The 202,229-nt window shown below is 44.7% G+C and overlaps 9 protein-coding genes and 1 pseudogene across 16 annotated transcripts; 8 read left to right on the forward strand and 2 right to left on the reverse strand.

Annotated features, from left to right (window-relative positions):
* Positions 1–693: 693 nt before the first annotated feature.
* Positions 694–9,942, reverse strand: LOC131186820 (V-set and immunoglobulin domain-containing protein 8-like). Its single transcript, XM_058160745.1, has 7 exons — positions 9,878–9,942; positions 8,799–8,974; positions 7,477–7,822; positions 6,322–6,486; positions 4,442–4,558; positions 3,543–3,681; positions 694–1,138 (listed from the first exon to the last, which is right to left on the reverse strand). Exons 1-7 carry the CDS (start codon positions 9,927–9,929, stop codon positions 694–696), a joined length of 1,440 nt encoding a protein of 479 aa, XP_058016728.1. The 5' UTR covers positions 9,930–9,942.
* Positions 9,943–15,478: 5,536 nt separating this feature from the next.
* SLAMF8 (SLAM family member 8) lies at positions 15,479–23,551 on the forward strand. 2 transcript variants are annotated; one of them, XM_058159859.1, is made up of 5 exons: positions 15,479–15,648; positions 17,525–17,854; positions 19,418–19,726; positions 21,497–21,613; positions 22,174–23,551. In XM_058159859.1, exons 1-5 carry the CDS (start codon positions 15,609–15,611, stop codon positions 22,221–22,223), a joined length of 846 nt encoding a protein of 281 aa, XP_058015842.1. In that variant the 5' UTR covers positions 15,479–15,608; the 3' UTR covers positions 22,224–23,551. The 2 variants fall into 2 exon arrangements, with proteins under 2 accessions (XP_058015842.1, XP_058015843.1); XM_058159860.1 differs by lacking the exon at positions 21,497–21,613.
* Positions 23,552–28,297: 4,746 nt separating this feature from the next.
* On the reverse strand, positions 28,298–51,886 carry SYVN1 (synoviolin 1). Its single transcript, XM_058160678.1, has 16 exons — positions 51,792–51,886; positions 44,626–44,776; positions 43,745–43,837; positions 41,228–41,380; positions 40,179–40,227; positions 38,021–38,124; positions 36,910–37,036; positions 35,853–35,952; positions 35,644–35,709; positions 34,472–34,588; positions 33,346–33,509; positions 32,012–32,164; positions 31,807–31,926; positions 31,424–31,610; positions 31,074–31,213; positions 28,298–29,529 (listed from the first exon to the last, which is right to left on the reverse strand). Exons 2-16 carry the CDS (start codon positions 44,755–44,757, stop codon positions 29,387–29,389), a joined length of 1,848 nt encoding a protein of 615 aa, XP_058016661.1. The 5' UTR covers positions 44,758–44,776; positions 51,792–51,886; the 3' UTR covers positions 28,298–29,386.
* Positions 51,887–55,822: 3,936 nt separating this feature from the next.
* Positions 55,823–64,791, forward strand: SPDYC (speedy/RINGO cell cycle regulator family member C). Its single transcript, XM_058160746.1, has 6 exons — positions 55,823–56,036; positions 56,899–56,957; positions 58,468–58,553; positions 59,315–59,486; positions 60,489–60,774; positions 63,609–64,791. The coding sequence occupies exons 1-6, from the start codon at positions 55,823–55,825 to the stop codon at positions 63,668–63,670; spliced, it is 879 nt and encodes a 292-aa protein (XP_058016729.1). The 3' UTR covers positions 63,671–64,791.
* A 1,200-nt stretch (positions 64,792–65,991) lies between these two features.
* On the forward strand, positions 65,992–109,309 carry CAPN1 (calpain 1). Of its 7 annotated transcripts, XM_058160156.1 has the most exons (23): positions 66,001–66,136; positions 74,435–74,513; positions 78,936–79,232; positions 80,949–81,018; positions 84,052–84,170; positions 85,098–85,231; positions 86,792–86,960; positions 87,784–87,867; positions 89,002–89,087; positions 89,780–89,854; positions 91,745–91,905; positions 93,580–93,755; positions 94,292–94,303; positions 95,246–95,457; positions 97,196–97,235; positions 97,494–97,559; positions 99,938–99,995; positions 101,344–101,408; positions 102,313–102,381; positions 104,169–104,247; positions 105,187–105,303; positions 105,897–105,955; positions 107,279–109,309. In XM_058160156.1, the coding sequence occupies exons 3-23, from the start codon at positions 78,966–78,968 to the stop codon at positions 107,303–107,305; spliced, it is 2,145 nt and encodes a 714-aa protein (XP_058016139.1). In that variant the 5' UTR covers positions 66,001–66,136; positions 74,435–74,513; positions 78,936–78,965; the 3' UTR covers positions 107,306–109,309. The 7 variants fall into 7 exon arrangements, with proteins under 7 accessions (XP_058016137.1, XP_058016136.1, XP_058016139.1 ...); XM_058160154.1 differs by lacking the exons at positions 97,494–97,559; positions 107,279–109,309 and adding an exon at positions 98,835–98,900 and having other exon boundaries at positions 65,992–66,136; positions 74,440–74,513; positions 105,897–106,004; XM_058160150.1 differs by lacking the exon at positions 107,279–109,309 and having other exon boundaries at positions 105,897–106,004.
* A 2,515-nt stretch (positions 109,310–111,824) lies between these two features.
* LOC131186490 (mucosal pentraxin-like) lies at positions 111,825–115,218 on the forward strand. The gene is made up of 2 exons (XM_058160127.1): positions 111,825–112,054; positions 112,228–115,218. The coding sequence occupies exons 1-2, from the start codon at positions 111,979–111,981 to the stop codon at positions 112,830–112,832; spliced, it is 681 nt and encodes a 226-aa protein (XP_058016110.1). The 5' UTR covers positions 111,825–111,978; the 3' UTR covers positions 112,833–115,218.
* An 11,859-nt stretch (positions 115,219–127,077) lies between these two features.
* LOC131186822 (mucosal pentraxin-like) lies at positions 127,078–128,829 on the forward strand (annotated as a pseudogene).
* A 2,217-nt stretch (positions 128,830–131,046) lies between these two features.
* LOC131186528 (mucosal pentraxin-like) lies at positions 131,047–132,964 on the forward strand. Its single transcript, XM_058160207.1, has 2 exons — positions 131,047–131,268; positions 131,396–132,964. Exons 1-2 carry the CDS (start codon positions 131,178–131,180, stop codon positions 131,998–132,000), a joined length of 696 nt encoding a protein of 231 aa, XP_058016190.1. The 5' UTR covers positions 131,047–131,177; the 3' UTR covers positions 132,001–132,964.
* Positions 132,965–136,382: 3,418 nt separating this feature from the next.
* On the forward strand, positions 136,383–166,090 carry POLA2 (DNA polymerase alpha 2, accessory subunit). The gene is made up of 18 exons (XM_058160679.1): positions 136,383–136,523; positions 139,072–139,196; positions 141,443–141,528; positions 142,955–143,012; positions 143,997–144,103; positions 144,810–144,991; positions 145,924–146,012; positions 146,178–146,333; positions 147,313–147,375; positions 147,693–147,735; positions 150,368–150,492; positions 151,877–151,915; positions 152,882–152,955; positions 154,285–154,390; positions 158,291–158,397; positions 162,406–162,465; positions 164,058–164,184; positions 165,623–166,090. The coding sequence occupies exons 1-18, from the start codon at positions 136,421–136,423 to the stop codon at positions 165,767–165,769; spliced, it is 1,797 nt and encodes a 598-aa protein (XP_058016662.1). The 5' UTR covers positions 136,383–136,420; the 3' UTR covers positions 165,770–166,090.
* An 11,966-nt stretch (positions 166,091–178,056) lies between these two features.
* On the forward strand, positions 178,057–197,841 carry CDC42EP2 (CDC42 effector protein 2). The gene is made up of 3 exons (XM_058160410.1): positions 178,057–178,136; positions 191,709–191,958; positions 192,830–197,841. The coding sequence occupies exon 3, from the start codon at positions 192,841–192,843 to the stop codon at positions 193,540–193,542; it is 702 nt and encodes a 233-aa protein (XP_058016393.1). The 5' UTR covers positions 178,057–178,136; positions 191,709–191,958; positions 192,830–192,840; the 3' UTR covers positions 193,543–197,841.
* Positions 197,842–202,229: the final 4,388 nt, after the last annotated feature.

Consider the following 202,229-nt stretch of genomic DNA (forward strand, 5'->3'; position numbering starts at 1 on the left):
GATTCGGTTTGCATCAGGGGTGAAATCTACTTACTTTCCGGTTCGGAAGTGCAAACCCTTGTACTCATGCACAAAGGGTAAAAAAATGCTCCCGGTTCAGACCGGTTCGGCTGAGCCGGTAGCGGTGACGGTCGGTGGTTCGGAGAACCGGTAGCGATGGCGGCTCGAGGCTCCGCCCACCCGGTTGTTGATACTTGGGAAGTATCAACAACCGGGCGGGTGGGCGGAGCCTCGAGCCGCCATTGCTACCGGTTCTCCGAACCACCGACCGTCACCGCTACCGGCTCAGCCGAACCGGTCCTAACCGGGAGCATTTGACTCCTGCTTTGCATTCTCCTTTAAAAAGTGGCAGGGCCCGTTCAAATAAAAGAGAATAAAAGGGGAGAATAAAAACCAAAAGCATAACAAAAATAAAAATAAAACATATAATAAATTACAAGAATGGCGTCCCATCTTTTGAAAATTTGATGTTTGGATACGGCTCCATTCAGCTCCTGCTGATATATAGCACCATGTCTGTGTGGAATTGTAGACTCCAAGCAGTTGGTTGGAAAACAGAATTATTGCATTTTTCAATAATAATAATAATAATAATAGGCTGCAAGATTAGATCCTATTCCCTGGCATTTTGGAACTGTGACCCCACCGTTTGCAAAGGTTCGGGGCGGGGGGCGGAAATCAAGAGCAGGGGGCTTAGATGACGAGTCCTTCGCGGGTTTTCGCCTGCATCATTACGGGAACGCCCCCAAATTGTCCCGGGTGGCTCCGTTTTCCGTGAGTTGCGTCCCGGTCGCAAATGGGAGAATCTGAATTCGGACTCTCGTGGCACGATGGAAGGTTAGAAGACGCCGAGGCGGCAGATTTCCCGTGGCTGTAGGAAGGTCCGCTGAGGTCGTAGTGAACGCGGGCCTTGGTGGTGACCACGGAAGGATGGCCGCAGGATGGGGGCGAGGTGCAGGAATTCGAACTCGGCTCTGGGTCTTGATTCGCAGAGACCATCTCGACCCCTTCTTGTTCCCGGGGGGACTCGTATTTCCGACGTTGCATGAAGCTGATATTTTGAGGGATGTAGCCCAAGACGGATCGTAAGCTGCTGTTACGGCTCTCCCGTCTGGGCCTGGGGGCAGCGGTGTCTACTCTGGGAGAGGAAGCGAAAATTTTACTTTCTGTAAGATGGTGTGTAGGGTTTCCTGCCTAAGCAGGGGGTTGGACTAGAAGACCTCCAAGGTCCCTTCCAACTCTGTTATTCTATTCTATTGTCTGTGCAATTTTAGGATCTGTTTCCAAGGAAGCCCAGCCGAGAGAGCGAGAGAAGTGGTGCAAAGGGTAGCCTTAAAAGACATTTTTGGGCACTCTTAGAACCCTGGAGTTGGAAGCCATCAGGAACCCTTGAGGCCATCCAGTCTGACCTCTGCTCAGTGCAAGGATTTAAATTGACGCCTCCTGCAGATATGGCTGCCTAGGTTCTGTTGGTATTCCACATTTGACAAAGGAATGGAAGAAATGTTAGAGTAAAAAAGGAAGGAAGGGAGGGAGGGAGGGAGGGAGGAAATTTGTTTGTGAAAGAAAACAGAAGGGAGGCCTGAAGGAAGGAAGAGGAAAATTTCTGCATGAAAGAAGAAGGGAAAGAAGGAAAGGAGAAGAAAAGAAGGAAAAAGGAATTTTGTGAAGGGAAAGGAGAGGAGGGGAGAGGCACGAAGGAAGAGGAAAATTTCTGTGCGAAAGAGAAGAAGGGAAAGAAGAAGAAAAGAAGGAAAGAAGAAAGGAATTTTGTGAAGGAAGGAAGGAGGGAGAGGAAGCGAAAATTTTACTTTCTGTAAGATGGTGTGTAGGGTTTCCTGCCTAAGCAGGGGGTTGGACTAGAAGACCTCCAAGGTCCCTTCCAACTCTGTTATTCTATTCTATTGTCTGTGCAATTTTAGGATCTGTTTCCAAGGAAGCCCAGCCGAGAGAGCGAGAGAAGTGGTGCAAAGGGTAGCCTTAAAAGACATTTTTGGGCACTCTTAGAACCCTGGAGTTGGAAGCCATCAGGAACCCTTGAGGCCATCCAGTCTGACCTCTGCTCAGTGCAAGGATTTAAATTGACGCCTCCTGCAGATATGGCTGCCTAGGTTCTGTTGGTATTCCACATTTGACAAAGGAATGGAAGAAATGTTAGAGTAAAAAAGGAAGGAAGGAGGGAGGAGGAGGAGGAGGAAATTTGTTTGTGAAAGAAAACAGAAAGGAGGCATGAAGGGAGGAAGAGGAAAATTTCTGCATGAAAGAAGAAGGGAAAGAAGGAAAGGAGAAGAAAAGAAGGAAAAAGGAATTTTGTGAAGGGAAAGGAGAGGAGGGGAGAGGCACGAAGGAAGAGGAAAATTTCTGTGCGAAAGAGAAGAAGGGAAAGAAGAAGAAAAGAAGGAAAGAAGAAAGGAATTTTGTGACGGGAAAGGAAGGAGGGGAGAGGGAAGAAGGAAGGAAGGAAATTTGTATGTGAAAGAAAAGAGAGAAGGAAGGCAGGAAGGAAGGAGGGAAAGAAGGAAAAGAGAAGAAGAAGAGAAGGAAGGAATTTTGTGAAGGGAAGGGAAAGGACAGGAGAAAGGAAGGAAGGAAGGAAGGAAGGAAGGAAGGAAGGAAGGAAGGAAGGAAGGAAGGAAGGAAGGAAGGAAGGAAGGAAGAAAAGTTAGTTCTGAACCCTTGGAAGAAGTTGCAACCCAGCAGAGACCAGAATTTCGAGACCAAAGCAGCATTCATTCATTTTAGAAAATAAATCAAAGATTCTCAAGAGGAGATGCTACAAGTCACTCCAAAGTTCTGGATGGACTAATACAGGGGTCTGCAAACTTGGCTCTTTTAAGACTTCTGGACTTCCAAGTCCCAGCAAAGCTGGCTAAGGAACTCTGGGAGTTGAAGTCCACAAGTCTTAAAAGAGCCAAGTTTGCAGACCCCTGGACTAATGGCACCATGATGGCCGCCTCATTCATTTAGTCTCCCAGGGCTCTGAGAATAGAATAGAATAGAATAGAATTTTTTATTGGCCAAGTGTGATTGGACACACAAGGAATTTGTCTTTGGTGCATAGGCTCTCAGTGTACATAAAAGAAATGATACGTTCATTTACAGCACAAATGATGGTCAATATATCAATATAAATCATAAGGATTGCCAGCAACAAAGTTACAGTCATACAGTCATAAGTGGGAGGAGATGGGTGATCGGAACGATGAGAAGATTAATAGTGCAGATTTAGTAAATAGTTTGACAGTGTTGAGGGAATTATTTGTTTAGCAAAGTGATGGCATTTGGAAAAAAAACTGTTCTTGTGTCTAGTTGTTCTGGTGTGCAGTGCTCTATAGCGTCGTTTTGAGGGTAGGAGTTGAAACAGTTTAGGTCCTGGATGTGAGGGATCTGTAAATATTTTCAGATCCCTCAATGTTCAGGAACATTGAGATGCTCAAAACTGGTCCCAGGACAAATGGCCGGGATGAACTCTGTACCTGTATCTCCCGTCCCCAAACCCCTCCCTCCCTCCCTCCCTCCCTGGCCTCCCCCCCCCACCTCACCTGATCTGGTTGGATTCCTTCTGGCTGCCCTTCTTCTTCTTGCAACAGCGGACAAGACAGACGATGAGACAGATGAGGAGCACCAGGAAAAGCAGGGAGCCCAAGACGGCTCCCACGATGATGGTCAGAAGGGGAGAATCTGGAGGAGGAGGAGAAGGAGGAGGAGGAGGAAGAGAGAGGATGCTGAGGATACTGAAGGGAGATGCCATTTGGCTGGAAGGGCCTGGATCTTGTGCCAAGGATCTTCTTCTTCTTTTTTTTATTGAAAAAGTTTTACAACAACAATTAAATTTTTCCCCTCCCCCCTCCCCCACCTTCCCCCCTCCCTCCAAAACCCCCCTCCCCCCCCCCCGACTTCCCGGAGCAAACACAAGGTATAGTTCAATAAACAAACAGTCATACATTAAATTTTTAAAATCTAACACAGTTATAATCCTTCTCTCTCACATAACCTGACTTCTTCCATTAAAATCAAAAGGATCAAGGATCTTCTTGATCACAGACCCTTTTGAAAGATGGCTGGCTACATTTCCTGGTTTAGCTGTGATCGGGATGTCTTTCTAGAGAATGTGATCTGGTTTTCCTCCTGCCTGAAGACTTCCACTCCTTCCTGCCTTCCTTTCTTCCTCCCCTCTCTCCCTCTCTCACGTCTCTCCTTCCTTCCTTCTTTCCTTCCTTTTCTCTTTTCCTTCTCTTTTTCTTTCCTTCCTTCCATTTCACTTTTCCTTGCCTCTCTTTTCTTTTCTTCTTCCTTCCTCCCTCCCTCCCCTCCCTCCTCCCTCCACCTCTCTCCTTCCTTTCCTCCTTTTCTCTTTTCCTTCTTTTTTTTTCCTTCCTTCCTTCCGTCCTCCCTCAAGCCTGGGGCTTGAGAAATAGATAGCAAATGGCTTTTCACTTACCATGAGAGACCTCCAACGTGCACCGAGCTGACCCAACTCTGTTGGAGACGATGCACTGGTAAACTCCAAGGTGGTTAGGTGATACTTGGTGAATGACTAAATCCCCAGGACTGGAACCTTCGGAGGAGAGAAAGGCCAAGAAAGGTGTAAGAGTATGTTTGTCTGTCTGTCTGTCTATCTGTCCCCGTCTATTCCTCTACCCATCTATCCTTCCATCTATGAAAGGAGGGGATATCTGTTTCTTTGTTTTATCTCTCTATCCATCCGTTCATCCACCCATCCATATCCATCCATCTATCTATCTATCTATCTATCTATCTATCTATCTATCTATCTATCTATCTATTTATTTTATTTGTCACAACAATATATGTAGGTATCATACAAAAAGATTATATAGTAAATAAACACATATATGAGTAAATATAAGGAGGTATAGGCATATATATAGGAAGAAGAAAAGAAAAACAATAGGACAGGAACGGTAGGCACGTTTGTGCGCTTATGCACGCCCTGTATGGTCCTCTTAGGAATGGGGTGAGGTCAATAGTAGAAAGTTTTTGGATAAAACTTTTAGGATTATGGGAAGAGACCACAGAGTCAGGTAAAGTATTCCAAGCACTGATGATTCTGTTACAGAAGTCGTATTTTCGGCAATCTAGATTAAAGTGGTTGACATTAAGTTTAAATCTATTAGTTGCTCTAGTATTATTGCAATTAAAGCTGAAGTAGTCTTTAACAGGAAGGACATTACAATAGATGATTCTGTGAGTTAAGCTTAGGTCTTGTCGAAGACGACGGAGTTCCAAGTTTTCTAAGCCTAGGATTTCAAGTCTGGTGGGATAGGGTATTTTATTGTTTTCAGAGGAATGGAGAACTCTTCTTGTAAAATATTTCTGGACACGTTCAATTGTATTGATGACAGAGATGTGGTGACGGTTCCAAACTGGTGAGCTGTATTCTAGAATTGGTCTAGCAAATGTTTTATATGCTCTGGTTAGTAGTGTGGTGTTTTTGGAAAAGAAAACTTTATCTATTTATCTATCTATCTATTTATTTATCTATCTATCTATCTTTCTATCACCTATCTAACATGTCTATCTATCGTCTATCATTATCTATCTATCAATCATCTGTTTATGTACCTCACCCCATTCCTAAGAGGTCTGTAAAGGGGCGTGCATAAGCGCACTTGCGTGCCTACCGTCCCTGTCCTAATGTTCCCTTTAATTGTATTCACTTTATGTATTCATAAATTCGTGCTTATATATATTATCTAATACAGCGGTTCTCAACCTGTGGGTCGCGACCCTGTTGGGGGTCGAATGACGATTTGCCAGGGGTCGCCTAAGACCATCGGAAATATGGGAAGTATACTTGCGAGTCGGAGAATTGCACTCCAATGGTTGACTCCACAAACCAGCTGCAGGCTCTTCAAATCACTAGCCGAATTCGGCTTCAGGCGCGATGAATTAAAAAAGAGAGAAATCTTTGCTCTGATGTCTCCCTCTCAAGCCAGCTGCAATCACTCCCAATCGCTAGCCTAATCTGGCTTCAGGCGCCATAAACTTAATAGGGGAGGAGTCTCCGCTTTAATGCCTCCGTCCTCAAGGCAATCGCAAGCAGTTCAGATCGCTAGCCAATACGGCTTCAGGCGCGATAAATTCAAAAAAACAGTTTGTCGCTTTTTCGCCCCTTCTGCGGCTGCTGAGGGGCGCTGAGATCGGTTGGGGTCGCCACATCGTGGGGAATTGTATTAAAGGGGTCGCAGCACTATAAAGGTTGAGAACCACTGATCTAATATGTACTTGACAAAATAAAATAAATAAAATAAATAAATAAATAAAACTTTTGGGACACTCCCGCGCGGTTTTTCTTACCTGCCATGGTATTCGGGGGCAGCCCACTCTCGATGGGGTAATCTGCCATTTTGGTCCAGCGGTACATGAGGAGAGGGCTACCGGTTTGGGAGCCACAGCGGAGGGTGATTTCGTTGCCGAGGAAAACCTTGCCTGAGATGGAGCAATGTGGCATCGAGGGTTTCTCTGGAAGAAGGACGAAAACGGGGCGTCACTTAGCCAAAAGTATTGTCAGCTTCACCGGATAAACCAGGCAGGAATCACAACTGGACTTGAGCTAATTCTAGTTTGTGGCGAAGCTACAAGTCTGAAAGTACAATTCTTCTGCCGTCTCCTTTAACAGCCTGAGAAACTAGGGAGGGTCCCTTCTGAGCCTCCTTTTATATGCGTTACAGGTAGTTCTCAACCTACAACAGTTCGTTTAGTGACCATTCAAAGTCACAACAGCACTGGAAATAGGTTCACGTAACAACCGTGTTAACTAATTTAACCAGCGCAGTGATTCACTTAACGACTGCGGCAAGAAAAGTTGCAGAACGGGGCAAAACTCACTGAACAAATTTCTCGCTTAATAACAGAAATGTTGGGGCTCCATTGTGGTTGTACGTCGAGGATGACCTGTAATCGTATGAGCCACGGTGGCGCAGTGGTTAGAGTGCAGTATTGCAGGCTACTTCTGCTGACTGCCGGCTGCCTGTAATTTGGCAGATCGAATCTCACCAGGCTCCAGGTTGACTCAGCCTTCCGTCCTTCCGAGGTGGGTAAATTGAGGACCCAGATTGTTGGGGGCAAGAGGCTGACTCTATAAACCACTTAGAGAGGGCTGGAAAGCGGTATATAAGTCTAAGTGCTATTGCTAGTCATTCCTCCTTCCTTCCTTCCTTCCTTCCTTCCTTCCTTCCTTCCTTCCTTCCCCTCCCAGTGGATACAATGCAGTATTGCAGACTAACTCTGCCCACTGCCAGCAATTCGATCCTGACCAGCTTAAGGTTGACTCAGCCTTCCGTCCTTCCAGGTGGGTAAAACGAGGACCCAGATTCTTGGGGGGGGCCAAGAGGCCGACTCTGTAAACCGCTTACAGAGATCTATAAAGCACTGTAAAGCGGTATATAAGTGCTGTTGCTATTGTGTAAAGGGCCTGAGCTCTGCTCCTCTCCAGTGTTCACACTGACTCACCGAGCACCATGACGGTCACTTTACGACTGGCCACCGAAGTCTTCTTCACTTTGCACTCGTAGGTGGCTGAGTCGGAAATCTGAACATTTTGGAGATTGATGGACGCGTCGTACTTGCTTGGATCCGGGACCGCGAAGTTGACCCGCTGTTGTAAGCCGTTGCAGCAATCGTTGACCGACCCAAACCGCTGACCGCCTTCGCTTTGCTGAAATCCCGGGTTGCTGAAACGGCCGGCATCTTGGTTTCCTGACCCTCCCCTGGGGTGCAAATATGGGTATCCAGGGTGGATCACTTGTTGGCCTTGATAGCTCAAGATCTGATGGGCAGGAAGCAGAGAACAACACTGCTGAATCAAAAAGAGAGAGAGAGGTTTCTGATTGGCTTAAGGAGAAAATGGGATCTGTCGGCTGTGTTTTTTTGCAGGCCGACCGAATTCAGTCTCTCCATTTTGATCTGGAAATCGGACCGCCTGTCATATATCCTCTCACTTTTGCAAGTCTACAAATATCGTGCTAACATTCTCCGATCCCCAAAACTGCAGAAATAAAGAATTATCGTGGCACTCCGGTCCTACATTCCAAAATTGCAGAGATCAAGTTTGCTTATTTTAGTTATTCCTGCTCAACGGCCACGCTCTGACCCGCATTTATGACCATTTGCAACATCCTGCAGTCATCAATTAAATACAATTTCATTGTATTTAAATTTAAATTTTAGGCCATATATTGAATTAGTTTTTTACACTGTTTTTAATCTGTGTTATATGTATTTCATATTTTATTGGCTGTGAACCGCCCTGAGTCCTTCGGGAGAAGGGCGGTATACAAATTTAATAAATAATAATAATAATAATAATAATCTGATTGAGATTTTGGATGGGTTTTCGTGTGCGTGTGCATGTGTCTGTGTTTTCAGCATTTACGTCTTGTTTCCAGCCAAAAAAACAACAACACCCATTAAAAAAACGAGCTTGACAACTTCAAGATGGGTGGGGGATTCTGGGAGTTGAAGTCCACCCATCTTAAAGCATGCTGGCTGGGGGATTCTGGGAGTTGAAGTCCACCCATCTTAAAGCATGCTGGCTGGGGGATTCTGGGAGTTGAAGTCCACCCGTCTTAAAGCATGCTGGCTGGGGGATTCTGGGAGTTGAAGTCCACCCGTCTTAAAGCATGCTGGCTGGGGGATTCTGGGAGTTGAAGTCCACCCGTCTTAAAGCATGCTGGCTGGGGGATTCTGGGAGTTGAAGTCCACCCACGTTAAAGTTGTTAAAGTTAAGAAACATTGGAATAAATGTTGAATCTGGATAACCTCAACAAACTCACCACATTGTCCAAATTGGTGGGATCAGCATTCATCTGTGTCCACTCAATGTCCAAGTCATTGGGGCCATCATCTTGGGGTTCCAGCTCAAACGGACACCCCAACTTCACCGACTCCCCCTTGGCCAGATAGATGATCTCTCGGCCTTTGGCGTTGATCTTCACGGCAGGGGAAAGAGCTGGTTGTCAAAACAAAGAGAGATGTATCTTAACTTGCTTGTACAGCACCGGAGAGCGACTTACTGCACAAAATAATTTAGAGGATTTTCCCAAAAATATTCCAGCAGAAAGTTGAATGCTTACACCCAGAAAGCTCCTTTCCTTTCCTTTCCTTTCTTTTCCATCGTTCTTTTGCTTTTCTCTTTCTTTTTCTTTCTGTCTTTCTTTTTCTTTCTTTCTTTCTTTCTTTCTTTCTTTTTTCCTTCCATCCTTCTTTCCTTCCTTCTTTTTGCCTCTTTCTTTCTTGTCTTTCTTTCTTCCTTCCTTTTCTTTTTTACTTTGATTTTTCTTTGCCTTCCTTCTTTCTTCTGTCTGTCTGTCTGTCTTTCTTTTTCTTTCTCATTTCTTTCTTTCTTTCTTCTTTCTTTTTTTCCTTCCAACCTTCTTTCATTCCTTCTTTCTGCCTCTTTCTGCCTTTCTTTCTTTCTTTCATTTTTCTTTCTGTCTTCCGTCTTTCTTTCTTACTTTTTCTCCTCACTTTTATCTTTGCTTTCCCTTTTTTCTTCTTTCTTTTTCTTTCTCATTTTTCTTTCTTTCTTTCTTTCTGTCTTTCTTTCTTTCTTTCTTTCTTTCTTTCTTCCCTTTCCTCTCTTTCCTACCTTAGTAATTAGTTTTGCTTCAAATTTCTCTCTCTCGCCTTTACAAAATTTCATCTCAAAAAAAAACAAGCACAAAGAGAACTAGAAACTTGACTGCCTGCTGCTTTCCAAAGTGTGCTCCGGTTCAGAAGCAAACCCCCCGCCACCCCCACCCCCCCGTTTCCCAACCGCCGGCTTCTCCAAACTTCTCCCCAGCCAGGGAAAAGCCATCTGGGATGGGGATGCCTTTCGCAGTTTGCCAAGAACCGATGATGCCAGCCTTACCCGGTGCCAGGCAGAGAAGGAAGAAGATCCTCAGGGCTTGAATTCCAGTCATGCTCCACACTGGACTTGGCAGACTTGAGAGAGACAGAGAGCACGTCTTTGTCGCAGACTGGGGAGAAGCTGGGGCAGCCGAGCTTTTCATGCCGCGGGCCTGGCCTCTCCCTGCCCCTTTGGATGCCTTTGGGGTGAATTGAGGAGCTGCCACGCCACTCCTCCAGGGTGAATTGGCACAGCCGCCGCCCCGCTCGCCCTTCCACTCACGTTCTTACTCAGCCGGGGCTGAGGAGAGGGGACCCGTGACTGACGCCTGTTCTTCATTTCAGCTTTGCTTTTGATCCCAAAGAAGAGAAGGGAAACCTCAGAGGTCATCCAGCCCATCCCCAGTCAACAGACACGAGGATGAAACCTCTGGAAGGAGAAGGCTCCTTCCCCGCTTCCTGGACTTCACAGATAATAGATGAACAGAGTTGGAAGGGACATCGTAGGTCATCGAGTCCAACCCCCCACCATTCCTGACAGAGGGCAGTCCAGTCTCTTCTTGAAGGGATGAAACTTCCACAATTTCTGAATAACAGAATAATAAGAATTAAAACAGAGTTGGAAGGGACCTTGTAGGTCATCTAGTCCAACCCCCCATCTAAGCAGGTGACCCTACACCATTTCTGACAGAAATGCAGTCCAGTCTCTTCTTGAAAGCCTCCAGTGATGAAATAACAGAATCGAAGAGTTGGAAGGGACCTTGTAGGGTCATCTAGTCCAACCCCCTGCCCAAGCAGGAAACCCTATACCATTTCTGACCCGTGGCAGTCCAGTCTCTTCTTGAAAGCTTGAAAGCTTCCAGGGATGAAGCTCCCACAACTTTCGAAGGCAACTTCTGTTCCATCAGTTGATTGTTCTCGCTGTCAGAAAATTTCTCCTCATTTCTAGGTTGAATCTGTCCTTGATCAGTTTCCATCCATTATTCCTTGTCTGGCCTTCGGGGGCTTTGGAAAATAGCTTGACCCCCTTCCTCCTCTCTGTGGCAGCCCCTCAAATATCGGAAGGCTGCTATCCTGTCTCCCCTGCTCCTTCTCTCCACTTAACCCAACTTAGAGGACTACAGTCCCCCTCATGCCCAGCCAACCTCGTTCCTTCTAGGTCCCCCAAGCAAAACTACTTCTAGGCAACCCCTTTGTGGGGGGGGGGGAAGTGGGGGGGGGGAAGTGGGGGGGGGTAGCTGGGCACTTGCAGTGAGAGGCATTACCTGCAAATAGAGGCAGGGGGAGCAGTGAGTATGTGGGGTGCTGGCCAAGAGGGCAGCCATAGGCCAGGGAGATTGTAGTCTCCCCTCAGTTATGAAAGCTCAGCGGTCAGGCCTGTTTCCCTCTCTCTGCCTAGCCTACCTCGCTGGGATGATGTGTATAGATAAAAGGAAGACCCCAGCTAAGATGACGTGAACTTGAGGAGGAGGAAGACGAGGAAGGGAGGGGGAAGGGAGAAGAGGAGGAAGGAAAAGGAGGATGGAGACGAAGAGGGAGGAGGAGAGGAGAAGGGTGAGTGAGAAGGGGAAGAGGAAGGAAGGAATGAAAGAAAGGGAAGGAAAGGAAAGAGGGAAGGGAGGAATGAGACAAAGAGAAGGAAGGAAGGAAGGAAGGAAGGAAGGAAGGAAGGAAGGAAGGAAGGAGAGAAATGGAAAGAAGGAGGGAAGGAAGGAGGGAAGGAAGAAGGGAGGGAGGGAAAGGAAAGGAAAGGAAGGAGAGAAAGAGAAGGAAGGAATGAAAGAAAGGGAAGGAAGGAAGGAAGGAGAGAAAGGGAAGGAAGAAGAAAGAGAAGGAACGAAGGAAGGAAGGAGAGAAATGGAAGGAAGGAGGGAAGGAAGGCAGGCAGTAAAGGAAGGAAGGAAGGAAGGAAGGGGTGGACTGAGGGAGGGAGGGAGGAAAAGAAAAAAGGGAAGAGAGAGATGACGAATGACAAAAAGAAAGTCAAGAGGTCAAGAGAAAGAGAAGAAAGGAAGGAAAAGAGGAAGAAGAAAAGGTTGGATGGAAGGAAGGAAGAAAGACAAGAAGGAGGAAAAGAGAGGGAAAAACAAAGTCAAGAGAAAGGGAGGGAAGGAAGGAGAAGAAGAAAGGGAAGAGAGAGCTGAAGAACGACAAAAAGAGAACTAAAAAGGGAAAACAGAAGCAGACGAAGAGGAGAATGTGGGAAAGGGGGATGGGGAAGGAGAAGAGGAAGCAGAAAAGGAAAGAGGTGAGCTGGCACCTACTGACAGCTGGCTGTGTGACCTTCCAGCCTTTCCAGAGTCTCATTCCGGCCTCGCCAGGGAGAGGCGATGAGTGTCGTGGTGTCTGCAGCGGGCAGGATATGATCCCTGCCATTGGTCCTAAAACCCGCAATTAATTCCCGGCTTGTAACAACCCGGCTTGGGTGCTGCCCGAGGAGATGGCTGTGCGGGAGGGGCGGGGATGGGTGAGGAATCCGTAGAAAAGGAAACTGTTTTTCCCCCGGCGAACCATTTGCTTCCTCCTCAAATTTTGGCATCTCTTGGCAAAAAAATGGGCAGCAAAATAATAACAATAATAACAACAAAAATGCAAAGATGTCGGTCGCTGCCTTTTCCCAAATGACTTTCACGACAGCCCCGCGGAAAATCCTGCTCAACGGCCACGCTCTGACCCGCGTTTATGACCGTTTGCAACATCCTGCAGTCACCCGATTGAGATTTTGGATGGGTTTGTGTGTGTGTTTTCCGCATTTACGTCTTGTTTCCAGCAAAAAAACCCAAAAAAACGCCGGTTAAAGAAAACAAGGGGTTTCCAGAATGGGGGGATTCATTTAATGACCGCTGCAGGAAAAGGTTGTAAGCTCGGGGGCAGTGACGTGCTGACCCGCTTAACAACGGCCACGTCTTAACGACTGCAATTTCGGCTTCCGATACGGCCGTAAGTCGATGACTACCTGTATATAAACAGGATGCGAATGAAATGCACTACTCAGAAATCAACACAACGGCCCTTTCAATTTGGGTTAGTTGTTATATTCACTTTGGTGTTGGTTCTGGCTCACCCTGACCTGTTATTATCTTCGTTTGATTATTTTTGTTAAAATAAACAGCCTAAATGTTCGTGCTGTTTAACTGGCTGCAGCGGAATGGCTGTATTCTTTATTCCTCAAGATCAGGGAATGATGGTCTGTTGATTTAGCATAGTTGCTTCAAGACGGGTGGACTTCAACTCCCAGAATTCCCCAGCCAGCCTACTTTAAGACGGGTGGACTTCAATTCCCAGAATGCCCCAGCCAGCCTACTTTAAGACGGGTGGACTTCAACTCCCAGAATTCCCCAGCCAGCCTGCTTTAAGATGGGTGGACTTCAACTCCCAGAATGCCCCAGCCAGCCTACTTTAAGATGGGTGGACTTCAACTCCCAGAATCCCCCAGCCAGCCTGCTTTAAGACGGGTGGACTTCAACTCCCAGAATCCCCCAGCCAGCCTGCTTTAAGACGGGTGGACTTCAACTCCCAGAATCCCCCAGCCAGCCTGCTTTAAGATAGGTGGACTTCAACTCCCAGAATCCCCCAGCCAGCCTGCTTTAAGATAGGTGGACTTCAACTCCCAGAATCCCCCATCCAGCCTACTTTAAGATAGGTGGACTTCAACTCCCAGAATTCCCCATCCAGCCTGCTCTAAGATGGGTGGACTTCAACTCCCAGAATTCCCCAGCCAGCATACTTTAAGAGGAGTGGGCTTCAACTCCCCCAGCTAGCATGTTTATTTTATTCAATGCCTGCCTGTTTTTCAGATGTGTGAACGTGTGTACAGTACACTTGAGTGAAAGAGATGGATGAAGAGAAGCTTCTTACTATATGAAAGAAGCAGGTGATGTTTTGAAAGGGAGGTTAATCCCTCCTTCCCCCTCTTCCAAGATCCAGCGTTCCTTTCCTCATACGTGCCCTTTTTTTTTTTTTTTTGCAGCTAAGGTAGACTGCACCAGGCCATGGGAGTTCCACAAACCATTTTCTCCGAGTGCAAACCGTTTTTACTGGATCCTGTTTCTTGCATTCGTTGATTTTTCTCCTTCCTGGCTGGCCGTATGCAACGGAGTCACATGCGACGAAAGTATATTACACAGCGATGCGTCCTGCCAGAAGGAAGTGATTTGGCAGATGTTGACGAAAAGTTGGTGGCGCTGCCAGATTTTCCTGTCCCAACTTGATCTCGCTTCTAGCCCGGCTGAGGACTCAAATTCGGCTTCGAGTTCGCCGCTAAGAGTTGCCAACACCTGCCGCGAAAGAAGCTTTGCATAAAATCATCCGACAATCAGACCTAAACAAGGTTCTGAGTCCCATTAAAATTCCAAACTGGGGTGGAGGGGTGGGATCCAGGTACTCCGATAACCATCGCTCTGAACCTATCCAGGCAGACCTGAACAGATTTAGGGACTGTCCCTCAGTCAAAACTGCATGCACAGGTGGTCCTCGACTTAGAACCACAGTTGAGCCACAAAGTTCTGTGGCTGAGCGAGACTTAACAACTGCAGTGCTTCACTTAGAACTAAGGAGAAATTTCCTGACAGTGAGAACAATTAACCAGTGGAACAACTTGCCACCAGAAGTTGTGGATGCTCCACACTGGAAGTTTTTAAGAGGAGGTTGGATACCATTTGTCTGAAGTGGTGGAGAGTTTCCTGCCTAAGCAGAGGGTTGGGCTAGAAGACCTCCTAGGTCCCTTCCAACTCTGTTATTCTAGTCTAGTCTAGTCTAGTCTAGTCTAGTCTAGTCTAGTCTAGTCTAGTTCAATCCATTCCATTCCATTCCATATTTTCTATTCTATTCTATTCTATTCTATTCTATTCTATTCTATTCTATTCTATTCTATTCTATTCCATTCCATTCCATTCCATTCCATTCCATATTTTCTATTCTATTCTATTCTATTTTATTCTATTCTATTCCATTCCATTCTATTCCATTCCATTCCATTCCATATTTTCTATTCTATTCTATTCTATTCTATTCTATTCTATTCTATTCTATTCTATTCCATTCCATTCCATTCCATTCCATTCCATATTTTCTATTCTATTCTATTCTATTCTATTCTATTCTATTCTATTCTACTTAACAACTGTAGCGAGGAAGGTCGTAAAAGGGAGCAAAATTCACTTAACAACTGTCTCACTTAGCAACAGAAAGTCTGGCTCAATTGCGGTCATAAATCAAGGGCTGTCTGTATTTATTTTTTAAACCAGATTTTAATAACATTGTTCCTTCTTTGTTTACTGTTATTTGGACCGATTTTCTTCGTTTCTCTTTTTTTTTTTCCTCCTTTTTTTCCTGGGGCTTTATTTCTGTTAGATTTCACTCTCCTACCAGGCAGAAAAATCTTTCCCATCACAAAGCTAAATCTTTTTCAGGGCAGAAAAAAGGGTGTGATTTCTTGAACTCGCTCGATTCCCTTTTCCCGAGAATTACCAGGCCAGGGGGGGGAAAAAAGGAAAAAAAAAACGATTATCAGAATTTGCAAAGTTTTCTTGAAAGTTCAGCCTCCTCCAGGTTTTTGGGACTTTTTGGTTTTTTTCAGTTCTGCTTTTTGCAAGCGGAGGGACGGCAAACATATCATGGGAGTCCCTAATTCTTCCTTAAGTGATTAAAAAGGGGATTTCCTGTGGAAAAAAACAGGCTTTCCATCATGTGAAGTTTACTTTCTCTTTGCCGAGGTCTTTTCTCTCCCTGCTGCCTTGCAGGACGGAGCGAAGATGGGTTGGGTCCTCCTCCTTGAATGGATGATCGCTTCAGGTAAGAGGAATCTCTTAAATCAGAGGTCTTCAAACTTGGCCGCTTTAAGACTTGTGGATTTCAGCATAGCTGGCTGGAGAATTCTGGGAGTTGAAGTCCACAAGTCTTAAAGCGGCCAAGTTTGAAGACCTCTGCCTTAAATTCACGCAAAAAACCCCCCAGAGGCAAGTAGAAGGGCCGCCCCATGGAATTGTGGGTAGGATTTAGGAAGATGGGAAGCGACTCCAGTGAACTGAGGCTTGGTTGAAGATCCAGTCGTGGCCAAAATTGTGGGAACCTTTTGGGAAAAGTGTATTTTTGAGGTTCAATGGCTAATAACACCACTTTTTTGGAGGGGGGAAGTTTCAAAAGATAATCCTATTCCACTGCTGGAATGGCCTGGTATTGAATAGCCCAGTCCTTCACCCAACTGAAAAATCTATGGAGCCGACTCAAGAAACTGGTTAGTCAGAAGCGACCCAGCAATCAAACCCCAGTTAATAGAAGCCATCATTCAATCTGGGTTTCACATGATAACAGCTGCAGAACTAAAAGACTCGGTTCACTCCATGGGAAGACGATGTAAGGTTGTCATTCATGCTAAAGGTTACTCAACTGAGCATTAACTGACGTGGTGATCAATTTTGTATATCTCGTTTTTTCTATAGTGATCGATTTTGTAAACTCGTTTTTTCTATGGTGATAATTTTTGTCTATCTCGTTTTTTCTATGTGTTTCCCTTTTCTTCTTTATACTGTAACTGCTATGCCAACAGCAAATCCTTCATAAAAGTTACTGCATTACATTCTCGATTTAATTATCTTTCCATCGATATATAATTTTATGGTACTACTGCCTCCCAAAAAGTGGTATTATTAGCTAGTTTTAGAAAATACACTTTTCCCAAAAGATTCCCACAATTTTGGCCCACGACTGTAGAATATAGAATAAGGAGGCCGCTGGGATGACGATCAATAGGAGCGTTCTGAAACTGTGTATGGTCTTCTCACCTTCTGGAGAACATAGTTTAACTGAGCTGGAAGGGACCTTGGAGGTCTTCTAGTCCAACCCCCTGCTTGAGCAGGAGACCCTATGTCACCCCAGTCAAATGGTTGTCCAGCCTCTTCTTGAAAACCTCCAGTAATGGAGCATCCGCAATTTCTGGTGGCAAGCTGTTCCACTGATGAATTGTCCTCACTGTCCAGAAATTTCTCCTTAGTTCTAGGTTGCTTCTCTCTTTCATGATCCTCCACCTATTATATTTCTTGCCCTGACCTCAGGTGCTTGGTCTAAGGTCTCCTGCCTTGAGCAGGGGGTTAACAGCTTTCCCCAAAACGCTAACAGATTAACAGAGTTGGAAGGGACCTTGAAGGTCATCTAGTCCAACCCCCCACCCAAGCAGGAGACCCTACGCTGTTTCTGACAGATGGCAGTCCAGTCTCTCCTTGAAAACCTCCAGGGATGAAGCTCCCACAATGTCCAAAGGCAACTTCTGTTCCACGGGTTGATTGTTTTCGCTGTCAGAAAATGTCTCCTTATTTCCAGGTTGAATCTCTCCTTGTTCAGTTTCCATCCATTATTCCTTGTCTGGCCTTTGGGTGCTTTGACCCCCCCCTCTTCTCTGTGGCAGCCCCTCAAATATTGGAAGACTGCTGTCATGTCTCCCTTAGTCCTTCTCTTCACTAGACTAGCCATGCCCGGTTCCTGCAACCATTATCATATGTTTTGTTTGGATTGGACTGGAAGACCTCTGAAGTCCCTTTTAGACCTATAATTCCAACTTACTTCACTGGACATATTTGAGCTGGGGTTGGAGATTTGACTCAAGATGAGGTCTTTGCAATGTAGAATAGCATTATAAATACCTTGACATGTCCATATTTTTTTTTTCTTGTAGCTCTATGCATGTCAAGGGCCTACACACCAACGCAGGTGTTAGGAGTAGCAGGGAATTCGGTGTTATTCAAAGCAGCCCCCCCACCCAATTTTCACATCCGGGAGTTCATCTGGCGTTCCTTGACGCCTTCCGAAGAGTTGGTGGCCACCTCGTTCAAGGGAAGCCCAGAGATCCAGTACCGGTCCCGTTTCTACGGAAGGACTGGACTCCGCGACAACTTCACCTTAGAGATCGATCCAGTGGATTTAGAAGATGGTGGGATCTTCTCCGTTCTGCTGGTGGACACCACAGGACAGATGAAACAACAAGCTTTTGAGCTGAAAGTTTACGGTACGTTGCGCTATCACCAAAAACAGTGGGGGGGGGGAATGTCAGAACCCCTGTTTATTAATTTGTTTTTATTTCTGCGGCTGAAATAAAGACCTGTTTTGTTTGGGTTTTTCTCATTCCCTTCCCATATAGAACGGAGGTAATTTTATTTTATTTGCATTTATATCCCGCCCTTCTCCGAAGACTCAGGGCGGCTTACAGTATGTCAAGCAATAGTCTTCATCTATTTGTATATTATATACAAAGTCAACTTTATTGCCCCCCCAACAATCTGGGTCCTCATTTTACCTACCTTATAAAGGATGGAAGGCTGAGTCAACTTTGGGCCTGGTGGGACTTGAACCTGCAGTAATTGCAAGCAGCTGCTGTTAATAACAGACTGCATTAGCCTGTTGAGCCACCAGAGGCCCCTACCAATTTTACCACTGGTTCGCCATGCGCTGGAAATGTGTGCGCACCAGAGGTGGTGTTCAGCCACAGTGTTACATTGCTTTAAAATTGATTTAAAATTGTCTATTTTAGAGTTTACTTTAGTCTAGTTCAGTCTAGTTTAGCCGGTTTGCACCGGTTCGCACGAACCGTTGTCGGAAATTTGCCCAAGGTTGCCGAACCGGTAGCGATGGCCGGCTGGCCACGCCTCCGAACCGGTCCCCTGGTCACTGCTCACTCGCCCCACCCGCCATGTTCCTCGCTGCCATGTTCTTCACACGCGCGCATCGCATTGCCTTGCAAGTCCAATAGGATGTGCATGCGCAAAGAACATGGTGGCGACAGGTACTTTTCAGTAGCCTGTGGCTGGGGGCCACTGAAAACTCCGGTCATTTTGCTTTTCGGACTCTGGACCAGCCGCCGCAGAAGGTAAGCAGCCTGAACAAAGAGGCGGTGGTGGGAGGAAGCGTGGCTGGGGCCGGGGCCGCTAAAGGAGGGGAAACTGAGGCAACTGGTGAAGGAAGGGTGGGGGTAGATAGGTGGAAATTCAAAAAATGTTCCTACCTTTTCCTGTGGGCGTGGCTAGGTGGGGGGGTCATGTCCAATCACTGACTCTAAAAAGATCCAGGGACAAGTCCTAGCAATCCATTGATTGTTAAACTATCCTTCCCAGAATTTCTTACCACTAGCCATGCTGGCTGGAAGCTAAACCACGATCTGCATTATCTTTCCCCCTCCTCCCGCATTTTTTTCTTTCTTTTGTCTATTTTTCTAACTTTTTTTTTCTCTACATACTTACCTCAAATGGGGAGAAAGGAAGGGAGGGAGGGAGGGAGGGAGGGAAAGGTCTAGAAAAACTAGGAAGAAAGAAAGAGAGAAAAAGAGAGAGAGACAAAGAAAAAAAACAACTTTTCTTCTAATTGGATGCTGTTTTGACTCGGTGCTGGCCCCAGAGCCCGCCTCAAGTTGCGATGAGTTCCACCTTCCCCGATCAGCACAATGCTGCTAGTGACGTCAGGACCCTCATTAGTAGGGATATTAAATTGGGACGCTGGACGGAAACCTTCGCTGCTTTGGATCCCTACCCCACGTTGCCCCCTCCCCTGATTTCTTTTGGCCTCTCTCTTCTTCCAGACACGATTTCGACCCCAGTCATCCGGCTGTTCACCGAAGAAAAGGCTGGAAATGGCTCCTCCAAATCTTGTCTACTTTTTTTGAGTTGCCACGCAGCCAGCAGGACTAACGTCACTTACGAGTGGGCAGGGCTGGGGGTGAAGAGCGGCCCAAAGCCGGAATACTGGCTCATGGAGGAGGGCCAGGTGCTACGGATCCAACTAGATCCCAAGGAAGCTTTCCAGGTGAGCTACACCTGTACGGCCTCTAACGCCGTCGTCCACAAATCAGCTGTCGTCGAGCTCCGCGACTCCTGCCAACGACCTTCAGGTAGGCAGCCAATTTTGGGGTTAACCCGAAATCCCCTTCGTTTGCGAGATCTTGCGGGCTGTGTTGTTTTTGTTTTTGTTTTAAATTTACATTTATATCCCGCCCTTCTCTGAAGACTCAGGGCGGCTTACAGTGTGTAAGGCAATAGTCTCATTCTATTTGTATATTTACAAAGTCAACTTATTGCCCCCCCCCAACAATCTGGGTCCTCATTTTACCTACCTTATAAAGGATGGAAGGCTGAGTCAACCTTGGGCTGGGCTTGAACCTGCAGTAATTGCAGGCTGCTGTGTTTTTTTTTTTTTTTTTTTTTTATAAAAAAGTTTTATTTTTACAATCATATCAAATAATTCATCCAATGTACAGTTATATACAATTAGTCGGGCTTGCCCAGTCACCACCCCCCTTTTTAACACTCTTCCCTCTTCTACCTTCTTTTACTTTCCAAACCTTCCTCTCCTTCTCTTATCTACATCCTCTCCTCCCTCCACCCTACACGTTCCTTCTCCCTCTTCTACCCCTCTTCCTTCCTCTTCTACCCCTCTTCCTTCCTCTTCTACCCCTCTTCCTTCCTCTTCTCCTTTTTCCTACCTCCTACTCTCTCCTCTTTTCTCCCTCCCCACCGTTCTAAAATGGTAACTGGGCAGACCCGACCCTACATTAATTATATTTATACATCTTCAATAATCCCTGTACATTAACCATCACTCCATCTCTACCCCTCCCCCTTACCCCCCACCCCCCACCCCGACTTCCCAGAACAAAATGCAGGGTATCAAAACTAACAATCATAATCTAAAATAATTCCTAAATTATAACCTCTAGTCACTCCACACTTAATCACACTGCTGTGTTTTAATAACAGGCTTCTTACAGCCTGAGCTACCACGGCCCCTCGACTTGTAGTCCTCGACTTACGACCGCAAACTTTCTTTGGCTAAGGGAGATCGTGCAGTGAGTTTTGCCCTCTTTTACGACCTTTCTTGCCCCGGTTGCTAAGCGGGTCGGCGCAGCCGTCCTCTTCGTGACGCCGTCGTTCAGTGAATCTGGTCGCAAAAGGGGGATCGCATGAGCCCACCCACCCCCTTCCCCGGGACACTGCAACCGTCGTAAACGCGGGTCCGTTGCCAAGCGTCCGGATTTTGATCACGTGACCACGGGGATGTGGCAACCGTCGTAAGTGTGAAAAATGGTCAAAAGTCATTTTTTTCAGTGCCGTCGTAACTTCGAACGGTCGCTAAATGAACTGTTGTAAGTTGAGGACTACCTCTATCTCTCAGTGCCTAAGATGATCTACAGTAGGGGTCTCCAACCTTGGTCCCTTTAAGACTTATGGACTTCAACTCCCAGAGTCCCTCAGCCAGCAAAGCTGGCTGAGGAACTCTGGGAGTTGAAGTCCACAAGTCTTAAAGGGACCAAGATTGGAGACCCCTGATCTACAGGGACACCCAAACTGTTCCTGGAATCTCTGGGATTTTCCCCCCACCTACTTTTTCATTTGATTATTTTCCAAACAAGACAAGAAGCAATGGATGGAAATTAATCAAGGAAAGAAGCAACCTAGAACTAAGGAGAAGTTTCCTAACGGTGGGGACAATTAACCAATGGAACGACTTGCCACCAGAAGTTGTGGGTGCTCCATCACTGGAGCGTTTTAAGAAGAGACTGGAGATCCATTTGTTTGGAACAGTATAGACTAGACTAAGTCTCCTGCTCGAGCAAGGGGCTGAACTAGAAGACCTTCCAACTCTGTTCTTCTATGTTCTCCAGAAGGTGAGAAGACAACTGCATACAGTCTCAGGGAGCTTCTCTTGATCGTTGTCCCAGTGGTCTCCTTCTTCTTCTTGCTGGCAGTCCTTTTGTGCGTGTGCTACAAACAGCATTCCGGTAAGTAGCCGTTCCATTGATTAATTGTTCTCACCGTCAGGAAATTTCTCCTTAATTCTAGATTGCATCTCTTTTTGATAACTTCCCACGAACCAACGAACACTCTTATTACACAGGCTCTTAAAGGGATAACAGGCAAAGACCCTGCTGACTCATACCCTTGGTTGCATCAGCTGGTCAGCTTTTAAAATTATCACCTTGACATACTTCTTGTCCTGCCCTCAGGTGTTTTGGAGAATAGGTTGATACCTTCTTCTCTGTGACAGCCCCACAAATATTAGACTGCTAATATCACCCCTCATATCACCCCAATCCTTCTCTTTATTAGACATATCCAGTTCCCACAACCGTTCATTGTATGTTTTATCCTCCAGACCCCCTAATCATCTTTGTTGCTCTTCTCTGCATCCTTTCTAGAGTCTCAACATCTATTTTTTTTTATTACGGTGACCCAAACTGGACACAGTATTCCACATGTGGCCTCAGTAATGCCGTATAAAGGGGTATAAACATCTCATGTATAAACATCTTGTTCACCAAATATTAATATCTCTTTATAGGGAAGAAAATGTTCTACACAGTTCCCGGAAACGAGTCGATCCAGCTTTAGCAGACGGGAAACGCAGATCTTCCTTGGGTTGCTCCGACTCAGAAGGTGGAAGGTGTTTTGTGGGGGGGGGGGAAATGAGAAGTGGGAAGAAATTGTGTTTGGCGGAAAGAGACTTCCCTTCCACCCCCTAGAGAACTGAAGATTGTCTTCTGGGTCTCGATACTACAACTCCCAGAGTTCCCCAGGCAGCACATCAACCACTGAGAATTCTGGGAACTGAAGAGTAGTCTCTGGGTCTGGATACTATAACTCCCAGAGATCCCCAGGCAGCACAGCAACCCCACTGAGAATTCTGGGAGCTGAAGATTGTCCTCTGGGTCTTGATACTACAACTCCCAGAGATCCCCAGGCAGCACAGCAACCACTGAGAATTCTGGGAGCTGAAGATTGTCCTCTGGGTCTGGATACTACAACTCCCAGAGATCCCCAGGCAGCACAGCAACCACTGAGAATTCTGAAGATTGTCCTCTGAATACTACAGATACTGTATACTAATACTGTAATCCTCTGAGTACTACAACTCCCAGAGTTCCCCAGGAAGCACATCAACCGCTAAGAATACTGGGAACTGAAGAGTAGCCTCTGGGTCTGGATACTACAACTCTCAGAGATCCCCAGGCAGCACAGCAATCACTGAGAATTCTGGGAGCTGAAGATTTTCATCTAGGTCTCGATACTACAACTCCCAGAGATCTCCAGACAGCACAGCAACCACTGAGAATTCTGGCACCTGAAGATTGTCCTCTGGGTCTCGATACTACAACTCCCAGAGTTCCCCAGGCAGCACAGCAACCCCACTGAGAATTCTGGGAACTGAAGATTGTCCTCTGGGTTTGGATACTGCAACTCCCACAGTTCCTCAACTGTTGAGAACTCTGAGGAACCAAAGATTGCCCTTCAGGTCTGTGAAAGGCAATCAGTCAAACCTTGATTACAGTCATTGACCAGCATATTGTGAACTACAACTCCCAGCTTTTCCCCAACCAGCCCAGCCACTGCTGAGAATTTTGGGAGCCGGAGACTGCTCTTCAAATCTGTCAACAGGCTACGCGATCTTTTAATTTCTGAGCCAAAACTCTAGCACTCCCTTGTTTTGTTTTAATCAGCAGTAAGGCAGATAAAATGCCTATTTTGAAAAGGAATAAATATGGATATAAGCTGGCTGGGGAAATTCCTTTAAGATCCCCCAACCTTGAGGTTTCCTACAAAAGGAAATAAGAGAATTGTCCTGTCATGCGCTCCAGTTTCACTTTTGAGTTCTGCAATATTCACGTTTATTTCCAAAGGTCAGATAAACCCAGAGTTGTTGTTATTTCTTTTTTTTCTTTTTTTTAAAAAGCTTCATTTTCTTGTTGCAAACAGCACCATCTACTGACTTTAAATAAGGAATTTGCAAGTTTTTGTTTTTTTTTAAAGAGAGTACCCTTTAATTTAGGAACTCCTAATTATTGGACCCCCAAGTTAGTTCTCCATTTACAACCAGAACTGGGACCGGAATTTTTGTTGCTAAGCAAAGCAGCTGCTAAGCAAGCCGTGCCCACTTCTACCTCTTTTCTTGCCATGGCTGTTAAGGGAATCTCAGTTGTTAAGCGAACAACTTCCCCGGGGGAGTTTGCTTGTCAGAAAGCAGCTGAGAAGATCGCAAAGGATGATCACACGAGCGTGGGACATGCAACCGTCACAAATACAGTAGTGGCCAAAATCTGCCATGGTTTCCTTGGAGGTCGGTAACTCTTCTTTGGAGAATAAAATATAAAGGGGATGAAAACGGCACAAGCTGTTTTTGCAAAGTTGTTTCTAGATCCAGGTGTAGTAGGTAGCAATAACGATTGAGGCAAATCTTACCTCAATGGGTTTGTCAAAAGCTTGGCTCGTTGGTTTCTCACCAAGAAAGAACCAGGAGTGATTTGTAGCGCCAGAAAACCCCCACACACACTACAGTTGGGAAGGAATCCGCAGGAACGAAGTTTTTTAAAACTTTCGCTTTCATTTGTTCTAAGGATAGGTGTGCTATTTTGTAGCCCAATACTGCCCTCTGCTGGCAATGGAAAGACAGGTCATTTCTTCAATCTCCTTCCAATGAACGTGTTGCATTGCACGTTTCTGTCAATTTAGAATAACAAAGTTGGAAGGGACCTTGGAGGTCTTCTAGTCCAACCCCCTTAGGGGTTAGGCAGGAAACCCTACATCACTTCAGACAAAGGTCTCTCTCTGACCAAGTTAGTAGACGGGGCTTAACTGTCCAATTTCCATCATGGAAGCTTATGGCACCCAAACTCACGAGGGCAGGGGGAATAGAAGAAGAAATGCAACTAAAAATTATTTCTCCATGTATAACATGGGAGTTGAAACGATGCTGAAGGAATACCAGAGGCATTCTCTTCTTTAAATAATTGCATTTCCTTCTTGTGGGAAAATAAAACATTTTTTTGAAGATTAAAAAAAAAAAGCCAGCTTTAGTTTGCAATTAAAAAGGACTTCCTCATTGGGGAAAACTTGTGGGTAGTTGTTGTTTTTCTCCCCCAACACTTTTTTTTCCAGACAAACGAGGAGATTTGAGTTTGTCTAAAACAGGTGGCCCTTGCTTTCCAAGAAATACAGCCCAGGGAAGGGTTGACTTGGTGTAGAATAGATGAAGGGTATTCCACATGGGCAACTTTTAAGATGTGTGGACTTCCACTCCTAGAATTCCCCAGCCAATGTGCTTTGAGATGGATGGCCTTCAATCCCAGAATTCCCCATCCAGCATGCTTTAAGATGGGTGGACTTTCACTCCCAGAATTCCCCATCCAGCATGCTTTAAGATGGGTGGACTTCAACTCCCAGAATCCCTCAACCAGCATGCTTTAAAATGGGTGAACTTCAACTCCCAGAATCCCCCAGTTGGATGTTTTAAGATGGGTGGACTTCAACTCCCAGAATCCCCCAACCAGCATGCTTTAAAATGGGTGAACTTCAACTCCCAGAATCCCCCAGTTGGATGTTTTAAGATGGGTGGACTTCAACTCCCAGAATCCCCCAACCAGCATGCTTTAAGATGGATGGCTTTTAACTCCCAGAATTCCCCAGCCATCATGTTTTAAGATGGCTTTAAACTCCCAGAATTCCCCAGCCATCATGCTTTAAGACAGGTGGCTTTAACTCCTAGAATTCCCCAGCCAATGTGCTTTGAGATGGATGGCCTTCAATCCCAGAATTCCCCATCCAGCATGCTTTAAGATGGGTGGACTTTCACTCCCAGAATTCCCCATCCAGCATGCTTTAAGATGGGTGAACTTCAACTCCCAGAATCCCCCAGTTGGATGTTTTAAGATGGGTGGACTTCCATTCCCAGAATTCCCCAGCCAGCGTGCTTTAAGACGGATGGCTTTTAACTCCCAGAATTCCCCAGCCACCATGCAATTCTCAAATATTGACTCAGCCACAGCTGAAATGAGTTGGTGGTGTGCCTAGTTTTTTGTTCAGTTATAGGTTTGTAAGAAACGATGGCATCCATTTTACCCCAAAGGATTTAAGCCTGCCGGCTTTGTAGTTAACAGTCAAAACGCAGAACGGGTTTTATGGAGTTGCTGGTTAAATAGGGGCCTGTGGTGGCTCAGCAGACTAAGTCTGTCTGTTATTAACACAGCTGCTTGCAACTACTGCAAGTTCAAGTCCCACCAGGCCCAAGGTCGACTCAGCCTTCCATCCTTTATAAGGTAGGTAAAATGAGGACCCAGATTGTTGGGGGCAATAAAAGTTGACTTTGTATATAATATACAAATGGATGAAGACTATTGCTTAACACAGTGTAAGCCACCATGAGTCTTCGGAGAAGGGCGAGATATAAATTCAAATTTTTTAAAAAATACACTTAAGATTTAGGGCGATGCTTTCCGGGTCAGGCTCTTCTGAAGCCTGAAATAAAAGCTATAAACCCAGCCAACCCTGAATTTTCTTGCATTTCTTACCACTATCGGTCTCTGCTGTTCACTTTCCCAGGTTGCCCCGAGACGAATCCAATTCACCCCACGCTGCTAACGGTATGATGGACTCTGTCTCGGTTTACGACGGATACAGAACGGGGCTCCCATCCTCGGACAGATGAACAGTGGTTTTTCAGCATAGCCTTTTTATTGATATCGACGTTTCTCTCCCCCTGCTGTCCTGACTCCAGATCTAACCCCAAAGGGGTTCACTTAACGCAACTTAAAAGCTACTTAGCCCAGAGGTCTTCAAACTTGGCCGCTTGAAGACCTCTGCTGGTTAGCCCTTCAGAAAAGAAAGTGGGGAAAAACAAATATATAGCCAAATAACAAATAATTGACTCATTTTGCTTCCTGGAGGGAGGTCTTTTTTTTTTTTTAAGAAAAAAAAAAGACAGCTATCTCAGAAGTGATGCAGAAGAAAAAGCAGCAGGCTTTTAAAAAAATAAATAAATAGGGGGAAATACTAAAAGTTACTGAAGGTGCTTCTGATGAAAAAAAACCACCTCTCATTCAGAAGTTGTTTCCCTGTGTGTGTTGGGGGGGGGGGTTTGGCAGAGACAGGTACAAACAGCAGCAAACATCTGGAAGAATATCCCAAGCCAGGGGATCCCTCAACATGAGCTCAAAGTTTTGTCTAGAATTCCTACAGATTTCAAAGCAAAATAATAATAATGAGGCCCTGGGAGGTTATCCTGACTCTCCTCCTCCTCCTATCTTATCTGATCCTCCTTTTCCTGGCCTGTCCTATCCCACTCTCTTCTCGTCTCCAGTCTATTCCATTCTAATCCCACTCCCTTCTCTATTATTGCATCCTTTCCTTTCCCTCTGCCCTCCCTCCTTCCCAATCTCTTTCCTTTCCCTTCCCTTCATCCTTCCTCCCATTCTTTCCCTTCCCTTCATCCTTCCTCCCACTCTTTCCTTTCCCTTCCCTTCATTACTCCTTCTTTCCTTCCCTTCATCCTTCCTCCCATTCTTTCCTTTCCTTCCATCCTTCCTCCCACTTTCCTTTCCCTTCCCTTCATTACTCCTTCTTTCCTTTCCCTTCATCCTTCCTCCCATTCTTTCCTTTCCCTTCCCTTCATTCTTCCTCCCATTCTTTCCCTTTCCTCTTTGTACTTCCTTCTTCCAATTCTTTCCTTTCCCTTCATCCTTCCTCCCATTCTTTCCTTCCCTTTGTCCTTCCTTCCTCCCACTTTCCTTTCCTTTCTCCTCCCATTCTTTCCTTTCCTTTCATCCTTCCATTCTTTCCTTTGTTTCCTTCATCCTTCCTCCCATTCTTTCCTTTCCTCCCTTTTTCCTTCCTCCCTCCCATTCTTTCCTTTCCGTTCCCTCTTAGTCCTTCCTTCCTTCCTCCCTTCCCATCCCATCCTGTTCTTCCAAGCCCTTTAAAATCCAAAGGGCAGCATCTTATCAGAATAGGGGATGGATTTCTCCACACCTCCCCCCCACCCCGCCTTGTTCTCAAAGATGTTTCCTTCCATCACCTCATTGGAAAATGCTTCCCTCCCCCCTCATCCACCTCTGTTCCCCCCCCCCCCAAAAGCCAACCCTGGGAAAGGCCTCTTTCTTGTCCAGAAATCAAAACTCAAAACGGGCATAAGACCCAAATCACATCATCTCAGCAATATCTAGGCAGAACAGCAGAAGCCAGGAAAGCTTAGCAAAAAAAAATATTAATAAATAAGAGACAGCAGCAAAACCAGAAATAGTAAGTTGCACCCATTCAGTCAAAAATAAAATAAAATAAAATAAAATAAAAATTGGGGTGGAAACCTGCCGGGGAAAATGCTCTCGAATCTCTCCAGGATTTGTGGGCCGTTTCCCTACCCTCCCCAAAACCCCCAACTTCTCTCCTTGCTTGGCCAGGTATCACAATTCAGGGGGGCAAAACCCCACACGGCTGCCGTCAGAAAACCGGTGAAAATCGAATTCCCAGGATCCATTAATGCGGGGGGACAGCGGTTTTCCTGTACGAGGTGAAGCCCAGAGCTCACTGCAACAGGCCAGGTTCTTCCACTGCTTCTATTTCCTTCAGAAATGTTCCTTTTTTAAAACATTTTTTTTTGAGAGCGAGCGAGGCAAAGAACGAGGCACGGGGGAAAAAAAGAAGATTCAAGTCACAGGTTTACTGTGGTGCAAAACTGCTCAGCTTGAGAAAGAGAGAAAGAGAGAGAGAGAGAGAAGCAGCCGCTTCCATTTTTACCAGGGTCATTCGTTCATTAGCTGTTCATTAGCTGTGCAACGACCCACCCCGTTCTCCCTCAGACACCCCCTCCCCATCCCCAGGCTGGCTGCACTGGTGATGGGGGGGGCGAGTGGGAAAGAGAGAGAACAGGACTAAAACTCTTCCAAGGCAAAAGATGATCCAGAGATATCAGGCTGGGCTATATCCCCACCCACCCACCCACCTTACAAAAATAGAAAATTCCCCGTTTCCGCTTGTTCCGCACCTTGCAAAAGGACCGTTTCTTGCTTTTCCTGCGGAAGGGCCAAGCTAAAAACATTACAGGTGTGCAACGCACTCGAGTGCGCACAAAAACACACACTCTCATGTCCAGGCTAGGGGAAGAAAAGGGGGGTGGGAATATATCGAAGGACAAAAACGGTATGCGGGAAAAAAACCCTCGACCCTCGTCAAACGAAAAGAGAAATTCTCAAAGCTCAAAGAAGCGCCTCGGTTTTTTTAAACACCGCCTCTCTCTCTTTCTTTCTCACACTCTCTCCTTCCCCCCCCCCCAAGTGAGATAAGAGACCCTCGGTCTCCAACCCTGGTTTTTCGCCAGGCTGGCGCTCCGTCCGGGTCGACGCAAAGAGATTTGAAACCGCGGGCTAGGCTGGTGCAAAGGGCCAAATCCGCGTGGTCTCTTGTTACGACAGAAGAGGCGGCTAATCATTCCTCCGAAAAGGTGTTCTAGCCAAGGTTAAAACATGGGTTGTTGTCCCCTGCCACGGCAAGTCCTGTAGAAACTGGTCGCTCTCAGCGTCTGGCGGCCCGAGTTAAGACATTCGGGTTTTCTTCTTTGGGCCCCCCGCTGATTTCTGTTGCCACAATGAGGAGGAGGAGGAGGAGGGGAGGGGAGCCTGGGTCTTCTTAAATCCAGTTTTTTTTTCCATTTTATTTGGGGTGTGGGAAAGAGAAGGAGGGGGGGAGAGAAAAAAAAAGTCCATCGGGTCAGGCAAGGGAGCACGGCTCGCTCAATGAGAGGCAGAAGAAGGCAGTTCTAGTTTTTGAAGTCGGCGTCTGCGCAGCTCGGCTGCGTTAGGCTCTTCCGGGGAGGAAAGGTCCCCGTCGTGGGTGGAGGGCTGCGTGGACCCCTCGGCTTTGTCTGGAGACGTATCTGGAAGCACCGAAGAAAGTAAAGAGTAATTCAGCAGGGTTTTTTGGTTTTTTTTTGGCTCTAAGGGGTTTAAAAAAGCGCCTGGTTTTTGCCCTTTTTTTTTTTTTTTTTAGCTGGGTTGCATTTCTTCAAATGACTTTTGAACACCGCAGGAAGTCCTTGGCTTACGACCACAATGGGACTGGAGTTACGGTCCCTACAGTCGTGGTCAACATTGTGGAAAACCTTTTGGGAAAAGTGTATTTTTGAGATTTGAGGGCTAATAACACCACTTTTTTTGGGGGGGGGGGGGGAGTTTCAAGATAATTATATTCCACTGCTGGAATGGCCTGGTATTGAATAGCCCAGACCTTCACCCAATTGAAAAATCTATGGAGCCGACTCAAGAAACATGGTTAGTCAGAAGCGACCCAGCAATAAAAACCCAGTTAATAGAAGCCATCATTCAATCTTGATTTCACATTAGAACAGCTGCAGAACTAAAAGACTCAGTTCACTCCATGGGAAGACGCTGTAAGGCTGTAATTCATGCTAAAGGTTTCCCAACGAAGTATTAACTGACATGGTGATCATTTTTGTCTATCTCGTTTTTTCTATGTGTTTCCCTTTTCTTCTTTATACTGTAACTGTTATGCCAACAGCAAATCCTTCATAAAAGTTACTGCATTACATTCTCGATTTAATTATCTTTCCATCGAGATATAATTTTATGGTACTACAGGTACTCCAAAAAAAAAAAAGTGGTGTTATTAGCTAGTTTGAGAAAATACACTTTTCCCAAAACTTTGGGAAATTTTGGCCCACTACTGTAAATGATGGGGCTGCTGAGCGAGTCATCATGGCACCAGATCTGATTTTACAGCCATTTATACTGTGGTCGTTAAGTGAATCCGGCTCCCCCCACCCCCATTGACACTGGTTGTTGGAAGCCGAATTGGTAGGTCACAAATGGCGATCATGTGACCCCAGGGTGCTTCCACTGTCCTGCAAATGCACGCTGGAATTCTAGGAGTTGAAGTCCACACACTTTAAAAGGCTGCCAAAGGTTGGGAAATGCCGGTCTAGAGGCAGTCCTCGACTTACAACCGTTTTGTTTAGTGACCGTTCGAAGTGACAACGACCGTTCTTCACACTTACGACCGTTGTGGCATCCCCATGGGTCACGTGATCAGTATCAGGACGTCTGGCGACTGGCTCATATTTACAACGGTCGAAGTGTCCCGGTGTGTGTGGGTGTGGGTGTGACGTAATCCCCTTTTGCGACCTTCTGACCAGCAAAGTCAAGGGGGAAACCAGATTCATTTAACGACCGTGTAACTAACTTATCAACTTGCAGTGATTCGCTTGACAGCTGTGGCAAGAAAGGTCATAAAACCCACTTAACAACCGTCTTGCTTAGCAATGGAAATTGGGGGCTCAATGCTGGTCGCAAGTCAAGGACTCCCAGTACTGGGAGCAACGCCGGGGCCTCGAGTCCAGACCCCTCCCTCTTCAAGCCATCCCTCTTCTCACCCACCGCCTGCATGAGGCTCAGGTGAGGTTACCTGGTGAAGAGGTGCTGTCGGCTGGCTGGGAGGTTGAGGTGGTGGCTTCACTGGAATTGGATTCAGGGCTAGTCGGGGTCTCGGGAGGAGCCATCGAAGGGGCCGAAGCACTGGGGGGCGTTGGGGCCGCTCGAGGCATCCTGGACAAAAGAGACAGCAACCCAGTGGGGAGAGGATTTGTAACTATCCAGAATCGCACAAGTGTGATGAGGCAGAATAGGGGTTTAAGGAGGGAGGGAAGGAAGGAAGAAGAAAAGAAAAGAAGCAAGGGAGGGAAGGGAGGGAGGGAGAGAGAGAGAGAGAGAGAGAGAGAAGAAGAGGGAGGGCAGAGGGAGAGGAGGGAAACTCACCCGATCGTTGCCAGCACAGTGAGATACTGGTTGATCTGGAGCATGGCCGCATCCAGGAGGGTGTGGATGTTCTGCAGGCACTGCAGCCGGGCTTCCAAGTGTTGCCGCTCGTGGCCTTCCATGGCCCGCAGCTCCTCCTCCGTCAGCCCTGCAAATCCCGAGGGGGGAACCGGCATCGGAGGGAAGCCTAAAGCAAGGACAGGAGGGGGACACATGGGAGAGGAGGACTCACCCGCCACCCCATCCCCCCAAAAAAAGAACCAGCCCCTCAAGTCCCCAGAGGGCAGCGAAACCGGACGATCGGAAGCCACCAAAGTCATAACCCGTCAACGGAAAACAATCTCCGATCTCTCTCCGCCCACGATCCCACCCCCGGAACGTACCAAAGAGAGGGGGGAACGGCATCCCCATCCAAGGAGGAGGAAAGGGGAAACCCGGCACGGCCCCGGCGGAGGTTGCGGCGTCCGACGTGGCGGCCGAATCCCCAGTAGGCCTGGCGGTGCCTGTTGAGGAAACGCAGCCCTGTTAAAAAGACCTCCCGCTTTGGGTGGCTTCACCAGCGGAAGAGCCGGCTGCGGGGTGTCTCACCTGCCCCTTGGGATCCGGGTGGGGAGGACGCGGACGCGGAGGCACCGTCGGTATTGTTGGGGGGCTGCACGCCCGGCACTGGAGGGAAAGGAGCCATGGGTGGCCACAGAGGGAACATCCCGGGAGGAAACGGCGGTAGGAGGCCTTGAGGGACTGGAGGAAGAGAAGAAGGGCATCAGCGCTGCTTCTAAGACACGGTTGGAGAACAATGGCCCGTTTGTGACTTGTGGACTGCAACTCCCAGAATTCCTGAGCCAGCCACGCTGGCTCAGGAATTCTGGGAGTTGAAGTCCACAAGTCCTTAAAGGGGCCATCGTTCTCCACACCTAAGAGAAGCGGAGTTATCCCAGCCAGCCAAGAATTTCAATCTGGCCATTGTTTAAAATCATCTGATCTGAATCAGGTAATTTTATTATCTTTATTATAGCTTTAGGATTATCTTTGTTATAATAGGAGCCCGATCCCAAGCGTACCTGCGAGATAGTAAAAAGCACAATGTAGGAGAAAAGATGAAGAAGCAGGCTACGGGAGGTGAGTTCTAGTCTCGCGCTAGGCATGAAAGGCACCTGGCTGACTGGGGGCCAATCGCCAGGAGACGGTGAGTTCTAGGTCCACACTAGGCATGGAAGGCGGCTAGGTGACGTTGGGCCAATCGTTAGGGGACAGAGAGTTCTAGTCCCGCCTTAGGCAGGAAAGCCAGCTAGGGGACTTTGGGCCAATCACCAGGAGACAGTGAGTTCTAGTCCCGCCTTAGGCTGGAAAGCCAGCCAGCTAGGGGTCTTTCGGCCAATCACCAGGAGACGGTGAGTTCTAGTTCCACACTAGGCACGGAAGGCGGCTAGGTGATGTTGGGCCAACTGTTAGGGGACAGAGAGTTCTAGTCCCGCCTTAGGCAGGAAAGCCAGCTAGGGGACTTTGGGCCAATCACCAGGAGACGGTGAGTTCTAGTCCCGCCTTAGGCTGGAAAGCCAGCTAGGGGTCTTTGGGCCAATCACCAGGAGACGGTGAGTTCTAGTCCCGCCTTAGGCTGGAAAGCCTGCTAGGTAACTTTGGGCCAATCACCAGGAGACACAGAGTTCTAGTCCCGCCTTAGGCATGAAAGCCAGCTAGGGGTCTTTGGGCCAATCACCAGGAGACACAGAGTTCTAGTCCCGCCTTAGGCTGGGTGACTATAGGCCAATCCCTCTCTCGCACCCCAGCCTACCTCACAGAGTTGTTGGAGGGGACTAACTGGGAAAGGTCGAGAGTTGAAGTCTGTCCTCCCCCCCACCTCTTAAAAGAGGTTAAAGGCGAGAAAGGTTAATTAGCGTAGCAGCTCCCAAAGTGGGACTCACAGTTGGGGGGCTGAGGCATCAAGGGGGCCTGATGGGGGGGCGGATGCTGCCCTCCTTCCGGCTGCTCGGGGGGTGGCTGCGACTGGGTGGGCAGGGAGGCGCGCAGGACGTCCATCCGGCAGGTGGGGCAGGTCTGCTGGCGCTGAAACCAGGATCGGAGGCAGCTGAAGAAGATGAGAAGCCCTTGCAGCTCTAATGGGTGGATTCAAGGCTGCCTTCCAGGTCATTTTCTCTCTCTCTCTCTCTCTCTTCCTCTTTCTATACTTCTGTCTTTCTCTTTTTCTCTCTCTCTCGTTCTATTTCCTTTTCTTTCTCCTTTTCTCTCTCCTCTCTTTCTCCCCCTGCCTATCTCTCCTTTTCTCTCCTCTCATTCTACTTTTCTCACTCGTTCATTTCCTTTTCTTTCTCCTTTTCTCCCTCCTCTCCTTCTCTCTCCCTCCTCCTCCCTATCTCTCCTTTTCTCTTTCCTTCTTTTTCTCTCCTTTTCTCTCCTCTCCTTCTTTCTCTTTTTCTCTCTCTCGTTCTACATCCTTTTTCTCTCCTCTCCTTCTCTCCTCCTCCCCCTCTCTCTCATTTTCTCTCTCCTTCTCTTTTCTCTCCTTTCCTCTAATTCTTCCTCCTTTTCTCGCTCCTCTCCTTCTCTCCCTCCCTCCTCCTCCCTATCTCTCCTTTTCTCTCTCCTTCTCTTTTTCTCTCCTTTTCTCTCCTCACAATCTCTTTCTCACCTTTCCTCTCATTCTTTCTCCTTTTCTCTCTCGTTCTATTTCCTTTTTTCTCTTTTTTCTCTCCTCTCCTTCTGTCCCTCCCTCCCCCTATCTCTCATTTTCTCTCTCCTCCGTCCACCTCTTCGCTCTCTCCTTCTCTCTTTTTCTCTCTTCTCCTTCTTTCTCCTTTTCTCTCTCTCGTTCCATTTCCTTTTTTCTCTCCTTTTCTCTCTCCTCTCCTTCTCTCCCTCCCTATCTCTCATTTTCTCTCTGTCTCCCCTCACTCTCCTCTCTCTCTCTCTCACACACACACACTCCTGCAGACAAATCAAGCTTTCAAGTGCACCCAGATTCACTCGGGGTTTTCTATTAAAAAAACCACACACACACAACTTACCGCCCCCCCCACCACACACACACACCTGGTATGGAATATGTGATTGCATGGCAGACGTTTTGCACCCATCACCATCTCCTCCCGGCAGATGATGCAAACATTGTCCATGGCTTGCAGCTCTTCTGGCGTGGCATCGGGGTACCTGAGGAGAATAAGGCCAGGCACCTAAGTTCCTTCCCTTCTTCCAAGGACAGCCCAAAGCTGACACTGGGAACTCAGCAGCTGTGGTAATCAATCAATCAATCAATCAAGATTTGTTCTTAAGATGGATGGATGGATGGACGGACAGACAGATGACACAGAGAGAGAGAGAGAGAGAGAGAGAGAGAGAGAGAGAGAGAGAGAGATGGATAGATGTATTTGTGTGTGGGGTTCAACTAGGAAGCAAATTAATATTAATTAATGCAAATCTTGCTGCCTGTAGGTCCCAGTGGCGCTTTTTTCAAAAGGTAACTGGACTTCCTTTGTTTTTCCTTGAAGATGTTTCGCTTCTCGTCCAAGAAGCTTCTTCCGTTCTGACTGACCGGTGGAAGACGGAAGGATTTACTGTATTTTTTGGAGTATAAGACAGGAGCCTGTTCCTAATGCACGCATGAGAAGAGCTGCCAGAAGGCAAGAGCAGCTCAAGCAAAAAGGACAATTCAGGAGTAAGGCCGAGAGATGATTGGCCCCTCCCATAAGGCTTAAAACAGACCAGCAAGGGTGTTTGGGCTTTGCCGGAAAACAACATTGGTAGCTTCGTCTTCTGCTTCGTCTACGTCTTTATTTTTGTGACTTCTGAACGTTTGCCAAGAAAGGCCTTTGGCAGTTTGCCTAATTGGACCAAGGTTTGCGATAAGACTGAGGAATTTGTGTTGGGAGGAATTTGTTTTGAGTTGAACAACGCTGGAAATGAAGTAATTCCCAGCTGTTCAAATAAAGTTTTTTTTTTTTCACGGACTGAGTTTCCTACTACCTACTTGGGCCTGGGTCACAACAGTGCTATTGCTATATTCCTTGAACTTCGGACAACCGTGACCTCGATGACCGAGAATCTCCATAAACATTTGCTGCCTATATAGTTAGGCCCTGGGGCTGTTAATGTATACGTAAGGATCTTCCGCTAGGAAACAGATTAAACTCAGTGTAAAAATCTTGCTGCCTGCATAAGGGGACCTTCAACTAGGAAACAGATCAGCCGTTCCTGAAAATACTCACAGCGTGTTCATGTTGCGGATCGCCCGACGAGACATGATCGCATCCGTGACTGCCTTTTTGAACTGCCTAGGATGGAGATAGCAAGAGTTAGTCCTCGGGATGAACAGGCAGGCAAGGCAATCTCGGGGGGAAGTTGGCTTCCCCTTCACCTGCAGAGAGGTGCAGAACTGCAGGTATGCATCCTCCCAATTTTCCTGCACTGGACTCACCTCATTGCCAGGTACATAGGCCGGATGGCGAACAGAGGGAAGGTGTGTACTTTGATCATGATAGTCATAAAGGCCATGTAGAGAAGGACCTTGATGAAACCTGGGGAGGAAAGGATAATAATTCAATCTTTTTTACTTCCAATCTTTTTTACTTTTTTACCCTTTGTCAACGTTCCGACTGACGAACCCAACCAAAGCAAGCACGGTCGAGGCGATCTGACCTCTGAATGCAAAACTTTATTGAGTACCTCATTTCGGCACTGAGGAGGGCGAAACCAGAGCTAGCTAATTCCCACGCAAACCCACATAATTAAAGTGTAGGATTCTCCCTCCCCCTATTAGTGCAGGTCGCGTGGTCCAATTGAGTCTCATTGTATTGTTATGGGAAAAAGTCTTTGGTTTTGGCAAACGCCTGCTGAAGCGTCCTTGGCTCTCATGGTTCCTCTTCTTGATGTCTACATTTCCATCTCACCCTTCCTTCCTCCTGGCTTTGTTGGCAAGCTGAGAAACAATCATGGTTGCAACAGCAAAAGTGCGCTTTGAACTTGTCATCCTTACAATCAAGGTAGAATACAGGTAGCCCTCAACTTACGACCACAATTGAGCTCAACGTTTCTACTGCTTAGCGAGGCACCTGTTAAAGTAAGCTGGGCCTCATTCCGCAACCTTTTCGCCACCGTTATGCACTTATTAAGTGAATCACGTAGTCATTAGACGAATCTGGCTTCCCCTCTTGACTTTGCTTGTTGGAAGCCGGCTAAGCAAGGTAACAAATGGTGATCACATGACCCCGGGACTGTGCAACTGCCGTAAGTACATGCCAGTTGCCAAAGCCCCCGAATTTTGTTCACGTGACCACGGGGACACTGCAAAGATCATTAAGTGTGAAAAATGGTCCTAAGTCACTTTTTAAACTTTGAAACGGTCCTTGAAGGAACGGCTGTACGCCAAGGACAACCTGTAATGCCTCAGGTGCTACTTTCTTGGGATAGATGGGTTGGGTTTGGGGAGGAGGTGGGGGGAGGGGTCTTTGTACTTCATCCCCGGATCTATTTACCCGTGAAGAGTTCGGTATAGAGCATGAAGACGGCCTTGTTGTCCCAGGGGTTATCACTCTGGAGGTCGATGGAGTGCAGCAGGTATTTGATGAAGACGGTCAGCACCATCGTCATGAGAATGGCGTACTGTGAAGAGCCAAGAGGAAAAGGATTACAAACCGGAACTTAGTAGAACAAGACGCGTACAGGCTTGGCTTCCTTCTAACACTGGAATTAAGATCGTAAACCCAATCCAGTTTCACTTAGTGACAGCGTCCCTTAATGACCAAGTTGCCAGGCCCAATTCTGGTCTCTAAATGAGAACATGAGGATCATACTGTTATGACCCAGGCCCAAGTAGGTATTATTAGACGCAATCGATTCAAAAACACATTATTAGAAGAGCTGAGAATTAAACTCATTCTCAGCGTCGTCCAAACTCATTCAAAACAAATTCTTCATAACACAATTCTTCAGTCTTATCACCAACCTTGGTCTAATTAGTGTCAGGCCTGGAAACCATACTAGACTTTAGGGTTCCAGACGCTGCCACATTTTTCCCCTGAGGGGAAGAAGGGGGGCTGAGGGGTATGTTAACATTCTTCAAGCGGTCAAGGTCGGATGGTGTTCACATCTGCAGGAAGAGTGGCAAGAAGATATTCGAATGAACTGGGAGAACGTGGGATCATGTGACCATCAAAGGGGCCGGGGGGTGGGACTCTTGGGGTTTGTATAACTGGGAAAAGAATCCGGAAATTCAGTTTTGGAATTTCACTCATCGTGTGCCAGTTTCCTCATGCTAGTAAAGAACTCTGAAAAAACAATGGCTTCTGAGTTTTTTTATTGCAGAAGAGGTTTTTCTGGAACCCTGACAATTAGGCAAACTGCCAAAGGCTTTTCTGGGCAAAAGTTCAGAAACAGAAGACGCCGACAAGAAATAAATGCAGCAAGACAAGAAACAAGTCTATCAATGTTGTTTTCCGACTGTCAGCCTCAGGCAGAGGCAGATTTTTTTTCTTTTCTTATTTTCCTCCCCAAAAACTAAGGTGGGTCTTATACTCCGGAGCATCTTATACTTTGAAAAATATGGCATACATCCAACTATATTAATTATTACAGGTTTTTACTCACCTCAAAGCCAAAGACCAGCTGGACAGAAGCCCCCCGGGTCAGGATGCTGTGGTATGCGTGGCTGACAAACAGGAAATCTAGGATGGCCAGAAGCACCATGAGAGCTAGGGAAGAAAAGAGGCCATTTTGTCACTGGAAAAGCAGAAAGGAGTGGAGAAAACACACAACACACCAGAGATTCACAACTTCCTAAGGCAGGGGTCTGCAAACTTGGCTCTTTTAAGACTTGTGGACTTCAACTCCCAGCTTTGCTGGCTGAGGAATTCTGGGAGTTGAAGTTCACAAGTCTAAAAAGTTTGCAGACCCCTGTACTAGGGGGCTGCTGCAAATTTGTCTGATTTATTCATGTATTAGATTTATATCACACCTTTCCTTCGGGAGCTCCAGGCAGCGTCCACTGTGTTTTTCTCCTGTCCCTAAAACTACAGGTGGTCCCCGACTTACAACTGGTCACCAAGCAACCATTTGAAGTTACGACGGATGTTGCAAAAGCTACTTACAACCTGGATTCAAAGTTACGACGGCCACATCCCCCCCCTCCTCCATGGTCGCTTTTGGTCGCATTTTCGGCGTTCGGCAACCAGCTCACCTTTGTGGCCGTTTGCAGCATCCCGTGATCGCAACGACCACAATTTTTACAATTCGTTTTGCTGGTTTCCGGTGTTTACTTCCAGTTTCTGGCAAAAAGCGCCCGTACAGTAAAATTGATTCGCTTAATAATTGCAGGGTTTATTGTATAACACCCCTCGCCAAAAAAAAAAAAGTCATAAAATCAGGACCCATCAAGTAAGCGACCTGCTTAAAGGATGATAATTCTGGGCTCAATTATGGTCGTAGGTCAAGGATTCCCTGTTACAGCTAAACTGCCAGAAGGCAAAATGAGGCACAGAAGATCCCTAACAATTTTGAAAATAATAATAATAATGATTAAAAACTGCCAAGAACATCTTACGGCCTTTTGTATGCAAATAACCAAGACAGCTAATTTTGACATGCAAATTACCACCCACAATTAGCCTTCTGGAACTATCTGCCATATTTACAGTCACAGTTCAAACGGGGTTGGCGTCTCTGTTTATTGTCACTTGACCTCATCTGACCTTGGGGGGGAAAAACCCAGCAGAGAAGAACGGCTCCGTCACTCGGCCAGCTACAAGTATTTTTAACAAGGAAGCTGGCCCAGCAGCGACTCGGCTTAGAAAGACATCAAAGGGCCGTTTAGATCCAACCTTTACTCAAATAATAAGAGTTCGAGGGACCTTGGAGATCTTCTAGTCCAACCCCCCTGCTTAGCAGAAAACCCTATACCCATTTCAGGCAAATGGTTGTCCAATCTCTCCTTAAAAGCCCCCAGTATTGGAGCACCCACAACTTCTGGTGGCAAGCTGTTCCACTGGTTAATTGCTCTCACTGTCAGGAAAGTTCTCCTTAGTTCTAGCTTGCTTCTCTCCTTGATGAGTTTCCATCCGTTGCTTCTTGTCCTGCCCTCAGGTGCTTTGGAGAATAGGTCGGCTCTATCTCAACAGTTAACAGAGTTGGAAGGGACCTTGGAGGTCATCTAGTCCAACCCCCTTGCTCACGCAGGAGACCTATACTAGGGATTCGAACCGCCGAACTGCCGACCTTTCTGATCGACAAGCTCAGTGTTTTAGCCACTGAGTCACCTAGACTTCTCTGTGGCAGCCCCTTTGTGGCAACCCTATTGCTAATTTAACGACTGCAGCGATTCACTCAACAAACTGTGCTAAGAAAGGTCACAAAGTGGGTCAAAACTGACTTAACAACCTGCTTAGCAACAGAAATGTTGGGCTCAATTGCGGTCGTAAGTCGAGGACTATCTGTGCAGACTCTGAACAGCTGGCCGTAACTAGATATATAAACGATGAAGCTGTTATGGAACAAACTTCGTGCATAAAAGAAAAGATAAATAAAACCGGAGGAGGGGGAAAAAATAACCCTAAGAGAAACAGAATCACTCTATTCTGGGAAATTATTTTCAGGTAGATTTTATGGCTCGATTCTCAAGAAGCCAAAGTGGGATCCAGTCTCAAGCCACAACCAATCAACTGGAGCGAACGAAAACAAGGCCAAAGGGATCACGGGAGAGTAAAAACAAATGCGATAGAAATTGAATAGAATAAATATAAAAGTTACTTACAGACAATGCGGAAATGGAACAGCCAAGATATGTTGGGACTTCTCTCCATCTAGAACAAACAAACATCAAGTTTAAGGGGCTGGGAAATTCTGGGAGTTGAAGTCCAGGCCTCTGCAACCCAACAAGACAGACACAGACTTTAGAGGATCATTAGAACTGCATTGAGGACCTATATACTGCACGAGTCAAAAAATGGGCTGTGAAAATATTTACGGACCCCTCACATCCTGGACATAAACAGTTTCAACTCCCTATCCTCAAAACAACGCTACAGAGCACTGCACGCCAGAACAACTAGACACAAGGACAGTTTTTTCCCGAACGCCATCACTCTGCTAAACAAATTATTCCCTCAACACTGTCAAACTATTTACTAAACCTGCACTGCTATTAATTTTCTCATCGTTCCCATCACCAATCTCCTTCCACTTATGACTATGACTGTAACTTTGTTGTTTGTATCGATTTATACTGATATTGTTTCTTGATTATTTGTGCCCTATAATTATCACTAAGGGTTATACCTTAAGATTCTTTCTTTTATGTACTCCGAGAGCGTAGGCACCAAGACAAATTCCTTGTATGTCCAGTAACACTTGGCCAATAAACTATTCTATTCTATTCTATTCTATTCTATTCTATTCTATTCTATTCTATTCTATTCTATTCCTATTCTATTCAAGTGGCCAAGGTTGAGAAACAGGCTTTGTTATAGAAATGGCTAGTTTCTATTATTATGAAAAAGTAAAAAATTGAGGGTAGCTCTTAATGCCTTATTTTTACTGCACCAAAGGTGTCGGAAGTCAATGCCTTTGTTTTTTCCCCTTGCTTTCCCTCCACAATCTACTTCCCTTTTTCCTTTCCTAATTTCCCCAATATTTGCTTTTGTGTTTTCTTTGCGTGTCACATTATAAATTAAGAAAAAAAACCTACATGAATAGAGAAACAGGGCTTTAAGACTTTCAGCAGAAGAAAAACCAGTTTTCCCTTGATCCGGTTTAGTGTCTCAATGTTTAGCATCCACAAACATGAATAAAGATCGTACTTACAAAGTCCACCCGGTCTTCAGCCAGCCAATGGAAGCACTTGAGGAAGAGGAGGAGGGTGAAGAGTGCTACAAAACGAGGACTGAAGTCATCCCTGAAGACAGTAAAGGCCAGGCAGGTCTCGGTCACGGCGTACCACGAGCGCTCGAGCAGATGCTGGGTGCAAAAGATGGGATATAAGACGCAGCTAAACCCAAACTGAGGGACGTGGTGGCGCGGTGGCTAATAGGCTGAGCTTGTCAATTGAAAGGTCAGCAGTTCAGCAGTTCGAATCCCTAGTGCTGTGTAACGGGAATGAGCTCCCGTGACTTGTCCCAGCTTCTGCCAACCTAGCAGTTCGAAAGCAGGTAAAAAATGCAAGTAGAAAAAATAGGGACCACCTTTGGTGGGAAGGGAAGAGCGTTCCGTGCGTCTTTGGCATTGAGTCATGCCGGCCACATGACCACGGAGTCGTCTTCGGACAGCGCTGGCTCTTCGGCTTTGAAACTGAGATGACACCGCTCCCTAGAGTCAGGAATGACTGGCACATATGTGCAAGGGGACCATTTACCTTTACCTTAAACCCAAACTGATATCCCCCTGCTTAATACCATTTCTCCAAATTTATATGCCAGGTGGTGCCCTGGAATTTGGAAATCTGTGTGGCTCAGAATGCTGGACTCTTACTGGCCAGCAGCTGGATCATCCAGGATTCTTCTTGTATCCCTAAATACCTACTACAATCTCCTCTCTTCCCCCACCTTTTTCTTACAAGGTTTGTGTATGAATCTGGTTTTTTAAAAAAAAAATAATTGCAGTAAATATAAATGTGAAACACTTTTAATGGCTGTGCTTTTTTTTTTTTTGGTCTTTCTTTCCTTCCAGGTGTCTGTTGAGAAGGGAAGTGAAACCTAAACTGGTTAACAGCTAAATAAATGGTTTTGACAAAGGAAATCCAGCCAAGTGAGAACCCATATGCTGAAGCAGTCACCCCCGCCCCTAGTTTTCTACGATTAAAAGTAGACTATTTGTCATTCTGGCTCCAAAGTGAACAAATGAACTTAAAAACTGGACACCAAGAGATCCTGAATACAGAGAGTCTTCGACTTATGACCAGAGGTGGGTTTCAGCAGGTTCTGATCAGTTCTGGAGAACCGGTAGTGGAAATTTTGAGTAGTAAAAATTCTGACTGGCCCCGCCTCCATCTATTCTTTGCCTCCCGAGTCCCACCTGATCGGGAGGAAATGGGGATTTTGCAGTAACCTCCCCCTGGATTGGAGAGGGAATGGCTATTTTACATTATCCTTCCCCTGCCACGCCCACCAAGCCACGCCCACCAAACCATGCCACTCCCACCAAGCCACACCCACAGAACTAGTAGTAAAAAATTTGAAACCCACCGCTGCTTACGACCACAACTGAGCCCAAACTGTTGCTAAGCGAGACAATTGTGAAGTGAATTTGGCCCAGTTTTATGACTTTTCTTGCCACGGTTCTTAAGTGAATAACTTAAGCTAGTTAAGTGAATCTGGCTTCCCTCTTAGCTTTGCTTGTCAGGGGGGGTCACAAAAGGGGATCCCGTGACCTCCCCCCAAGGACACTGCAACTGTCATGAATATGAGTCAGTTGCCCATGTCTGAAATTTTAATCCCGGGATCATGCAATGGTCGTTAAGTGTGAAAACTGATCTTGTTGCTTTTTTCAGTGTCGTAACTCTGAACGGTCACTAAATGAACTGTTTGAAGTCAAGGACAACCTGCATTCCATCATTCTGCAACTGGATATTTTTCTTTTCTGTTTGACGCCTTCACCACATTTCCAGAGTCAAAATAGTTCCGATCCAAATTAGCTCCAAATTATTGGTGTGTGTTTGCGTTCATTACACCATGCAGAAATTTAGCCGAAGAGAATAAATACTTACCGTATTTTTTGAAGTATAAGACGCATCTTTTTCCCCAAAAAAAAGAGGGTGAGAATCTGGGTGCGTCTTATACTCCGAATGCAGCCCTGCCCAGCTTCTCAAACTGAGATTTCAGAGGCTGAAAAAAGCACCAGAAATGAAGCTTCAGAAAAGAAGCCCCCAAACAGAGCTTCAGAGGCTTTTTTTCTAAAGCTGTTTTGGAGGCTTTCAGAGGCAGAAAAAAGTTTTTTCTGATACAGTTTCAGAGGCAGGAAAAAAAGCAAAAAAAAAGCAAGGCACAGAGCTCACAACCAAGGAACCTGTTGCTAAAATTAATCTCTGGGAACAGTTGATTGGGGGTATTCCAGAGGCCAATCCACCTGCCAATCAGCTGTTTTCTTATTTTCCTCCCCAAAAACTAAGGTGCGTCTTATACTCCGAAAAATACAGTAAATTTGTACAATCTTTTTGAAGTTCATAAGCAAAAATTCATGATTTGGGGGGAACAGAGAGAGCGATGTCTCAATAACTGGGGGCGCCGAGCTTCAAATAGATGCTTCTTTGCAAAGTTTGCTAAAGGCCATTTATGCGTGTCCTCCTCTCACCGAAACTAACGCTTCCATGCCCGGACAAAAACTCACCTCCATTTCTGCCGCTCGGAGTTGTCCGAAAAACACTTTGCCCATGAATTTGCCTAGCAGGAACACCAAGACAAAAGCCTGAATGTACAGGACCTGGCATCACAAAAGGGGGGGGAAAAAACACACACACAAAAATCCTGTGGTTTAGATAACCATCTGTAAAGAGTAATAAAATTTGCAAAGGATTCTGTATGGTTTAACCCTTCTCTTCTTTCTGGTCACAGAAAAAGTTCCTTTCTCTAGTTAGTGAGATGAAATTTCTTAACAGGATACAATTTTATTGGTACCCTGCTTTTATTATTTTCCCAAATAACTCAAGGCGACGCACATATCCCACATACTTTCTTCCTCCTATTATACCCACAAAAACCAGCCTCCTTCTGAAGTGGGTAAAATGAGGACCCAGATTGTTGGGGGCAAGAGGCTGACTCTGTAAACCACTTAGAGAGGCTGTGAAGCACTGTGAAGCGGGATATAAGTCTAAGTGCTATTACTATCCTTCCTTCCTTCCCTCCGTCCTTCTTTCCTCCCGCCCTCCCTTGTGGTTAGAATGCAGCATTGCAGGGTAACTCAACTGCCAGGAGTTCGATCCTGACCAGCTCAAGGTTGACTCAGCCTTCTGTCCTTCCGAGGTGGGTAAAATGAGGACCCAGATTGTTGGGGGCAAGAGGCTGACTCTGTAAAGCACTTAGAGAGGGCCACAGCTCGTGAGAATTTTCCTCCCTTTTTTCGAGACCTCTCCACTGCTCACTTCCCCATCTCCCAAATACCAGCAAATCCTCCCCCCGCCCGTTACAACGGCAGCCGAAAGCAAGCAAGCATCATAGAGGCTGACAGTGCTATTGCTACCCCCAGGATCAGCTGGGAAGGGGCAGACTCACCGCCATGCTGGGACTCGACTTGGTAAGGTACACCACAGTGGGGTAGAACTGGTGCTTCAGGTAGTAGGCGTGAGCTATCACCGCGGAGGTTAAGGCCAGGCTGGCAGCCATCATGATGGCGGTCCGGAACATCGCCCCAACGTCCGGCACACTGCAAGGAAGAGACAGGAGGTAAATGACGGACACGCCTGAATTGGCACTCGCTGCGGCGAGTGAAAAATAAAAACAGAGCCGGCTGCTGGATTTGCATGGCCACGTCTCAGTGCACACGGGCTGCTATTCTCAACCTCTGATGGACGGCGCCGTTATTGTACAAGCATGTCTTCCTGGGACATTTATGTGCTCCAGTGTTCCTCGCCTATGGAAAACGAGGGTCTGTCGTGGCAACCTGCCCCAAACCTGTTTCTCCTCGTATCCTATCAACTGCAGAGGTGGCTGTCAGAACATTTTTTTTCCTGGGTTAACCACTTCTGTGGCTATTATTGCAAGTGCTGGAATTTACTAAAACTGCAGCTATAACAAAAGCCAAACTCTGAGAAACAAGCAGGGTTTAAATTAAATTAAAGCAGACTCTTTCTTTAACTGACAAGACTGATTTTACTACCAACAGCTATGGGGAGGGGGGGAAATGCTCCTGTTCAAATCCCTGAATCTTAAACCTTGCTCATAAAATTCAGTAAAATACGACCTACATGTTCCTGAAGTTTATCTTAAAAATTATAGAAACAGCCATGGGAAAAAACGCTACCGGTTAAAAACCCTGAAGCCTGAATCTTGCTCATAACAATAAGTATTACCTACATATTTCAACATTTATCTTAAAAGCTACAGAAACTTAAGTCAAACAGGGATACTAAATATGACTAGCAGTGCTGAAATCTGAACCGGTTTACTACTGGTTTGATGGTTGCGCATGTGCGCCAAACACGCACACATGCGCAGCATGCACAAAATGCAAGGTGCGCGCACATAGTGCACGCCAAAAGGAGGCATGGGGTAAGTAGAACAGCACGCGGGGGGGGAATCAGCTGTGGCGCACGATCTTCAGAGCCTTTTTTTCTACCATTTAAAAGCATTTTTTACAACCTATTCGGCTGAATAGGTTGTAAAAAAAATGCTTTTAAAAGGTTAAAAAGAGTCTCCGACGATCACAGCTGTGGTGCACGATCCTCAGAGCCTTTTTTTACTTTTAAAAGCATCTATCTATCTATCTATCTATCTATCTATCTATCTATCTATCTATCTATCATCTATCTACCTATCATCCATCATCTATCTATCTATCTATCTATCTATCTATCTATCTATCTATCTATCTATCTATCTATCTATCTATCTATCTATCTATCATCTACCTATCATCTATCTACCTATCATCCATCCATCTACCTACCTACCTACCTATCATATAACTATCTATCATCTATCTATCTATCTATCAGGTTTGTGCGTCTCATCTGGTCTATCTAACCAATTTTGTTATATACATGATGTACAATGACAATAAAGGCTATACTACTATATCTCAAAGAGCTTACAAGAAACTCAGCAGCTAAAAGACAGAACCTGTGGTATTCTACTTCCCGAAGGAGTGACAAGGTGTATCTAGAGAGGTTGGTTGCTTAGACAGAACTTCTACAGCAACCTTGAGTTTCCGCCAAAAACCCAACCAGATAAAGCCCTGCTGAGAAACGTTCACAGCAAACATGCGAGAGAGATTATGTGTCTTAACACAAGTTAGCCAAGCTGTACGTGGCAATTAAAAGCTTACAGATGAAGCAACCTATTCCAAATCCAAGAGTTGACATTCCAGGGATGAGGTGAGGCACACACCTGTTAAGAAGTTTCTTTGAAAGAAAATTCATATGATTGGAGATTCAGCAAGTCGTCCCCGCCTCCCACCACATCAGCTTCCCAAAATTCACCATCAAATATAGGCAAAAATTATCTTTGGTTAAAACTCTGGATTTGTTTTATAAACCCACCAGACAATTGCGGGCTCGCGATTCACAGCTGTGGGATTTTGGGGAACTGGAAGTCCATGCCTCTTAAAGCTGCTGAGAAACGCTACACTAGACTGAGACGTGGGATATCCTGGTTTCCTACTTTCCAACGGGTCGTAAAAAAGATACGGTGGATTCGCAGGTCTCTGCACAAGCTTTGTGACTTGTGTCGACCCGGGAACAAGAAGAAAAAGATAAAATACAAGCGTCAAACCAGCAGAGAATAATGAGCTGTAACGTGAAACTCCAAAATATATATATATATCTCAAGAGTTCACACTGGGAACTGCAGGAAGAAGCAATGAAGCATCTATGTGTGTTATTCTTGAAATAGCTACGCTTAATGCTGGGGAATGTGCTTGAGCTACACATACACACACACACAGGGCCCCTATAAATAAGCGTAACCAGTTTCATTCGGGGAGAAGTATACTGTCTATTTTTAAGAGAGGCACGGTTATCGTCCCTTCAACGTGCAGCACGCAAAAGAGCACCCCGACTTACAACCTTTCGTTTAGGGACTGTTCAAAGATACAACGGCACTGACAAAGGGGACTTAAGGACCGTTTTTCACACTCATGACCGTTGTAGCATCCCTGTGGACACCCACATACAGATGTTTGGCAGTGTCCCCTTTTTGCGACCTTCTGACAAACAACGTCAATAGGGGAAGCCAAACACACTTAGCAACCATGTTACTAATTTAACAACCGCAGGGATTCGCTTATTGACGGCGGCAAGAAAGGTCGTAAAATGGGTCAAAACTCACTTAACAGCTGTCTCGCTTAGCAGCAGAAATGTTGGGTTCCTATGTGGTCCTAACTCGAGGACTACCTGTAACTAGCACAACTTGTGACCTTTGAATAAAAGAAGAAAGCACAGAAAAATGCTTTTAAAAGGTTAAAAAGAGTCTCCGACGATCACAGCTGTGGTGCACAATCCTCAGAGCCTTTTTTTACTTTTAAAAGCATCTATCTATCTAGCTATCATCTATCTATCTATCATCCATCCATTTATCTATCATCTATCTACCTATCATCCATCCATCCATCCATCCATCCATCCATCCATCCATCCATCTATCTATCTATCATCTACCTATCATCTATCTACCTATCATCCATCCATCTACCTACCTACCTACCTATCATATAACTATCTATCATCTATCTATCTATCTATCAGGTTTGTGCGTCTCATCTGGTCTATCTAACCAATTTTGTTATATACATGATGTACAATGACAATAAAGGCTATACTACTATATCTCAAAGAGCTTACAAGAAACTCAGCAGCTAAAAGACAGAACCTGTGGTATTCTACTTCCCGAAGGAGTGACAAGGTGTATCTAGAGAGGTTGGTTGCTTAGACAGAACTTCTACAGCAACCTTGAGTTTCCCCCAAAAACCCAACCAGATAAAGCCCTGCCCAGAAACGTTCACAGCAAACATGTGAGAGAGATTATGTGTCTTAACACAAGTTAGCCAAGCTGTACGTGGCAATTAAAAGCTTACAGATGAAGCAACCTATTCCAAATCCAAGAGTTGACATTCCAGGGATGAGGTGAGGCACACACCTGTTAAGAAGTTTCTTTGCACAAGAGCTCAGAAAATTCATATGATTGGAGATTCAGCAAGTCGTCCCCGTCTCCCACATCAGCCTCCCAAAATTTGCCATCAAACACAGGCAAAAATATCTTTGGTTAAAACTCTGGATTTGTTTTATAAACCCACCAGACAATTGCGGGCTCGCGATTCACAGCTGTGGGATTTTGGGGAACTGGAAGTCCATGCCTCTTAAAGCTGCTGAGAAACGCTACACTAGACTGAGACGTGGGACATCCTGGTTTCCTACTTTCCAACGGGTCGTAAAAAAGATACGGTGGATTCGCAGGTCTCTGCACAAGCTTTGTGACTTGTGTCGACCCAGGAACAAGAAGAAAAAGATAAAATACAAGCGTCAAACCAGCAGAGAATAATGAGCTGTAACGTGAAACTCCACAATATATATATATATATCTCAAGAGTTCACACTGGGAACTGCAGGAAGAAGCAATGAGAGCATCTATGTGTGTTATTCTTGAAATAGCTACGCTTAATGCTGGGGAATGTGCTTGAGCTACACATACACACACACACACAGGGCCCCTATAAATAAGCGTAACCAGTTTCATTCGGGGAGAAGTATACTGTCTATTTTTAAGAGAGGCACGGTTATCGTCCCTTCAACGTGCAGCACCGCAAAAGAGCACCCCGACTTACAACCTTTCGTTTAGGGACTGTTCAAAGATACAACGGCACTGACAAAGGGGACTTAAGGACCGTTTTTCACACTCACGACCGTTGTAGCATCCCTGTGGACACCCACATACAGATGTTTGGCAGTGTCCCCTTTTTGCGACCTTCTGACAAACAACGTCAATAGGGGAAGCCAAACACACTTAGCAACCATGTTACTAATTTAACAACCGCAGGGATTCGCTTATTGACGGCGGCAAGAAAGGTCGTAAAATGGGGCAAAACTCACTTAACAGCTGTCTCGCTTAGCAGCAGAAATGTTGGGTTCCTATGTGGTCCTAACTCGAGGACTACCTGTAACTAGCACAACTCGTGACCTTTGAATAAAAGAAGAAAGCACAGAAAAATGCCTGGAGGTGTTTTTTTCCTATAGGAAAAATAAACCCTCCAAACTTTCTTATCAACCCAAAATGCAGGATAGGATTCTGGATCACGCCCACAATTCTCATCCTTATTTTTAGGATGCCTTTTACATCCTGAGCCAACTTTCAGGTATTTATTTATTTTCCCACTTTTATTATTTTTAAAAATAAATCAAGATGACGCACATGTCTAATACTCCTCCTTTTTACCACCACAACAACCCTGTGAGGTGGCTTGGGCTGAAGATTGTGTGACTGGTCCAAAGTCACCCAGGGTGGCTTTCATGGCTAAGATGGAACTAGAACTCCCCGTCTCCTGGTGACTGGCCCAAAGTCACCCGAGCCAGTTCTCGTGTTTAAGGCGGGACTAGAACTCCCCGTCTCCCGGTGATTGGACAAAGCCACTCAGCCAGCTTCCATGCCTATTATAACTATAAATATTTACATTTATCAAAGATCTTACAAACCTGGCTATGTAATCTGTAGCGACTGGTACCTTAGCATGTTTATGTTTATTTAAAATTGTTCGATAGCATATTATAAGAGACATTGAATGCTTAGAAAGGTAGACAGGCTAAAGTTAAGTTCAATAAATCTTAATTTCCGGGCCAAAAAACAAGCTTCTATGTATCAAGGAAGCAGACTACGGCAATTTTAAACTCCTGTTAACTGTTTTTATTTGTTCTTGATATATTTGATGTATAAGATAGATCTATGTTATGTTCTATTAGTAACATATGGCAATCTTGAGTCGCTTCATTACTATGTTTTTTAAAAAGGGATCAATATTAATCACTGTCAGATTGGAACTAGGAGCTGAGAGATCTACCTGCTTTCACGCCCACCAATAACAACACTGATTTATTTAACCCACTCTGGACATACGATTTACAGAATCACATGACATATGGGAATGATGAACGTGGTTTACAGACAATGTCAGAATCTGTACAGGGGCTTTTGAACACAGAAGGAAGAAAAATATGTTGCAACAGTATTAAACTGTCGCTCTAATTTCTTTGGGGTGCTTAGTGTTAACGTATTTCTAGTCAGTTTTTCCAGTTAAAAAAAATAGGTACGGTCAAAAGCAAGGATAAAGCCATGCACCAACCCAACACCATTCAGAAAGGATCAACGTATTACAAGTAGTCCTCGACTTACAACAGTTCATTTAGTGACCGTTCGAAGTTACAGCCGCTCTGAAAAAAAGTGACTTATGACTGTTTTTCACTTTTATGACCACTGCAGCATCCCTAAGGTCATGTGATCAAAATTCAGATGCTTGGCAACTGGTTATATATTTATGACAGTTTCAGTATCCTAGGGTTATGTGACACACACATCCCCCCCCAGTGTAACTGATTGGCTGGCATTTATTTCCTACCTAGAAATAGTACCTAGGAATGGGGGCTTATCTGGATGGATGGCACTTCTTAGCTATAGAAATGGCTGGCTGGCACTTCCTTAGCTGCAGAAATGGTCCCTAGGAATGAGGACATATGTGACTGGCTGGCACTTCCTAGCTAGAAATGGTACCTAAGAATGGGGGCGTACCTGTCTGGCTGGCACTTCCTAGCTGCAGAAATGGTACCTAGGAATGGGGGCTTATCTCGCTGGTTGCCAATTCCTAGCTATAGAAGTGGTATCTAGGGATGGGGGCTTATCTCACTGGTTGGCACTTCCTAGCTATAGAAATGGCTGGCTGGCACTTCCTTAGCTGCAGAAATGGTCCCTAGGAATGAGGACATATGTGACTGGCTGGCACTTCCTAGCTGCAGAAATGGTACCTAGGAATGGGGGCGTACCTGTCTGGCTGGCACTTCCTAGCTGCAGAAATGGTACCTAGGAATGGGGGCATACCTGGCTGGCTGGCACTTCCTAGCTGCAGAAATGATACCTAGGAATGGGGGCGTACCTGACTGGCTGGCCCTTCCTAGCTGCAGAAATGGTACCTAGGAATGGGGGCTTATCTCGCTGGTTGCCAATTCCTAGCTATAGAAGTGGTATCTAGGGATGGGGGCTTATCTCACTGGTTGGCACTTCCTAGCTATAGAAATGACTGGCTGGCACTTCCTTAGCTGCAGAAACGGTCCCTAGGAATGAGGACATATGTGACTGGCTGGCACTTTCTAGCTGCAGAAATGGTATCTAGGAATGGGGGCGTACCTGACTGGCTGGCACTTCCTAGCTATAGAAATGGCTGGCTGGCACTTCCTTAGCTGCAGAAATGGTCCCTAGGAATGAGGACATATGTGACTGGCTGGCACTTCCTAGCTCCAGATTAAAAAGGCTGCTCATAAGAGGCAGTGTGAAGATTATTACCCACCCATTATTACCTGTCTCAATTACTACCTACTCATAGGTTGGGAGGGGGTTCATAAGAGGGGAAGACAGCTGAAACCTCGCCCCCCACAGCCATGACAGTCGCCTCGGAGGGTCCTCAGTGGCGGCCAGAGCCAGGCCCGCCTCCCCTTCCCCGCTGACAAACCCGGCCCCCGACTCACCCAGCCTCGGAAGACTCAGCGCCCCCTCAGCCTGAACCACCAACTCTTCTCCTCTGCCCAACCGGAAGTCCCGACGCTCAGAAGACACCTCACTTCCGCCCGGGACGTACCAAGTGTATGGGTCGACCCCTTTAAAAAAAAATTTGTTCTCTTTCTCTCCCGCTTCTTTTCTTTCTTCTTTGGATTGTCCTGGAAGCGTCTCGGAAGGATGGTTTCTAACAAAATCCTTTTGAACTCCTTCCAGGTCCTTGGCTTTCTCTTCGGCTTTTCCACCCCTCTCTAGAGCTTGCTAATGGTACGGCCCATACTGTGTTGTCCTCCCGAACTGGACCAGAGGGAAGAAGAAAAAAAAGAGGGTCCCGTGGCTCCCGCTGATTGGCCTAAAGTCTGGCCTCTCCTCCAATGGGAAAATGGTTGGCGAGTTAGGGCGATCGGGACGGAATAACTGTTGCTAGGCGAAGAAAGACGGGCTGGGAAGATAGCAAGGGAAGGCTTGGGGGTTCTGGGTTCGAATTCGATCGTCTGCTGGGGCAGAGACGTTACTATGGAGGGAAGCGAGCCCAGTTACAAAAAAATAATAATGCAACTTTCTGCACTGATTTCCATCTTCATCGCTGTGTTTATATCCATTATAGAACACAGAAGCATCAAGGCTGGAAGGGACCTCAGAGATCTTCTAGTCCAACCCCAAATGCTCAAGGCAGGAGGAGACCTTATCCAATCCCTCAGTCAAATAGTTGTCCTGTTTCTGAAAACCTCCAGCGATGGGAGCATCCACAACGACACAGCAACATTTACTGAAATAAATAAATGCGATGCATTTAATAAATAAAACCATGGAATGCTTGATGCTGTTTGGGTTATCGTCGGGAAAGAGAACCTTACTAATACCATCACTGGCTGAAATGGATGAGCAAAGAGACAGTCATGCTGAAGGATTACTTGCAATCTAAATTACTTGCAATCTGAAAAAAAACCATGCCAAGTTCCATCTGGCGGGGGATAATGGGGCTTGCAGTTTTAATGGCCAGGCTGGTCCACTTTGATAGCTTTTGCAATTTAAAATCCATTGCTAGCCAAGGGTTGCAATCGAACGGGTACACTGTTTAAAAACAACAACCAAAGACAAATTCCTTGTGTGTCCAATCACACTTGGCCAATAAAAAATTTCTATTCTATTCTATTCTAAATGATAGCTTTGCCATCTGACATTGGTTGCATGATGGTAGCCCAAAATAAGCACCACATTATTAATGAGGCGGTATATAAAAAAAAATTGCAACCTATGACCATCATTTGTGTTGTAAATGTTGTACCTTTGATGTATTTTTTTCTTTTCTTTTTTCTTTTTCTTTTATGTACATTGAGAGCTTATGCACCAAAACAAATTCCTTGTGTGTCCAATCACACTTGGCCAATAAATTCTATTCTATTCTATTCTATTCTATTCTATTCTATTCTATTCTATAAGTTTTAAGTCGTGTTATTGCTATTAAGAAAAAAAAATTACAAGCTCTCCCGGCTTTGGCAAGCAAACCCTCTCTTAAAACAAAGCACAATTTGGCATTAAGAAAAAAAAAACTTTAAAAAAAAAATCCCAGAAAAAGCAGTAGCTACGTCAGCAACATTTGATTGACAGCACGGGGAGGGAGGGGGGGACGAATTGTAAGAAGGGACGGCTTATCCCAATTCTCCCCGCCTCCTCTTAGCGGGGATTGGTGCAGCCGGAACGGCAGTCGAGCCTATAAACGGGAGCGGCTGAGGAAAAGTGGGCGAGGCTAGCGGTGCTGTTGGAGCCGCCCCCTTTTGCTTCTCTGTTCTTTGGGTGGTTGTTGCTGTGCTCAGGTGGGGGGGGGGGGAGAAAAAGGGCGGGAAAATTTTGGCGGGAAACGTCTGAGTGGGGAATGGTGGCAGAAGAAGAAGCGTGGCCATTTTCTCCCCCCCCATCTCTTCTATTGGTGTCTTTCACGGCTCTCCACAGAGACTGCACTTAATCATTGCTCTTTTTTTGCATGAAAAAAACCCCTGGTTGAATACGCCCACTCCCGTTTGAGGGTGTGTTTTTTGCGCAATTGAAGCTCCATTTAGCCCAGAAAATGGAGAAAAATAAGGCATCTTTGAGGGGGGGGGGTGTTTTTCCCCTTCCCCTAAACTCTGCAGTCCTGTCAGGATGGCAAAACAAAAGCAGCCCCCCCCCAAAGGAAATGTACCTGATGTGGTTTTATTCAAAAGGGGGAGAAATGTTTGGGTTTTTTTTTATAATTAGGAGGAATGCAAGTGTTGCAAAACTGTGTTTTTTGCATTTGTGGATTTTCTTTTAAAAAAAAAGAGGCTAGCCCATAAAAAAAAATATGGAAGAGGAGAAAAAATGGCAGGGATGCAGTTTGGGGCAGGTTTGAAGATTAGGAGATGGGTAGAATAATCCCAAATCCTGACAGGTTTAGTGTTTGGAAATAGTATGAAAATGTATCTTTAAAATTGACTTATCTCCATGCAATACTTAATTCGTCTCTGCTGGTGGTAGAAATGACAACGTGTTAAGTAAAATGTAAAACTTAATTGGGAATAATTTCAGATGAGTCCTGCTTGGGCCCATTTAACTCCAAGCCCCAATACCACTTCTGTGGTATTTTATTTTTTATTTTTGGTAGTAAACTATTTGCTCTGTGTTTTATGGGATCCCTTCCATAATAGATCCTTCTTGTATTATAATTTGCATGATAAAAAATGTCATTGAGCTTCAGATGAAGTTTTGAATCTGTTTCCACCGAACAGCATGTTAAGGGCTACAATCAGATGGGATTTTAAAGCTTATAATTCAAATTCAAAAAAACTGTTTTTGAATACTGTATTATCCACATGCATAGAGTTATGAAATAGGAATAATGCTCCTCTTTCCTAGATAATCTAGAACATAATTAGATTAGCCCATAAATGTAACCATTGTGGTTTAAATTGTGGTTTGTAACCTAGAGTGTTTGGTAAAGCCAAACTGAATAATTTATACCACAATTGGGGCAAATAGTTGCTTAGTGCAGTGCGTGTCTTATTTATTTATTTAAATTTCTATACTGTCCGTTTTACTGAAGTGTTCTTGTATAGGTACACAACATACAAGATTTGCCTTGTCTACTTTTGTGCGAAAGTGGGTAGTAGGGCAGTTAATTCAGCACTAATATTAAGGTGTGGTTGTACAAATTCAGAATAGCTGCAACATTGCTTTTTGAGTCTTGAAATCTCCTTAAATAAGCTATCTTTTAAAATGAAGTGCTGCTTTTATTGCAGACAAAACTTCAGCCATTGATCAGTAAAGATCCAATCAATGAAATGAGCAATTAAAAACTATCCCCTAATAGCAAGAACCATTAGCGATCATTTGTAGGCAAACGTACACATAATGTAGCAAAATTTTGCTACTTTTAGAGAAATAAATTTATCTTGTTTATTAAACAATGCAGATAAAAGCTATTGAGGTGCCCCAGAAATTGAAATAAAATAGGCAATCAACCGGTGACAAATGTCCCTATAGAGCTGGCAATAGGGAAGAATACGGGCTGTAGTTGCTAATAGTTTTTGTTGTTAGAGGACAGTTTTGTATTGCTTGTTTTATTCATTGCATTTTTATTGGTTAAAGACCAAAATATAACTTTGACATTTTTTGTGTTTCAGTATACTCTGTTTTGACCCACCCAATGCTTGGTGTATAGTATATATGGAATAATTGTGTCTTTTCAGCAATATATGCATCTTGTGTTAAGCAAATAGTTACCAACATGTAGGTGGCTATTTTGAGACTTTCCCATTTCTCCTGCTAGGGGCATGGAGAAACAAAATAGGTAAATCTGATGTTAGAAATTGGAGTGTAATTTAGCTATAGTGCTAGTTGAGTCTTGAAGGAGTTTAATGTGTTGGGAAGAAAAGTTTCTAAAAACTAATATTCAATGTGGCTGCTTTAAATTTGATGCGTGAATGTGTTTCTCCTCCCAGGAAGGCCATTTTGGGGTCTCTACTATCAACCACCTCAAAGAAAAATGCGAGACAGTCATAGTACTTGTATTCCTCCTACAATCACTGCTGTAGTGAAGCCAGGGAGCGCACGGCAACGCAGCACGCAGGGTGCTTTGGTTACTGGTGGTTCTACACAGGGGCTTGAGAGGGAACTTTCCACGACAACCTTGAAAATTTCACAGCAGCCATTTTTCCTGCTACGCAGAGAAGAACAAGAAGCATTCTTCAACCTCCTAGGTCTAGTAATTGTATCTACTTGTGCTAGGACTCAGCCCTCCTTGGAATAGAGAGGGACAGCATTCAAAGCACAGCTACCCTGCAAAATGACTTAATTGATAAACAAAGTTTAACCCATTGTGTCATTTGCCCAATTTTCTGTATGGCAGCACAGAATGTAAACCTTGCCTTCAAATCTCTCTCCCCCCCCCCAATTAAAAAAGAAATGCAATCGCACACTCTCACTTAAATGTGATGGGATTTAATGGAAGGACAGTTGGATCTTTAATTAAAATCACATAATGATATCTAGGATCCAAAATGATTGCTGTCCAACCTCTATTTTATGGCCTTGTGTGATGTGTTTTTTCAGTAAATCATGGATTAGCTGATTTAAGATATCTTCTGCACTTCAGAATGGCAAAACGTTTGATTTTAAGTCGATCAGGGAAAGGCAAAAGATTTTTAGAATAGGTAGCTTTGGGCTACGTCTGGGAATGTATATGTGAAATTAACAAAAATTAAGGTTAATGACATTTAAAAATACATCCAGGAAAATGTTGGATCTCTTCTTTCCCACTCAAACATGGGGTGATGTGTTTTTTTGGGGTGTGGGAGGACTAATATATTGAATTTCCTTTAATGATTTCACCAGTTTTTCCCGTTTTTCTGATTCTAAATGTGTAAACATGGCAAATTCTATAGTAACAGGATGTCATGCTCTTATTGTGCATTATGATCAAGAGTTGGTTTTATTTAATAATGTTTTTCAGATGCTATAAAATAGCATAAAATACTATAAGTTGCTTTGTTATTACCTGAATTTAAACTTTGTAATAATGAATCATGTAGCTTAAATCGGATTCCTCTTATTTCTCATCAGAGGATGGCTTGGTACAAGACTTCCTGTCCACGGACCCATGTTACAGAATCTCAGATAAGGTATGTTTCCTGCTATGTTCATGCATCAACACTTCCAATATTAGATAAATACTGTTTTCATAGTTTTACAGCTCAATTTTAATTGACAATATTGGAAGCTTACTTTTCACACAAATAGACAGGATGTTTCAGAATAGGCTTCTGTTTATTTGTTTTCATAAGAGACTTAACAGCTGTTGTTAAAAAAACAAAACAATTTTTAGCAGGCAGTGGATAAAATGACCTTTGCCTCCATTTTCCAGAGTATATTATTACAGTTTCCAGAAAAATAGGTTATACTGGTTATCTCTTTTCTTTATACATCCTGTTCCCCCAAACACCTCCTCAGATAAACAAATGCAGGTAGACCTCAACTTACAACCATTGATTTAGTAACCGAAGGTACAGTGGCACTGAAAAAGTTACTTATGACTATATATCATATTCAGGTCTGTGGCATGGTGTGGCAGCATCCCCATCATCGCATGATCAAAATTCAGACACTTTGCAACTGACTCATATTTATGACTGTTGCAGTGTCCCGGGATCATGTGATCACCTCTTGGCAATCTTCAGGAAGCCAGATCCACTTAAGTCTGTTACTAACATAACAGCTGCAATGATTCACTTAACTACTGTGGAAAGAAAGGTCGTAAAATGGGGCAAAACTCATTTAGCTATCTTGTTCATCAACAGAAATGTTGGGCGCAATTGTAAGTTGAGGGCTAGCTATATAACAAGGAAGGGTTATTACATTCTATTTTCTTTTTTAATGCAGAAGCTCCTTGTTTATACTATGTAAGGAGTAATTGTAATATAGTGTGTCAATTGTTTTATAGCTGTACTGATCATAGTTAGAAGCCTATCAGAAATAAAACCTGTTCTTAAATTGGACACTGGTAACCCAAAACTAGAGCTACTTGGTAAAGGCATCCGGCTAAAATTCAAAAGACCACAAGTTCTAGTCCTGCTGTAGGAATGAAACCAGCTAACAATAATGATATTAGTTTGGACAATGACAGTTCTTCCATGTTTTGCATTGGCACCAGGAGGCAGCATGGCAACAGCATGTTTAATTGTTCACATAACATCTGTGCTAAGATACAGTGATAATGTTAATTAGCAACCCAAACTCAACCATTCAAGATAAGGTAAAGTGTTTCCCAATGCAGAGCTCCTGATGCTATAACTGAAAATGTGTTGTTGGGTTTTTCTGTGAGTTTTGTTTGCTTAGTGGATTTCTTTAGTAAAGGAAATTTTTAAAAACAGCCTACTAGGAAGGGCTTAGCTGGCAAGCCGCCACTTAGTTTTCCCTTTCAATAACCTTCTGTGATATCAGGGTAATTTGACTATTAAAGCCTCATCTCAAAGTCCACAGAGCAATAATGGCTTTCCTAATAAAAAGCAAGTACCGGTGTTTTGGCTCTTCAGTTCTGTTTCTATGCATGTACTTAGGATGATTTTTTTCTTCCCTGTCCCCAATATTACAATTCCAGTATTTAAAAATATTAAAACTCACTTTTTCATTCAGTATCTTATAGCCATGACTATGATGTACTTTAAACGAGCTGGCCTACATACAAAAGAATATACACGGATCAATCTCTTCATAGCTCTGTAAGTGCCACAGTTGTTATCTTTTGAGCTTCATGGTTGTCCTATAGCTATTCGTTTGTTTTGCTTTAAAGACTGCCGAGATTTTTGGCTCAAGCCATTTAAAGATATTAACGTATCTGGGCAGAATTTAGGGCTGGAGATGGCTAGAAAAAGATCCCCTAAATTCAGAATTGACTTCCCATTCTTATTCAGAAATAATCCATAAGCAATCTTTAAATGATGTAGAGCAAAGGACGTAATGTAGAAGCGGAAAACATTTGTCTGCATTATATTGACATGAGCCATTTGGTACTCTAATAGAAGAGGGTATCTGTAGCTTAAGAGTTGAATTGTAGAATCCTTGGTGCTGTCTGAGCTTGGTTGTTTATTCTTAGATGTTTCGTTACCAACTAGATAACATCTTCATTGCTAAAAGGAAATGGGGCTTGTTTTCTGTTTATGTACAATACTTACCCTCAGTGTGGGGAGGGATTCTCCTTGGTACTTCCTTATTTAAGCTGTTATTTGGAATTATTCCTTGCTTTCCACTACAAGTGAAAGATATAGTTGTTCCACTACCTTATTCCCATGCTCCAAGCTGTCCTTGAATGTGGACAACATCTGACTTTGTATTCTATTATAGCACTATACAGTTGTAAAAAGTGATGAATTTCAAACTGAGAAAATGACTCAGCTTTTCTTGAGAAATTATGCAGTATTATGTCACCGAAGGAATCCCGGCGGCTTTCCCTGCTTCCAACATCTCTTTCTCCTAATTATAGGTACTTAGCCAATGACATGGAAGAAGACACGGAAGACTATAAATATGAAATCTTCCCCTGGGCACTTGGCGACAACTGGAGGAAACTATTTCCACAATTCTTAAAAATGAGAGATGACTTTTGGGCTAAAATGAAGTACAGAGCGTTTGTTAGCCAGCGATGTTGTGATGAGGTCAGCTGCAGTTTAATCTGATTAAAACCGGTGGCTTGATGGAGAATTATTTCCCCATACTGCAAAGGAAACTCTACAGTAGATACTGGCAGGGGTGGGGGAGTGATGGAGAGTAACTGAGGGAAAGCAACGAATAATGGAATGAAATGTAATGTTACGCATAGTATGCATTTGGTGTGTCCAAAGTCATTCTCCTTGGGTTAGAAAAAAGACACTTCCCTGATGTCCTGCAAAAACAATGGCCCAATATTCTCATTAGGTGTAAGGCAGCTTCCTTATCTCTACAAGCTCTATACTAGCTATTATCAGGTGTTTTTTGTAGTAGCCTAACAAAAATATTTTTTTTCACAAGTATGTGTTTTAGTAGAGCGAGTTTGATATAATAGTTAAGACATCAGGTTAGGAAGTGGGAGACCAAGAGTTCTAGTCCTGCCTTAGGTACAAAGGCAGATGGGTGACCTTGGGCCAGTCATCCACTCTCAACCCTAGAAAGAAAGAAGCAAGGGTAAAACACTTAAGACAAATCTTGCCAAGAAAACCTCAGGGGCATGTCCACATAGATGGCATACAAATAGATTTATGAGTGAATTGGACCTGTAATTGGACCCACGCTTGTAAGATTAAAAGTAACATCCATGTTAAACACTACAAGATTCAAATGTTCATTTTAATACATACTGTCTAGTGATACTTCATACTTTTCATGACATTTTTACATGTTGATAAATAAATTGAAGATGCCGGGCACAAAAAAATCCCCGCACCAAATTTAGAAAGATTTATTGAGAAAAAGATCGGGTTTATTCCTGCAGAAAAATTCCTGCATATGAACCAGTAAATTCCAGTGTACGTTAAACCCAATTTTTTTTTCTTTCTAGCTGCATGTACCTCAGCAAAGCATCAGGTCTCTTCCCCTGAAAAGGGAGGCGTTTGTTCCAATATTGACATAACGGTCTCCTGAAACCAACTCTTATAATAACTATCAGCTTCCTTTTTATCTAGATAATGCTGAGAGAACCCTCTCACTGGGCCTGGTCCCGTGAACGAGCATCTTACCACAGCGGGGCGTTGAGGAGTTACCTGAAGAATGAAAATGACTTCTTCCCCAGAGGGCCAGGTGTTACGCCCCCAGAGTGCCTTCTCTGCGTTTTGGATATGGAAGAAAATGTGGCTCAGTTCACTACTCCCCCTGCCAGTGATCATCTACCCTCAGAGGTGTTGAAAGGAGATTTGGAAAGCTGCCCTTTTCTAATGTTGGATTCAGAGACTAACTACACCGTGATGCAAAGTAAGTACTAACCATGTTCAATTCATCTTTAGGAGCATTTTGAATTAAACGCTCTTACTATTAATGCAGTCTTTTGAAATCTACATTTAAAAAATAATGAAAAATAGGTTCTTTTGAAATCTGTATTTCAAAAGGAATGAAATATACAGCTTGTCCTCGATTTACGACCTCAGTTGAGCCTAAAATTTTTATTGCTAAGTGAGACATTTGTTAAGTGAATGTTGCTCCAGTTTAGGACTTTTCTTGCCACTGTTGTTAAGTGAGTTACTCCAGTTAAGTTAGCAACACGGTTAAGTGAATTTGGTTTTCCCATTGACTTTGCTTGTTGGAAGATCGCAAAAGGGGATCACACAATCCCAGGACAGTCTGTCATAAAAATATGAGTCAGTTGGCAAGCATCTGAATTTTGATCACATGACCATGGGGATGCTGCAACGGTCGTAAGGGTGAAAAACGATCACAAGTCATTTTTTTCCAGTGCTATTTTAACTTTGGTCACTAAACAAACTGTGGTAAGTCAAGGACCACCTGTATATTATTTTGAAATCAATCTTACACATTCCCCATTTGCTTTAGGGTTAAAAGTTAGAAATAAACCTGATGCCGAATAAGCATGTTTTTTGGCTGAATTCCAGTGACGGAAATATCTGTTTAGCTTTGTGGATCTGATAACTGTTCTACCCACAAGTTTATTCATTTCACAGTTATCTTCATTGTTTGTTCATCCACCCAAGAACAAATTGAACTTATCCTTTTATCGCTGTGTTGAATAAGTTAACATTTAGGGTTGGCGCATTCACAGAGCGATAAACCAGTGCCAGTGTCTTGATAAAACTTCAGAGTGGTGAAATGAAGCTTACCATTTCTCCAATTCAAATCCAGGGTCCTTGTTGGAAGCGTCGCAGGAGTTTCTTCCGGCTCGTAAATAATTTGGCTTTTATCTTTCTGTTCAGATTAAGACAAAATTACAGGTGGCCCTTGATTTATGGCCGCAACTGGAACCAGAATTTCCATTGCTAAGCAAAGCACCTGATTTTATGAACTTTTTTGTTTGTTTGTTTAGTGAATCACTGTAATTGCTAAGTGGAACATGCAGTTGTTAAGTGAATCTGATTTACCCCCATTGACTTTGCTTTCTGGAAGCCAGCTGGGAAAGTCACAAATAGGAATCACATGACCCTGAGACGCTTCAACAGTTAAAAATACACATCGGTTGCCAAGCATCTAAATTTTTATCGTATGCAGGATCTGATCTGGGAGGTTTTGTCTTCCGAGCTTTCAGACTCACACTGGAAGTCCATCCTCAGGGACTTTTCTCTCTAGCCATTTGATCATATGATTGTGCGGATGCCGCAACTGTCAAATATGTGAGGAGTCGTCATAAGTTGCTTCTTTCAGTGCCATTGTAACTTCAAATGGTCATTAAATGAATGATTGTAAGTCAAGGATCACCTGTAGATCAGGCAGATACTGCCAGGAATTGAATTAGGTGTCCTTTGGGGAGCCCTTCCAATTTATCTATTCATTTAGCGTATGGCATAGCATACATGGACTAGCAATTTATATTAATATATTATTTGAACTTTGGTTCAAATACCAATGCCTAGGCCATCTAACGATTGAAGTGCAGCATCGTTTAGAGCCCTTCCAATGTTAAGATTTTATAGGAGTAAATGCTAAATGAATGTTTTAAGACAAGAACTACCTGTACAGCGGAGAAAAAAATCTACAGTTGGACAATTTCTTTACTAACACCAACTAAAATGGCATCAAAGATTCAAACCTTTGAATCCTCCAGAATTTTCCATCATGTTTAAGAAATGCAGCATTCTGTCGCCCACCCAATACAAGAATTTCACCATTCATCCTCTGATTACTTTTCAAACCAAATATATATAGCTGCCCACTGCTCCCCCCCCTCCCCAGTATAATTTTGACTATTGTGTGGTATTTTGAAAGTGCTGGAATGGCATACAAGTTTGAATGAGGACTTATCTCAATTTCATTAAAGCATAGCCACTTTTGGGATCTGATCAGTGGTGAAATTCAATTTTTTTTACTACTGGTTCTGTGGGCGTGGCTTGGTGAGCATGGCTTGGTCAGCGTGGCAGGAGAAGGATACTGCAAAATCTCCATTCCCACCTCCTCCTTCCAGGGGAAGAAGACTGCAAAATCTCCATTCCCTCCCCACTCCTGGGGGAAGGATATTGCAAAATCTCCATTCCCACCCCATTCTGGGGCCAGACAGAGGTGGTATTTGCTGGTTCTCTGAACTACTCAAAATTTCCGTTACCGGTTCTCCAAAACCTGTCAGAACCTGCTGGATTTCACCCCTGGATCTGATGGTTAGGATTATATGGGATTCTAAAAGTTATTTATTTATATCCCATTTTTATTGTTTTTACAAATAACTCAAGGTGGCAAATATATTTAACATACCTTTCTTCTCCTTTTGTTAATTTTAGAGCAAGTGTTGAATGTGCTTTTTAAAATCTATACTGAAGCAAGCCAACAGCCATTCTTTTTGTTTATTTCTTTCAGTATTGCACTTTGATCTTGCTTTTCATCTGACTTTCTTTTTAACTTTCACTTTGCTTCCTTTCAAGTCATCTTTTTGAAATTTAGCAAAATATTTTTTTTAAATTTCATTAAAACATCAACAAAAGAATTGTGCAGCTGTAGCAGGGGCAATCTCTTCCAAGTTGGAAAAGAATGCGGCTATTTTAATGAACCCCAGATGGCTGTTACGGTCATCCTTTTCGGTTTTCAAGTACAACCTCCCCATGCAGTCTGAAGCATTGCGTAAACCGAATCTCAACATCAATCTTTGGTAGTCTTACAGGGACCCACCATGGAGACAGATGGAAGAGAGAAAGATTGGCAGTTTTTGGCTTAATGTCTGATGGCTGAAGACCCCCTCTGCATACCAGATTTCCCCCACCGGAATAGTAGAATTCATGGATGTCCTTTCATCTACTTCTGCGGCATTCTATTTATAAGCACTTTATATTCCTGTTTGTAAAGAGGACACTCAGTAATACTTATATATTTGTATATATTTAAAAAAAAAAAGCTTATGAATTGTGACTTGTACAATGCCAAAATGTGCCAGTTGGAATGACTCTTTAATAAAGACGTCTAGAAGAACAGGCTGCAGGGATATATTTTCAAACCTTTTATGACATTTTACTCTGGTTCATTCGTAGCACGTTTTATTTGTATAATTGCAAGGTTTTTAAATGGCTGTTTTAGCCCAAAGGAATCTGGAATGATTTGCAGGCCAATTAAAAAGTGGCATTCCGTGTGCTTAGCTATTCAAACACAATAAAAAAAACTTTTTTAAAAAAAAAAAGACACAAGGGCAAACACAGGAAGAAAAAACTTGGACAATTTTTAGTTTGCTACTGGTGCAGTCCTTGCAGTTGACATATAGTGGAAATTTTGGGGCAGCCCACAGGAATGGAAAGGGAGAAGAGGGGTGGGTTTTAAAGCCATTTCTCTCCTCAGCCATATCTTAATGCAACGGCTATTTATTACATTTCTGACTCACCTTTGTACCTTGTCGGCCCTTTAGCCAGCTGACAAAATATTAGAAAACTAGAATCAAATAAATGGAAAGCCATGGATAAAAATGGTAATCAACACCTTCCATTAACTATATTAATATAATAACTTCAGGTGGGCCTGAATGAGAATACGTTTACTTGCTGGAAGTTTTTGAAACTGATAGCTGGCAAGGATGTCCGATTTTTATTTATTTATCAAATTCAAAAACCATCCATCCCCATCATCTTTCTTCTTCCCAGTAAAAATATGCTTTGGTTCGGAGCAAAATTGAAAGGCAAAAAAAACCCTGAACATTTTGGGGGGAAAGTTAACCTCTCTCTCTCTCTCTCTCTTTTTTAAAAGAATATGGTTTTCTGTCATCTAGGCCCTAGCAACAATTTTAAATTGGGTAGAGAATGAATTGGAGCTGGCATAATAGGGCAGATTTCTTAACCTTGGCAAACAACAGGTTGCTTTTGCACTGGATTACCCCCCACTTTTGTCTTTTAGCTAGCCTGTGTACAAAACCTGTAAATTAAACCATGGTTTGCTGTGGGCAAACATACTGCAGACAGTCAGGTTATAATAGAGGAAACCTACCCATGATCTAAACTGGGAAAGGGGTCTCAGCTTTGTCCCAGCCTCAACCACTTAAAAAGTATCATTTATCTCCCTCCCCCAACACATACAAAGGAGAAACCATCATCAAGACAGTGGCTCGGACAAGTGGTTGTCTGAATCCAAACAACTGCATATAGTGTCACAGACCGATTTAGTCTAGTAATGAAACCAGGAGCCTAGAAACGGGAAGACTGAATTACAGTCCCATTTTAGTCATGCAAGGCAGCTGGGTGGCTGTGGGCCGATCACCAGGGGATTGTGAGTTCTAGTCCCACCTTAGCCTTGAAAGCTGGGTGACTTTGGGCCCATCCCTCCCTCTCTCAGCCCATCCCACCTCACAGGGTTGGTGTGGGCAGAAAACAGGCAGAGGAAGCAGCATGAAGTACGTTCGCCACCTTGAGCTGATTATTTAAAAGTGGGTAAAAATAATGAGAGGGACTTATACACTAATCGAGAGTGATGGGCGCTGTAGTCGGACGCCGCTGGCGTGCGCCCCGTTGGGGACGGGCAGCTAGCCCCGGCTGGGTTTCCTAATCGCAAGTCAGGCTGTAATGCAACCGGTCCAGTTTCGCTCCTCTTATTCGCGCTTAAGTTGGGAAAGCCGGCGTTTTGGCATAGAGGGCTGCGCCGCTCCCGCAAAACCGGCCGCTTTGGGGATCGCGGGTTAGCAGATCCGCATCCCGTGCGCTCCCCCCCCCCTTTGCGCTCAAACCGACTTTGCGCTTCGGGGCGCTGCCAAGCTCTCTCTGTCGGGCGCGGCTGCTGCTCCCCCGGGTGTTGCAATGCAGGCAGAATGCGGACGCGGAGGAGAGGAAGCAGGCTTCGGCTGCTTCCAACCGCGGAAGCGGAGATCGGCCTCCCCGCTTCTTGCCCCTTCCGTCTCCCCAAAAAACCGGGGATCGGCGCGAGAGAGACCCTCCCGGGCCGCCCCTCTTCCGTCTCCAACTCGCCTCCCCGGCCCCGTGCGTTTTTGCGCAAGGCTTTCCCCGCCGCGCCCTGCTCCGGCTGCTTCCCTTTGGCTAACGCCCAGCGAGGGAGGAGTTGCTCTGCCACGAACGGGCGGAGTGGAGGGGGGGTGCCCGAGCGACGTTCCTGCGCCGAAAAAAAACCCCTTTCCTTACCCTCCTCCGGTGTAAAGATCGGGGCCTTTTTAACTCCGTCCTAGGCCGAGGAGACGCTCCGAATCCGGGCGCAGGTAAAGATTTCGAGGCTTTGCTTCGGGGGGGGGGGGGCGGTGAGATTGGAAGAGGGAAAAGTGTTGGGAGTTTGCGATCCGGTTTGGATCGGCCTTTTAGCAGAAAATATATATAATATATTCTTAGTAGCTGCCTATTACGCAACCCGTTCTTCCTGCAGAGGTTCCACTTGGCCTTGTTATTTCTTGAAATAAAAAGTAGTATTACAGATGTTATTTGGAGAAAAGCAAGCGCGCCGGTTTAAGGAGGAGCAGCGAAAGCGGCTAAGTTTGCTTTCTGTATTCTTTCTCTCTCTCTTTCTCCCCTGCTGGCCCTCCGTGGCTTTAATGCAGAAGAAAGGGTACTTCTGAGCATGGGCAGAGAAGCTAGGGGTTCTCCCCGAGAGGATTTGCCCCTCTCCAACTGGGTGAAAGCGGCCGGAGCAGCCTGGTTATTTGCTCTGCAGAAAAGTAAGGGTTCTGCCAAGTGTTTGTGAGATCCCCCCCCTCCCCTCTGTTTGGCCTACATCTGGATTACAATCCCCTCTCAACCTCTTGCCTGGATGGGTGTTGTGGTCCGTGCATTTGAGGGCATTTTCTGGGCTCTTTTCCCACAGCTTTGTGTCCGATTTTTTGTGGCTGAATTGTAAAAAAATAAATAAATACATATCTAACAATTGTACGGGGCCTGCATAGGTTTATAAAGGCAAAGAAAAAGGAATATAAATACCTTCGGACTGAGTCACCATGCTGGGCATCCGCACCAGGTTTTTATAGACATGACTTTCAAAATTTTATCAGCAAGTTTCTAAACTGTTTGGAAAGTTCTGGGATTCAACTTTAGGCCTTCTGGAGGCAAACCTGGATCTGTATGATAGATAGTCCTGTCTTGTAGAAAGGATGATCCAGTGAAGATTCTAGTCCTTATGGGGCTGATGGTTTAAATCCAAAGGTAGTTCTGCATTCTGCTGTGGTTGAGTGTGGTTGTAGAAATTGGTTACCTGTTCCCCAAACTTCGAAGTGGGGAATTTTTACAGCTGTTCCTGGAAACGCAGTGATAGAATCCTGGTTCTCCGCCTTTACTTGCCACTTAACTGGGTTGCACTGATGTATTATAGAATAGAAATAGAAATAAATAGAAATAGAAATTGAATTGAATTCTTTATTGGCCAAGTGTGATTGGCCACACAAGGAATTTGTCTTTGGTGCACATGCTCTTAGTGTACATAAAAGAAAAGATACATTTGTCAAGAATCATAAGGTACAACGCTGAATGATAGTCATAGGGTACAAATAAGCAATCAGGAAACAATATTGATATAAATTGTAAGGATACAAGCAACAAAGTTACAGTCATACAGTCATAAGTGGGAGGATAGGAACAATAAGAAGATTAATAGCAATAGTAATGCAGTCTTAGTAACTAGTTTGACAGTGTTGAGGGAATTATTTGTTTAGCAGAGTGATGGCGTTCGAGGAAAAACTGTTCTTGTGTCTATTTGTTCTGATATGCAGTGCTCTATAGTGTCGTTTTGAGGGTAGGAGTTGAAACAGTTTATGTCCCGGATGCGAGAGGTCTGTAGATATTTTCCCAGCCCTCTTTTTGACTCCTGCAGTATACAGGTCCTCCAAGGCAAGTTGGTAGCCATTGTTTTTTTCTGCAGTTCTAATGATCCTCTGAAGTCTGTGTCTGTCTTGTTGGTTTTATTAGTTTCTCAACAGGAGGTTTCAATGCCACAGATCTAGAAAACCGGCAGGATGTTTAAACAGGGAATAATTTGTTGCTCCAGCCTGGATCTTCCAGGTAGGGAAATCAACCTGGGTGTTTTAGCCTCCAGCCCTTGCTCAGAGTAGACAAACTTTCCAGGAAGTTGAAAAGCCTTCCCTGCATTTCAAAACTCAGAGTAAGGCGTCATGAAATATGGCCAGGAGGTAGGGAACTTGAGGGAAGGCTGGCATGGCGTGTGGGGCCTTTGTGGAAAAGACAAACTTCCTGCCAGGCCTTAGGAGGAAATACAATACAAGGGATTCTCAAACTTACGACCCCAATTGGGACTGAATCTCTGTCGCTAAGTGAGGCAGTCACTGAATCGCCTGCTATTTTAACTGGCTTTTCTGCCGTGATCGTTATGTGAACCGCTGCGGTCGTTAAGTGGATTGCTGCGGTCGTTAAGTGAATCACATGGTCGTTAAGCAAATCCGGCTTTCCCCCATTGACTTGACTTGTCGGGAAGCCGGCTGGTAAAAGTCACCGATGGTGATGACAGGATCCTGGGAACACGTCGGTTGTCAAGCGCCCCAAATTTTGATGGGTGTGTGGCTGGGAGGATGCTGCGCCCGTCGTAAGTGCGAGGACAGATGTGAGTCGCATTTTTCAGCACCAGTGTAATTTCGAACAGCCACCGAATGAGTGGTTGTAATTCGAGGAGTACCTCCAAAACGGGAGCTGAATACAGGTTCCGGAACTTAGGAGCAGAATAGGGACCAGAAAATGTCTTTGTTAAGTGGTACAGTCATTAAGCGAGACCAGGGCTTGTGGGAAAGTCACAAATGGGGATTGTGGGATGCTGAAAGCACCATAAACACAGTTGCGAAGTGTGCATTTGGTTGTAAATGCGACCATTGGCTTAGGGCCCGGGTACTTACGGGACCGCCTGCTGTTACCTTATGCCTCCCACCGACCCGTACGCTCACACAGAGAGGGCCTTCTCAGGGTGCCGTCCGCCAAACAGTGTCGGCTGGCGGCCCCCAGGGGAAGGGCCTTCTCTGTTGGAGCACCTACCCTCTGGAACGACCTTCCCCCCGGTTTGCGCCAAATATCTGACCTTCGGACCTTTCGTCGGGAATTAAAAACTCATTTATTCATTCAAGCGGGACTGGACTGATTTTTTAGATTTTTTAAATTTCTAAATTTTAAATTTTAAATTTTTAAATCTTCTGTAATTTTATATGGGGTATTTTAGGTTGGTCAATTTGACGGTTTTAATTCGGCCACTATTGAATAGGTATTTTAAATTGATTTTTAACTTTGTATACTTATTGCTTTTTATCTTGGCTGTACACCGCCCTGAGTCCTTCGGGAGAAGGGCGGTATAAAAGTTTAATTAATAAATAAATAAAATAAATAAATTTGTACCATTCCCATGGTCACGTGATCAAAATTCAGCTGCTTGGCAGTTGGCTCATATTTACGACGGTTGCAGACGATCCCAAGGGGGTCATGTGACCTGCTTTTGTGACCTTCTGACAGGCAAAGTCAATGGGGATGCCAGACCTAACGACCGTTTGGCTAACTTGACTGCCGCGATTCACTTAACGATGATGGCAAGGAAGGTCGCAAAATGAGGCAAAATTCACTTAACGAATGTTTCACTTAGCAAGATAAATTTTGGGCTCAGTTGCGGTCATAACTCAAGGACTACCTGTATGTCGGTCACCTCCTGAAGAACAGTTGTTGCAGATCAAGATGGTTTTCGACTTGCTTTTTTTTTTTTTTTTACGTGCTTTTGAACTGCTAGGTTGGCAGAAGCTGGGACAAGTCACAGGAGCTCATCCCCGTTACCCAGCGGCGCTAGGGATTCGAACCGCCGAACTGCCGACCTTTCGAATGACAAGCTCGGCGTCTTAGCCGCTGAGCCACCGCGTCCCCTATGGCTTTATAGTTGCAGCCAAACTTTCTCAAACCGTGTGTTTTGCAACAACAAGACAAGTTTTGTAAATACGGCGAGATCTGGCTAGGTCAAAATATTGAGTCGGTGTTTGAAATGTGGTTTGTTTGTTTTTCCCTTCCTTTTTTGCCCTGATACCTACCTTGGGTCATTGTGAAGTGTGGATTTGTTTCTCGGGTCTTTCATTCGCACCTTCTCCTGATACCGTCTGAGCAAGTCTCAACTTATTCCTACGATGGGCGGGTCTGCCAAAGGTTTTCTGAAGCCGTGAATCATCTCTTAAAGGATTTGTTCAAATGTCTTCCAGTAATAACAGTAGCACCGTCGGAAGGGACCTTTGGAGGTCATCTAGTCCAACCCCCTGCTCACGCAGGAGACCCTCTACCAGGGATTCGAACCGCTGACCTTTCTGATCGACAAGCTCAGTGTCCTAGCCACTGAGCCACCTAGTCACCTTAATAGGATCACCGTTACAGCTAGTCCTTGACTTACGTTGGCAGAAATATCCTTCTGGATTCAGTTCCAAGTGGGGGCTGGGAGGGAAAGACACTGGATTCATGGAAGTTGCTTGGAAAGATGGTTTTCAGTGGTGGACAGGATCACATGCCTTGAAGATTTGGGGTATACCTTCTCTGGGCTTTTGAATTTGAGCTTGTCTTCTGATTGGTTGTCAGACTCCCATGGGGCCATGCAGGGGTAACTTTGTAGGTTGTCTGTGTCCCAGGCTTGGTTGAGCCTTGTTGGGTGATGATGTAATGAAGGGGCTTTGGGCCAGGGGTCACTAACCTTTCAGATCTCAGGGACCAACTATATTCATAATTTTAAATTTTGCAGACCACTAGTATGATCTGCCTAATGATCATATGCCTGGGTGGGCATGGCTAGGTGGTTATGTGATTGGGTGGACGTGGTCAACTCGATGTCACGTTGAGAGGCGCACCTCGCCGACCTCTACTTGCCCCTCCCCTCCCAGCCCCTCCTCGCCTGCCCACCCACCCACCCGAGCTCCTCAGGGCCCCACAGGAAGCAGTTGCTGGAGCTAAGCAGCTGCCACAAGAGTTGGCAAAACAGCTCAGTTCTAATTGGATTTGACCGAGAAGGAGGCTCAGCAGAAGCACCTCACTGAGGACTACGAGCATAGGCTTTCCAAGCAGAGAGAAGATCTGCGGAAGTGCAAGGCCAAGTACTGGCACCTGGAGGCTCAGCGGGCTGAGATGGTCAGCCAGTTCCAGGCCATGATGCAGTCCTACTAGAACCAGGCCCTCCGGCTGTTCGCCACCAGCGGCACTTCCCTCCAGCCTTCACCCAAAGCCCCACACCAGGAGGCTGAAGCAGACCCCGAGTCGGAATATCTCATCCCCCCACACACAAAAAGACCCCGAAGGAGGAGACTGACTGCAGCAACACAACCATTCATTGCACATATCCGTCCCAGGAGCCGTAGTTTGAGGACCCCTGATTTAGTGCAATATAAAAAATGCAAACCATGTTTCTGCGGACCACCAAAATTTTCTCACGGACCACCAGTGGTCCACGGACCACCGGTTGGTGACTGCTGCTTTCGGCAATTCCTACTATGGCTCTGCCTGAAGGAAGTAGATCTATGTTATGTAGAATAGATTGGCCAGGGCCTTAAAAGTCCCATTGACAAAGGCTGGCGGGATGGAGGGGGCTGAGTTTCTGCCTCCCATTTAGGGGAAATATTCTGCCCTTTTTAAATATTTCCTAAAATACCTCATTTTCCTAGGAGAGAGGTGGGTGCGAACTTCCTACAATCGCAACCATTCAATTAGCGGCTGTTCAAAGTTATAACAGCGTGGAAAAAAGTGACTTATTATATAACCTGTCCTCCCCTTTCTGAGTATCCCGGCATTCTCACAATCACTTGATCAAAATTTCGGAGTCTTTTATTTATGAAGGTTGCAGTATCCCTGGGTGAGTCCCATTTCTTCCCTTCCCAGCCAGCTTCCGACAACAGAAGTCGATGGGGGAAGTTGGGTTCGGTTAACAACCATGTGTCTCACTTAACAGCTGTGGTGATTTGCTTAACAACGTGTCAAAAATGGCTGTCCAGTAGGGTGCAGCTTAGAATAGAATAGAATAGAATAGAATAGAATAGAATAGAATAGAATAGAATAGAATAGAATAGAATTTTTTTATTGGCCAAGTGTGATTGGACACACAAGGAATTTGTCTTGGTGCATATGCTCTCAGTGTACATAAAAGACAAGATACCTTCATCAAGGTACAACACAACACTTAATGATAGTCATAGGGTACAAATTTAAAACTTAATGATACAACACTTAATGATAGTTATACGGTACAAATAAGCCATCAGGAAACAATCACTATCAATATAGATCGTAAGGATACAAGCAACAAAGTTACAGTCATACAGTCATAAGTGGAATTACTTAACAACCACATCGCTTAGTTCCGATCCTAATGGCAATGCTATCTCGGGGACTACCTGTAACCCCATCTTTAGCCTATTTGTTCACTTTACATCTGGGTTTTGCTCTTTTTTTTTAAAAAAGAAATCTCTAGCAACCTACAGGACGAGTAAGTTTAAAACTTTAAAAGAGCACACTTTAGAATACTGCATCCATATTATAAAATCCACCATGTTATAAAAAAGATGTTGAGACTCTAGAAAGAGTGCGGAGAAGAGCAACCAAGATGATGAGGGGACTGGAGGTTAAAACATATGAAGAACGGTTGCAGGAACTGGGTATGTCTAGTTTAATGAAAAGAAGGGCTGGGGTGACAGGATAGCAGCCTTCCAGCATTTGAGGGGCTGCCCCAAAGAAGAGGGAGTCAAGCTATTCTCCAAAGCACCTGAAGGCAGGACAAGAAGCAACGGGTGGAAACTAATCAAGGAGAGAAGCAATCTGGAATTAAGGAGAAACTTCCTAACCATGAGAACAATTAACTAGTGGAACTGGTTCAAGAAGAAATTGGACAATCATTTGTTCGAAATAACATAGGATTTTCTGCTTGAGCAAGGGGTTGGACTAGAAGACCTCCAAAGTCCCTTCCAACTCTGTTATTCTATAAAATACCACTATGCTGAGCTACAAGAAGCATAATTTCTTCAAGATTCCAAGGTTTGATTTTAAAATAAAATAAAATTCCTTGCTACGTATTTTTTCCCCTCTCTCTCTCACACACACACATGTTAAAATTGACCACTGCAATTTTTACATTTGCCCAGGGTTATTCTGGGAAGCGGCCAAAATAGCAAGCAGATCATTAACTTCTCCTTAGCTGGAGGAAATGCAAAATAGAACACACCTTTATGCCCACCTGGCATTTTACTTTTTATGAATTCTGCACACCGGATGAATGCTGGTCCAAGGCATTTCCCTAGATGCAGTAAAGTGGAATAAATAACGTTTCATTGGCTTGAGGTTTTCATGTTTGCTTCTTTCCTTTTATGTAGGGGTAAGCAAGGATGGGACGCGGTGACTCAGTGGCTAAGACGCTGAGCTTGTCGATCGAAAGGTCGGCAGTTCAGCGGTTCGAATCCCTAGTGCTGCGTCACGGGGTGAGGTCCCATGACTTGTCCCAGCTTCTGCCAACCTAGCAGTTCGAAAGCAGGTAAAAAAAATGCAAGTAGAAAAATAGGGACCACTTTTGGTGGGAAGGGAACAGCGTTTTCTGTGCGCCTTTGGCGTTGAGTCACGCCGGCCACATGACCACGGAGACGTCTTCGGACAGTGCTGGCTCTTCAGCTTTGAAACGGAGATGAGCACCGCCCCCTAGAGTCGGGAACGACTAGCACATACATGCCAGGGGAACCTTTACCTTTAAGCAAGGGTATTCGTGATTGTCCCACAGGTTTTTTTTCCAAGAGGCTACTGGACTTTCTGATTTTCTTTGGAGACGTTTCGCTTCTCATCCAAGAAGCTGCTTCTTCTTCCTCAGAGTTGAGGTTTGGGACAGCCATGACCTGGATGACTGAGAATCCCCACAGACAAGGATCATGATGATAGGCAGGAGAAATACTGAAAATACTGAAGTGGGTGGAGGGTGAGATTTATTGATTATTTATTGCCAGGGTCAAAAGTAAAACCTACCTACTTGAACGGATTCCTAATTACAGGGAGTCCTCGACTTCTGACCGCAAGTGGGACTAGAATTTCCGTTGCTAAGCAAGGTGGAGTTTTGGACTGAGTCGCACCTGATTTTATGAACTTTTTCGCCACCGTTGTTAAGCAAAACGCTGCGGCTGTTAAGTGAATCAAGGGGTTGTTAGGGCGCTTTGCAGAGCGAAAGGGGCAGAATATAAATTTAATCGATCAATACCAGCCGGTTGCCAACTGTAACAGTTGTAAGTGTGAGGATTGGTTGTAAGTTACTTTTTTTCCCCCGTGGTAACTTCGAACGGTCGCTAGGGAAGTGGTTCTAAGTCAAGGACTGCCTTACTTAGAGACACATCGCTGTAATTCTCTTGACAGTTTGCATTTGAGCCTGATTAGGTGGCTCAGTGGCTAAGACGCTGAGTTTGTCGATCAAAAAGGTTGGAAGTTCGGCGGTTTGAATCCCTAGTTCAGGTCTCCTGCGTGAACAGGGGGGGTTGGACTAGATGACCTCCACGGTCCCTTCCAACTCTGTTACTGTTAACTGTTTCTTCTGGTCTTCCTAGCTCAGCCTGGAGCCCTAGAATTTCCTGGTGGTGTCTCATCCAAGCCTTAGCCAACCCAACCTGCCTTCATTTAACTCAGGTAAGGTCAGCGCTAACCGAGTTCAACCAATTGCTTTTTTCGCACCCACTTCAACGCATAGACACCACCTTAAAATAGATGGGAAGGTACTCAACTGCTCCTTGGAGGTATAGGGCCAAAATGGGATGGACCAGTTTTGGAGACACTGTCTGAAAGCCACTCCAGGCGATTTGGCGAATTTTTCGCCTTTTGAAAGGTGGCAATGTTATTTCGAACTTTTGAATCTTAAATTAATTTTGATTTTAATGTTAATTTTATCCTTTGTTGTATATATATATATATATATATCCTTATGATTTACATTGATATATTGATCATCAATTGTGTTGTAAATGTTGTACCTTGATGAACGTATCTTTTCTTTTATGTACACTGAGACCATATGCACCAAGACAAATTCCTTGTGTGTCCAATCACACTTGGCCAATAAAAATTCTATTCTATTCTATTCTATATATTGATTACATTGTACGCAGAGCGCCCAGAACTCCTCTCTAAGGGAGATGGGCAGATTAAAAAAAAGAGAGGGAGGGAGGGAGCGCAGAAGGAAGGAAGGAAAGAAAGGAGGGTGAAGGGAGGGAGGAAGAAAGGAAGAAGGGAGAAAAGAAAGGAAGGACAGAAGGAAGGAAAGAAGGGAAGATGAAAAGGAGGGAGGGAGCACAAAAGGAAGGAAAGAAAGAAAGAGGGCGGAGGGAGGGAGGGAGGAAGAAAGGAAGGAGGGAGCGCAGAAGGAAGGAAAGAAAGAAAGAGGGTGGAGGGAGGGAGGGAGGAAGAAAGGAAGGAGGGAGAAAAGGAAGGAAGGAAAGAAGGGAGGATGAAAAGGACGGAGGGAGCGCAGAAGGAAGGAAGGGAGGAGGATGAAAGGAGGGAGGGAGGAGGAAAGGAAGGAAGGAAAAAAGGGAGAATGAAAGAAGGAGGGAGGGAGGGCTGAAGGAAGGAAAGGAAGGAGGAGAGGAAGGCAGGGAGGGAGGAAGGAAAGGGGATGAAAGAAGGAAGGAGGGAGGATGAAAGGAAGGAAGGAAAGAGGGAGAGAGGGCAGAAGGAAGGAAGAAAGTTTGCTTATCTTTGTCAGTCTTCCACACTGCTTCATCAACCATCAGCCTCTCACCCCTTAGGGCAATTGTTAAACGACTCACCTAATTTCATGACTTTTTTGGCTATGGTGGTTAAGCCCATCCCCGCGGTTGTTAAACAAATCCAGCTTCCTTCTTTGGCTTCCCTTGTCGGAAGCCGGCTGGGAAGGTCGCCAATGACAACCCCGTGGCCCCTGGGATGTGGTCTCAATTGCACGGTCGCTAAACTGAACGGTCGTAAGCCCGAGAACCCGCAAAACAATCTTCCCTTACTCTTCCTAAACCTCTGGGGCGGTGATCTTGGATCCCAGCTTCTGAGACAGATGAAGAGCTGGCAGGAAAAAGGATCGGCCCCCTTGGCTTTCGTTCAACAGGGATAGCCATGCAGGCAGGAATTCAGAGAGAGAGAGAGAGTGTCCCTTTTGGGCTTCTGACGCTTGGAAACTGGAATGCCAAGAATACAACAGGTGGCATTTAATGGGTATTGGGAGAAACCGGTGCCAGTGAGTGCCATGCTTGGTTGAAAAGACTGCTAGATCTGGACCGAACCCGGTCTGTTTCCAAAAAAACAAAGATCTCAGCCTATGGAACCAACTTTCGACTTTTTTTTTTCTTTTCTTTTTTGCCGTGATTTCAAAGCCCCGATTTCTCTCTTCAGATTTTCTCCAAAGCCTTGCCCCCTGCTTTGCAATCATGAGGGCCAGAAACTTGGAAGGAAGGAAGGAAATTCATTTCTTTGCCCGCCACGGCAAGATTTGGTTATTCTCGTTTTGTTTTTTAATTTTTTTTATTGTTTTAATGTGATACACAATCTGACAAACACGCAACATATAAATATTTCCTATTTCTAAACGGCGTTTCTTAGTGGTCTTCTTTCGCTTTTATACCTTTTTTTTTTTAATTTGCATTTATATCCCGCCCTTCTCCGAAGACTCAGGGCGGCTTACACTATGTTAGCAATAGTCTTCATCCTATTTGTATATTTATATACAAAGTCAGCTTATTGCCCCCCCAACAATCTGGGTCCTCATTTTACCTACCTTATAAAGGATGGAAGGCTGAGTCAACCTTGGGCCTGGTGGGACTAGAACCTGCAGGAATTGCAAGCAGCTGTGTTAATAACAGACTGTCTTAGCAGTCTGAGCCACCAGAGACCCCTTTCCTCCCCTAATCACATTTGTTAGTTTATTTTCTTTCTTATCCCCTTTTCTTTATTTACATTAAATTATCTAATACTAATAGCTTTACTTTTCTAGATTCTTATATATTCATTATTTACATATTATACATGTCTAATACATTCTGTACCTTCTAATTTCTCCCCTTTATTTTTTTCCCTTTAAGCTTGTTTTTTTTTTTTAAATCCTTCGTTCCTGTAACATCTGCCTGTTTTCTTCATGTAGGGAAGGAGAAAGGAGGGAGGGGGACTCTTTGGAATGACCTAAATTCAACAATTGAAATTCCTTAGGGACTCCGACTTGCGCGAGGTTATCTTGCTGAATTGCAAGCTTTCCTAGGGAAGTTCCAGGATTTTGAAGGACATTCCTTATATAAAACAGATGTTCTCGTCAGCAAACACGTAGACATGTTTAATACAGCAGCAGCGGTCACCATGCCAACTCCTTAATTTAATAATTTGATCTTCACGCTGGCAGGCTTTCATTCTGTGGCTGGTTTATAAAGCCATTTTCGTGCAGGCCTGCTTTATAAACCATGGTTTGTGGCTGAGCCAAGTCATTGGCCATAATAGGGCCGTAATAGGGCTGTAATAGTTCAAGCTGTTAGAAGCCTGTTATTAGAACACAGCAGCCTGCAATTACTGCAGGTTCAAGCCCGGCCCGAGGTTGACTCAGCCTTCCATCCTTTATAAGGTAGGTAAAATGAGGACCCAGATTGTTGGGGGGGCAATAAGTTGACTTTGTAAAATATACAAATAGAATGAGACTATTGCCTTATACACTGTAAGCCGCCCTGAGTCTTCGGAGAAGGGCGGGATATAAATGTAAATTAAAAAAAAATAATAATAAATAAATTGTGGCTTATTTAACAAGAGCAGGCTGAGGTTCCACAATGGGGTATAGATGCATCACGTCATAGCTTGCTTGAACTCTAAACCGCTCGGCTGGCTCGAAAATTAAGTCATAAATCACGTTAATGCTTTACAATGCTACAAAGTTCACTTAACAACTGTATGCTCACTTAACAACCATGGGTTTTGCATAACAACCCACGGTAAAAATAGCCGTGAAACCAGCTCTAATCGCAGGATGACTTTTATCTCCAGCCCAACTTCAATCATGGTTGCTAACCGCATAACTTAGCGACCGAAATTCTGAGCCCAATTGTGGCCGTAAGTCAAGGACCGTCCATATTGCTTTCTTTTCACTTCTGATCTGAGGTCGTAATAAATTCTGTCATTTTTTTGTGTGTGTGCATATTTTGTGTGCATATTTTATTAGACCTGCGACCTAATAAAGCTCCTTGTCTTTATTTTGGATATTCTGTGCGGTTAACGCTTTCGATTTCTTTCCAGTAACCATGAGGACTAGAGGCTTGAACATAATAGATACCAACTATGATGTTGTTTTCCTACCAACTAGAATGTGTAACAGTAACAGAGTTGGAAGGGGCCCTTGGAGGTCATCTAGTCCAACCCCCTGCTCACGCAACAGACCTGTACTAGGGATTCGAACCGCCAAACTGCCGACCTTTCTGATCGACAAGCTTAGCCACTGGGCCACCTATTTTTATTTTATTTTATTTATTTATTTTGTCACAACAGTATATATAAGCATAAGCATGAAAGTAACTATATAATATATAAGCATATATATAAGCATAAGTATGTAATAACTATATAAATTGGATATAATGAAAGGAAACAATAGGACAGGAATGGTAGGCACGCTTGTGCTCTTATGCACGCCCGTTACAGACCTCTTAGGAATGGGGTGAGGTCAATAGTGGACAGTTTTTGGTTAAAGCTTTGGGGATTTTGGGAAGAGACCACAGAGTCAGGTAGTGTGTTCCAAGTATTTACAACTCTGTTACTGAAGTTATATTTCTGCAATCAAGATTGGAGCGGTTCACATTAAGCTTAAATCTATTGTGTGCTTGTGTATTATTGCGATTGAAGCTGAAGTAGTCTTCAACAGGAAGGACATTGTAATAGATGGTTCTATGAGTTAAACTCAGGTCATGTCGAAGGCGGTGGAGTTCTAAGTTTTCTAAACCCAGGATTTCAAGTCTGGTGGCATAAGGTATTTTGTTGTATTCAGAGGAGTGGAGAACTCTTTTTGTAAAAAAACAACAACCAACCAGGCTGTATCTCCTCTCTTGCCTCTTTCAGGGAATTTGATTACTTGGATAATCCACCAAGATGTCGGAAGAGGTCATAGTCCCAATTTATTGTACCGGAGTCTCGGCTCAAGTCCAGAAGCAACGGGCCAAAGAGCTGGGTTTGGGGAAACATGAGAACGCAGTCAAGCACTTGGGTCAGGATTTCGAGAGGCTTCACAGCGAATGCCTGCAGAACGGGAGCCTCTTCCGGGACGAAACCTTCCCTGCCACGGCCTCTTCGCTGGGGTTCAAGGAACTGGGGCCGAATTCTTCGAAGACCTACGGAGTCAAGTGGAAACGCCCAACGGTGAGTCTTGAATTTTTAAGGAGGCAGAACCCTTCTTGGACCGGGATTCCCTATGCACAGTCACTCACGCCCTCGTCACTTCCTGCCTGGATTACTGCAACGCTCTCTACATGGAGCTCCCCTTGAAGAGTACCCGGAGGCTTCAACTGGTCCAGAATGCAGCCGCGTGGGTGATTGAGGGAGCGGCTTGAAGCTCCCATATAACACCTATCCTGCGCAGGCTGCACTGGCTTCCGGTTGCCTTCCGGGTGCAATTCAAGGTGTTGGTTATCACCTTTAAAGTGCTCCATGGCTTAGGACCGGGTTACTTACGGGACCGCCTGCTGCTACCGGTGGCCTCCCATCGACCAGTGCGCTCCCACAGAGAGGGTCTCCTCAGGGTGCCGTCGGCCAGACAATGTTGACTGGCGACTCCCAGGGGGAGGGCCTTCTCTGCAGGGGCTCCAACCCTCTGGAACGAGCTACCCTCAGGGATACGCCAACTCCCTGGCCTCCGGGCCTTCCGGCGTGAGTTGAAGACTCTTTTATTTCATCGTGCAGGACTGGCCTAATAGTTTTTTAATGGGTTTTTTTTAATAGTTTTTAGAATTTTCAGCCTATTTAAATTAATCTTTTAAATTTGTTTTTAATTTTTATATTTGTTGTTCTTAGTTGGCTGTAAACCACCCTGAGTCCTTCGGGAGAAGGGCGGTATAGAAATTGAAATAATAATATAAAATAAATAAAATAAAATTCATCTTTTTAAAAGAACTTTTTTTGTTTCTCTGGAGGGGTCCTGGGCTTCAAAAATTTTAGCAAGGGGTTCTCTGCCCAGTTGCTGGGTGGGCGTGGCCATGGTGGGCGTGGCCTAGTCGGCCTCCTGCACCATGGGGTGGGGGGGCGTTTTGCCCTCCAAACTTTCAGTAGGCACATTTTTCGCCCTCCCCGAGCCTCCGCGCACGCCCTGCACTTACCTGCATCCAAAACGGGCCGCGTGGGGACTCCTGGGAGGGGTGGGGTGGGATCGGGTGGGCAGGGCCAGCCAGGAGTGGGATTTGGGGGTTCTCTGAACTGCACCGAATCTTAACTAGAGGTTCTCCCGAACCCCCTGCGAACTTCAAGCAGCCCACCTCTGGTCCTGGGTGGTCTCTAGGTCGCGAATGACGATCGCACGACCGCAATGTCCATAAATCTGAGCCGGTTGCCAAGCATTTAGATTGTGAACCATGGGGCCACGGGGGGTTGGGGTGGGGTGGGGGTCCGACAGTCGTAACTTTAAAGTCGCTTTTTCCAAAGCCGCGGTAAATTTCAAACCGTCATTATATGATTATAAGTCAGAGGCTATCTGTTGTTTGAAAAGTGACTAGGCGGGTTCAGGCGCGATCTAGTCCAGGGGTCTCCAACCTTGGTCCCTTTAAGACTTGTGGACTTCAACTCCCAGAGTCCCTCAGCCAGCAAAGCTGGCTGAGGAACTCTGGGAGTTGAAGTCCACAAGTCTTAAAGGGACCAACGTTGGAGACCCCTGATCTAGCCTACCTGAAAGCTATGAATACGGATGGCCTGTGGATTAATTCTTGGATCAGAGACAGGAGGTGGTCAATGCCCACTTCAGGGGAGGGCTTGGGGGTTCCCTGAGGACATCCAGCTGATCCCTTTCGGGCTCAAATGGTACCAGATGTAGCCAGTGTTCTCAAGTTAGTCTGCCATTTAACAGCTTTGTCTCTTTGAACCTTTCAGGAAATGTGCCGAAACCCACTTTTCATTATAGATGGCGCCACACGGACCGATGTCTGTCAAGGAGCTCTGGGTGAGTGGCGAGACCTGCAGCCACATGGGTTTCCACATCCCTGGGCCCTTTGCTGTCTTTTCCCCCCAATCAGACGGGAGTTGAAAAGCTTAAGGAAAGTAACCTAGAACTAAGGAGGGATTTCCTGACGGTGAGAACAATTAACCAGTGGAACGGCTTGCCAGCAGAAGCGGTGGGTGCTCCATCCCTGGAGGCTTTTAAAAAGAGATTGGACAACCATTTGTCAGGAATAGAATTGGAATTGGAATTGGAATTGGAATTGGAATTGGAATTGGAATTGGAATTGGAATTGGAATGGAATGGAATACAGTAGAATACAATAGAATAAGAGAAAATATGGAATGGAATGGAATAGAATAGAATAGAATAGAATAGAATAAGAGAAAATATGGAATGGAATAGAATGGAATGGAATGGAATGGAATGGAATAGAATAGAATAGAATAGAATAGAATAGAATAGAATAGAATAGAGAAAATATGGAATAGAATAGAATAGAATAGAATAGAATAGAATAGAATAGAATAGAATAGAATAGAATAGAATAGAATAGAATAGAATAGAGGAATGGAATGGAATGGAATTAGAATATAATAGAATAACAGAGTTGGAAGGGACCTTGGAGGTCTTCTAGTCCAACCCCCTGCCCAGGCAGGAAACCCTACACCACTTCAGACAAATGGTTGTCCAACCTCTTCTTAAAAACTTCCAGTGTTGGAGCATTCACAACTTCTGGAGGCAAATTGTTCCACTGATTAATTGTTCTAACTGTCAGGAAATTTCTCCTTAGTTCTAGGTTGCTTCTCTCCTTGATTAGTTTCCACCCATTGCTTCTTGTTCTGCCCTCAGGTGCTTTGGAAAATAGTTTGACTCCCTCTTCTTTGTGGCAACCCCTGAGATATTGGAAGACTGCTATCATGTCTCCCCTAGTCCTTCTTTTCATTAAACTAGACATACCGAATTCCTGCATCCGTTCTTCATATGTTTTAGCCTCCATCTTTGTTGCTCTTCTCTGCACTCTTTCTAGAGTCTCAACATCCTTTTTACATCGTGGCGACTAAAACTGAATGCAATATTCCAAGTGTGGCCTTAGCAAGGCATTATAAAGTGGTATTAACACTTCACGTGAACTTTCCACCCATTGCTTCTTGTTCTACCCTCAGGTGCTTTGGAGAATAGCTTGGACTCCCTCTTCTTTGTGGCAACCCGAGATATTGGAATACTGCTATCATGTCTCCCTTAGTCCTTCTTTTCATTAAACCAGGCATACCCAGAATGATGTAGGGTCTCCTGCTTGAGCAGGAGGTTGGACTAGAAGACCTCCATGGTCCCTTTAGTATAACACTTCAGACAAAACAGCTGCCCAGTTTCTTCTTGAAAACTTCCACTGTTGGAGCACCCTCAACTTCTGGAGGCCCTGTCGCGAAATTCCTTCTTAGTGCCCGGTTGGATTTACTTTGGAACAGCTTCCACCCATTGCTTCTGGCCTCAGCAGCAGTTATAGGAGTTTTTTTTTTGCCCACCGGTTGCTTCCACACCCTTTTTTGCCACTCCACCCTGGGGCAACAAGCTGTTGTGTCTCGTCCGATCTCACCACCACAGCCGGGGTCTGCTTATCTGCTTCCGAACGCTGAAGAATGTCCTAGCATGCCTCCCGGCCCCAGCCCTGGCTCCATGCCTAGGCAGGCTGAGGAGGGGGCATCTCCCAGCCCCAGCCCTGGCTCCATGCCCAGACAGGCCGAGGAGGAAGAAGTGCCTCCAGCCCCCAGCTCTGGCTCCATGCCCAGGCAAACGGAGCAACTAGACCCCTCCCCCTCCCCCACAGCATGTGAGCCTGAGGGAGGTCAATTACCAACAGCTGCCGACTGGAGTGACCCTCGCTTCAGAAGACTTGATAGACGGAGGCAACAGAAGGAAGGAAGGGGCAGGCCTGGATAAGTGCTGAGTCATGGAGCCACACCCCATGGCCTATATAAAGGACCTGCTTTCTGGCAGTCTCTGAGTCAGGCAAAGTCTAAACCTATCTTGCTGAAGTCACTTTCTGGTCTCCTGCCTGCCCTGAGGACTTTGCTAGGACTTTGGCAGAGCTGCAGAGGCACACCTGATTTGGATTTCCCTGACCCGGCCGTCAGCGGAGGAGTGGGACACGACACAAGCCAACTTTGGGGCTAAGCAACAGGTTGCAGCTTGTGATAATTCCAGACACGGTTGGCAGTTCCGCCGCCCCTCTATAGTCCTCCCGACCGATTGCGGACCCAGAAAAATGCTTTTAAAAGTAAAAAAAAAAAAAAAGCCTCTGATGATCAGGCAGCTCAGCTGGGATCATCAGAGCCTTTTTTTTTAACCTTTTAAAAGCATTTTTTTTACAACCTATTTGGCAGAAGAGGTGGTTAAAAAAATGCTTTTCAAAATAAAAAATAAAAGGCTCTGACGGTCGCGCGGCTCAGCTGGGCATGGGCGGGGGGGGCAGGGATTTTTGCTACCAGTTCACGGAACCACCCGCCACCATCGCTACCGGATCACCCGATCCGGTCTGAACCGGGTGTCAAGGTTCCAGAAATACCTCTTCTGCGTAAAAGAAACTCGGAGGTATTTCTTTTCCAGAGTTCTTTACTAGCATAAGGAGACTGTCACACGATGAGTGCAATTCCAAAACTGAAGTTACGGATTCTTTTCCCAGTTATACAAACCCCAAGAGTCCCACCCCCCTGACCCCTTTGATGGTCACATGGTCCCACGTTCTTCCAGTTCATTCGAATATCTTCTTGCCACTCTTCCTGCAGATGTGAACACCATCCGACCTTGACCGCTTGAAGAATGTTACCATACCCCTCAACCCCCCTTCTCCCCTCAGGGGGAAAAAATGTGGCAGCGTCTGGAACGCTGGAAGTCTAATATGGTTTCCAGGCCTGACACCGGGATCATTTCACCCTGCTCTGCTCCCATCCCTGTTATTCTATGTTCTAATTTTTATTGACCTCTTCTGGATAGCCGGCTGAATTTTCTGGTATCGCTCTCTCTCTCTCTCTCTAGGAGACTGTTGGCTGTTAGCTGCCATTGCGTCACTCACACTGAACGACCCCCTTCTCCATCGCGTGGTCCCCCACGGACAAAGCTTTCAGAACGGGTATGCTGGTATCTTCCACTTCCAGGTAAATACCTCTCACCGATCCTTTGTTCCAGGTCCCACGGATTTGTTTCCTCTTTTCTTTTTGAAATTTTGAAATTGCTTATTTGTAGCCTATGACTATCATTAAGTGTTGTAAGTGTTATACCTTGATGAAGGTCTCTTTTCTTTTACGTACTCCGAGAGCATCTGCACCAAGATAAATTCCTTGTGTGTCCAATCACACTTGGCCAATAAAAATTCCATTCTATTCTATTCTTGAAATACAAGCAGGGTGTACTACCCCTGCGAGGTAGTCCAGAGAAGAATTACAACCAGGAGTTCCATAGCTCTATATTCATCATAACGTTCCCTTGAGTCTTGCGAGTCTGATGGTGCATTTCCCCATTGCCCTTAAAGTGAGAAAAACTACAGTTAGTCCTTAACTTACAACCATTCACTTAGTGGCCGTTCAAAAGCTACGACGGCGCTGAAAAAATGTGACTTAGGACCGTATTTGACAGCTATGAACTTTGCAGCGTCCTCATGGTCACGGGATCGAAATCCAGACGCTTGGCAACCGTCTCATAGTTATGACGGTTGCTGTGTCCCAAGATCACGCGATCCCCTTTTGCGATCTGCTGAAAAGCCAAATCAAGGCGGGAGCCGAATTCACTTAACAACCGCGTTACTAACTTAACCACTGCAGTGATTCGCTTAACCACGGTGGCAAGAAAGTTCGTAAAACGGGGCAGAATTTATTTAACAACAGAAAATTTGGGTTTGGTTGTGGTTGTAGATCGAGGACTACCCTTATTGACTGAAGGCGCTTTTAAAAAAGGCCGAGATTGTTGGTTTAGCACAGTTGCACGATTGTGGACTCTTATCGCAAGTTTCTTTAATAGAGCAGCCATTGAGTATGGCTGACCATAAATTTTGGATTCTTGACTTCTTTTTGTCTTCTGAAAAACAGATCTGGCAGTTTGGGGAATGGATAGACGTGGTGGTGGACGATTTGCTCCCGACAAAAGACGGCAAGCTGGTATTCGTTCATTCTGCCGAAGGGAACGAGTTCTGGAGCGCCCTGCTCGAAAAAGCTTATGCCAAGTATGTATCGTTTTATTTTTGATACACACACACACACACCATATTTTTCGGAGTATAAGACGCACCTTAGTTGTGGGGGATGTTTCCTTGGTTGTGAGCTCTGTGCCTTGCTTTTTTTAATTTTTTTTTCTGCCTCTGAAACTCTGTTTCAGAAAAAAACTTTTTTATACCTCTGAAAGCCTCCGAAACAGAACTTCAGAAAAAAAGCCTCTGAAGCTCTGTTTGGGAGCTTTTTTTCTAAGCTCTGTTTGGGGCTTTTTTTCTAAGCTCCATTTGGGGCTGTTTTTTCTGAAGCTCTGTTTGTGGGCTTCATTTCTGAAGCTCTGTTTAGGGGCTTTTTTTCTGAAGCTCTGTTTGGGGGCTTTTTTTTCTGAAGCTCCGTTTCTGATGCTTTTTTCAGCCTCTGAAACCTCCCTTTGAGAAGCTGGGCGGGGCTACATTCGGAGTATAAGACTCACCCAGATTTTCAGCCTCTGTTTTGGGGAGGGAAAAGATGCATCTTATACTCCGAAAAATATGGCATATATATTGAGAGGAAAGTGTTTCAGAGTCGATCTTAGCAGGTCAGAAGATTTGGCATTCTTGCCCCCGCTCCCCCCACCTGCCAAGAATTGGCTTCTGGAGAAGAGACTCAGTGTCCCCGTCTGAGAAATGGGCAGAGAAACAGTCTGTGCCGGATGGTCTGTAATTCAGATAACACTATGCTACCTCTCTCCCTAGAGGTTATTTTGTTTAGATTTTCATATGGCACCAACAGGAATCATGTAGTGATATACAACACTAATAAAACAGGGGTCCCCAACCCCAAGTCTGTAGACCGGTACTGGTCTGCGGCCCATTGGGAACTGGTCAGCACAAGTGATGGGTGTGGGAAACTCCATTTGCTCGAGCAGCGTGAAAGCATCCGTTCTCCTCCCACTGCTGCCACTGCTGCCAATCCACAGAGCCAGCAATGTCGGGGATTGCGGTAATAAAACACATTATCATCATCATCATCATCATCTCCTTTTAACGACCCCATAATCCCTTCCTGGGAGGAGTCTGGGCAACTGAATGGAGCTGAGTGTTTACTGGCCGGATGCCCTTCCTGTTGCCAGTGCGGAGTTTTGTTCAGCAGATATACATTCTCATTGTGCCCAGAGAGAGAGAAATATCTGCCTCTACCTAGGATCGAACTGACAGCCTCCTGATTGTGAAGCCAGAGCCCCACCTCTAGGCCAACACACCACTCTAATAAAACATACTATACTATACATATAATCCAGCGGTGGGTTTCTATCGGTTCACCCTGGTTCGGGCAAACCCCTAGCGGCAGCAAGGTGGGTGGAGTTTGAGGATTTTACAGGACTGGATGTTATCACGGACACTCTGTGTGCACACACCACAGTCACAGTTCCCAACCGGTAGCGAAGATAAGTGAAACCCACCCCTGATAACAATCATAAATATAAGTCTAAGTACAGCATCAGCGAGCAAAAGTATTAAATTAAGGTAAAGCCATGATAAAATCATCATAGAGTTGCAATAGGATAGAATGCTATAACACGGATATTTCTCTAGGTTGAATGGCTGCTATGAGGCCTTATCTGGAGGAAGCACCTCTGAAGGGTTTGAGGACTTCACAGGCGGGGTGACCGAGTGGTATGATCTCCGGAAGCCTCCCAGTGATCTCTTTCAGATCATTTTGAAAGCCCTGGAGAGAGGATCCCTTATGGGATGCTCCATTGACGTGAGTATATCGGGGATCTCGTCTTGCCTTCGCTTCTGGGCATCCCAGCAAAAGGGGCGCATGTGGGTGGACTCCATAAGTCATTGGACATTTGGCAAGCTTTATTACTATTTACTATTAAGGTAAGACAAGATTATGGTAAAATGAGATGAGATGAGATAGAAGAAGATAAGACAATAAGATAACATAAGCTAAAATAATATAAACTAAGCTAACAGAATATAACAAAAGATAATATAATATAACGATAAGATAGATGATAGAATAAGATAAGACAATAAGATGAGATAAGATAATGATGATAAAAATAACAAAATAAGACTTTTATTGTCATTTTTTTCTGTGAATACACTGGCCCAGATTAAAAAATGAAATTCTGATGCCCGCTCTCATTATTTTATTATTTATTCCTGAATTTTTATGCAAGTTGATTCTGGGCGGCTTATAAGTTATAAAACAAGTAAATATATTTAAAACATTGACACATCAAATTTACACAGATTAAAATATGAAAGACTGTACTAAAACCAGAGCTAAGAAATGGACTTCTATAGCGAGTCCTTGAGTTACCACCGTAACTATGACCATCTCAGTCGTAATTCGTGACAGTCTTAAATCAGGTCATCCACCCAATCAACTTGATGTTACAACCAGTCATTAAGCAAATGCCGTGAAATCTGTCATAACTTCAGACGGTCACTAAGTGACCGGTTGTAGGTTGAGGACTGCGTGTAGCTCCATTCCACTTCTTTGAGGGCATTCAAAATTTGTAATGTAGGTTTTTCCTCTTCTAATCCTTTTTTCTTCCCTCTTTGAATTCCAGATCACGAGTGCATTTGACATGGAAGCGGTCACTTTCAAGAAGCTGGTGAAGGGCCATGCTTACTCGGTCACCGGAGGTGAGCAGGTGAGAACCGTTGAGCCGGCACAAAAACCGAACTAGAAAGCGAAGAATAATGTCAAGCGCCAGGGAAATCAGGAGATCCAGACCGTTCAAATGGATATAAAGTTTTATCGTAAGCTTAAGTTCTCTATGAGAACCTGAACTACTAACAGCCAAGGGAAATTAGAGGGAGATAAGGAATTCATGGTGGACTGGACTTAGATCTCTTGTGGGCGCAAAGGGTTCATGACCGATGACCAGTTTGACCCTTCCTTCGGGCTCAGCTTGGCCATCTCCTACAGAAGTATAATATCACATGCCATGTACATATAGTCCTTGACTTACAACCTTCATTTAACAGCCATTTGAAGTTACAACAGCCCTGAAAACAACGTGACTTAGAGCTGGTTCTCACACTTACGACCGTTGCAGCATCCCCATGGTCCCACGCTCAAAATTCGGGCGCTTGGAAACTGTAAAATGTATTTTACAACAGTTGCCGCATCCCAGGGTCATTTCTCAGCCAGCTTTCGACAAGCAAAGTTAATAAGGGAAGCCAGATTCAGTGAACAACCGTGCGATTCACTTAACAACTGCAATGATTTGCTTAACGACCGTAGCAACAAAAAAAAAGTTGTAAAATCAGACACAACTCACTTAACAGCCTCCTTGCTTAGTGATCCCAATTGAGGTTGTAAGTTGAGAATTACCTGTAACACGATTTTCTCAGATATCATGTTGAATTTATCCTTTGGCCCCAGTCTGTTTTCAGATTTGCCCTCAGCAATAGCACTTATATACCGCTTCACGGTGCTTTGCAGCCCTCTCTAAGCGGTTTACAAAGTCAGCATATTTGCCCCCAACAATCTGGGTCCTCATTTTACCGACCTCGGAAGGATGGAAGGCTGAGTCAATCTTGAGCCTGGTGAGATTTGAACTGCCAAATTGCAGTCAGCTGGCAGTCAGCAGAAATAGCCTGCAGTACCGCACTCTATCCACTGCGCCACCACGGCTCATAGACGTCAATTTGCTCATTTCTGATTTCCAGTTACCACGCTGTCTAAGACTCAGATTGGCCATGGTTTAATGATATAAAACCACCGTGAAGTCAGCTTCATGGGAACTCAGTGACTCATGACAATCTCTGCCTTCCGATAGATCAACTTCCGAGGACAGCGCGTCAGCCTGATCCGGATACGAAACCCATGGGGAGAGGTAGAATGGACAGGAGCATGGAGCGACAGGTAAAATGGCCGTCCTGGAGTGGGTGAACTACAACTCCCAGCATCCTTCGTCATGAGGTGGCCTTGCCTGGTTTAGAGAGAACCGAAGAGCATCAGAATGAATGAAGCAGAATTATCCATGTTTCATTCGCTTCCATAAAAGTTCCCCAGTCTTAAAATAGAACGATAAATCAATGTTTCTCCACCTTGACGGCTTTAAGATGCGTGGACTGGGGAACTCTGGGAGTTGAAGTCCATGCATCTTAAAGCCACCACGGTGGAGAAACATTAGAATAGACCAATTCAGAGCTTATCAGTCAAATGTTTTTCTGTGGCCTCCCTGCCTGTTCTCAAAACAGCTCTCAGCATCATAGTTAATGGCCATTTTAATAAGCTAGAATTCGAACCCAGCTCTCTCTAGTCTGGACAGACTTACCATTTAATTCTTACCGATGAACAATTTAAAAAAAAAAACAAAAAAACCAGGCCCTATGAAATTCAGACTCAAGGGCTTGTTTCTGGTTTCCTTGTTTGTTTACTGTAATTTAAATTTTACAAACTTTTGCCAGTTTCTTTTCCTGGATGGATGGATACACACCCTGAATTCTTGCCAGCCTCTTTAACAAAAACCCTCAGCCTGCCTAAAATCTGTTTTGTTTCCTGGTGAATTTAAGGAGTGTTTTTCACAATCTTTTTATTATTTTTTTTAACAGTTCTGGAGAGTGGAATGCGGTGGAGCCGGCTGTGGGGCAGCAGCTGAGAGTGAAAATGGAGGATGGGGAGTTTTGGTACGTCTGGTTTTTATCTGGGTTTAAGCAAAGGTTTTACGGTATTTTTCGGACCATAAGACGCACTCCCCCCCCCCACCTCAAAAGAAATGTTGGTGCATTTTATACAACGAATACAGCTATTTTTGGCCCCCTGAAACCTCACCCTCCTTGTCCCATTTTTGCGAAAAATTGGCCCTTTTTCGCAAAAACAGGGTGCGCAGAGGGTTTGGGAGGCCTACAGAGTGCTCCTGGGGGCCGGGGAGGGCAAAAAAAAATTTTTTTTTCCTTACTTACGTCTTCAAAATCTTGGTGCATTTTATACACCGAAAAAATACGGTATTGAAATTTAAAAACTAATGGGGAAGATTAGTTTTTAATTTTGTATCTACTATTAATATTAATACTATAATATTATTTTAATATTTATGATTTTTATTATAAGCTGCCTGGAGTCGCTCTGCAGATTGTGATGGGGGATATGGAAGGAAGGGAAGGGTGGATGGATGGATGGATGGATGGATGGATGGATGGATGGATGGATGGATGGATGGATAGAGGCAGGTGATAGATAGAAAGATAGATAGATAGATAGATAAGATAGATAGATAGATAGATAGATAGATAGATAGATAGATAGATAGATAGATAGATAGATAGATAGATAGATAGATAGATAGATAGATAGATAGATAGGCAGATAGGCAGATAGGCAGACAGACAGACAGACAGACAGATAGACAGATGATAGGCAGGTAGGTAGGTATAGATAGATAGATAGATAGATAGATAGATAGATAGATAGATAGATAGATAGATAGATAGATAGACAGACAGACAGACAGACAGATAGATGATAGGTAGGTAGGTAGGTAGGTAGGTAGATAGATAGATAGATAGATAGATAGATAGATAGATAGATAGATAGATAGATAGATAGATAGACGGATAGACAGATACTGTGTTTCCCTGAAAATAAGACCCTGTCTTATGTTTTTTTGAACCCTGAAATAAGTGCTTGGCCTTATAGCCATGCGCTTAAAAGCCCGACAGGGCTTATTATCAGGTGATGTTTTATTTTGGGGGAAACAGGGTAGACAGATAGATAGACAGACAGCCAGACAGATGATAGATAGATACCTTGTTTTCCCGAAAATAAGACCTCCCCTGATAATAAGCCCAAATCGGGCTTTTGTGTGCATGTATTAAAATAAGCCCCCCCCCCCGAAAATACTTAAACGCAGAACTGGAAATCTAAGCTGGTAAAACAGCAAGAGGAGTCCCATCTTGCTCCACGCGCCCCAAAATAATAAGACTTCCCCGAAAATAAGGCCCAGCGCTTATTTCAGGGTCCAAAAAAATATAAGACAGGGTCTTATTTTTGGGGAAACATGGTAGGTAAGCAGATAGGAAGATAGATAGATGGATGGATGGATGGATGGATGGATGGATGGATGGATGGATGGATGGATGGATGGATAGATAGATAGATAGATAGATAGATAGATAGATAGATAGATAGATAGACAGACAGACAGACAGACAGACAGACAGACAGACAGACAGACAGACAGACAGACAGACAGACAAGATGGACGGACAGATATAGACAGATACATGTGCGAGAGAGAAAAAACACTTTGTTTTCAATGAGATGGATCAATGATACTGGGGTTGAGATACCTGGCCTTGGATGGTGGGCAAGAAAGTTCTTTTTTCTAAAAAAATAATAATAAAATGCATGAATCATTTAGAAAAAAAATCTCTATTGTGGGGGAGGGGCTCTATTTTTCTACTATCGGGACGTTCCCAAGTTCTGCCTCTCCCCGACAAAGATCTGAAGTCTGCGGGTTCTGCTCTCCTATTGTAACTTTGCATGCTTCAAAACCCAATTCCGGAATTTGCTTGCAGGATGTCCTTCCAAGATTTCCTCCGGGAGTTTTCCCGCCTCGAGATCTGCAACCTCACCCCTGATGCCCTGAAGGCTCGCAAATTCCGAAAGTGGAACACCACGCTGTACGATGGCACCTGGCGACGAGGGAGCACAGCTGGGGGCTGTAGGAATTACCCAGGTAATCTCCCGTGGTAGAGGATGTAATTCTGTCAGCCCAACCCACCTCACAGCAGGGGTGAAATGCTACCGGTTCACACCGGTTCGGGAGAACCGGTAGTCATAAAAGCTACTGGTTCGTCAGAACTGGTATTTCCGACGATCAGCTGTAACCATGCGATTTATCTTTGCTAGAAAGCAGGAAATACTGCTTTCTAGCGAATCTAAATTGCGTGACACAACTGTTTCACCCCCTACTAACCTTGTTAAGCCTCCTTTTCCCGGGCGAAGTGTGCGTTTGGTCCGCACTGTGGATGCGCGTGTGCAGCGTGCTTTTGCAGCATGCACGGGCAGTGAACCGGTGGCAATCCATAGAGGATTTCACCACTGCCTCACCACTGGTTGTTATTGTGGGCAAAAGAGGAGGAGGAGGAGGAAGGAGTATTAGATATATTCGCCCCTTTGAGTTGCTTATAAATCAATAAAAACAGGATAAAAAAAATCCAATAAAAGAATTGGAGGGGATCTTGGAGGTCTTCTAGTCCAACCCCTTGCTCAAGCTATAATAATATATTTTAAAAATCCTGGAAGAACAACCCACATCTCTTTGCAGTCCTATAGTCATCATGAAACGCAGGGCAAATTATTAAGGGCGCTATGGACGTGTGGGGTGTGAAGCTGTTGGGGTCACATTCCTGTTTGCATTAGCAGAGAATCCTCCAGTTACGTCCATTCGTTCAACAACTCTTCCGAGGGATGGCAGTGCTGGGGAAAAAAATGGGCTTATGACCAGGGCTCAAAGTTGTGTTCATTGCAGCATCCCTGTGATCAGGTGATCCAAGATTTGGGTCCTTAGCGACTGGTTAAAGCATGTGGCCTTTCCTGCTGGCTTCCCACAAGCAACGTCAATGGGGAAGCTGGCAGGAAGTCACAAGATGCTCCTGTCAGTTGCTCCCTCTCTTAACCGGGTTTTGTTCCCAGGAACTCTTGGACCGCAGGGTGAATGTGGGCCGCTTGCACTAGGCCGTAGCACCCAACTGCTCACCTACACACCCTTGAGGTGGAGCACCCACCCCACACTTGACTGCACACTGTAGCACTAACTTCCCGCCAACTAAGGAAAGCTTTCTGTGATCGGGACTTGCGATTTCCTGCCAACTTCCCCAATGACTTCACTTTTTACCTTCTGGTTTAGGCATTTTAATAAAAAAAAAAAATTATACGGGTGGTCCTCAGCTTATGACCAGTTGCTTAGCGACCAAAGTTAAAACCGAAAGCTACTCATGCCCCGGTTCCAAAGTTGTGACAGCCAGCCCCTCCCCTTGCAGTCATATCGCCACATGTGCTGAGGACCACATGACCTCAGCAACCAGACCGCATTTACAATCGTTTGCAGCATCCTGTAGTCACGTGATCATGATTTATGAGGTTTTTGCTGGAAACCAGTCTTTGTTGACCTGCTTTACGACCTCTATAACAGGACTGTAATGCATTATGGTTGTAAATCAAGGACTGCTGTCCCGTTTTACGACCATTACAGCAGGACCGTAACTTCCAGGGTGCAGTATGGTCATAAATCGAGGACTACCTGAATACAAGATATGTTAAAGGCCCCCGGCTCATGCCTGACTGTGCCAATCTTTCGCGCTGGCCTTCTTCCATCTTTTTTCTTCCTCTGTTCCCTCTCTTCCTGCAGCCACGTTCTGGATTAACCCGCAGTTTAAAATCCGCCTGAACGAGATCGATCACGATGACGAAGACGGGCGGAGAGAACCCGGCTGCAGCTTCCTTTTGGCCCTGATGCAGAAACACCGTCGCAAAGAGAGGCGGCTCGGGAAGGACATGGAGACCATCGGTTTTGCCGTCTACGAGGTAGAGACCCCAAAGGGGTTCGCCCGGGGGTGGGCTTCAAAAATTTTAGCAAGGGTTTTTTTGCCCAGTTGCTGGGTGGGCGTGGCCATGGCGGGCGTGCCCTAGTCAGACTCCTATACTATGGCGGGGCAGGGGGGCGTTTTTGCCCTCCCTGGGCTCCAGAGGCTTTTCTTCAGCCCCCAGGAGGGGGAAAACGGCCTCGCCAGGCTCTGGAGTTCTTCCTGAACTTCCGGTAGGCCCATTTTTCGTCCTCCCCGAGTCTCCGCGCGGGCCCTCCATTTACCTGCATCCAAAACGGGCCACGTGGGGACTCCTGAGGGGAGAGGGGCAGGGTGGGCGGGGCCAGCCAGGAGTGGGATTTGGGGGTTCTCCAAACTGCACAGAATCTTAGCTAGAGCTTCTCCCGAACCCCCTGCGAACCCTCAGCAGCCCCACCCCTGGGCTCTCCCCACCTCCCTCCCCTGATGTCCCTCTGAACTGGGATGATTCCTCTTTGGAAACACAATGATTTTTTTTCCTTTTTCTGTTTTTCCCAGGTGCCTCCGGAGGTATGTTTGCAAAGAGCAGCCTGTTATGGTCATGGGTTCAAGTCTCAGGTCCCAATGGCAGTAAAGTTTTTCCAGGATTGCAGGCCAATAACTTTTTCCCCCCCAGCTTGGAGACGCCAAGGAATAAAACTGGGATTCTAAGATTCTAGACCTCTTTGCTTCAAATAAAGAGCAATCGCTGAGTTAAATCTAGTTTTTGCTCAATGGGGTATAGGCAGACTCCTGCCCTTCCAATATAGGTAGTCCTCGACTTACAACCGTTCGTTTAGTGAACGTTCAAAGTTACAACAGCACTGAAGAAAGTGACTTGTGGTTTTTCGCACTCATGACCGTTGCAGCAACTCTGTGACCACGTGATCAAAGTTCGGATGCTTGGCAACTGGTTCATATTTATGACGGGTTGCAGTGTCCCTGGCCGGGGTGGGGTGGGGGCCATGTCATCATCTTTTGCGACCTTCTGACAAGCAAAGTGAACGGGGAAGCCCGATTCATTTTACAACTGTGTTGCTAACTTCACAGTTGTAGGGATTCACTTAACAGCTGTGGCAATAAAGGTTGTAAAATGGGGCAAAACTCACCTAACAACTGCCTTACTTAGCAATGGGAATTTTGGGGCTCAATTGTGGCCGTTAAGTCGAGGACTATCTGTAATTTTGGGCTGTGGTCCATGGCTTCAAAAAAAAAAAAAGAAAAAGAAAAAAAAAGAACTAAGATGCTAGTCCTCATGGTTTGAAATAGAAACCAGGTTTAGGGATGTCCAAACCGCTCTGTCTCATTCGGCTCAGTTGCCCTACTCATTATTGACGGATCTCCAGCTTTTGCAGGCAAGTCTTGGCTTCCGGATTCCTTTTGATCCCACTGGGGATCTCAGTGGGAGGAAATCTCTGGCAAAATGGATTTTTTTTTTTTTTCATCTCAATTCCTTTTTTTTTTTCTTGGCAGTGCAAGGGGCAGCCGTCCGTCCATCTGAAGCGGGATTTCTTCCTCGCTAACTCTTCCCGGGCCAGGTCGGAGCAGTTCATCAACCTGCGGGAAGTCAGCACTCGTTTTAGGCTTCCCCCGGGTGAATATATCGTGGTCCCTTCGACTTTTGAGCCCAACAAGGAAGGAGACTTTGTACTTCGTGTGTTCTCAGAGAACAAAGCTGGGACAGTGTAAGTCATCCCGGCTTTTTTTAAAGATGATTAGGGGACTGGAGGCGAAAACATATGAAGAACGGTTGCAGGAATTAGATATGTCTAGTTTAATTAAATGAAGGCCTTGTGGGTGGGGGGGGGTATGATAGCAAGGTTCCAATATCTCAGGGGTTGCTACAAAGAAGAGGGAGTCGAACTATTCGCCAGAGGACCTGAGGGTAGAACAAAAAGCAATGGGTGGAAACTCATCAAGGAGAGAAGCAACCTAGAATTAAGGAGAAATTTCCTGACAGTTAGAACAATTAATCAGTGGAACAACTTATTTATTATTTATTTATTTATTCATATTTATATACCGCCCAATCTCCCTAAGGACTCAGGGCGGTTCACAGGCAAAATAAAAATACATATAGGATACAAAATAAAACATCAGATTAAAAAACTTATTCAACATAGCCCAATAGTTAAAAATAACAATATACACAATAAAACCCAGTTAAAACCCATATAAATTTAAAACCTAGTCCAGTCCTGCGCAGATGAATAAATATGTTTTAAGCTCGCGGCGGAAGGTTCGGAGGTCCGGAAGTTGACGAAGTCCTGGGGGGAGTTCGTTCCAGAGGGTGGGTGCCCCCACAGAGAAGGCCCTTCCCCTGGGTGTCGCCAGACGGCACTGTCTGGCTGACGGCACCCTGAGGAGTCCCTCTCTGTGAGAGCGCACGGGTCGGTGAGAGGTATTCGGTAGCAGCAGGCGGTCCCGTAGGTAGCCCGGCCCTATGCCATGTTACCAGAAGTTGTGAATGCTCCAACACTGGAAGTTTTTAAGAAAATGTTGGATAACCATTTGTCTATTATGGTGTAGGGTTTCCTGCCTAAGCAGGGGGTTGGGCTAGAAGACCTCCAAGGTCCCTTCCAACTCTGTTACTCTATTATATTCTAATTCCATTCCTCTATTCTATTCTATTCTATTCCATTCCATTCCATTCCATTCCATATTTTCTTTATTCTATTCTATTCCATTCCATTCCATTCCATATTTTCTTTATTCTATTCTATTCTATTCCATTCCGTTCCATATTTTCTCTATTCTATTCTATTCTATACTATTCTATTCTATTCCATTCCATTCCATTCCATTCCATTCCATCCCATATTTTCTCTATTCTATTCTACTCTATTCTATTCCATTCCATTCCATATTTTCTCTATTCTATTCTACTCTATTCTATTCCATTCCATTCCATTCTATTCTATTCCATTCCATATTTTCTTTATTCTGTTCTGTTCTCCTTTCCCAGGGCTTTTTATAACAAACTGTAGTTGGTTGAAATCATGCTTGCTTGGACAAACCCTAATATGAGTCAAACCTAAGCAAATTTACAGCTATCCTGCAGTCACCAGATCACGATTTTAGAAATTTTTTTTTTTTGCTGGAAACCCAGCTTCTGTTTTGGTTTTTCTGCAAAAAAAAAAAAATGCCCAAGGCAGACAATTCGTTACGGTGATGTTCGCCTTACAACAATGGCATTCACTTAATGACCGCTGCCCCCCCCCAAAAAATGGTCCTAAAATCAGACCAGTCTCGTGATGAGCTGCTTAATGACCAATGGCGTGGTTTATGTGACCATAATTCCAGGCTCAATTATGATCGTAAAATGAGGATTACCTGTATTTTAGGCTATGTTTTTCGAGGAGGTTATTTCTAAGTGTCATTTTGTTCTTTTGTTTATAAAAATTTATTTCCATCCTTCTGCAGGGAGATGGATGATCAGATCCAAGCCAACCTTCCTGATGAGGTAGAAACTCCCGGTGACAATTTTTTCTCTGTATTTGAGGGAATTCAGGACCAGGAAATAAATTTCCCTTCTCCATTGAAAGGCAAAATCCACGTCTTCCTTCATAGGGGAGACATATTTTCAAAACGATCCACTTGAGAGATAAGATGGAGGGTTTTCAATCCGGTTTCTGCCACTGATTTTGTTCGTCGGAAGCCGGCTGGAAAATTCCAGTCCTCGTTTTCTGACGCCCGTCTCTTTTCCCCCCCGTTTCTCTAGAAAATACTTTCAGAAAGTGAGATCGATGAAGGCTTTAAACAGCTGTTTAAGCAGCTGGCAGGAGCGGTAAGTACGTGAAGATTAAAAAAAAAAAAGCACAAATTTTAAAAAAATTCCCTGTTTCCCCGAAAATAAGACTTTCCCAGATAATAAGCCCAATCGGGCTTTTGAGCACATGCGCTAAAATAAGCCCTCCCTGAAAATAATTAAACACATGTGCAACCGGTCTCCACCATTTCCCCTGGTTAGGGTTAGGGAGAGAGAGCTGGAAACTAGGTAAGACGGCAAGAGGAACCCTGTCTTGCACCATGTGCCCCAAAATAATAAGATCTCCCCTGAAAATAAGGCCAAGGGCTTATTTCGGGGTTCAGAAAAATATAAGACAGGGTCTTATTTTCAGGGAAACATGGTACGAATTAAAGAATTAAAACTAAAAATTGAGCTGGCAGTAAGATCATTTTGCTCTGTTTGAATTTGCTTAGTGTTTAATTGTCTAGTTAAAGCGAGAGAGATTCTAATTATCATCTTAATCCCATAATCCCTTGCGGGGGTGGAGTCTGGGCCACTGAATGGAGCTAGCAGAGCGTTTTACTGGCCAGATGCCCTTCCTATTGCCAGTGCGGAGTTTTATTCAGCAGATAATATTCTCATCGTGCCCAGAGAGAGAAATATCTGCCTCTACCTAGGATCAAACTCACAGCCTCCTGATTTTTTTTTGCTGGAAACCCAGCTTCTGTTTTGGTTTTTCTGCAAAAAAAAAAAATGCCCAAGGCAGACAATTCGTTACGGTGATGTTCGCCTTACAACAATGGCATTCACTTAATGACTGCTGCCCCCCCCCAAAAAATGGTCCTAAAATCAGACCAGTCTCGTGATGAGCTGCTTAATGACCAATGGCGTGGTTTATGTGACCATAATTCCAGGCTCAATTATGATCGTAAAATGAGGATTACCTGTATTTTAGGCTATGTTTTTCGAGGAGGTTATTTCTAAGTGTCATTTTGTTCTTTTGTTTATAAAAATTTATTTCCATCCTTCTGCAGGGAGATGGATGATCAGATCCAAGCCAACCTTCCTGATGAGGTAGAAACTCCCGGTGACAATTTTTTCTCTGTATTTGAGGGAATTCAGGACCAGGAAATAAATTTCCCTTCTCCATTGAAAGGCGAAATCCATGTCTTCCTTCATAGGGGAGACATATTTTCAAAACGATCCACTTGAGAGATAAGATGGAGGGTTTTCAATCCGGTTTCTGCCACTGATTTTGTTCGTCGGAAGCTGGCTGGAAAATTCCAGTCCTCGTTTTCTGACGCCCGTCTCTTTTCCCCCCCGTTTCTCTAGAAAATACTTTCGGAAAGTGAGATTGACGAAGGCTTTAAACAGCTGTTTAAGCAGCTGGCAGGGGCGGTAAGTACGTGAAGATTAAAAAAAAAAAAGCACAAATTCTAAAAAAATACCCTGTTTCCCCGAAAATAAGACCTTCCCAAATAATAAGCCCAGTCGGGCTTTTGAGCACATGCTCCCTCCCTGAAAATATTTAAGCACATGCGCAGCCGGTCCCCACCATTTCCCCTGGTTAGGGTTGGGAGAGAGAGCTGGAAATTAGGTAAGACGGCAAGAGGAGCCCATCTTGCACCATGCGCCCCAAAATAATAAGATCTCCCCTGAAAATAAGGCCAAGGGCTTATTTCGGGGTTCAGAAAAATATAAGACAGGGTCTTATTTTCAGGGAAACATGGTACGAATTAAAGAATTAAAACTAAAAATTGAGCTGGCAGTAAGATCATTTTGCTCTGTTTGAATTTGCTTAGTGTTTAATTGTCTAGTTAAAGCGAGAGAGATTCTAATTATCATCTTAATCCCATAATCCCTTGCGGGGGTGGAGTCTGGGCCACTGAATGGAGCTAGCAGAGCGTTTTACTGGCCAGATGCCCTTCCTATTGCCAGTGCGGAGTTTTATTCAGCAGATAATATTCTCATCGTGCCCAGAGAGAGAAATATCTGCCTCTACCTAGGATCAAACTCACAGCCTCCTGATTTTTTTTTTGATTTTTTTTTTTTGCATTTATATCCTGCCCTTCTCCAAAGACTCAGGGCGGCTTACACTATGTTAGCAATAGTTTTCATCCTATTTGTATATTTATATATACATTTGTATATATATTTGTATGTATTTATATACAAAGTCAACTTATTGCCCCCAACAATCTGGGTCCTCATTTTACCTACCTTATAAAGGATGGAAGGCTGAGTCAACCTTGGGCCTGGTGGGACTAGAACCTGCAGTAATTGCAGGCAGCTGTGTTAATAACAGACTGTCTTACCAGGCCCTTTTTTTTGTGAGGCGAGAGCTCCACCTGCAGGCCTGTTCAGATACAGGCTTTAAAAGCCTCTTTTTCCAACATCACACGTGATAATTTAATCTAATTTCCTTTACCTTCTAGGATATGGAGATCAGCCCACGAGAACTGCAAACTATCCTCAATAGGATCATTGGAAAACGTAAGTGCCAAGATAGCATTTTTCCTCTCTATGGCTATTCTTTTTTTTTAATAAAACAGCGCAGTAATAAAAAAGAAAAATAATCTGTTTTGCTGCAAATCCTGGAAGTTGGGCGAGTGGCGAAGGCTGCTCTCGGCCCAACCCACCTCACAGGGTTGTTGTGGGTAAAATAGGTGGCGGGAGTATTGGGTTGACCTATATAACAGGTAGTCCTCGACTTAACGACCACAATAGAGTTGCTGAGCGAGGCATTTGTTCAGTGAATTCCCTCCCCGTTTTGCCACCTTTCCTGCCACCGTTGTTAAGTGAATCACTGCAGTTGTTAACTTAGTGACACGGTTGTTAAGTGGATCCGGCTTCCCCCGTTGACTTTGCTTGTCAAAAGGTCGTAAAAGGGGGATCATGTGACCCCACCGAGACACTGCAAGCGTCGTAAATATGAGTCAATTGCCAAGTGGACTTTGATGAAGATATCTTTTCTTTTAGAATAGAATAGAATAGAATAGAATAGAATAGAATAGAATAGAATAGAATAGAATAGAATAGAATAGAATAGAATTTTATTGGCCAAGTGTGATTGGACACACAAGGAATTTGTCTTGGTGCATATGCTCTCAGTGTACATAAAAGAAAAGATACCTTCATCAAGGTACAACATTTACAACACAAATGATGGTCAGTATATCAATATAAATCATAAGGATTGCCAGCAACAAGTTACAGTCATACAGTCACAAGTGGAAAGAGATTGGTGATGGGAACTATGAAACGATTAATAGTAGTGCAGATTCAGTAAATAGTTTGACAGTGTTGATGGAATTATTTGTTTAGCAGAGTGATGGCCTTCGGGAAAAAACTGTTCTTGTGTCTAGTTGTTCTGGTGTGCAGTGCTCTATAGCGTCGTTTTGAGGGTAGGAGTTGAAACAGTTTATGTCCAGGATGCGAGGGTTCTGTAAATATTTTCACGGCCCTCTTCTTGATTCATGCAGTATACAGGTCCTCAATGGAAGGCAGGTTGGTATCAATTATTTTTTCTGCAGTTCTAATTATCCTCTGAAGTCTGTACACTGAGAGCATATGCACCAAGACAAATCCCTTGTGTGTCCAATCACACTTGGCCAATAAAAAATTCTATTCTATTCTATTCCATTTTGATCCTGTGACCATTGGGAGGCTGCAGTGGTCAATAAGTCTGTAAAATGATCATAATTTGCCTTTTTTCAGAGCCGTTGTAACTTTGAGCTGTCACTAAGCGAACTGTTGTAAGTCGAGGACTACCTCTACGTATATAAAAAGAGGAAGGATAAAATCATCACCTTTTCTTTTTTACTTTGTTGTAAAATTGTAGATAAAGACCTGCGCACGAAAGGATTCAGCTTGGAATCCTGCCGAAGTATGGTGAACCTGATGGATGTATCCTGTTTTGCACAGCCTTTTATCATTTTTGCAGAGTTGCAGGATTACAGAATAACAGACTTAGAAGGGACCTTGGAGGTCATCTAGTCGGGGGGGGGGCTTCAAAAATTTTAGCAAGGGGTTCTCTGCCCAGTTGCTGGGTGGGCGGGGCCAAGATGGGCGGGGCCTAGTCAGCCTCCTTCACCATGGCGGGAGGGGATGGGGGGGCGTTTTTGCCCTCCCTGGGCTCTGGAGGTTTTCCTCGAGCGAGAAAGGGCGAAAACAGCCTCCCCAGGTTCTGGAGGCTGGAAACGGGCCCAGAGGCCTTGCTGAACTTCCAGTAAGCCTGGTTTCCGCCCTCCCCAAGCCTCCGTGCGCGCCCTGCACTTAACCTGCATCCAAAACAGGCTGCGTGGGAACACAAAGGAGGGATGGGCGGTGCCAGCCAGGAGTCGGATTTGAGGGGTTCTCCAAACTGCACAGAATCTTAGCTAGAGGTTCTCCCGAACCCCCAGCAGCCCAGATACTATATCAGTGTTTTGGCGAACCTTTTCAGCACCGAGTGCCAAAACAGGAGTGTGCGCTTGCCAGAAACTGGAAGACTAGGTCGGTGCGCATGTGCGAGCTGGAAACCGGAAGATCATCTTCCCATCTGGCCGGCGCACCGGAACCCGGAAGAGCAGAAGGCGATGGCTCTGCGTGCCAATTCCGGCACACGTGCCATAGGTTCGTCATCACAGGCCTGTACCATTTCAGACAAACAGACTTCTTGCTGTGACAGGGACAGATGCTAATTTGATTCAGTTCGATGATCTACAAAGAGTTTTGTTTTTTTCTCCCTGTGGTTTTGTAAGTGAATGGTTGGGAAGGGAGAGGTGAATTTTCTCGAGTGTGTTTCCTTAACAGCCCCTCCCTCTATCAGAAAGACGGGAATGGAAAACTCGGCTTGGTGGAATTTAACGTCCTTTGGACTAAGATTAAAAACTATCTGGTAAGTTTCCATCCGCTCAGCTGGTTTAAAAGCGCAAACAAGGGACATCTTAGCCACGTTTGCGAAGCCATGTTTGCGTTTCTAAATAGACTCCTAAAATAACATCCTTCTCAAGGTGTTACGACTTTTTCAGCGAAACGTTTATTATATTCAGCCTGTTTTTGTTTAGTGGGTTTGTTGTTGTTGTTGTTGTTTTCTTACCTCCTAAACGATGGACATCGTTCACGTGTAACCCCTAAGCCATCATTCGTGGGCTCTCCTGGTTGATTCAAAACGAAGTGGCCTTGCAGCCTATGCAGCTGCTCACATAGATGAGCAAAACAAAAGTATATTTGGATGCCTTGAATTGTGGATCCTTGTTGGTTGCTTCCAAACAAGCCGGAATTTCCTCTTGGCTGTTGGAATCTGGCTAGTTTGCAAGCCGCAGATCAAGATCTGAAAGATGGACATCATGCAAAATGGGTCATTTCTCTTGGACGCTTACGGTTTGCCTGCTGTCGGGTCAGGCTCTTAGGACCACAGTGTAGCCCCAGATTTATGTTACTAAGCAAGACAGTTGTGAAGTGAGTTTCGCCCCACTTTATGGCCTTTCTTGACACAGTTGCTATGTGAATTGCTGCAGCTGCTACGTGAGTAACACGGTTGCTCCGTGAATCTGGCTTCCCCATTGACTTCGCTTGCCAGTTATATGTACATGCCAGTTGCCAAGCCCATTTTCATCGGAGGGATACTGCAGTGGTCGCAAGGGTGAAAAAACAGTCAGAGCTCACTTTTTTTAGTGCTCTTGTCACTTCGAACGGCCACTAAGCGTCTGGTTGTAAGTCGGGAACCACTGTGTTTTCCCCTAAGAAAGACTGATGTTCACAACATGGGATATGTAGTTCCCAAGTCAGATGGAGCTGTTATGTAAATATGGAGTAGGTATAGCAGAATAACAGAGTTGGAAGGGACCTTGGAGGTCTTCTAGTCCAACCCCCTGCTTGTTGTGGCGTAGGCTCACTTAGGCATAAAAGACACACTTAGTCTTAAAACAACCCTATTTTATTATAACAGCTGGGAATTACTTCATTCCCAGCTTAGTCCAAATTAATTCCAAAACAAAGTCGTTCAGAAAAAGTCCTTCGGCCTTATCACAAACCTTTGTCTTCTTTGGCACCCTGCCAAAGACTTTTCTTGGCAAAGCCTCACAAAGTTCAGAAACAAGAGAAGCCGACTAGAAACCAATGTAGCAATGTTGCTTTCCTACAAAGAGCCCAAGAGCCTTTGCTGCTCTTTTAAGCCTTCTGGGAGGGGCCAATCATCTTCTGGCCTTACTCCTGAGTTGTCCTTTTTGCTTCAGCTGCTCTTGCCTTGTGGCAGCTCTTCGCATGCGTGCACTAGGAACAGGCTCCTCCTGTTCCTCTGCCTCTCTGCTGTCTGCCTCTGGAGGCTCTGGAGTCCGTGCGTCGCTCCCAGATGGCCCTGGCCCCATTTCTGCCTCCGACGCAGAGCCTTCCCCAGACTCCAGGACTGGCTCCACAGGCTGCTGGCAGAGCACAACACTGCTGAGGCAGGAAACCCTATAAAGTTTCAGGCATGTTGACTTGGAAGGCAGGGAAAAAGAGAGCCAGGATTGGAGCTCCAAGAAGCTAAGCAGCTGGTATAGATTTGGGGTTTGATTTTCATAGGTAGATTTTCTGTATATGTTTGCTTTATTTATTTTTCTCTGTAATAAGCTCCTTTATTGCTGTTGAATTTCTGGAGAATCCCCTTCCCTCTCATTTGTCTTCCCTTTAAAAACTTTTCAGGCAGTCTTCCGGAAGTTTGATTTGGACAAGTCGGGAAGCATGAGTTCCTATGAAATGCGAATGGCTCTGGAATCTGCAGGTGACATGCCCGGTTTCTTGGACCGTTTGGCTTTCTTTCCATTTCCTCGGCTGCCTGTGCAGCAGGCTAGTCCTCAAGGAGGGCTTTAAAAAAAAAACCCAGTAATAATTAAAGCCCTGCCAGGTTTTCAATTGGAGGACAAGGATTAATTAAATTTAGTCTAATTCAATCCATTGCATTTAAATCCTACCTTTTCTGTGAGAGCTCTAGGTAACTCCACAGGTGTGACTATTACTATTACACCTGTGGTGCTGGTTGTGTAAGGAATGTCTGTTTGGCCCCACATCACCCAATCAAATGGGGAACTTGAATTGGGTGTCCTGCTATTAATTCTGTGTCTTCACTCTGCGATTCTCAACTTCAGCAACTTTAAGGTGGGTGGACTACAACTCCCAGAATCCCCCAGCCAACATGCTTTAAACTGGGTGGATTTCATCTCCCAGAATCCCCCAGCCAGCATGCTTTACGATGGGTGGACTTCAACTCCCAGAATCCCCCAGCCAGCATGCTTTACGATGGGTGGACTTCAACTCCCAGAATTCCTCAGCCAACGTTCTTTAAGATAGGTGAATTCCCAGAATTCCTTAAGTAGCATGCTTTAAGGTGGATGGCCTTCAACTCCCAGAATCCCCCAGCCAGCATGCTTTAAGATGGGTGGACTTCAACTCCCAGAATTCCTCAGCCAACGTTCTTTAAGATAGGTGTATTCCCAGAATTCCTTAAGAATGCTTGGAAGTAAAAGTGGACGCCAGCAGTAAAAGTTGCTGAGGTTGTGAAAATGCTGCCTGAACTGCTATTTCCTGATTGGAAACACACACACACACACATCTTGGCACTCTGTACCTGTGTTAATTTTAGTCTTCTTTTTCTCCTTTAGTTCCCATTTAGCCTTCCCCTAAGTGGGAAATTGACAGTCTCTCTTTCTTTGCCTCCCGGCAGGCTTCAAACTGAACAAGCGACTCTACGAGTTGATCATCACTCGCTACGCGGAGCCCGACCTGGCCCTAGATTTCGACAACTTTGTCTGCTGCTTGGTGCGGCTGGAAACCATGTTCCGTAAGTTCTTCCCCTTCCCTGGTGTTTGGGGAGGGAGGGAGGGGCATGGCTGAATTATCAGATGATCCCAAATTAAGCCAGTTTATTGAACAGGGAGTCCTCGGTTTTACGACCACAAGCAAACCCAACATTTCTGTTGCTAAGTGAGACATTTGTTAAGGGAGTTGCGCCCCATTTTGCGACCCCAATTTGCGACCGTTCTTGCCACGCTCCTAAGTGGATCACTGCGGTCGTTAAGTGAATCGTCGGAAGGTTTGCCAAAGGGGTTCACAGGACACTGCAAACGTCATAAATGTGAGTCAGTGGCCAAGTATCTGAATGTGACCATGGGGATGCTGCAATGGTCGTAAGTGTGAAAAACAATCATAAGTCACTTCTTTCAATGCCGTTGTAACTTTCAACGGCGACTTAAATGAACCGTTTATAAGTCGAGGATTACTTGTATTCTCAGCGGCCTCCAGGTTTCCTGTTATTTTTCTGTTCTGTTAATTACAGGGGTTGGACTAGAAGACCTCCAAGACCCCTTCTACGATGCTGTCTTCTAATCTAGTGATTTATGAATGTATCGATCCTTACCTCTCTTTCCTTTCCAGGATTTTTCCAAGCCCTGGACACGGACAAAGATGGGATTGTCACATTCGACTTGATTAAGGTAACCATATCGGGGTATCCAGGAGGGCTGGATTACAGTTTCTAACCCTGCTGGCTGGGGAATTCTGGGAATTGAAGTCCACTTATCTTAAATCAGGCTGGCTGGGGAATTCTGGGAATTGAAGTCCACTTATCTTAAATCAGGCTGGCTGGGGAATTCTGGGAGTTGAAATCCATTTATCTTAAAGCAGGCTGTCTAGGAAACACTCATAGAAGCAAATAACTTTATTGAGTGCACTGAGAATAGATTTGGCAGTGGGGTGTGCAAATTCACGCTTGGAGGGCCCTTGCAAAGTTGGAGCAAATTTGTATTCCAGGCACACTTCCCTCTTCTTTGTCCCTTTATCCTTTGTTTTCCTCTTCCCTCCCCAGCCCTTTTCCTCTTGTGCTGTGTCTTTCCTCTTCTAATCCCAAAGGCTTGGATATTTGTAACCTCTCTGATGAGCCTTTTTATTTATTTTATTTTTATTTATTTGTTTGTTTTGTCAAGCATATATAACATTACAGATAAAGTATAATCATGACTGTGAATACATGAGATGGTTACGAATAAAAGGGGGCATTAGGACAGGGATGGTAGGCACACAGGTGTGCTTATGCACACCCCTTACTCTTAGGAATGGGGTGAGGTCAACAGTAGACAGTCTAAGGTTAAAATTTGGGGGGTTTTGGGATGAAACCACAGAGTCAGGTAGTACATTCCCGGCGCTGACCACTCTGTTGCTGAAGTCGTATTTTCTGCAATCAAGTTTGGAGTGGTTTACCTTGAGTTTGTATCAATTGTGTGCTCGTGTATTGTTGTGATTGAAGCTGAAGTAGTCATTGACAGGAGGTTGTAGCAGATAATTTTATGTACTACGCTTAAGTCAGACCGAAGGCGGTGTAGTTCTAGGTTGTCCAAGCCCAAAATTTCAAACCTGGTGGCATAAGGTATTCTGTTACGAACAGAGGAGTGGAGGACTCTTCCCGTGAAATATCTCTGGACTCTCTCAGTTGTATTAATGTCCGATATGCAGTGCGGGTTCCAGACAGACGAGTTGTATTCAAGAATTGGTCTGGCAAAAGTTTTGTATGCTCTAGTTAGCAGTACAATATTACCAGAGAAGAAGCTACGCAAGATTAGGTTAACAACTCTTAGTGCCTTTTTGGCAATGTTGTTACAGTGGGCTCTGGCACTTAGATCATTAGAGATGAGTTTTGGGCCAAACTGTAAAACCCAGAATGCTCTCAAAGACTGGTTTTTTTTGTAATGGAGGAACTGTTTTTTCTGCTCGTGGCATTTTGAGGGGGAAAAAAAAATTCTCTTGTGTTTTTTTTCCCACAGTGGATACAACTGACCATGTTTGCCTGAAAAAGATACGGATCACATCCCGTGCAATTCTTTGGACTTTTTCTTCTCGCTGGACATTTTATTTTGAAAGTGGAGGAGAACCTTACCTGCAAGTGCCTTGCGTTAACGCTTTTTGCGGCTTCTGTTCCAAGTAGAGGAAACAAACATACACACAAACATACACACTTCCAACTTTGCCGTTGTTTCATTTCTGATATGGGCTCCTACCAAGTTCTAGGGAACCTGAATGCAAATTCGTTTCAAACTTCTGTTTTGAAGAACCCGTGTTGTGAGGCTGCTCAGGAATCGCGCTACGGCTCTGCGAAAGCCACAAAATGGCCTTGCCACACAACTGAACTGGAGTTTCTAGCAGCATTCCCCAGGTTAACAAGATTTTTGGGGTTACTGATGGATGACCCCAGCCTTGGCAAAATATAAATACAGGTAGTCCTCAACTTAACAACAGTTCGTTTAGTGACCTTTCAAAGTTATAGGCACTGAAAAAAGAAGATTTATGATTTTTCACACTCATGACTGTTGCAGAATTACAGGTCATGTGATTTACATTCGGATGCTTGACAACTGACTCACATTTGTGGCAGTCGCAGTGTCTCTTGGGGGGTCCTGTGATCCGCTTTTGCGTCCTTCTGACAAGCCAAGTCAATGGGGAAGCCGGATTCATTTAACAACCGTGCTACTGATTTAACAACGGCAGTGGTTCACTTCTCAAATGTGGCAAGAAGGGTCGTAAAATGGGGCAAAACTAACTTAACGAATGTCTCACTTACCAACCATAAATTGGGGGGGGTCTATTGAGGTTGTAAGTCGAGGACTACCTGTACCTGGAAAACTGACCCTTTTTCGGGAACTGCAAAGTTATAGGCAAAAATATATATTTAATCTTGCTGATGGCGAATCAAGCATTTATAGTTGAGCGCTTCAATCTGTGACTCCTTTTCATTTTTTAAAATACTTCCTCAACTTGCAACTGTTCATTTAGTGACCATTCAAAGTTACAACAGCACTGAAAAAAAAGACTTACCACTAGTCCTCGCACTTACAACCATTCTCATGGTCATGTGATCAAAAGTCAGGCACTTGGCTGTATATATGATGGTGGCAGCATCTGGAGGCCAAATGATCGCCATTTTGCGACCGTCCCAGCTGGCTTCCGACAAGCCAAGTCAACAGGGGAAGCTGGATTCATTTAACAACTGCCTGATTCACTTAACAACTGAAGGGGTTCTCTTAACAGCGCTGGAAAAGAAGGTTGTAAAATTGGGCGCGGCTCGCTTAACAACCCCCCCCCAGTTTAGCAATGGGAACTCTACTCCCAATTATGGTCGTAAGCCAAGGACTATCTGTATTTACGGCTAAGAGAATGGCATGATTACTGTGACCGACGAAATGACCTACTTTGCATTATGTCCATCCTTCAAATTTATCTTACAGGCCACCCCTTCTGTTTGCAAGGGGTGTTAAAACCAGGAATTATCTCCATTCTTTGTCCCCTATGGAGCAAGCATATGTTTTGCATGTGTGTGTTTATATATAAATACACACACACACACACACACACACACACACACATATATATATATATGTAATTTCCCGGAAGCTTCTGGAAGCATTTCAGGGCCTAATCAACCTCCCTTCCAGGCCTTTGCGGGAAGATTTGCCTTCCTGCCAAGGTGTGTTTGGGAAACCTAGTGCCTAAAGACTTCAGCTGTTACACACTCCTTGCCTGTCTAATGCGCTTGCTGCCAAATATTTTTTTAATGAGAGTTTGCGTTGTAGCCCCCTATCCGGGGTTGTTAGTGGTACCCCATTATCGGAGAACCTCGAAAGCCTCAGGAATCACTTCTTGGACACGGTCCCTTGTTCAGGATTTGGTTTTTAACTTCTCTTAAAAAGTTCTCTGGTGCCACCATTTATGTTCTTATGTGTGTTTTTGTATGGTAGAGATGGATTTTACTTCCATGCCAAAATAAAAGAAACTGTGGTAATGCTTAACACACCACTACATCTGCTTCATCTACTTGTGATTATTGCTGTGTTGTTGTTAGCTGCAAAGTCGTGTCCGAACCATCGTGACCCCATGAGCAGCGTTCCTGTTGGAACTACCATCCTCTACCATCTGCAGTGATTTTGGAGCCCAGGAAAATAAAATCTGTCACTACCTCCATTTCTTCCCCATCGATTTGCCAGGAATTGAAGAGGGCCGGATGTAATGATCTTAGTTTTCTTAATGTTGAGTTTCAAGCCAACTTTTGCACTCTCCTTCTTCACCCGCATCAAGAGGTTCTTTAGTTCCTCTTCGCTTCCTGTCATTAGATTATTGCTGTATTTTCCACCAAGAACTGGGCGGGCAGAGGCGTAATCTCAGAATGTAGATGTAGAAATTGGATTGGGATTGAAAGTTTTGCAGTCTCAGGGTAGGATTTGAGTTTATGTCATTGGGAATCTTTAAACTGGCAGTTCTGATACCTGTTTTTATTTTTATTTCTTTAAGTGGAAAGTTTATATCTCTTCGATTTATTGCATTGAATTGCATTTTCTTGGATAGGGCCCGGTATTCAAGTCTGCTCAGATCAGTAGTGAGTTCCATTTACCTTCACTACCGGTTTGGAACTGTGAGCGTGCGGTGCTTTTCCGCATGCGCAGAACCTTCTGCGCATGCACAGAGCATCCGTGATGAAGTCTGGGCAGGTGGGCGGAGCTTCCCACAGCTGCCACAATCGGTTTTCCCGAACTGGGGCAAACCAGTAGAAACCCACCACTGGTCCAGATCCTGCTTGCCATTGACTTTTCCCATTAGTCTTTTTTTTTAATTTCTGTTTTTTGTGGAAATCTCAACATTTTCACTGAAGTTCCTTTTCCCTGCCGCTCCACCTGTCTTAAAAAGAGTTTTTTTTTGGAGACGTGTTGAGTAGAAGGGAGATTTGCACCCACTGTTTCCCAGGGTGGCTGCAAACTTGCTTACTTTAAATCTTGTCATTAGTGTTGCCTTCACTGTGGGAGTCCTATTCCCCTCTATAATTTCCTTTTAATTAGTGGTTTCTATTCCAATCAGACTCAGAGTCACTCCGGGAAACGTTTTTCCCACGGTTGCCCAATACCTTCTCCTTATTTCATTCCCCACAGTGGGAAAACAGCAGGATCTGAACACAAATCTTAGCCAAAAATAGGGCAGTTTTGGATGCAATTCTCCAAGATGGCAAAAAAAATAAAAATAAAAAATAAAATCCGAAGTTAAGGCCAAACATTGGGGTCAGCCACTGCCCTTTTTAAATCCTAGCTGATTTTTTTTTTAAATTACCTATTGCTTTTCTTTCCTGCAATTTTATTTTTATTAATTTGAGCTGCAAAGGTCACTCTGGGTGGTTCATGATGGCAAGTGTAGAATGTGGATAGAAGCAGAAATTTCATTCTGAGATGGATGAATGAAGGAGAGGCAGTTTGGTGTAGCGGTTAAGGCATTGGGCTAGAAAGCGGGAGTTGTTGTTATTTGCGAAGTCGTGTCCGACCCATCGTGACCACATGGACCACGTTCCTCCTGGCCTTCCTGTCCTCTACCATCCCCCGGAGTCCATTTAAGCTCCCACCGACTGCTTCAGTGACTCCATCCAGCCACCTCGTTCTCTGCCGTCCCCTTCTTCTTTTGCCCTCCATCGTCCCCAGCATTCGGCTCTTCTCCAGGGAGTCCTTCCTTCTCATTAGGTGGCCAAAGGATTTGAGTTTCCTCCTCAGGATCTGGCCTTCTAGAGAGCAGCCAGGGTTGATCTCCTCTAGGACTGACCGGTTGGATGGCCTTGCAGTCCAAGGGACTCACAGGAGTCTTCTCCAGCACCAGAGTTCAAAGGCCTCCATTCTTTGGCACAACTATGGTACAACTTTCACAGCCATCCATTGCAACTGGGAAAACCAGAGCCTTGACTATACACGCTTTTATTGGCAGGGTGATGTCTCTGCTTTTTAGTACGCTGTCTAGATTTGCCAGGGCTTTCCTCCCCAGGAGCAAGCGTCTTTTAATTTCTTTAAAAGAAAGCGGGAGTCCATCAGTTCAAATCCCATCTTAGCCATGTAGGTCAGCTGAGTGACTTTGGGCCAATCACCAGGAGACTGTGAGTTCTAGTCCTGCTTTAGGCATGAAAGTCAGCTGGTTGACTTTGGGCCAGTCCCTTTCTCTCAACCCAACCCACCTCAGAAGGTTGTTGTTATGGGGAAAATAAGTGGAGAAAGATGTGCTGGATATGTTTGCCACCTTGAACTATTTGTAAAAACAATAAATATGGGATACAAATAAATAAATAAAATGTATTGGGTGGGGATTGTTGGAGAGGGAAGGTTTTTATACCAGGTCACCGCAGATTTTGCTGCCTCGTTGTAAGGCTGCGAAGTTGTCTATGCCAAAAAACAACAACACAGCGGCTGTGGCATTATCTCACACTGTAGGCTGTGTATCTCACAGCTGCTTCTCCATCTGTCTTCTCCTGTGGCACTTCCTTGCCATTTTTGGAAGTATTTTGGAGGGTGTTTCATGGACTCTGTTCAAAAGCAGGAGGATCCTTCTACCACCGTTGAGAATGTCTCTCTAACTCAACCAAGGCAGCCAAGCTCGAGACCGACAAGATCTCTCTAGTGGATCTCCAAGCAGCAGACTTCAGGAACGGGTGGCTACGTTGGGTGACATCATGGAGAAGAAGTCCCTGTGGCTTTGTACAATCCTTCTCGTGACCTTCTGCATCTCTGGGATCTTGACTGAGAAGAGTAAGCTAAGGGTGAAAAGTGGGGGGTCCCTTGGGAAACTTTCATTCCATGGTAGGACCTTCACCTGCCATGAATCCACTTTGAATCCACCATGGATTCATGCAAGGTGTGTTTGAATAGCTCCATGGGCAGGAAGTCCACCCTTTGATGGTCTTCTCTTCTTCTTTCTTTAGTTTTGGAAGGAAAGGCCTTCGTGTTCCCTAAGTCTTCTACCGACTCCTACGTTCTCCTGAAGCCCGACTTACAAAAAGGGCTGCGACACTTCACCCTCTCCCTCGAATTTTTCACTGATTTGACCCGCAGCTATGTCCTCTTCTCGGCTGCTTCCCAGGACCACGACAACGAGATCCTCCTGATGCGACACCCTGAAGAATACCACATATGCGTGGGAGGGGAGTGTGCCGTCTTCACAATGCCCAGACTCGCAGCCCGGTCTACCTTCCATTGGGAATCGATTTGTACGACTTGGGATTCAGCTACTGGGATAGTTCAGCTTTGGTTGGATGGGCAGCGCTTGCCAAGGAAAGGGGCAGCCAAGGGTTACGAGGTCAAGACGGATCTGGTGGTAATGCTGGGGCAGGAACAAGATTCCTACGGGGGCAACTTTGATTCGAATCAGTGCTTTGTGGGAGAAATCGCAGACGTCTACCTCTGGGACAACGTCCTGCCTGCTGAACAGATACGCAACATGCAAAAACATACCACGCCGGCCCCTTTAGTGGCCTGGACCTCGCTGAAGTTTGAAATCCAAGGCTACGTGTTGACGGAGCCTTTGTGAAGCCTTCAGTCCAAGAGAAGAAGGATGAACCTTCTTGAGAAGTTCTCACTTGCAGGCCTGATCTCAGCATTCCTCAACCTTGGCCACTTGGAGATGTTTGGACTTCAACCCCCTGAATCCCCTCTGAGCATGATTGGCTGGAGAATTCTGGGAATTGAAGTCCACACATCGTCAGGTGCCTACGGTTGAGAAACCTTGCTTAACCAACCAAGCAGCTTTGCAAGCTCCAAAGTAGCCCCACTTGATTCTAGCCCCCTGCTTGCCCCACAGGGTGTGTGATTGGCCATAGCAATAAACAATAGCACTTAGACTTATATACCGCTTCATAGTGCTTTGTACAGCCCTCTCTAAGCCGTTTACAGAGTCAGCCTATTGCCCCGAACAATCTGGGTCCTCATTTTACCCACCTCGGAAGGATGGAAGGCTGAGTCAACCTTGAGCCGGTCAGGATCGAACCCCTGGCTATGGGCAGAGTTAGCCTGCAATACTGCATTTTAACCACTGTGCAGGCAGGGAAGGAAGGAAGGAAGGAAGGAAGGAAGGAAGGAAGGAAGGAAGGAAGGAAGGAAGGAAATAGCACTAGAGTTATATACTGCTTCATAGTGCTTTTACAGTCCCTCTCTAAGCGGTTTACTGAGTCAGCCTATTGCCTTAAGAATCTGGGTCCTCATTTTACCAACCTCGGAAGGATGGAAGGCTGAGTCAATCTTGAGCCGGTGAGATTTGAACTGCCAAACTGCAGCTAGCAGTCAGCTGAAGTAGCCTGCAGTGCTGCATCTAACCACTGTGCCACCTCGGCTCTTAGCTCGCTTTCTTGCCCAGTGCTATTTTTTAATTTGGATTTTAAAAATCAACCCATCTGCCTCCCGCTGGGGGGTCTCTAGAAGCCTTTCAGGGAGTCCAAGTCAAACAAATACCTAAACATTTCTCGTTTCGTTTCTAATATGGCAAATATCAATAGCCCACACCAAGGAAGCCTCGCATGGCTCCTCAGCCATGATTAAGAGCTTAAAGGGGTCTCGAGACCAAAAAAATGGAGGTTTTTAATTTTAAAGAAATTTTAAGCATCAACATGGTAAGGAATAAATAAAACCCGCTTCAAGTATGTTAGCAAGGAAAAGGGATTGCAATTTTGAATGATTTCTTTGCAAAGATGCATTACTTGTTCAGCTTTTTCTAATGAAAAAGATTAAACCACAAAATTAGAATACAATTAGAATACAATTAGAATAGAATTAGTAGGAATAGAAATAGAAATAGAAATAGAATAGAATAGAATAGAATAGAATAGAATAGAATAGAATAGAATAGAATAGAATAGAATATTCTTCATTAGCCAAGCATGACTGGACACAAAAGGAATTTGTCTCTGGTTCATAAGCTCTCATTGTACATACAAACAACAAAATAATATCATAAGATATATATTTCTTTCCCTGCAATGCAGTAATGTCAGCATTATTAGGAAATTATGATTCAATCCTCTTGAGGGAGCTTTCAATTTTTTTATCCTTAGCTGGAATTACAGGTAGTCCTCCACTTACAACGGCTCATTTAGTGACCATTCAAAGTGACAACAGCGCTGAAAAAAGCGACATGACCATTTTTTTACAGTAACGACCGTTGCACCCATGATCAAAATCCAGATGCTTGACCACTGGCTCGCATTTATGACGGTTGCAGTGTCACGTGATCAGTTTTTGTGACCTTCTGACAAGCAAATTCAATGGGGGAAGCCAGATTCACTTAACAACCGTGTTACTAATTTAACAACTGCAGTGACTCACTTAACAAATGCGGCAAGAAAAGTCGTAAAATCAGACGAAAGGCACTTACCAAATGTCTCACTTAACAACAGAAAATTTGGGCTCAATTGCGGTCGTAAGTTGAGGACTACCTGTACAAAACTTGGTGCATTTTACTAAGCTTGGGTGTGTGTGATCAGTTTTCTGTTACAATATGAGAATCTATTTTTTTAACAGAGTTCTCTAATCCTTGTGACTCTTCGCACTTCAATACACAGGAAACATTTTGAATTGTGTGTGTGTGTGTGTGTGTGTGCACATGCGTGTGTGTGCGCTACAGATTATCCAGAAGTAAAAAGAGAGAGTTTACTATTTCTGTTAATTTCTCTTTTAACGTTTGTTTTTCTAATGCTATGCTAAATGAATCGGTCTTGGTTCTTTCTGTCCACTGAGAAATTCTGTAAGAAAAAAATTATATCTATTATACCTTTGGTGTTGGTTGGCTGGGCATTCAGACATATTTTATGCAACCCCTCGTTACTGAACGAAAGCAATAAAGAAACAAACCGACGACCACACCAGAAAAGGCGCAATCTGTCCTATGAGATCTTCTGAAATAAACCTTGGCAGTGGTGTGTTTATGGTTTTGCTTGTTGCGTTATTATTTGGCTTGCATCGATGTCAATTTTGAAAATAATATGTTGTTAGAAATAATCTCTTGATGCCATGAAATGGGCCACTGGAGGAGGAAAGAGATTAGCGGGTAGCATTTCAAAGCGCGTTATAATCTTCCCGCTGCTATACAGCTAGTCCTCAATTTATAACAGTTCATTTAGTGACCGTTCAAAGTTACAACGGCATTGAAGAAAATGATTTATGAACTTTTGACCATTGCAGCATCCCCATGGTCACATGATCAAAATTCAGACGCTGTGCCAACTGTTTCGTATTTATGACGGTTGCAGTGTCACGTAATCGCCGTTTGACCTTTTGACAAGCAAAGTCAATGGGGAAGCCAGATTCACTTAACTGTATGTCTAACTTAACAACTGCAGTGATTCTCTTAACAAATATGGCAAGAAAAATCATATAATGGGTCAAAACTCACTTAACAACACTTTGGGCTCAAAATTGTGGTCACATGCCGAGGACTACCTGCAATTCTCTCTCCAGTATACTTTCATTTTTGTCAATTTTGTTGCTGATATTTTGCCTGAGATTAAAAAGCAGCCAGTTTTATCAATTAATAACTGGGTTTGCCCAACGCAAGGAATCAGTCACTTCTCTGGGTGCTTGCAAAAATAAGCCATATCGATAATTGTCATTCAAGGACAGACAATCTGGCTAGTTCCATAAACCAAATTTAAACCATGAATAAGCCAACACAGCCAAGACAACCATCTATTATTTTGCACTTTTGGACTTGAAAAGGTTTAACTAGGGGTGGGATGGGGAGGAAAGCGTTCCTGTAATAGAGCAAAGGAAGAAACAGTTTCAAATTTGGATAGATTTCTTTCATTTTCAGGAGGCTAAGACATCATGTATCAAAAATTCCTCCATTTGTAACATTTAAGCAGAATTCTTAGAAAGCAAAGCAAACTAATCCTGGATATTTTTTTTTTCCTTAAAAGAAACTGGGAAAAAGTAACAAATCCAATATTTGCACAAGAAAATTAAAAACAAGTGCTGCTTGGTAAGATTGTATCGTGGTGGGAAAGTTGCAAGCAAACACAAAAACAGAGAAAAAAGGACCTGAATTTTAGGTGGTTGATGATGAAGAGAGCTAAGCCCCATCATCCCCCACCTGCAAAGCTGGCTGATGGGATCTGAAGTCCAAAGCATTTCCTATAGTGTGTGTGTGTGTGTAAAAATCATAATTTCATTTTTTTATATATTAAATTTTCATATTTTCTTTAAACAATAAGTATTTTGAGGGAGGCACCCTGCTGCAAGAAGGGATGATCCCTATCCATACTCCCACCCTGGAAGTGGCTGATGGGACTTGTAATCCAAGCATCCCCAGTGCAGATAGCCCACAATTGAGCCTAAAAGTTATGTTGCTAAGTGAAACATTTTTGCCCCGTTTTATGACCTTTTTGCCACAGTTGTTCAGTGAATCACTGCAGTTGTTAAGTAAGTAACACGGCTGTTAAGTGAATCCGGCTTCCCCGTTGACTTTGCTTGTCAGAAGGTCGCAAAAAGGGATCTTACGATCCCAAGACGCTGCAACCGTCATGAATATGAGTCAGCGGTCAAGCGTTGGAATCTTGATCACGTAACCATGGGGAATGCTGTAATGGTCATAAGTAGGAAAAATCATAAGTCGCTTTTTTCAATGCCATTGCAGCTTTGCACGGTCACTAAATGAACTGTTGTAAGTCGGGGACTGCCTGTATAAACCCAAGACTCCCTCTGATCTCTCAGTCCTCTACAAAAATAATAGCGATAATTTAAAAACTGGAACTTTGCAGTGGGGTGGGAAGGTAGCCTCTTACCAAAGAAAAGCTAAAGTTAACTCAGCCTCTCAAGCAAAAGGGGCAATTGCTGGCTGGCAGGTGAATGGGATTTGTAGTCCAAAGGGTTCCCAGAAGGAATGAAACCTAGAGAAGCCATTACACCATGAATACTAGGTATTCAAAATGGACAGTGATTTATATGTGTGTGTGTATGTGTGTGTGTGTGTGTAGCATGTGTAAATGTGTTGTGTATGCATGTGTGTGTGACATAATATATAGAGTTATATATGTGTGTGTGTGTGTGTGTAGCATGTGTAAATATGTTGTGTATATGTGTGTGTATATGTGTTGTGACACACATATACATATATAGATTTAGATAAATAGAATAGAGAAGAGTAGATAGATAGATTAGATAGATAGAATAGAGTAGATAGATTAGATAGATAGATAGATAGATAGATAGATAGATAGATAGATAGAATACAGTAGGATAGATAGATAGATAGATAGATAGATAGATAGATAGATAGATAGATAGATAGATAGATAGATAGATAGATAGATAGATAGATAGATAGTAGATTGATGATTCTGATGAGATGATAGCTAAATAGATGATAGTTTAGACACAGACAGATAGATAGAATAGAGAAGAGTAGATAGATAGAATAGATAAAAGAATAGATAGATAGATAGATAGATAGATAGATAGATAGATAGATAGATAGATAGATAGATAGATAGATAGATTCTTTTGACAGCAGGCAAAAGAATTTCATTTTTAATGTGGGCCAGGTGTGCCCACCATATGAAACTGACAATAAAGGTGATCTTATCTATCTCATCTTATTTGAGACACTCTGACACACACACGTGCCCAGTCCACGTGCCTGCTTCCAATCGCCCTCAACCTGTGAGTCCGCCGCGGCACACACCTGTCCGTGTTGAGCCACGTGCCTTTCCCGCCAAGCGCTCTGGGAACCGCCTCCCGCGCTCACCTCGGCTGCGATTGGCTGCTTCGGAAACCCGCCCCCCTCGGATTGGCTGAGCGGCCTCTATTTCTACCCCTACCCCACGCCCCACGGGGTGGAGACACTTTGAAAAGTCGGAGGGCTTCTTGAGCTGAGGCAAAAGCGCGAGCGCGTTGCAGGAGCCGCACGTGCTGCCTTCGCCGCCTTCTCCTCGTCTCTTTTTCTCGCTCGAAAGAGACGATACTGCGGGCCGTGGGAGGAAAGCAAACAAATCTCTCCCTACGGCGCCTCCGCAGCCGAAGTCTTCGCAGATTAGACCGTAATGTGGCCTCTTGCACGCTGAGGTAAATCCTAGCTTTGAGGCTCTTGGATGTTGTGGGGTGCTGAGGGGAGCGAATGAATAGCGTATTTTCAGGGAGTAAGGACGGCGTCTGAGATAATTTTAGTCTATTCTCAGGGAGTAAGAACGGCGTCTGAGGTAATTTTAGTCTATTCTCAGGGAGTAAGGACGGTGTCTGAGGTAATTTTAGTCTATTCTCGGAGTAAGGATGGCACCTGAGGTAATTTTAGTCTATTCTCAGGGAGTAAGGATGGCACCTGAGGTAATTTTAGTCTATTCTCAGGGAGTAAGGATGGTATCTGAGGTAATTTTAGTCTATTCTCAGGGAGTAAGGATGGCACCTGAGGTAATTCTAACAAGGGTGCATATTTCCTCAGGAGTAAAACCCCAGTGGTGGCTGAGGTAATATCTCAAGGGGGTCTTTCTTAAAGGACTCCCAATGCCACAGCTCACATATAGTGAGTTACTTCAATCCCACAAAGTGGTTTCCCTCAGGGAAATGAGGCAAATTTCTGGGTCCTGGATAATTTTAACCAAGGTTCAAGTTTTTAGGAGTAAAATATGGGTGGAATCTGAGATAATCTCAGCTGTGTCCTATTCAAAGGACCAAACCACCACAGATGAGTAAGAGTTCGAAGTACCCTTAAAAGGGAAAAAAAAAAAGCTCAGGCAATTTTTGCCAGTGCAGTTAAAAGGGCTAAACTACCACAGGTGAATAAGTGTTAAAATTAGCTTAAAGGCAAAATTGCTTCAGTCCCTGCAGCTGACCTTACTTTCTTGAATAAAGTTCAACTCTTGGGACCTGAGGAAAGAAATTTTAGCACAGGTTAAAATTCATAAAAGAAAACATGTAGAGGACTAGCTGCTCAAGTAATTAAAGGTGTAAAAGTGAACCTGAAAGTACTTCAGGCCCAGGAGTTTTCTGCTTTCTTGAAATAAAGTCAAATCTTGAGGCCTGAGGTAATTTTTAGCCAAAGCTTAAGTTCTTAAGAGTAAAATAACTGGTGGAACCTGAAGTAATTTAGCCATGTCCTTTTAAAAGGACCAAACTACCACAGATGAGCCAGAATTAAAAACAGCTTTAAAGGTAAAAATGACCTTAGAGCTGACCTTGCTTTCAGGAATAAAGTGAGTTTTTGGGACCTGTGGTAATTTAAGTCAGGTTCTTAAATTCCTTGGCCAAATAAGGTATGCATAAACATGTGGAGGACTAGCTACTTCAAGTAAAGGCAAAAGTTTAACTAAAATTAGTTCAGGTCCAGGAGTTGACCTTGTTCTTAGAAATAGTCAGTTCTAGCCAAGGCTCAAGTCCTTAAAACATGTAGAGGACTAGCTACTTTAAGGAACTAATGGCAAAAGTTACCTAAAATTGCCTCAGGTCTAGGAACTTACCTGACTTCCTTGCAGGAAGATAAACTCTCAGGGCCTAAGGCAATTTTAAGGATGCCTTCCTGTTCCTGGAGAGTAAGAGAAACTCCTGGAGCTGGAGGTCATATCTTTGGGAACAGTAAAAACCTGTGGTCTGAGGTATTCTCAAGGGCACAACATTCCAAATTCAGTATATCTTGCCTTCTTTCACTCGTAGGCTAAAGAACATAAAAGCGCCTTTCTAAAATTGATGAATTGATTTTCTAGTCTCTGAACATCAGGTGGTCATTTGGTGAGGCTGATTTTTTTTATTATTATTATTTCAAAGGCCCTCTACATGAAGGGAATTGCAACAGGCAAGCAGTCGAAGACATCAAAGGTAAGTCAGTTTTATTAACTTTCCAGTGCTGTATTTAACCAAGAAGCCTGACAGGTACTATTTATTACTGCAAAAACTTTTGAGGCTTGCTAAAGCTTACCCTAAGGCATGCTTTAGCAAAGTTTTTTTTTGGGGGGGGGAATACAAAGTAACGATGGTTAAAAAATATCTAAAACATATAAACAATTTCTGATGTGAGATCATTTTAGCCATTGGCTATGGTAGAACCAGAAAGGTCCCCACAAGCATTCCCCATATCAACACAGCGTGGAGATGGGGTTGATGGCCCCTACTTGATGAGGTTGTTCAGTCCCTGAGCTTCTACTCTCTCAGGCTTGAATGAGCGTGGTACTCGGCCGCTGCCAATCTCATTCAGCTGGAGACTCACACTGGACAGCTTCTCTGGGGTTCCACCGGGTGACCTTTTCAGTCCCTAAGTGAGCAGTGAGGACGAATCACCCTGGAGGAGTCAAAAGCGCTTGGCGCCTCCAGTCCATGAGGACCCCCTCATTACTCCGACTGGAAGGGAATCCTTTCCTTTCGGTTCACTTCCCTCCCACCTTCTCTTTCTTAGAAAGAATGCTAGTACCAGTCAGACTTCTTAAAACTGAAAGTGGTGTATGAACTTTAATATGACGATGTATACAAATGAGATGATTTGTGGTTTATGGTTGAAATGAAAGGTCCTTGGTGTTCTCTGAGCTTGGAAGTTTTTTTTTTGGGGGAATACAAAGTAACGATGGTTAAAAAATATCCAAAACATAAACAATTTCTGATGTGAGATCATTTTAGCCATTGGCTGTGGTAGAACCAGAAAGGTCCCCACAAGCATTCCCCATATCAACACAGCGTGGAGATGGGGTTAATGGCCCCTACTTGATGAGGTTGTTCAGTCCCTGAGCTTCTACTCTCTCAGGCTTGTGAATGAGCGTGGTACTCGGCCGCTGCCAATCTCATTCAGCTGGAGACTCACACTGGACAGCTTCTCTGGGGTTCCACCGGGTGACCTTTTCAGTCCCTAAGTGAGCAGTGAGGACGAATCACCCTGGAGGAGTCAAAAGCGCTTGGCGCCTCCAGTCCATGAGGACCCCCTCATTACTCCGACTGGAAGGGAATCCTTTCCTTTCGGTTCACTTCCCTCCCACCTTCTCTTTCTTAGAAAGAATGCTAGTACCAGTCAGACTTCTTAAAACTGAAAGTGATGTATGAACTTTAATATGACGATGTATACAAATGAGATGATTTGTGGTTTATGGTTGAAATGAAAGGTCCTTGGTGTTCTCTGAGCTTGGAAGTTGTTTTTTTTTTTGCAAGATGTTTCATTACTAGGGAATATTGGTATTGGGAGATGGTGGGGTTTCTTCTTGTGTTCTAGTGGTTGCAGTTTCAGTGTTGTTGAAAATGGTCTTGGAGATTCTTTGGTTGGACTATTGTTGATTCAGATATTGTTTACTCTTTGATTCTTGGTCTGATGTTAAACTTGGGGTTGATCTATGCACATATAGGTGTTGATTGCTGGTGAGGAGGTGTTTTCGTCCTTTTGATTCCTTTTGAGCTTGTTGATTGTCACTTGTGCACAGATACATTGTTTGTCTATGTTTCTACTGATGGTCAATTTGTCAGCGTGCCCGTCATAGCGTTGTTCCACTTGGCTTAATATACAATGGTCAGTTTCCCAGTTATGGTTGAATGTCTTAACAGGTTGGGAAACCAAAGAGTTTTCCCATTGTAGTTTGATTCATAGTTGGTGCTATGATTGATAATAGTTTTTATACTTTTCTCAACAGGTTAATTTTAGCATTGCCAATGGTTCTTAGAACCAGACTTAGAAAGCCCCAATAGCCCATTTTAATGCTAGGTGTGGCTGTTGATGAAGAATAGATTTTATAGTTTCCTTGCCTGGCTTAATTTGGCCATGGCGATGGTTCTTAGAACCAGACTTAGAAATCCTCAATGGCCCGTTTTAATGCTAGGTGTGGCTGTTGATGGAGAATAGATTTTATAGTTTCCTTGCCTGGCGTAATTTGGCCATGGCGATGGTTCTTAGAACCAGACTTAGAAATCCTCAATGGCCCGTTTTAATGCTAGGTGTGGCTGTTGATGGAGAATAGATTTTATAGTTTCCTTGCCTGGCGTAATTTGGCCATGGCGACGGTTCTTAGAACCAGACTTAGAAATCCTCAATGGCCCTGTTTAATGCTAGGTGTGGCTGTTGATGGAGAATAGATTTTATAGTTTCCTTGCCTGGCGTAATTTGGCCATGGCGACGGTTCTTAGAACCAGACTTAGAAATCCTCAATGGCCCGTTTTAATGCTAGGTGTGGCTGTTGATGGAGAATAGATTTTATAGCTTCCTTACCTGGCGTAATTTGGCCATGGCGACGGTTCTTAGAACCAGACTTAGAAATCCTCAATGGCCCGTTTTAATGCTAGGTGTGGCTGTTGATGGAGAATAGATTTTATAGCTTCCTTACCTGGCGTAATTTTGCCATGGCGACGGTTCTTAGAACCAGACTTAGAAATCCTCAATGGCCCGTTTTAATACGAGGTGTGGCTGTTGATGGAGAATAGATTTTATAGTTTCCTTGCCTGGCGTAATTTGGCCATGGCGACGGTTCTTAGAACCAGACTTAGAAATCCTCAATGGCCCGTTTTAATGCTAGGTGTGGCTGTTGATGGAGAATAGATTTTATAGCTTCCTTACCTGGCGTAATTTGGCCATGGCGATGGTTCTTAGAACCAGACTTAGAAATCCTCAATGGCCCGTTTTAATGCGAGGTGTGGCTGTTGATGGAGAATAGATTTTATAGTTTCCTTGCCTGGCGTAATTTGGCCATGGCGACGGTTCTTAGAACCAGACTTAGAAATCCTCAATGGCCCGTTTTAATGCGAGGTGTGGCTGTTGATGGAGAATAGATTTTATAGTTTCCTTGCCTGGCGTAATTTGGCCATGGCGACGGTTCTTAGAACCAGACTTAGAAATCCTCAATGGCCCGTTTTAATGCTAGGTGTGGCTGTTGATGGAGAATAGATTTTATAGTTTCCTTGCCTGGCGTAATTTGGCCATGGCGACGGTTCTTAGAACCAGACTTAGAAATCCTCAATGGCCCGTTTTAATGCTAGGTGTGGCTGTTGATGGAGAATAGATTTTATAGTTTCCTTGCCTGGCGTAATTTGGCCATGGCGATGGTTCTTAGAACCAGACTTAGAAACCTCAATGGCCCGTTTTAATGCTAGGTGTGGCTGTTGATGGAGAATAGATTTTATAGTTTTGCCTCGCGTAATTTGGCCATGGCGATGGTCCTTAGAACCAGATTTAGAAATCCTCAATGGCCCTGTTTAATGCTAGGTGTGGCTGTTGATGGAGAATAGATTTTATAGTTTCCTTGCCTGGCGTAATTTGGCCATGGCGATGGTTCTTAGAACCAGACTTAGAAATCCTCAATGGCCCGTTTTAATGCTAGGTGTGGCTGTTGATGGAGAATAGATTTTATAGTTTCCTTGCCTGGCATAATTTGGCCATGGCGACGGTTCTTAGAACCAGACTTAGAAATCCTCAATGGCCCGTTTTAATGCTAGGTGTGGCTGTTGATGGAGAATAGATTTTATAGTTTCCTTGCCTGGCGTAATTTGGCCATGGCGACGGTTCTTAGAACCAGACTTAGAAATCCTCAATGGCCCTGTTTAATGCTAGGTGTGGCTGTTGATGGAGAATAGATTTTATAGTTTCCTTGCCTGGCGTAATTTGGCCATGGCGATGGTTCTTAGAACCAGACTTAGAAATCCTCAATGGCCCGTTTTAATGCTAGGTGTGGCTGTTGATGGAGAATAGATTTTATAGTTTCCTTGCCTGGCGTAATTTGGCCATGGCGATGGTTCTTAGAACCAGATTTAGAAATCCTCAATGGCCCTGTTTAATGCTAGGTGTGGCTGTTGATGGAGAATAGATTTTATAGTTTCCTTGCCTGGCGTAATTTGGCCATGGCGATGGTTCTTAGAACCAGACTTAGAAATCCTCAATGGCCCGTTTTAATGCTAGGTGTGGCTGTTGATGGAGAATAGATTTTATAGTTTCCTTGCCTGGCGTAATTTGGCCATGGCGATGGTTCTTAGAACCAGACTTAGAAATCCTCAATGGCCCGTTTTAATGCTAGGTGTGGCTGTTGATGGAGAATAGATTTTATAGTTTCCTTGCCTGGCATAATTTGGCCATGGCGACGGTTCTTAGAACCAGACTTAGAAATCCTCAATGGCCCGTTTTAATGCGAGGTGTGGCTGTTGATGGAGAATAGATTTTATAGTTTCCTTGCCTGGCGTAATTTGGCCATGGCGACGGTTCTTAGAACCAGACTTAGAAATCCTCAATGGCCCGTTTTAATGCTAGGTGTGGCTGTTGATGGAGAATAGATTTTATAGTTTCCTTGCCTGGCGTAATTTGGCCATGGCGATGGTTCTTAGAACCAGAACGAAAGTCTCAATGGCCTTGTTTAATGCTACGTGTGGCTGTTGATGGAGAATAGATTTTATAGATTCCCTGCCTGGCGTAATTTGGCCATGGCGACGGTTCTTAGAACCAGAACAAAAACCTCAAGACCTCTCAAGGAAAATTGATTGTGGTTACATTTTTGTGCCCAAGATATCGTGAGCTATCCTGGACATTCTTTCTCCCCTAGCCCTGTGCCAGCACTTGCCCCCTCGCCACTGGTCAGCTATCCTTCTCCCCTGCTACGTGAGCATGTCCGATTCACTCAAGGAAACTCAGTCCTGGCCAATTGGTAGAGCAGGACAATTAAATGTCAGTCAATCCCTGTTCCGAGGGATTGGCCTCTGCCTTTTCTGTGGACGGCAGTGGCCTCGGGCACCAGAGAGGCGGGAGTCAGAGCGATGGGACCTGGAAAGCCCCACTGGTGCCGTTCTGCCACCATGCATCTGCCATTCCTGCTCTGTTCTTTGCATTTAGCCCTGAACTCCCCTTCCCATGATGCAGGCCACCTTGCCCCCCCCTCAAGGTCTCCTGCGCTGGGTTGGAGATGTTTCGGGGCTCATGCAAAGTGCAGGGCAGTGAAGGGAGAAGTGTGGTGCCGGACCCGCCCCCGTGGACCCTTTCCAGACCCCAACACTCTGTCCCCTGCCTCTCCGGCACCCGAGGCCTCTACCATCCATTGAGAAGGCAGAGACCCATTCCTTGGCACGGGTATTGGCTGGCATTTTCTTTTCCTGCACTGCAGATTGGCCATTATTATGTCTCCCTGGGTAAATCGTCTGTGATCATGTGGCTGGGGTGGGAGGGGGGGAGGACGGTGGAGCCCAGTGCCCAGGGATGGACTGCTGGCAAAAAGGGGCCCGCTGAGAATGAATGCCCAAGCTAGGTCGGATGTGATGGGGGGCTTGGGTGCGAAAATCTTGCTGTAATCAATTTTCCCATCCCAGCCTATGGAGAGGAGTTGGTCAAATCCTTGGTGATGTGTGCATCAGATGCCAAATTCTGTATAAGAGCCTTCATAGGCAGGGTGGATTCCCTTCTCTTACAGGTCTTCTTCAATTTGCAACTGTTTACTTAGCAACCATTGTTATTTACAACACCCCTTGTGAAAAGCCACTTACAATTCAATTTCGCAGTTACACGACAGTGTGCCCACACAGACTCATGCTTGTCACATGACTGCATTTTGGGCACTTGGCAGCCAGCTCATCTTTACAGACGTCTGCAATGTCCTACAGTCACATGACTGCAATGTTTGATGGGTTTTTTTGCCCATTTCTGGCATATATTTCCCCTTCTGGCATAAAAACCATCACTGGGTAAAATGGATTTGCTTAACAGCCACAGCATTTGCTTACCTCTGGCTCAATTATAGTCATAAGTCAAGAACTACATGTAATTGTTGTTTGAAATTTAGAGGTCAGCCAATTTTAAACAGTTGTAGCCAGCTTACACTTTAAAAAGAAAATGTTTTAACAAAAATTGTCAAAAAAACAACCCGCAAATCATACACAAATCACCTGTAAAAGGGAAAACCGAGGGGCTCCTCAGCTACACGACCCCAAAGTTTGTGTACGAAAGCTATCTCTCACGCACATCACACTATAAAAAAACCAGCTGTAAGTCAGCCCTGCAAAGTAGACCAGAGAGGAAACAAAACCCAAGGTAAGCTATAGTAGTTCTACTTTATTGTGAAGTTTGTGTAGCTATTGTAACAGTACAATCCTTATTTAATGACTTTCTCATTTAGTGACCATTCAAAGTTCTGACAGTGGTAAAAAAAAATACCTTTGCCACCAATCTTCGCACTGAGAACCTTCTCAGGCCTCTAATGCAAAGAAAACTCTTAAGATCATAAGCACAGTCTCAGTTTCCTTAGTGAACACTTTGCTTAACAAATTGGCAGGCTGAATTGTGGCCAGCCTTCATATAGCATTGCCTCGAAATGCCAATGGGTGGCATGTAAAATTAATAAAGGAAAATAGCAAGCAGGCATTTTCACCATAGTTACAAAGAGAAGTATAATGAAATTTTAGATTTATATTAAGGTTAATGAAATTGGGTTTTCTTTGAATTTTGGAGAAAACCTGGCTGAAAACCTGAATCTGCCATGACATTATCTCATGGGCCAGACCATAATATCTAACAGCCAGTTCTCCATCTGTCTCCCTTCTTTAATGCTTCTCTGGTATCTTTGCAAACAGACCCTGGAAGGGTGTTTTGAGGACTCTGTTCAAAAGCAGGAGGAACCTTCTACACCGTTGAGAACATCTCTCTTAACTCAAGACGGCCAAGCTTGGAGAAAGGACCTCTCTGGTGGACCTCCAAGCAGCTGACTTCAGAAACTGGTGGCTATGCTGGGTGACATCGTGGAGAAGGACCGGCTGTTGCTTTGTACAGTCCTTGTGATCTTCAGTGTTCCAGGGATCTGGACCAACACAGGCAAGTCTTCATTCCATGGTAGAACTTTCACCTTCCATGAATCCACCTTGAATCAACCATGGATTTATGCAAGTTGTGCTTGAATAGCTCTGTGAGCAGGAAACCCACCCTTTGATGGTTTTCTCTCTCCTTTCTTTCTTCCTCAGGTTTGGATGGAAAGGCTTTCGTGTTCCCCAAGCTTTCTGCTGACTCCTACGTTCTCCTGAAGCCCAGGCTAGATCAAGACTTGTGACAGCTGACCCTTTGTTTCCGCTTCTTCACCGACTTGACCCACGGCTTCTCCCTCTTCTCGGCGGCTTCCTGATACCACGACGACGAGATCCTTCTCTTTCGAAACCCCCATGGTTTTGAAGTATATGTGGGTGGTGAGTGCGCCATTTTCACGATGCCCAACCCCTCAGATCTACCATCCATTGGGTATCTGTTTGCACCACTTGGGATTCAGCTACTGGGATAGTCCAGCTTTGGTTAGACGGGCAACGCTTGCCAAGGAAAGGGGCAGCCAGGGGCTATGCGGTCAAGACGGATCTGATGGTGATGCTGGGTCAGGAGCAGGATTCCTACAGGGCCTGCTTTGACGTGAAGCAGTCCTTTGTGGGAGAAATAGCTGAAGTCTATCTCTGGGACAAAGTCTTGACTGCCAAAGAATTAAACAAGACCCAATGGCCCATGGCCTCAAATCCCTTGCTGGACTGGACCTTGCTGAAGTTTGAAATCCAAGGTGACATTCTGACGGAGCCCCTGTGAAGCCCTTCAGTCCAAAGAGGAAGGACAATAGCAGTTTCAACAGTATACCTAATAGCAAAACACTGGCCAGGCAAAAGGGATTGTTTGTAGATTTCAAGTACTTCTTTCAAAAATGCATGCTTGTTATTTTTTCCTACTGAAAATAGATTAATCTTTTTCACTAGTATTATGCAAAAAACGTACCTTGTTATATTCCCACCCCCATCTTTTAGTTTCATTGCTGTAAGAAAAAATAAAGGTTACCATTATGAGGAAATTTTGATGAAATACTCTTGTCTGTAAAAATATGTATGCATCTTACTTCTACCGTACCATAAAAATGCGTGCCATCCCAATTGTAAATCCTATCCTTCCAAAGTTGTTAATCTTATGTTTCTTAATACAATCCATTCTCTCATCCAAGTCAATGCTGCTGCTTGATAATTCCCAATTTGGCAGTCCAAATCCTCCACGTCGTCTCACATCCTGCAACATTTGAGGATATTTCAAATTTGAATTTTTAATCCTTATCTTGAATTAGGAAGGTTGGTGCATTTTGTTTGAGCTTCGCCACGTGCGGTTCCTATAGGGCCAATTTTTTATTTCAATATATAAGAATCTTTTTTCCATAGAGATCACTAATCCTTGTGACTTTTCATGCTTCAATTCGTAGGAAACCTTCTGAATTGTGTCCGTGTGTGTGTGTGTGTGTGTGTGTGTGTGTGTGTGTGTGTGTAAAATCCTGCCTATTTTGATCGGTAATATTGTAATCTGAGGTGAAGGGACAAGTAATTTAGTATTTCTTGTAAAAAGAGAGATTTTCTGTCCTTTTTCAATTTCTGTTTTTTTTTCCCTAAGGCTAATGCCAAGTGGATAAGTCTCGTTTTTTTCCTGTCCACTGAGAAATTCTGTAAGAAATAAATTATATACCTCTGGTGTCGTGTGAATGATCACTCAGCCGTGTTTTATGTAACTCCTGGTCTTCTGAACTTATATAAACAAATAAAAAACTCAGAACAACCTCACTGGAAAATTTACTTGTGTCATAAAAGATATTCTACAATAAAACCTGCTGTGTTTATGATTTCCTTGGTTGTGTTTTCATTTTGTTTCCACTAGGTGGGTATTTCAAAAAATATTTTTATTAGAACTGTTCTCATGATGACCCAAAAATGGGCCATGACTGGAATCTACATGTTTGTTCAGTATTTGGCATCACAAAGCATTTCATCACTTCCCATTGATAGGAAAGATGGATTCCCTTCTCACACTCATTAAATTTAGAGGTCAACTGACTCCAAACGGTTCCACGCAACTTACACTTTAAAAAGTATTTAAAGTGTGAAAAAAGTAAGGTTCTACATTTAGGCAAAAAAACCCAAAATGCACAGGTACTGTATATGTGGTACTTTGCTCAATAGTAATAACTGTGAGAGGGATCTTGGGAGTCATAGTGGACAACCATTTAGATATGAGCCAGCCGTGTGCAGCAGCTGCCAAAAAAGCCAACACAGTTCTGGGCTGCATAAACAGAGAGATAGAATCAAGATCACGTGAAGTGTTAATACCACTTTATAAGGCCTTGGTAAGGCCACACTTGGAATATTGCATTCAGTTTTGTGGCCATGATATAAAAAAGATGTTGAGACTCTAGAAAGAGTGCAGAGAAGAGCAATAAAGATAATGAGGGGACTGGAGGCTAAAACATGAACAGTTGCAGGAACTGGGGATGTCTATTTAATGAAAAGAAGGACTAGGGGAGACATGATAGCAGTAATCCAATATCTTGGGGGCTGCCTGAAAGAAGAGGAAGTCAAACTATTCTCCAAAGCACCTGAGGGTAGAACAAGAAGCAATGGGTGGAAACTAATCAAGGAGAGAAGCAACTTAAAACTAAGGAGAAATTTCCTGACAGAACAATTAATCAGTGGAACAACTTGCCTCCAGAAGTTGTGAATGCTCCAACACTGGAAGTTTTTAAGAAAATGTTGGATAACCATTTGTCTGAAGTGGTGTAGGGTTTCCTGCCTGGCAGGGGGTTGGACTAGACTCCAAGGTCCCTTCCAACTCTGTTGTTGTTGTTATTATTATATAAAAACCCTACAAAACACACACATCACTTGAAAAAGGAAATCCAAGGAGCTCAACAATCTGGCCACCCATGTGAGTAAGAAAGTTCCCTCCCATTCAGAATAACAGTTGGAAGGGACCTTGGAGGTCTTCTAGTCCAACCCCCTGCTCAAGAGGGAAAACCCTACACCATTTCAGGCAAATAACTGTCCAGTCTCCTCTTGAAAACCTCCAGTGATGGAGCACCCACAACTTCTAGTGGCAAGCTGTTCCATAGATTAATTTTTCTCACAGTTGGCACATTTCTCCTTAGTTCTAGGTTGCGTCTCTCCTTGATTAGTTTCCACCTGTTGCTTCTTGTCCTGCCCTCAGGTGCTTTGGAGAATAGCTTGACTCTCTCTTCTTTGGGGCAACCCCTGAGATATTGGAAGACTCTCATCTCACACCTAGTCCTCTGTTTAATTAAACTAGACATACCCAATTCTTGCAACCAACCAGCCTATAAAACAGCCAGCTGTGTGTCAGCCCTGCAAGGTAGACCGCAGAGGAAACAACAAGATGAACTATAGTAATTTGATTTTATTGTGAAGCTACATTAACAGAATTTTGCAAGGCTGCAGGTACATCCCCTGTGTTGTCTTTACACCCCAAGAAACTAGGGGGGTTTCTTCTGAGACTTTTCCTCTCCCCCCCCCCATTTCTGCTGTGGGGCTTAGTGGAAAAGTGTTAAATACAATCCTCATTTCACAACTGCCTTGTTTAACGACCATTTACATGCCATCCATCCTCCCATTGACAACTCTGTCAGTCTGTAACTCAAGGCTGAAGTCAGATCATAAGCACAGTCGCAGTTTCCCTTAGTGGCCAGCCCCAATTGTGGTCGCTAAGTGAAGGCACCCAATAATATATAGAGTTACCTCGAATGGTGAGGTGGTGACATGTAAATTGAACGAATAAATAAAATATCACCGCAGTGATAAAACAAAAATGCGATAATTTAAAGTGGGTGCATTTGGGTTTTCTTTGAATTTTGGAGAAGAAACCTGCCAGGTGGTTCATTTTGAGGCTGGCTGCAAACATGCATCTACACAAATCTGAATCTGCCAGGACATTATCTCGTCTGCCAGACCATAATATCTAACAGCCAGTTCTCCATCTGTCTCCCTTCTTTGGTGCTTCTCTGGTATCTTTGCAAACAGACCCTGGAAGGGTGTTTTGAGGACTGTTCAAAAGCAGGAGGAACCTTCTACACTGTTGAGAACATCTCTCTTAACTCAAGACAGCCAAGCTTGGAGAAAGGACCTCTCTGGTGGACCTCCAAGCAGCTGACTTCAGAAACTGGTAGCTAAGTTGGGTGACATCATGGAGAAGGACCGGCTGTTGCTTTGTACAGTCCTTGTGATCTTCAGTATTCCAGGGATCTGGACCAACACAGACGAGGCTTCATTCCATGGTAGAACCTTCACTTTCCATGAACCCACCTTGAATCAACCATGGATTGCATGCAAGGTGTGTTTGAATAGCTCCGTGGGCAGGAAGTCCACCTTTTGATGGTCTTCTCTCTCTTCTTTCTTCCTCAGATTTGGAAGGAAAAGCCTTTGTCTTCCCCAAGCCTTCTGCTGACTCCTACGTTCTCCTGAAGCCCAAGCTAGATCAAAACTTGCGACAGCTGACCCTTTGTCTCCGCTTCTTCACCGACTTGACCCGCGGCTTCTCCCTCTTCTCGGCTGCTTCCCGAGACCACGACAATGAGATCCTCCTCTTCCGAAACCCCCATGATTTTGAAATGTGGGTGGGTGGTGAGTACGTCTCTTTCTCACTTTCCCCACTTCTGGAAATATTTCACCTCCGCTCGGAATTGGTTTGTACCACTTGGGATTCGGCTACTGGGATAATCCAGTTGTGGCTGGATGGGCAGCGCTTGCCGAGGAGAGGGGCAATGAAGGGCTACGAGGTCAAGACAGATCTGGTGGTGATGCTGGGTCAGGACCAGGATTCCTACGGGGGCAAACTAGATGTGAAGCAGTCCTTCGTGGGAGAAATAAGTGAGGTCTATCTCTGGGATAAAGTCCTGCCTGCGGAAGAGTTAACCGACTTCCAGACACCTATAACCCCAAACCCCAAGGTGAACTGGACCTTGCTGAAGTTTGAGATCAGAGGCTACGTTCAGACGGAGCTCCTGTGAAGCCTTCAGTCCAAAAGGAGAAGGAGGAACCTTCTTGAGACGTTCTCACTGCAAGCCTGATCTTAGTGTTCCTCAACCTTGGCCACTTGAAGATGTGTGGACTTCAAGCCCCAGAATTCCCACAAGCTTTGGTTGGCTGGGGGATTCTGGGAATTGAAGTCCACACATTTTCAAGTAGCTGAGAAAGCCTGCTTTGAACCTTCTAACGAAACCAAGCAACTTTTCAAGGAGTCGTCCTAAAATAGCTAGCCTCCCAGGATGTGTGAATGGCCATACTTGCTTTCATGCCCAGTGCAATTATTATTTGTAGTTTGGATTTGAATAATCAGCTCACCCTAAGGATAGTAATAATAATAGAAGCCAGCAGTTTCTCAATGTTTGGTCTTAGGTCCGCTTTCAGGGATGTGTGACATAAAATAAACATCTTTAAAATCTCTATTTTAATTTCTATTGTGCCAAATATCAACCACACACACAAAAATTCTTTTGGAGTTCACGATCATTTTTAGGAGCTTAAAAGCGGTCCTATTCATTTTTTATGGTGGGGATTTGTCATCATTTGACGTTTCCTTTTTCCCCCTTTAAAGTTAACCTGCATTTTATCATTCTTTTGAAATTTAACGAAGAATATTAAAAGGGCCCTGAGTCCACAAGATTTGAAAAGCACTGGTTTTTAAGCATCAACATAATAAGGTCCATAATATGATCAATTTTTTGTTTCAGTACCTTTTTTTTCAACAGAGATCATCTCTAATGATTGTGACTTCAGTTCAAGGACAGTTTCTGAATTTTGTGTGTGTGTGTGTGTGTGTGTGTGTGTATTTTGAATCCTGTCTACCTCGATCACTAGCATTGTTATCCTGGGTTGTAGGGAGGGATAGTTTAGTATTTCTGTTGAAAGGACAGAAAATCCCTCTTTTTATGATTTTTTTCATATGCTACGTTAAACAGATACGTCTCAAATCTTTCTGTCTGGTGAAGAATTCTATAAGAAAGAAATTATTATCTATAGCTTCGATGTTGGGTGGATGGGCATTCAGGCGTATTTTATGTAATTCCCTGTCACTGCATGATTTGAATTTCTGTAAGCAAGTAAAGAAACAGAACCAACCACACTGGAAAACCCACTTCTGGCCTGCACAATTTTTGCAATAAAATTTGGCAGCGTTGTATTCATGATATCCTTGTGTGAGTTTTCATTTTGCTCAAATCGATGGGTAGTTTGGAAATCATTAAGAAATGTTTTTGTAACACTATGGACTGGGCCACTGGAGGAGGAAAGAGATTAGCTGGTAGCATTTCAAAGTACTTTATCATCTTCCCATTGCTATACAGCTAGTCCCCAATTTACAAAAGTTCATTTAGTGACCGTTAGTTACAACGACACTGAAAAAAAGTAACTTACGACCGTTTTTCGCAATGATGACCATTGCATCATTGCCGTGGTCATGTGATCAAAATTCAGACGGTCGGCAACTGACTCATATTTATGACGGTCACAGCGTCCCAGGAGGGTCATGTCATCGATCCTCTTTTGTAAACTTCCGACGAGCAAAGTCAGCGGGGAAGCCAGATTCACCTAACAACGTGTTACTAAACGACTGCAGTGATTTGCATAGTGGCAAGGAAGGTTGCAAAATGGGGCAAAACGCACTTAACAAGTGTCTCACTTAGCAACAGAATTTTGGGGCTCCGCGGTGGTCGTAAACCAAGGACTACCTGTGCTTTCAATTTTGTCAGTTCTCGTGTTGCTACTTTGCCTGAGGTGTGGGTGGTTGGAGCCTCCAAGACGCTTGCACGCAATTTGGTATCTGATACACACATGGCTTTATTGGATTGCCTCCTCTTATCCTTTTTGTTAAATTTAGAGGCCACCCAGCTCCGAATAGTTGTAGGCAGCTTACACTTTAAATAGTCTTTTTTTAAAAAAAAAAGTGTCCAAAAACCTACAACACCCACACCCACACATCACTTTGAAAAGGGAAACTGAAGGGCTCAAGAAGCTGCCTCTCGTTCAGAACCAGCCTATTTAAAAAAAGCCTGCTACATGTCAGCCCTGCAAGGTAGACCACAGAGGAAACAACTAGATGAATGACACTAATTCTATTTTATTGTGAAGCTACACTAAAATTTATTTTATTGGCATTGCACAGGGTACAGCCAAATTAAAAGCCGCCTTCGGTGTACATTATAACTATAAAAATAAAAACACAAACATGCCTCCTTTACATTCTATATAATTGAAATTGAAAACCTGATATTGGACTACACCGTAGAATTCACTGTGGTTACTGTCCTGGGATGGAAGCTGTTTTTCAGCCTATTTGTCCTTGTTTTTATTGCCCTGTACCGTCTGCCAGATGGTAATAGTTCAAAAAAAAAAAAAGGGGGGTGCCCAGGATGAGATGGATCTTTAAGGACGTTTTGAACTTTCTTAAGGCAGCGGGAACTATCAAGCTCTTCCAAAGAGGGGAGAGGGCAACCAATGATCCTCTGGGCAATGACGTTGACCCTCTGGAGCGCCATCCTATCTGCCACTGTGCAATTGGCAAACCAGACACAGGTGCATTAAGTTAAAATGCTCTCTATGGTGCAGCCATAGAAGGTCACCAGCAGTTTTCCATTCAATTGTTGTTTCCTAAGAAGTCTCAGGTAGTATAATCTCGGCTGGGCCCTTTTGACCAGTGCTGCAATGGGAGAGCCCCAGGCCAGGTCCTCTTTTCATGACAACACCCAGAAACTTAAAACTGGCCATTTGCTCCACTCGGTCTCCATGGATAAGCAAGGGCTGGATGTCTGATCTATTCCTTCTATAGATAAAAGACCTAAGTCTGAAAATACATTTCCCCTTGCCTTTATACCTCCACAAGGAACTAGAGAGGGTGCCTTCTGTAATATTTCCCCCCATTTCTGTTGTGGACTCGATGGAAAAGTATTAAGTCTCATCCTCATTTAACAACTGCCTCGTTTAGTGACCGCTCAGAGTTATCACGGTGGTGAAAACATAACCTTGCCACCATCTTGACAATGGCAGCCTTCTGAGATCTGTAATGTGAAGGAAAGCTTGAAGTAAGAACATAAGCACAGTTCACTTTGTGACTGCTTCAGTTGCTGCTCCCAAGTACAGTCGCTAAAATGAGTACTACCCTCTACACAGTGAGCGGGCACAGTTGCCAGAGTTATAAAGACAAACGTAATGACATTTCAGATTCATTTTAAAGCTGAGCTGGATTTTCTTTGCATTTCGGAGAACTCGCAAGCCAGGATTGTTCGTTTCGCGGGCTGGCTGCAAATCTTCATCTGCCGTGACATTATCTCATGGGCCAGACCATAATATCTCACAGCTGCTTCTCCATCTGCCTCCCTTCTTTTGGTGCTTGTCCTTTGCTATTTTGGCAGGCAGACCTTGGGAGGGTGTGGGGACATCCCTTTAACTCAACGGAGAAAGCCAAGTTAGAGACAGACAGGACTTCTCTTGGTGGCCCTCCAAGCAAGCAGACTTCAGAAACGGGTGGCTACATTGGGTGGCATGATGGAGAAGGAACGCCCATGGCTTCCTTCGGTCAGTGGTGGGATTCAAATTTTTTAACAACCGGTTCTGTGGGCGTGGCTTATTTTGGGGTGTAGCTAGCTAGTCACACACACAACAGCCTAGAAAAAAAGTTGGCTGCATGTCAACCCTGCGAGGTAGACCAGAGAAGAAAGACCACCATATGTAATTTGACTATATTGTTTATACGTTAGAAGAATCTTGCAAATCTGGAAGTATGTGTCTCACCACCCTTTTCTTTACAGCCCAAGAAATTAGGGAGGGTCCCTTCTGAGCATCCCACATTCCTGCTGTGGGCTCAGCTGCCTTTTTAGTTGAGTGCATTAAATATGATGGGGTACCTTGAATGATACATAAAAATAGGGGAATTATAATAATTTCCTAGATATTTTCATAGTTTTTAATGGGCAGATACGCTGCAAAAAAGATTTTGTGCTTTTTCTTCTTCGAAAGATAACGCTCAGTCACACTTTTATCTCCTTTATTGACAATCCCGTCCGACGAAGAGCTCTGCATAGCAACGCAGTCTTGCAAATGTTTTGAAAGCCCCGGTGGAAAATTCTGGCCGCTCTAGGAACGAACGCTCTCTCACTCCCTGAATCTCCCACGCAACACACAGACACACTTGGCCGCTCTAGGAACAAAACCTCTCTCCCTCCCCCTGAGTCGCCCTTTCAGGCTCGAGCAGGCGCTCACTCACAAGCCGAAGCCGGAGTGGGCGTGGCGGCCGCCCACTTTTCTCTGATTGGTGATAGAGGGCGGGGCGGTGCCGTAAATAGTCGAATGGACGCGCGCGGGTTTTTTCTTTTCTCCGCCTCTTTTTCATTCGGGTTTTTTCCCCCCCACCTGTAGTGGCGCGAAAAAGAAGCGATGATGGGGTCGCCGGGGATTATGGATGCTGTGGTGGCCGACCTCAAGGTCTTCGGGCTGGATTTCGCGGAGGGGGAAGACCAGGACGCCATTGCGGAGAAACGTGAGGATAAAGTCAAAAGGGGGAAGGTTGGAGGGAGACGATAAAGGGCAGTGGGGCGCTAGTCCCCATGAAATATTGGGATGAGGGGCGTGGTTTAAGCCCATAAATCCCCTCTTTTTACGGTAGCCTTCCATTACTTCTAATAAGCAACAAATAGAGTCCATCTAGGAGAAACCAATTCCTGCTGTCAGTCTAAGGTAGACTGCCACTAAATGGGGAGGTTTTACGACAGCCACAAGCACAGGAGGCAAGTTTTGGGTGAGAATCAGGCCTCTGTGTCTCGATCCCTAAAGTTCATTTGGTTCAATTCAGGGTTTGCTTTGAAGTGGGGCACACCAACAACCACACACCTCTCTTTGCGGGAAACCCCAAATCCTATCTCGGGTTCGTCCCCAAACACACTTAAACTCTGAATGAACTCCCCCCTCCCACATTACTGAGTTTTGCACAAAAGATGGCATTGCAACTGAACCAGCCGGCAAGGAACGTAAGATGAACCTGGTTTAACCAATAACTGGGATTATTGTATTTATTAGTGATTTATTAGGCTTGCATACTCTATGCTGGTCTGCCAAAGGTTGGGGGGAATGGATAATACAAAGATGGAACGGCGAAATGAAAACAGCCACAGAAAATTGTGAGCCCAACCAGAGAAACCAACTCAAACTCTAGAAACTACAGTCCCATTATTATCCCATTTTATGGATTTGTTTATGTATCGAATTTAGATGTGCTTTATTAATAAATTCAGGAAGGATTAGAATTTGGCTCTTCGAATCCAGCACCTTGAATCCCTCCTGCGCACACCCACACTTCCTTCCTTCCTTCCTTCTTGTTTCTGTCCCCTACCTTTCTTTCCTCTGTCCCTCGCTCCCCTTTCCCTTTCTTTTCCCCTTTTTCTTTCCTTCCTTCCTTCCTTCTTGTTTCTGTCCCCTACCTTTCTTTCCTCTGTCCCTCGCTCCCCTTTCCCTTTCTTTTCCCCTTTTTCTTTCCTTCCTTCCTTCCTTCCTTCCTTCCTTCCTTCCTTCCTTCCTTCTTGTTTCTATCCCCTACCTTTCTTTCCTCTGTCCCTCCCTCCCTTTCTCTTTCTTTTCCCCTTTTTCCTTCCTTCCTTCCTTCCTTCCTTCCTTCCTTCCTTCCTTCCTTCCTTCCTTCCCAAGTTCCTTCCTTCTTGTTTCTGTCCCCTACCTTTCTTTCCTCTGTCTTTCCCTCCCTCCCTCCCTATTTCTGTCCCCTACCTTTCTTTCCTCTGTTTTTCCCTTTCCCTTCCTTCTTTCTTTCTTTCTTTTCTTTTCTTTTCTTTTCTTTTCTTTCTTTCCTCCTAGAATTAACCATAGTGCAAATAGCCAGGTTGACACGATGATGTTCCGGCCAGGTATAAAAAGGACGAAGAATGAAATGGAAGATGATCACCCAGGAAAAACTGGCAGGATTGGACACCAATTCGAATTCTGCAAAAGCAATCCCACTGCTTTTGGGGGCGATGGGATAGAATAGAATAGAATAGAATAGAATTTTATTGGCCAAGTGTGATTGGACACACAAGGAATTTGTCTTGGTGCATATGCTCTCAGTGTACATAAAAGAAAAGATACGTTCATCAAGGTACAACATTTACAACACAATTGATGATCAATATATCAATATAAATCATAAGGATTGCCAGCAACAAGTTATAGTCATACAGTCATAAGTGGAAAGAGATTGGTGATGGGAACTATGAAACGATTAATTAAATTAATTAAATTAAATTAATTACTGCAGATTCAGTAAATAGTCTGACAGTGTTGAGGGAATTATTTGTTTAGCAGAGTGATGGCCTTCGGGAAAAAACTGTTCTTGTGTCTAGTTGTTCTGGTGTGCAGTGCTCTATAGCGTCGTTTTGAGGGTAGGAGTTGAAACAGTTTATGTCCAGGATGCGAGGGATCTGCAAATATTTTCACGGCCCTCTTCTTGATTCGTGCAGTATACAGGTCCTCAATGGAAGGCAAGTTGGTAGCAATTATTTTTTCTGCAGTTCTAATTATCCTCTGAAGTCTGTGTTTTTCTTGTTGGGTTGCAGAACCGAACCAGACAGTTATAGAGGTGCAAATGACAGACTCAATAATTCCTCTGTAGAATTGGATCAGCAGCTCCTTGGGCAGTTTGAGCTTACTGAGTTGGCGCAGAAAGAACATTCTTTGTTGTCCTTTTTTAATGATGTTTTTGATGTTAGCTGTCCATTTGAGATCTTGCGATATGATAGAACCCAGAAATTTGAAGGTTTCTACTGTTGATACTGTGTTGTCAAGTATTGTGAGAGGTGGAAGTATGGAAGGGTTTTTCCTAAAATCTACCACCATTTCTACGGTTTTGAGTGTGTTCAGTTCCAGATTGTTTTGGTTGCACCACAAGGCTAGTCGTTCGACCTCTCGTCTATATGCGGATTCGTCATTGTCTCGAATGACGTGGGCAGAAGGATGTGGGCAGAAGTGGCACCCTCTCTTTCTAATGTCCGCTGGCTAAAAAAAAAAAACCCAGACCGTTTCCTTGTCATTTACTCTTACAGTAGAAGAAATCTGCCTGACGGGATGGGTGTCGAAGTCGGAGTTAGGAAACGAGCTGATTGCCTTTGCCATGCGCAAGGAACTCCTCCTCCTGACTCTGGAGAACTTACTTGCCTTCGAACACGAGGTATAAGGAAATGGGGAGTGGGGCTTGACTCAGGGGTCAAATGTAAAATTTGTTACTACCGGTTCTGTGGGTGTGGCTTGGTGGGGGGGGGGTAATGTGACGGGGGGTATGGCCAACTTTAAAAAAAAAACTTTTAAAAGTTTCTTCGGCCGAAGAGGTTGTAAAAAAATGCTTTTAAAAGCCTCTGATGATCAAGCAATTCAGCTGGGATTGCCAGAGGAGCCTTTTAAAAGCTTTTTTCTTTTTAACAACCTCTTTGGCCGAAGAGGTTGTAGAAAAAAATGCTTTTAAAGGGTTCAGACGATCCCAGCTGAGCCACGTGCTCATCAGAGGCTTTTTTTTTTTTACTTTTAAAAGCATTTTTTCGGCCGAAGAAAAAATGCTTTTAAAAGTAAAAAAAAAAAAAACCTCTGATGATTGAGCGACTCAGCTGGACATGGGCCGGGGGGGGGGGAGGGATTTTTGCTACTGGTTCTCCGAACCACCCACCGCCATCGCTACCAGATCGGGCGATCCAATCCGAACCGGGAGCATTTCACCCCTGGCTTGACTCCATTTCTAGCAATTACAGGGAGTCCTCAACTTACGACAACAATTGAGCCCAACATTTCTGCCATTGAGACATTTGTGAAGTGAGTTTTGCCTCATGTTACAACCTTTCTTGCCACCGTTGTTAAGTGAATCACTGCAGTTATGTCCGCAACATGGTTACGTGGCATCCCCACTGGCTTTGCTTTGTCAGAAGGTCGTAAAAGGGGATCACGTGACCCCGGAACCACTGCAACCGTCATAAATATGAGAACGATTGCAAAGCATCTGAATTTTTGATTGCATGTCCAATGGAGATGCTGCAACGGTCGTAAGTGTGAAAAATAATCCTAAGTCACCTCTTTCGGTGCCGTTGTAACTTCGAATGGTCACTAAACACACTGTTGTAAATCGAGAACTAGCTGCATTTGCACCTATGTTATAGTTTTTTTACCCATTTTATCTTTTTTCCAGTCTCTCTCTTGATAGAAAGTTTACAGTCTACAAAATTCTAGTCTGTTATATGAGCCAGCCGTGTGCAGCAGCTGCCAAAAAAGCCAACATAGTTCTAGGCTGCATCAACAGAGGGATAGAATCAAGATCAGGTGAAGGGTTAATACCGCTTTATAAGGCCTTGGTAAGGCCGCATGTGGAATACGGCATTCAGTTTTGGTCGCCACGATGTAAAAAAGATGTTGAGACTCTAGAACAGACCTGGGCAAATTAAGGCCCGCGGGCCACATCCGGCCCTTTGTACGTCCCTGTCCGGCCCGCGTGAGGCCAATCATAAACACCATAAATTAAACTTTTTTTTTAACTTTTATTTTGAAAAATAAATTGCACTGGTTCAATAATTGTTTTTCTTATTTAACCAATAGACCACAGTTTCACATAACCTAATATACATATTTACAGAGTGCTTTATTCTTCTGATTATCAGTACCAGCTATTCAAAATATTTAATTTAAGTATTTTACAATGAAAGAAAGTTGGTGGCCCTCTGACACAATTCAGGCTTCTCATGCGGCCCCTGATAAAAATTAATTGCCCACCCCTGCTCTAGAAAGAGTGCAGAGAAGAGCAACGAAGACGATTAGGGGACTGGAGACTAAAACATATGAAGAAGTTTGCAGGAATTGGGTATGTCTAGTTTAATGAAAAGAAGGGCTAGGGGAGACATGATAGCAGTCTTCCAATATCTCAGGTGCTGCCCCAAAGAAGAGGGAGTCAAGCTATTCTCCAAAGCACCTGAAGGCAGAACAAGAAACAACAGATGGAAACTAATCAAGGAGAGAAGCAACTTTAAACTAAGGAGAAATTTCCTGACAGTGAGAACAATCAATCAATGGAACAACTTGCCTCCAGAAGTTGTGAATGCTCCAACACTGGAAGTTTTTAAGAAAATGTTGGATAACCATTTGTCTGAAGTGGTGTAGGGTTTCCTGCCTAAGCAGGAGGTTGGACTAAATGACCTCCAAGGTCCCTTCCAACTCTGTTATTCTAATTCTATTCCAATATTGTTAAGATGGGTGTTTTCCATTATAATAAAGCTAAACTTTTCCATTATAATAAAGCTTAACTATAATAAGGCTAACTATTAAGACCGTAACAACTTCAAATTGTCTAAATTCCAACTCCCAGGATTCCCCAGCCAGCATGTTTTATTGGAACAAACAACACAACCACATTTTTGTGTGTGTTTCTTTTCTTCCTTTCAGCTGCTGAGCAAGAAGATGACAAAGCCGTCCAGAAAAAAGGAAGATCGTTGGTCCAGCATGGGAGACATCGGCTCCATTCAAGAGTCGTATCCTCTCTATAGATGGGAGAACGTGGCTGTGGTCCCTAGTGGTCAGACAATAAGACTTACGACCACAGCGGAGCCCAAAATTCCTATGGCTAAGCAAGATGGTTGTTAAGTGAATTTTACCCCATTTTATGACCTTTCTTGCCATGGTTGTTAAGTGAATTTTGCCCCATTTTATGATGACCTTTCTTGCCATGGTTGGTAAGTGAATTTTGCCCCATTTTACGACCCTTCTTGCCGTAGTTGTTAAGTGAATTTTGCCCCATTTTACGACTCTTTTTGTTGTGGTTGTTAAGTGAATTTTGCCCCATTTTATGACCTTTCTTGCCATGGTTAATAAGTGAATCGCTGCTGTTGTTAAGTTAGTCACACGGTTGTTAAGCGAATCTTGTCTTTTGCGTTGACTTTGCTTATCAGCAGGTCTCCAGAAGGGGATCACACGACCCCGGGACGCTGCAGCCGCCCTAAATATGAGTCAGTTACCAAAGGTCTGAATTTTGATCACATGTCCACAGAGATGCAGTGGTCATAAGTGTGAAAAATGGTCATAGGTCACTTTTCTCAGTGCTCTTATTTTATTTATTTATTTATTTGTTCACATTTTTATACCGCCCTATCTCCCGAGGGACTCAGGGCGGTTTACAGCCTGATAAAAGACATACATATAAATACAGAATAAAACATCAATTAAAAAACTTATTAAATAAGGCCGAATATTTAAAATAGCAATAAAAGTAATAAAAACCCCAATTAAAACCAAATTCAAAATTTAAAAATCTAGTCGAGTCCTGCGCAAATAAAGAGATGTGTCTTAAGCTCGCGGCGAAAGGTTCGAAGGTCAGGAAGTTGGCGAAGTCCTGGGGGAAGTTCGTTCCAGAGGGTGGGGGTCCCCACAGAAAAGGCCCTTCCCCTGGGTGTCGCCGGTCGGCACTGCCTGGCTGACGGCACCCTGAGGAGTCCTTCCCTGTGAGAGCGCACAGGTCGGTGAGAGGCAATCGATGGCAGCAGACGGTCCCGTAAGTAGCCCGGCTCTATGCCATGGAGCGCTTTGAAGATAGTTACCAAAACCTTGAAGCGCACCCGGAAGGCCACAGGTAGCCAGTGCAGTCTGCGCAGGAGAGGTGTCACACGGGAGCCACGAGGGGCTTCAAACAGTCACTACATGAGTGGTTATAAGTCGAAGACTACCTGTACATGGGGAATAAATGACAAATGGATTCAGAACATAGAATAACCAAGAGTTGGTTGGTTAGGGGACCTTGGAGGTCATCTAGTCCAACTCACTGCTCATTTAGTTTTGATCTAATGAAAATGCCAATTTTGTCTTATCCACTCAGGCTTGATGGAGGCTGAGCTTAAACGGGTTTGTGTGGTTTCAGAGAGGAACTTATATATATTTTGTGGTTGAGTCTTTAACTTCTTGCAGTATGGAGGTCGACCAGGAAGAAGAGGACTTGCTGGATACCTACGCATCACCCTCAAAAGTAAGCAAGGGGACAGTCATGTCGGGCATCTCCTTCAGGGCGACTTGTAGGAGGAGATCCCTGCGAGGGCAAGGGGCCGAGAATGGCAACACAAGCTACTTTTGTGGCTCGGCAAACTGAAATCTTGGGATAGACTGCCTCTCAAACTGGAGGCTCTATTCTAATGACTGCAGCGAAGAGAAGAAGCCCTTCTGGAAAAGGCCTTGTTCTTGGGTCTCCCACATTCAGTTCCAAAAACGTAAGATTCAGCGACGTTTAACTGGCATGGGGAAAGCGAGATAACTTGAGCAGTGCTGCTGAAAAATCAAGTTTTTTTTTCTGCTGTTCGTTATTTGTATTAAGAATTTCTGAGGAATAGATATGTGGCCTGCCTGCCTGCCTGCCTTCCTTCCTTTCCCCTTCCTTTCTTTTTCTTCCTTCCTTCCCCCTTTCCCTTCCTCCTTCCCTTCCATTCCCTTACTTCCATTCCCCTTTCTTTTTCTTCCTTCTTTACATTCCCCTTTTTTCTTCCTTCCTTCCCCCTCCCTCCCTCCCTCCTTTCCGTACATTCCCTTCTTTTCCTTCCTTCCTTCCTTCCTTCCGTCCCCCTTTCTTTCTTTTTCTTCCTTCCTTCCCCCTTTCCCTTCCTCATTCCCTTCCATTCCCTTACTTCCATTCCCCTTTCTTTTTCTTCCTTCCTTCTTTACATTCCCTTTTTTCTTCCTTCCCCCTCCCTCCCTCTCTCCTTTCCTTACAGTCCCCTTTCTTTTTCTTCCTTCCTTCCTTCCCTCTTTCCCTCCCTCCCTTCCTTCCATTTCCATCTTTTCTTCCTTTCTTCCTTTCTCTTTTCTTTCCTCCGGCTTCCTTTTGTGTCATTGTGTATTATTTAGCTGGTCAGCTAGGAAGGAAGGGAAAAAAAATACGTGAGAAGGGAGAAAGGGAAGAAAGGAAACATATAGAAGGAAGCAAGAGAAAAAAAACCCAAGAATGTTGCCCATTTTTCAGTGTACTCAGAAACGGGCCATCACCACCCCAGAGAACCCCCGTTCCAAGCGGACTCTCTCTGGCCGCAGCCCCCGTCTGAACTTCTCGCCCAACAGCTTCTCGCCCAGGTAGGTTGGTTCAAAAGGACCCTGACTTGCTTTCCACTCTTTGAGGAGGCAAGTTCACACAACCGTTGGCTTATCCCAGGGGTCTGCAAACTTGGCTCTTTTAAGACTTGTGGACTTCAACTTCCAGAGTTCCTCAGCCAGCTTTGCTGGGAGTTGAAGTCCACAAGTCTTTTTTTTTTTTTTTGTAAAAAAGTTTTATTTCCATTTTCCAACAACCTTTTCAATATACAGCCTCTTATTCAACATTAGTCATTAACTTTCATTTGTTACTTATTCGGACCTGCCCAGCTACCACTTCCTTCCTTAACAAACCTTTCCTCCTCCCTTCTCTACTTTCTTCTACTTTCTTCATCCTTCCTCTCCTTCGCTTTTCTAAATCCTCTCCTCCTTCCCTACTCTTCTCTTCCACCCTTTCTAACCCTCTCTCTTTCCCCTTTCTTCTTCCTCTCCTTTCCCCCTTTTCTACCTCTCTCTTTCCTACCTACTTTCTTCCTTCACTCTCTCCTCTCCCTTTCCATTCCCTTCTGAAATGGCAGCTGAGCAGCCCCGATTTCATTTCAAATTATTTCTATTTCTTAATTACATATCTTCAATCATTCCCAAGGTCCACAAGTCTTAAAAGAGCCAAGTTTGCGGACCCCTAGCTTATCCCATTGGGGAAGGTTTTTAAAATGTTTTCCTTCCTTCCTTCCTTCCTTCCCTGAAGTGCGACACCTTCTCAAAAATACGCCACCCGGAAGAACCGGGGAGAAGTCGTGGCCTCTTTTGGATCGGCACCAGGCGGCGGACGGGCCAGAACTGCCCCTTCGGTTCAGGTGTACGACGCCCCCCATTCGCTCACCAAACCATACAAATTCATGTTCCAGGATCTGATGGAGAACCGTGATGGTGAGGGGCTCTTTTGGAGGGGTGGGGTGGGGTGGGAGGGAGAACCGGCAAGCCTATTTGCAACCACATCTCGTGGGATTGAGCAGGAAACTCGCATAACCCTGGTTTGATCCTCTGTACAGTCAGTTCTCGACTTACAGACAGCCACTTAGCAACCGGATGGATGGATGGAAGAATGGATGGATGGAGATAGGTAGATAGATGACAGAGAGGGGTGGGAGGGATAGATGGGTAGATAAATGGATGGTGAGAGAAGGGAGGGACGGATGGATGGACGGATGGACGTGCAAGGATGGAGGGTAGATATAGATAGAGGGATGGATGGATGGATATAGATGGATGGATGGACATGCAAGGATGAATGGAAGAGGGATGGACAGACACATGGGATAGATAGATAGATAGATAGATAGATAGATAGATAGATAGATAGATAGATAGATAGATAGATAAATAGATAGATGGATACCCGTAGATAGACAGACACATACACGCCTATCTCTGTCCCTCTATCCATCCATCCATTTAACTTTACATTTATTTATCGATCTATCCCCTATCTGTCCATTCATTCATCCCTCTATAACCATCTATCCATTTATCTATGCGTGTATCTATCCATCCATCCCTCTCTCTCCATATCTATATATCTATCTAGAATCTAAGGAGAGAGACGGATGGATGAATATATGGATAGATTGACAGATAGATAGATAAGATAGATAGATAGATGAATAGATCAATAGACAGATAGATGAAAGATAGACATGTGCATGCATACATTTGGGCTAGATGAAAAACCAGGTCTTAACTGCTCTCTTGAAATGCTGGGAAAAACAAACCCAATGTTTTAACAGGCAGGTTAAACAAATGCTTTCAGGTTTGTTTGTTTTAAATTATTTTACTTTTCTATTCTTTTTCTTTCCCACAAGCCCTCTCCTACAAGATCGAAGAGCTGGGCGAGGCTCTCAAGGCCCATTACAAAATAGATGAATTTGCCTCCTTGAGGGTACCTGCGCAGGTATGTTAACGCGGCTACGAGCTTGTAGCAAGAGTGGAGCTAAGGAAGTGGGGGGCGGGCTGCCCCATTGTTCCAAAGCCTGTGGCCCTTTGGGGTGGGGTGGGGTGCCCTGGAAACAAACAGCATCTCTGACTGCATTGTTGTGTTTTTAATGCCCACCGGAAGGACACGGTGACCGTCTTGGGCCAGATTGGGTGTGATTCAAACGGGAAACTGAACCCCCAATCCGTTATCCTAGAAGGGGACCGCGAACACTCGTCGGGGGCCTTCATCCCGGTCGACATTTCCGAGCTCTCAGATTATTCTCTGTTCCCAGGACAGGTGAGAGCTTAAACCAGTTGTTTCTCAACTTCGGTGACTTTAAGAAGTTTGGACTTCAACTCCCAGAACTCCCCAGCCAACATACTTTGGGTGGGTGGACTTCAAACGTGCGTGGAGGCTGGGGGGGATTCTGGGAGTTGAAGTTCACCCCTGTTAAAGCATGCCGGCTGGGGGATTCTGGGAGTTGAAGTCCACCCCTCTTAAAGCATGCCAGCTGGGGGATTCTGGGAGTTGAAGTCCATCCCTCTTAAAGCATGCCAGCTGGGGGATTCTGGGAGTTGAAGTCCATCCCTCTTAAAGCATGCCAGCTGGGGGATTCTGGGAGTTGAAGTCCACCCCTCTTAAAGCATGCCAGCTGGGGGATTCTGGGAGTTGAAGTCCACCCCTCTTAAAGCATGCCGGCTGGGGGATTCTGGGAGTTGAAGTCCATCCCTCTTAAAGCATGCCGGCTGGGGGATTCTGGGAGTTGAAGTCCATCCCTCTTAAAGCATGCCGGCTGGGGAATTCTGGGAGTTGAAGTCCATCCCTCTTAAAGCATGCTGGCTGGGGGATTCTGGGAGTTGAAGTCCACCCTTGTTAAAGCATGCCGGCTGGGGGATTCTGGGAGTTGAAGTCCACCTCTCTTAAAGCATGCCGGCTGGGGGATTCTGGGAGTTGAAGTCCACCCTTGTTAAAGCATGCCGGCTGGGGGATTCTGGGAGTTGAAGTCCACCTCTCTTAAAGCATGCCGGCTGGGGGATTCTGGGAGTTGAAGTCCGCCCCTCTTAAAGCATGCCGGCTGGGGGATTCTGGGAGCTGAAGTCCACCCCTCTTAAAGCATGCCGGCTGGGGGATTCTGGGAGCTGAAGTCCACCCCTCTTAAAGCATGCCGGCTGGGGGATTCTGGGAGCTGAAGTCCGCCCCTCTTAAAGCATGTTGGCTGGGGAATTCTGGGAATTGAAGTATATATATAGATTTTCCCCATTTTTTAATTATCCAGGTTGTGGTCATGGAAGGAATGAACAGCACTGGCCAGAAGCTGATTGCATCCAAGCTCTACGAGGTGATTGAAACCCCCTGAGCTTCACTGCTCTGCCATCCTCCTCAGCGTGGATCTACCTATTAACTGACACCTTGCAGTGATGATCCACTTTACGACCGGAATTGCAGGCTCAGTTATGGTCGTAAGCGGAGGACTACCTGGGGCGGGGGTGGTGTTTAGAGAGAGTTTGTGATCTTCTTTTCATGGACAAGGTGACTTGTCTGTTCCTGAGCTTGTTTTATTTCCTAAGCAGGATTGACAAGCTCCAGCCAGCAATTGAATTTAATTGGTCTCCGTGCGAATAAATAAATGTAAAAAAATAACAATTCTCTCTCCAGGGGGTGCCTCTTCCTTTCCAGAAGCCGACAGAAGCAGCCACAGGTATGGTTACTGTTAAGCAGGGGTGAAATGCTCCCGGTTCGGACCGGATCGCCCGATCCAGTAGCTATGGTGGTAGGTGGTTCGGAGAACCGGTAGCAAAATTCCCTCCACACACCCCGCCCATGCCCAGCTGAGCCACGCGATCATCAGAATTTTTTTTGTTTTGTTTTTTTTACTTTTAAAAGCATTTTTCTTCAGCCGAAAAAATGCTTTTAAAAATTATTTTTTTTAAAAAAAGCCTCTGACAATCAGGCAGTTCAGCTGGGATCGTCGGAGCCTTTTAAAAGCATTTTTTTTGGCCGAAGAGGTTGTAGAAAAAATGCTTTTAAAAGTAAAAAAAAAAAGTTGGCCACGCCCACCCAGTCATATTACCACCAAGCCACGCCCACAGAACCGGTAGTAACGAATTTTACATTTCACCCCTGCTTCTAAGGTGTTGTGATTTAAGAGCTGATCAACTGTACAGCTGATGCAATGTAAGGCTGATGCAATGAAGATGAACCTTTTTTTTTTATTTATTTACATTTATATCCCGCCCTTCTCCGAAGACTCAGGGCGGCTTACAGTGTGTAAGGCAATAGTCTCATTCTATTTGTATATTTTTACAAAGTCAACTTATTGCCCCCCAACAATCTGGGTCCTCATTTTACCTACCTTATAAAGGATGGAAGGCTGAGTCAACCTTGGGCTTCACCTGCTTCTAAGGTGTTGTGATTTAAGAGCTGATCAACTGTACAGCTGATGCATTGTAAGGCTGATGCAATGAAGATGAACCATTGGTATTGGTATTGCTAGTTGTAGACTACGAAGGGGTCCGCAAGAGCTTTTACCACTTTTAAGAGATGTTTGTAAAGGCAGCCAAGAGGGGGCGTATTTCTCTCTCTTTGTATCCGGTATTCATTGCCGAGTTCTCCGTGTAGAGTAAAGAAGAAGATCGCTTGCTTGTCGGGTATTTGCATACCACGTATATCTCGGTATATGTCTTGTATATAAACCACTGTTAAAGGTCTAAGCCTGTGTGCTGTGTTTTGCTCCTGGGTTGTCTCCTAATAGTAGTCAACGCTGCAAATGCTCTGACAGTTACCCTTTTACCAACTTGGTTTAACCAGCATGTGCCTTAAATACTATTCTGGCTTATTGCTGGGTTGGTCTACATTAAGCCGTGGTTTGTTGAAACGTGGTTAGTGTGGGGCCATTCCCACTTGGCCACATTCACACAGTATGCTGAGACAGGGAGGAATTATTAATATGGACGTTATGTAATATTGTTGTCTCCCTTTTTTAACCCTTATACAGGGCATTAAATTTTCCTGCACTGTTTACAGTTATTGTATTTTTTTAATCAATAAAAATACCTTGTACACAATAATAACAGTAATATGTCAATGCATTATTACAGCACATAGTGCTGTGTGTTGTATATAATAACATGCATGATATAATTCCATACAAATGTATTACATTGCATATAATGTATATGTATAATGCTTAATACCTTATTAACACATTTACAAATTACAGTTAGTGTAGTGGTTTGTTTGTACTATCATAATGATTCTAAAAATGATAATGACTATAAACAATGCAGGGATTTGCTTGTACTGTCACAATAACAAGTTTTATATTCAAAAATTTACACAATCATCACCTTACTCCTAATAATATATGAACGATTTTTATTAAAAAGCTGCAAATAAACGGTTTTGCCTGCACTGCCGTCAACTTAATCCTTAATAATATATCAATGATTTTTATTTCTTTAAAAGGCTGCAAATAAACAGTGCAACAGTTTTGCCTTCACTGCCGTCAACTTAATCCTTAATAATATATCAATAATTTTATTTCTTTAAAAGGCTGCAAATAAACAGTGCAACGGTTTTGCCTGCACTGCCGTCAACTTAATCCTTAATAATATATCAATGATTTTTATTTCTTTAAAAGGCTGCAAATAAACAGTGCAACGGTTTTGCCTTCACTGCCGTCAACTTAATCCTTAATAATATATCAATAATTTTTATTTCTTTAAAAGGCTGCAAATAAACAGTGCAACGGTTTTGCCTTCACTGCCGTCAACTTAATCCTTAATAATATATCAATAATTTTTATTTCTTTAAAAGGCTGCAAATAAACAGTGCGGCCATTTTGCCTGCACTGCCGTCAACTTAATTCTTAATAATATATCAATAATTTTATTTCTTAAAAAGCTACAAATAAACAGTACGGCCGTTTTTCCTGCACTGCCGTCAACTTAATCCTTAATAATATATCAATAATTTTATTTCTTAAAAAGCTGCAAATAAACAGTGCAGTGGGATTGCTGGCACTGCTGCCAATAACAATGAATCAAATAACCACGTTTACATGAAATCTGAAAAAAAATCACCAGGTGCAAGGTTTGCTTGCGTGCCCTCAACTATTAATAATGATGAATGAATGTATTAAGCATCGTTATTTCCCCAAAATCTGCAAATATCTAAACAGCCTGATGGTGAGCATGTCGTGTCATCGATGGTTATCGCTGTTGTTAATAATCCTTTGATGATAATGTAGACAAACCACGCTTTGGGATTTCTCTGGGCCAGAACCCGGCTTGTTGGAAAAGAAAAACCAACCAAGCTTGTAATTCTTCCAGATCCGGAACTTCGGCTGGTCTTGGTGGCCTGTGGGCCTTACACCACGTCGGACAGCATCGCCTACGAGCCCATGGTGGACCTGATTGAGACCATCAACAAGGACAAGCCCGATGTTTGCATTTTGGTAATGGAAACCTGCGGGGTTTGTTTTGCGCTTTAGAACTTTCATCCTGGATTTAACAACCATTCATTCCGGGACCGTTTGACGTGACAACATTACTGACAATAGGATAGAATAGAATAGAATAGGAATAGAATAAAATAGGAATAGGAGAATAGAATAGTATAGAATAGAAGAGAAGAGAAGAGAAGAGAAGAGAAGAGAAGAGAAGAGAATAGGAGAAGAGAAGAGAATAGGAATAGGAATAGGAGAATAGAATAGAATAGAATAGAATAGAATAGGAATAGGAGAATAGAATAGAATAGAATAGAATAGAATAGAATAGAATAGAATAGAATAGAATAGGAATAGGAGAATAGAATAGAAGAGAAGAGAAGAGAAGAGAAGAGAAGAGAAGAGAAGAGAATAGGAGAAGAGAAGAGAATAGGAATAGGAATAGGAGAATAGAATAGAATAGAATAGAATAGAATAGAATAGAATAGAATAGAATAGAATAGAATAGGAATAGGAGAATAGAATAGAATAGAATAGAATAGAATAGAATAGAATAGAATAGGAATAGGAGAATAGAATAGTATAGAAGAGAAGAGAAGAGAAGAGAAGAGAAGAGAATAGGAGAAGAGAAGAGAATAGGAATAGGAATAGGAGAATAGAATAGAATAGAATAGAATAGAATAGAATAGAATAGAATAGAATAGAATATTGATTGATTGATTGATTGATTTGATTTTTATACCGCCCTTCTCCCGAAGGACTCAGGGCGGTGTACAGGCAAAAATAAAACAGATAATAGATAGATTATCTAGATTATCTAGATAATAGAATTTTTTATTGGCCGATTGGACACACAAGGAATTTGTCTTGGTGCATATGCTCTCAGTGTACATAAAAGAAAAGATACCTTCATCAAAAGCGACTTACTGCAGCATCAGGGAATTAAAAATCACAAATATTATTGCCTGGCACTGATGGTTGATATGGGTTGCTGCCAGCATGTTGTTGTTGTTGTTGTTGTTGTTATTATTATTATTTACTTTAATGAATAAAGTAAATAATAATATAATGCTGGCAGCAACCCATATCAACCATCAGTGCCAGGCAATAATATTTGTGATACATTTTTAAAATGTTCAGTTGACTGAGTTTCATGTTTAATGAATAAACTATATAATAATAACGGTAATAGTAATAATGTACAAAAGAGATCGTAATAATGATGACTTATTGCAGCATCAGGGGATCAAAATTCAGACGCTTGGCCACTGACCAGGGGTGAAATGCTCCCGGTTCGGACCAACGTTAATCAAGATTTGGGATGTGTTTCCCTTCTCTGTCCATCCTCATTAACCATGGCTTCCTTTCATTTTTTTTAATTTTTTTTTTGCAGCTCGGCCCCTTCGTTGATTCAAAGCACAAACAAGTCGAGGTGAGTGGAGAAGAGATGTTAAAAGTTGGTGGGCTCACATGTCTTTCGCCCCTGGGTGAGTTCAGAAGCTGGCTTGGGAGTCCAAACCAGGACGCCGGATCCAAGGGTGGGCTTCAAAAATTTTAGCAAGGGGTTCTCTGCCCGGTTGCTGGGTGGGCGTGGCCATGGCAGCCTCCTGTGCCACGGGGTGTGTATGTGTGTTTTTGCCCTCCCCGGGCTCTGGAGGCTTTCCTTGAGTCTCTAGGAGGGCGAATGTGGCCTCCCCAGGCTCCAGAGGCCCTCTGGAAGCCAGAAACGGGCCCATTTCCAGCCTTCTCAAACTTCTGATAGGCCCATTTTTCGCCCTCCCCAAACCTCTGCGCGCGCCCTGCACTTACCTGCATCCAAAACGGGCTGCATGGGGACTCCTGGGCGGGGTGGGGAGAGCCAGAAGTGGGATTTGGAGGTTCTCCGAACTGCACAGAATCTTTGCTAGAGGTTCTCCCGAACCCCCAGCAACCCACCCCTAACCAGATCCCTAAAAACTTCGCAGGATCTTTCCATTTTTTTCCCCCCGACCATTATTTTTCACTTGAGAACAGTACAATAAGACAACAACTTTCGGCCAAATTCTACAGCTGCCTTAAGTAAGCAAAATCAAATATCAACAAACTTGTTTCTCTTGGAGAGGAATTCAAAAAAAAAAAAAAGAACACAAGCAAAAACAGGTTTGTTTTTCCCCCAAAAAATGGATGCTGTCCAGATGTGCTGCCCCTAGCTAGTCAAAAGTAAGTAATTGTTGTGCTTGATGGGAGACGTAGTTCCCCAAATCTGGAAAGCATTAAATGGAGAGAGAGGTTGACGCTTGGGAGAATCTTAGGTCAAAAAACATCCAATTAGCTTCTTAAAACCCTGATTTAAATCGGGGGTGGGTGGGAATCAGAGATTCTATTCTTGATCCACCAACCAAATGTTGTTGGTTTCTAGGAAGGGCAGCTGATCATGTTGTACGACGAGGTCTTCAAGATGTGCTTGAAGACCATCATTGAAGGCACAAGGAGGTGAGAAGCCAGATTGTTGTGTTCAGATGAGCTGTGTTGTTTGTATCAGGGTGGGGTGTCTTTGCTAGCTCAGTTTCGGGCAAGGAATATTTTCTTGCATCCAGTTGTGGCCCGCCAGCAGCCATCGGAGCTGGCAGCAGATTCAGACAGTGAGGAGTTTGGGGAGGAACGTGGGCCAGTCCTGGAGTCTGGGGAAGGCTCGGACAAGGGCTCTGTATCGGAGGCAGAGAGGGCCATCAGATGCCTCCTGAGTCAGACAACAGTGAGGCAGAGGAACAGCTGGAGCCTGTTCCCAGCGTGCGCGTGCGCAGAGCTGCCAGAAAACAAGAACAATTAAGGAAACAGGGTCGACTTGGGAGTAAGGCTTGGAGATGATTGGCCCCTCCCATAAGACATAAAAGAGGAGCGAACGGGATGTGGGCTTTTGCAGGAAGCAATTAGTTCATCTGGTTGGGAAAAGCTTTGGAAAGTTTTGTTTGTGTGCCAAGTTTGGCCTTGCCCTGCGTCTGAAAATATTTGTAGCTTAGGGTTGAAGCGTCCCACGTATGATAGGCGGGTGTTGATAACCTTCCTCTGAAAGACTGTTTATCAAGCCTTGCGGACTGTAAATGAAAGTAATTTACAGTCGTATAAATAAAAGAGGTTTTGCGGGACTAAGACTTTGTTTCATGCTTTCTAAGGAAGCCTAGGTCAGAATACACCCCTGGAAAAGTTGGGGGGTTTAAGTGGGAGGTAGAATTCCCCACAGCTGAATTTTTTTTAAAAAAAAATCGGTGGGTCCTTGGTGCTGTCTGAGCTTGGTGGTTTTCTTGCAGACTTTTCATGACCCGACTAGGTAACATCATCAGTGCTGGAGCGGAGTGGGGTTTGCACTGAAGATGTCACCTAATTAGGTAATGAAACGCCTGTAAGAAAACCGCCAAGCTCGGAGAGCACCCCACAGTCCTCCCCACTCCCTTCTAGCACTGATGATGTTACCTAGTTGGCTCATGAAATGTCTACGAGAAACCCATTTTCAAGATGGGCAATTTTTTTTTTTTGCTGGAAACGGAAACTAAATACCAGAAACCAGCAAAAATTGTGTGTTCACATGACCAAAACCCAGCAAAAATTGTGTGTTCAGGATGCAGCAATAAATATAAGTCGGTTAACAAGCAATCCCAAAAAATGTGATCGTGTGACCACAAATGGGTGTGGCCATCTGGATGACCCCCCCAAAAAACCCCGGGTCTCTTGAGAATCTTTTGTAAGCTTGAGCGGTCGTTAAACGAGGACTTAACCTGCCTTCCTGATCCTCACAAGCTTGTGTCTCTCCTTCATCCCACACAGTGCCGGCTCTCACCTTGTGGTTGTGCCTTCGTTGAGGGACGTACACCATGTGTGTCTTTATCCCCAACCACCTCTTGTCTACGAACTCGCCAAAGAGGACCGACAGGTAATTTCTCCGCCGTTCAGACGAGCTCCACCTCCTCAGGCTGTTTACAGGCAGTCCTCGACTTACGACCACCCTTGAGACTTCCCGACGCTTCTGTTGCTAAGCGAAACCGTTGTTAAGTGAGCGTTGCCCCCGTTTTACAAATTTTCTCGCCACACTCAAGCGAACCACTGCGGCTGTTAAGTCACCCGGTCTGTTCAGTGAATCGGAGTTTTGCTCCATTTTATGACTTTTCTCGCCGATGACATCCTTAAGTGAATCATTGCAGTTAAGTTAGCAATACCGTCCGGTGGGTTTTCTTCCAATCCATGTGATAACAAGAGATTGATTTCTAATCAGGCTGAAATCTAGATTTAAAAGGCAAAACGTTGGATTTGCAGCTGTTTTGGCTTCCCCCCCCCCCAATGGGGATTCCAGGTGTTCCCAACAGGTGCTGTGGAGCTTCCAGCTGGTTCAAACCACCAGCAGGGGGCGATAGTGCTTACTTTTTTTGGCTTCGACTTGCCAAAAAAATAAAAACTGCCTTTTTTTTTCTCTCCCCCCCCCCCCCTCAAGAAAAGTTAGGAATTTCCTGTACTTCGGATAAGAAATTGAAGATGTTTTTCCAGGAAAAAGGCCCAGACAATAGAGTGACTCAGGCTTTAGTGCAAAGCGTAACCGGTTTGGAAGGGAGGAAATTATTGTGAATTTTTTTTTTCACCCCCTTTCAAGTTTCAGAAATCTTACGTACTTTCTTTCCGTGCTTAATGAGTTGCTTGCTTTTTTTTTTTTTTTTTAACGAACTCTTCCCTTCCGCTTACTTTACTCTCATCCTACATTTTGATATCCTAGGTTGGACATTTACACAACTTTCTCTTTTCTTTCTTTTTTTTTGGGAAAAAGATGCTAGGAAACCTAGGAACTTTCTTTTTTAAATATATATCTATATCTCTATATCTCTATATATTTATTAAATTTCCAAACATTAAAATACACAGTAAAACAACAACAAGACGATACACACACACACAAAATAAACAAAGACAAACACATCAAAATTTCAATACTAGTAACAGCTTTTCTACGTCGGCATCTCTATCCTAATTAACCTCTCTACACAAATTCTACTTCTAAATATCTCTATCTTAACTTACTTAAAAGGAACTTTCTTTTAAATCCTGTTCTGACTTTAAATTTCCACTTTCATCTAATAGATCCGAGTATCTTACTATTTTATTTAAGTCCAATACATTGGGATGGATTATGGCCTCATTCATTGATATCCAAACTGGAGCTTTCATATAGTGATTTTTCTTTATAACATCCCAAATATTGATCAAACATTCATTTTCCCCTCCCAGAGGAATGCGTACCATCCCAATTGGAGGCCATGGCTTTCCAGTATTAAAATTCTCTTATTTCTCCATTTTTTTTAAATTTACATTTATATCCCGCCCTTCTCCAAAGACTCAGGGCGGCTTACATTGTGTAAGGCAATAGTCTCATTCTATTTGTATACAAAGTCAACTTATTGCCCCCCCAACAATCTGGGTCCTCATTTTACCTACCTTATAAAGGATGGAAGGCTGAGTCAACCTTGGGCCTGGTGGGACTAGAACCTGCAGTAATTGCAGGCAGCTGTGTTTAATAACAGGCTTCTTACAGCCTGAGCCACACCGCGGCCCCAATCTTGAATCCAATCTTTTAACCAAGTTATTGCGGCTGCCTGATAATATAATTCCCAATCTGGTAGGCCGAAGCCTCCTTTGGTTCTGGAGTCCTGCAGAAGTTTACATTTTATTCGGGCTTTTTCCCCCCCGCCAAATAAATTTACCTATCATTCTGTTTAGGTATTCAAAAAACTGTTTCCCTAGCCTAATTGGTATCGATTGAAATAGATATAACAATTTAGGTAATATATTCAATTAAAGGAACTTCCTTTTGCGTGTGTGTGTGTGTGTTGGGGGGGGGGTACTTCACACTGAAACAGGACTCCCTAGGAAAGTTGTAAAAACCAACCATAAAATAGCTCCTTGTTCTGGCGTTTAAAGCCCAAATGACATATCACAGTAATAGTGAACTTTTTCGGCACTGAGTGTCCAAAGCTAGCACTGGAAACCCAAAGATCAGCTGGCCGGCGGGCACATGGCTTTTTTTTGGCTGTTTGTGGCCATTTTTCAGGCCATTTTTCGGGCTGTTTCGAGGCCACCTGAAAAACGGCTAGAAAAATGGTCAGAAAACGGCCATTTTTTTGGCCATTTTCCGGCGCCCGCAAAGACCAGCTGGACGGCGCGGTAGAAACCAGAAGAAGAGCTGGCGATGGCACCTGTGCCTACAGAGAGGGCTCTGAGTGCCACCTCACGGACATATGACGAAAGGAAAGAGGCTTCAGTTGGGAGGAGGAAAAAAAGCAGAGCTGTTTATTTTTGCTGGATTTGGCCTGGAGGGGGACGGACGGACGGACCGGGACGGACGCATGAATGTATTGCCAGGCTATGGAATTCTGGGAGTTGAAGTCCCACCAGTTTTTAAAAGGTTTGCCAAAGTTGAAGAACCTTGCTTATATAGGAACTTTACGAATGAAAGGGGAAACGGGCAATTTGTCTTTCTGGCTGGGAGTACTGTGGTTTTCTGTTTAGGGCCGGCTGGGGAATTCTGGGAATTGAAGTCCCTCCACATCTTACAAGTTGCCCGACGGTTGAGAAACACTATATTTTTAAATCTGCCTTTTCAGAAAAGGCAGACAAGGAACGAACTGGGTGTGCAATCAGAAACACACACAAAACACACCCATCCTTTTCTCGAAAGTGACAAGCCAAGGGGATTCCCTCCCATTGGGCCCGATCCAAGAACAGCAGGAAGACAAAACTTTTCTCAAACTTCTCGGTGCAACCTTGGCTGCTGGGAGGGTTTCTATTTTGGTGGGGCAACTCCCTAGGGGAAATAATAAATCCCTAAATAATCATTACTCGAGCGGTGAAATTTCCCCAGCAAGAATAAACCATGGTCCAATCTGTGGCTGTTTAATGAAAAATAAATGGGTGTTTTAGGGACTTCATTTCCCAGAATCCCATGCTAGCTGAGGAATGCTGGGAGCGGCGATTCCAGCACTTCTAGAAGAATGTTGGGTTGGGGAATGTTGCAGAGGTGGTATTCAGCCGGTTTGCGCAAACTGTTGGTGGAAATTTGGCCAAGGTCGCCAAACCAGTAGCGATGGCTGGCTGGCCATGCCCCCGAACTGGTCCCCCGGTTGCTGCTTCCTTGCCCTGCCCGCCGTGTTATTCGCGCATGCGCATCCCATTGCCTTGCAAGTCCAATGAGATGCGCATGCACGAAGAACATGGCAGCGATGGCAGCAGCTTTTTCCGCAACCTCTGGTACTTATCGGTGGCCTGCTTCTATGCGAGACGCTTTCCAGCAGCAGCGGCTAGCTGGGGGGCACTGAAAACTCGGGTCAGCTTGCCTTCCGGACTCTGGACCAGCTGCCGCGGAAGGTAAAGAGTCTGAACAAAGAGGCAGTGGTGGGGGAGGAAGCGGGGCTAGGGCCGGGGCCGCTAAAGAAGGGGAAACGGGGGTGACTGGCGAAGGGAGGGCGGGGGTAGATAGGTAGAAATTCCAAAATACTTTCTCTACTGGTTCGTTGGGCGTGGCTAGGTGGGACGTGACTGGGTGGGCGTGAGTGATGTCAAGTTGGCCACGCCCACTCAGTCACATGCCCCCCCACCTAGCCATGCCCACCGAACCGGTAGCGAAAATTTTTGAAACCCACCCCTGGAATGTTGGCTCCATCTTCAGTGCCAACCAAGGGTTAGAAAAGCTGAACTCCTTAGTTACTTTGGCGACGGTATCCAAAAAATTTGCTGAATTAATCCCTCTATCGGTGTTTTGTTTCCCACCCACCCACCCACCCGCAAATTCCAGCGAGTGCTGTTCGTTCCGGATCCCTGCACCTTAGAGATCGACGGGGTGATTTTTGGATTAACCTCGGTGGATTTGCTCTTCCACATGGGAGCGGAAGAAATCAGCCGGTAGGATCTTTGTGTTGTGTCTGTGCCCCCCGAGCCGGGCCCCCTGCCAGAAAGTGACTTGGAAAGTGAGGGGGAAGGGCCATCAGGACTTACCTCGGGAGCACCGGGTTCCCTGGCTCAGCTCCAGGAACCAGAGGCAGGCCAGGTTGAAGAGATAACCAGGCCTCCGTCCCCTGACTCTTCCCCCCCCAGGCCACGCCTTCAGACCCAGCTGATGGCAATCAGGCCTGGCTAGACCCTAGGTTTCGTAGGCAGGAGAGGCGGGAACAACAGAAGCAGGGGTGGGGCAGGCCTAGGAAGTGCTGAGTCATGGAGCCACACCCCACAGGATATAAAGGCAGCCAGAGCTGCTGTGCCTCTTCGTAGCAGGCAAATTAACTGCTTCACTAAGAGCTGAAGTACTGTTTGACTCATCGGCGTCGAGGGAGATAACAGAGACACTTGGCAGACACTCGCTATTTTGCTGCCAGAGCTGATAGTGCCGGCTAATTAAGCCATCGCTCGGACGGAGGCGAAGGGGGACAGAACATCTTGCTATAAAATATTCAATTGCACGCAGGGGAGGAAGGGCAAAAGATTTTATGCAGTTTCCAAATTTGTATTCCTTTTTAACAAAGGATAAAACCAAAAAATCCACCCCATAAAGGTAAAAGAGGGGAGGAAAAGTGAAAGAGAGGAAAAAAGGTAGAAAAGGAAAAAAAAATAGCATTTACTTCCGACTCCTTTTGGAGCCAGTAGAATAAGATAAAGAGTTAAAATAACGGTTTGCTTAGCGACCGTTCAAAGTTACGACGTTACTGACAAAAGTTGACTTATGACCGTTTTTTTCACCCTTACGACCATTTGCAGAATCAGGGGATCAGAATTCAGGTGCTTGGTAACGAACTCATATTTATGACGGTGGCAGTGTTATGACAACACTGGGGGGAAAAAATGGGAATTCGGACTGTTTTTCACACTTACGACCGTTTCAGCATCCCCCCCCCCATGGTCACGTGATTTACATTTGGCCGCTTGGCAACTGACTCACAGTTATGACCGATTGCAGCGTTCCGGGCTTCATCCGATTTCCTTTGGCGACCTTCTTGACGCGCAAAAGTCCGCTGGGAAACCAAATTCGCTTTTAACAACCGTGTACCTCGCTTAACAACCGCAGGGGTTCCCTTCCCCAACGCGGCAAGGAACGACGCCACACAGAGATTTGGGGGGGGGGACGAAACTCGCTCAGCGAACGTCTCGCTTTAGCAACGGAACCGTTGGGCTTGGTGTTGCGGTTGCAAGTCGAGGACGACTTCCTGTTAAACGAATATTTTTATTCTACGACGATTTGATTCTAGATGTGACAAAACAAGCCGGCTAACACTGCCCCCGCCCCCCTTTCCTTGCTATGGGGGTGTGTGGCATGATTCAGGAGCGAGCGCGTCAACCCTTTGTCGATTTTGGGCTCTTGCACAATCCCGGTTGCGTAAGAGGAGAAACACCGCTGGTGATTGGGAGAGAGCAACGAGTGTGAGAGAGACAAATGCCGTGAGAGACTGATGGGGGGGATAAGACTTGACTCACCCGCAGCTCACAAGCGACAGGAGGAAGGGAAAGAAACTCGGGATGGGGGTCATCGGTGGCTCTTCCAGACAGTTCAGAGGCCTTGCTCTGCCTTTAGAAGTTAGTCCTCGACTTAACGACCAGAATTTCCGTTGCTAAGCAAGGGCGGCGGGGAAGGATGACCGCTTTTTGCCTCCGTGGCTGAGCATTTGTGACAGGTGACTTAACGACCGCAATGGAGCCCCAAACTTTTCTGCAGCTGAGCGAGAAACATGCTAGGCGACTTTTGCTCCGTTTGACGACTCTCCTTGTCGGGTTTGTTAAGTCGGTCACGCGGTTGTTAAATGAATCCGCTTTCCCCCATTGACTTGCCCTCTCAGAAGGTCGCAAAAGGGGGGAGGGTCACATGACCCCGGGACTCTGCAACCGTCATAAATACGAGTCAGAAATTCAGCGGCTGAATTTTGATCACGTGCCCCTGGGGATGCTGCAGTGGTCGTAAGTGTGAAAAATGGTCATAAGTCACTTTTTTTCAGTGGCGTTGTAACTTCGGTCACTAAATGAACTGTTGTAAGTCCAGGACTATTTATCGTATGGCGCATTCACATCTAAGAAGAGACTAGACGGTCACTTACCTGCTCAAGCAGGTTCTCTTCAGGGTCCCTTCTAGTTCGATTCTATTCTGAGTTCTGAGTGCAACACATTTCAATAAAAAAAAGACACATTTATTCATCTGTGCAGGACTGGCTTAGATTTTAAATTTAGAGGGGTTTTAAATTGATTTTAATATTTATATTTTATATTTATATTTCTATTTTTAATAATTTGGGCGTTAGAATAAGTTTTTTAAGGATTATTTTAATTTGTATATTGATGTTTTATATGCCTGTGAACCGCCCTGAGTCCTTTGGGAGATAGGGCGGTATATAAATTCGAATAATAAAATAATAAATAAATAATAAATAAATAAATAAAAAATACAAAAATTTGTATTATATAAAATCTCGAAACATTACAGCTATTTAGAACTATAACGTCTAAAATATTATAAACGTACATCTAAATTACAGATATTGCTTCGTTGGTCGCCGCCAAGAAGTCAGCAAAGGGGTTTAAGCAGATTGCTGCCGTTGTTAAGTGAAATATGGTCATTAAGCAAACCCGACTTGCTTCCCTTGACTTTGCTGTATGGAAGCCGGGTAGGAAATTCGCAAACGGGGATCACCTGAACCTGCAACAACCGTCATAAGTACATGCCAGTTTCCAAGTGCCCAAATTCTGATCACACGACCGGATGCTGTGACGGTCACAAGAATGAGGACCTATTCCTAAGTCCCTTCTCTCAGAGCCCTTGTAACTTTGAACGGTCGGTCAGTTAGCCGAATCAATGGAGGAAGCTGGATTCATTGAACGACCGTGTGGTTCACTTAACAACGGCAGTTGAGTCCCTTAACAACCGGGGGGGGGGAAGCTCATGAAATCCAACGCGACTTGCTTAACCGCTGCCTTGCTTTAGCCATGGAAATTCTGCTCCCAGTTGTAGTCATGGAGCTGCCTCTTAAGGACTAGAATCTTGTGACGCTTTTTGTCCAGACCGAATGTGATAAAAGAGATTGGTTTTAAAAAAATAACACCGGTTAGCCATGACTAAGCCGGGGGTGTCTGTTAGTCACAACATATGAGGGGTTTGCAACAACAACAACAAAAGCAAATAAATTGTGACTACATTTTTATGACCTCACACAAAATAGGCACCTCTTCGTGATTTAGTAGGATTGGGTTACAGACGGACCCAAAAGCATATTTTCCCAGAAGTTTTGGTGTTAGTTGGGGTGTTGGTTATTTTTAAAGAGGTGTTAATTGCAAAGATTCGGGACTTAAAATGGAGCGTGGCCTAATAGGAATAACAGAATAAACATATGGAATCGGTCTAACGGAATAAGAGTTATTAGTACTATCGCTTTGAATAGAATAGAATAGAATAGAATAGAATAGAATAGAATTTTTATTGGCCAAGTGTGATTGGACACACAAGGATTACGATTGTTGTTATATCTCTTTCAAAACTTAATTGTACCCAGGCAAAATGCTGTTCAGATAGATACGGAGTTTTTTTAATGCATCTAAAAAAAAGAAAAATGTATAAATCAAACATACATTGAAATAAATAAATAACAGAGTTGGAAGGGACCTTGGAGGTCTTCTAGTCCAACCCACTGCTCAGGTAGGAAAAGTCAACGGAGGAAAAGCCAATGGATACAATCGCGGGTTTGTTCAAGAGCCAGGTTTTGTTTTGGTTTTTTGGAGATACAGTTTTCTAAGCCATCAACTTTAGTCCCTTGCTACATTTTTTAGCCTCAACACAATCCTGTAAGGTAGGCCAACCCCAAAGTCTGTTCAGCGATTGAACTCTTCATATATTTTTTTCTACTTTTCTTGCTCTGTTTCTCCCCCGACCCCGCTCAGTTCTTCAAGTCTTCAGGACCGTTTTTCTCGAATTCTCAAACACATCCTGACTCAGCGGAGGTAAGCCACTTTGGAACCAGGGTTTGTGTTTCGTTCTAGATTTTTAGCCTGCCACGAATACGCAAAAACAGACACGCTCGAAATGCAGTGTTGTGTCCATGCTGGGGCCGAGGGGGGGTATTGGGATTTTTAAAAGTGAGGCTTTCTGCATTCTCAAACAGTGGATGGGACCAAGGGAGGTTCTAGTCCTCATGGTTATGAATAGAGAGCACTGGTTCATTATAGATTAAAAATAATAATAATGTATGCCCAATTAGCCATAGCTTGGTGACGTTACAAATGTGGCTTTCCAGGGGATGGCCGTCTTCAGACATTAAAAAACAGCGTGTTTATGGTGTGGAGAATGTTTCAAGAAAAGCTTCATAGGGTTGAGAGGAGAAAGGAAGGAAGGAGGGAAGGAGAATGAAAGAAAGGGAGGGAGGGAGGGAGGAAGGAGAATGAAAGGAAAGGAGGAAGGAGAATGAAAGAAAGAAAGGTGAATGAAAGGAAGGAAGGAAGATGAATGAAAGAAGGAAGGGAGGAAGGAGAATGAAAGAAGGGAGGAAGGAAGGAGAAGGAAGGAAGCAGAATGAAAGAAAGGAAGGGAGGAAAGAAGGAGAAGGAAGGAAGGAAGAAGAAGGAAAGAAGGAGAGTGAAAGGGAGGGAGGAAGAATGAAAGAAGAAAGGAAGGGGGGGGGGGGGGGAGGGAGGAAAAGAAAGGAAGGGGAGAGAGAAAGGCAAGGAGGAAAAGAAGAGATGAGAGGAGGGAGGAAGGAAGGAAGGAAAAGAAGAAGGAAAGGAAAAAAGGAATGGAGGGAGGAAGAAGGACAGGGAAGAAAGGTAAAAAGGGAGAAAGGGGAGGAAAGAAGAAAAAGAGAAGAAAAGAAGGGATAAGGGAGGGAAGGAGAAATCAGTGAGGCGATGATGACCCAGAGGGTGGAAAAAGCCACCACGTCAGCTCCCTGGGTGCCTCTAAAAAAAAAATGACCCCTCCTTTTTCACATCTTGGTTTATTTCTTGGGTCAAAAACCAACATGCTTCCTTTGGTTCCGCATGCCTCACAAACTCCGCCCTTTTGTTTTGTAAACCTGCTGGATTCGACCCGATCCGTCCATCGCAGGTGATGGACAAAACCCACCTTGAAATAAACCCCGGCTTGCCACGTCCTCTCGTCCCACCCTATCTCTCCCTCTCTCTCGTCTTCATTTTGAACGCGTCCCAAAGAGAGGAGCCCAGCGGGCATATTCGATACCAGCTGCCCTCGGGTCGAACAGCCTCCGAAACGCAGCTGCTTCTCTTTGGGGGAGGGAGGGGAAGTGGGGCAGGAGGGGAGAGAGGAACGTGCCGCCGGCCGGGCCTTGGGAACACTGGCCTTTTTTTGGCCCTGAGGTTTGAGATGCCGACCCTCCCAGGAGGGGACGATTCTGGAATTAGTGGCAGCCGCGGCAGCCAGCTTGGCACTGCGTTGGTACTTTGATGGGTAGAGGAGAAGAAACAGCTGCCGGGCGCGGTCTTGAATGCTGGCCAAAGGTTGGGCAAAGCATTTGGGTGGGGGGTATATAACTCGATCTCTTTTCTCCCCCCCCCAACCCCCCTTTTTAAATTCTCAACAGCTACTATCCTCTCTACCCGCCCCCCGAGGACATGAGTGTGGATTACGAGCACTTCTACCCACACGCCTCTCTGCCTGTCACCCCGGACCTCTTGATCACTCCGTCGGACCTGAAATACTTCGTTAAGGTGGGGGAAAAGAGCTGAGCTGGGGAAGGGAAGAAAAATTAGGGAGGCAGACCCACCCTTGGGGGGGGCCTGTGTGCACGGATACTTAAGTTGTTAGGCCTGGCTTCTAAAAATAACCCCAAGATTCCAGTCCTCATGGTTTTTCTGTCAAAGGATGGGCTCAGATAGCGAGCGCCGAGGGCGACGGGTTGTCTAATGTCATGTGGGAGGTGGTGGTACGTGGGGTGGTGGGCGGGGGGGGGCATGGGGCGCCGGGCAGAGAAACACCCCACCCCCTGTTATTGCAGGATCAAATTTGGAACTCCGCCTCTTGCAAAATGTGTCCTTTGCTGAGTTTGTAACCTTCCTTGATTCCATGTTTGTATCCAAATAGAATAGAATAGAATAGAATAGAATAGAATAGAATAGAATAGAATAGAATAGAGAAGGAATAGAGAAGGAATAGAGAAGGAATAGAATAGGATAGGATTCAGAATAGCGTAGCGTAGCATAGCGTAGCATAGAATAGAACAGAATAGAATAAGATTCAGAATAGAATAGAATCGAGAAGGAATAGAATAGAATTCTGAATAGAATAGAATAGCATAGAAGAATAGAATAGAATAGAATAGGATTCTGAATAAAATAGAATAGCATAGAAGAATAGAATAGAATAGAATAGAATAGAATAGAATAGAATAGAATAGAGAAGGAATAGGATAGGATTCAGAATAGCGTAGCGTAGCATAGAATAGAACAGAATAGAATAAGATTCAGAATAGAATAGAATCGAGAAGGAATAGAATAGAATTCTGACTAGAATAGAATAGCATAGAAGAATAGAATAGAATAGAATAGAATAGAATAGGATAGGATATAGAATAGAATAGGATATAGAATAGAATAGAGAAGGAATAGAATAGAATAGAATAGAATAGGATTCTGAATAGAATAGAATAGAGAAGGAATAGAATAGAATAGAATTCTGAATAGAATAGAATAGAGAAGGAATAGAATAGAATAGGATATAGAATAGAATAGAGAAGGAATAGAATAGAATAGAATAGGATTCTGAATAGAATAGAATAGAGAAGGAATAGAATAGAATAGGATTCAGAATAGCGTAGCATAGCATAGAATAGAACAGAATAGAATAGGATTCAGAATAGAATAGAATAGAGAAGGAATAGAATAGCATAGCATAGAATAGAATAGAATAGAATAGAATAGCATGCCTCACTCAACATAATCTCATCCAACCACCCAAGTTCCTACAGGTAACGGTAACAGACTTGGAAGGGACCTTGGAGGTCATCTAGTCCAACCCCCTGCTCACGCAGGACACCTGTCCTAGTGATTCGAACCCCCGAACTTCTGACCTTTCTGACCGACAAGCTCAGCGTCTTAGCCACTGAGCCAGCTGGGTGATTCATTAAAACCTCTCGTTTTTTTCCTTTAGGACATTTTGGGGTGCATCTGCATTAACCCCAGCCGGCTGACGAAAGGACAAGTGGGGGGCAGCTATGCGCAGCTGTGGGTCCAGCCACAGGTCACCGGGGGCCAGCGCAAGAGCCCGTGCATCGCGGCGCAAGTGATTAAGATCTAACCAGGTTCCGCCGACACCTGAAGCTAGACAAAAAGACATTTTGCCATCAAGACGATGAGTTTAAGAGACTCTTTCCTTCTCCAGCATCCCAAAATCTGGGTGACCCAAGTGTCTGGACAGCATCTCCTTTTAAGTCTGCTGATGTTGGCTTTCTGGTTCTCTGCAGCTGGATGACGTCTTCCATCGTTGTTCTGGATAAAAAAAATATATATTACCCAGGCCTGTTTCTCATATCAGCACATATAAATATATAACTTGGTTGATTTCTGGGTTAGGTTCAAATCCTGCGTTTCAGCCAGCCTTATGGAATCCGAATTGCCCCACAAATAAAGTTTTGGCAGATGTGCAGTAGGCGGCTTTGATTCTCCAAGGAAGAGAATTTGGGGAGTTGAAGTCCACCCATCTTAAAGTATGGTGGCTGGGGAATTCTGGGAATGGAAGTCTACTCATCTTAAAGTATGGTGGCTGGGGAATTCTGGGAATGGAAGTCTACTCATCTTAAAGCATGCTGGCTGGGGAATTCTGGGAATGGAAGTCCACCCATCTTAAAGCAGGCTGGCTTGAGTTTTGCCATAATTATTTATCTGAATCCGTTTTTAAAGCCCTGGGCAAAATCCAGTTTGGATCCCCCCACAACCCTCTATGCCTGCAAAGCTTTCTAACTCCAACGATAAATAAGGTAAAGGTTCCCCTTGCACATATGTGCTAGTCGTTCCCGACTCTAGGGGTGCTCATCTCCATTTTAAAGCCGAAGAGCCAGCGCTGTCCGAAGACGTCTCCGTGGTTATGTGGCCGGCATGACTCAATGCCAAAGGCGCACGGAACACTCTTCCCTTCCCACCAAAGGTGGTCCCTGTTTTTCTACTTGCATTTTTTTTACCTGCTTTCGAACTGCTAGGTTGGCAGAAACTGGGACAAGGAACGGGAGCTCACCCTGTTACGCAGCAGCACCAGGGATTCGAACCGCTGAACTGCCGACCTTTCGATCGACAAGCTCAGCGTCTTAGCCCCTGAGCCACCACGTCCCTTCCCAACAATAAATTAACAATTAGCAAATTGTTTGAAAAGTGAACCTTAACTTCAGGCTTGCCTGAATTCGAGACCTTTGCAAAATTCAGGGACTGTTTTGTAAAATGTGGATTGCGTGCAAAGTGGCTTTGGTTTTGATCGGGCTTAAAATCTTGGCTGATTTTTGCTCCTCCTCCTCTGATATGTTATATTTTTATTTTTGGGGAGCACAGCCCAGTAATCTTTAATAAGAGATCTGGCCCTCAACCTATCAGATAAGAGAGCTCCGATTTTCAGTGAGTTTTATTTTCAACCAGGAAGAGTCCACGCAGTGAGAGTTTAATAAGAAGCAATTAAAAAGGCACGTTGGCATCAAGACGCCGGTTTGAAGTCGGAAAACTCGGTGAGAAGTTTTAATTTTATTTTCTTCCCGTCATGAATAAATTCTCGCTCCCTTTGGGCACCTGAGTTGCCAGTTCTCGTGCTGCATTTTGCAGTGTTGGGCTAAGTTGGCAGCAAAGGTCGGGCGATGAATTTTTTTTTTAGGTCGGGGTAGAAAAAGAATTTTTTCTTTCCTCGGTGTGGGTAGTCCTCGACTTATGACGGCAATTGAGACCAAGATTTCCGCTGCTAAGCAAAAAGGTGGTTAAGTGAGTTGGGTCTACTTTTGCGACCTTTATCGCCACAGCTGTTCAATGAATCGCTGTGGTTGTTAAGTGAATCACCCAGTCATTAAGCAAAATGGTTTACGTCAAGTGCCTGATCTTCGGACTTTTCGCCGTGAGCTGAAAATGCACCTATTTATTCAAGCGGGACTGGCTTAGAAGTTTTACTAAATTTTAACTGGGGCTATTTATATTTTAGGGTTTTAAACTGTTTTAAATTTTGGCCATCTTGTAATATGTTTTGTTTTAGTCTTGTTTTAAAGTGTATATTGTGGATTTTTATTTGGCTGTACACCGCCCTGAGTCCTTCGGGAGAAGGGCGTATAAAAACCGAATAAAATAAAATAAAGAAAAGAAAAAGAAAAGAAAAAAGGAAGGGAGAGGACAGAAGGAAGGAAGAGAAAATGTGGGAAGGAAGGAAGGAAAGAAAATTGATAGAAGGAAAAGATGCAGAGAAAGGAAAGGAAAAGAAGAACGGAAAAGAAAAGTAAAGGAAGGGAAAGAGGGAAGAAAGGAAGAGGGAAAGAAAGGAAAAGATGCAGAGAAAGAAGGAAGGCAGGAAGAGGGAAAAAAGGGAAAGGAAGAGGAAAGAAAAGGAAGTGGGAAAGAAGAAAGGAAAAGGGAGAGAAGGAAGAGGGAAAGAAGAAAGAAAAAGGAAGGGAAAGAAGGAAAAGGGAAAGAAGAAAGGAAAACAAAAGTAAAGGAAGAGGAAGAAAGGAAAAGGGAGAGAAGGAAAAGATGCAGAGAAAGGAAGGGAAAGAAGGAAGGAAGAGAAGGGAAAGAAGAAAGGAAAAGTTTCAGAGAAAGAAAAAGCAGTAAAAGACGCGGGGAAAGAAAAGGAAGGTAGGAAGAGTGAAAAAAGGAAAAGGAAGAGAAGGAAAAAAGGGAAAGAAGGAAGGAAGAGGAAAAGAAAAATTGAGAGAGAAACAATGCAGAGGGAAAAAAAGGAAGGGGAGAGAAGGAAGCAAAGACAGAGAAAGGGAAGAAAGCGAGCATTGGAAGAAGAACAAAAACTGTGTTCCGGTTTCTAACTTTTCCAAGAAAACGCCCCATTTCCTTGGCTGGCCTCCTTCTGCCAGATCCTCTGACGTTTCCCGCCCCCCCCCTATTCTTCGGGACACGCATGCAAAAGCCGCCTCCTCCTCTTCCTCCCCACATCTGTTGCAGAAAGCAGTTGGCCTTCCGTGGTCGTCGCTGCCTTCCTGGCCTGAAGGAGCTTCCCGTGTCTTTCGAATTCCTTTCCCTCCGAGTCATCCTTCCTTCTCGGGTCTCCTTTGAGACCGCCTGGCGTGCATTTTTTTAGAATTAGAATTAGAACTGCAGAAAAAATAATTGCTACCAACCTGCCTTCCATTGAGGACCTGTATTCTGCACGAATCTAGAAGAGGGCCGTGAAAATATTTGCAGATCCCTCGCATCCTGGACATAAACTGTTTCAACTCCTACCCTCAAAACGACGCTATAGAGCACTGCACACCAGAACAACTAGACACAAGAACAGTTTTTCCCGAAGGCCATCACTCTGCTAAACAAATAATTCCCTCAACACTGTCAGACTATTTACTGAATCTGCACTACTATTAATCGTTTCATAGTTCCCATCACCAATCTCTTTCCACTTATGACTGTAACTTTGTTGCTTGTATCCTTACAATTTATATTGATATATTGACCATCAATTGTGTTGTAAATGTTGTACCTTGATGAACGTATCTTTTCTTTTATGTACACTGAGAGCATATGCACCAAGACAAATTCCTTGTGTGTCCAATCACACTTGGCCAATAAAATTCTATTCTAAAAAATTCTATTAGGACGGCCAAAGCCGCTTCGAGCAAGCCGCAACCTCTGCCGAAACAGCTGCTGGGTTCTCTGCCCCTATGCTCGGATATAGATTCGGAGTTTGGCTCTCCCAGTTCGGCAAACGAGCCCGTACGGGGAGTCCTCGACTTACGACCGTTCATTGAGTGACAGTCCGAAGTTTACAACGGCCCTGGAAAAGAGAGAGCGTTTTTCCCACCATCGTTGGCCGAGCATCCCACACGATCAAAATAACAGATAACTCAGCATCGGATTCATATTTATGACGGTGGCAGACTCTCCCGGGGGGGGGGGGAGTCTCGTGATCCCCTTTTGCGACATTCTGACAAAGCCAAGTCGGTGGGGAAGCCGAGATTCACCTAACAACCGTGTGACTCACTTAACAACCGCAGTGATTTTACTTAACCGTAGCAAGAGAAGCTGTAAAATGGGGCAAACCTCACTTAATGAACATCTCGCTCAGCAACCTAAACGTTGGCTTCAATTGTCATACGTCGAGGACTACCTGTATATATAGAAGGTTTGGCCAACCTAAGAGAATGTGGGCTTTTAAACAAAAGACATTTGATGTCTTTTGGCTTTCTATTCAGGCAGTCCTCGACTTAACGACCACAATGCCGAGAAGAGTTTCCATCGCTGCTGTAAGGTCGCCGTTCAAGAGAGCTGCATCTGATTTTACGACTTTGGGGCTTCGACGGTTAAACGAATCCCTGCAGTCGTTAAGCAGATCATGTGGTCCTTAAGCGAGTCAAGCTTCCCACATTGACTTGGCTGGTTGCCAAGCGCCCGAATTTTGTTCACGAGAAAGATGAGGATGTTTCAACATTGCAACGGTCTTAGAGCGTAATCGTAGGTCTCTCTTTTCCCCCCCTCCCCCCCAAGGCTGTTGTAACTTCGGTCGTTAAACGAATCGGTTGTCAGTCGAGGACTGCCTGTAATGGGAAAGGGGAAGAAAATGCAGTGTTTTGGGGAAACTCACGGACGCGACTGAAAATACCCAATTTTTTCAGGAAGCTGTTCGAAGAGTTGAAGCCGCCCCGCAGTTAAGCTCCTTATCTTGGATCAGCCAAGCTGGCATCATCTAACATGTGACCCATGAGTCAGAAATCCAAGCATGAAGGGTTTTCTGGTTTTTTACATTAGGACCAAAAGTGGCTTGTTTGACTAGCTGACATTCAACCAATAAGGGGCAACTCCGAAAATGCACTTGATTCGATACCGTCCTCGAAGCAGTCCGATTGATTCAACTGAGTCCTCGGCATACGACCACAACCGACGCCCGAAAATTCCATTGCAAAGCGTGAGAGTTAAGTGAGTTTTGATCTTACAAACCTTTCGTGCCACCGTTGTTAAGTGAATCACTGCAGTTGTTCAATGAGGAACACGGTTGTTAAGTGAATCTGGCTCTCCCATTGACTTGGCTCGTCAGAAGGTCGCAAAAGGGAATCACGTGATCCCGGGACACTGCAACCATCATAAAAATGAGCCAGTTGCCAAGCGTCCCAATTTTGATCACGTGACCATGGGGGATGCTGCGATGGTCGTAAGTGCCAAATGTAGTCATAAGTGTGAAAAACGGTCATAAGTATGAAAAACGGTCATAAGTCACTTTTTTCAGTGCCGTTGTAACTTCAAGCGGTCACTAAATGAACTTGTAGATTGAAGGACGACCTGAATCAAGCCAAGGGGGAGGATAGTATAGGGCAGGGGTCTCCAAACTTGACAACGTTGACTTGTGAACCTCAACTCCCAGAATTCCCCAGCCGGCATGTTTTAAGATGGGTGGACTTCAACTCCCAGAATCCCCCAGCCAGCCTGCTTTAAGATGGATGGACTTCAACTCCCAGAATTCCGTAGTCGGCATGCTTGAAGATGGATGGACTTCAATCCCCAGAATCCCCCAGCCAGCATGCTGGGAGTCAAAGTCCACAAAAGTCTTACAGTTGCCAATTTTGGAGACCCCCCGATACAGAGTCTGCTTGCTCGTGCCGGTGGTTGGACTAGAAGACCTTCAAGGTCCCTGCCAACCCTATTCTACATTCTTTTTTTCCTTCTTTTTTTTTTTCCTGGTGAACTTGACCCTTCCATGTATCTCAGAAGACGGAATTTCCAGGGCAAAATCTGGGCGTGAAGTCTTTCCCCATGATAATTCCCAGGAAAAACAAGAGAGGACGAACGAAGGAGGGAGGGGGATGAGAAACATATTTCCTTCTGCTGTTTGAGAAAATCCACTTTTCCCCCTGAATCAATTTGCAAAGATTTCTGGATTTCCCCCTCCCCGCCCCTTTCTAATGGCCACATTGCTCTTTCCTCCAGTGACGCAGAGACCCTTAGCAAAAGCTTTCTCTGTTTTTGTGGCAGGCTGTTTTTCCTGCCACAAATGCCAAAATCTTGAAGTCATATCGGAGAGACACGTCAGAAGTCAGCCGGCTGTAATCTGCAGAGCGAAGGTCAGCCCAGCCCGAATATTTATCCCCACCCCCCACACCCCCTCTGCGCCTCCTAGCCCAGCCCAGCCCACCCGGGACGCATCCTGGCCGAAGAGGAAGTCAAAAAACCAGATTTTCCTCGCCAAAGCTTTCCCGTTAAATGGCATTTCTGCAGAAAGCCCTTTGTAATTGCAGGAAATATACATTCTGCTTACTTGTAAATGTGTGTGTGTGTGTGTGTGCGCGCGCGCGCATTAGTGCATCTATGGAGGTTTAAAAAAAACAGGCAATTTGAGAAAAGATTAAAATTGGGTGTGAAGGGTAGATTCACATCCAGGACATAAACTGTTTCAACTCCTACCCTCAAAACGACGCTATAGAGCACTGCACACCAGAACAACTAGACACAAGAACAGTTTTTTCCCGAAGGCCATCACTCTGTTAAACAAATAATTCAAACTATTTACTGAATCTGCACTACTGTTAATCTTCTCATCGTTCCCATCACCAATCTCTTTCCACTTATGACTGTATGACTGTAACTTTGTTGCTGGCAATCCTTATGATTTATATTGATGTATATTTGTGTTGTAAATGTTGTACCTTGATGAACGTATCTTTTCTTTTATGTACACTGAGAGCATATGCACCAAGACAAATTCCTTGTGTGTCCAATCACACTTGGCCTATTCTATTCTATTCTATTCTATTCTATTCTATTCTATTCTATTCTATTCTATTCTATTCTATTCTATTCTATTAGATTGACAAAGAGAAATGTAAGAAGGAAATTAAAAATGAGAGAAAATATATTGATGAACGCATGTAAGTTGTGTTGCAGAAGAACTGAATTTGGTATGAACATGTACCTGGCCCCGATATTCTGTTCAGAAAAGATGCATTGTATGTTGTTGTTTGTGTGTAAAAAATTTTTTTAAAAAAACTTTACAAATAAATAAATAAATAGAGGCAGTGGACGACGATTCGTTTAGCGACCGCTCAAAGTTGCAACGGCACTGGTAAAAAACAACGTGCTCATTTTTCAGACTTCGCAATCTCTCCCCCACCCATAATCCCAGGATCAAAATCCCAACGCTTTAGCACACATTTATGATGGTTGCAGTGTCCAGGAATCACACGGGATCAAAATTCAGAAACATTTGGCCACCAACTCATATTTACGACGGTTGCAGTGTCCCCAAGGTCGTGTGCGGATTCCCTGTTGGGACCTTCCGACACGCAAAGTTGATGGAGAAACCGTGGTCGGAAATAGTCATCAAACGGGGGCAAATCTCACTTAGCAACAGAAACGTCGGGCTCAATGCGGCCATACGCAGAGGACTACCTGTAATATGGAAGCCGCGAACCACGGCAGGGACGTTTTCAGCTTCCCGGTGCAGTCCGCAGCTGGCTGTGTGATCTCTTGGTGGTCTCCTTTCCAATTTCCTTGCAATTATGTCCCTCCTTAGCACCAAGGTCATCTGCTAACCTAGAATATGATTCAAAGGGCTTCTGTCCAGAATTCCTGCTCCTAATCTTCAACCCCCACAATGTTTTTACTTCCTAAGAAAGCCCAGCTGTGACTTTTTAACATCCTCGCTTTAATTTTGAAAAGCTTCCTCTATTTTTTTTTAATTTGTTCTCATCTCCCGGCCTGTCAGATAATCTGCAAAAATCTAGAATTTAGACAGAAAGATTAGTTCCTCCCTCCCTCTCTCTCTGTCTCTCTCTCTCTCTCTCTCTCTCTCTCTCACATACACACACACACATACAAACACACAAAACAGCTTCTGCAAATATATCACTTAATCTGACATCCTTGAAAATAGATAAGGAAAGTGCTCGGCGCAGCTCTGCAGACTACGTTGCCAGAACACTGGTTCCCAAGATTTTATTCTGCAGAAATTCATCCGAACGGTGATGCGGAAAACCGACACCGAAATCTGGGAGAAAGATCGGAAAACCTGCAGGGAAAACTATTCTGCAGAAATAGTAACCAGAAGTGAATGCCTGCAAAAAAAATTCTCGGAAGGGGAAGCAGCTAGACGCCCTCTAAGGTCCCTTTCAGCTCAGAACTCAGAATAGAAGAGAGCTGGAAGGGACCTTGGAGGTCTTCTAGTCCAGCCCCGATTGATTGATTATTGATTGATTGATTGGTCACTAAAACAAGCTGGTCGTAAGTCGAGGACTGCCAGTGCTTGTAACTTCTTTGACCCCTTACCAGGCAATACAGTTAGTAAGTTCAGAAGTTTAATTTTCCTCACCAGGCAAAGTGCACTTCAGTTCTTAACTAAACAACTGTTGCTATGGGAAAGAAAAATATTGAAATACAAAAACCGTGTCTTTGAAGAGGAAGAACAGAGGCGGGGAACATCGGCCACGAGACACAGATGTTGGCCACGAACTTGTTGCCAACATATATATATACTTTCTCTGAATAGGGAATGTTTAGAATTAACACCTCTAAATAAAGAGTTTTTCAGCTTAGCAACTTCAGCGTGGGTGCACTTCAACTCCCAGAATTCCCAACTGGGATGTGGAAGTCCATAAAACATGCTGGCTAGGGGATTCTGGGAGCTGAAGTCCACCCATCTTAAAGCATGCTGGTTGAGGAATTCTGGGAGTTGAAGTCCACCCATCTTAAAGCAAGCTGGCTGGGGAATTCTGGGAGTTGAAGTCCACCCATTTTAAAGCATGCTGGCTGGGGAATTCTGGGAGTTGAAGTCCACCCATTTTAAAGCAAGCTGGCTGGGGAATTCTGGGAGTTGAAGTCCACCCATCTTAAAGCAAGCTGGCTGGGGAATTCTGGGAGTTGAAGTCCACCCATTTTAAAGCATGCTGGCTGGGGAATTCTAGGAGATGAAGTCCATCCATCTTAAAGCATGCTGGTTGGGGAATTCTGGGAGTTGAAGTCCACCCCTCTTAAAGCATGCTGGCTGGGGAATTCTAGGAGATGAAGTCCACCCATCTTAAAGCATGCTGGTTGAGGAATTCTGGGAGTTGAAGTCCACCCATCTTAAAGCAAGCTGGCTGGGGGATTCTGGGAGTTGAAGTACACCCATCTTAAAGCATGCTGGCTGGGGAATTCTAGGAGATGAAGTCCATCCATCTTAAAGCATGCTGGTTGGGGAATTCTGGGAGTTGAAGTCCACCCTCTTAAAGCATGCTGGCTGGGGGATTCTGGGAGTTGAACTCTACCCATCTTAAAGCATGCTGGCTGGGGGATTCTGGGAATTGAAGTCCACCCGTCTTAAAGCATGCTGGCTGGGGGATTCTGGGAATTGAAGTCCACCCGTCTTAAAGCATGCTGGCTGGGGGATTCTGGGAGTTGAAGTACACCCATCTTAAAGCATGCTGGCTGGGGAATTCTAGGAGATGAAGTCCATCCATCTTAAAGCATGCTGGTTGGGGAATTCTGGGAGTTGAAGTCCACCCTCTTAAAGCATGCTGGCTGGGGGATTCTGGGAGTTGAACTCTACCCATCTTAAAGCATGCTGGCTGGGGGATTCTGGGAATTGAAGTCCACCCGTCTTAAAGCATGCTGGCTGGGGGATTCTGGGAATTGAAGTCCACCCGTCTTAAAGCATGCTGGCTGGGGGATTCTGGGAGTTGAAGTCCACCTATCTTAAAAAAATGCCGTCTAGGGAATTCTGGGAGTGGAAATCCACCTATCTGGAAACATGGAGAATTCTGGGAGTTGAAGCCCATTCACCTTCAAGCTGCTGAGGTTGGGAAACATTGCTCGAAACTTTGCTTTATGATGCTAAAAATTCAGATTGTTTTTTTTCCAGGGAGAAAAAAAAAAGTCATTTGCAAGATGCAAAATTAGAAACCCAATTTTCAGGATAGAGAAATTGAAAGTGCCAAGTGTTCGGCAGTTGCCAAGGATGACTTCAGTACAAGGTTTTGCAACTGGGGGCATTTTCATTGAATTATCTTCCTCTCTTTTTCTCTCCCACATGATTTAGAACCTATAACAGCTGCCTGATTCAATCCCCCGTCTTGCAGCCTGTAATTTTAAAAATTCCCCTTTATTTGTGATAAATGGGTGGGAAAATGGTTGAAGGCCCAGCAGAATCACTTTTCCCAGGCAAAATGCTTGATTTAATTTCAACCAAGCCATCCTGCAAAAGCTGGGTCAGAATACAGACAGTCCTCGAGTTATGACAGTTTGTTTAGTGACCCATTCAAAGTTAACAACGGTGCTGGGGGGAAAAAAGTGAGCTGCGACCACTTTTACCCACGTTTACAACCGTTGTAGCATCCCAAAGTCACGAGATCAAAGCTCAGATCCTTGGCATCTGATTCATACTTACGACGGTCCCCGCGATCCCCTTTTGTGACCTCCCGACAAGCCAAGCCAATGGGGGAAGCCAGATTCACTGAGCGACCATGTGACCAACAACTACAGTGGATTCACTTAGCAACTGTGATAAGAAAACAGGGCAACGTTCATTGATATGTCTCACTTAGCCACATAAATTTTGGGCTCAATTGTGGTCATAAGTAGAGGACTGCCTATTTGACTCCCACACCCACACTGCCCTTGAGATCTCGACACTGTAATTTTTTAGCTGATCGAGCAAAGTCATTTCCTCAAAATAAGACCTTGCATTTGTTTATTTTCCACTCCGTGTCTCTAGGGATGTTGCTATTATTTTATTCCCCCCCCCCGCCCCCCCCCATTCTTCCAAAGTTGCAAATACCGACATATGGAAACGTGATCAGCGAAAAGAATCTTCCCAAGAATTCTGCCTAGATCCCTTAATTTGCATTTAAATATTTATAACAACCTTGTGAGGGATCGCCCCCAGCAGAAATTTAAATGCTAGGTTCTCCTGGGCCACCCAAAGCGCAGCTTAATTTTATTTTTATTTTTATTTTTTTTTGGGAAATCTCTTCCCTTTTGAACCTGGCATTTTATTTCTTCCGTATCATTGAGGACTTAAATGGATAACCGCAGAGTGCTGCCACTTCTGAAAACTCTTTGGATGCTGTTTGCACACAGACACCTGCAAAAAAAATAATTTAAAAAAATGGAATTTAAGAGACAAAGAAACATCAGTCCTGAAACTGCACATTTTCCCCAGTTGATTTAAGCCTAAAATTCATGGGTGGAAACATTTTAATTTAATTTTATTTTTTGCAAAGAGTTATTGGTTTTTAAACCTGCAAAGAGTTAGGAGGAGAGATAAATAGAGCTACTTTTGAGAAGAATCATGTTCTCTTTCTGGCTTAGCCAAGAACTGATGATCTAAAGATGGAACATCAAACCATGATTAAACCAATTTGGTGTTTCAAGGAATGTTAGAATAATAGATCTAAGATCCTCCCCCCCCCCCAGAGTATTTGAAAAATGCTGACAAGAGAAAAGACCCTAGGCTTGCACAAAGACACAAAAACTCCACAAAATGGCTGGAAAATGTTAGGCTCAGTGACTTACACACATCAGGGTTAAATCACAAACCATGGTTTCGTTCACTATCGAAAGATCTTTGCATCCGGCGTGAAATGAAACGCTCACTGTGTGGTTTGGGTTTAGACCAGTGGTGAAATCCAATTTTTTTTGCTACCGGCTTTGCTGTGGGCATGGCTTGGTGGGCGTGGCAGGGGAAGGATACTGCAAAATCCCCATTCCCTCCCCATGCCTGGGGGAAGGATACTGCAAAATCTCCATTCCCACTCCACTCCAGGGGAAGGATACTGCAAAATCTCCATTCCCACTCCACTCCAGGGGAAGGATATTGCAAAATCTCCATTCCCACCCCACTCTTGGGGGAAGGATATTGCAAAATCTCCATTCCCACCCCACTCTAGGGGAAGGATACTGCAAAATCTTCATTCCCACCCCACTCCAGGGAAGGATATTGCAAAATCCCCCTTCCCTCCCCACCTTTGGGGGAAGGATATTGCAAAATCCCCATTCCTACCCCATTCTGGGGCCAGCGAGAGGTGGCATTTGCGGTTCTCCGAACCGCTCAAACTTTCCGCTACCGGTTCTCCAGAACCTGTCCGAACCTGCTGGATTTTCACCCCTGGCTTAGACCATCTTCGATTTGCAAAGTGGGTGTGCAAACCAGGCACCCTTAACTACCCTTGAATAAACCACGACCGGACCAGCATTTGACCACGATCGAGCCAAAAGAAGCCACGATCGGGGGAGGGGGGAGCCAAAAGTTGGTCAAGACAAACTTCAAAAGGTGAAAAGCATCTATCTCTTTGTGTGTGTGTGTGTGTGTGTGTGTGTGTGTGTGTGTGTGTGTGTAGAGGGGCGGGGCTTGAAGGGGCGGGGCGGATTTAATCGCAGCCGGCTCGGATTGGCTGGGGCGCGCGGAGGGGCGGGGCCCAAGGGGGTGGGGAGCGCTGGCCGGCGAGGCTTTTAATCTTTCTGCTGGGAATTGCTGGTGGGAAGGAAGCTCGTTTCGCCTGCTCCGCTTGGCTTGGGTAAGTCTTTGCAAAGGGAGCAACAAATGCCAAGTTGCCCGCAGGGAAATTCATGCGTTTTCCTCCTCCCTTGCATTTCTTTCTTTCATTCTTTTTCTTTCTTTATTCCTCTTTTTTTGGGGGGGGGAAGTAGAGAAAGCGCGCTCTGTCCATGCTCAGAGAGAGTCTTGCTGGATTCCCCCCTTCCTCCCCCTGCGTGAATCAGTCAATCTCCCTCCTGATTCTCCACGTTTTCTCCCCCCCTCCTCCGTTTACTGACCCCAAAAGCGGTTCAGGTCTGATTTTAGCTTCCTTGATTGGAGGGGGGGGGCTGGAAAAGGAGAAAAAAGCACTCTGCCCATGCTCAGAGGCTCAAAGCAAGAACCCCCTTGCTGGATTTCCTCCTTCCCCCGCGTGAATCAATGCAGTGGGTCTCCCTCCTGATTCTCCACGTTGAGTTTCTCTTCCCCCCCCACCGTTTACTGACCCCAAAAGCGGTTGTGGAGCGGGGGGGGGCTGGGAAAGGAGAAGAAAGCGCTCTGCCCATGCTCAGAGGCTCAAAGGGGTTCTTGCTGGACTACCCTCACCCCCACCCAACCCCCCAGTGGATCAATTGCAATCCTGATTTTTCACGTTTCTCGAGTTTTGGGGCGCTCCTGACGCGGTTCCCACGTTCCCGCGGGGCGCAACGTGGGAACGCGCGGGGTTCGGGTCTCCTGTCTCTTGGGAAAGGGAGTCAAATCAAAAAACCCGCATTTTCTGGGCTTCTGGGGACTCTTCCCAAAGTGTCCAGGCGGCTTTTTGCCCCTCACTTGAATTCAAACTATGTGCTGTTTATTACTTTTTTTTTCGGGGGGGGTTTGACAAACCTGGGAACCCCCAGCGGTAACCACGATTCAAAGTTTGCTTGGGCTGTTTCCTTCGGGGAGGTTCCCCCCCCTCCATTCTTCCTCCCTTTTGGGCTGACTCGCTTTCTGTTATGTTGTAATATTTAATTTTATTTGCGAGCTGTTTCCGCAAATGGTTTCTTTCTTTCCAATTACTTCCAAACTTGGCAGCGCTCCCCAAATAAATACAAACAAACAAACATCCGGAAAACCCAACAAGCCCCGTTTAAAAAGCCCAGCCCTTCGTCCCCCCCTGAGACCCGGGTTGGATTAATCTTGGTTTAATCAACCCTGGTTTAATTGGTTTACCGGAGGAACGATTCTCACCTCGGCAGGACCTTAAGCCAATAAACTCAGTTTGCTGGGGAAAATGGAATCGCTGTGGGGTGGGGGTGGCTGGGAATCCTGGCTTAAGAGGGTCGTGTGAAACCCAGCCAATGTTTTGCAAATGGGTCTGGGGTGGTCTGGCTGTCCTTTCCCCTCCAGGTGCAGAGTGGAAGCGGACAAAATTGGGGTGGCTCATCCAGATTTGGGGTGGGGATGATGGGCTGTTAGGATTCCAAGGTTGGTGTTCTTGTAGGAGAGCTTTTCCCTTCCAACAGGTCTTTCAACAAACCCTCATGGCTCTGGAGGTTGGTGGGGGGTTTTTTGGTTTGTTTGTTTTTTTGCTCTTTCCCCTCAGGGTAGACTGCTCCTGGACCTGGAGGCTCCATTAACAGGCTTTTTTTAAAAAAAAAGAGCCATTTGGTAGGCTTCTCCTGTTTCCTCCCCTTCTCCCTCCTGGCCCCAAATGTTTCAACCTGGCCTCTTCCCCGCCCCCCCCCCAAAAGCCGTAGATATAGGGAAGGGAGCAGGTGAATGGCTGCGTGTCCCAGTGGGTGCAAAAATTGGAGAGAAAAAAACTCGAGGTGTGTGTTGTGTTGTGTGTGTGTCCTGGAATCAGGCTTGTCCAACCTTTCAAATAACACCTCTTCCAAAAATCTTGACCATTCTGGGAATTTGTCGTCCGGCATCCACAGAGGAGATCCGATTGGACAAAACATTCTAGATTAAAAATCCAAAATATTGTGCTGTGTTTTTTTTCCCCACCCCTTCCCTTTCTTACGTACAGCTAATCCTCGACTTAAAACAACTGCAATGGAGCCCAAAATTTTCTGTTGCAAAGCGAGACACATTTGTCGAGTGAGTTTTGCTCCGTTTTATGGCTTTTCCCGCCACTGTTGTTAAGCGAAGCACCGCAGTTGACCAGTAAGTTGTTCCGGGTGAATCTGGCTTTCTCGTGGACTTGGTTGCGCAAAAGGGGGATTCCCACGATCCCGGTGACCCTTCAACCGTCGTAAATACGAGTCAGTAGCCCCAGTGTCTGAACTTTGATCGGGGAGAAGATGTGTGAAAAAAAAACGGCCATAAATCCCCTTTTTTTCCAGCGCCGTGGTGACTCTGAACGGTCACTAAACGGGTTGCTGTAAGTCGAGGACAACCTGCATCGCACGTTGCCGAAATAGTTTGGCATCCGAAGCTCAGAAGAGCGCTGCCCCTTTGGCAACCTCGGCCCCTAACCAACATGGTTGGGTGGGTGGGGGGCAGTTTTTCTCTCTCTCTCTCTCTCTCTTCGCTGCAGGAAGATTCTGGAAAGCTTAACAAGCGACAACCTTTTGCAAAGAGAAAACAATGTTTGTGCAAAAAAAGCAGAAAATCAGTCCCGGGTTTAAAAAACAAAACAAAAAACCAGCAACGCACGCAGGCCTCTAGTTTGGGAGCCGTGCTTCACACCCCTTGCTATATTTGGGACGTGCAACCTGACAGCTGGGGGAGGCGTTGGAGTGTGTGTGTGTGTTGTGTTGTGTGTGTGTCCTGGAATCAGGCTTGTCCAACCTTTCAAATAACACCTCTTCCAAAAATCTTGACCATTCTGGGAATTTGTCGTCCGGCATCCACAGAGGAGATCCGATTGGACAAAACATTCTAGATTAAAAATCCAAAATATTGTGCTGTGTTTTTTTTCCCCACCCCTTCCCTTTCTTACGTACAGCTAATCCTCGACTTAAAACAACTGCAATGGAGCCCAAAATTTTCTGTTGCAAAGCGAGACGCATTTGTCGAGTGAGTTTTGCTCCGTTTTATGGCTTTTCCCGCCACCGTTGTTAAGCGAAGCACCGCAGTTGACCAGTAAGTTGTTCCGGGTGAATCTGGCTTTCTCGTGGACTTGGTTGCGCAAAAGGGGGATTCCCATGATCCCGGTGACCCTTCAACCGTCGTAAATACGAGTCAGTAGCCCCAGTGTCTGAACTTTGATCGGGGAGAAGATGTGTGGAAAAAAAACCGGCCATAAATCCCCTTTTTTTCCAGCGCCGTGGTGACTCTGAACGGTCACTAAACGGGTTGCTGTAAGTCGAGGACAACCTGCATCGCACGTTGCCGAAATAGTTTGGCATCCGAAGCTCAGAAGAGCGCTGCCCCTTTGGCAACCTCGGCCCCTAACCAACATGGTTGGGTGGGTGGGGGGCAGTTTTTCTCTCTCTCTCTCTCTCTCTTCGCTGCAGGAAGATTCTGGAAAGCTTAACAAGCGACAACCTTTTGCAAAGAGAAAACAATGTTTGTGCAAAAAAAGCAGAAAATCAGTCCCGGGTTTAAAAAACAAAACAAAAAACCAGCAACGCACGCAGGCCTCTAGTTTGGGAGCCGTGCTTCACACCCCTTGCTATATTTGGGACGTGCAACCTGACAGCTGGGGGGGGGGGGAGGCGTTGGAGTGTGTGTGTGTGTGTGTTGTTTTCCAGATGTTGTAATGCTGAGCCTTACGCAACAAGGGTGGAGTCTCCTTAAAGCCCGCTCTGATCTCTCCAAACACGGCCAAATCGTGTAACTCACTCTCTCTCTCGTGTGTGAGTGGCATGACACATCCCAAGAACACGACGTCATACTTAGCGTGTGTGTGTGTGAGAGAGAGAGAGAGAGAGAGAGAGAGAGGAGTGCCCCTCCCTCATCTCCCACCCCTCCAACTCCATGGTCCGCGAAGACACCCTCTCCCTGCCTTTCTTCTCATTGCACGCAGCGTGCAAAAAAAAAAAAATTTGTGCAACCCTCTCTTTATAATTTAAACGCCCCATTTACTCCGTCCTGATTTTAAGCTAGTTTGAACTGCAATTAAGCCAGGCGTGGTGGTGAGGCGGGTGTGTGTGTGGGGGGGGAAAGGGGGTTAAGTTGAAGGTCGTCTTAAAATGGATACGGAAATGTTGGGTTTGGGATAATTGAGTTTGTTTTTTTTTAATTTTATTTTAGAGCGGTGGCCTGGTGGATTGGAGGAACAGCTGGGGTGGATTCGTGCTCGGGACTTAAATAGGGATAAGATCTTAAAAAGCGAGTGGGGCTGGATTATCCTTACGTAGCTGCAGGGCTGTGAAACAAGGCGGTTTAAAAGCCTTTAACCAGGTTTAATTGTCTGACGTGTTTGCCGGGTGGCAAGTATATTTCCAATGCAGTTGCCAATTTTGATGGGGTTTGGTGGTTTAGCCGAACTGCGTAATGCCGGTCTGCGCCAGAGTTTGATTGTGGTTTGTTCAAACCCTGGTTTATGGCTTGGCGATCAAAGCCATCTGGCTTGTCATCTTGAAGGCAAATGTGTAGAAGGAAGTTGGCGAAACGAGGATTAGAAAGTCTTTTTAAAGTTTCGGAGCTATGGAAATGTAATTAAAATCACGTTTAGCTGGGATCCTGGCTATGTTCACAACTTTTTGGGAGAGTGCGGGGGGAAGAAGTCAGATATGGATGTTTTTTATGTCGTGTTACCGGTTTTGCTGTGGAGGTTTGTCTTAAGACACAGAGTTGTGTATATATTTAGTGTAAGTATGTGCTTCCTGGTTTAGCTCCGAGGGCTCTGTTAATCTGTCAGGCTGGGATTAGATTGAATTGTGGTTTTGTGTATTTGTGGGATGAGGTTTTTTTAAGAGCCTGGCTTTAAAAAGCCACTTCCCACCCTTGGCCAACATGACCGAAAGTTTCATGATTGAAAATTTCCTTGAGTTCGCCCTTTCATTCCCATACAAATAATCCTCGGTTTACGACCCCAATTGCGGCCAGAATTTCCATGGTTAAGTTTAGTTTTAAGGCGGTTCAGTGAATTGCGCCCAATTTTACAACCTTTTGTTGTTGTTGTTGTTGTTGTTGCCAACGTTGCTAAGCTGCAGTTGTTAAGTGAACAACACAGGTGCCGTTAAGCGAATCTGGTTTTTCTCCCATTGCTTTGTAGGAAACGGGCGGGGAAGGCCGCAAACCGCTATCACGACCGTCATAAATACGTGGCGGTTGCCAAGTCGCTGGGTTTTGATCACGTGACAGCCGTAAGCGTGAGCACTGGTTGCGAATCAGTGCTGTTGTAACTTTGAACAGTCGCTAAACGAATAGGCTTGTAAGTTGAGGACGGCCATTTGTCAAAACACGGCCACGATTTTTGATGTTCCAGTTCCCGGCAAAAAAAACCCAACCAACCAATTGGATAAATGGATTCACTTAACCATTGCAAAACAACAACAGCAACAAAACCTAACCTCACATAGTTGGTTACATAGTGGTCTGCTTAATGACCGCAATGACTTGGCCATCATTCCAGGCTTAACTGCGGCCGTAAGTCGAGGACTGCCGAGGATAGCAGTGGAAAAACCCCATCTCTTTGCTCTCTATCGGTTAAGGTCATAACCTGGGTCAGATGAGGAAGGCTGAGTTGGTTTGGCAGGGCAGCTGCTGTAAACGAAAAACGTTGGGTGTGTCCTCCGAATGGCACGGAAACGGCTAGAAAGATTAACCTGGCACGTTGGTGAAGTTGGCAGGCTGCCCGCAGCTGGTTCCAGTTTGGCCCGGATTGCTTCTCTTGCAAAGCACAACGTCTTTTGCCGTTTTAGCAAGAAAGAAAAAGGGTTGGGTTCCATGGCCGCAAAACAAACTTTGGAGTTCAAATTTACAGTTCGGATTATTCAGAACTGTAGATCTGAATAATATTGGCTGTGGGGGAGAGGTCAGAGAAAAAGGAAGGGAGGGAGTAGAAGAGATGATGGATGGAAGGAAGGAAGGAAGGAGATTGGAGAGAGGGAGGAAAGATCGGAGGGAAGGAAGGAATAGAAAGAGATGGAGGGAAATAGAGAAAAAGGGGGAGTGAGGCAGGGAGGAAAGAAGATTAAAAGGAAGAAAAAAAATACAGATGGAAGGAAGGAATAGAAAGAGATGGAGGGAAATAGAGAAAAGGGGAGTGAGGAAGGAAAGAAGGAAAGATTAAAAGGAAGGAAAAAAGATGGAAGGAGGAAGGAAGGAATAGAAAGAGATGGAGGAAATAGAGAAAGGGGAGTGAGGAAGGAAAGAAGGAAAGAAGATTAAAAGGAAGGAAAAAGATGGAAGGAAGGAAGGAATAGAAAGAGATGGAGGAAATAGAGAAAAGGGGAGGGAGGAAGGAAAGAAGGAAAGAAGATTAAAAGGAAGGAAAAAGATGGAAGGGAGGAAGGAAGGAATAAAAGAGATGGAGGAAATAGAGAAAAGAGTCAGGAAGGAAAGAAGGAAAGAAGATTAAAAGGAAGGAAAAATAAAGATGGAAGGAGGAAGGAAGGAACATGAAGGAAATAAAGATGGAAGGAAGGTTAGTGAGAGGAAGGGAGGAAGGAAGGAATGAAAGAGATGGATGGAAATAGGAAAAGAAGGGGAGCAAGGAGGAGAAGAGATGATGGATGGAAGGAAGGAAGGAAGGAGATTGGAGAGAGGAGGAAAGATCGGAGGGAAGGAAGGAATAGAAAGAGATGGAGGGAAATAGAGAAAAAGGGGGAGTGAGGCAGGGAGGAAAGAAGATTAAAAGGAAGAAAAAAAATACAGATGGAAGGAAGGAATAGAAAGAGATGGAGGGAAAAAGAGAAAAGGGGGGTGAGGAAGGAAAGAAGGAAAGAAAAAAAGGAAGGAAAAAAAAGATGGAAGGGAGGGAAGGAAGGAATAGAAAGAGATGGAGGGAAATAGAGAAAAGGGGAGTGAGGAAGGAAAGAAGGAAAGAAGATTAAAAGGAAGGGGAAAAAAGATGGAAGGGAGGGAAGGAAGGAATAGAAAGAGATGGAGGGAAATAGAGAAAAGGGGAGGGAGGAAGAAAAGAAGGAAAGAAGATTAAAAGGAAGGGGAAAAAAGATGGAAGGGAGGGAAGGAAGGAATAAAAAGAGATGGAGGGAAATAGAGAAAAGGGGAGTCAGGAAGGAAAGAAGGAAAGAAGATTAAAAGGAAGGAAAAAATAAAGATGGAAGGGAGGGAAGGAAGGAACATGAAGGAAATAAAGATGGAAGGAAGGTTAGTGAGAGGAAGGGAGGGAAGGAAGGAATAGAAAGAGATGGATGGAAATAGGGAAAAGAAGGGGAGAAAGGGAGGGAGAAGAGAGGAAGGAAAAAAGATGAAAGGGAGGGAACTTAAAAGGAAGGAAATAATAAATATGGAAGGAAGGAAGGGAGAAAAGGAAGGAATTGAAAGAGATGGAGGGAAATAGGGGAAAGAAGGAGCAGGGGAGGAAGGAGAGAAGAGAGGAAGGAAAAAATAAAGATGAATGGAAGGAAGGAAGGTAGGTTAGTGAGAGGAAGGGAGAGAAGAAAGGAAGGAAGATAAAAGAAAAAAATAAAGGTGGGATGAATGGAAGGGAGAAGGGAGGAAAGAAAAAAGAAAGAAAAAGATTGGAGGGAAGGAAGGAAATAAAGATGGATGGGTGAAAGGAAGATGAGAGGAAGGAAGAAAGATAAAAGGAAAAAATAAGGAAGGAAAAATAATGGAAGGAAGGTGGACGAGAGGGAGAGAAAGCTAGCTGGGGAATTCTGGGAATTGAAGTCCAACCCTTGGCAGAGGCCCAATAAATGCAGCCCTGAGTAGCAGGCTCTGCAAAATAGAAAAACGAGAGATTCATTTTTTTCTGAGCCAACTGGTTATAATTTCAGCTGTGGCTGTTTTTCAAATTCAGGTCTTATTAGGTGAAGAAAAGTTCACTTCTCCAGGAAGGAACCAACATAAAGGAAGGCTTTTAATTACATTTAATTAAAAAGATTTAATTAAAGAAAGGGTTCAATTAACTGTTAAAGCACAGGGGTCAGCTATCTGGGTCAATTACAGCTAGTTTTTGTGTGTATCTGAGCAAACAGAGACACGCACATATACTTGTGTGTGTGTGTATTTGTTTTCTGAGGTTTTCGCGGGTATTTGTATGTAGGTCTTTGGTTATTCGGGTTTTCTCCCACGTAAAATTGGAAGTGTCTCGGCAACGTTTCGACGAAGTCTCATTCGTCATCTTCAGGCTGGTGCTTAGCACGAAGCTGTAAACACCAGCCTGAAGATGACGAATGCGACTTCGTCGAAACGTTGCCGAGACACTTCCAATTTTACGTGGGAGAAAACCCGAATAACCAAAGACCTACACATGCACACACGCACACATAAATACACGTATTTTTATATATATAAAAAATGAAACGGAAAGATAGAAGTGCAAGAGAAAAAGGCAAAATAAAAATAAAAACGAAAGAAATTGAAATAACTTTTGAGCTTTTTTACAGCGATTGTAACGATGATTATGGAAGTACTTTGTACTTTATTATTACAGCAAAACTCTTTCTTTCTGTAATCTGTCCTTATCTAGTCATCAAAATCGTCAATTGTAAGTCCATAAGGACACTGCAGTCAGCAATAACTGTAGATACTTGCCTTTTCTCCAATCTCACGGGCCAGTTGAACCCTCTCAAAATCGAAAGCCGAATAACGAGAGTTGGAAGGGACCTTGGAGGTCTTCTAGTCCAACCCCCTTCGTAGGCAGGAGACCCTCAGTAAGTTCCGTCAGTGTTCCCTTAGCATTCCTCCATTGTGGATCCTGACAAATCTTTCCAATCACAGTTGTTGGCTTCTCAACGTGAGCAATTGCAGACCCCAGATTAACTTTTTTTTTTGCGCCCCCCCATATTTTAGATAGGGGCGCGATAGCTCAGCGGTTAAAGTTACTGAGCGTGTCCACTGGAGAGCTGCCAGCTCGGGTTCGGGACCTCCTCAAGACGGGGTGAACTCCACTTCCTGCCCGCCTAGCAGTCCGAAAGCATCCAAATCCGAGCATGGATAATCCTTGACTTACAACCACAATTGAGCCGAAAACGTTTGTTGTTAAGTGGATTTTGCCCCGTTTTACGAGTTTTCTTGCCATAGCAATAGCGCTTAGACTTATATACCGCTTCACAGTGCTTTACAGCCCTCTCTCTAAGCGGTTTACAGAGTCAGCCTCTTGCCCCCTCAACAATCTGGGTCCTCATTTTACGCACCTCGGAAGGACGGAAGGCTGAGTTGATTTTGAGCTGCTCAGGATCGAACTGGCGGCAGTGGGCAGAGTTAGCCTGCAATGCTGTATTCTAACCATTGAGAAAGGAAGGAAGGAAGGAAGGAAGGAAGGAAAAAGAGAAGGAAGGAAGGAAGGAGGGAAAGGAAGGAAGGAAGGAAGAAAGAAAGAAGGAAGGAAGGAAGGAAGGAAGGAAGGAAGGAAAAAGAGAAGGAAGGAAGGAAGGAAGGAAGGAAGGAAGAAAGAAGGAAGGAAGGAAGGAAGGAAGGAAGGAAGGAAAAAGAGAAGGAAGGAAGGAAGGAGGGAAAGGAAGGAAGGAAGGAAGGAAGGAAGGAAGGAAGGAAGGAAGGAAGGAAGGAAGGAAGGGCCCTTAGACTTATATACCGCTTCACAGTGCTTTACAGCCCCCTCTAAGCAGTTTACAGACTCAGCCTCTTTCCCCCCAACAATTTGGCTCCTCATTTTACCCACCTGGGAGGGATGGAAGTCTGAGTCGACCTTGAGCCGGTCAGGATCGAACTCCTGGCACTTGGCAGAGTTAGCCTGCAATGCTATATTCTAACCATAGAAGGAAGAAGGAAGGGAAGGAAGGAAGGAAGAAGTGAGCAATAGCACTTAGACTTATATACCGCTTCACATCCCTCTCTAAGCAGTTTACAGAGTCGGCCTCTTGCCCCCAACGATCTGAGTCCTCATTTTATCCACCTCGGGAGGACGGAAGGCTGAGTCAACCTTGAGCCTGGTGAGATTCGAACTGCCAAACTTGAGTCGCATCCCCAGAACAGACGTCATACCTAGTCGGTGGGGCGGGAGAGGAGCACCCCTTCCTCATCTCCCACCCTGCGGTGCCCCCGGTCAGCAGAAGTAGCCTGCAGTCCTGCACTCTTAACCGTTGCGCCAACACATTTGTTGTTAAGTGAATCACTTGCCACAATTTTGAAACCGCAGTCGTTACGTGAGTCTGGCATTGACTTTGCTTGTCGGAAGGTCGCAAAAGGGGATCGCATGACCCCTGCGACGCTGCGACCATCATAAATGTGAGTTGGTTTCCCAAGTCTCTCAGTTTTGACCCCGGGGATGCTAGCCACAGTCGTCGGTGTGAAAAACGTCGATAAGGTCACTTTTTTTCAGTGCCGTTGTAACTTCGAATGGTCGCTAAATGAACTGTCGTAAGTGGAGGACTAGCTTTTACGAGCGTCCCAAGCAGACGCCTTCCTGGCTCCTTCCACAAGCGTGCGAGGCTGGAGGTTTTTAAGCAGATGATGGATAACCATTTGTCTGAAGTGGGTGTAGGGCCACAATGGCGAACCTATGAGATGCATGCCACAGGTGCCACGTGGAGCCATATTGCTGGGCACGTGAGCTCAGCTCCGGCCAGCTGATTTTCAGGCATTCTGGGCCCACTGGAAGTCAGAAAACACGCTGTTCCCGGCCTCCAGAGGGCCTCCGAGCGGGGTGGGGAAGGCAGTTTTCGCCCTCCCCAGGCTCCTAGAAAGGCTTTAGAGCAGTGGTAGTCAACCTGGTCCCTACCGCCCACTAGTGGGCGTTCCAGCTTTCATGGTGGGCGGTAGGGGTTTTGTCCGATACTGAAGCACTTTCCTTTTTTTTTTTCTTCATTTAATTGAACTTTTTTAAAAAAAAAAAATCATAGCATTATTTAAAAACATTTTCATTCGGTTTTCATCAAATTCTCCGCGACGATTTAAATTTCTGAAAATATACTGTTTGTATCGTCTGCGCATAAGTTTAGTTCACGTTACGTTAAGTGAAACTAAATGGCGCTATAGTGCGACCGCAAACAAAATCTCCCCCCACACCACCCAGCTGTAACAGACAAGCAGAGCTGGTAGCTCGGAGCCGCCCCAAACCTACTTTATAAATCATCATTACTGTGGAACCGGTGGGCAGTTAGAAAATTTTACTACTAACAGAGATACAAAAGTGGGCATTAGGTATAAAAAGGTTGACTACCCCTGTGGGGGGGGGTGTCTTGCGGGCATGTGCGGGGGCGGGTGGGACACATAGAATTATGGGTGTGGTCACGCACGCCTGCGCAACTCCCCCCCCAAACTCCCCGTGCTTTTGGCACGCGATGGCAAAAAAGGTTAGCCGTCACTGGTGTAGGGTTTCCTGCCTAAGCAGGGGGTTGGACTAGATGACCTCCAAGGTCCCTTCCAACTCTGTTATTCTAGAGGCGGGCTAAGGGATGTTGTGAAGGATGGTGGCCGCCCTGGGGCCACCCAGGAAGATGTCTCAGAGCTGAGTCAACCTAAGGATAATTGTTGGTAAATAAAACCCCGTAATTATCTCTGTTAAAGGCTGGGGAGGATTTAATGCAGCTTAAATCAAGCAGAGAAAAGAAAAAAATAGGACTGGACAGGTCAGCTCAGGGTTTTAAACCGCCGAGTGCAAAATAATCATTGTTTTTGTGATTAATCTTGTTTACTTTAATTCGGGAGCGAAAATCAGAGGTAGTCCTCGACTTTAACGACCGTTTCGTTCCACCGCCGTTCTGAGTTTGCAACGGCGCTGAGGGAGGGAAAAAAAGTGACTTGGTCCTCGTGCTTGTGACCATTGCCGCATCCCCTTAGGGTCGCGTGAGCACCATCGGTGACCTTCCCAGCTCTGGCTTCTGTCGTGATGTCTCACTGAACGACCATGGTTTCGCTGAACGGCCGCAGCAAAAAAGAAGATGATAAAATCGGTGGGAGCCGCGTGATTTCATTATTCGCTTGCTTCATGGGAGGCCTTATTTAAGGGACTGTGCTGTTTTAACGACACGTTTTCGTTTCCCTGGGTTGGCCATGAACAGTGGGGCCGCTTATAAAGCATCATAAATATGAGCCAGTTGCCAAGTGCCCGAATTTCGATCACATGACCATGGGGATGCTGCAAGTATGAAAAATGGTCATGTCACTTTTTTTTGGTACTGTTGTAATTTCAAACGACCACTAAACGAAGGGTTGTAAGTCGCTTTTATTTCTGTTGGCAGTGCCACTATCTATCCATTCATCCATCATCATCTACCTATCTATCCATCTATTATCTATCCATCCATCCATTTATCTATCATCTATCTATCATCTATATCCATCTATCTTATCTATAGATGTATTTATCTATCATCATCTACCAACATTTATCTATATTTATCTACCTACCTACCTACCTACCCTAGCTCACATCTATCTATCCATCTATTATCTATCCATCCATCCATATATTTTTTTATTTGAATTTATATCCCGCCCTTCTCCGAAGACTCAGGGCGGCTTACATTGTGTAAGGCAATAGTCTCATTCTATTTGTATATTTATATACAAAGTCAACTTATTGCCCCCCCCCCAACAATCTGGGTCCTCATTTTACCTACCTTATAAAGGATGGAAGGCTGAGTCAACCTTGGGCCTGGTGGGACTCGAGCCTGCAGTAATTGTAATTGCAGGCAGCTGTGTGTTAATAACAGGCTGCATTAGCCTGGTGAGCCACTTCCCAGCCCTTTATCATCTATCTATCATCTATATCCATCTATCTATCCATCTATCTTATCTATAGATGTAGATGTAGATATAGATATAGATATATTTATCTATCATTATCTACCAATATTTATCTATATCTACCTACCTACCTACTCTATCTCACATCTATCTATCTATCTATCTATCTATCTATCTATCTATCTATCTATCTATCTATCTATTTATCATCTATCTATCTATCTATCTATCTATCTATCTATCTATCTATCTATCTATCTGTATTTATCTCTATCTATAGATATAGATTTATAGATATATCTATCATCTATCTATATCATCTACCAATATCTATCCATCCATCCATCCCACCTTTATTATTTTTATAAATAAATCAAGGCAGCACGCATACCTCTTCCTCCTCCTATTTTTCCCACAACAACAAACTTGTGAGGTGGGTCAGACCGAGGGACTGGCCCAAAGTCTCCCAGCTGGTTTTCATGCCTATGGTGGGACTAGAACTCTCCGTCTCCTGGGGATTGGCCCAAAGTCACCCAGACATCTTTCCAATATCTAAGACAGGACTAGAACTCTCCATCTCCTGGTTTGTAACTGAGTGCCTTGTAAACATCATCAAAACCAGCACCCTATCCGAAAACATACAATTACTTAGTGAGTTGTCTTTTCAATGGCCTCTAAGCCCCAGTTGTGGCTGTGTTGTCAGATACATTAAGCCACGGATGAGGATTTAGAGTTCATGTTCAGCCGCGACGATGACTTCGCTCCTGAAATCAAAGATTACACCACAGCTGGCTGCTGGTTTTTAAATCCCACGCTGAGGGATCCGCCCAGCCTTCAGAAGTGATTATTTTAATTTCATAGGGCTGTGTTTTTTTTTCCCCTGCTTCAGTTTCCTTGCATGTGGATGAGACGATGGGACTCGGCTGAAATCCTGCCAGGTTCTGTTTCCTTTTTGAGCACGAGAACCAGCGTGGTTGATCCGTGGAAGGTCGGAATGGTGCTCTGTTTTTCCTGCTGAGCATCACACCTGGGGATCTACAAGGCGAAGCTTCTTCAAAGCCTCACACCAAAAGGGGAATCCCCCCCCACACGGAAGACCCTCTGCGTTGAGCAGATTTGGGGAAATTGGTCTTTCTGAGGTGAGTTTTGCTTGCATTTTTATTTTATTTTATTTATATCCCGCGCCTTTATTGTTTTGGCAAATGAGACAAGGCGGCAAAACTATGCCAACACACCTTCCTTCTCTTTTCCCCCACAACAACCCTGTGAGGTGAGTTGGGCTGAGAGAGGGTGGCCCACAGTTACCCAGCTGGCTTTCATGCCTAAGGCGGGACTAGAACTCACCGTCTCCTGAGGATTGGCCCAAAGTCACCCGGATGGTTTTAATGTCTAAAGCGGGACTAGAACTTCCAGTCTCCTGCTGATTGGCCTAAGAAGTCACCCAGTCTACTTTCATGCCTAAGGCAGGACTAGAACTAGTATGTTATTTTAACATTTGGGCATTTAAATTAGTTTTTTAAGGGATGTTTTTAATTATTGTGTGTATTTGTATTTTATCTGCCTGTTCACCGCCCTGAGTCCTTTGGGAGAAGGGCGGTATACAAATTAAAATATTATTATTATTATTATTATTATTAGAACTCATCATCTCCTGATGATTGGCCCAAAGTCACCCGGATGGATTTAATGTCTAAACTAGAACTCCCAGTCTCCTAGTGATTGGCCTAAGAGGTCATCCAGTCTGCTTCCATATCTAAGATGGGACCAGAATTCACCATCTCCTGGTGATTCGGCCAAAAATCGCCCATCTGGCTTTCATCCCTAAAGTGGGACTAGAACTCACCATCTCCTGGTTTCTGTCTTGGAGCTTTAACCACTAAACTCAAATGTGGCGAGATCCAGTTGGGACAGATATAGCTCATCTTTGCGTTTCCAACTGCCCGCTTGATTAGCTTCTGGCGGTCCAACCTGACCCTTGAATCCTCCGTTTCTTCTCTCCCCCTTTCTTAGCGTTGGGCAAGATGGCCGCCACCAAAGTGCCCATCTATCTGAAGCGAGGGAGCCGTCGAGGCAAAAAGGAGAAACTGCGCGACATTCTCTCGTCCGAGATGATCAGCCCTCCCCTGGGAGATTTCCGGCACACGATCCACATCGGGAGTCAGGGGGAGAACGACATATTCGGGGACATCTCTTTCCTTCAAGGCAAGTTCCATCTCCTGCCCAGATCGGAAAAGGTGGACGCCGACGGGAATCGACACTACGTGGTGCCCTTCGAGTTCTCGCGGACCTCGACGCTCTCGGAATACGAGCCGCTGTCGTTGGATATTCCTTCGCCGCTGCTCAAGAACGCCATTTCTCTACCGATCATCGGCGGCTTGCAGGCGCTGACCTTACCTTCCGCCCAAGCCCCGCCCAAGCCGCCCCGTCTTCACTTGGATGACAAAGACCAGGCTGCTCCGCCGACGGAAGTCCACGCTCAACATCTGGCCAACAACGGTTGGGCTTCGGAAGCCCTCGGGGACTCCAAGCCCCCTGCCCCTCTGAACGGCTTTGCCGAGGGGGAGAAAAGAGACGAACCTTTCTTATCCCATGCAGGGTCCCTGCTATCCCTTCACGTAGATCTGGGACCCTCCATTTTGGATGACGTTCTGGGGGTGATGGAGAGGCACCAGACTTCGGATGCGGACGTGCAGGAGTCTGGCAGGCAGGAGGTTCTGACATGAGGGCCTGTCTGCGAAAGGACTCCTAAAAGCAAGGCAATTTGTGGAAGGAGGGGTATTGTTATTGTTGTTGTTGAGTGGGCTCTGTGAGGTGGAAGTTGAGGAGCTGTGTGTACATCTGGGGAAAGATGCAACTTACGAAGGGTACCCTTGCTTCCAATCTCTCTCCATTAACTAACTTTGATGCATCGTGCGTCACAACTCCCGATGTTGACTTTTGCACCTTGGGGCGCCACAACCTTCCCCTGAACAGCTTTCTTGCCCTCCTCCCTCCTCCTTGTGCTGGAGGAGGAAAAGAGGGAGGAGCATGGGAGATATAGTCTGCAGCTCCACCAAACCTGGAAGTATGTTCCTTTTTCATCACCAAGGAGTGAACGGTACGCTTGGTCCCAGCCTTTCCATGAACTAACTACGATGCATCCCAACACCCGATGTTGACACTTGCAACAACCTGCGGCTAAACTCCTTTCGTTGCCCTCCTCCAGCACAACTGCTGGCCTGCTGGAAGAGGGGGAAGAGGAGCATGGGAGATGTAGTCCGTAGTTCCACCAAACCTGGAAAACGCGCTCCTTCTTCGTCGCTGCCACACGACATTAATCCTGCACCACAAATCCCTAATTATTGACACATCGCCCTTGACTAATGGAAGGACGACGGGGTGGGGGTGGGGGACAAAAATCATAGCAACCAAAAATTGTGTTGATTGTACTTTTCTTTTGTGCCACGGGGGGGGGGGAGGTGTAGGTGGGAATTAGGTTAAAGTCGGCTCAGTCGCCTAGGGTTGTTAATCGGCCTTCGAAACGCCCCTGCGAAAGAGCCGTGTGACGCACTAAGAGGCCATCTGTGTTGCAATGCAAACAAAAGTCAGAATCGGGCTAAATTTCAGTGGTTTTTGATTTAACAAAATATGAAGTGTCGTAGCGCTCCTTGGGGGTAAAGGAAGGCTCAAGTTTCACAATGCACAACGCCAAAAAAATATAATAATAATAATAATGTAGCTTGCACAATTTCTGGCTGTACGGCATCTCGAAATGCCCAAAGAGATGCTCTGAATTTTCCAAGCGTCTCCTGTGGCTGCTGCCAAATTTTTTTTATTTATTTTTTTTTGACAGGGAAACGATACGATCCCTGGCAAAGCCACAATCTTCACCATATGTCTGAATTAAATGTTAAGTTGAGCCAAGGTGTAAAAGGTTTTTTTAAATCTTTTTGGCTGAAATGAGAGGGTTGATTTTTTATTTTTTGGGGAGAGAATTGCACACCCCAGGTCAGAAAAACACGGATTCGGATGAGATGGCACTTAAAACAGACTGTTTTGGGGGTCTTTTCCTGTTTTCCATTTCTTTCTCTTTTTTTCATTTCTTTTATTTCCTCGCCTTCCCCAAGAGCCTTGTTTTAACGGTTTATCCGACATCTGCCTTCCATGTCCAAGATAACCTAGAAAGATTTGTGGAGCGTTGTTTTTTTTTCAAGAGAAGCACAAATAAATCCCTCCTTCGACCAACAATGGAACGTTTTGTCCCTTAGTGGGTGTCCTCGCTCTCCTTTTATCCTTGGTCCATCTGTTGTTGTGCAAGCTTGTTTTCGCTCGGGGGGATCGCACATCTTGCATAAGGCTGTCTGGTCCTTGTGAGATGCAAAGAAGGCTGTGTTTGAGATTTGAACCCTGCTATCTCGGGGTTAAGGAAACGGGTGTCTTTAACAGCTCGAAAATAATTCAGCGGAGCCTCTTAAAATCGGACCGGCGCGAGATTTATTGTGATTTGCCCAACAATTTGCAAATTTTGCTCTAAAACCCCAGAAGCAAAATACTCATCATTTGGAAAGGAGAAGCAGCTCTTGATCCCTTATTTCAAAATTTATTTTTTTGGGGGGGCGGGAGAAAATAGGAGCATTGCTGGTTTTATAATGTTCCCAATTAATTTCTGGGCACCCCTGTTCTGTTTTTCAGCTCCTGCTGTTTTCTCTAGGGCAGCTGGTTTATTGTTCAGCTGGGGAGGGAAAGATGAAAAGCAGAAAACCGTCGCCTGTCAACACATCTGTAGTTTTCTCTCTTTTGTTTTCACGAACTCGGGACACGAAGGAGTGTTGGGCTTATTATTCTCACTTTATCCCCCTTTCAAAGTTAGTTTTATTTTTTTTTAAAAAATGAGCAAAAGAGGGCAGGGAGTTTCACAAATCTGTCCTCCCCTTAAGCCGGGAGCCGCTGTAAGATTCAGTTTAGCTTCTGTTAAGAGTTCGAATTGAATTATGATTTGTTTAATCATGGATGAGCCGCAATTAATGGCGTGTTGTCCTGTTGTATTTTGCAATTTGCCATGGCTGAGTTTGCACAACCCACAGCAGCCAAAATCGGCTGCAGTTTAGTGCGGTGCGCGAAGGCCACCTTTTTCTTTCCATCTTGGCGTTAAATAATCTTGGGGCAGGGAGTTCCACCGTTTTATCTCTGGCAGAAATTTTCTTCTTGGTCTCCTGATTTTTTTCCTTTCGTTCGGCTTCCCTGAATGACCAAACCAGGCTGTGTAGTTTTTGCAATATTTTGGCTCCAGGCATTTTAAGTTTTACGCTTTGCATTTGAGTTAAAATCCCTTAACCAGGGTTACTACAAGGAGCAAAAATCTGCTCTTCTACTTTGAGTTTTTCTTTTGTCAGTCATTTTATACTTTGCCTGCCTGGTGCCTTTGGGTCTCCTTTCCCTGCGTGTCTCGCCTGCAAAAAAATCCTTCTAAATAATTAGATTATTTGACCGCATTAACTTCAATGCCTGGGGGGGGGGGCACCTGGCCCTGCCCGCCTTGGCAGCCATTTTGTGAGCGCACCCACAGGCAGGCTTTTCAAACGACCAGCACGCTTTCTATAGTTCTGTTTTGAGTCCCTTCACTCCTTTTAATTTTACTCCATCTTCGCACCTCACATGCAGACTTGGCCAATTTGCTTCGCAACTCACAAGCAAATCTGGGTGTCGCCGCGTCTCTGCCTTTACATTTTTGGTTTTTGCAAATCCCAGGAAAATGATCAGGGCAGCGTTGCCATGTCATTGAAGTGGGGGGGACGGGGACGGACGGAGCATTTTAGAAGCCAAAATGGCAGAGAAACTATGTGACTTCCCAATTTTTCCAAGAAAGAGAAGTTGCTAAAGGCATTCCTTTGGTTGGTTTCGCTGAACTCTTAAATTCCTCTTTTATAATATTTGCATCAATTTACAGATTGCAAGTATATGATGTGCAAACTGGGCATAAAGAGGAAAGCGGTCTTACAATTACTGTTATCCAGGAGTTCTTTAAGAGCGAATCCTTTTTTCCTTCTCGGCCACACAAGGACAACCTTTTGTTTTCGCGCGACACGCTAAGCCATCATATCACTTTTCAAAGGTGGAAAAGGTCTTGGAGACTATCTAGTCCAGTGTTCCTCGAAGTTGGCAACTTTTACGCTGCCATGGACTTCAGTTCCCAGAGTTCCCCAGCTGGACTTCATCTCCCAGAGTTCTCCAGCCAGTGGGAATTCTGGGAGCTGAAGCCCACACATCTGAAAATATCCAGATTTAAGCAACCCAGAGGTCCAATCTAGTCCAACCTCTGTTTAAGGCACAAGTGTTTGAATTTAGCATAGTCTGTGTGAACCCCCAACCGTTGTAGGTTGAAAATTTTAGTTTAAGTGGCATGGTTTTCTTTTTTTCAATAAACAATGGTTAAATTCTGGCTTAGCATAATGTGTACGTATCTTAAGTTTAGGTTCAACTTTAGGAATGGTGGCTATTAAAAACAATAGCTATTCAGGGGTGAAATGCTACCGGTTCAGATCGGTTCGCCCGAACCGGCAGTAAAAAAAATTGCTGCCGGTTCGGGCGAACCAGTATTTCCAACGAATAGCTATGCTGCGCGATTTATATTCGAAAAGCAGGAAATCCTGCTTTCTAGCGAATCTAAATCGCGCGGAACAGCTGTTCTCCCCCCCCTGCTGTTCTTACCTTTGCAGACTCAGAAAAAGTTTCTTAATCCTTTTTCAGCGTTGCACGATAGCACCTGTGATGCGCATGCGTGCGTGAAGCAAACTGATAGCGAAGCAAACCAGTAGCAGACTTCAGAGCATTTTACCCTTGTAGCTATTGGTTTCTAAGGCAATTTGCCACTGTTTTTTTGCTGCTAGTACTGTGAAGTACATGGTGCCAAGATAACTTTCCTGGATTGTTATTTTTTAAATTTTGATTTATATATATATATATACTGCCATTCTACTCCCTTAAGCACTAACAGACATTGTAAAAAGTTAATAAAAGCATAAATTAAAACGGTGTTAAAATGAGCTGCGCCAATGCTGAGTTTTTTTGTTTTGTTTTGCGATGACGATTTTTTTTTTTGGGGTGAGGTCGAACAATGAGTGATTTTGGGCTGAAAGATCCCCAACAGCATCTATTGCCATTCAATTACTTTCTTTGGTTTATTTATCTAAAGAAAAATGTTAAAAATGCATTTTTGACCGCTCTTAATCCGAGCTGTTTATTGAGACAAGTGTCCGAATTTCAATCATGTGGCCATGCGGGAAATGTGGCAATGGTTGTAAGTATGAAAAACATAGTTTAGTTTAGTTTAGTTTACTTTATTGTCATTTCACGTGGTACAACGAAATTAAAAGCCGCCTTCGGTATACATTATAACTATAAAAATAAAAACACAAACATACATCCTTTACGTTTTATATAATTGAAATTGAAAACCTGATATTGTACTATACTGTAGAATTCAGTATGGTTATTGCCCTGGGATGGAAGCTGTTTTTCAGCCTATTTGTCCTTGTTTTTATTGCCCTGTACCGTCTGCCAGATGGTAATAGTTCAAAAAAAAAAAAAAAGGGTGCCCAGGATTAGATGGATCTTTAAGGATGTTTGAACTTTCTTAAGGCAGCGGGAACTATCAAACTCTTCCAAAGAGGGGAGAGGGCAACCAATGATCCTCTGGGCAATGACGTTGACCCTCTGGAGCGCCATCCTATCTGCCACTGTGCAACTGGCAAAGCAGACACAGGTGCATTAAGTTTTTTTTTTTTGTTTACATTTATACCCCGCCCTTCTCCGAAGACTCAGGGCGGCTTACAGTGTATAAGGCAAGTTAAAAAGCTCTCTATGGTGCAGCCATAGAACGCCATCAGCAGTTTCCCATTCAGTTGTTGTTTCCCGAGAAGCCTCATATAGTATAATCTCTGCTGGGCCCTTTTGACCAGGGCTGCAATGGGAGCGTTCCAGGTCAGGTCCTCTTTTTATGATAATACCCAGAAACTTAAAACTGGTCACTTGCTCCTCTCGGTCTCCATGGATCAGCAAGGGCTAGATGTCTGATCTATTCCTTCTTTAGTCCACTATAAGCTCCTTGGTCTTATTGGTGTTAAGGACCAAGTTATTATCTCCACACCACAAAAGCAACTGTTCCATCTCATCTCGATAGGCAGACTCATTCCCCCCCGGAGATCAGTCCCACCATAGGTCACTTTTTTTCTGCGCCGTTGTAACTTTGAGTGGTCACTAAGCCGAGGACTACCTATAGATGATTTCATACAAACTTTATAGGTAAAGGTTCCCCTGTTGTGTCTTGCCCGCTTTCACCGCAGCCGGGGCCTTCTTATCTGCTTCCGAACGCTGAGGAATGTCCCAGTATGCCTCCCGGCCCCAGCCCTGGCTCCATGCCCAGACAGGCTGAGGAGGAGGAAGCACCTCCAGCCCCCAGCTCTGGCTCCATGCCCAGGCAAACGGAGCAACTAGACCCCTCCCCCTCCCCCACAGCATGTGAGCCTGAGGGAGGTCAATTACCAACAGCTGCCGACTGGAGTGACCCTCGCTTCAGGAGAATTGATAGGCGGCGTCGTCAGAAGGAAGGGAGGGGCAGGCCTGGATAAGTGCTGAGTCATGGAGCCACACCCCATGGCCTATATAAAGGATCTGCTTTCTGGCAGTCTCTGAGTCAGGCCAAGTCTAAACATATCTTGCTGAAGTCACTTTCTGGTCTCCTGCCTGCCTTGAGAACTTTGCTAGGACTTTGGCAGAGCTGCAGAGGCACGCCTGATTCGGATTTTCCTGACCCGGCTGTCAGCGGAGGAGTGGGACACGACATCCCCTCACACCTATGTGCTAGTTGTTCCCGACTCTAGGGGGCGGTGCTCTTCTCCGTTTCAAAGCCGAAGAGCCAGCGCTGTCCGAAGACGTCTCCGTGGTCCTGTGGCCAGCATGACTCAACGCCAAAGGCGCACGGAACGTTGTTCCCAACAAAGGTGGTCCCTATTTTTCTACTTCCATTTTTTTTTACCTGCTTTCGAACTGCTAGGTTGGTAGAAGCTGGGACAAGGAACGGGAGCTCACCCCCGTTACGTGGCACTAAGGATTCGAACCGCTGAACTGCCGACCTTTCGATTGACAAGCTCAGTGTCTTAGCCACTGAGACACCGCGTCCCTTTATCGAAATTGTATAGAAACACCTTAAACAACGTTTTTTCCCCAGAGATGTTTCTATGGAAGAGAAAAACCGTCTTATCCTCCCAAACCAGCCCCTCATATTTATTTTTCCCCAAGACGAGGGCTCTTAAAAAGTCCTTCCAAGCGAACAGAATGAATTATCAACGTGGAGGGGGGGGGAAAAAAGGAATTTATTTCCTTTCCTCTCCTTCTCTTTTCTGCTCCATATGCCAAGAAAGTGTCTCGAAGCAGCTGGTCCACGAAAAACATACGATATGCACAGAATTCCTAAAGGATACCGAAAGAATGTTGGTTTTAATCCAATGCATAGTCAAAAAGGCAATTCCCAGAATTAAATTATGCAGGCCAGTTTCCTTTCCCGACATTTAAACACACAAGGAAGGATCTAAGTGCTTATTTAAAGTGGGGAGGAGAGAAAAAAACCTCTCTGTTGGCCATCTCTATAATTTTTTTTTTAAATGATCACACAAACCCTTTAGCGATAGGTAGCTGATCATCGGTAAGAGTTTTTGGGAGACATAAATAAAACCACAGCCGAGGCCAGAATTTTCCCAAAATCCCTGTCCTAATTAATGAAAGTCCCTGTCCTAATTAATAAATTAATTAATTAGGACAGGGGCTTTCCCAAAGTCCCGGTCCTAATGGCCCTTTTGAGTTGTATCCTTTTCATCTATTCAAATTATTTTATCTGTTATCTTATATATGCTTGACAAATAAATAAATAACGAATACCGTATATACTCGAGTATAAGCCGAGTTTTTCAGCACGTTTTTTGTGCTGAAAAACGTCCCCTCGGCTTATACTCGGGTCTATACGGCTTATACTCGAGTTTTTTTTTTTTTTTAAGCCCCTCGGCTTATACTCGAGTATATACGGCTTATACTCGAGTTTTTTTTTTTTTCTTTTTTTCACATTTTACCGGACGGAAGCCCTGCCGGTGCAGTGAGAGGGCGGGGCGGGGGAGCCGCCAGCCTTCTCAGCTGAGGGAGGGAGGCTTTCCCCAACCGGTAGGTGCCTCATTTCCCACCCTCGGCTTATACTCGAGTCCCCAGTTTACCCCAGTTTTTGGGGTAAAATTGGGGACCTCGGCTTATACTCGGATCGGCTTATATTCGAGTATATACGGTAAATGAACTCAAGTGGTTCCCTTTTGCCACCTTCTGTCGAGGCCAAGTCGACGGAGATGCCCGATTCACTTAATGACCCTGTTGCTCGGCCTAGACAACTTTGAACGACAGGTGAACTTCCAACTCCCAGAATTCCCACGCTGGCTGTGGAATTCTGGGAATTGAAGTCCGCACCTCTTACAAAAATCCCTCAGGTTGAGAAACCTGCTAGAGTAACCCACAGAACATACAACAGTTTGACTGTTCAAAGTTGCAACAGCACCCTAAAAAGTGACTGACGGCCATTTTTTTCACACTTAACGACCATTGCAGCATCCTCATGATCACAGGTTCAAAATTCAGATGCTGGTCCATTGACTCATATTTACGACGGTTGCAGCATCCCGAGGTCATGTGATCTCCTTTTACGACCTGACAAGCAAAGTCGAGGGGGCAACCAGTTTTGGTGAAATCCAATTTTTTTTAAATTACCGGTTCTGTGGGCGTGGCTTGGTGGGCGTGGTATGGCTTGGTGGGCGTGGCAGGGAAAGGATACTGCAAAATCTCCATTCCCTGCCCACTCCAGGGGAAGGATACTGCTAAATCCCCATTCCCTCCCCTTCTGGGGGAAGGATATTGCAAAATCCCCATTCCCACCCCACTCTGGGGCCAGCCAGAGTTGATATTTGCCAGTTCTCCGAACTACTCAAAATATCCGCTACTGGTTCTCCAGAACCTGCTGAATTTCACCCCTGGGGCAACCAGATTCTCTTTTAACGGCTGCAGTGATTCATTTAACGATGGTGGAAAGAAAAGGGTCGTAAAATGGGGCGAAGCTCTCTTAACTAACTGTCCGGCTTAGCCAGAAAAATTTTGGGCTCCAGTGTTGTAAGTCGAGGACTACCTGCAATGTGTTAGAAATCAAGAATGAGCAATGTTAAAAATATGGGGTTTTTTGGCTGAAACCTCAGTGAAAGGATCTTGGGGGGACCTCAAACCGCTTTGCGAACCGCTGACATAAACTCCCTCATCTCCGCTAGAATAATTATAGGAAGGGATCAGATTAATTTTGACAATTGTCTGCCACCTTCTGGCTTGAAACGATCGTTCTTTCCAGCTTTTA

The sequence above is a fragment of the Ahaetulla prasina genome, chromosome 17 (genome assembly GCF_028640845.1).
Source record: "Ahaetulla prasina isolate Xishuangbanna chromosome 17, ASM2864084v1, whole genome shotgun sequence".
Taxonomy (NCBI): Eukaryota; Metazoa; Chordata; class Lepidosauria; order Squamata; family Colubridae; genus Ahaetulla; species Ahaetulla prasina.

Excerpts from the sequence above, each read along its gene's own strand:
- LOC131186820 (XM_058160745.1), bottom strand. The coding sequence starts at position 9,929 with ATGACTGGAATTCAAGCCCTGAGGATCTTCTTCCTTCTCTGCCTGGCA. Across the intron at positions 3,682-4,441 it reads CACGTTGGAGGTCTCTCATG|ATTCTCCCCTTCTGACCATC; the intron begins GTAAGTGAAAAG and ends CTCCTCCTCCAG. Across the intron at positions 1,139-3,542 it reads AAGGAATCCAACCAGATCAG|AGTAGACACCGCTGCCCCCA; the intron begins GTGAGGTGGGGG and ends TTCCTCTCCCAG.
- SLAMF8 (XM_058159859.1), top strand. The coding sequence starts at position 15,609 with ATGGGTTGGGTCCTCCTCCTTGAATGGATGATCGCTTCAG. Across the intron at positions 15,649-17,524 it reads TGAATGGATGATCGCTTCAG|CTCTATGCATGTCAAGGGCC; the intron begins GTAAGAGGAATC and ends TTTTTCTTGTAG. Across the intron at positions 19,727-21,496 it reads CTCCTGCCAACGACCTTCAG|AAGGTGAGAAGACAACTGCA; the intron begins GTAGGCAGCCAA and ends TATGTTCTCCAG.
- SYVN1 (XM_058160678.1), bottom strand. The coding sequence starts at position 44,757 with ATGTTCCGGACCGCCATCATGATGGCTGCCAGCCTGGCCTTAACCTCC. Across the intron at positions 40,228-41,227 it reads CTGAAGACCGGGTGGACTTT|ATGGAGAGAAGTCCCAACAT; the intron begins GTAAGTACGATC and ends TGTTTGTTCTAG. Across the intron at positions 33,510-34,471 it reads AATCACATATTCCATACCAG|CTGCCTCCGATCCTGGTTTC; the intron begins GTGTGTGTGTGT and ends CATCTTCTTCAG.
- SPDYC (XM_058160746.1), top strand. The coding sequence starts at position 55,823 with ATGCGAGACAGTCATAGTACTTGTATTCCTCCTACAATCACTGCTGTA. Across the intron at positions 56,037-56,898 it reads AGCATTCTTCAACCTCCTAG|AGGATGGCTTGGTACAAGAC; the intron begins GTCTAGTAATTG and ends ATTTCTCATCAG. Across the intron at positions 60,775-63,608 it reads TAACTACACCGTGATGCAAA|TCTTACAGGGACCCACCATG; the intron begins GTAAGTACTAAC and ends AATCTTTGGTAG.
- CAPN1 (XM_058160154.1), top strand. The coding sequence starts at position 78,966 with ATGTCGGAAGAGGTCATAGTCCCAATTTATTGTACCGGAGTCTCGGCT. Across the intron at positions 79,233-80,948 it reads TCAAGTGGAAACGCCCAACG|GAAATGTGCCGAAACCCACT; the intron begins GTGAGTCTTGAA and ends TGAACCTTTCAG. Across the intron at positions 89,855-91,744 it reads ATGGAGGATGGGGAGTTTTG|GATGTCCTTCCAAGATTTCC; the intron begins GTACGTCTGGTT and ends ATTTGCTTGCAG.
- LOC131186490 (XM_058160127.1), top strand. The coding sequence starts at position 111,979 with ATGGAGAAGAAGTCCCTGTGGCTTTGTACAATCCTTCTCGTGACCTTC. Across the intron at positions 112,055-112,227 it reads TGGGATCTTGACTGAGAAGA|TTTTGGAAGGAAAGGCCTTC; the intron begins GTAAGCTAAGGG and ends TTCTTTCTTTAG.
- LOC131186528 (XM_058160207.1), top strand. The coding sequence starts at position 131,178 with ATGGAGAAGGACCGGCTGTTGCTTTGTACAGTCCTTGTGATCTTCAGT. Across the intron at positions 131,269-131,395 it reads AGACGAGGCTTCATTCCATG|ATTTGGAAGGAAAAGCCTTT; the intron begins GTAGAACCTTCA and ends TTTCTTCCTCAG.
- POLA2 (XM_058160679.1), top strand. The coding sequence starts at position 136,421 with ATGATGGGGTCGCCGGGGATTATGGATGCTGTGGTGGCCGACCTCAAG. Across the intron at positions 144,104-144,809 it reads CCCAACAGCTTCTCGCCCAG|TGCGACACCTTCTCAAAAAT; the intron begins GTAGGTTGGTTC and ends CCTTCCCTGAAG. Across the intron at positions 154,391-158,290 it reads TCGCCAAAGAGGACCGACAG|CGAGTGCTGTTCGTTCCGGA; the intron begins GTAATTTCTCCG and ends CGCAAATTCCAG.
- CDC42EP2 (XM_058160410.1), top strand. The coding sequence starts at position 192,841 with ATGGCCGCCACCAAAGTGCCCATCTATCTGAAGCGAGGGAGCCGTCGA.